The 283,150-nt window shown below is 44.9% G+C and overlaps 2 protein-coding genes and 1 non-coding gene across 7 annotated transcripts; all 3 read right to left on the minus strand.

Moving 5' to 3' along the window:
- Window positions 1-4,862: 4,862 nt before the first annotated feature.
- Window positions 4,863-14,752, minus strand: MRPS10 (mitochondrial ribosomal protein S10). Its single transcript, XM_069488031.1, has 7 exons — window positions 14,705-14,752; window positions 11,748-11,812; window positions 11,588-11,660; window positions 9,150-9,286; window positions 8,054-8,162; window positions 6,823-6,912; window positions 4,863-6,531 (listed from the first exon to the last, which is right to left on the minus strand). The coding sequence occupies exons 1-7, from the start codon at window positions 14,750-14,752 to the stop codon at window positions 6,448-6,450; spliced, it is 606 nt and encodes a 201-aa protein (XP_069344132.1). The 3' UTR covers window positions 4,863-6,447.
- A 4,110-nt stretch (window positions 14,753-18,862) lies between these two features.
- TRERF1 (transcriptional regulating factor 1) lies at window positions 18,863-216,823 on the minus strand. 5 transcript variants are annotated; one of them, XM_069488026.1, is made up of 18 exons: window positions 216,779-216,823; window positions 216,074-216,158; window positions 138,640-138,722; window positions 85,763-85,877; window positions 57,785-59,471; window positions 55,912-55,958; window positions 54,898-55,048; window positions 53,224-53,466; window positions 49,433-49,817; window positions 48,722-48,788; window positions 47,552-47,691; window positions 47,317-47,420; window positions 45,430-45,505; window positions 37,316-37,404; window positions 35,230-35,343; window positions 29,155-29,358; window positions 26,300-26,511; window positions 18,863-22,582 (listed from the first exon to the last, which is right to left on the minus strand). In XM_069488026.1, the coding sequence occupies exons 5-18, from the start codon at window positions 59,210-59,212 to the stop codon at window positions 22,258-22,260; spliced, it is 3,585 nt and encodes a 1,194-aa protein (XP_069344127.1). In that variant the 5' UTR covers window positions 59,213-59,471; window positions 85,763-85,877; window positions 138,640-138,722; window positions 216,074-216,158; window positions 216,779-216,823; the 3' UTR covers window positions 18,863-22,257. The 5 variants fall into 5 exon arrangements, with proteins under 5 accessions (XP_069344127.1, XP_069344126.1, XP_069344128.1 ...); XM_069488025.1 differs by having other exon boundaries at window positions 26,300-26,547; window positions 216,571-216,823; XM_069488027.1 differs by lacking the exons at window positions 53,224-53,466; window positions 216,779-216,823 and having other exon boundaries at window positions 26,300-26,547; window positions 216,074-216,239.
- Window positions 216,824-255,805: 38,982 nt separating this feature from the next.
- Window positions 255,806-255,909, minus strand: LOC138396212 (small nucleolar RNA U13). Its single transcript, XR_011235676.1, has one exon. It is a non-coding gene; the product is annotated as a small nucleolar RNA U13 (small nucleolar RNA).
- Window positions 255,910-283,150: the final 27,241 nt, after the last annotated feature.

The following is a 283,150-nucleotide window of genomic DNA, read 5'->3' on the forward strand; positions in this document are numbered from 1 at the left end:
TCCTCCTACCAAGGGGAGGAGTCTGTTTTTTCTTCTTTTCAACCTGGATAAGACTTTGTGGCCGCCTCGTTGAAGAGAACATGCCAAAGTGACACGATGTGACTTCCAGGGCTAGGCCATCAAAGTGATGGGGTTCTGCCTGGCTATTTTTCTCAGGACTTGCCCTGGGAACCCCGTCACATGTTGTGAGGAAGCCCAGAGCACATGTAGGGGTTCTGGCTGACAGCCCCCGTTAAGGTCTCAGCTGACAGCCAGCCTCAGCCACCAGACGTGGGGGAGAGAGGGTGAGCGAGCCTTCAGGTCACTCCAGCCCCAGCTGGATTACCTTGGGGGGATCATGTTCATTTTTTATTCTGATTTTAAAGAAAATTAAAAATATTCGGTCCCAGGCACTGACCTTGTTGTACACTTCGAGCCACCCCAGCTGATAACCAAATGGAGCAAAATTGCATATTTGTATGCAAAGTAATATCACTGTCATAAGCTACTGTTTTTTGAGGTAGTGATAGCTGGAACATAAACTTATTTTGCATCCTCTTCATCTCTTATTTTCTCCTCAACTTATTCCAATTGGATGTTCATCCCCATCATTCTACAGAAAAGGCTTTTGTAGTGGTCACCAATGAGCTACTTTTCTTACCCTGCCACAGAGTCATCACAGTTCCCCAAACTGAATTATTTCTCTTGGTTTCCAGGCCCCACGCTCCTGATTTCACTCCAGCCTCACTGATTGCTCATTTCCTGTGCTAGCGCCTCTTCCTCACCAATCTCTGAATGCTCAGGGCTTCCCGGGCTTGTCCTCAGCACTCTTCTCTCGTCTACCCACACTCTCTCCCTAGATGATCTCACTCATGCTCACGACATTACATAGCATTTAGAGGCTGATAGCTTCCAAATTTATATCTTCAGCCTGGATCTCCCCCCAGAACCCCAGAGGCATATAGCCAATTGCCTACCGGCTACATCCATACTCAGGTTGCAAACTTAGCAAGGCCCAAACCAAATTACTGATTTCCTCCCCAAGTCCCTCAACTCCTCCCCACCTCAGTAATGGCATCACCATTTATCTAGTTGCTTAGGCCAAAAACTAGGAACCATCCTTGAGTCCTCTTTCCCTCAGATCTCAATCTATTCTCAGCTCTACCTCCAATCTATATTCTGAATCTAACCACTTCTCGCCACCTCCAATCCTGCAACTCTCGTCCAGGACAGCGTTATCTCACCTGGTCCACTGTGGCAGATCCCTAACTGGTCTCCCTGCCTCCCGCTTTTTTTTGTTTTTTGAGACAAGCTCTATGTTGCCCAGGCTGGTCTCAAAGTCCTAGGCTCTAGTGATCCTCCCACCTGAACCCTGCCCCCTCTTACCACTCTCCTCTTTTACCCAGCAGCCAGAATAGCATGTTCTAAAGCATAACTCAGATGCTGCCACTCTCCTGCTCAAACCCCTCCTGTAGCTCCCCATTTGCACTGAGAATCCGTGCCCAAGGTGCATTACATGATCCAGCTTCTGCCTATTTTTGTCTTCATGTCCCTCTACTCTCCTCTGCACACACACCAAACTCATTCTAGAATTGGGGTCTTTGCATTTATTGTTCTTCCTGCTTGGCCTGCTCTTCCTCCAGATTGCCACGTGGCTGCCTCCTTCTCAATGTTCTCCCCTCCTCAGAGAGAACTTTCCCAACCTCTCCTCAGGCAGCCACTCAGGTCATCCTGACAGTACCCTATTTTGTTGTCTTCACAGCGCTTACCTGCGTCTGCAACTATCTTATTTTTTCCTCTGTATTTATTATCTGTCTTCCTCACTAGAGTCTACGATCTTTGAGGAGAGGGACTTTACCGTGTACACTACAGAATGCCCAGTGTTTAGAACAGTGCTTGGCACACACAAGAAACTCACATACTTGGTGAGTAACTGAGCGAGGTGCTTGGCATACAGTCAGTGCTGAATTTATGTGAGATGTTACTCCTCCATTTTACAAGACAACAACTCTTCGGCTCTGTCTAGCGTGCCCAGATTTAGCAGATATTAGTTGAAGTAAAAAAATATTATAATGAGATTTTAGAACTGGAAGAAGCCTTGAAGACCCAGTGTATTGACTTCCACCTTGTCCCCATCTCAGCACACATGGACAACACGCGCCGTCAGCAGCTGTGGGTCTCCCACAGCCGCATCGCCACTGGCTCCCTGTGCAGGTGGCATTACTCCTGTCCCCCGCTTAACATTTACTGGCATCTAAGCAACACTGAGGCGTGATTAAAGGACAGTACCTGTGCTCAGGTTAAAAAAATGTATGAATGAAATATAACTTGATTTAGCCTCTGGCTGAAGAATCTAAAATTCAATTGGCTTTTCATGTGGGTCAGTTGCCCATGACCTGCCCTATAAATACTGCTGAGCTATTAAGGTATAAATATATCATTTTAAGGAGGATTAAGAATCCATAAAGAGAAATGATAGCTTGAAGTGGGTAACAGCAGTAAGGATTTAACGAGGGCAGGTTTAGGAATTGAGCAGGGGATTTGGAAAGAGAACCCTGGGGTTTGCAGGCAGTCAGCCATAAGCCTGGCTCCAGGAGGAAAGAAATGCTTAAAAACAACAAACCAACGTCTGCTGGGCCCTGGACGGGCCTGGCCCGAAGCCCTACTGTAAATCGTCTCCATGCTGGTGTTCTTGTGACTCAGAAGGACCCACTTTGCCGAAGCCTGAACTCTTGTGTTGCCCCCTCAGACACTTAGGACTCCAGAACTGCACTGTGCATTCTGCTCCTTGCCTTTATTTACATCTTTTATTCCTTAGATTCCCTCCACCCCAACCTCTTTACTCCTAAGCTTTAGAGGAAGTTAGCACATTACCATAATGTGAAAGGGAAAACAAACCTGGAACTGAAGTTTGAATATTCAGCATTTAATATGTGGACATCTTCATGCTTTAAAAAGTGATGTAGCAAAAAAAAAAAAATGTGGACACTTGGGTACCTCACAGCCCCTTTAAACATTAGGTTCTAGGGCTGCCCTTGTCACTAACTTGAAGTCAGACAAATTAATTTTATCTTTTTTTGGTCTCAGCTTCATCTGTTAACTGAAAGGGTGATTGAGTGGGCAAATAACTTTCTAAGCCTTGGGTTTCTCTCCTGTAAAATGGGGATAATAGTAACTACTTTAGTGGGTTGTTAATTAAATGAAAGATTAGTATCTGAAAATGACCATGTGAAAAGGCTGGCATAATGTATGGTGGCTACTATAAGCATACTCTAGTAGGGGTCCCCAACCTATGGTGAGTTGTATAATGATTTCATTATATACTACAGTGTAGTATTTCTAATACGTTAGAAATAAAGTGCACAATAAATGTAATGCACTTGAATCATCCCCAAACCACCACACCCCCACCCCGGTTTGTGGAAAAATTGTCTTCCATGAAAATGGTCCCTGGTGCCAAAAAGGTTGGGGACTGCTGCTCTAAAGGAAGTATTATCCCACCTTGCAGATAATTGAAGGTCCTATCCAGCTGCTTTTTTAAAAGTATATTACTGTGCAGTTATCAGGGGGAAAAAATAGAAAAAAATAAAAGTACAACATGCAAGCATCTAAAGTATCATCAAATTGGTCCTGCCATTTACTGAATGTTTATTATCTGGCCAGTACTGTTTGAGGTACTTTATTAATCTAGTAAAATATCGCAGCAACCTTAGTAAGTTGGAGTATTAAATATTATACAAGTATGTAGGTATTATTTCCTACATTTTACTAATAAGTAAACTGAGGCTCTGACAGGGTTAAATATCTTGCCCAAGTTTCCAGCAGTTAGTGAGTTTGAACTCTTATCTGACTCATGTCTGTCTTACTTCAAAGTCCATGCTTTCTCTATTGTTACTCATTAATGTTGCAGTACAACTAATTTAATAATATAACGTAGGACAAGAATGGCAGCAGACAAGCAGAAGTGTTAACAAACTAGACTAGCGGTTTAAAGTAATTGCTTCATATATTCACTGTGGCAGGTTTAAATGGTCACAGGAATAGATGTCATTCTCTTTGAAAGCACTGAAACTTGACGCTGAACTGGTCTACTCTGTCTCACCAGAGATACATAGAGTTATACTAATTAATTTTAAACAGACCAGAACATGATTTTATTTAATACAAAAACAAATATGCTTCAGATCAGAGAAAGCAACAGGAACCCAGGGCTACACCTCAATAAAAATTCATCTCACTTCCCACCTTTGACTCTTCCTACGTAAGATCCGGTTTTCTCTCACCACTTCCTATCCCTGCCATGCATGGAAAGGGAGACTTGGGTATTAATTCTAATTTTCAGGATATGTATTTTACTCAGAGACCTAATTTAAAACAAACGAAACCAAAAATCTTCTGGCCTATGAGAATAAGAAATCAGCTTGTTTATGTCAAGAAGTAGGCTTCAAACATGCCAAATACTTTTGTCAAAGAAATACTGCTAGTTTTGTGCACACATGGACACAGGTGTAGTTTATTTTCACATTTTTTTTTTTTTTTTTGAGACAGAGTGTCGCTTTGTTGCCCTGGCTAGAGTGAGTGCCGTGGCGTCAGCCTAGCTCACAGCAACCTCACACTCCTGGGCTTACGCGAGCCTACTGCCTCAGCCTCCCGAGTAGCTGGGACTACAGGCATGTGCCACCATGCCCGGCTAATTTTTTCTGCATATATATTTTTAGCTGTCCATATAATTTCTATTTTTTTAGTAGAGATGGGGTCTCGCTCTTGCTCAGGCTGGTCTCGAACTCCTGACCTTGAGCAATCCACCCGCCTCAGCCTCCCAGAGTGCTAGGATTACAGGCGTGAGCCACTGCGCCTGGCCTTATTTTCACATTTATCTTAAAACAAGATTTTAATACATAATTTGGAGAGATAAGCTAAGTAATCTTGCTTACAGGTTAATTTAATCTGAAAATTGCTGGAAGTGGATGCACACACCTTTAAAGGAGCTCACATGGAAGAGACATTGAGGTGAGCACACATATATCATCCTATTATGATACAGTGATTTATATTGTCTGTAAAAAAGCTCAGAAAAGCCTAAGTGTGGGTCTATATTTAAAGGATCATTTCTTTAAAGATAAAAATGTGTCACAAACTGCTGCTTTGCTAAATATAGTTACCATTATATTGCTCTTGTTTTATTGGCTAGTTAATCCTGAGGCTTATCCTTGGTGTAAGTATGCTTCAGGCATTTGTGAATGACACAGCCAACAACTGAGCTGAAGGAGGTCATGGGGCACAAGGCTGTAATTCTTTTCATGTTAATGACAGTAATGTAAGTCTGATACATAAGCAGTATGTATTCAACACACGGATACCTGATACTAGGCTTGGAAAAGAGAACAGGCAATTCAGTTTAAAGGGGGAAAAACTGAGAAGTCCTAACTACTCCAAAGATGTAAAGAAAACCACAAAAGACACGAACCTGATTCTGCTGTAAGAAGGAAACGAAGCACTCCCCTGGGTTTGCCACACCAACTGTTTCAGCCCATTGTGGGCTTGCCCCTTTCAGGGCTTTAACTGCTATTTAATTTCAAGGAAAAGTAGGCATCTCCTAACAAAAAGTGTGACATTTACCAAAAGAAAGAGGCTTTCTTACCACTGAGGAGTTTAATAAAGAAAAATAATTTTCTGTGCTTAGCACAATTTTCAAAACCATTATTTCTATTTAATTTTTGGTATTTACTACAGTGTGGGGTGCAAAGTTTATGGAATAAAAGCTTATTGAATGAATGAATCACAGGATGAATAAAATGATACAAGTAACAATTTCTTGAGAGCATAAATTCCATTACAGTGACCCTTGTAGGCAGCTCTGTAAGGGTTTGGGCTGCAAGAAGAGTTCAGTGCATGTCACACATGTGTTTGGTCTGCTGCAAAGTATATTCTCTTTCCAAAATGTAATGCGTAAATGAAGTCAAGTCTGTTAGTTACCACCTCCAAATCAGCACATGCCAGCCCACACTAAGGTAAATTTGAAAACCTTTAACTGCTCAGCGTTAAATTTACCACAAGTTCCTTCTAGGCACCTCAAAAGATAAAAATATGTGTGAAGAATACTTTAAACACCTTCAGATGAAAGAAATGATATAAATTAAAACTGGTACGAACTAATAATTGAACAGCAGCAGCCCAACAAAATATAAATTTGACTCTTTTGGCTCACAGTAGGCAAAATGGTTTGTTTATGCCTGTAAAAATCAGAACTGAAATAATGACATGTATAAAAGAACAAAGTGGTTCTTTCACTACAGTCCAGCTTGTCATTAATGCTCCATTCCCTGCTCCCAGCTGACCAGGCATGAGGACTCAACACAACAATGATGTAGACTCAAAACCATCTCAGCTGGAAGCACTCTCCACTTAAACATACACATCCGGCCCATCCCCATTTCCACTTCAGGCACTAGTAGCCTCCCTGAGGCTTTATGACTTGCTTTCTTCTTTTTCCTCGGGTATTGTTTCCCAGATTGGCTCCTTGATGTGTTCTGGTAACTGTTCTAATTGTGTCTAAAAAAAGAAACAAAACAAAACTATAATATAATCTGAACTTAAAAGCACTCTTTAGCCCCAAATTTGATTTATTAATCTGTCAGATCCTCTTGACTTTTTCTTTCGCCTCACGCCCTTGCCTTTTGTAGGGCTTTGAGAAGGAAACTTGAGGGGAAGCCCCCAACCCTGTGGCAACTGTCTCCCAGTTTGCCATGGGTCCTCCCCTCTACTCAGTGAGCCTGGACCAGGCTGCGATGTATCAAAACAATACAGATATCCCCCCAAAAGAGGTAAAAATTCAAGTCATACCTTAGTTACTTCCATGGCAACCCCTTCAGGTAAGTTTCGCTGAATATATTCCAAGTAGACATCTGCTGTACTTCCAGTTAGATGTTCTAACTAAAATGTCAAACATGAAAATGGTTTATGCTACGCTGTCAAAGCTGAAAATTTTATGTTGGGGTGTTGTGTTGTTTTGTTTTTTTTGTAAAAGTGGTAGAGTGTGTTCTTCCCCTAAACAATCTTATATAGAATCACAATTAAAAAAAATATATAGATCCCCTGGCTGAACTGAACGGGGGCAAGCATGGCCCCCAAAACTCATTCCTCCCAAATGCAGATATTTTAAAGCCAGGGCTCCACAGAACACAGTTGGCAAGCTTGGTATCAGAACAGTATACTTACAAGAGCTTCACAAAACAACTCAAGACAAAAGGACTAGGTTATAAGATATGGTTAATGTAAGATTTTCTGTGCGCTCCACTGTGAGATGTTTCTGTCAGACATGGGTGGATAAAATTTTGAGTTTTTCTTTTTTATTTAAGAGTAGGGACTATGACTTTGTATTTGTACCCTCAATGACTAGTACAGTGCTTTCCACATAAAAGATGCATAAGTCTTTGTTTTAAGAACATTACCAATCACTTACTATGCAATGGGAATATTCTAAGTGCTTTACATAAATATCCCATTTAATTCTCACACTAACCTTATGAGACAGTTATTACTAGCCATTATTATTCCCATTTTATAGATGGAAGAATTGATGAGGGTCACATAGCCAGCAGGTGCCAGGACTTGGACTCTGGCGTTGGCAGTCTAACTCTGAACCCATGTTTTTCCTTGACCACCAGACTACGCAGGCCGTAGTGGATGCACAAATGAATGAAAAACCTTTGCTGCACATCATTGACATGGAAAGTCCAGTTAGCATGTGAAAAGAATTGTTAGAACTATGTAAAAACTTAACTAAAATTTTTGAAATATGGGCAAATTTGTGCCAATGCCATTTTACTGTATAAAATTAGCACAATCTGTATTCTTGAGTTAAAGTATGCACTAAACTGAAGGATGGCTTTGAGTGTGACTTTCCTATCATGTGGCTTCTGTTAACATGAAAAGACATTTACCTTCTCTACAACTAACAGGCATGGGCTGGCTGAAAGGAAGTCAACTCAGTTAATGTTAAAGGAAAGTTATGATATGCTAGAGTGAAATCCTGGGTATTTCAAAAATGCCTGAATGTCTGAAATAAACTCACCTCTAAACATCTGTAAAGTGTTCTCATTTCATACTGAACTCTGTGCTTCTTGAAAATGTGCACTGATTTGAGAAGAGTAAATCGCTCTATTTTTCTTGGAGGTTCATGTCTGAAATTAATGGGCAAAATAACATACTGATGTTAAAACCTGAGTCACTGATACCAAAGCATGATTCCACAATTTTGTAGGTCCGGCTCACACTCAATTATAGGCATTAAGTACCATTTATAGGCCTCTATTTGTCAAGACTGTCATCTGTAACAACAACTGCTATCATAAAGCTCAGGCCAAAATAAACACCACAGATAGCAACAGGAACCTTTTCCCACAGACCCAAAAATGAGCCTTGGCATGCAAGTACTAGTGCACAAACACATGCCTGCTTTTACACCCTTTGAGACCCTTACTGACCAAACATACAAATTGTGAAGAGCAGCACCAGTGTGGTGGACATAGTTGTAATGTCTGCTATATGTGCGTTGTTATAGGAAACTACAGATATATTGATAATCACAAAACTATAGCCTGTTTCGGGAAACAGTGTGGGCTTCTGTTTTTGTTAAAAGGCCAGACTGGCAAAGCCCCAAATGGGCCTTGTTCAACATCAGAAGGAACAGATGACAAGGAGACAGTTCTACTTGTCCTGCAGTGACTCCAAGGCTATAGGAAGCTCACCTTGCTCATGCATGAAATTACCAGGTGAGTGGTGTTTCTTAGGGCAGATTTGAAACAATGGATATATTAGCCCAAGATCATCATATGCAAAGGGTCTAAGAGGATTGTTTCCTCACCTATTCTACCTCCCTGCCCCCTGGAGATCCCAGATACATGGGCTTCTTGGATCTCCTCATGTAAACACAATTTCTAGAGAAAGGATTTCTTTCATTTTCCTTGTTCACTCATTCTAGTATTTAAAAATTCTAGAAAAAAGGAAGGGATGATCCTGCTTAGGATAATATATGACAAACCTAAAATTTATCCACCATGTGTTTCCACCCCATTTTAAGAGCTCAGAACTTCCTGGGATCAGCACCATTTTCCTGCTTGATCATATTACAGCACCTAATAGGTCAGATTAGGAGAGGTCATACTCACACTTTAATAGAGATACCAAGTTCTTTAGCAGCAAGCACAGCAAAATATTCATAACTGTCCAATACAGCCTTATCATGGCCTTTTACTAAAACTGACAGGCGCTTATATAATGTGTCTGGTTCATCAGAAATGGTTATCTAAAATCAAAAGAAAAGTTTCAGTTGTGGTTCCTCTAATACTTATGACTAGCAAATTTAACATATTACCCTCAACTGAACAACTACAGAATTTACTAATAAATGGGGAGAAAAATGCTGAGTAAAATCTTAACTCTGTTAGCTTAAGTATTAGATACTATCATGCTCAAATCTGCACAATGAGCCTCAGAATCTGTTAAAATACAGTGTGAATCAAAAGAATTCTCAAGGTAACCTACAGAATCACTAATGGAATTTTCCAACTTAAGACTTACTGAGCTCTAAATTCACAATGATAAAGGATTTCAGGGTCTGCTAACGAAAGTACCCTGGTCAGAAGAACTGCATTAAGAAGTAAACTCTGCTACCTATAGCTGAAGGACAATGGGCGAGTCACATAATCTATAATAAGTGCTTTACGCAAGTATCTGCACTTTAGTTTCCTCATATATAAAACTGGGTAATCCCTGTGCTATAGCTCATAGCATTTCTCCAAGGAAAACAATACGAAAACACAGATTAAAGTGCTTATAAAGGATAAAACATCATTATACAAAGGCGAGCTATTCCTATTCATACTCCTTATGAGGTTTTATTCACGTATGTTTTGCCTACCCTAATATACAAATTACTCATTTCTAATTAAAATGTTATGACACTGACTATACCAATCACTTCTATCTCTTCCACCCTAATACCTAAAGGCCTTAGAAATAATGGCTTTGACATTCCTGACTTTCTTCCAAGAGGTAAATTACCTTCATTTTATTCATCCATTAAACCGGTAAATTATATTGCTAATCCAATGATTCAGGGTTAAATTAACTTCACCCCTGAAAGGACATCTAGCTAGGAAGCTAGGTATCCACTCTCAATTACTCCAAATAGGCTTGCTGAAAGAACAGAACATACTGATATCCTATAGCATAAGTTGAGGGATGAGGGAGGGGGAATATAGCCCTAAGATGTGTTCTGATTGATTCTTATAGGGTTTTAAAAATATTCTGAATTTGTTACAAATATTAAAAATCAGGAGATTTCACATAACAATTTGGATTTCAGTTTAGCTTGGAGATTTAGACAACCTAGCATCAATCAGTCTGATTTCCCACATGGGAACAAGTAGCTAAAATAAATAGTTGTTTTACTTCTAAGGGCACAGATGCCACTGTGCCCATCCTGTAACCTGTCCTTATAGGACTGACCCTTGCAGCACCCGAGCTGGAGACTGGGGTGACTGGGGTATATATGTAATGTCACAAAAATACATCCAGTATCTATTTGGGGAGTGGGGGGACAAAGAAATAGCAGTATATCATGTATTAATATAATTCCATTTTGGTATACATGTGCATAGATAAAATGAGTATGTATACACAAATGTCTAGAAGGATTCACACCAAACTGTTAAAAGGGGCTATTTTTGAGGGGTAGAAATGGAAGGATTTGGAATTTGTAAAGATTTTTAAAAATTACAAATAACACAAAAAGCTGGGTTGATAAAATCAAGGCTTCTATAAGGTTACATAAGTACTTTCCATTACTTGCACTAATGCTCTTTCTCACTGCGAACAATAAAGCTTTGTCCAGGCCTAGGCTCAGTATTTATTTATTTATTTATTTTTTTGAGATAGAGTCTCGCTTTGTTGCCCGGGCTAGAGTGAGTGCCGTGGTGTCAGCCTAGCTCACAGCAACCTCAAACTCCTGGGCTTAAGCGATCCTCCTGCCTCAGCCTCCCGAGTAGCTGGGACTACAGGCATGCACCACCATGCCCGGCTAATTTTTTCTATATATATTTTAGTTGGCCAGATAATTTCTTTCTATTTTTAGTAGAGACGGGGTCTCGCTCTTGCTCAGGCTGATCTCGAATTCCTGACCTTGAGCGATCCACCCACCTCGGCCTCCCAGAGTGCTAGGATTACAGGCGTGAGCTACCGCGCCCGGCCCAGGCTCAGTATTTAAAATGAAAACAAAGACTTGAAGGCTACAGGAAAAATATTTTTCCATAACATAACATCATTAATTATAACAACTCTTCAATTATGCTGAGCTAAAAGCAAGAGAATGCTAATTGCCAGTCATTTGGGGTAAATAATTTATTCTCTGAGAACTTACTTTGATATACTTAAAGATAATACGAGCAACAAGGGACATTAGAAAATATACATATTGTGCATCTGCCAGTATTCCAGAATAAAATTTTTTTATTCATATAGTGTTTGGCTAACAACCCCAGATGAAATAGTAAGGACAACTTATTGCTAATATAGCTCCTTATACCAAGAAATAGGAAGTACATACCGTAGGTTTGGTCAAATCCTTAAGAATATCAACATGTAGGTTTGAAAACTGTACCCACTTCATATTGGTACTGCTGTGTATAAGAAAAAAGAAAAACCTAAGTAAAACAGCACAGGAGCCTATTTTCCTGTCAATTTAGCACACCTAATTGTATACTTACAGAAGAAATCCACCATTTTTGGCTGTACTGCTCTTAGAACTGTCTACAGAAAAATTGCCCAAGCCCTTAAAAAAAAAAGTAGGGGGGAGAAGAACATGTGTTAGAATTAAAGTTGATTACCAAACCATCATAGTTTCTACTAAAACCCAAAAGATGTACGACACTTCAAATAAAGGGATATCTCATAATTAAAGATGAAGCTACCTGGGTAAATAAAATGGCCAAATCTGACTTCATTTAAAAAAAAAGAAAAGGACAATGGTAGAGTTGATAATCAAAAAGCAGTCTCAAAATACTAAAGAATCTGTATCTTTTAAAGCTTAGAAGAACTTTTTTGAAAAAGCAATTCCCACATTAAAAAAGGGTATGATTTAAACATATGGACATCAAGAAAAAAAATAACATGTGATTTCATTTTCCCCTTATTTTTTATAGATTGTGTTTCAATATAAACTTATTTTGCCTGAATATTTTTAAGCAATAAAAACTACTAAGTAGCTTTATAATCTAATTTATTAAAAGTTGGAATAAGAATTCTAAAGTACCTTCTGTTGAAGCTTTCATACATCTTTTAAAGCATATGTATTTCTTAGCCTGGCTGGGATAACTAGCTTATAAATTTGAAATACACACTGGAATTTATACCCATCGTTAACTACTGTGACATATACTTGAACAATCCAGCATTTCCAAATCCTTTATTGTCAGCTCCCCCTGGTGGAACCAAAGTTTCTAGTTTTAGGAAACTTAAATGTACTATATATATTATCTACTTGTTTATCCTTTAAGTTTTCCTGAGATTTAAGTATGTAACCTGAGAAAGTGGAAACACTTTAAAAATACATTGCTCATGCCTATAGTCCCAGCTACTCCAGGCTGAGGCCAGAAGATCACTTAAGCCCAAGAGTTTGAGATCATCCTGGGTAACACAGTGAAACCCCGTCTCAAAACAAAACAAAAAATACAATGAAGATGAAAATAGCAGTTTAGCACAAGTAAAGCTAATTAAAACTGAAGGTCACCTAAATATGTTTAAGAAGCCTATTCTTAGTTTATTGTACTTCTTCTTTTCTTTACCCCAGATGAAGACAAATCAAAACTTTCCATATTCTTCCTTGGATCAAGGGGGAAAAACCAAAGAAAGGAAATCAGGCACAATGCAAGGTAATAAGAGGCATGCACCATTCTTTACACATAATCACATAGAAAATCCCTTCTCCACATTTATGCCAGACTCCACAATCCACTTGTGCATAAGGAGGATAGGCCTAAAGAATATGACACTTCCCACTCTTCTCTCACTACCAACCTCTGCTTTTAAAAGTGGGAGACTAAAGTGCTGTTACATCCAAAAAATCAACCTTAAGTTCTTAAATTTTTTTCTTTATTTTTTGAGGTGGGAGCTGGAAGGAAGGCTGTCTGGATAAGTTTCTCTTAGTACAGTAGTCAAAAATTTCACCCCCTAATACCATCTGATTCTTCTTAAAAACGGTAGTTCTCAAAGTGTGGTCTGAGGACCTCTGGGGCAGGGGGTCTCTGACACACTTTCAGGGAGTCTAGAAAATCAAAACTATTTTCATAATAATAATATTTTTTTTTTATTTCATCTTATTGTTATAGGGGATACAGAATTGCAGGTTACATACGTTGCCCATGTACCGCCTTTCCCCCCAAGTCAGAGCTCCAGGCCTGTCCGTTCCCCAGGTAGTGCGCATTGCACCTATCAGGTAGGTGTATGTCCTCCCCCCCCACCCCCCCTTCCCGAGTCAGCACCTTCAAGGGTTACCATTCCCCAAACGGTGCGCAATGCACTCGTTGTGTAGGCATATCCCCATCCCCTCCCCCACCCCCCACCTCAGTCTGATATCCGATTGGTGTCGTTCCTAGATGCGTATTTAGGTGATGATCAGGGAAACCAATTTTCTGGTGAGTACATGTGATGCTTGTTTTTCCATTCTTGGGATACTTCACTTAATATAATGGGTTCCAACTCTCTCCAGGAGAACCATAGAGATGTCGTATCTTCATTATTCCTTATAGCTGAGTAATATTCCATAATAATAATAATATTATAACGTTATTTACAACTTTCCCACTCTCATTCTCTCACCAGTGTAGTTTTCCCGTGGGTGCAAGAGCTGTGATAAAGATTGAATGAGAACGCAGCTGTCTTCTATTAAGCCAGACGTTAAAGAGATTTGTCAAAATGTAAAACATTGCCACTCCTCACTAAATTTGTTTTTGTTTTGGAAAATACAGTTATTTTCCATAAAACACTAATTATGTTAAGAAGTAATATGTTAGTATTACTTTTAAACGAATACGTAATTTTAAGACTCTCAGTTTTATTTTCTAAAAATTTAAACACAGACAGTTAAAACCCACAAAAACAAAAGCTCTTTAGAGTCCTCAATCCCAAAGGTGTAAAGTGGTCCCATGGCCAAAAAGCTTGAGAATCATCACTTCAGTTTTTGCTTCTTCTCCAAAGAACTGTGCAGAAGATATCCAACCCACTCCCCTGACTTCAGAGACCTTCCTCTAAAACTCACAATCCCTGGATGTCAGGACATCTCAATTTAGTTACACGGGAAGTGTGGGCTGGCTCCAGTTCAGCCCCTAATTTTCATGAGGAAAGTTTCCTGTCTTCTCGGAGCCTCAGTTTATTTTGAAAACGTGAAAGCAGAAGTTTTGGAACACATGAAGTACAATATCTTTTCTACCTCTGACATTCTACGATTCTTCTTGTTCCTACTTTCGCCCTGACTCATTAACTTATGGTTAATTCCATGAGAGAATTCTAGATAAAATTAGCCCCTTTCTCGCCACCTTCCTGTATACGGCCCGCGGTGAGGAATAAGTATCGAGAAGACTCATGATGGGCGGAACAGCGGGTGGCGGCGAGACTTAATGGTAACTGTCCTCGTCAGCCTGCCCAGTCTCCCCAGCCCGCCCGGTACCTGCCAGAGGCGCCGGCACACAGTCCCAAACGCTGTCCGCGCCGCCATCTTGCCGTCTCGACCTCTCAGGATCGCTTCCGGGGTTACAGCGCCGTTCTCAAACCATAGAGTTCAGCAAAAGGAGAGAGTATATCCTCCTGTTCCGGCACAGGAACAACCATAGAGACGTGACAACTTGATTTTTAGGGGTGGTATAGCGCCTGGCTGGCAACTGGTCTAGGTAAAATCGCTTCAGCCCAATCTAGATAGTTATCAAGTCCCGTCAGTGTTTTCCCCTTCCAGTCGTGTTTGTCCTATGTTGTTACTGTTTTGTTGGAGGCACACAATAAAACACATGCTTGGAAAAAATATTAATATATCGATAGTGGTTATCTTTGGGTAGTAAAATAATGGTTGATTTATTTTCTTCTATATTTTACAGATTTTTTGCAAAAATCTTTATTTTATTAAAAGAAAAAAAGTCTGCCACTACTATTGAGTCCACTTCTCACCCTGTTACCTTATTGCGATAGCCTCCTAGTTATGTTCCTTAATCCTACCCTCCTTCCCCACAACAAATGGAATTTTTGTGCTCCATCCATCTTGTGTATCACTGTCCTACTGTTCTTCCTAAATCATTTATTTCCGTATGTTACTCTAGTATTTGAGAATTTATAATGGCTGACTTCACCTACTACAAGCAGCCAAAAATATTTTGTTTAATGTCCACCATAATTTAGTTCCCAGTAAAAAGGCTGATAACTGGGATTTTCTGAAATAAATTTTTTTTCATGTGTGCAAATTTCTATGCTTTGTTTTCCCAAAGTACTTTCACATATGCAATTTAGCATAAAGGACAACTCTAGACTTAAAATCAGGAGACCTGGTTTCTATTCTCAGGTTTACCACTTAGCTGAGTGACTTTGGGCAAGTTACTTCCCCGCCCCGAGCCTCAGTTTTCTCATATGTCAAATAGAGATGGTAATAATAGTTCCTACTTCAAATATTGCTGTGAGGATTAAATGAGATACTGATGTATGAAGTTTAGTACAATGCCGGCCACATAATAATACACAATAAATGTCATCCACTATCTGTAATATAAAGTTGTTTCTACCTCACCTGCTTCACGTGGTTATTAGGAAGATTAAAAACAAAAAGATTGAGTTTATGAGAACATTTTGTAGCATCTAAATTCAGTATTGTGCAAATATAATGTTGATTTTCTCCCCACAAGTAGATATTACTTACACTGTTTTGCAGGCAAGAGAATCATGGAAGGGCGAGGATGATTAGCCTAACATCACAAAAATTGATGAAAGATCTAGGAGCAGAAACCAGTTTTCCTGCCCCTCAGGCTGGCCCCTGTTCACTAGAATTCAGTCCATGTGAAGTGTGGCTGAGATGTCCCGTGTGGTCCTACACCAGAGGATGGAAACACCACACTTCACCTGTGTGCACTTCTGCAGGACTTGGCTGTCCTACCCTGGCAGACTGCCCAGTGCCCTTTTCAGAATTAGGCTTTCTCTCTGAATGTGAGATTTAAGGTGGTCTCTCGCAGCCAGTGGGGTTTCCCAACAGCTTCTCCACCCCCAACTCTGTTGCTGCTTCTAAAGGTTGCATCTGTCTGTCAAAATGGCACTTCTGTGAGGGCTCCTCAGCCTGCCTTTGTCTACTTTGAGTAGCCTCAGTCGGGTGAGTGTTCTGCAGCCATAATGATGGTGACATTACAGCTTGCAAATGACTTTCACCTAAGTTACCTAGTGTGATCCTCACCAGAAGACATGAATTTTATCCTAATTTCATAACTGAGGAAACTTAGGCTCAGAGATGAAATGACTCACTGAAGGTCGTATGGTGAGTTAGTTACAGCTGAATCAATAACCATCTTCAGAATCTAGTTCAGTGCCTTATCTATCTCTGCAGTGGGCTGGTACTGATTCTATAATGAGGTCCCTTTCTATGTAAGTCTCTTTTGGATGAAAGGAATAGAGATACTCACCACTCTATCATCACCCCAAAAGAAAAAGGGATTTATTTTTAAAGACGTGTGTAGCCTGGACTGCTCCTGGAACTGGAAGAGTGTGCTCAAAGACTCTTAGGGGCTGGATACCCTGTCCACTCCTCAGTGGCCAAACATGTTCTTTTTAACGATGGGCTTTCTCTGCTTACAAATGGTTTGTACTCCCTCAGGACTCTGCCTGGCACGTGGCCACTGCTTGCTGCTTTTGGCTCACCAAGTTTCTCCATTCATACTTTCAAATGTGGGAATTTGATTTCGTCCTTTTGGCTTCCTGGACTAAGCCATGTCTTACGTCACCAAACAGCCTATGGGCCCAATAATGGGTTTGAGTCAGGTGCCAATCTGGGCCAATTAGCTTGGGGCAAGGTGGGAGTCATTGTAGGGCAGAACCAGGTTTTACAAACAACAGGGCTGTGGACAGGGCTCTTTGGGATGGTATGTGGGCAGGGACAGGGTTCTGAAGCTTGGCCTATCCATTATAGGTCTCTTTCCTACAGCCTAAACTTTCAAACATCTGACCTCATGCAGATGAGCAGGAGGCCAATGATTCTACATAGTTGATGAGAGTAAAGCTTGCCATATATATCTATGAAAAATAAACGTAGATACACCAAATATTTCTAAGTTCAATCATATTTTTATTTTTATTTTTTTTGTGCCCAAAATTTGTATGTTGAAATTTAATCATATTCTGATTGCACCAGTTGTTCTGTTTTCAAATGATTCTCTCTTTTACATAAAGGAAATAATCAGCCCTTTGGCTCTTTTATACAGGGATATCTGCAATCCAAAGATCACTTACAGTCCATTTAGGAATAGATAATTCACTTTCTTAAAATGTCTTCCTAATTATGCCTTGCTATGTCAACATTAAAAATCATCCACATTCCTAGAGCACATCTCAGCTATCTGGCTGTGGCTGATCATGGTAGACAGGGAGTAAATGGAATTTAGAATTGACTTTAGGCCAACTCCAAAGAGGTTTTATTTACACACAAACACACACACACACACACACACACACACACACGGATAAGCATACCTGGAAGATTAGAGAGGTAATTAATTTAACAAATAGTTGCTGAACACCTGCTATAAATTGCTATGTATGTGTGGGTGATGGTGAGGGTGTTCAGAATACTAATAAAGCACGACCTTTACTCTTCCCAATGGTGGAGTTGGATCTGTTCCCAGGCCCACATACATCTTCCAAAGTATTAAATTCCTTGGCAGGAAGGAATCATGTACAGCCATCTTTATACACTCTCCTCCCCCATGTATACATATGGAGTAGTGCCTGGTACATGGTGGCTCATGAGGACTAGGAAAAAAGTCTTCCAATGGGACACCTGGGCCCCTGGGAGCAGACTGTAAATTTATAACACTGGCTAAATGCACACTGCTTCTAGAGGAATAAATATTTCTTTGACAAAGGACTGTCTAAAATTGATAGTAAAAAGTAAAGTCAAAAACCAAAAGAGCCAAGATCTTGTGTAAGCACTGACTACTTAAAGCAAATTCTGTATTATACTCCAGAATTTCAAATTTCTTCTAAAGTTTTCTGTTGACCATTAAAAAGTAAACCTGGCCGGGCATGGTGGCTCATGCCTGTAATCCTAGCACTCTGGGAGGCCGAGGTGGGTGGATCGTTTGAGCTCAGGAGTTCGAGACCAGCCTGAGCAAGAGCGAGACCCCATCTCTACTAAAAATAGAAAGAAATTATATGGACAGCTAAACATATATATAGAAAAAATTAGCCGGGCATGGTGGTGCATGCCTGTAGTCCCAGCTACTCGGGAGGCTGAGACAGGAGGATCGCTCGAGCTCAGGAGTTTGAGGTTGCTGTGAGCTAGGCTGATGCCACGGCACTCACTCTAGCCTGGGCAACAGAGTGAGACTCTGTCTCAAAAAAAAAAAAAAAAAAAAAAGTAAACCTACTTATTGAAATTTGGAAATGAAGATTTAAAATGCAATAAATCAGGGTGAACATAGATTTTGTGGAGGATGTACTATAAGATACTTGTATGTAATACTAAGCTTCCTGATCAGACCTCTAAACCTGCTGTCTACAGAAACCAGGTGGCAGGTAAATTAACATTAGTTAGCATTGACAAGTCATTTCAGTGGCTAGAAAGAAAGAATATTTAAGCCAAATGAAACTCAAAAAGATAATATTTTATTTTAAGAGTAGCTGATGCAATATTGAATCAGGTTTTCACAAATAAATATGACAGTGGCTATTTGGTTACATCTAATTGATGAATGCCCACTTATAGGAACTGTAGTCAATTTCTGAGAAGGCTAATGACTAGAAACTGTGAAGTAAAATTCTCCTGCTTCTCTTTCTGAAAAGGTATTGTGATAATTAAAAAAAAAATGTTCATCACTCAGGGGGGAAAACAACCTAGAATGCCCCAGATTTTTTTTTTTTAAGGAATGCACCTTTTTAGGACAAGTCTATAAAACATCTTTATTTGTTTGTTACATATGATGTTTAAATATAACTTTGCTTTCAAGCTTCAAACTTTTTTAAACCCCTGGTAAAATAAGACTTTTGGTTCACCTTAACAAAAACTGACCTAGGAAGAAACATTTTTAGCAAAATGTTATTATAAAATTCACTAGAAAATACTGTCCTCTTTTTGCCAAAATGTTACATAAAATCCTTATTAAAAATACACACATTACAAAAGAAAAATTATGAATATGCTATACATAGTGCTTTGATATGGACCAAGAGACCTGCATTCCAGGAAAATACAGTTAAGCACACTAGATATTATGATGTCAACTTATAATAGTGCAAACCTGAATAAATCACATCCTGATATGGAAGGCATGCAAGTCATTTGCTGAGAATAGAACGTAATGAAGCCAGGACAGGAAGCAATCACAGCCACTATTTAAAAATGTTTTCCTTTTTATTACATTAATTTTTTTCAAAAATACTTTTCTTTACAATAGAACTCCTAGAAAATATTTACAACCTTCCTCTAATAAAATATAACAGCAGTTAAATATATTTGAAAATAAGATGGGTTTTTCCATAAAATATATCTGTTAACTTTTTATATACAAGCTTTCTCAAAGAGGTCTAAATTCACTAATGAAAAAACCATCTGATAGTAAACAGTAACCAAGTTGAAGACATTAACCATTAGGAAGAAAAGTTCTTCGGGGTGGGGGTTGGGTGGGGGGAAGCTAAAACACAACACATACATGCAGGCAGAATCATTTCAGAAAGAAAAAGTAAGTGCAATATTTTACTAGGAAGTCAATTCTTTAAGTTGATAGTCAAGAAATACTAATTCAGGAATTTGAACTGTCTCGTTAAGGAGGAGTTCTTTGGTTATTTCAAGTCAAAAATTCTTAAGCTATACTGCATGGAAAATTAAAAGTAAATTGTGCATTATATTTTTGCCATGGCAACTCAGTTTATTTTTAATGTTTAAAACTGGAACAGCTGGGCAAGTCTTCAAACACATGGAATACATTTGCTTTATAAACATTTTTCTGGATGTTTGCTCCTTTGATAGGTCAGCTTCCAGAGACTCAGCAGCAGAACCATTCTAGACGCCCCCTCAGACACTGGGTAAGTGGAAGGAAGCAGTGACCGGGACAGATGATCAGCCAATGACATGACAGTGCAATGGTTCTGTCATCATTCTGCCACAAAGCTGATGCACACTGCCCAGGCAGCTCTTAACTCAAAACTGCTTAGGTAAAACACAGAATGGAATAACCTTTCCGAAATGGCAGCAAGTGAAACTTTTATTCTCTAAACAAAAGATGAAGGAAAACTCTTAAGACCTCTTCTCTGAAAACAGAAGGATGGAAATGAAAAGAATCTCTGCATTTTTCTTCTGTCCATGGCTTTCCTGAGATTCAGAGACCACCGGCTGTGTGGGGCTGCCGTGGGCCATGCTGGCCCCCATGAGTGTGTGCTAAATGCTTCTGCAGAGTCAAACTTAAAAGATGCTCGGGTCCAACCCTCATAATTCCACTGCTATTCTAATGTCAAGCTATTCATGTACCAGCAGAGTGGCCTAGCACGACAGCCACACTTACACGGAGCTGGGAACCAGCACACCTGGGGTGGGATGAGACCTGAAAACACCTGCTCTGAAGTCACACAGCATTAACACTGAAGGGGGAGCCAGGAGCAGGATCCTCTCTGTGCTGGGCCCCGAGTCCCAGTCTGACTTTTGCCCGAAAAGTAGGATGGGTCAGTCTGATTCAGCTCAAAAGTCTGGGCTAAACGACATTTTTGAAGGATTACAGGTTTATTGCCTTCAAGTACAAACAGCAACCCTGCTGACAGGGACAGGAGGAGGCAGAGCAGAGTCATGTAGTTTGGAAAAGTCTAGAGGTGCTTTGGTAAGTGACTTGTAATGAATGCATTCATTGTCTGAACGCTAACATTGTAGCTAAAGGGTACCTGACACCATTTTCGTTGGTCTTCGATACTTTTTCTCTTGTATTTACTATTATATGTATTAGAAAACTCTCATGGCTGGTGTCAAGGTAAACTTCAGTCCAGCAGATGTGAATTACAGCAAAATCCAAGTGAATGAGGTTTCACAGTATTTCCAAGTGGCACAAAGTAATTTCAGAACTCCACTAACCATTAATGGTGTTGCAAAAAAGAATAGGCTCTTCTGATCTACCTTTTTGGGCAAAAGAACACGTCCTGGCATCCCAGGTACTTCAGCGTGAGCCCTTCAGCCGCCCTAAACCGAAAGCAGTCTTCCTGGCAATGTCATCATTGGGGTATTTGCCTCCAGATAGGTCTCTAGTCAGTTCACGCTGAAACACAGCTCTGCCACCCGCTACTCGGAGCTGACCAGTCCCCAGGGAACATGCAAGAGGACCACTGCTCTATTAGCCAGGTCCTCGGTAAATCACTGCTGGGAGTGAAAGCCTAAAATTATACAGTACTCCATTCCTGCAAAAGAGTGACAGGCAACGCGGGGGAAACCTATTTTCACACTTGGTCAACCCCTCACACGACGTATGTGAAACACAAGGCTAGCTTTGCCCCTGGAAAGCTGCGCCTTAGCATCGAGTCTCCTGGCAAAGATGCCAAGCTCACTGCAAACTACAGAATGAGGTCAGAACAGAATAAAAATAACTCTTGGTGGGAAAAGATGGCCCAGGGCCCCAGCACGAGAGGGCAGCCTGCTGCACACACACACTCACAGCGAGCTTTGGGATAAAAGGCAACCACGACGGCTGACTTCTGAAAGCAATGGAACACGGATGTCCAGTCATGCCTGCCGGGGATGATTTCTGTGAGAATGTAGCCCAGATGAAACACCTCTTAAAGATCATTGTGCCAATTATTTATTCCCCCCAACCCCCACAAAAACAATTTTTCTTTAAATAAAAGGAACAGAAGAGGGATATTTTTTTTTCCCTAAACCTGAATAAAACGACCACTTTTTAAACAGGTAGTTTAAAAGGGTTACAAAACAAGCAGGCAGTCCAGGTTTCCTGATTGATGAAGACAGAGGCCATGGGTTTTCACTGTCTCTAAGCGACAAGCAGGGCTTTATAGTTCCGTGTCACCCTGAAGCAAAACTGAATCTTGATCATCCAAGAGAAGATCAGTGTCCACGACTTCGGCCTCTTCCATGACGCCTCCTAACTGCTGGACAACGTCGTCATCGAGGATGTCCACATCCTTGATGGGTTTGATCAGACCCAGCTGGTCCAGGGGCAGCAGCCCCTGCGCCCCCACTGGCCCCGTAGTCCTCTCGATCGTGGCTGCCATCTCAGCCGCAAAAGCTGCTTTCTGAGCCTTTTGCCTCTGCTGTTCCTCCTGCTGCCTGTGAGTTTTCATGTGTGCATTTCGGCTTTTGATCTTGAAGAAGACCCTAAAAATAAAGAATAGGAGGCATGTGAAATTTAGAAGGCGATCTGAATTCTTATAAATCTGGGTATCCTGCAGGGAGTGGGGGTGTGAAGCCCCTAGGACCTTCTCCTATGACCTGTCACCTCTCCTTCCTCCTCTCCAAGCGTTACAAGGAAAGGGCACGGGGACAGGAACACACTGATGGGGTGGCAGGCTTCCTTCCTGTGGTGATGGAGGAGGAATTCCCAGAGGCCCTGCTGTCCATCTGCGGTTGGAGCACGTGCCCTTTCTCCCTGTCACTAGCCAAGCCCACTGCACTGGGGAATCTCCGTGTCACGCTAACGAGCTCTGACAGGTCACATCACAAAACAACCCATGATCCCCCTCTGGCTTCTGGCCCTGTTCTTCCACAGCCAAATTCTTACGCACTTATTTATTTGCCTTTCTCCACATGTTCTAACACAGCCAAAATAACTGAAGGATCTGCCCACACACTTGGTGGGTCTCCTCCAGCCTCTCCAATCGGACCACTGTACCCGCCACTTTGGCCCAACTGCCCTTCTCAAGGTCACCAGTAACTGTGTGGCCAATGGCCCCTCTTTTGTCTTTGTTGTACTTGACTTCTGAGCTGCATCTACCACTCCTTTTCATGTAAGACCCCTCCCTGATGGCCAGCATATCATCATAATTTCCTACTGTTGGCTTTAGAATAAAATAAGTTCTCAGCTGGGGGTGAGCTGGCCTCCCAGGAAACATTTGGCAATGTCTGGAGACAGTTTTGGTTGTCACAACTGTGGTGGGGGCAGTGATACTTCTGGTGTCTAGTGGACAGAGCCCAGGGACGCTGTGACACATGCTACAATGCAGAGGACAGCCCCCCTTCCCCAAAGCAGGAACCATCAGACCCAAAATGTCAACAGTGCCGAGGCTGAAAAACGCTGGGACAAAAGGACATGGTATTTCTGGGGTTAATCCTCTAGACCTGGGGTCTACGAACTATGGTCAGTGGGCCAAATCGAACCTATGTTTGTAAATAACACTTTACCGGCACACACCCATATCTACGTATTGTCTATGGCTGTTTTTGTACTGCAGTGGCAAAACCAAGCAGATGTGACAGAGACGGTATGGCTCATAAAGCCTAAAACATTTACTATCTGGACTTTTCTCAGAAAAAGGTTCCCCAGGTGTGAGACTCTATTTATAGAGAGAGTCTGGCAGAAATACTCTATATTCATTCCTGAGCGGGTTAAAGGAAAAAAAAAAAACAACCCCAATTTCCAAGGCCAAAGTTGAACAGGGTTGAAAAGTCACAATTCCATTTGGACATACTGAAAGCTTAAATGTGATGAACATAATTTCAGCAGCTAAAAGAGGCATTCTACGAATATTTGCCTAATATTGTTCTTAGTCTGAAAAACCACAGGGAACGTTTCTATCTTCTATGAAATCTTAACTGGACGTCAGGTAGAAAAGTTTCCAAGCAACATTAAAAATAAGACAAACAATAACAACAACATTTAATATTAACAGATGCCACTGACAGCCAGCCAGAAAGCATGAAATACTGATTTCTGTTTTGTTAAACCATCCTTTGTCTCCACCTGGTGGAATACGGAGTTGTAGCCTCTTTGTGCCCAATCAGTGGAAGGTGCCCGCTCCTTTTGGGGGAGGCTGGCAAGACCCTGATGTCCCCACAGTTCCACTCCGGGAAAACAGGTGGGGGATAACTGCGTAGTCAGCTCAGGGTGGGTCCACTATTACTTCATGTAAATAAGCCTCGTGTTCAATGAGGGGGTCCGTGTCTTCGTGGTTCACTCAGTGTTTGGCGGTGGTGACGTGAAGATGACATCACGTCCGGGATCTCAAGGACAGCAGAGCATGGAGGAGCCAGCACCTAGACCCATCTCTCCCATCCCTGCACTTCACAGAGGGGAGGAGATGGCTAGTTCCAACTCACTTCGCTGGGTGCCACCGAGCTGAGTTAGGGCGACTCACAGGCAGCACAGCACAGAGGCTAAGAGCACAAGGCTGGACCAACCTGCACTGTCTGACTCCCCACTTGGCCACTTTCTGTGCCTCAGTTTCCCCTGTAAAAAGAAGCTACTAAAAGTACCTGCCTCATAGGGCTATTTAAAAGAGTTAATTACTCAAAACATGTGCCATGGGTTGAATGTCATATATTGGAAATGGAAACTTAATCCGCAGTGCAACAGTGTTGGGAGGTGGGGCCCAACGGGAGGTGTTTCGGTCATGAGGGCTCCGCCTCATGAATGGATCAATATCAATTATAAAAGGGCTGGAGGCTGAGTTCAGTCTCTTACTCTCTCTGCCCTTCCAGCACGGGATGACACAGCAAGGCCCTTGCCAGATGCAGGTCCCTCGACCCTGAACTTCCCAGCCTCCAGAGCTATAAGAAATGAATTTCTTTTCATTTTAAATGATCCAGTCTGTGGTATTGTTATAGCCACATAAAATTGACTAAGACAACATGTAAAAAATCCTTTAAAACAGTGCCAGGCACATGTGAGTCCCTGATAAATGGCAGTTACTATTAATACTAAGGTACCTGCTCTACTCCATTAGGATAGGATAGCAGAGGTCCCATCTGGCCTCACTTACAACTAGGGATGTTTTCACGGTAGAGTTCAGCACCACCTGATTGGCATCTGTCCAGATAACACTCCTCTCCATGTTCGTGGCATTGGGAATTATGGGAAGAGAATGACAATGTGGTACTCGTCGAGTCAGGCAGACTCACTGAGAAGTAAGCTGGAATTCTCTACTGGATGCTGTGGGAGGGAATCAGCATCTCACCATCAATGGTATTTTCCACCTAAAGTAAATAAAGCATGGAGCAGTGCTCAGGAGTCCAGGCTCTGCATTTGGAGAAAGCCAGGTTCAAATCTCAGTTCTGCTCTGTCCTGGAGGTGTGACCTCGGGCAAGGCATTTTACCTAACTTTAAACCCTTACTTGTGAAACAAGGATAAAAACAGTATGTACCTTACACACAGTTTCTGTGTAAGGATTAAATGAGTTCATGCACATAAAGTTTAAAACCAAATAAGCACTCAGTAAATGTTAGCTGTTATCATTACTACTTCCTGTCACCTTTCCCCTTTGGTTGTTTAAAATTACACCTAAAGAGGCAGGATGACAAATAGGTTTTATCTCATGTGTCAACTCTCATCAATTGGTTGTGCCAGCTTCGAGCATTACAGTAAGAAGGATTTGCAGCCCTGTCTTCATGTGATAGCAGAGTGTGGTGATTGATTAGTGATGTCTGCCCTGGGCAGAGAAGTGAGCAGTAGTGGTAGGGAACCATGTATGAGCCATCTCTGCTACAGAGAGTTCCCGATTAGTGTTCTAGAGCCATTCTCAAATCATTCCGCAGGGATGCAAAGAGAGTGACACTAATGAATATGGCTTAGGTATGAAGGGAAGAAGTGGGAATCAGTATCCCACCCACCGTTTCTGGAAATGAGTGAAGTTTTGTCACTAGAGGTTCACTCTCTGAAGATGTCCATCCTTAGCAGGCTCTAAGATGTCAGAATGGTCACATTCTGAGCCAGAGATGAGGTCCACCATACAGATCCCAAGGATGAGTAAGAGTTTTGAGAGTCTAGGACTCTAGGTTCTTTTTCTGGCAGAAGAAACCTCAGACCACCTGGGCCTGGTCCTCATGGAGCAATTATCCGTCACAAACTTAGATCTAGTCTCTGGTCCCATTGCACCTACTTGCCACACTCCTTGCAGGGGAAGATGGTGGTGGGGTCCGTCTCGCCGCTGGTGGTGCTGTGAGAGGGCGAGCTCTTCACCGAGCAGTACCCGCTCTGGGCCCCGCCGGGCTTCTGCTTCCCAGAGGGGATGGCACCTCGGGATTTGGTCACCTGGTTGGTGCCCCCGTGGATGCGGGCGTGGCCGTTCAGTGCCTGTCGGGAGCTGAACACCTGGGGAAGAAAGGGAGTGACATGACATCTACAGTCCTGAAAAGGAAATTAGGGTTATTAGTTACTTAGTGGTAAACATGTGATACTTGAAACAGTGTCTAACAATGGGCACAAGGGCTTTGTACAAGTAAACTTTGGGCATATCCCACAAAAGTGGGGATCAAACACCACAACCACAGTTGTTGTGCCAATAAAAACCTCATCGTGGTCATAACCAGAAGGCAAGAGGCAGTGTGGCACAGTACAAAGGACAAAGCTGCCATCTAGAAGTTAAGAGACAGGGGTCTAGATCCACCCTGTCGCAACTAACAGGGAAGCCGTTAGGCCAGTTCCCTTCTGTACACTTTATTATTATTATTATTATTTTCATCTGTAAAATGAGGGGGTTGGATCAACTTTCAAACTTTTTTTTTTAAGCCAAAAATTACTTCCCTCCCTCCTAATTTTCTTCCTCCCTCCCTCCCTCCCTCCTTTCTTTTTTAACAAATCAGGTCTTACTCAAAAGCTCAAGCTCAACTTGAAAGCAGAGGTGCTCTGGGTGCAAAGGAGACAGCACCCCAGAACCCAGTCTGTTTGCTCAGCTCTATCTACCCTCGGGAAGCCCTAGCACCCCAAGAACAGTTTGAAAGACACTGATTCGGAACTCTGACATATTCTATACATTATACATAGCCTCAATCAGTAGTCCATTATTGAAGCGATGTTCAAGACCCCCAAGTTTTAATACAGAGTGATAAAAGAGGAAGGACCTGGACAGTATTTTGAAGCTTGCCATAAAGCAGGGCTTCTCAACCTCAGCATGACCTCCATTTTGGGCTGAATAATTCTTGTTGTGGGTGCCTGTGTTGTACTGTGTTTAGCAGGATCTCTGGCCTCTACCTACCAGATGGCAGTAGCGCTTCCCAGTAGTGACGAAAATGTGTCCAGACATTGCCAAAAATTCTTGGGGGAACACATCATCCCCAGTTCAGAACCACTGCTATAAAGGCATGGAATCCACACCCCTGAATCCCAAGAGCCCCAACTTCCAGCTTATTAAACTCACTGGAGGGAGCACCTGCTGAGCCGTCCAGCTGCAGTGGTTGCTCTGTGTTAAGTTCATGGGCTCTGTTTATTGTCTTACAGAGAAAATAATCTATTGCCGATTTAGAAACCAAAGCCTCCATCATTAGGCAAGGAATAAAACCAGCATGCTTTTTCCCCTGTGATTTTTAAAAAGTCATTAAAAAATCTCTACCTTGCTGAGCATTTCTGATCGGGAAAAGTAAAAAAACGACTTCCCACCTGGTAAACAATTTCCTGTATACCAAAGCTATGAGTTGAGGAAGCATCCAATTTCTGAACAAATTCACAAAGAAATACTGTCATTTAAAGTCACATCTTAATCATTCCTGCACCGAAGTGCTCCATACAAAATGGCAATGATGGAGTGAAGAGGCCAGGTCATTAAACATCAAAGACGGAAACAAGCTAGCAATTCTGTTCTCTCCAAAGCTAATGCAAAATGGATATTATATACATATATATATATTTTTTCTCTTTTACTTTTCCATTTTTTTCTTAAATGTGAATCGAGTGAATTTCTGTTTTAGGATATAAATATTTTAAAGACTGTTGCTTTCTCCATCTAAGTGACAGACTCAATAAGCAGCCTTCAATACGCTCCGGCAAACAGTACTGTCCTACATCAAGTTCAACTGAAGACAAGACTCTAAACTGAGGAAAATGGGACTTCTTGTGAAAGGAGCAACATTTTCACTTCGGGGGTAATACATCTAGAACTTGCCTATGTAGATGTGCCTGGCTTTAAGAAACCTGATTTGGGAAAAGTTCCCCAGTTCAGACTAGTGGGGGACCAGTGGGGGATTAAGAGCCCAAAGTAAACAACCTTTAAAGATATCCTTGAAAATACACGTGGGGCTTTAGACTAGGCCAGGACAGATTCTGTAAGGCCTTTCTCTAGTGCTCAGAATGACCAAATGGTCAACTTGCTTTATTTTAGCTAAATGATGCTTCTCAGGTACTTGAAAAGTACTAGGCTAAGTAATTATAGAGACTCTCTTTCAGCCTGTTTACATGATTAGTTTACTTAGTAAATCTTTCTTCTCCCAAAGAGTATAAAGAAACTTTAGCTAAATCTTTGTAAGAACTCTTTCAAATTTCAAATTAGTGACATTTGAATTAGTAACACTTTATGAAATATGAAATGCAAAACCTTCCAGACAGGTAAAACTGCAGGTGGTAGGGGCAAGCAGCTATGCCATAAAAGGATGATTTTTGTCTGTGCATTTTTAAATGCACACTGACAGCACAAGCCTGTGTGACACACAGCCCAGGCAAGTGCAGAGGTCCCAGTACAGACTAGAGGCCAACACTCGCGGCAGAGCTCAGAATGACACACTTCCTGCGGGCAGGGACCTTCTTTGTGTCCTCTAATATGCAGCTCTGTACTTGACACAGAACACATGCTCTCTAAGTACCTGTTGGCCAAACGAATCAGGCGGCAATGGCAACCTGAGTGCGCACTGCCACACTTCCACTGCCGAAAGCGAGCTCTTTCCAAAACGCATCATCTCTTAAAGCCAGGCACAGCCGTAAGGCCCTCACTTGTCCCAGATCCCCAGATGACACAGAGACACTTACAGCCCCACAGTTGGGCATTTCACAGATGAAGGAGCCCGAGGGCTGGCCGAGGGCCTGCAGGGGCGGCCCCTCTGTGGGAGCCAGGACAGGGACTGGCGGTGGCTCCGGGGACTTCGGCACCTCACTCTCCTCTTCTTTTGTGGATTTCCTATCTTCTTCCAGGTCCTCCTCTTCCTCCTCTAACTCTTCTTCTTCTTCACTTGTCTAGGGGTAAGGTAATAAAGGCAAGAGGGGGAAACCCCCAATCAGCACTGTTAGTGACGAACAACTCACAGACCAGGAGAGGAGAGAGGGGCTGGCTGCTGGGCTGTGTCGCCTTCTTTCTGCGTGACGAACTGCCAACAGAGCCCGCTGGGCACAATCTCTAAAAGGTTGGTATCTGGACGCTTGGAGTTTTGAGGTCAAGGAAGTCAGGCCCCCTGCCCCATTTTGGGTCCTGTCATCACTTAGATAAACATACGCTGAGGCGGAGGAGAGATCCCCCTTGTTCAAGACCATCAGATCTTGAAAATGACTAAGACTCCGCCCCCTCGCAGCAGTGAGGAGGGATTTCGAGTTCTAACCATACTGTGGAACCCCCGGGGAGAGACCGCAGGCCAATCATAGTCGCTTTTCAGGCTTCATGATGCACCGCCACGCAAGATGCCTGACCTGATCCACGGTGCGTGGAGAGCACGTGGCACATGGGATGTTTCCGCTCTGGGCTCGTCAGAAAATAGAATGAAAGGAGGGAACATGGAAGGGGAGCTTCCCTTTTATTTCTCATGAGCTTTTTTCTTTTGTCTCTGACCATGGGCTTGGAAAAACCAGTGTATTTAAGGGTTCCATTCATTCATTTTCTCCTACCTTGTAGGCATTATATGAAAAAGAGTAAGAAAAACATTTTCTGTGAATAATTATCCCTTCTGCTTCTATGTCCCCTCTCCCCACTTCCGATCAGCAGCCACATGAGAATTAAGCAGAAGGTCCCTGCCCTCCTCCAGGTTAACAGTGGCAGAACTGGCAGTTACGGCGGCAGCGTGGAGTGGGTGCCCTGGTGTGCTGGGACGGAAGGGCGGCCCAGGAGGCCCTCATTCTGCCTCTCACTTAACTGACTACTATATTCTGCGTTCTCCATCCTTCCCAGGAGGGGTAAAGGGTGTTGGCTCCTGCAGGCCCAGAAAGGGCTGAGGACCAGAGAAAGGGAATTCAGTGCTCTATCAGTCTCATTTCAGCTTGCATTACAGTTTACAAAGTGTTTTCACATTACTATGTCACCAAATAGGCTGTAAATAGTCCTCCCATTTTACAAACGAGGGAAGAAAAGGCCTTGCAGCTGTCTCTGACCTGACAGGTCATCTGTCTCTGACGGGCTCTCTTTGCACACCCACCACTTCAAGCACGTGGGCTCCAGGCCGCCTCACCCCTCAAGGGATGTCAGTCTAGGGGAGCCTGTGATTCCTAGAAGCCAGAAGCCAGAATTTCCAAGGAGAATAAAGATTTCTGAGAGTAGCGGTGAACCCTGGGATACAGAAGCCACGCGCTTCCCCTCTGCAGTTTGGATGTGGGGCTTGTGTGTGTGCAAGAAACACAGTGGCAGTGAGCATGAGGCACGCAGCATGCCCTCTGCTGTTTCAGGACTGTCCACAGTTAACATCTCGCAGACGCATATTCAAGATGACGTACGAACAGGATGTATTTAAGAAATGGCCCCAGTTGCCAGTAGGTTAAATAGGATTAATTAGTAATGATTACATTTGCTGGAAGACCTCAATGAACACTGACGTAGGCCTCACGCATTTGCCAGAGCAGTTTATGATATAAGCCGCAGGCCTCTTACGAGCACAGCACAGGCTGATTTCACGTAGACAGTCTCATTCCTGTAGGACTCCACCATCTTTCAGCCCCACAGTTTCAGGCAAAACCATGTTTTGTACAACTCCGAAGGTTTGCCCCATTCCTTTATAATAATAGAACGGGGACACTGTGGTCTCAACTATTAAGCAGACCATAGCCTACAATTTGGCATTTAAAATGAATTACACAGTAACTCTTAATGAGAATGGCATTTGTTTCACGGTATGTTATAATTACAATTTTCTCACAATGCCATTACTGGGCTTATATGTTCTTAGAAGAAATACTCCATATAGCCACAATATCACAGATTAAATTATACCGTACTGTCATTACGTATGTCTCAGGAATTAGATAGGCTTTATTTCAACTGGTAATCTACAAATCACACAATGATATATCAAGCAGCCATATGGCTCACCAAAGTGACTAAGAGATACAAAGATAGGAGGCCAATAATCTTAACCTGCAGAACTTTGTATCAACAAGTTGGCCATTTTATGATGTATTGTGAAATAAAACATTGAGTAATATTCCAAAATTAGTAGAAGGTGGGCAAATACAGGGTGGGGAGGAGGTTATGTATTCAACATGGTTCTCAAAACCTTGAATGTCCACAGTTGAGAGTGCCTTGAGGAGGATGATATTTTTATTTCTCAGGCATGCAAATGGAATTCATATTATGAGAAATTGGTAAGCTAGAATAGAGACACTAAACAACCCAAATTTGCTCAAAGATACAGATTTGAGTGCTGAGTGTCACTAACGATAATGATGATGACAACGTACTGAATGCCTGCTATGAATCAGACATCACACACACACACACACACAAATTTCTAGTTCTCACAACAACACTGTACAATTTTTTTTTAAACAACTGAGGAAATTGGCCAGAGAAGTAATTTTCTTGTCACATAGTTAGTAAAGAAGCTGAACTGAGGGTCAAAATCTGGCCTGACTCCGAAACCTCAGCCTTCTTCACTCCTTGGCCCTGCTGCAAACGTCCACAAGTGCAATCTATCCATCTGTAAATAGCTACAGAGCCTAAGCCTCTCAAAACCGTTGGAGCCAGTTGCCTTGCAGTGTCAAAGGGACGGAGGACGTTTCCCAAGGCCCTGGTCAATGGGCCGAGCTGCAGGGGGACCGGCGCGGACTCCATGGCGAGCTCCACCCTGGCCCCTGCAGCCCGGGCTGCTGTTTCCCAACATCAGTTAACTGCCTCAGCTGGTTTCTTGAATTGCGATGACTTTTGGTGACAGCCAGCCCCACAGATTTGTCCTGAGTGGGGGAGTGTGAGCACAGGCAGGGGACAGGAAGGTGTGGTCAGCACCCTCTCTTCCCACCCACCTTGGCCCCCTTCTCTCTGTGTCCCAGGGAGAAAGGGCCTGTGACGGCTCAGGACAGAAGTCTAACTGCCCCTGCAGAGTGGGCAGCCGTGCTCTGTTGACCTCCTGGCTACCTAAAGAGGGATCATTCCTTTCCAACCTCCTCCTGTTCCTGTCTCCCCTTTAAGTCCTCCATAACCCCTGAGCTACCTGAGCATGTTCCTTCTTGTTCCATCTGAAGTAAAATGGTCACCTGCCCTTTAGTAAGACACTGAGGATACAGGATCAGGAGAGCCATCCTGGGTGTCCCAGGCCGGCCCAGAGGACAAAGGGCAGGATCGCATCCTAGGACTGCACCTTTTGCACCCTCCCCAGTCCCTGTGTGATCCCAATTTTTCATCTCCACTTGGCAAACTACGTTCGGAAGGCTGACTGTGCCCACAGTGCCCACAAAGGAGCCGTGTGTTACCTTGCTGGCCTTAAATCAAGATTTTCTTGTTTTTGTGGGCCTGAGTCATCTCTGCACATAAGCGCTTTGCTTTCTCTAAGCTCACAAGTGAAGAGGGTGTGGATGCTCCTGACCCAGCCTAATACTCGTTCCTGGTGAATACACCTAAGAAGGTGTGGCCCCCCTGGGCCCTGTCTTAACCTCTCCTCCTTAATCTCAGGCTACACTGTGGCCTGGGCCTTGCTACCCATCTTCAAAGCCTGGTCAGCCCAAGATGGTGCCCTGCCTTGCACGGTAACACCTTCGTTAGCAGCCTTCCTCCGCTCAGCGTCCCCGTGCTCATTCCATCTCCCTCCAGTGAGTTCGCAGAGGAATGTTCTACAAACCAGAGTGACTCCTATCTCAGGAAGACATTCATTCAACAAGTATTTACTGAGTGCCCATGTTGTGCCAGCTGCTGTCCTACATAACACCCAAGCCTAAGAGTCACCAATTTACCTTAGGGGACCACATCCTCTGATTTTGCCCTCTTCCAAAACATGGTACTGACAGAACCCAGAACATTCTAGAACTGGAAAGGACTTTCCAAATCATCTGCCCCATCTTACATGTCAGCAAGCCTAGGAGCCAGGTCCTAGGTCCGCAGGGCTAGGGTTCTGTGTGCTCTCCTGTTTAATGTCTATTCTACTCATTTGGAAAGCAATGCTCTCTGTGTGGCCCTGGGCAAACCCTGTCCCCTCTCTGGTCTCAACCTTCTGCATGTAAAATGGTGCAGTTGGGTGACAGAGTCCTGAAGGCTGTACCTAAGACTGTCTGGTTCACGCCTCACACTGCTTTTAAACATTCTTGGGGTTCATGGTAAACTTCCCACTTGTGTATGTGACATCCTCCCAACTAGGACACATGCTCTGGGTGGTGGCAGGAGAGGAGCAGAGGCCATTTAACGTCCTCAGGTTACCCGAAGCACTACATACATTGCTGTTTACACTGTGGGAATTCAGTTGCTTTTAGCTGGCCGACCCAGAGAAGGCCATACTGTTTATTTAAACATTAGGCCACAGATGAGCAAAAGCTATTCTGATATAATATATTCCTACTTAAAACTAGTCAAACCAAAGCCTTGGTCACAGGAAACCCTGAATATAGAATACTGCCATCTCTGATAGAAAAATGGCAATATCATTTTATTCTACACATTTCTATTTTCTCTGGTATTTGGGCCCAAACATAAATTTATTCATGTGTGTATTATTTCATAGCTGGCACCAATTCTTAGGAGCTTTGGTTTTGAAGCATTAATGAGTCCAGGTGTTTTTATACTTCCCTAAGGACATCCGTGTGACTGCTCTCAGCCTTGCGCAGGGCCGGGCTCACCCAGCACACGCACAGCTGTGTGACCACGGCCAACGTGCTCAAGCTCTGTGCCTCAGTTTCCTACCTCATAAAATTAGTATTAAATGAATTAAATTGGATTCAATGGGTCAGTATTTATAAAATCCCTGGCACAATGCCTGGCACATCGAAAGCACTATTTGATTGGTACAGAAAATAACCAACGTATGTGCTGATAACTCTTACAACTGGGCACAATTGGGAATGAAAATATAATTACAAATATCCGCCTAATTCATGAATTCCAAACACTTTTGCTGATGATGACAGAGGCTAGAGTTTAGGCATTTGTTGTAAGACAAATTTTTTCTGTACACAAATATGGTAGGTGATGTTTTCCACAGAGTGTGAAGAGACTTCCCTGGCTGTGGATGCAGAGAGGAGAGTTAATGACAAGGATCACAGGTGACAGTAATTACCAAAGCCACAGATATAGAGTTCAGAGACTAGTCAGATCTTATGTCTGTAGTACGTACTTAATATGCAGGTGACTTTACATTATCTGCTGATGAAAGAAATCAATGCCAGGGACACATGTGATGTAAGGAGTAGAACCATGTGCACACTGCTAACAGTTGCTCAGTGGTCAGAGTTCCTGGCCACCATCTGGAGGTCAAAGCTACTCTTGCTCACGCTTCACAGGGACTGTGGCAAAATCCTAGGGCTCCTTTATCTTTCTGAGGCATGTTATGGTCCCAGGTCAATAGCATCTATGACATGGAAGGATCAGAAAAGAATGTTCCATGGTCAGGACACCCAGTTATAAACCAACCAAGCCGAAGCTGGAACTATCGTGGTTTGACTTTCCTGGCTCCTCCCTGCCTTGAAGCTCGAGCCAGCCCTCAGCCCTGTAACTAAACACCAAGCTACGGGCCAGCCCTGGGGATGCCTTCCCTACCTATATCAAGAGCTCAAGTCGTGCACCCTGCAAGGGGGTGGGGCCTTTGTCGGCCCCCTCGCTCTGCCGTCTAGGTGTTTTGGCAAAGCCAAAGCAAACACCAGCCACTTCCTAACCCGGGTGTGGGGTGGGAGCCGCGCCAGGGCAAGCAGCAACTTAGCGGCTTCACTCACCACGCAATCATCGATGATTTCTGCCAGGCGTGTCCGGTGTTTCCGCCCTAACCGCATTATTTTTTTCCACGTGTAGTAGTATTCCACGCACTGAGCCACCGTCTTCGACTTCACCTGCCAGGAAAGGGAGCTCAAGGTTAGCTCCGGCAGTGAGCAGCGAGCCAAGGTAGCGAGCTTCTCTGAATATTTAATTTTGTAATAGGTAATAAAGAGGTTTATACAGTTCAGTAAAAAATGTATACAATGAAAAGCTTCCTTCCCACACCTGTCCTGCAACACAGGTAGCCCCTTGTATTAATTTCTTGGTTATCATTCCAGAATTTCTTTATGCACGGAACAACACACACAAAAATCTATTCGCACCCCCCTGCCCCCCGCCCTGCCATCTTTCCTCTCACGAGGCAGCCTGCTATAAAATACTGTTTTGCAACTTGATTTTTTTCACAAGACAGCTTGGAGATTTTTTCAGATCAGTCCCTGCAGACTTTTACTTTTTTTTTTTTTTTTTTAACCCATAAAGCAGATGCTTTCTCATTTAATATGCCCGAATGTGTTTAGCTCTCTGACTTGACCTTCAAAATCTATTTACGAAAAATGTTCCTTAATAATGGAACGGAAATATAAGGCAAAAGTTATGATGACAGAGCTTAGATGTTGCAGGAAACAAGCCTTGCCCTGTTCGCCCTCCAGGATGCAAAGGTGTATGCGTTTTAAGGCAAAAATATTCTTTTGTTTAGTTTGTGTATCTCCACACTCTGGCTGGGTCAATAATGTGGGTTTTCTGGAGGCAAAGTGAAGGCTGGCCCCAGCCCTGGGGTGGAACACGGCCACCTGCACAGTGAGACGGGAAGGACACCACCAGAAGTCCTGTCTCCTTAGAGATGCCCCGTCACCTTCCCCTGACATCTGCAGTTTCTACACCAGCATCACCCCGGGGGTGAGGGTGCTGTCCCAGAGAGCCCTTGTTTAAAACTCGAGGTTCCTGGCAGGCACAACACAGGAACCCATCATCCATCGACAGTGTGGGGCCTTCCAGGAGCGTGGCCCAGGCCAGGGCAGTCCTTGGGGGAGGGTGACTCAAGAAAGATGGGAGCGTGGGAGCTGCTGGCACACAGGGCAGCAAAGGGCACAGTGGCAGGACAGGCAGGCGCAAACGCCCCGACGGAGGCAGAGCCAAGTCAGAGGCAAAGCCCGCCTGTTTCGGATGCTCCTCCAGGCAAGGTCCTGGATTAACGACAGGAGAACTGCCCCCCAGAACACCACTGGGGACCATCCGGCCCAGCCAGGAGCCGGTGGGAGCTGTCACTGTGACCCCATTCTCTGTGTACCCGAACATCTTAAATTATCCTTAATACAATATGGCTCCATCATTTATCAGATTGTTGAAACACTGTGAATCATCTTAACTCTTTTTTTTTTAGATGGGGTCTTGCTATGTTGCCCAGGCTGGTCTCAAACTCCTGCACTCAAGGGATCCTCCTGCCTCAGGTGCATACCAGCATGCCTGGCTGTTTTAATTTTCTTGGCCTAAAATACCTCTTAGCCAATGAAAGCCTATTAAATGTATTACCTGTTGTATAAAGTGCTATTTCATCTATGTGGAAGCGTTTTATTTTGCTATGAAATGCTGTATATGTCAGGTATTATTTTTGTTATTATTCTGCTACTGGGTAGGGGGAGGCCACATATCCTCCCTTCCCCAATTTCCCAGAAAAACTTCTGTCAGAAACATGATAGATCTGTCAAATACACATGAAATAAACTGTGTCAACCGTGAACCAGAAGCCCCTGTTCTAGTAATTCTGACAGAATTATGAATTATACATTTTTACTCAGATAGAAAATAACCCCCATCACTGCAGTGTCCAAATAATCCACGTCCTCTTTTCCCTCGTCCTCTCCCCTGTGCCCCCCAACACTGGGGCCGTGCTGCCCCTGTATCGCCTACCATCCTTCCCCAGCAAGGGGTGGAAGCCATCCATTTTGCACAAATGTTAAACCAGTAACCAAATATTTCTCATATTTCTATATATGTACAGTTTCCCAAATTTCATTTCAAGTGAGCAATGGGGAAAACCATGCTTACCATCTTCTGTACAAAAATAAAGTCTTTGCTGTAAGTGGCTAGTGCTTTATTAAACAGTTTTCTTTCTAGGGAGGTCCACTTGTCCGAACCTACAACAAAACACAAACTTCATAAGGACAGCTCACAGTCTTCCCTGTGTCTAGTTTCGGGTTCATTAGTTAAGTTACAAAATATAACTGTCTAGCAAGTGATATAATACATAGCAAACTCCCGTCGGAACAAAAACACAGTGTAACATCAGGGTCAGCAGCTCTGAGACCTGGGTTCAAATACCAGCTATGGCCTTGATCTTGGCAAGTTACTTATCCTAAGCCTCAGTTTTGTCACCTACAAATGGGAATAATTATATTGTTTTCGTTGCTTAGGATTTTTGTGAAGGTTAAAAGAATATACTGCACCAAGTGTCTAGCTTAATAACTAGGAAGCAGTAAGCGTTCAAAAACTTTTAGGTATAGTTTTTATGTAATTATTGCATTCACAAATGCAAGCATTCATGTGGCAAGCACTCTTCAGGGTGTGGCTGGATTCACCAGTCTCCACCCGCCACCCTCCAGATGCTCACAATCCAGTGGGAGACAAACCAGTCGGCCACTGCAGTCCAGTGATAACTGCAATTACAAAGGTCAAGGTGAGATGGCAGTGGGGCAAAATGGAGGAACACCCACTACTCAGGTTAGGGCCAGGCCAGCCGGGAAGGCTTCCAGGTAAAGAACACACTTGAGTTGAGTTTTAAAGGACACACAGAAGCAAGTCAGGCAGCATGTGCAAAGTCAGAGGCAAGAGTGGGGTGAGGCACTTCATTCACTCATTCATTAATTCAACAGATACTTATGAGAAGTATACTACAAGTAAGATAGTGTGCTAGGAAAAAAGAACTAACATTTATAAGTGCTTACTATATGCCAGTTTCTAAGTGCTTTACAATTATTAATCATTTGGTTCTAGTAACAACCCTGTAAGATTGGTATTACTATTATCCAATTTTACAGATGAAAAAATTGAAGTGTTCAAAGAATAGTAATAATCCTGTGTGGTTCAAGTTTAGCGTTCCAGCAGAGGAAAAGCAGATGAGGCCAGAGGTGAGTGGGACCCGTTCTTGACAGATTTGCAGACCAATGATGGGGGAAGAGGCTCCATGGTCCTGGGCTGGTACATCTACCTTGCTGACTAAACTTGATACTTACGTCTTTTTCCTCCAAAAAAGAGGAAGCAAGATATGGAGATAATCATATAGCATGGTACTGGCTTGTTTGGGGCAAGATATAAGGCCAATTTTAAGGGGATTCCTATTTCTGGAGGCTCTAGGCATGGTTCGACATCTGTAGCTGGTTCACAGAGAACTCAGCCCCATTCTCTGGCTTGCTGAATTCTCCACCTCTCTGATCCTTCGGATGGTACACGGCCAGGCCTTTGACATTTCTGCGCTTTTGCTCAGAGCTCTAGTACCCCAAACCATAGTATCTTTCTTCCCACCCAGGGCAAGTCTAAGGTTTCCATTTTGCTATGGTCAAGTGATGGGGCTGAAGTATGGGAAACCCGAATCACCTCTTCCCTTTTATGGTTTGGCCAAAATAAGTGAATCAGAGGAAGCTGCTCTGGGCAGGTAGGGGCCTCCTTACACTGTAGGTGGAGATCCCAGGATCCTTGACAGAATCCATGGCCCAGGGAAAACTCAGATTTCTTAAATGAACACCTCTGTCCGAGTCCTTGATGGGTCCACAAGCCAAGAGCTCTGGCTCTAGACTCAGAATATGCTCTCTATGCTTGGGCTGGTTCAGATTTCTAAAAAACAGGGCTACAACACAATTTATTTGGTTTGCAGGTTTATCTCTTTACTTCTAGAAGGAAAGTAGCTTTCCATGAATCCTCAGCAGAAGGAAGCATCTTCCGCAGGCTCTGGAGGCCTGGACTCCTCAGGCTGTGCACAGCACAGCAGCAGTGAGGGAAGGAGGCTGGGAGCTTGGGGAAGCCTCGCTGGAACGCAGGTGAGCAGAGAAGGTGGGTGGGATTAAGGCTCTGTGGCAGCTCCATCACCATTCCTCAAATTCCGCACAACACTCAAGGCCTGGGGTTCCAGCTCCCACACACTCTCCTTACCCAGGAGCAGAGGCAGAAAGAGGAAGACAGAATGGGATTAACCAACAATTTAGTTCAACAGCCAAAGAACAGTCATGGCTCCTTTTAGGTATCCATCAAAACAGCGAACAGGTAAGAGGGATCTGAAAGATAATGATGGGGGAAGATCACGATGGCAACCTGTCACACCAGCTGTCACACAAGCTTATAAGGAGGCTGACGTGCTGCTCCACGGCAAGTCCACAGCCTGTGTGGCCCTTGGTTGCAAGTCAGATGTGGAATCAGGAGACAGATGAAGCCTCCAACTTTTAACAGGTCAATGATATTTCTTTCCAACCTCAGCCAGACCAAATGTTTCCTGGGTTCGAGTGCAGCTCTAAGACACGGCGAGACACTAACAGGGCCGTCCAGCCTGCACAGGCCAGCACCCGTCTCTACAGCGGATACACTTCCTTCCGTCTCATGCTGGACTCATCATCTGACTTCTGGCCCGAAAAGCAGGGTTAAGTCCCCAGGTCTGTTTACCTCTGAGAAGCATGTCCCTTCACACCTCCAAATGGCTACCAGATGCAACCCCACAGCAGGTGAAGTAGCCTCCTGTCTTGTCCTGTATGGGGGACCCCCAAGCCTCATGGGGAAGGAGACCCTCCCCTGCTGACTCTTGCGGTTCTCAGGACTGCTGCTCTGTGACGGGCTCCTTCTGTCTTCCTGATCCGAGTGCGCATTCTGCACAGCCCACCCTGGGTGGGAAGGGGGCTGCACTCTCCCTCTTCCCCTCGGTGCTGCAGGGGCTGGGTCAGGGAGCGTGGGCTTACACCGTGAGAGATGGCTTTAGTCCTAGGGTCCTGCTTTAGTGTACATGACAATGCTGTGTGTGTGTGTGTGTGTGTGTGTGTGTGTCTGTCCAACAGGGCGTACACAAAGCAAGAAAGGAGGCTGGGTCAGACAACAAAACTTCTCGCTCTCACAGTGGAGCTGCCTTCCTGCTCACGGGATCGCCCGCCGAGGCTGACACCCCACCCCTGGGCTCTCGGGCTGAATTCCCAGGCCGAAGCCTCGTACAGTTAAGTAACAACTGGATGTGCTCTTTCCAACTAGTATCACCGAGCTGCGCTAAAAAGGGTGACTTTAGTCAGGAAACCTTAGGCTGTGAAGCCAGTTCTGGCACTGACCCTTCTGTGACCCCAGGCAAGTCTACTCAACTTCTCTGAGTCTCAGTTTCCTCGCCTGTGACATGGGGATGGTGGCAGCCACCCTGTGACGGACAGCGCTTGGTCCCAGGTAGGTGCTCAATAGATGTTTTGGATCTTCACTGGCCACTTGGAAAGCAGATTCCAAATCAGCCCAGGGCTATAAGACAAGTGCTGTCCCCTGCTGATGTGTGTACAGTGGCACTGGGGAAGACCACCTGTCCCTGTGCATGCTCCTTGTTCCTGTATGTGTGATCCCACAGCCTCACTCCTGGCTGCTCACAGCTTCCAGTCTGTTACTCCCTGCCTCCAAGATCCCTCTGCAACCCAAAGTCAAGGTAAGGCTCAGGTGTCTCTTGTTCCTGTAGTCTGTCTGATGGGGGCACCTTCCTCATTCTTAGACGAGGCTCTAGGCCAGCCTTTCTTGGCTTCTGAATCTTGGACAAAGTCAAGGATAAAATGCAGGAGGTTGCTGAGGCAGGGCGTTGCCTCAAATCCTCCTCTTTTTATTTATTTATTTTTGAGACAGGGTCTTGCTCTGTTGCCCTGGCTAGAGTGCAGTGGCATCATCACAGCTCACTGCAACCTCAAATGCCTGGGCTCAAGCGATCCTCCTGCCACAACCTCCCTAGTAGCTGGGTCTACAGGTGTGCACCACCATGCCTGGCTAATTTTTCTATTTTTTGTAGAGATGGGATTTCACTCTTGCTCAGGCTGGTCTCCAACTCCTGGCCTCCAGCAATCCTCCTGCCTCAGCCTCCCAAAGTGCCAGGAGTACCATCCTGAGCCATCGTGCCCAGCCCCTCCCCTATCTTTCTGTCCTCCCCTTGCCCTCCCTTTTGCCACCCCTGCTGCCCACTCAGCATGCACACAGGGCTAGTGGGCTGACAGTCCCCCCAGAATCCTTTGTTCTACCTGGGGATTCCTGGCTATTGGGCTATTCTCAGCAGGCCCCTAACAAGTTGATTAAGGCTAATTACAAAGAACCTAATGAACTGGATGAAACAGGTGCTGGAACAGTATCTAGAAGAAAACTGTTTGAACTTCAGTTGCTGGGAAACAGGCTCTGGACTGTGGCTAATTTTGGGGCCATCCACAGTGAACCCAGGCAATTAAAAAGAGATGTGGAAGGGTGACAGTTTGGGCACAGTATCTTTTAGAGGGACCTTTTGTCTTCTTTCTGGACTTTTAAAACTTCCATTGATGTCACTGCAGACACATAAGAAAGACATGTTCATTGTAGAAAAAAGAGAACTGCTTTTATAGCAGATCTTCATGTCCGTGTAGGGTCTTCCCCAGTGGGTGAAGGTTGAATAACTTTTTTAGGGGCACAAGGTGAAGCAGGCTGCTACAAACGTCCTCTCTGGGGGCAAAAGGGAGGGAGGCCTCAATCTGAATCCAGAATTCGAGCTTGTCCACTAAGTGTTTATTTACAAGTGCTGTGTCAGGCAAGGCAGGAGAATAAGTATTAACTCAGTTCCTGCCCTTGAGGGGACCACTATCTAGCTAGAGACATGGGCTAAGAATGCCTGGAAAATGAAATCACAGCTGTGTTTCTTGCAAAGTATTCTCTCGGGTATGTAATTCTGTTTCCTCATCTAACCGGGGCAGCTTCCAAGGCAGAGCCCAGGCTTCTTCCAACGGAATGAATATTTCTTCCAGGTCTTCCCGCTCTCCAGAGCTCAGGTCAGGGTTTCAGGACCCAGTGAGAGTTTGGGGTGTTTTAGACCTGACAGTAGTCTCTGCTGAACTCTTGCCAAAGAGCCAGGGTCAGTTCTAACACCCCCTCCCCTCTGCACCCATCTGCAGGAATGACCAGTTCAATGGGAAAGTCAAGGATGCTGCAATCCTTCTAATCACAACCAGGCGTCCTCCCCCGCCTGACTCCCTGACCGCGGCCCATCTCCACCCAGTGCGAGTGCTAATGGGAACAACTGCAAACGACTGCTATGCACACGTGGGTGGAAGGGTGCTGAGAGGGGACAGAGGCCTGGACTGTGCATCCTGGTGAACTGAGCACCAGGAACCACTGCAACAGCACCTTCCTCTAAGGATCTTGTACAGGGCTCCTCTGGCCTCACCAGGCAGCCCTTAGATCTGCGTAAGTTGCCCACCCCACAGGTCCTTTTCCCCCTAGCATGTCTCTCCTGGGTCCCAGCACTGGTCACTTTTTCCTTTCCTTAATGAATTGCTTGGGATGGCTGGGAAAGAGAAGATAATGAGTAAAGTAAGGAAGTGATTTCCACAGGCCTGTGTCTCTTTCTCCCCCAAACTTGCAGCCTCTCTCCCCTAAGCCCAGTCTTGCTGCCTTCCCTCCAAGGCACAGAACCCCCTTTCTAGATAATCAGGAGCCTGGAGAGCAAATTCAGGGCTGGGAGTCAGGGTGGGTGACACTGGCTACAGACACAGAGTCAGAAGCCAGAGGAGATCCAGAAGACAGTGTCCCAGGGAGGTTGGAATTAAGCCAAGAGACAGTCTGTCCTACAGAGCATCCAACAGGGCTTAGCACAAAGGTCAAGGCAGGATGGGGCCATGGGGATGGGATTCACTGACACCTGGGGACCAAGTGAGGCAGGGGCCAGAAGTGGGGGAACGAGGCGGTTGGTGGCTGGCAGCCACCACATGTGATGGGGTAGATTCTGCTGCCTTCCCTGTGTCTTGTAAAGGAACCGTTAAGGGGATGGTTTGGGGTCAGACTTTAGAGACCAGGGACCTCTGCCCTTTTTGCTCATAATTCTAGAAGATTCTCTGAGCCCCAGTCTGTGATCACTTCCTGAAGAAGGCAAGTGACTGGCAGACATAGGTGAGCACCCTTCTCTTGGGGACACCAATCCTTCACAGCTCAGCTCCACCTCTCTTGCCTCCAAGGGTCGGAATGATTCCAGAAAGCAGCAGGGTCCTTCCTGGTCTGCCTGTGGGGGAAGGGGGCAGGGAACAGGCAAGGGATTAGCTAGGAACCCCCAACCTTAACAGATCAATTAATTTTAGCAGAGTTTAGGGTCCTCTAGTTTCAAAGTTTTTGGTAATACTTTAGTGTTTTTGTTTTGTTTTGTTTGGGGATGTGTGTGGCTACTAGTGCATAGCTTTCTGACCTTTTTCATATCATGGCGCACATAAAAATAGTAATACTTGTTTGGCACACTGGGAAGAACTGGAAGGGAGTCGTGTTGAAGCTGAAGTTGCTGACAGATGACGTTGCTGACAGCTGGAGTTGACCAACTCAGAGGCTCCGCGGCCCCGGCCACCCCGGCCACCCCGACCACCCCAGCCACCCCAGCCACCCTGACCGCTGGGGGCAGCAGCATCTCACAGCACATGGTTGGGAAGCTCCTTTTAGCCAACCTGCTGTCTCACCCACTATGCAAAGAAGCCTGACATAGGCTCCAGGAGGTTGGACAGCCCATTGGGGCTTAATGGGCGGCAGATGATGCTGGGAATTAAGAGAAGACTGGACTGTTTCCATGGCATATTAGGGAGAACTCCCACATCTTTCTAGCCACACTCAGGGCAGACACCAAGCAGGAAATGATGGAGACAATATTAACAAATGGCTCCTTTAGGCCACTGGTTAAATGATGAATTTCTTATCCCGTGTGTCCATTTTGTGCCGGCACAGACATCCCTGGGCTTGCTGTGCTTAGATGAGGGGCTTCAAGGCCTTTCTACCTTGTGATGACAGGCAGGAAAGCCACCGCGTGACAGAGGAAGAGCACATCAGGTGAGGCAAATGGCAGTGGGAAGAGACAGCCCACTGAGAAGGTGCCGGCATTTGTAAAGGAGCCCTCACATTAAGCCATCTCTGGCCACCTGGATCAAGGATGGGAAAAGGTATTACTAGGTTCCCAAGCCTAGGTATCTAGCACCTGCCTAGGCAGGGTCAGCCCAAGTCACCAAAGGAAACCTCAAATGATTAAAATTCAAAGGACATCAGAGGATTCTGCCCTCTTTGAAACAGAGAACCAAGGCAGTTCGTGGAGACCCTCAGAGTGGACAGGTTTATCAGTTAATGGAGATAAAAACGCTGACCTCAGCCTCAGTCGTCACCTCTTAGGCTCCCCAACCTGTTTGCTTCTTTCTTCATGATTCTCACTCCATTCAAATCTCAAAGGTGTCTTCTACTTCCCTCTCACGGTGGTGCTCTCATTAGCCCACACACTCACAGACCCTGGGTGAGAAGTCTTTCTCCTGCCATTAGAGTGACCCATTGTTTAGTAACTGCCTCCTCCTCAGACTCCAAACTGCATGAGGTAGGACAATGTCTATGTCTGTCGTAGTCCCTGTTGCATTTTAGTGCTTAGCTCAGTCCCTTGCACACAGTGAGTGTTTGATAAATAATTGTGGAATAAATGAATAATAACAGCTACCAGCTGTGCCAGGCATTGGGCTACAGATATTATCTCTCATCTTCACAAAAATGCTACAAGGGATGCAACAGGAGCCCCATTTATAGGGGAGAAAACCAAGGCTGCAGAAGGCCAAGGGACTTGGCCAAGGTGTGCAGTCCGATTTGAACCCATGGCCGCTGATTCCAAAGCTGGGGGCTGCTGACGGTTGTCGGCTCTGTGCCGTACCCTCTGTGGCTCTTTCTGGTCTCGCTGCCCACGTGCAGGCACCGTCCACTACCACCCAGGTCTTGGCGCACCCGTGAGGGGCAGGAGCTCACACAAAGTGCTGACAGTGCTGAGCCAAGAGACTCACGGCCCCCACCAGCTAGGCCCCAGAGGTCTTGAGCCCACAAGCAGCGATTAGGACAGAACTGGTGTTATCCATTAGTCAAAAGTGCCACAACCAAACATGCAAGCAGCCCACCCGCAGGGAGCAACAGGGCACAGGGCTCGGGCAACCTACCGGCATAGTGGTAATTTGCTAAAGGATGGCATTTTAACCTGACTGGCTTCCGCAGCAGCAGCATTTCCAGAGCAGCCTGCAGACCCAGGGAGAGAAAAGGCAAGAGTCAGTAACAGCTCTGTGTGTCCTTTGAAGACCATCCACCCAAAGGGGGCAAAGGGTTAGCACTGCAGGAGCCAGGGGTGGGGACGCTAGAAGGAAAACCAGAGGGAGGCTAACTGGGGCTTCCTATGTGTTCAGCATCCAACAAGACTCGTCATTCTAACACCCTCCCCACCCATGCCTGCTGGTCATGTACCAGAAAAACGGTCGAGACTTGACTCTGTCCTTGGTGAGGGCCTGCCAGCCTCCGAGAGATGGGTGGGACCGCCTCTGAATGGAGGCTGAGCCTCTGGGGAAGGGCTCTGAGGAAATGAGTGGGTGATTTGTAACTGTTTTACAGAAAAATCCCATGTTTCACTGCAACTGAACATAAACAGCTGCACTGGAAATAACTAGTACACACCATCCTTCCAGAGAGCCTAGCTGGGCCCTAGCTAAATGCACTCTTTCAAATCTACCTCCTTCCGCCTCGTTGGCTTTTTAAAAAAATGCTGCAGGCAGAATTGAGCTGTGGATGGTTTCGGGGCAGAGCAAGATCTAGAATTGTGCTACTCCAAGTGTGGTCCACCAACCAGCAGCACCTGGGCGCTAGTCAGAAATGCAGAACCTGGGCCCCACCCCAGACCGGCTGAATCAGATTCTGCATTTTAACAAGATTTCCCAGGTGACTTGTGTGCACATTAAAAGTTTGAGAAGTGGCCAGGTGCGGTGGCTCATGCCTGTAATCCCAGCGCTTAGGGATCACGTGAGTGATCCAGGAGTCTGAGATCAGCCTGGGTAACATAGTGAGACCCCATCTCTACAAAAAGTAAAAAATTAGCCAGGTGTGGTGGCGCATGCCTGTAGTCCCATCTACTTGGGAAGTTGAGGCAAGAGGATTGCTTGAGCCCAGGAGTTTGAGGCTACAATGAGCTACAATGGCGCCACTGCACTCTAGCCTAGGCGACAAGAGCGAGACCCTGTCTCTAAAAGAAATTTTATAAAAAGAAAAAAAAGTTTGGGAAGTGCTACTGTGCAACCCTGATCTCAAAGGCTTAAGGATAGTTCTCCAACATTCTATAAAATACTTGAAGGGTATCATAGTACTGGGACATTTGTTTATTTTCGCATTTTCATAAAATCAAAATGCAGAAAGCTAGATCTAGTGCCAGGAAGAACCATGTATGCATATAAAGGAGAAACTGAGGTTAGTGACTGAGTGATCTGGCCGGGTTGAGCAGGTAAACTGTCAGCTCTGATTGTGGGAAGACAGCTCCAAGGCTCCAGCTGGGGGACACCAGCAGAAACATGTTAAAGGTGGAAGAATGGAACCAGCTGGTGCATAGTAAACACTTCACATTGGTTAGAAGAGAAAAGAGTTCCATAAACATCAAACTTTAGCTGATTTCCATAGGAGGGAAGAACAATTACCAGAGTACAATAGACTATTTCAGGCCAACTCTTGTTTCAGGAAGGCCTTCTACCTCCATCACTGGAGACTCAGTTTTCTGATGTGAAATACAAGACGATGAAAAGAAATTCTAATTTCCTAGGACAGATGTTCCCACAGTTACAACTTAGGAACAGACAGATGTGTGAACATAAGTTCACTGGAGATTTTTTTCTACAGGATTTTAAATCCTGACCTTCTCATCGAGATAAGGAACATGGAGGCATGTTGGCTGGTCAGCATCTTACGAACTGGCTGTACGGCACATGGGACAAAACAGAGACTTGGGAAAATTCTCTGCAGGATACTGATGGGAAGAGTATGACCTGGGATGCCTCCTTGTCATGGTTCCTTACCATCACATCACCTTTGGCCTCGAAAAGAGAGTGCAAAGCAAATTCAGAATTGGTCCCTCCACCCGGCAACGCACTTGAACAGCACAAATTCAGAAGATTCTCCACTGTTGGGAACAAGGAAAAGCCACTGCATCAGAGAGAGCTCAGTATCATGGAAAAACACACCAAACCCGGAGCCAGTAATCCCAGTGAGATAATCAAGCCTTTCCCACCCGCTCTTCCCACATGCCTGTACCTCTTTGCTGGAGGTCGTGGTTTTCCAGCTCTGGCCAGGGCTTCCATACTAACGTGGCCTTGTGTGTGTCCTGGGCAAGGGCAGAGACATCCTGGAGTTCTGGGATCTCTGCTTGGAATCTCAAGCCAATGTTGATGCGTCTTTAATGATAAGAAGAAAAACAACAATATAGTCTTCAATTTGAAGGCCCAGGCCAAGGGCAATAGTCAGGAACTTGAAAAAGAGGGAAACCAGTTCCTTCTGCAAAAAAGAATGCAAGGGCATTTCCTCACAGTGTGACCCTAAGATTCCAGGCATGGCTTTTATCACTGGGATAAGGAACAGCTTTAAGATTGGAGAGCGATGTTTGGGGAGCAAGAGGGCAGTCTGCCTGGGACTTTATATAGCTCCCAGTAACTGGGAGAGGGAGGGTGGCCAATTCTAAGAGAATAGCTGCCCAGAGCATGGCCGATGGTGCCACTTAAACAGAAAAAAAGGGGACAAATGCAAAGCATTTATTTCATTTTTTTATCTCTTTCAGACCACTTTCACGTACATTATCTGGTTTGAACCTTACTAAGATCTGTGGTGCAAGCAAGGCAGTCATAATTATTCCCGTGCATTATGAATCAACTAAAGCCTAGAAAGGTTAAATCGATCAAGATCAAATAACAAAATAGTATCAGAACTCAGGTTTTCTGATTCCTGACTGAATCTGCTCATCACTCTACCACCTGGCCTCTTTTCTGCGCTTCCCCATGAAAATAACCACCTTTCCCTTCCATAATCCATCCCTCTGCGTAACTCAAGTACTTAACAGGCCCGCTGGAGACTGGTCAAGAATCTGAGAAAGGGTTGGGGAAAGTGAGGACACTCAGAAGGTGCCTCTTAGAGAGCCGGGCACCCCAAGAGAGATGCCTTAATGTCACCGGGGATGTGAAAGCACGTGGCTACAATCAGGCTGGTCTGTGGAGCCAGAGACAGGGACACTAGGTTCTTTGAATACAGGGCTTCATGCTTTTACTACCCATTTAGTCTGTGACAAAGGCCTTGAAATACTGGCAACTACTGTATAGGGCAACAACAGCATTCAAGAAATAGCCATGATTCTATAATTTCTAGAACTTCCCTCTCAGTGTGCTCTGTGACCACAGAAGTACTAACTACACTCCTCAAGAAGCTTTTCCTTACGGTTCAACATCCACGGTCTGCTCTCCAGGCCCTGGGGTGACTGTCACATTGCTGCCATCAATGCTATCTGAAACACAGAAACCAGAGGTCACTGGTCAACAGGGAAGGGGTGCTGAAGAAACTAAAGCAAACGAGCAGTTAGCTAACCAGTTATGGCAGGGCTCCTTTCCTACGCAACCCACGCCAGAGTTACCCCCAGCAGTCTCCAGGGAGCTGGATGGAGTGGAAGCCTAAACGGCTTAGGGCCGCCCATTTCTCACACAGAGTGAGGAGAAGCCTGCTGCCCCACGTGTGTCTGCTAGCTGTCTGCTAATGGCATCTACGCAACCATTCTTGCTGCAGACAGGTCCTGCTACTGGTCTCCCATGGTCGATTTTTACAAAGCATGCTAAAACGTCAAGGCTTGATCTTGCATGTAATACCCAAGTCTGTTTGCACAGTCATCCATGGCAGTCTTAGGCAGTGGGTGCTGGAGTGATCACTCGTGCGTTTGGCTCCCCAGTTAGACTGGGATTTCCTTGAGGATAAAGCCTGTATCTTACTCTAGGTCTTTCTTAGCACCTGGCACAGTGTCTGGTACATACAGCAGACACTCCACAAGTCTGTGGGATAAATGAAAAAACTAAAGGAAGTGAGACCTCCCCAGACAGTACCCGGCACAGACAGGAGTGAATCCCCGGGGGCCCCTGAGGCGGCTAAGGGGACACTCACTGGAGCGGCACAGCAGCACGCGCGGCGTGGGCGTCAGGGGCGTCAGGGGCAGCTGCGGGTGGGCGCCAGGGCCGTGCCCGGAGATGAGGACGTTGCTGAAGAGCCCCGATCCCTGGCGCACCGGGCTCAGCATGGGCGGGGGCGTGTAGGGGGGCAGCTCGTGGGTGGGGTCCAGGAGCAGGTGGTCCCCCAGGACGCGCGGGGAGCGCAGCTGGCTCTGGTAGAGGGTGGCGCCTGAGTAGGAGGCGGCGGGGTTCGGGTTGTAGGAGGGCGGCGGCGGGATGAAGAGCGGCTCCGGCCGGTGCCGGAACTTTTTCTTCTCCTGCACGGTCTTGAGGGGCTCCTCGGCTTTGGGCGCGCCTGGCTGATGCTTCCTGGGGACTTCCTAAAACGGGAAGAGCGATCTGACTCAAAAACTCAGGTTTCCCCTACAGACCATTTCCACAGGTTCCAGGAAGGGGGTCTTCTGCCGTTCTAATGGGGGCTCCCTGCCGCCTCACCCCCTCCCACTCTGACCACATCCATTGCAGGCAAAAGCGTGTTTTGGGGGCTCGACTTGGGAGAAAACTTTGGTTCTGGAAAAAATCCCTACTTGTCTGGAAAGAGCTAGGGGTGGTAGGACTAGTGGGTGGGATTGAAGTAATAAATGCGAATTCTTGATTGCTGGTTTCAGTGGAACCAAGCTGAGTGGGCTCTTTAATCCCCCACTGCTCCCCAGGGACAGACATCAGGGACAGATAACACCGTGTTCTGAGAAGGGGACAGAATAATCTATTTAGGCAAGCTGGGGTAGAGGGTGGGGGGCAGGAAGAGGGGGTTCACACCTAGCCAGGGCTCCCAGGGCCAGCGACCCCCACTGGGCCCTCCTAAGTAACTTTCAGGATGGGGGGAGTCACCTAGGATCTTTAAGCCCCTTTAGTGTGCTCTCCTAAAAAATGGATCTGGTTAACCGACCCCCTCACCACCTCTCACTAGTGCTCCCAGAACTGGTGGCTCATCTGTAGCAAGCCCTTCCCCTAGGCTGGCTTCCTGTCAGCAGAGTTAGTTTACTCTAATGGCAGCGGAACCAAGCACAGTCTGGAAGGAAGATCTGCCACGTGGATACATATATACTAAAAGTAAACAAATGCACGTAAATAGATAAGCAGGGCATGCCAAAGCCAAACAGAAACAGACTGGGGTTGTGTGCTAGCATCAGCCCAGAGAAGTTGAGAGCTGGGTGTGGCGGGGAGAGGCGGCTGGGAGAGGCGGCGGGGATACCTGCGGAAAGGTTCTGGATAGTCTGTGGTACCCTCCCGGGCCCTGCAGGCCAGGGGCCAGCCACAGCCACAGTTCTGGCGATTCCTGTGTCCAGGGTGGAGCCTGAGTAGGAGGCAGCAGGGGGTGATGGGAAGGGCTGGCCATGGTCATGTGACCAGCTGCTTCCAGGCCATGTGACCTGCCCCTCTGCTCTGGGTTCTTCTCCCTCTGGGCTCCTCCTGCCTCCAGCACCTCAGGCTCTGTCCCCTCTGTCTCCAGCTTCCTAGTTTTCCAAGGTCTAAGAAGGGAGTCTGGGAAGACAAAGGGTCCCAGCGTGCAGGCTCCTGACTAAACTAAACCCCCAGGGGGCTCTCCTGAGGCCAGACATGCCCACCTGCCTCCGCTCCCCACCAGAGGGCTCCTCGGCATCTGAGGCTGAGGCCTGGAGAGGGGCTGAGGAGCCCGGAAGGAGGTCCATGCCCCTCAACTGGGGAGCAATCTCCAAACTTTACAGCCCGTTGCTGGGTAACTGATGAGGTCACTTAAGTACATGCAGACCTTATGTGATCTCAACGCTGCACTGGAATCCAGACCTCTGATCACAGGGCCAGAGGTCCCTTTTGGGCTCCTCCTCCAGCCTCCTGTTACTTCAGCTCTAAATCCAGATTTGCTGATCCTCCAGGCAAGGCTCGGAGACACCGGGCCAGAGAAGCCACCCAGAATGTCCACCTGGATATCTCTTGAGAAGCATTTACACTGTTCCACCCCACCAAACTATTCGCACTCTCTGGGCACAGGGCCTAGCACTGAGAGCTTTAAAAAGCTCCTGCCCACAGAGAAGGATGAGAACCACTGATGAGTCCAATCCCCTCAAGGTCAGGGGAGGAAACTGAGGCTCTGAGAGGAGGAGGGCCTCAGCTGTCTTCGTCCCAGCTGGCTAGGAGCAGAACTGGGATTAGAATTCAGGGCTCCTCCCCGGACGTTTTAATTTCTTTACGTCAAGTGCTGGGACCTTGCACACAGGCACTACATCCCACCTGTGCACCCCCACTTCAGCCTGTCTCCTCAGTGCCCATGTCTCCCTCACCTTCCCTTAAGCCAAGTTCATCCCTTCCTTCAAACCTCCCCAGTGATGGTCTCCTGCCTGAGCACACTCATGCCAAACTCCCTTGCCTCTCCCCAGTCCCTAATTACTTAAGCTACCCAGGTGTATTCCTGCCCAGCCACACCCAGGGCATCGGTTCTTGTCTGCCCTCATCTTTCTCTCGCCATCTTGAATTGGGGGTGGGTGGGTGTGCTGCCTGGGACTCTGACCCCTGTGTGACTAGGAACCCTTGGTTGAAGGGTTTCTACCCCCCAAGGGTAGAAACAGTGTCTCTGACACCAAATCAGGAATGTCCCTGGGCAAAGAGGGAGCCTGGATACGTCATTTCATCTCTCTGTCGCTGGCCCCAGTGCTGCCCACTTAGGAGAATTTTCACCCCAGAGGTTCTCCATCAGTCTCTCTCTTTCTGAGGCCTTGATATTACACAGAGAACCAGAAAGGTTCTTTCTGGACTTTCTAGTTCTCTTAATTACTCTCTCTACCTCTATGCTGGCCCAGTCCTACCCTTATGCCACCTGGATTTTCAGCTGCCACCTATTCTCTAAGGACAGATCTGACCCAACACAGCACTTTGTGGGAAGGGGATAGGTCTGATACAGCCAACCACACAGGTCACAAACTCCCCAGGGGCCAGAGAGAGGGGGAGAGAGGTGGGAGGGGAGGAGAGAGGGAGAGAGAGAGAGAAAGAGAAAGAGAGAGAGAGGGAGAGAGAAACACTGTCCCACAGCCAAGCTAAGCTGCTTGGGTGAAGCACTTAGAATTTGAGAAAGAGGAGAACCGAACAGTGAGAAACACACATCTCTTTGCTTTCTTGAGACTAGGGGTGGGTGGCTCTCAGTGGAACTACTTTGGGAATTTTAACAAATTAGGTTCTCCAGGGTATTAAAGCAGATGTGATATTAAAAAAAATATTAAGCATCTGGTAAGGCTGATCATCAGAATGGATTCCAGGGCTACAGCCTGAAGGCTGCGCTGTGCCAGGGGTTACCTGTTTGGCTGCTGGATTTGAGGAGGTCTTGAGACCCTGGGGAAGGGGCCAAGGCCTGGGCAAAAGCTGTTTACTATGTGGGACAGTACTTCCACATTTCAGTAACTGATATGGTTGGATCAGTGATTACCAGGTGAATTATCATCTCTGTTTAAACCTGGGAATACCTTCAGGTCTCTCACGATCTAACCTAGACCAGAAGCCTGGTTCAGTAACAGGCATTTAACGGGCAGCAGCGGTGTGAACAAAGATGGCTTTCCAAGGTGGCCACTGGAGCTCAGCCCTGAGAGGCCAAGGCACGTCTGAGCTCAGCACAGCGACTCTGGGAGAGCTGCCCCATCTCCAAGAAAGCAAAGGGATGTCCCCACCCCAGGCAGGTGGGCCAGAGCAGCAACTCACAGCAGGCGTGCGGGGGGCAGCCCCTTGGGGTGAGTGTGGGGGAGAGAGGGTCATCCTCACGAGCACAGGCATCTCGTCGTCCGACATCGAGCTGGCTGGCTTGTCTCTGGCGGAGGGGGCGGCAACGGCGCTGTTGGTGAAGCCCTGAGAGCTGGGCTTGGGTGGGAGAAGCTTGACAGGGACAGACACGGGCATGACCATAGGCGTGAGGCTTTCTGCCTCGGGAGGGAGCTGCGGTGGCGGCTGGGGCGGAGGCGGCAGTGGCGGCTGGGGCGGAGGCGGCGGGACCTTCTCTCCTTCCTCCTACACAGACAATAAAGGCTTTGATCCTGGGCTGAGAGCAGCTCTCACAAGGGAGGGGGGATGCACTTTGCTTTCCTGAAAGGTTCCAGGACGTCAGGTGTGGGTGAGCAAGAACCACTGCAGGGTGATTTCCTTCCTACAACCCTGAGTCCTCGCCGGAGTGATGCCAGTTGGTGGTAGACAAGGCCGTGCACTCTAGTTTCTACAGGTAAAAAATCTAGACCGTGTATCACTTGTATATTAAAATATTAAATTTTTTTTTGTGGTCATCGTCGCTTTTTAAGAAAAGGACCTGGGCTTGTAATCGGTCCAAAAAATGTCTGATCTTGTGTAGGAGTTTTTAATTCTATGGGCCTCAGTCTACTCATTTGTCAAATGGAAACAGGCATTCCATCCTCAACTTTAGCCAAGTTAGGAAACCACACTGGAAATGCAAAACATGTTGTTTTTTAACAAGTAAAGACGACGCTTTTAAAAAAAAAAAATTGTCATGGCCAGGAGATGGAATGATCCAGGTAATCCAACATTTTGGTTAAGAGAGAGTTAATCCCATAGACTTGAATTAAGGTCAACAATATTCAAAGAATTCTGAGAAAATTCTTTGAACTGTAACTCTAAAACTCATGGATAGTGCACTACCTGGATATCCTACCTGGATAACCCAGAGGGTATTTAAGGATCTTTGGATGCTAGAGCCAAACACCACTGCATTGGTGAACAGAAAATTCTGGCTGAGAGCCTGACGGTTATTAGCTTTCTCTAGCCATTGACCACTGATCTGGAAGGCCCCAGTGGCTCTGGTCTTGGGCACTTCAAGCGGCAGAAGTTAAAAATAATACTGCATTGGCCAGGCGCGGTGGCTCACGCCTGTAATCCTAGCACTCTGGGAGGCCGAGGCGGGTGGATCGCTCGAGGTCAGGAGTTCGAGACCAGCCTGACCCCGTCTCTACTAAAAATAGAAAGAAATTATATGGACAACTAAAATATATATATACAAAAAATTAGCCGGGCATGGTGGCGCATGCCTGTAGTCCCAGCTTCTCGGGAGGCTGAGGCAGTAGGATCGCTTAAGCCCAGGAGTTTGAGGTTGCTGTGAGCTAGGCTGACGCCACGGCACTCACTCCAGCCCAGGCAACAGAGTGAGACTCTGTCTCAAAAAAAAAAAAAAAAAAATACTGCATTTACATGTCTTCTCAAGGGAGAGAGGCTGGGATCTCCTAGAAGTCTTTCTAGCACCTCTGTTTTGACCCTTGGAGAGTGGGGACTGTTTGACCTGGCTGCCCCCCCCAGGGTCAGAGCTTAAACATTCCTGCCAAGGGAGGACAGTGCCTCTCCAGGTGCCCACACAGGCCTCACCTCACTGTCTGATGGCGGCAAAGCAAAGCAAGCAACACATGGCCTGGGACGGACTGGGGACTGGCTCCTGCTCACCTGTTTGAGGCTGGGGGAGGCCCTCATTCCTCCGTGGGACCGCATGTGGCCATTCAGGGCAGGCAGGTTCTTGAACTCCTTCAGGCAGATGGAGCACGTCAGCTTGTTCTTGGCATCAAACTGCTCCCCAAACACTCCTTTGGCTTGGCCACTGCTCAAGGGTAGGGCCGAGCGGAGAGGAGGGAATCAGTGACTTATCACAGACTTCATCCCCACAACCAGCCCATTTTATTCACCCAGCGCTCCATGGCCATGGCCTCGTCTGTATCACCCCATACTCTTCAGAGAACTAAGGCCAGTTTATAGATGAAAAACTGAGGCTTGGAGTGGGAAAGGCTTCCTCAAAGTCATGCAAGAGTTGAACAAAACATCTTTCTTCATCCCAGGCCTCCAGGCACTGGGTTCTCCTCACCTATGGCTCTAATGACCTTTCCAAGGTCCACTTGAGCCCACCTTCTCCAAAGCCTCCCCTTAGAGACACTTGTCTACATCCTCTGGGGCAGCCTCCCTATCGCACGTTTCAGCGGTTCATCAGGTTCTGGCTAAGTCTTTATTTACCATGCCCATGAGAGGAGTGAGCAAGTCTGTACTATTCACTGCTGCATTCTCCAAGCCTAGCTCTATGCTTGGCACACAGTAGGCACTCAATGAATGGACAGTGGACAGAACACAGGTTTTGGAGTCAATCGCGGCATGGTTACTTACTTGATGTATAACCTTCAGCTCTCTGAGCCTCAGTTTTCTCATTTGTAAAATAATAGTAATAGCTAATAATTATTCAGCGCTAACCATGTACAGGCACATGGTCATCATCCCACCCTCACGAGGTTATTTTACTACAAAGCATAATATATGATGCCTAGCATACAATGAGCACTCAAACGCAACAGTTCTACTATCATTTCTACATACCTCTTCGAGGAATTGACTTTGAATGTAGAAATGAATCGTGAAAGACAACCCAGAAAAACCTCCCAGTCTCCCAAAATACCAACAAGCCTCCACTCAACCTACCTTGACTCAGGGGACCCTGGCTGGGCTCTCCCATCAGGTAGGTGCATCTAATTTTGAGCCAAGCAGGACACCGAAAAAAGAAGAGGGAAAAAAATGTGTTTCTGAAAGGAGGCATCCTTGAGCGGTAGAGCATGGAGATCTCCCCTTCCCGGACTCTTCCTTCGGTCCGCCTCATGCCAACCCCGCCCACACCCACACTGGCCCTCACTCTTCCACACCGGACTTCTTTCCTTAATTGCTCTCTGACTTGGGACCACTGCCCCATTCCTGGAGCTGCCACCAGCCGGAAGCCTGCCAGGATGCAACCTCCCCACTGCGTTCCAACCTGTTGTCCCAGGGCACCCACTCTGTGCGCAGACGGGCTCCATTCCCCACAAGGGACACAGAAAGAAGAGCTGGGTGACACAGCATCGTGCCAGGAGACCTGCTGGAATTCTTTCTTAAAAGCCTTGGCCGTGTCATCTCATTCTTATGTTCACCAACGCTCTCAGTTACTACCAGGTCTGAGGCCCAGACAAAACAAAGTCAAGGGGAAGTTCACCTCTGACTCTCAACCTCCATCGGAGGCCTCTCTCCACCCAACCAGTCCCTATTTGGGGTCTCTTCCTCCCAAGACCCTGTTGTCACATGAGTGTAGCACTTGGGACATGGCAAGGCATGCACAGTGCCCAGCACACAGTAGGCCATTTTGTGGTCAAATACTTTTGGGAACTAATCAAGGGTTAACCATGGTGCATAGATGAATCTGGCCTGCATACATGTTTTGTTTGGCTAGACTGTTTTTTAAAAAATCCTGAATGAGAACGTCATTGGATAGGGCATCTGCTCACCAGTCTACCGCAGTTGCCACCACTCTCTGATGCCTCATACCAGACTATTTTGCTTATTCACTTTACCAGTCTGGATCTCCTGTGGGCAGCTAAGGTTTTCATCTTTGCAACTAGGAGTGGTATCCCCTTTGGGAGACTCACAGTGTGTACTGGCATATTAAAGGCCTCAAGAAGCCCTGCAGTATAGCAACCTGTTTCATTTTAGAAAACCCCAAATTTGGCTGGGCGCGGTGGCTCACGCCTGTAATCCTAGCACTCTGGGAGGCCGAGGCGGGTGGATCGCTCAAGGTCAGGAGTTCGAGACCAGCCTGAGCGAGACCCCGTCTCTACTAAAAATAGAAAGACATTATATGGAAAACTAAAAATCTATATAAAAAAATTAGCCGGGCATAGTGGCGCATGCCTGTAGTCCCAGCTACTTGGGAGGCTGAGGCAGTAGGATCGCTTAAGCCGAGGAGTCTGAGGTTGCTGTGAGCTAAGCTGACGCCACGGCACTCAGTCTAGCCTGGGCAACAAAGTGAGACTCTGTCTCAACAACAACAAAAAAAAAAAAAAAAAAAAAGAAAACCCCAAATTTATTTATCCAGAGAATCCATTGTTTCCCTAGCAGTATCCATGAAATATTCTGTGGACCTGCTGTTCTGAGCAATATACTTTGAGAAAAGCTGTCCTAATGTCTCCCTCCCAAAGGGGGACCAATTCCACAGAGAATATCCTGATACAGATCCGGGGGATGAGACACCCCCACTCTGTGGTCCCCTGGCACCTGACTCAAGGTCTTGATCATTACATGATCATTTAAGACATCTTCTTAGTATAGTTCCATGGGCAAAGGACTAAACCAAAATTGACTCTGTATTCCAAAATCTGGCATATCTATACCTACACTTGGCATAGACAGTGCTTACACTGCTGATGTTTTTGGAATGAATAAAGAACAAAAAGTCTTAAAGGGGTTGGAGAGAGGACTGGGTACTGCAAAGACAGCCCTGGCTGGCCCTGCAGCACAGACATACTGGGAGAAACTTCCACTGGGAGAATACCTGGGGCCACACGGCGCTGGGGGACAGCTGCTCATGCTGAGGCCCCATGTTGTTGAGGTGGACTCCACTGGGGGACAGGAGCGGTCGATGAGGGAGGGCACTGCTGACCCGGGTCAGGTCCGAGCTTGCTGAGTCTCCCATTCCTGTGTCAGGAGGCCCCAGGTCCCCATGGGAGCTCGGCATAGCCTGGGCCTGCCTGTCGCTCGAATAAGACTTTAGCTGACTGTCGTCACGCTGCTGGTGCTGGGGCAGGTGGCTCTGCTGGTAGAGGGGGTGGCTGTAGGGCTGCTGGGGCTCCTGGTAGTAGTACTGGGGCATGGAGCCCAGCTGAATCAGCTGCATGGCGTGCGCCTGCTCCGGGGTGTACTGGTGCGGGTCCCTGTGATAGGAAGGGGGCTGCAGGTGCATCTGTTGCTGCTGCTGCTCTTGCAAATGCTGCATCATGGGCTGGGACTGGTAATACTGAGGTATCTGCATTGAACTCTGCCGCTGCTGCAGCTGGAGCTGCTGCTGCTGCGGCGGCGGCGGCGGCTGTGGTGGGCGCATCTGTTGCTGCTGCGGCTGTATTTCTTGCATGGAGATGCGCTGCTGCCCAGCTTGCTGCTGTTGCTGCTGCGGGTAATACTGGTGCTGCTGCATCTGTTGCATGTGCTGTGACAGCATCTGTGGGGCCTGCAGTGGCTGTCCTCCCTGCACTGGCACCTGAGCCAGTGGCTGCTGGTAGTCATAATACAGGTGGCCCTGGGTAGGGTGCTGCCCGACCTGAATAGCTGGTTTGGACAGCCCACCGGTGAAACCAGGGTGAGGCTGCTGGGGCACCTGTTGGTAGCGGGAAGGTATAGCCGGTGCTGGGGGCTCCATGGGCTTCTGAGACAGCAGCTGGCGGAGGGCACTGTCAGGGGCTCCGTCCATCACTGCTGACTGCGTGTGCAGCACCTGGGCCATATTGTTGACCTGAATTCGCAGGTTTTGGTTGGCAAAGACCTGGGTAAAAGAGTCCAGCTTGTGTAAGACACCGCTAGTAAGCTTCTGGGTCCGGATCTCACTGGCCTGGGAATAAGTATATTGGTAGCCATCGGTGGGCTCAGCCTGGGCTGGTGCCCCCCACATCATATTTGAGTTGGCCAGGTTGCCCCGGAGCTGGACATGGTTTCCAGGCCCTGCATGGCCTCCCCAGCCTCCCTGCCTCGAGGTATCCATTTGGCCAAGGTTTTTGGAGCCAACAGGCAAGCTCAGACCATCCCGCGTGTCTTGAGGGAAGTGGGGGGAGATGGGCGAGGCCTGAGGGGCCTCCATTCCAGCCCCCGTGACTGTGTTCCCATAGTTGTGGTTCAGCCCACTGTGGATGCCGAGTGGTGGCTGTTGGTAGAAAAGGTTCTCACCACCGTGGGCCACGTGGTTGGTCTTGTACAGCTGCTGATCCCCCATGGTGTCTGCCTTAGTCGTGAACGTCCAGCCACAAAACCATAAAAAAAGGTAAATGAAACAAACCCAAAAGGACTGAGACCCTGAGAAGCTGAGAGGAAGGTGTCTGCGCTACTCCACGGCTGACATGTCTGTGAACATGGCTGGAGCCAGGTGCTCCCGTTGGCCTGTACCAGTCACGTGCAGCACGGGGGCTTTTACATCCTCACCCGGGCGGAGGTCTGGACCAAACACCACTGTTGTGAGGAGAGGCCGCTCACACCTGCAAGACAAGATGCAAAAGACAGGAAAGGGTTTACTGGATGTTCTGTGATGAGCAGCTGTATCTATCATGACCAGTTATAGAAACAAATACACAACAGGAGACTCCATTGGAAATAGCCAGTGTCATACACTCCACACCTTCCATACGGATTCTGCTGATCTTGGCTCTCACATGAGATGGAACTCTCTGACTTTCGTGCCATTGTTCAATGGCTCATTAGTCCATTGATCTGTTAATTCATTGTTTTGCTCATTGATTAATTCATCCATCCTTCTGGGACCCTGCTAGTGAAAGCCCAACACTCTTCTAGGACCTGTGGGAAATGCAGGGACATTTAAGATGTGCATTCATCAATTTATCTGTTCAATAAATATTTATTAGACACCTCCTAACTGTAAGGCATGATGCTGGGAAATGATTAAGGCATGGGGTGCACCCTTAAGGAGCACACTGTTAGAAAAGGTGACGAGTGATGAGTCGCATGAATAACCACAATACAAACGGGAAAGAGATGCATGTAATAAAAGGGTGAAAATAAGAGATAAGCGAATTTGGAGACTGGAGAGCTTATTTCCGGCAGAGGAAGAGAACTGAAGAAGGTGTCAAGGAAGAGCACTGCACACGCTGGTTTGCCTGTCAGGTGAACGTTTCCCTGCTCAGGCTATACGCTATACAGGTCATCTCCAGGTGTGCATGTGATACAACAATAAAAAAGTTTATTTTAAACAGTCACCCAGCACCACCATTTAGAGATGCATTTTCAATATAATCTAACTTAAAATGTTTATTAATTATTTATCCAAATTAGTAATACATTTATGTTGTTTTGATCAATGACAGACTATTAATAGTCGTAATGATAACTCAAACCAAATTTTCATACTTAGAGCTTTATGATTTCAGGAAGTTAAAACAGTTTCAACTTTATAAAATCGTTAGAGAAATATGACAGGGAAACAAATGCAAGAGTTTTAAGCATAAAAATATGTTACGTACATTACATTAGGATAAAATTCAATGGGGAAAGTGAAATAGAAATAAAACTTCATGAAGAAAAAGGAACACTATTTAAGAAGAATGTGTTCATGCATTTTTAAAATGGATGATGGTAGGTATTAAATTGCTATGGTGTTTAGATTCCACAGGATAAATTTAAAACAGTGATGTAATAGTTTTACTTAAAAATATCAATGTTTACAATATACTAGAAACTGCATCTTCTACAAATGTTATGATAAAAAATGTAGATGTAAACTTAAAAATGTGTGAGGGGTGAAAGCGTTTGTAAAAAGTCTAAAGTCCACTGTAGTCACCCCCTCCACCTGGGAGCGAGCTGAGTTGGTCTGTCCCTTTCTGAGCGACGATGGAAAACTTCAGAGGGGTCTGGCTGGGTGGAAGCGAAGGCGGCCAGAGGCGGGGGAGCAGACCCTGAATGGGAAGTTACGTGCTGAGCAGTGCATGGCCGGCGAAGGCAGGAGGATGCTGGGCATAACCCAGCCGAGCTTCCAAGCAGGGAGACCAGTTCCCTGGCTGCTCCAAGGGTGGTACAGATCACCTGGGAGCTGGTTACAAAGGATACCAGCTGAGATCTATTGAATCAGAATCCGCATCTTATCAGACGACTTCCACCCCCAAATGAGTCACGTGAACATGGAAATTTGAGAGGCACTGTATTAGCAGATTCTCGCTGCATCCAGGTGAGACATTATTAAGACCTGAACTCAGATAATGGTGAGAAGGGACAGAGGGAGAAATGAGAGAAACATCCTCTGTACTGCCAACGGGACGCAACTCCTTCCTCTAAATGCTCTGCCCTTCAGGCGCTTATGACCCAGTCTGAGGAGACACCCCCTCCTTTCCTCACACATACTCCCTTGACAGCCTCATCCACCACCCATCGCTCCCAATGACCAGCCCCAGCTCAGATGGTCTGAGCTCCTGGCCACCTGCCTGCTCCATGTTTAGAAGCAACGCAACATTGTATCCCCTAAATGGGATGCTATCTCGATGAGCTCTTTCCTTGAACCTGCCATGCTCCCTTCTACCACAGGACCTTTGTACATGCTGCTTCCCCTATTTGGAGAGCTCTTTCCCTCCTCACCCTCTTTACATCTAGCCAAGTACTACTGGGTATCCTTCAGATCTCGGCTCAAACTACACATTCTCAGAAAATTCACCATGACTGAAACCCCATGTCTACATCAAGTTCCCTTCTTATATGTTCTCATTAGACCATATTCCTTTGCCCTTGACTCCTCCCTCTCCCTTCACCAACCACCACATCCTATTTTTTTATCTCCTAATACTTTCTTAACTCCATCTACTTTTCTCTGGTCCCACTATTATCACCCTGTGCAAGACACCAGATCTGTTTTCTGGACTATTCGAGCAGTCTCCCAACTTGCCTTCCTGCCCCCACTCTTGTCCATTCTCCAGACAAGCAGCAGAAACAACTTTTCAAAATGTAACTCTGATCTCATCATCCCACCTTTTAAAACATTTGATGGCATGCTAGTGCTCCTGGGTTAAAAATCAAAGCCACCAACCAGGCTGACTGGGCCGTAAACAGTCTGTCTCCCTGCTGTACCCCTCTTCGCCTTGCTCTTTATCCCCTGCTGTCCTCTCCACCCCAGGCCTGCTGGTCTGCTCTCAGTTCCCTGAACCTGCCATGCTCTCTCCCACCACTGGACCTTTGCACATGCTGTTGCCCCCATTTGGAGAGCTCTTCCCCTTCCTTGCACCTTGCATTTTTCTGATCCTAGCTCAAACAATGCTTTCTCAGAAAGTCCACCCTGACTCCAATCTCCAAGTCTACATTAGCTTCCTTTCTTACACATTCTCATAAAACCACATTCCTTTCCTTTGGACTACTCTTCTCAGTTTGTAATTGTACTTCCATGAGGGCAATTACTTGATTAATGGATCTTTCTCTAATAGAGCAGGAATCATGTCTGTTTATCTATGCTTCTATTTCCAAAACCTACCATAAAGCCCAGCACATTGCAGGACCTCCAATAAGGATTTGTTGAAGGAAGGGCAATGTTTGTTGAATGAATAAATCAGTGAACGAAAAAAAATTAGATGACAATGATCAAGTGTCCCAATGAGCTCAGACAGGCAAAGAAGGAAAGATACTCAGTATAGATTGAGCAGATGTTAAGCTCTCAGGGAGAACAGACAGATTTCACCTTGGTCCTGGTGAACAGATGGGACTGACAGAGGTGGAGAGGACCAGGAAGGGTATTCTGGACAAGGGAACAGCATGAATAAAGGGATGGAGTCAGGTGCAGGGGGCCCTGCTGGGGCACCATGTCCTTGTCAGGAACTATCGATGATCAGTTGAATTTGTAAAGTAGGGGTAAACTGTGGCAGGCCTTAAAATGACATCCAACAATGTTATCCCTTGTGCACTGGGCCTGGTGATTTCAGAATGCTCTACCCTGCTTAAACCTCTCCACTTCAGCTCTCTAGAAAGCCTTGCACAAAGTCATCTCCTCCAGGAAGAATTACTTGTTGAATCTCACCAGACTCTAACCATTACTATTTCATTTCCCTCTGCCATGGCCCCGTTGGCGGAATGGAAGCTAGAGAATTTAACTTCTGTGGACATGTTTGCTTTGTTAAGTTCTCTCAAACCGCTGGGGAGAGGGATTACTTTGTGTTCTGAGTTAGAGGAATCTATTCTTTATGCGTTGACATTTTCAGAACTGAAATGTAGTTTATTTATAAACATAGAACCCTAGATGGAACCCTAAGTGGGTTTCCAAAGTGAGGTTCCTGGGCTAGCAGCATCACTAGGAACTCATAAACGCTAATTCTTAAGTTCCACTCAGGTCCACTGTATAAGAAGCTTGGATTGGGTCCCAGAGTCTGTGTTTTAATGAGCCTTCCTGGTGAGTCTGATGCACACTCAAGTTGAAGACCACTGGCTCAGAGGTCATCTAATCTCCCCACATTACAGATGAATAAACCAAGGCCCAGAGATGTAACTGCTTGGCCTCAAATAGTGCCTGGTTCGTAGTAGGCAATCAAGAGTCACTTGTTCAATGAAAGAGAGAGAAAATGACTTCCCTAAAACGACATAGGAAAGTAATGGCAAAACCATGTGCCACTTATTTTACATTAAATTTACATGTTTTTTGAATAGGTACTATATTCACAGGGTTCAAAATTAAAAAGATTAAAAAAGATATACAAAAGACTGAAAATTATCCCAAATAAATGCTTGAAAATAAAGTGAAAAATTATAGCAATTTTTAAAGAGTGTATGCGAAAAGTCTCCCTCCCACCCATCCCCAGCCACCCACCAACCCCTGCTGGGACAATCAATCAGGTTCTTATGCATCCTCCTGGAGATGCTTTATGTGCACACAAGAATACTTGTACACAGCCCCTTTTATACAAATGGTAGCCTGGTAGGCCCATGGTTTGGCATCTTGCCAAAAGGCTATTTTAAACATATCATTTAGAACCAGGAAACTGTTCTTCTCAGCGGATTAGCCAATCTCATAGAATTCTTCTAATACCAACTCGGGATTCAAGTCTTTATTATTTTTCTAACAAGGTAACTACTTTGCTCATTATGTATAACATTTCCTATTGGGTAATTGGTACCAGGAGCTTTTTCATTCATGAACTAATTAACAGAACTACCACTTTCACATTTCTTTGGTCAATTCCTCCCTTAGAGCAAGACTCCAGGACTCCAGAGTGGGCTCAACAAGTAAGTGCCCACTCAGAACCCAAGGCACCCTCTAGACTCCCGGCAGCCTGTGACCGCCTTTCCTGCTCACTGAGCATGCCACGGTCAAGCGACCTGCGCCTGTGTCTCCCCACCAGCTGTCCCGTCACTCTGAGGCAGGGGCAGCGGCCGACCCATTTGAGGTCCCTGATGACACAGCAGATGCTCCACAAACGCTCACTGAACTGGAACGCTGAACCCGGCAAATGAGGCCCACAGCAGGTCATTCCACCCTCCAAGTCCCACGCCTCTGACATGAACTGAGGGACAGAATTTACTATTTTCTGTTGAAGGCATAGTGCCCTAAAGCACCAAATCCAGGGAGTGCTGTGGTTAATAACATGGCTCTACAGAGACCTCCTAGCTTGGAGGTTGACACACTTTTTCTGTACAGGGCCAGCCAGTAAATATTTTCAGCTTTGGGGACCATACATATGGTCTCTGTCATAACTCTGCCATATGTAGCGTGGAAGCAGCCATAGACCATGTAAAAATGAATGGGTGTGGCCGTGTGCCAATACAATTTCGTTTATGGACACTGAAACTTGAATTTTATATTCTTTTCACATGTCAGGAATATTGTTCTTCTTTTGATCTTTCTTCAACCAATAAAAAATGTAAAAATCCTTCTTAGTTCACAGGCCGTACAAGAAGAGGTGTGGGGGGGATTTGGCCTGAGCCATGGTTTGGTGACCCTTATTTTAAAATAGAGCATCAAAGTCTCCCCACCCCCACCCCCTGCCCTGGGGGCACCAGGAGACTGGGCCACAGTCTGCAAGGAGGATGTCTGTCCTAAGGGCCATCCTTTGAACCAGAGAGAGAGACAGAGAGAGACACGGGAGAGGAAGTTGACTTTGGCTGAGGTCTCAGCAGGACTTGTTTGCTTACAATTCGAAGGGATAACACCCTGCTCCTGCCAGACCACCATTGCTTGAGGAAGAAGAAACAGAAAGATTTTCCTTTTTACGACCCTGGGCCACCAGTTGGAGACTGTATACACAATTCCCCAAATGCCTTGGCTTGTGTTTTAGTCCAGCCTTCCTCTCAGGTCCATCAAGGAAGCTCAACTCGATTCCCCTGGGATCTGCTCACTCCAACTCTCTCCAAACTCCCCAAAGGAGGCAGGAGCCAAGGGCAGTTCTCAAAGACGTGGGCTCCTAGTTCGTGGTGTCCTTTTTAGCAACGTTGTTATTCTAAAATGCTTTCTGGTTAGTCTTCTAAATAAAGCCGGTGGGTATTTTATAATCCAGTAACCCGATGACTGTGGACATGTGCTGCCAATGTCGGTGGTTAGGCCCAAATCTGCCTCGGTGCAGAGTGACCAGCTCGTCTTATTCCTTCTCAGCCCCACTGCTCTGCCTTGGGCTCATGCCAACTCTCAGCCGTGGGAGGATTTTTAAGGCTCGCTTTGGGCGTTCATTTCTCCATCCTTTGATCTCACCCTGCGGCATCCATTGGTCCCTTCAAGCCCTTGGTATCAGAAAGAAGCCCGACTCACAGCCCGGGAACCTGCAAAATGGAAGGTTTGGACTTTGCTTCCTATAGATGGGTCTCCTTTAGGAAACTGGTGCTACTTCACTTTTTGGTGTGGAGGCTCCTGGTCCTCACTGTCATTGTCATTTCTCCTCTGGGCTGGCAATAGTTCAAAAGGGACTTTATCAGTGGCTACCATATGCCACTTCTCTCCGTGGCTGGCGTAAAGTGGAGAGGATGCTGAGACATGGGGAGAGAAAAAGGCACCGCAGGAGTCTAGGGTGGCTTCCTGGAGGAGGCAGCCATGGTCTGAGTGGGCACAGTTTTTTCAAACCACACTCCTCCACAAATGGCTACGGCTGGGGGGAGATGAGGAACACGGGCATGGACTCTCTGAATATGGCATAGTTACAAGGGCAGTGGAATGGAACCAAAACCACCCTGGGCTTTGGTTCCACTGATTCTGTGTGACCCTGGGCAAGTGATTGCCCTCTCTGGACCTCAGCCATGTTTTTATATATCCAGATAATTGAAGCAAAGTTTTTCTGGAGAGAGCCTGAATAAACTCCATAAGATCTCTGCCTCATCTTTTATCAACTTGTCGAGACTGAAATTCAGAGTTCTGTACCCAGTTGGTATTCGCTGCACAGACCTGATGGCTGTCTAGGGGGCAAACGGACGGAGTGTGGAGACCACCGTGTGTCTCCAGCTTTCCTTTTAGGACACACAGAGGTTGTTGGGGGGATAATGTTAAACCAGTGTAACTGACGTGACCAAGTACTTCCTATAGGATAAACTGCTCTGGGAAACCTGAGTGGGACGTGCTCCAACACGGCCACCTGGAATGAATCTCCTCACATCAGTACTGATAAAGTCAGCCATGGGCTATCGTTCCAGAGATAAAGTGCATGATGCACACGCATTACAACCCAAACTCACGGCACCTTAACTAAAGAGAGACACGCAGTAGGCCCTGGGGGGACAAGGACCACTCCGGCCTGCCTGGCTCCTCAGGAAGCCTCCTCCCAAGCCACAGCTGACATCCCCCATCACCTGGTGATGGTGAGGCTGACAGATGATTTAGCCAAGAGGTCTGCAGAGAGAGGACAGTGCAGGGAGACACCCCGAGTCCCTGAGAGACCTAAATGCTGGCTACTTTATATTAGGTCATTAAATATGAAATGTCTGATTTTGAATCAAAAGTTTAGTTTATTATATCTCAAACAAGAAGCAGTACAATTAATCAAAGTATGAGCCTAAACTATCAACACAGTTTTGCCATCTTAATGGTAGCCTGTTTATGCCAGCAGCGAAGAAGCCTGGAGAGTGAGTGGCGATGAAAGCAAAAGGTGTTTTCCACAGCTTGTTGAGAATTGAACGTTTTTCCTTACAAGAAGTGGCCCAAAGCCTGGAAGAAGCGGGAGTCAGTTGGTGCAAGGTCTGGTGAATATGGTGGACGGTAGAGAGTTTCCAAGTCCAGTTTCAGTAGTTTGAGCAGCGTTGTTTGTGCGACATGTGGTCAAGTGTTGTCTTGCAAGAGGCTTGGCCTGTCTCTTTTGACCAATCTCAGCTGCTTCATCACGAGCATCCTCATCATTCACCCAGTTATTTGCAGTAGATATCCGCTGTAATCGACTGACCAGGTTTCATGAATCTGTAGTGGATAATACCAGCGCTGGACCACCAAACAGACACCATTAGCTTTTTTTGCTGAATATTCGGTTTTGGACTGTGTTTCGGCACTTCATCTTTATCCAACCATTGTGCCGAATGCTTGCAATGGTCCAAAAGAATTCATTTTTCATCACATGTAACAATATGGTGTAGAAATGGTTCGCCTTTATGTCATGACAGCAAAGAAAGGCAAGCTTGCAGATGTTTTCTCTTCTGATGCTTGTTTAATTCATGCAGAACCCACCTATCCAGCTTCTCCTTCTTTTTTTTTTTTTTTTTGAGACAGAGTCTGGCTCTGTTGCCCGGGCTAGAGTGTGCTGTGGCATCAGCCTAGCTCACAGCAACCTCAAACTCCTGGGTTCAAGCGATCCTCTTGCCTCAGCCTCCCAAGTAGCTGGGACTACAGGCATCAGCCACCATGCCCGGCTAATTGTTTCTATATATATTTTTAGTTGTCCAGATAATTTCTTTCTATTTCTAGTAGAGACGGGGGTCTTGCTGTTGCCCAGGCTGATCTTGAACTCCTGACCTCGAGTGATCCTCCCGCCTCGGCCTCCCAGAGTGCTAGGATTACAGGCGTGCGCCACCGCGGCCAGCCTATCCAGCTTCTTTACCTTGCCAATTTGTTTCAAATAGTCCAATATTGTTGGAATTTGAAAGATAATCACAAGCCAAACTGTGCGTTTGAAAGAATAAACGCAATAAAAATAAAATTCACAATAAAAATAAAACAGGAAGTGTCAAAGTGAAATGTGAGAGATATTAACTAACAGTACCTAGGGAAATCGGACATTCCATATTTAATAACCTGATAATTACATGTTCTCCTAAGGAAGAGCTCAGAGAACTTCAGAATCAATCTGCAGCCATACTGAAGACCTACTTCGTGCCCAGAGAGGTACGTAAGTCAGGGACTCCACTTTATGGGGTGTACAGTTGAGTGAACTAAACCTCACAGCTCAGACATCAGCCTCTGTGCCCTGCCCTGTCCTTTATAGTCTTTGATTCAAACTCACAACTCGGCCCTCCTGGCCAGGACTGCTATAGGACAAACCTGTTTCTCTAAGCTCACGATCTGGGGGAGGAGGAGGCTTCTACAAGACCCCAAGGAATGTCACAAAGAAAAGACAGAGAAGGGCACCTAGCAAGCCCAGGCCTCGAGGGGGGCGGCCACCATATGGGGCTCCGGTCTCATAGGACGGTGAGGGCCCAGGAGGTGCAGTGGGCAGACGCTCGCTCTTGGGGACTCAGGGAGGGCCTCTGCAGGGCCACCTGGCTGGAGGGGTCTGGACCCAGGGCCCACAGGAAGATCCTCCACTCCTGCCCCTGAGGACTTGGGGTGTGGGGCCTTCTGAATCAGCACTTGGGAGTACAGCCAAAGAAAGGCTCTCCAGCCCCGCAGCGGTCCTGGGCAGGGCAGGGCAGGGCAGGGCAGGGTAGGGCTGGGAGAAGAGGAGATTTCCCTGCGGCTGCTCCAGTGGAGCCCCAGGGAGCACGGGGAGAAAGATGGAGGGAAGTGGTGCTGGCAGGGAGATCTGGCCCCCTCGGCCCCACCCACAGCCTCAGAGTGAATTATTAATTTAAGAAAACACCAGTCAAGCACCGGAGGGCTCTGTTGCTATTACTCAAGCCCCACACCCAGCCCCATGGAGCCACGCTGCCAAGAGAGCTTCCAGCAGGTCAGCAGCACAGACTGGTGTCCTCTGTAGGGGACAGTGGGGAGCGGGTGGCTGGCTCTGTCACTAGATCCTGGCCATGCACCCCGAGATGGCACCAGCCCCTCAGACTCTCCAGGCCCCAGGATTCCAGGTAGGCTGCTGTGGTTAGGGACTCAGTTCCCAAATGGACCAGCTGGCTTGGCTTTGGTGTGTGGCCTCCAAAGACATCAGACTGTGCAAAAAAATAAATGCCTTGGTCACCCAGGGCCCCAGAGAGGGGTAACTGTCTTGGGGAAAACCACTCCCCTTCTTTCTAAAACACAGTTCACAGCTTAGGGGGTAACAAAGTCAGCAACGCTCCTCGCGTGTAAAACAACTGTGCAACACTGTTCTCATGTTTGGGGTGTTGCGGGGTCTCCCTGGGCTCTCCTGCCTGCACTGCAGACAGGAAGCCCTTGCGGAAGGCCCAGCGTTCCCCAGGTTATGACGTCAGTGCCACGCTCGGGCATTCTGTAAACACCGGCAGCGGCACCGAGCCACATCCTGGGCAGTGCCACGGACCCCGGCTTTTCACTCGTGAGATAAGGGGCTCAGACAAGCAATCCCTGCGGCCCCTGTTGGCTCGAGTTCTAAGGTTTCGGGGGGACCCTGGTGTGTGGGGCTGGAGGCCTTCCCAGCAGCACTTCCTAAGTCACTCCCTCCTCGGGTCCAGTCCTGGCCGCCTCCTCGCAGAGGCCCTGGTGGACGTGAGCGCTGCTCACACACCACCCCCAGCAGGCTGCACCCCCCGAGGAAGGCAGTGGAGCCCGTCGTGCTCACTCGGGCCGGGCAGCGTGCGTGCCAGGAGGTACCTGCCCGGGGAGGCCTCCGCGTCCATGCCCTGCAGCCCCCGCGGTCAAAGTCGCCTGTGTGCTTCCTCCTGCCACGGGAGGCCGGCCTTCTCAATCGGGTGACAGAGGCTCCTCATTCGAGGGTCCAGGAGGAAGAAGACGCCAAGGGGGTGGGGAGCAAGGGACAAGGAGACCCCAGACCAAACTGAGAGGACCTCCTGGAGAGACAGGTCGCCAGGAGCTACTGAGAGAGTCTGTCAGGAGGACCTCGTTCCAAACTTGTTCCAAATCACAGCGTGCCAAGATTAAACAAAACTGTGTGTTTTAATTTACAAATGCTTCTAAGAATTCAGCGTTATAGAATAAAGTCAGAAGTGAAAATTCCCCCTCATCTGAGATTCCTGCCATTAGGAGTTTTGTGTGCGGGTGGTGGGAGGGGTCACCAAGGTGGGCTTCTGGCTACCAAGAGGCCTCAGGGAATAAGGAGGGGGTCTGGCCCCTTCTGGGTCTGCTCCTCTGCCAATCCTTCACCTCCCCCTGGGAAGCCCCCAAACCTGCCCGCACTTGCTCAAGACAGATATCCTGCTGGTCATCAGGATGGTCTCACTGTCCCAATTTCTTGCCAAAATGACTTCCCTTTGCTGCTTTGAGACCAGAGGGCTGAAGTACTGCGTCCACCAGGGGCCCCCTGCAGCTGAACTGAGACAGAAGGGGAGTCCAGGAGCCTGGGGCAGCGAGGACAGTGTGGACGGCAAACCCGGCTGCAGGTTCTGCAGGCCCAGACACGCACCCTGCTGTTGCAAACACCACTGCACCACTGCTCACTTCGGGCCGGGGGCGGTGGCTCACGTCTGTAATCCTAGCACTCTGGGAGGCCGAAGCGGGTGGATTGTTTGAACTCAGGAGTTCGAGACCAGCCTGAGCAAGAGTGAGACCCCATCTCTACTAAAAATAGAAAGAAATTATCTGGACAACTAAAAATATATATAGAAAAAATTAGCCGGGCATGGTGGCACATGCCTGTAGTCCCAGCTACTCGGAAGGCTGAGGCAGGAGGATTGCTTGAGCCTAGGAGTCTGAGGTTGCTGTGAGCTAGGCTGCTGCCACGGCACTCACTCTAGCCCGGGCAACAGAGTGAGACTCTGTCTCAAAATAAATAAATAAATAAATAATAAAGGGAATTATAGAGAAACCACATGATGGGATACTATGCAGTGGATAAAGGAACAAGGAAACTCTCTCTGAACTGATATGGAAAGATCTCCAAGGTTAAGTGAAAAAGAAAGATGCAGAACAGCATGTTTAATATGCTTTTATGTAAAAAATGGTTAAAATAGAATATACTTATATGCATGTCTGTATACATGTATATAAATGGTTTACTTTTGTTTTTTGTGGTAGTTATGTTCTATAAAGTCCCCATGAACACTGAATTACTAAATACTGAACCACTGCTCCTAGGGAAAATATAGGGTTAGGTTCCTGTGAGCCTCTGGTTGCAACATTTTCACCAATTGATCAGTATATAACCTTGTTTTGTGTGTGTCTGTTTAAAGGACATCTTGTTTAATATCTATTGTTGATTCACTGACATTGAACTCACAGCCAACAGTATGATAACTCATACCTGAACAGAGCTCATCTAACACAAGTATTTTCCCTGTAAGGCACATCGCAGCCTTCTTATGCGTAGAACAGTAGACAACACTTCAGCACTACATATGCGGGTCCCTTCAAACAGTGAAATCAACAAAAAAAGACACAAAAATGTGAAAAATGCAGCACTAAATAGATGGCAAAAAGGACACTTGTGTACAGCATGAGTGCTGGAATAAGAAGGCAGAGTTGCTGGCGTGGTGGCTTGCACTTGTAATCTCAGCAACTCAGGAGGCTCAGTTGGGAGGAATGCTTGAGACCGGGAGTTTGAGACCAGCCTGGGCAATATAGCAAGACTCTGTCTCTTAAAGAAAGAAAATTATCGAGGTCGGGAGTTGGAGACCAGCCTGAGCAAGAGCGAGACCCCGTCTCTACTAAAAATAGAAAGAAATTATCTGGACAACTAAAAATATATATAAAGAGAAAAAATTAGCTAGGCATGGTGGCGAGTGCCTGTAGTCCCAGCTACTCGGGAGGCTGAGACAGGAGGATCCCTTGAGCCCAGGAGTTTGAGGTTGCTGTGAGCTAGGCTGACGCCACGGCACTCTAGCCCAGGCAACAGAGACAGACTCCGTCCAAAAAAAAAAAAAAAAATTAGCCAGATGTGGTAGCACACACCTGTAGCCCCAGCTACTCGGGAGGCTGAGGCAGAAGGATTGCTTAAGCCCAGGAGTTCAAGGCTGCAGTGAGCTAAGATCACACCACTGCACTCAGCCTGGGTGACAGAGATGCCATCTGAAAAAAAAAAAAGAAACGAAGGCAGGATTGCCTTGTTCAACCTCAGCTGGGAATGTCCATCTGGCTACTCAAAATTTTCGTTGTTCTGTGTATGTCCATAAATGACCAAGAAAGCACTGTAAGTATTGATTTTGTGGTTACAAATAAATTTTAGAGAGTGGGAAAATTTGCAAATACAGAAGCTGCAAAAAATGAGGACTGACTGTATATTTATAGTTGCTTGTATATTCATAAAGAAAATCTGGAAGGATCCAAGAAACTAATAATAGTTGTGGGGAGGTGGTGAAAACTGGGTCAACCGGGGGAAAAAGCAGGAAAGAGACTTCATTTTATAGCGTTTTATATTTTTCTGTGTTTTGAACCGTGTGAATATATTACTTCTTTAAAAAATAAACAGATATAATAAAACAGTGGAGAAAACTGCATGTGGATTTAAAAGCAGTATAGTCATGCCTTAAAAATTTATGTGAACTCAATAACTTAAATATCTTACTAGTCTTTTGAGGCTGGGTCCAGGTCTTTGCGCACAGATCTGCATTTGTCTTTTCTGCATAAGCCACTGATAATAAACCATCTATAATTTCTCAGTTTGGCTTCTTTAAAAAGGAGCCCGAAGTGGAGGACACTGGGAAAGGAGCTGCAGCGCAGAGTCCTCTGTGCGCTCAGTCTCTCTCCCTCTAGCGCCAGTCTTGAAAAGTTGTCTTGCGCACACCTAATTTGGCAGCCATTCTCCTTTGGTGGCTTGCTTTTAGCACTTCTTTCCAAAGCATTCAGCAATGAAAAATTTGAGTCCCCCCGGATGCACCTTCCCAGATGAGGTAGAACAAGGTGACTCTTACTTTTCATAGAAACGGCTCTTCTCTTTCTTCTTTGCATTCCTAGTTCAGCTTACGTCACATCTAATTAATATACATAATTGTAATAACAAGTACAACTGACATAAGCAGTTTTGGGGACCCACGCAGTTGGTGCTCCTTCAGTCCCCGACTACATTTGGGGTAGATGCGAAAGGGGGAAGAGGCCAACGTCCATGACCTGAAACCAAAAGCCCTGTGTCTCGGCAGTGCGTGCCCCGTCTGGGGCAGGGCTAGCAAGCTGTGGTCAGCTGCCACTCAGCCACGCAGAGGCTGGTTAAAGTCAGCTGCACCCGTGTGTGACTGCGCCTTGCCATGTGGCTGCATTATGCCTCCTGGCACTGCTTTTCACGCATTTCCAATGCTTACTGTGCACCTACAGGTCAGGCACACGCTCCTTAGGCAGACCGCTGGGTTCCCGTGGTGCTCAGGGCACAGCTGGGTGGGGCAGGCCCTCAGCAAACATTTTCTGAAGGGAGCAGACCTCCTTTTTTCAAAGGCCTTCAAGGTAGGATTTCTGACAAAGCTGACATTTAGACTTTGCATTTTTGGAAAAGGATGAGGAAGGGCAGGTTTATAAGATCCCCTGAAGTGTCTGGGATTTAATCCGCAGTCTGAGCCCCCAGCTGCTCCAGGCGGAGGCGAATCCCCACCCATTTACGGGCCACGTGGAGCCCTCTGCTTGCAAAAGGGGGAAGAGGCCAACGTCCATGACCTGAAACCAAAAGCCCTTTGTCTCAGCAGATGATCCTGACCCCTGATTCACAAAGAAAAGGGGGCACAGGCCTTTGCCCGCTCTGCTTCCTGCCCCCCCCACATTCACCTCTCCCCCTTGTGCTCTCTTCACTCCTCTGAAATGCCTGCAGGCCCTTTTCCCAGGAACCAGGTTTCTTGGGGTCAGAAACTGGGACCCTAAAAACCCATCTTCTCCCCACCCCTGCTCATTTCCAATAAGTTATCCGTTCCTGTCAACCTCTCCTCCATAGCATTTCCCTGGCCACCTCCTCACCTAATCTATGATAATCTCTTCATAGCTGGCCTCATCCCCTCCAGCCCAGCCCTGCCACCCCTCTGCTTAAAACCTCCAGTGCTCCCTGGGCCAACGGGATAGGTGTCCAGACAGCTCGGCCTGGCACAGGAGGCCCTCACGATCTGGCCTCACCCACTTTTCCCATGATTTCCCCCACCCATCCACCATAGACACCTTGAGCACCTGTCCCATGGAGACACGCAGGGCCTCCAGAATGCTGGTCCCTCTGCCTGAAATCTTTTTTTCCCATTTTCTATATGGCTAGTCTACAAGTTCCTGTTCGAACCTAACATCTTTCATGAAGTCTTCTCTGATCCGCAGCCATTCATTGAAAGAAGACATTTATTGCATGCTGTGTACCAGGCACAGCGGATATGATGGAGGTGGGAACAGACGTGGTGTCAGCTCTCGTGGGGCCTGCAGTCTGGGGGTGTGTGTGTCACACACAGACAAATGCAATTTTGTGTCTGACATGAGTAGCTATCATAAAGGGCCATGACCTCAGCAGAAAAGTCAAGGATCCTCTGAAGAGTCACAGTGATGCTGTGATCTGAAAGATGAGGAGGACTTAAATAAGGAAAATGGGGTGGAGAAAGCTGTATTTCAGACAGAGTCAAGGACAGCATGGGCAAAGGCCCTGTGGCCAGTGGTGGTGGTGGGGGGACATGGCAGACATAAGCAACTAAAAGAACGCAGGAAAAAGGAGCACAGTGATGGAACTGGAGAAGGGGCAGGAGTGAGACCATCCAAGGTTCTTGAGGATAAGGAACTTTCTCTTTAGCCCAAGAGCATTGGCGAACCATTAAAGTATTTTGAACTGTGTGTGTGAGCAAGCACATGACTGATCAGATTTATACTTTGAAAAGCTTGCTCTGGCCACAGTGCTGGGGTCAGCAAAGTTTTTCTGTAAATGGCCAGATAATATACATTTTAAGCTTTACAGCCAAAAGGGAAAATAGAAGATACACACATACACATACACATACACACACACACACACATACAAGCAAAAAAAATAAATTTCTATAAATTTTTGAGGAAACTGAAAATATAATAATAATTGAGTATAATTTTTTGTAATCTAGATCTACTACAGAGAAGAATGGAATTATTTTTTGAAGGGATAACATTTTCCCTCCAAAGGGAAAGTCGGTGTTCCCATACCACCCAGTGTTCACCTTTACAAACCATCTTTAGCTCACGGGCTGTGCTAAATCAGGCAGTGGCTGGATTTGGACCACGGACTGTAGTTCGAGGACCCCTGGCGCAGACGATGGACTGGAGGAGGGTGAGTGAGGATGTGGGTGACTTAGGCTGCTGTGGTCCGGGCCAGGTAGCTTGGATGAGGGTGATGATGATGAAGGGGCATTAGTGACGGAAGGGGTGTGGGGGTGCGGAGGGGGAGTGTCCAGACGGCACCTGGATGTCAGGTTCAGATCTACGCAGACTGGAGCAGTGGCAAAGCTCAGTTCCACGTTCAGACCTACAAGAGGAGTTGTCACTGAGGCAGCTGGACAGAGGCTCCGAAGCCGGGAGGGGTGTGAGGCCCCTGACGCCAGGCAGTAAGTGAAGGCAGGGGCATGAGGAAGGACGCCCAGACAGCCACCGAGAAGGGGGCTCAGGACTTTGCACATCTTTATCATGCCCCTGGCACACCGTTCGAAACTGTTTTGTCTGCCTCCTCCATCAAGCTGGGACCTCTTTTAAGGAGTGTCTCATGTCAGCACGATACGCGGCACCCACTGGGTGCCAAAGACACGACGGAGGACGGGACGGAGGGGAGGTCTGCTGCTCCCACAGCAAACACAGAACACATCACAATGGAAGCCGACCTCCCCCCAGGCTCTGATGAGCTGACCCCGGCCTGTCGCTAGCCTCCCCCGAGAGCTGCCTTTGATGCGGGTCACTGGGCCCTTCCCCAATCACTCTAAATCATCCAGGTTGTGAGCGCTCACGCACATTTACACACAAATCTCCTCCCGATCAACCCTGGGAACGTGATTTGTGGTGATGGTGTATTGACAACACACCCATCAACTGTCAGCTCAACATGTCTAAATATTATGTCCCATCACCCAGAACATCATTTTTTTTTAATTAAAAAAAAAAAGTTAAGTGGCAGCCCCACTCACAGCAAGGAGAGGAGAATGGAAAAAAAGCCATGGGTTAAATAAAATGGATTTTTCTTTTATCTCATTCCTTTCATTTCTTTCTTTATTTGAACAGAAGAGTAAAAGGCTCATGGTTCCATCTCTTTCACAGCCCTGGGATGAGGAAGTCGATGCTGGGATGCAGAGTGGTCTGCTCCGGACCCCAGGGTGTGTGTGCTTGGCATCAGCGGATTCAGAGACCAGTCTCCCCCGGCCACAGCCAAAGTCCTCTGGCCCAACGCTGAGTCTTTAATAGGGACATCAAAGAATTCGTGGGAGGGTGTGCATATCCTCATGGCCAATAGTAACATTCTAGAAAGCACTGTTTACGGCATGGACATACACTATTTTGTTCTGTCCCCACAACCTGTGAGATCAGAATTATCTCCTCTATTTTGAAAAAAAGACGAGGAAATTAACATGCAGGGCACAAGCTTCCCAAGGTCATATAATTGGTGAAAAAAGGCTGAGCCCCCAACCTTTGGAGGGCTGGGCTGGGCCCTCTGATGGCGAAGGATGAGGCTGTTTCTGACACCCTGCGGCACCCCTTGTTCCCACTGCAGAGGGGAGCAGCGTGGCACTCGTGAGATTCAACTTTGACCCTTGAGGAAACCTGGTTTATACGACAATGTAGATACGCCCCACACATCTGGCCGTCAGCTCCTAGCAACCTTCAACACTCTAGCATTTAGTCATGAACTTGGAAGTGTGAAAAAGAAGCTAATGCACTTTATACAAAGAAAAAAAAGTTCTAGGCTTAAAGGGCTAAGCTCTAGTTATCTGGACAGTGTTCCACTTATCAGGAACATCACACTGGAGAGAAACAAATCGGTTCGGTGGCAAGAATTCTCCTCACAGAAGCACCAAGAGCACTGCTTCTGGGGTCAGAACATCGGGGTTCAAATCTCCATCTTCCACTGGCAAAGTCAGTAACGCTGGCAGGCCCACCTAACGTGGCTTTTGAGCCTCAATTTTGACGTCTGTAAAAGAAGAATAACAGTGCCTCCTGGCCCAGGTTTCTAAGAAGGTTCAACAAGAGAATGTACGGGATACGTGTGGCTCCCGGTGAGGGCTGAGCAGCCTCGCTGCCTGGGGTGCGGCTTCGGTTGTTTTGTTTTGACTTGGGTACAGTTTAGATCAGGCTTAATGACTCAGTCGTGATTGATTTGGTTTGGTTATTTGTTTCCTGGGCAACTTTTAGCCCTCTCTTTGTTTCAATTAGCAGCACGGTGCTCAGGGGCAGCAGGAACTGCCGGAAGTGGGCACAGGAGGGAAGAGAGAGACAAGCCTGTGGCCTTTCCAGGTAGGGACCAACGACCTCACTTACCCTATCACCTCCTGAAAGCATCAACACACCAGGGCACATTCATTTTTATGGCAAAGGAAGATCCCGAGACGTGGAAAGGCCAAACTACATTCAGCGTACTGCTCACGGGGCAGGGCGGTCAACAGAAGGATGCAAACAAATGCTCATGTGACTTGCTTGTTCTTTGCAGGAAGCTTCCTGGGGTAGGCTGGCCCTTCAAGAGACAGGCCTAGGGTTCTACGTGGGTCAGTGCCATTCAGGGGGTGCAAAAGAGGAAATGGGAGTGTGGCTGAGGTCCCCAACTTGGTGTCAGTGGTGACGAAGGTGGCATTCTGCTCTCTGGGGTCTGGCTCTTAAAGCAGTTCAAGGCCCCAAGAGAGGAAAAGAGAAGTAATTACTTGGTGGCCACCTAAAGCTTAACAATATCCATAGTTACCATAATTGAAAAAAGTTAGGGGGGTGCACCTCAGTTACTTGGAGTCACTGCAGTCCCTTCAGGATATCAGAAAAGGTGATACTCTACTTCTTTTCCTGTTTCAAGAGGGCCCTAAACTCTCAGATTCCAGAAAACTGGCTGTTTCCTTGCTTTTAGTTACAGCCTCTCCTCCTGCTTAAACAATCAGCCCCCTCTAAGAAACGGGGGACAAGCTGCCCGGCATGGCTGACCCAGGGAGGCAGTCTGGGGTGGCATCTGGGGCCACATGTGCCCTCTGACCTGATGGGTAAAACATGGGGAAATGGGCCTCCCCCTGTGGAAGCTCCTGACCCCCTCGGAGCTCAGCCAGTCTCACGGATAGAAAAGAAAAAATGAGGCCAACCTAACCCTCACAGTTTTGGGGGGCACTCTCACACCCATGACTTCCTGTGAGGCAGACCCAGCAGGAAGTTTTATTCCCATTTGGAGCGAAGCTATGGAAACTCCGAGGGGGAAAGAGGTTTCTGGAAGATCACACGTGCTGGTAGGAGCCAACCTGAGGGAGCTGAGAGTCTAAGGCGCCTGGTCCCAAGCCAGAGAGCCTCCACAGACCACAAACCACTGCTACCAGAGTGAGGCCGGGGCTTCCACGTGGCTTGAGTGTTCTCCAAAAATACAAACAAGAAGGTATTACTGAAGCACAAACAAACTCCTATTTGTTCCTATTTCATCGATAAAAATGTCACAGCTTTCTCCGAATAGCTTTCATTTTGCCCTCCTCCTTTTCCTCTCACTCTTGGTCTCCTGGACCTAAACCAAGTCTCCCCCTCACCACTTGATTACGTGCACGCAGATTATCTCCCTCTTCACGGGACAGTCACAGGAAATTTAAACATTCTCAGATGAGGTTCTTGTAAGCCCACTTCCCCTGCCCTCCACCCCCGCCCCATACCCAGTTGCTATGTATTCAGGAAATGCAAACCCAACATAAAGATAACCCAGACCGAACAGAAAAGGAGACTGGCCCTGTGACCTTGCTGGGCAAATGACTTCCCCTCCCCGCACCAAAGACTCAGCTTCTGCAGATGAGGTTGTTGGGCCCGCTGAGCTCCAAGGAGCTCCCCCTGACCTTGACCTGCTAACGCTTAGATGGAAGAACCTCCCTAGACCCTGCCTGTCCCAGGACACCCACAAGTCCTGGGCTGAGATACTAAGACAGCAGAGTTTTCCACCAATGACACCGGATCCCTAAGGACCCCAGGCTACAGGGGCAAAGAGTGCAGGGAGCGAGGATGCCTGGATTTCAGTCTCAGTTCTGCCATCTTTTGGAAAAGGGAAAAGAGAGTGAAGGGGGGAGGGTATCAGAGTGGCCTTAAACTCTAGATATAATGTTGTAATTAAAAAAAAAATAGAATAATGGATATGAATAACAGTATAATAAATGTCACTAAAATATTTTTAGAAGGGAGACCACCCAACAGTGAGAAGGAGTTGATGGCCAATCTCCACAGTAGCACTTAAAGACTTGATTTAGAACATATTTCTGTTGACTTTTATGTGGCTCTGCAATTTGTCTGGGGTGTCTTCTGTCTCTATACCCACAATAACCCCAGCACCTCAAATTCCTCAGAGAGCCCCAGACATGATGCGTCCCAGCTTCCTGGTTCTGGAGATGGTCTCTGTCTGCATCTAGGACAACCCCTTCTTGCACCATGCAGGGCTAGCCGACAAGGAGAACTCATCCTGGGGTGTCATCTGGTGAAGAACATTTAATTTACCAGGTGAGCTCTCCATGGGCAAGGCCAGTTGGCTGCTGTAAGTAATCAATCTTGGCTCAGCTCTGAGTAACTAGAGTGGAGGAGGGGCAGGAAGAATGAATCATTATCAGGACAGAGGCTGTTAATAGACTTTGAGGTTTGCTGGTGGGGAGGAGGGTGTGGAGTGGGCAGGGCATTTAACGCCCAGCAGACAGGCTCAGCTACTCGCTGGGTGGAGACTATCCAGGGTATCGTCTCAGGAGTCAGGAGAACAAAGAAGCCCCCTCCCTAACTCAGACAGTGTCCCTGCTCAGTCTCCCTAGCAACCTTCACCCTTCTAAATATTTGAGCAATGCTTAGAAAAAGAAGACCAAAGAATGGCTCCAAATAATGTTTTGGTACTCACAAAAGGCTAAACTTTTAAAGAAAGTTGCCAATAGCTGTTTTACAAAAGTGAGTCGGCGGCCCAGATGAACTGAAGCATCAGAGAGACAAAAGCCCTATATGCAAACCCATTCAAGACCTCCATGTTCATCAGCCGTGAGTGGTCAAACACTTGGGAGACCTGGTGAAACACACTCAAACTTTAGCTGCAGGACTTCTCAGGGCTACAGATAATAGGAGATGGCTCTCCAAGAGGGGCCACAAAGGCTGTCTGTGGGGCTGGACAAAGGGTCTCACTGCCTCATGAGGATGCTCATCTCTAATCCCCAGTTCACATCACTGCCACCCTCAGGATGCATGAGGCTCCTTCTCCAGCTGCCTCACCCTAACTGCCCCTATGGGCCAGCTCAAATCTGCCTCCTCCAGGAAGTCTTCCACGACCACTCAAGGGAACGGTGCTTTTCCTCCTTGGATATCTACTCTGAATACCCGATGATCTTATAAGATGTTTTATCCTTAAAGCATTTTTTTTTTTTTTTTGGTTATAAAGTCTTTGTGTTGTTCATAGTCTTTAATTTTTAGGGCTGTTTTAGGTTCACAGCAACTTCATGCACTTTTTCATATCACTTGCCCACTGTGCAGGGCCCAGAGTCACTATGAATAGCGGGTATTGAAAAAAGAGATGCTGCCTGACAGCTGATCAGGAAGCGATCCCAATCTGGGAGTGACATGAAGCCATTGACTAAAGGGAGCCTGTGACATGAAAAGTCTCATGCCAGCTCACAGAGAGGAGGCGAATGGACACTAAAGTCCCCTCTCCCCTGCCCCATCACCTGCCGGAAACGTGTCCGCAGAGCGGAGTGCCATCCCCCAGGCTCCCCAGGGGCAACCTCCAGGGCGAGCGGTGGCGGCGGCTCCAGCCCCACACGGCGCCACAACACAGGGCACCGCTCGGAGGGAGGGCCACGGTCAGGGGCGTGGGGGCTCAGTCCCATTGCCAGGATCCTGCCCTGGCTTCTGTCCCCCACAAACACTGGCTAGACCAGTGTGTTCTATCTTCTCTCAGAGTATTTTTTAGAAACACCCCAGTTTGAAGAACATAATAATGAGGCTGGGAGCCTCACATTTACACTAGATTTGTGTCCACTTTCGTCCCATTTTATAAACCAGCTTTGTCCGTTTAAAACATCACTGAACAAGAGCACTGGCCTTGAAGTGGGGTGTTCTCAGTCGTAATAGTAACTACCACCAGCTCAGCGCTGCGGGCGTCCATGCTCCGTGTTGCAGGCTCTACACGCATCATCTCATTCGGTGCTCGGACAGCTGTCTGTCGCCCCATGCTACAGATGAAGACACTGATGCTCAGAGAGCTTAGGCCAGTGAGCGGCAGAGCCAGGTTCAAACTCAGCTCTTTCTCCCTGACCCACAAAGCCACAAAAGCCAAACCACCGTGCTCTGTAGCCTCCCCTCCGACGAAAGGCACACCACCCGGAAACAGAAAAACCGACAGCAGGAAGGACGGGGAGAGGGAGAAGGGAAGACGGTGGGAAGGAGAGAGCAGCGTGTCCTTAGCAGAGGGGAGACCAAGCAGGGAAGTTGCTGGTGACCGCTGCAGAAACCAGCCACAAGATACGCAGAAGCCATTTCCTCTCTCAAGGAAGATAAACAGTAGATTCATAAACAAATTTTACAAAGCTGTCCAGCCAGTTAAAGCATTTTGGTAGAAACTCATATCCTCTGTGAGCATAAAGCTCATTCCCCATGGTCAACAGTTATCCTGGGGAGAGGGAAGGTGTGAAGGAGGATAGGAGCGGGGGACGTATTCTCTCCCAGTCCTTCCCCTGCTGGGTCTGTGACTAGAGCTAGTTACAAAACCTCTCTGGGCTTCGGTTCACTCTTCTGTGAAAAAGGAATATATATTCCTGCCCAACAGGGCTGTTGTGGAGAAGACAAAAGATATACTTTCTGGCAATATGGTAGACCAGATACCCTACCCGATCCCAACTGAAACAGCTAACACACTGGATATCATTTTAAATATGAAGATGGAATACACATTGTTGAGTTGGTATAAATGGAAAGATTCCTCAAAGACCAAAACAAGCCAAAAGCAGGAACCCTGGGAGATGAGCTGGCACCACAGCTGGCCTCTGCTCTGAGGGTTTCTGCTGAACACTAGAGACTCTGTTTCCCAATGAGAGCTGCCTAGGGAGACCCCTACATAAAGTTGGGACTTCCAATGTCTCACTCTTGGTGGGTGGGAATTGAATGCACAGCACAGAAGGGCACTGTCGGGAAACTTGACCTTGGGCCTTGGGCTGGGCAGAAAGAGGGAAAAATACCTCGTCTGCAAATTTATAATCATAAGCTGAACTTTCCACAGATTGGCAGTCTACGTTACCTGGGTAGCCAGGGAAGTCTTCAGTAGAGAATTAATTTAAGGTGATTTCTGGCTGGCAGTGCCCCCCAGACAACTAGCAGAAGTTAACACAAATCCTCTCTGAAAACACCAGCTTCAACCCACACCTCAGGTAATCCCCAGAGGTAAAGTTCCAAGGAAAACGAGCAGCTCACAGGAAACAAGGCACTATGAATACAGCAGAAACAACAGATGGCACAATCAGACCTGCGAAGACTTCAGATTCTGAAATTGCCAGATATAAATTTATAAAATTTCTAAAGAGCTAATTCAATTATTTTAAAGAAATAAAAGTCTTCAAATAGGAGCGAGAAATAAGAAATCAGAAAAATCACCAAGGAGATTTGAAAAATAATGGGCCGGGCGCGGTGGCTCACGCCTGTAATCCCAGCACTCTGGGAGGCCGAGACGGGTGGATCGCTGGAGGTCAGGAGTTCGAGACCAGCCTGAGCAAGAGCGAGACCCCGTCTCTACTAAAAATAGAAAGAAATTATCTGGCCAACTAAAATATATATATACAAAAAATTAGCCGGGCATGGTGGCGCATGCCTGTAGTCCCAGCTACTCGGGAGGCTGAGGCAGTAGGATCGCTTAAGCCCAGGAGTTTGAGGTTGCTGTGAGCTAGGCTGACGCCACAGCACTCACTCTAGCCAGGGCAACAGAGTGAGACTCTGTCTCAAAAAAAAAAAAAAAAAAAAAGAAAAGAAAAATAATGGACCCAGAACTTCCATAAATGACAAATAAAGGAAATGAAAAGAAAAAAATTCAATGGATGGATTAAACAACATTTAAGACACAGAATAGGTGTGAGGTGGAAAAAGAAAAAAAAAAGACACAGAATAAATTAATTAAATAGAAGATAGATCTGAAGAAACTACTCAGAGTTCATCAAGGACAAAGAGATGAAAAATATAAAGTAAAGATTAAGATACAGAGAACAGAGTGAGAAGGTCTAATATATATCTAAGTGAGGTTCCAGAAGGAAAGATTAGAGAGAATGGGGAAGTGGCAATATTCAAAGAAATGAAGGGTGAGAATTTTCCAGAAATGTTGGAAGATACAAATCTTTAGCTCTCAGAATCCCAAAACCCAAACAGAATAAAGAAAGACAGAGAAATTTACACCAAGACACATGGTAATGAAGTTGCAGAACACACAAGGAAACGACAATCTTTAATGCAACAGAGAAATATCAGATCACTTACAAAGGAACAGCAATTAAACTGACAGCCAACTTCTCAACAGCAATATTCAATGCCAGAGGTGGTGGAGTAACAGCTTCAATGACCTAAGAAAAAATATCCAGGAAAGCTACCCTTCAAAACTGAGAGCAAAAGGCATTCAACTCAACCAATTCAAACCAAAAGCAAACCAAACCAAATCAAAACAGAAAAACCTTGAGACAGTTTACCACCAACAGACACTCACTAAAAGATAACGCTGAAGGATTTATTTCAGGCAGAAGGAAAATGATCCCAAATTCATGAAAGGATGGTGATAAAAATATATGATAAATATAAATAAATATTTATATAAAAACAGTGACGTCTAATGTGTAGGAAAAAATAGGGTAGAGGGAAAACACAGGATAACAATAATATATAAACTGGGAAAGGTAGTGATTAGAATTAAACCAGTCTACAGTTCTTGTATCATTTGGAAGAAAAGGAAAGATACTGATTAATTCCAGACTTTTAAGTATGCATGTTAAAATACTCAAAATACTTGGGTAGCTATTCGGGAGACTGACGTGGGAGGATCACTTGAGCCCAGGAGTTCAAGGCTAGCCTGGGCAACATGGCAAGACCCCATCTCTAAAAAAAAAAAATAACTGGGATAATCACTGAAGAAAAAGACACTGAGCATGTAAATTCCAAATAAGAAGATGGAAAATGGAATTGGGGAAAACATCTCAACCTAAAAGAAAGAGCAGAAAAAATTAAAAGCATATAAGGATAGAAATAAATCCTAATTCGTCAATAAGATATACCAGTTCTAAACATCTACATACCAAATAGCATTGCCTTAAAATATACAAAGCAAAAATTTCAGCTCTGCAAGACTCAACTGACAAATCCAGTGGGAAATTTTAAAACACCTCTCTCAATAATTGATAGATTAATCAGATAAAATCAGATAAGGATATACTGCAGATGATTTGAACAGCACAATGAACTAACCTATCTCAATGATCATATATAGAAAGCTGTATTCAATAATTAACAAATATACATTTTTTCAAGTTCTTATGGAAAAAATTTGAAGAGTGAAGGGGCACACAGAAGTAGCTCAATGCATATTTCAAACTCTTTTCAAGGATCCAAACCTGTTTTGTCCTAAAAAAAGACACAGACCTTATCTTTCTTGACAATTGAGATATCTCCAGGGTCTAGCACAGTGCCTGTCGCAAAGGAGGCTTTTAATATTCACTGAAGAAGGAATGGCGGCCGAATGGTTCTCTGTTGAAGACCGCACAGGTTGAGTGAGCCACCAGCCGGGCAGACACTGGAGGTAATAAAGCCCTTTCCAACACAGAGGGGATGAAAGGACAGGTGAGCAGCGTCAGTCTCTCGTGAGAATTTGTACAAAAAAGAAAGTCAGAGTCAGATGCAAAGAGACCAAGGCATGTGGAAGAGTCTTTGAAAGTTCAGTCTTTGTGGTTCCAAATGGCAGAGCAGAGACCAGCAGACAGAAATGAAGAGAGGCAGAATTTGTCGTAATATTAGGAAGAACTTCCTAGCAATTAACTGTCTAACGCTGATTAGGAAATGGCCTGGCTGACCGTCTAAGGCCCCTTCAGACTCTGTGTGGGACAGGAGTCTGTCTGGCAGTACCAGGAGTCTCAGACCACGGACCGAGCAGGCTTTCCAATTCCCTCCTAGCCCAGAGATTCTTCCATCCAAAATTCCCTGGATACTCATCCCTGCAAGACCCGTTCACGGTCCCAGATTCAGGAAGTGGTGGAAGAATAATGACAGTTCCATCTCCAGACACTAAGTTCGGCGCCCTTTCTGCTCGCATCAGCCTCTCCCTTAACCAAAATGAGACACCTTACCCGTTAGTTAGGCTGACAGGTACTGTGTAAGTCTACCCTTGTCCAGGAAACCCTACTCTTCTAGCACGTGGCAAGGGATTGCAAAGGCGTACAGAATTTGTTAACGTGAAAATCCCTCAGCCTTCCGGAGGAAGGAAAACAAGCTCACCTTGAGCTCCGCAGCGGACGGCTGAGTTGGGGGCCTGGCTCTGGGGGTGTCTCCTGCGGCCGCCCAGTCATGCTGCTCTCATGCTGCTCGGCAGGTGGGAGGAGGAGACCTGGTTCTGTGGGGAGAGAAGGAGGAAAGGTCACTGCCTCATCACTTTGCTCCTAGCTCTCCATCACCATCCTGCAGAGGACACGACCCGAAACCCCAGGGGGTTCCCAAGGCTGGCCCTCACTCTCTCTCACATCACGGGGAGGCAGGAGACAGGCAAGCATGCGATCAACAAACGTTTTCAAAAAGGCCTATGGTGGGCCAGGCAGGGCACTGAGCAAAGAGGCCACAAAGATGAATTACACGCAGCCCCTGCTGTCAGGAAACAGTCACAGAGAGAAAGGGGGGGAGGGTGGTCCATGTTTGATTACAATATAATTTGTAGGTGCTGTGATTTCCCCAAATTCTTCCAGCAGCCTACTTGCTTCGGAGGGGGCTGCGGCAGTGTCCACGTGCTATAGCACAGAGCCTCCCTGTACTTGTGAGGAAGGACCAGTTTTGTTTGGTTTTTAGTTTCCAAACCATCACAGGTAAATATTTTCATAAAATATAATAAAATGAACTGCTAGCAGGATAAAACGAAAAGATATTCATAGAACATACAAGGCTACTTTTTTATTATTCGATAGATTGTTCTGCCAAATCTCTATGGAAGTTTCTAGGCTCTTTACTCTCAATTTCTGCACTTCTCCTGGGGACCTGTACACACTCTGCACAGAGCACCGTTCCACGAAGCACAGCTGCACAGCACTGCTACAGTAAAGACATACGAGACACAACTGTCCTGCCACGTCCGGCTGCTCCCTTGGTTCAGAGAGGGAGGCCAGAAATAAAAATGATTTCAAATTCACTCCCTGGACTACAGAAAGTTCATTTGGAGAGTCCCTCTCCGGGAGGGAGAACGGCAGCAGGGACTCCGGGCAAGGGTGGCGCTGGCTTGTCTGGACGTAGGTGGTGGCACCAACCTGCTGCTGTGTTCAGGTAATAAAAGTGTGAAGCTCCCCGAGAGCTGCTCCTGGAGCCCTGTCCGCCCACACCCTGAACTTCCCAACCTTAACTATGGCAACCCCGGCCGCAGCTACCTCCCTGGATGACAAGAACAAAGAGTCATCTATTAAAATGGACTGGGACATTTCAGAAAATAAATCATTTTGAAAGCGTCAAGAGGGCTGCCGGCGTTCATTTCTACTATTTAATGCTATAAAAATGATTTTTTTTTTTAAATTGAGAAATCCTTTGTCTGTGACAGCCAGCTCCAAAAAAAGCCCTTAACTGCCGATTGCCTGAATACTTGAGGGAGGCATTACAAGTCATTTTCACCCATTTGAATGTTTAAGAGAAAGTACTCATTTCTCTAAACTCTCAGCTTTTTAAGTAGTTCTTATTTTAAACTTTAGAAGAAGATAACTCTGCAGAAGAAAAACTTCCCTTTTCAAAGTCTTGTTTGTTTTGTTTTTTTCATGCAAACACACACACACACACACACACACACACACACTCTCCCTGCTTCAAATGCTAAATCATCTGCAATTTTGGAGTTTGTTGCTCATGAAATTCTAGAGATAAGCACATCACCAACATTCCTATAGCAACAGAATGTTTTTGAAGCAATGTCTGTAATGTTACAAAGATTATATATCATTATCTCTGAATGTTGGCGAAGAGAAGGTTATGGGGAGTAATTGTTTATGTACAAATAAGTCAATACAGTAACTGGCAACCTGAATAGCAGACCTTATCAAGCAGCTAAATCATGGCACAGGATTCCTATGAATAAATTCACCATCTTTACCCTCAACTGTGTGAAAATAACTCTCCAGGCTCCTCTGTAGCAGCGTGAGTCCTTGGAACTGCTTGCTTGTCCCGTGGGCAAGACTTATGCTTGACATAAGTCAATTTTTATTGGCCATTTACTATATGTAAGGCATGGGGCTAGGCTCTAGGTTTCTAAAGATAGGTTATTTTTCAAAGAGGCTCAGGAGAAACATATAAACAGATAATTACAATTCTCCTTTCCTGCTAAGAAGAGATTATTGGCTGGAGTTAAGGAAAAGAAATTAACTAGCTCCATCCATCCATTCATCCATCCATTCATCCATTTGATGCTGGCTGGGTGCCTAATACACACTATGCAAGTGCAAGGCACTAGGCATAAACAGTCGAGTGAGACCAATGTGTCCCCTGCCTTCATGGAGCTTATAATCTAGTGGAGGAAGCCAACATTAGCAAGTCAAAAATATATCAGTTAGTGGTGCCCTAAAGAGGCATGGCTGCAGCTATAATTAATGGCATATGCCATAGTACGGAAAAGGGTCAGTAGTGCTTTTCTAAGAACTAATCTTTAATATGAGCGCTAAGAATAAATTCGTGAAGCAAAGTAGGGAAGGCAGGAGGGAAAGAATAGAGAGGAAGGGTGTTGCTGGCACAATGAATAGCCTGTGCAAAGGTCCTGTGACAGGAAGGAGCACTGCACACTCTAGCTATGAAAGGAGGCCCTTACAGAGGATACATTGGTTTTTAACCTCACACCATGCTCCGATTACTATGGTATTCAAGACAGGCATTAAAGATGGGCAGAGGTTTTTTTAAAAAGGCACCCAAGGAGTTACCTAGCACAAATCAGGAACATGTTGTGCCTAACTGCTAAATTCTCCCTCTTCTTACACTGGCATGAGACATCCAGAACAGGGGCCACCTTGCCCTCCCTCCCAATGTATAACGAATTTTAGGATTCTTACCCACTTTTTTCTCCAACAGTGGTAACTTGGTTAAATTCAATTTGGCCCATGGTAAAATTAGTTGGTCAATGCTGATGTAAGACCGACAGCAAGTGTGAGATTTGGGATGGGGACGAGCATCTGCTAAAATTATTGCTGGAGAGGACTTACCATGGGTGTCACTTTAAGGAAGGCCACATAATTTCATGCACAGCACATGAGCTTTGGCAGTAAGCAGATCTGGGCTCACATCTGGCCCTGCTTTTCACTGGCCTTGTGGCCTTGTTCCTCTTCTGTGGAATGGGTTAGCAGAGCTTTCCTTGCAGGGGGCTCAGGGAGATCAGTGAGAACGCAGGTCCCACACTGAGCCTGCTGCCTGGCTCCCAATAGGCCTGGATAAGTGGCAGCCATGGGGACAGACATGCCCCGCCCCAATGTGAAAATCAAGAGGAATCCACAAGGATTTCCCAGTCAGTACTGGGGCTGCAGGGCAGCTCTGCGAGGGCTCGGGGTCGGCCGTCACTGACCAGGGGTCCTGATGACTGACTGTTTCTGGGTCTGTGCCCTCAAGGGTCCCCCAGTCACTGTGCTGAGGGATCCCAGAGCAATCCAGCTACCATCCGGAGGATTTCCAAATCACTCCACCCAGGAGGTCAGGGACAGAAGCCAGCGAACCTGGGGTCTGGTTCCAGTTCTGTCTCCACCACTAAGGACCAGGGTCCCCACGACAAACGGCCAGATCCCAGATGGCAGAGGAGGTGGAGCAGCTACCATTCAGGCCAGGCATGTTGCTGGACTCCCCAGACAGTGCCTCCAGGTTTATTTAATATAATAATCCTGCAGTCACTGCTGGGAGCACCATTTTGTCAGCGAGAAAACTGAGGCCCGGCGACTTGCCCAGGGCCACAGAACTGAGTGTGGAGCTAGGGCTTGAAGTGCCAAAGCTCTTCCCCTTTAACCGTCACCACACCCCCAGCCAGCAGGCCAGCAGGCCAGGCCACGCCCTTCCCACCACCCACGCTGAGCCTCAGTCTCCCTTCTGTAGACGGCAGCGGCAAACGCTGCCTCACATACCACGCTGCTGTTACAGCTGGGGAGGAGTCAGGATTTAAGAGTCTTGGGGAGGGAAAAACACTAATACACCGGTGAGCTCTTTATTTTTTTTCTCCGAGACAGAGTCTCACTCTGTTGCCCGGGCTAGAGTGCCATGGCATCAGCCTAGCTCACAGCAACCTCAAACTCCTGGGCTTAAGCCATCCTCCTGCCTCAGCCTCCCGAGTAGCTGGGACTACAGGCATGCGCCACCATGCCCGGCTCATTTTTTCTATATATATTTTTAGTTGTCCAGATAATTTCTTTCTATTTTTAGTAGAGATGGGGTCTTGCTCTTGCTCAGGCTGGTCTCGAACTCCTGAGTTCAAACAATCCACCCGCCTCGGCCTCCCAGAGTGCTAGGATTACCGGCGTGAGCCACCACACCCGGCCCGAAGTGAACTCTTTAAATGTGTATCTAAAGCCCCAAATCAAAGACGAAGGGTTCTCCTCAGCCACAAGGCAGTTGGAACGAACAGAACAGCTCACACCCCACCAGACAGGGGATGGGGGTTCAGCCCGGGGACGGGAGGGACACAGGATATGAACTGAGGCTTCTGAAATGGGAAGCAGGCCCGAATGAGGTGTGAAGAATTCCCTCCGTGCCACCCACAATACATTAGACACTGGCACAGATTTTCAAAAGAAGAAAAAGGAGCAGGGGTTGGGGGAAGGAAGGAAACCGGGGAGGAGGAGGAATTAACTGTGAAGCAGGATCTCCGGAGCATCCAAGAGCAGAGAGTAATCAATGCAACTCAAAGTCTCAGACTCCAGTCGCTTGGGGATCTACCACTCTGTCAAACGAGTTCTCCTACGCAGAGATGACGGAAGGAGAGGTCATTTTCAAGTGAGGCCTGGAAGCTTCTTTGGATGCCCCACCTCCACCCCCATGGAGGCTGAGAAAATAGGAATTTTCATTCACTGGAGAAGGGGCGTCCTGCCCAGCCCATGGTGAGATACAGGCAGATCACTTAATCAGGCCTTCATGCATCTGCTCATCCCAGAACAGGAAAGCCTGGGCCTTCCACAGCAGTTATCAGAGCAGCTCAAACACTGAGAGCATGTCAGACGGTCACATCACAGGCCAGCAATGGACAACAGGCCACCATCTGCTCTCCAATCTCAGGCATGCCACCCCCTAGCTCACAGCTCCAATCGAGCCCTTTCTTAGCGCAGGGCCTTTGCACATGCTGGTCCTGCTGCCTGGGATGCTCTTTTCCCAGCTCTCCTCTCATTAATGTTTACTTATCTTTCAGATTATAGCTTCAGTGAGACATCTCCAACGCTCCAGAAATTTAAGTGGGCAGCAGCACTTATCACACTTGCAATTAATTAATGAAGTCTGTGATTAACAAGTTGGTCTCCCCAGTTGGACTATAAGCTTTACTAAGGCATGGGCTATGTCAGCTTTTAAACCATTATGTCTGATGGCCCAGCACCAAGGCTCTCAGTCCTGATTGGAAATCAGAATCACCTGGGAAGCTTTACAAAACACAGATGCCTGGGTTCCACCGCAACCTGTTAAACAGTGTTTAAAGCCTGCCAGGTGGTTCTGAGACGTGACCAAAGCTGAGAACCGCTGACTTCAAGAAGGGGCCTGGCTTACATCCTAGATTCAGAACAATCTCTAAATGGCTCAGGGAGTTGTAGCAGGACCTTGCTCCCTTTGCTTGCATATACAATGTATCGTTTAAATGTTGTTCTCCACCCTAGAGATATTTTTGAGGACATTCCGGAAGAAGAAAACAAAATCCTCATTGTTGAAGAGGAATACTATTCCTTTCATTAAGTAAGTGCTCCCCGTACAGCCCCCTCCCCTCACACTCCTCTGTCCCCTTATCCTGGTTTACCAACCTCATCCTCAGAGCCACAGGATTAACTCCATGTCTTCTTGAAAAACACTGAAATATTTGGAGTGAAATCCGCTAATTTTTAATTAAAACAGGCCCAGCTACACAACACAGTAGAATGCAAAATTTCATATTAAATTTACTAAAACAGGAGAGTTCAAAGCCAGTTCCTGTTGGGACAGGCTCTCCAGGCCAGCCCAGGTGGACAGGTAGAGGTGTTCTGCAGAAACTTGTCCGTGGGGCACTGGGGCGGGGAGCTCACTCATAGGGGCGGGTCATCTGTCCTGATCTGGCTTTCCCAGGACAAGCCAAGAGCAAGCTGTCCCTTCCCAGTTGGTTACCTTTACTAAGAGGAGGGGGTAAAAAAAAAAAATCCAACCACCATGAAAATAGCACACAACTAACAACTCCAGTGCCCCGATGGGTTTCACCAGACCAAGGAAGCACTGCTGGGGTGAGTCCCAGGACCCCGGGAGAAGCAGACTCCCACTGAACCAACTGAAGGGTGAGCTCTCCGCAAAGCAGTGCTTCTCTAACTTGAGCGTCCGCAGGGACCACCGCGGGAACCTGGGAAGGAGGGAGATTCCTGCACACCCGCTAGGTTGGCCATGACCAAAGAAACGCAATAACAAGTGCCGGTGCGGGTGTGGGGAAATCTGAGCCCTGTGTGTTGCCAGCAGGGACGGAACGTTAAACACAGAACTACCACATGACCCAGCAATTCTGCTCCTATGTATATACTCAAAGAACTGAAAACAGGTACTCCAATGTTCCTAGCAGCATTGTTCACAACAGCCAAAAAGGTGGAAATGACCCAAATGTCCACCAACTAATGAATGGATAAAAAATGAAGCTTCCTGGGTCCCACTATGAGAAACTCTAACTCATTATTAGGTCTGGGCTGGGCCCAAGGAACCTGTTTTTTAAAGGAACATCCTGGGTTATTCTGAGATGGGTGGTCCCTAGACACAGCCTAAAAGGCAGGGCTGATTTGTGTAAAGGATACCTTTACTTTGCATGAAATAACAACTGGTACAATTTATCTACCAAGTGCCAAGTATGTGCCAGGCACGGGGCTTTCAAATACACTATCTCAGAATCACACCGCAAGGTAGGAATAATCTCAGTTTTATTTTACAGACAAGGAGATTGAGGCTCAGAGAGGTTAAGTAAATTGCCCAGGGCACACAGCTGATTAACAGCAAATTCAAAGCACTATCTGCCTGACTCCAGAGATTATATTTTTTCTATCACCACATAGACACGCCACTGTGTCATTTAACAAGCTCTTGCAGGCGGCAGAAATATCATTTCTGTGTTGTATGTGCAAAATGTTCTTTACGTTAGAGACTTAGACCATCTTACCCAAAATGTGGCTATAAGACCAGTAGCCTCAGCATCCCCTGGGAGTTTACAGACTCTCAGTTCTCACCCCAAGTTTGTGGAATCAGACTCTGCTATCCCCAGATAATTCACCTGCACAAAGTGTGAGCAGCACTGGCCTCTCTAGAACTGTGTTGTCCGGTACAGTAGCTACGGGGCGCAAGTGGCTATTTAAATTAATATTAATTAAAATTAAATAAACTCAACTCAGTTCTTCAGTGGCACTCAGTAACCACATGTGGCTAGTGGCCGCCACACTGGACAGCACTGAATGGAACATGTCCCGCAGTACAGAGTGCTCTGTTGGACGGAGCTCTCTAGAGTGGGTAGCTCAACCTTGGCACTACTGACATTGTGGGCAGGACAATTCTTTGTTGTGGGCTTTCTGTACACGGTAGAGCAGTAGTCCTCAACCGGGAGTGATTTTGCCCCTCAAGGGACACTTGGCAATGTCTGGAGACATTTTTGGTTGTCACAGTTGGAAATTTCTACTAACATCTAATGGGTAGAGGCCAAGGATGCTGCTAAACATCTTGAAATGCACAGGACAGCCTCCATAGCAAGGAATTATCCGGTCTAAAATGTCAGTAGTGCTGAGGTTGAGAAGCTCTGTTCTAGAGTAATCAACACAGCCAGTCTCAGTAAAACTGATACCAGGAGACTAAGGAGACCAAAGCACCCCCTGACCCCGCTGCCAAACCCTGAGATGCCTTCAGAACCCTGAGAAGCTACTCTCTAAGCAAACAGGTATCTATTTTTGCCAAGAATGTAGAATAAGAAATCCTGGTTTCCAAAATAATCCACATACTCATTACTAAAATGAAGTCCCTACACTTCAAAACCCAAGGGCTAGGAAAGGAAGAAACTCATTTTTGGCATTGATGTTTGGAACGTGTGATAAATTCTGCACAGAAACCACAATCTGCAGTTGGTTAGGTGTAGATATATCATTCATTCATTCATTCATCTGTTTATTTATAAGTGTTTATTGCACACCTACTATGTGTTGGGTACTTGTCTAGTGTTGGAAAGGAGTGATGGAGATGGGCAGGAGGCAGAGGAGTGATGGTGGATGGGCAGGGCCTCTCCAAGGTCACCTGAAGAGGTGACATCTGGACATAGACCTGAATAAACTGAGACTGAACTAAGTGACTTGGGGAGGAAAGACAGCCCCAGGCTGAGGGGACAGTGGATGCTGGGCCACTGGGTGGAGGGAGTTGGCAGGTGAGGTCAGCAAGGAAGGCAGGGTCAGGTCAGGGGCACAGAAAACCATGGACGGTCTGTGAGCAGGGGAGAGAGGGGTTTCATTAACTTTTCACATGGACAAGAAACTACAGCAGGACAGGAATGGAAAAAGCTATTGCAGTCTTCCAGGCAAGAGATGGTGATGGCTTACTATTAATTAATCAATTAACTAAATCATTAATATTAATATTAATTCTCTACTGGGCCAATGGTATTAATATCTTATTCAAGATATATCATGGGGAGACCAAGTGTCATGTTCAAGGTACTTCTATGGAAAAACGCATTCTGAATTCCAAATGATCAACTTGAAACCTTTTCCATCCACCTTGGTTTTAAACTGGGGACTGTGTGTTCTGGTAGAAGACAGCAGGAAAGGGAGTCGGGGCTAGGGCAGATTACCAGGAGGGAAGAGGGCGTATTCCCTAATCATAAGCTTTTCCCCAAAGCCATCGGAGAAGAGGAGTCTGAGTGGGGCTCAGAATTTCCATCATAATCCTTCCAAGGTTGTTGGGCAGCAGATGGAGGAGACCCCGCTATTCTGCTACAGGCAGAACAGCAGGTGAAGGCCAGGTTCTCCCAGAAGGGTGCACTGCAGCTACGTCTGAAGCAGAGCTGTGGGGTCTTATTCAAAAGCAAGGGAGCCTCTACTTGTGGGGTTCCTCAGGATTTAGGGCAACATAGGGTCATGGAGTCAGCAGTTTTAGAGCAAAATAATCCACCTGTGCCTCTTACTAAATGCACGCCACTGGGCATGCCACCCAATTTCCCTGATCCTTGTTATTCTCATCTGGAAAATGGAAACCACATCTCCTCCCTCTCAGAGAGGTTATGATGGGGCAAATGAGACAATACCTGTGTTGAGTGTGACGACAACTTCTGGTCCAAGCAGTGCCTAAGTCTGGGCATCTGCACCTTCTGGAACACATGCAGAACCCTCCATGCTCCACAGGCACGTGGGTCTGTGCCATACTCACAACCAGGTCATTGAGCTTTGCACATGGAAAGGGGCTTCCCTGTCATTAATCCACCCATTCGAACATATTCACTGGGTCTTAGTGCCGGGCACGGTGTTTGGAAGAAGCAGTAAGGAAGAGGCAGCCCCTATGCTTTGGGAACACACGGGCAGTGGGAGCAGACAGACATGAAAATAGGTTCCACTAATAATCCTCCTTTCTCTTAGTGCCTGGTGGCAATTGCCCAAATTGTTTTCTTGCCTTTAAACTAGAGCCACCAGTAGCCTTTTAGGCCTGCAAACCCCCTCATCTCCCCATAGCTTGCAGCACCCACCCTGGGGGCAGTGCCCGCTGTTCATCTCCAGGCTGGCACACGGGCCTGAATGTTTCTGTGGAGGCAGGAAAAGATGGTGAGAAAAAGTCAGGGCTGGCTGGGCAGGGAGGGGAACCAGGAGAAGGGTTTGCCTTCCGCAAGGCCCTCCTCCCAGCCCCCAGCTCCTCCCTCCAGTGGACATGGCTCCAGGACAAGAAGACCAGGACGGCTCAGGGGCCAGGATAACCACTGTGACCCCAAGATCGCCTGGGGCTCAGCGTCTCTCCAGTGCTTCCCAAGGAACGTCAAGAGAAGGCCCAGCTCTGAGTCATCTGAAGCGGAGAGGAGACCTTGTAAAAATAACTCCGAGTGTGAGGCTCCTAGATTCATATTATTCACGATACAAAGAACAAAAAGGCAGGCAGGAAGCAGAGGAGGAAAGTGTCGTTCACATCAGTTTTCTTCACATGACAAGCAGCCAGGAACTCACTTGCTGGGCCCCCCTCCCCTCCCTCCTTGGAGCAATTACATAAGCTGGAGGAGGGTCTTCTCTGCAACCTTCTAACTCTCCCACCCACCCCTCTCCACTGGTCGCCTCCAAACCGAAGCCTTCCTGGTAACCGCTGCCAGGATGCAGGTGGGCGCGGGCTGCGCCCTCTCCTGGGACGTGTGCTCTGGAACAGGGAATTCCCTTGAAGACCCAAGAGCATCTGTGAGAGATGGCATTTCTGGCACTGTGACCATGTGAGGGAGAATCTATGGGGGAGGCCGGCAGGGTTTGCCTAGTCCCTGAGGGCATATGTGGCAGGGCTTCCTGAAACGGCCCTGAATTTCAAAATGTCAGGCTCCCTGGGCTCTGAGCCTTGGGAACCCTTCAGGTCTGGTCATATTCAGTGCTCCCTGGCCTCCAAGAGGGGAGGTGCTGCCAACTCACTTCCATTCTGCTTTCTAGGAGACGTGGTCTTTACGGGCCATGGAGGTAAGAACGGGAGCCTGGAGACAAGGAAGAGAGCCCGGTAAGAGGAAAAGCAAAGGAGTAAGACCAGGAGCAAGGAGAGATGAGAGAGAAAAGACTCTGGGGGCTGGGGAACAGCAGAAGTCAGGCCATACGGCTTTTATTTGTACTTATCAAACGGGGCCCTTTCTGGGGGGCCGTACAGTGGTGGTCCTGACCTCTCATGGCTTATAATTAAAGACAAACTAATAACTACTTTTAGGCAAGCACACACACATATTAGGAAATAAAAACCAAAAGCATGGTAAGTATAAACTGCAGCTAAAGTCAGAACTCTGGCTAATGCCAGTAAAAGAAGAACTATTAGCAATTTCTCTGCTTTGTGCTTTGTAAACATCCCTATTCATAAGAAAACGTGCTTTAGAGTATGACTCTACCCTGATTGCAAACTCTTTATCAACCTAAGTCCCCGGTTTCACAAGAAGCCAAGCTCACCCAATGCTTTTGAATGTCCACAGTTAAGCTAGGGCAGAGGTCCTAATAAGCCTTGTAAAATATGACTCATGAGTCCAAAAAAAAAAAATTATTATATTTGTTGAGCACCTACTATGTGCTAGGCATCGGTCTCGGTGACTGGCATACATCAGCGAACAAAGAAGACAAAATTCCCTGATCTCATGGAGATTTCATTTTAACAGGGGGAGATGGAAAATAAAAATAAATAATGATAATTAAAATATATATTAATAGTAGGACTAGATGGTTATAGATGCTGTGGGAAAGAGGGAAATGGGAAGCAGTCAGGGACAGAGGCCTCTCTGAGAAGGTGACACCTGAGCAAAGACCTGAAGGAGGTGGGTGAACAACGGGGAGATCTGGGGAAAGAGCATTTCCAGGACGGGGGGCAGCAGGGCCCTGTGGTGGGCACAGCCCTGATGTGACTGAGCAACTGGAAGAAGGACGGTGTGGCTGGGACAGTGAGGACCAGGAGGAAAGTGGTAGGAAATAAGGTCAGAGAGATTCTAAGGATGATTAAGAAACAAATGAAACAGAAATAAAAACATGACACAGCAACTGGGCTGGTTACACAGGATGCTTAGGAAAGGCCTCGGTAAGGAGGTGTCGGTTGAGCTGAGGCCTGAATGAGCAGCAGGCGGAGACCTGAGAAAAGAACATTCAAAGCAACAGGACAGCTCCGGCAAGGGCTGGAAGCAGGGATGAGTCAAGATATGGCAGGTGCACAGTGGGTAGGAGGCGCAGAAGGGCAGGGGGAGGAGGGTCCCTATCATGCACACCTGGAGTGACTTTGCCCTCCAGAGGACATTTGGCAGTGTCTGGGAACATTTCTGTGTCACAGCTGGGAAGGGCTATTGGCATCTGGCGGGTAGCGATGCTGCTGAACATTTTACAATGTGCAGGACAGTCCCTCTTCACACAGAATTAATTATCTGGCCCCAAATGTCAACAGCACCAAGGTTGAGAAACCCGGGTGCAGGGCCTTGCAAGTCACGATAAGAAGCGTGGGTGCTCACAGAAGCACACACCGAGGACTTACTAGTGCTGTGTGCCGGCCGGAATGCGACCCTTCCAGAGGCACATCCGACACACCCAGGTCCAGGGCAATGCGTGCTGGGATGAAACACAAGGGTGCTAGGATCGGCTCCCAGAACACAGGAGCAAGGGTGGAGGCAAAGAAGCTGAGATAAGGTTACCCAAGCTACTCGGGAGCTAAGGAGGGGCTCCTGGAGTAGAGACGAAGGAGGTCAAATGCACGAGGTCATGGGGGTGCCTCCAAGCAGCTGCAGTCCCTGAACAGTGAGGGCGGGGCCCTGGGTCAGGGGACAGGAGCCAGCCTGTCATGGCGAAGGGGCCCAAGGCTGGAGAATGCGGCAGGTCTGACAAGCGTGGAGGTCACAGGTTGAGGCCAGGGTGTCAACAGCTCAGCGATCAAGGATGGAATCACCAGCAGAAACACAGCCACGGGCTAAAGAGGAAGGATTCAGGTGGGGTGGCGTGGAGAGAGGACACCAGACCCAACCGTACAATACCTGGAAGATGCAAACAAGGAACCAAAGAGGCCTAGAAAATAAGAGGCTGTTTCAGTATGATCTCAGATTTGGTTACTGCCACAGAATAGGTAGTTCTCTGCCCCACTGGGGATGGGGGAGCAGGCCGCCCGGCTACTGGTCAGCACAGACAGCACTTCAAATTGCAAGTGATTTCATTTCTCCCCAAAGTCAAGTTTAACTCTACAGATCCAGGGAAGTGGCCAAGATGACCAATGACTCTGGCATGCAGTTAACCCCAGCACGCCCCTCCTCCCCCACTGATAATCTCGCTGATTCATCCAGAGAGGCTGGTCCCGCCTAAGCGGAAAGAGAATCTAGGTGAGGTTCTCATCACTCAGAAATGAGGGAAATGTCTCAGTGCAGAAGCCAGCCAGAAAGAACCCTTCCCTGGTCCCTACCCAAAGCAGCTTTTCAAATCTGGGGGAGGGTAGGAGGGAGGGGCTGCCTCATAGGTCTGTTCTAACGGAATGTTGGATGACATTCTCAGGTGCATGTCTGTGTGTGTACAAGCAGCAGACAACTTCATTAACACTCTCACTCAGCGCTAACTTCCTCCTCAATAGTTTTTGAAACTATAAAACTACCTATAAAACATGTTTCAGAAATTTTAGAGAACAGATACAAAATAAAAAGAATCATAAATCCTGCCACTTGGTCAGAATATTTTTTTTTTTTTTTTGGCTAAACTTTTTAGACATTATAGTTGAGATCATATTGTATATATAATTTTGTATCCTGTTTATAGCGTAAGCATTTTGTCATGTTATTAAAAGCTCTTTGTAAATATTAGTTTTAACCATTGAATAATGATCCACTGAAAACTGTGGTGCATTTCCTAATGCTGTGAGAGGCAGAGGCCCATACTCTCCAAAGGCTTCTTTCACCTAATATAGACACTGTAGAGCCAACCCCCAGCACTGAATACTAGAATTGTTCTGAGCACTTACAACCATGTTGCAGGCACCCTGGGTGGATGTGGGATGGCCGGTATCGGACTGTCACATGCAACATTTATTTCCTTTCCCCAGACTTGTGACCTCTACACCTCACCTTGTAGAGGGTCATATTCTACTCTTCTTATCGAAAAAACAGACACTAATCCTCCTCATTCAGTTGAGAGGAAGCTCCAGGTTCTGGTTAGGCCCTAGACATATGGGCTAGGTCCTGAGAAGCAGATGCAGCGTGGACAACTGAAAAACCCCAGAATGGACATCAGCTCTAGGGATACTCGCCTGGTCACGTAAATAAAGCTTTACCAGAACACGGCCACACCCCTTCATTTGAATATCCTCAATGGCTGCTTCCAGCTGCAATGAGCAGAGCTGAGTAGCTTCAGTAGAGACCATATAGCTGCAAGCCCAAAATATTTAGTGCTTAGCCCTTTGCAACAACATTTTCTGATCCCTGTATTAGGAGACCAACCATCCTCCAATATCTGTGCTCCTTCATTAGCTGAGAATTGTCAGTTAGAGGCAGTTGTCCAGCCAGGGATTACATTTCCCAGCAATTCTTGCAGCAAGGTAGGACTCCCTGACTAGTGCTCACCAACGACAGGTGGGCCAAGTAACTTCTGGGTCAAGGTGGTTAAGAAGTGGGTGAGCCCTTTCTATCTCCTGTTTCCCTTCTACCTGAAAGCAAAGTCCTCAAAGGCATATAGCAGTGTTTCCCAACCTTTTTCCATTATTGCCCGCCTAAGGAGACTTTTTAGACTTTTTTGACTTTTTTTTCCCCCTAAGTGCCTTCCTCCATGAAATTTTCATACCACAGACATACTCCGTATCTATTTACATACCATATGTATGTCTGTGATTTATGGATTAAAATGTAATATTTTTCAGCTGCTAAGATCTTTGTCCCCTGGGGAACGACACTGCCTCCGTTGACAGTGCACGCATGCTCCAGGTGTAGCAGAGTCCCAAGATGCAAGATGCACCTGGATCTCTTAAGTTACTTTGCGGAGAAAAGCCAGTCACACTCAGAAATGCCTGCATTTGACTGTTCTGAGAGCAAGAAATAAACTTCTTTCATGTGACACGGCTGAAATCTGGGAGATGATTATAGCAGCTAACGTTGCCCTAACCAATACAAGATCTAAATTTGATTGTTAAAAAAAAAAAGTGTGGACATACTATAAACAAGAAACCTCTCCTAAATCCTAAAGAAGGTACATTTAGCATTAAAAGCCTCTACTTCAGATGGTAGAGAGTTTAGCCTGTTAGCTCTTAAATTGAGATGGGCCAAAAATCTAAACAGATTCAAGGGGGAGTTGAGATCAATTCATGAGCATAACCTATTGCAGATGGACAACAAATAACCTGCATTCACTTATACCCTATCTGGACACGTCACCACCATGATGAAAGTGCAAGAATATTTTTTTAAAGGTGTAAAAAATTCAAACAACAACGAGGACAGACGAGGGTTACTATGGCAGAGATGGGACAACTTTGTGAAACACAGACAAAATGTGGAAGGTTAGAAGCTGATGATGCAGGCACAGGAAGCTTGCCCCGGAGCAGACTCAAACATTAAGGAGTCCATCAGCCCAGCACAATAGCCAGGAGGCTCATGACTCAGAGATGCCAGAAAAACAGAGGGTAGGAATCACATATGAGCCCGAAAAGGGGGGAATTTTTATGAAATCTGAAGTCAGAAGAGTCGAGCCCTCCACAGGTAGCTCATGAGGCAGCCAGGTATCTACTCTCCTAAGCAAAAATATGGAATTTCCTTCTCTGGAGAAACTGAATGTCCCCCCCCCACCCCACCCCCAACAGATACAAGATCCAGGAAGCAGTAGAACCAACCTAGTAAAATAGAATAGGGAATCCCAGAGGACAGCTCCATGGCAGGCCTAGAGGGCAACCAGGTCAAATTTAAGAATAGAGCACCCTGGAAGAAAGGGGAATATATAAAATGCCCAACTGGTTTGAGAGTTTGAGAGAAAAAGAAAGAGGACATGATAACAGCAAATGGTTTTTTTAAAAAGGCAATTAGAAACTCTTGGAAAAATAAAAAGCTATAAAAGAAAGTATTCATAATATACTAGTGGGCTCCAAAGAGAATAATATATCAGGCATCAGTCACACACTTAAATGACTTCAGGATCAGGTAAGTAAGCAAATAAACAAGCCGGTCAGGTACTGGAGCACTGGCATCCACCGTGTGAGTGGTAGGGGCGGTGGCAAAGCAGGGCAGGCATGCGGCCTCCAGCACAGTGTTACTACACACACACACACACACACACACACACTCACACGGGAAGTCAGACTGTATGTGCTACACCCTCTGATTTACAAAACCCCAAACTCTAAATTTTTTATGGAGACTCTACCAATTTTTACATGTCGGCTGAAAACCTTAAAAAAAAATCACTAGGGGCCGGGCGCGGTGGCTCACGCCTGTAATCCTAGCACTCTGGGAGGCCGAGGCGGGTGGATTGCTCAAGGTCGGGAGTTCGAGACCAGCCTGAGCGAGACCCCGTCTCTACTAAAAATAGAACGACATTATATGGACAACTAAAAATCTATATAGAAAAAAATTAGCCGGGCATAGTGGCGCATGCCTGTAGTCCCAGCTACTCGGGAGGCTGAGGCAGTAGGATCGCTTAAGCCGAGGAGTCTGAGGTTGCTGTGAGCTAAGCTGACGCCACGGCACTCACTCTAGCCTGGGCAACAAAGTGAGACTCTGTCTCAACAAAAAAAAAAAAAAAAAAAAAAAAAAAAAAAATCACTAGGCAAATCAAATAAGTACATCTGAGGACGGACTGTCAATGTGCAACTTAGTGTTTACATAATACATTCACAATAACATAAACCCTTTCTGCTGGTTTTCCAGCCTTTGAAATCAACCTGTAGATAAAGTATGAAAGATTAAAAGGCAGTTACAAAATAAAAATGCAAATGCTATCGATATTAACAATGTAAAAGTAAAGCAGAGATGACAGAACTTGGAAAGTGGAAGGCAAGCTAGTATCGTCATCTTACTGAACAGGTAATGTTAAGAAACAAGAAATACGACAGTAAGAATCTTACTTGTAAAAGTAACCGAATAGAGGAACTATAAATAATGATATAACTATGTTGTGAGGATGTGGGGAGGGGAGGGAGAAGGGGGGTATAACTGAGTTAAATTGTCATCTATCATAACAGGAAGTCAGCAGATAATTTCTAAAATAGGAGTAAAATTAAAGCACATTATTTAAAATATGGAGGTAAATGCCAAGAAAAAATAATTGAGAGCTAAAGGTGGTTGCCTCAAAGGAGTGGGACTGAGTTAAGAAGGGAAGGGACCAGGTGACTGCTATTTTTTATTACAAATTCTTCTGAATGCCGTGCACCGCCCCCCCCCCCGTTAGAAAACCCCCAAAACGCCTATTTTCAAGAAAATAGCACAGATAAATTCATGGGGTTGTCTTTTAGGATAGATAACTAAGCCTGCAAGTTTGATTCTCAGTACGGTACTATAGATAACACTCGAAAGAGTTTAAGCGAAAATAATTTTATGCATGGGCCAGTTACAGAGGCGTGGGCAGGGTTAGGGCAACCAGCAATATTCGGGGCAGCACCCAGAGGCTGGCGCCAGCAGGACGTCATTCCCTACGTCTGAGCCGCAGCAGAGGGAGCAGTGTTGCTGGGGCCCAGTGTGTCTGAGGCCTGGCCTCGGCTGCAGCTGGAAGACACAGCCACTGCCAGGAGGCAGCCGAAGCAGAGGGAGCAGGGGGATTAGAGTTCCAACCGCGCTCTCCTCCTGCGCTCGGATCTCCTGCTGGTGCCTCCTACTGGCCAAACCCAACTCCATCTGGAAGGTAAGGAAAGGAGCCGGCACACACTCTCATGCTCTCCACTGCCCAGCCCCCTCCATTGCCCACCTGGGAGGAGAAACCAGATTAGACAACGCACATATTTGTCCACGAGTGGTAACTCAGGGACTGCCAGGAAGAGGTGATGTGGGAAGCACAATTTTCCCCAATTTTCATTAGTAAATACAGATGAATGACTTCCATAGGCCGGCCCTGCCTTCTGTCACAGAAGAGATAAAAGATATGTATGAAGGGAGAAGCCCATCAACTTGACGATGGGGTGGAAGGTGGGGGTCGAGACAGACCCACAGAGAAGGATAAGGATACAATGTAGCGTGATGAGTGCCCACTGAAAGTGCAATCACACCTGCCTCCAGGCCCCGCACCAGGAGGCAGCGTCTCCTGAGCAGCGGAGCCTTGGTTGGCCCTGACAGTTGAGTGGAGCTGAGTGGAGTTAGACAGGAGAAGGCAGCAGTGAGACATGTTCAGGGGCGGCGAGTAGGTCTGGTCACAGGAGGAATGAGAACAGGGCTGTGTGCCAGGCCGGGGCAGCATAACCAGAGGATCCAAATGTCAGGCCCAGGAGCAGCGACTTTATTTCAGAACAGGATGTGGCCAAGGTTTTCTGAAGTGACATGTCTGAGGCAATAAGGACATTACATGGGTGGGATGTGCTTGGCATGTGTCGAACCAATGTCACAGAGAGAGGTGGGGACATACAGTGGGAGATTTGATTATCTTTCTATCCCCAGATCCTAGCACAAGGTCTGGTCCACAATTAGTGCTCAAAAATAAGTGCTACACTGGCTGGAAGACTGGCTAGCTGGATGAATGGAAGGGGTGATGGGGTGGCAGGGTGTTAGCAGTGCAAAGGAAGCTAATGAAACAGCAGAATCAACAGGATCTAAAGCCTGGATGCTTCCCAGAGAGTGCAGGTCTGATGCCTGTCTCTCTTGGAAAGTGGGAGATTATAATATAATTGCTTTATCACTCTGCAAATATTCCCCAGCTTGTGAGGGCATGTTTGGTTATTAACAGATCGTGCAACAAATTAGACACAGGAAACAAACTGTGAATGATAGAAAGGTGGGTGGGGCCCACGGCAAGAACTGGAGACCAAGACTCCTCTTACATACTATCTAGGAGGACAGGGCCAGACAATTGGGCTTGCGTTACTTTAAAGGTCTGATCATTCCACTCTTTTATAGCCCATCTCAGGGGGATGAGAAAGAGTGAGAATCCCTTTCCATGGGGCTGTTTCCCCGCCATGCACCAACATATCATCTATTACCACGGGCTTGTTTTTAACTAACGGTCTTGGCAAAAATTATAGAAAGCAAAACAGTGCTCTTGTATTAGGTTCCAGAATAACAACAGCTGTTGGAACTAAAACAGTCAGGCTGGTAGCCTAATAATGAACAAGAACAATTTCCTTCAAAAGGTGCCATCAGTAGGCAAGGGACTTTTGGATGGTCACCTCCTGCAAACAACATAGCCCACCATTTTCAATCATATTTGACTGCTGCCTTAAATACCATCGTCCTATTGGCCAGTTACAGAAGTGCAGCATCTCTTACATCTGCGGACCAACAAGGGGCAAATAGTAGACTCTGGTAAACTTAGAACCATCAGGACAGAGATAAGTGGTGGCTAATTCTCTGCCTTCCCTTTATCCAGGTAGGAAGAGAGAATATGCTTGTTGTCTCCTGGTCCCAGAGTAAGGATGCCCAGCAACATCCTGCATCCCTACCCCAATGTGCATGTCCCAAAGTGCCTGCACCAACATATCTCACAAGAACCAACCCAGAAGACTAGTTGGGACCGGCGCCTTTATTCCCCTTTTACAGATGGGAAAATTAAACCACGGATACCTGTGTAAGCAACTTGCCTAGGGTCTCAGAGAGGAATCATTGATCCAACCTGGCCTTGGTTTGCTGGTCTCCTGATGACTTACTCACTTTTGTATTCCCAAATCCTAGCACAGAGCCTCGTCCATAAGTACTCAAATGTTGAATAGATGACTCCTGATATGAAGCTACCACCTTAACCTCTCTCAGGACTGGGTTCCTTTATCTGTGGAATAACAATATTCTTCTCCTTATACAGTCGATGTGAGGATCAAAGGCATTCACACGTAGCTTTTACAGCAGTGCCTGGCACACAGTTGGTACTCTTTAACATTAGGTGCTATTACTATTGTTGAGTAGTAACTGCTAAGAAAATTAAATAAGGTAATATGAAAGAGATTGGTGTTGGGGAGTGCCTTTCTGAGGATGCAGCCTTGGAGTAAGACCTAAGTGAAGAAAAGAAGTCAGCGCTGCCGGACTTGGGGAAGACAGGGCAGGCAGACAGCATGGCGAGGGCAAAGGCTTGGGGACGGGCAGGCATGAACTCCGTGTGTCTGAGGGCCAGAAGGCAGTGATGGTTTTGTAATTAATTATCACAATCCATTTTATTATGGTATTTATGTCCCAATTTCTATGCCTAATTTTTAGGAAGAAATGTGCAATTACCCATGTGGACAGCAACCCCATACTGGGCAGAGTCTTAGGGGCCACTGTGAAGGTTTGGTCAGAGTATCTCAAACAGGGATGAAGAACCTGCTTTGCTGAAAGTTTAAAAAAATCCTGACAGCACTGTTCACACATTTCTTACTGATTTTACTTTATAGGCCATGGGCCACTGGCTGGGGAAAATGGGGCTCCCAGTCACCCTGATCCTGGAAGTCCCCGGCTTACTCTCGGCAACAGCAGCTTACCAGCATCCACCCCCAGCCAGCCTCCTCCTCAACCAGGGCTCACCAGGAAGTCGATCTGCTAAATGGGGAGGAAGGAGGCAAGTCTACACAGCAAACGCTGGGGAGAATTACAACTCAGAAGGTAAGGCCACTATTGAAACAACAGTGTCCTGTGTCATTTGAGGCTGTTCTATGCTTTTATCACAGGAAGCCAGAGGTGAATCAAGTCAAGTGGGCAAAAGCTCATCCTCACTCTCTCTTAGGCTCAGTCAGAATGAACTTGACCAGGAACGGCCCCTGCTCTTGACTAGCAGCTTGGCTCCCGAGGCCCTAGTGGCCAACACTGCCCCTTGAGGTCAGCTGTTAGTGGCAAGAGAGGCTCACGGAGACCAGCAGCTGTGCTCATCCACGTCACGTCTTCACCCCTTGTGACATCTACCCTCTGCCTCTGGATCACCCCGATGCAAGGCCGGTCGGATACTGTGGCCAGCAGCGCCCACGTCAATAATGTGGAGTCCCACGCAGGAGCCGCCTCTTCCCTAGGACCAACCTCCTACCCTCCAACCCCGCACCATGGCTAAGCACCCCCGGAAGAACTGTCCACTGTCTTCTGAAGGAACTGGGTCTGGAACTCAGTCACAGACACGTCTGCAGTCAGTCCACCCCTCGGGCCCAGCAAATGAAGAAGTAAAGGAAAGTCTGGAAGGCCAGAGTTCAGGTATTCTGGAAGCACACCACAAAGGCAAAGGAATGATACATTTTACTATTTAAAACCTATTAATTCTACATGTGAACCAACAAAAGGGTAAATAAAATTAAATATCAACAAAATGAATAATTTTATATGCACATTAAGATCCTTAATATAGAAAGAAAACTTTAAAATCAATAATAAAATGATAATCACACAAGAGAAAAATGGGTTATCCACAAAAGAAGAAATACAAATGGCACAAACAAAGGAAAAATAGTCAAGCTCAGGAAAATTGTTTCCTAATTCCTGGGCTAATAAAAAAAAAAAAAGAAAGAAAAGAAAAATCAATAAAATGCAGATTAAAATAATCTTCCAAATTGGAAAAGATTTTAAAATCATACTGCAGTGTTAGAAGAATGTGGAGGACACAAACATGCTCATACACAGATGATGGGAAAGAAACTGGCAAATTGATCAATATCTATCAAAACTTCAATGTGCGTGCACTCCGACCCAGGAATCAATTCTGCAGAATGTTCACATTATAATGAACAAAAATATATGTTCAAAATACCCAGTATTAGCAAGGGTGTATAGAAGCAGCAGGCGGCAGCTAGTGGGAATGTAAATTAGTATCATATTTATGAAGAGAAATTTAGCAATAAGTACCAGAAACATCTTAAAGTTTTGCATATCCTTTGACCCAGAAAATTCTTACAGGAATTCACCCATAGGAAATCATGATGAATATGCCTAAAGATTTAGCCTCAAGGATGCTCACGCAAATACTGTTTGTAGTGGGGAAGCTGTAGGAGAGAACAACCCAAAAGTGCAAAATACGAGACTGGGTAAATAGAGGGACCGACAGAATAGAACACAGCAAAGCTATTCCAAAGTTCACTGCAGGACTTCTCATTCAAAGATGGCAGGTTGAAACTGTGTGCTTATCTCCTTTTCCTTTCTGACACTCCACTAAAATGATGGTTTACAGGAAAGAGGCAATTCGTAACACATTATAGGGAGACAACAAACGGACAGGAGCTGCAACTGAGGCAGCAGGACAGGACGCTCCCAGGGAATGCAGACAAGAAGACTGTGATCTGCTCTGTAAACTCCCGAGAGTGAGAGAAGCAGCAAAGACGGCAGGAGAGGGAAGGGTGGGGAGTGAGACGAGGCTGAAGACGGGCACTAACTGAAAGTCAGAACACAGCACACTAACGTGTGCACAGAGTCTCTTTCATTCACTCCCCTGCACCTGCGTGCACCTTGCAGCCAGGAGACTGAGGGTTCCTTCTCTGCAAGGCCAAGGATTGGCCAATTCCTGTGGATCATCCAAAGAAGTACCCCAGCTGCTCACCACTAAGTCAAAGCGGTCAAAGATGCAGACGCAGTAGAACGCAGGGCCCCTGGGTGCTGCAGATCCCTGAGCAGGGGAAGGAAGGGATCTGGAGCCCAGGGCAGGGACTGACGTAGCCAGGGGAGGGCACCTCCGTGAGCCTGGTGCTAGTCCTTGTAGCCCTGACATTCTGGGCCACTGAGTCCCAGGTAAAGCTGGACTAGCAGTGCTGTCAGGCGCATGTGCACTCCAGGCCCACATGGGCCACAATGCCGGTCTCTCCACCCTCAACCTCCCACTTCCCTTGAGCTCTGCCAAAGGGGGGAAAGGGGGAGTTTGTTTTCAGAAAACTGAAATACATGTCACTAGCCATTCTTTCCCTGGAAAATCAGGAAACGTTCTAAACCAGGCATGACGTCCTTGCAGGGAAGAGGCCCTGTGAGGGACAGGGTGAAGTGCAGCGTGTGGCACCAAGCCCAAGGAAGCAGTGCCCACTGCAACTTTTCCTTAGATTTCTACAGAGAGGAAACAATGGCTCAGAAAACAGACCAGCCATTACAAGGGTCCCTTGGATATCCTCCCGGAGACAAAGCTGGCGGCAAAGCCACCTCACTTACCTCTGCAGGCAATTCCGAAAGGCAGAGAAGCCTCACTTGAGCGGGGCTGGGGGTGCAGAGCATCCTCCTTAGCCTTTTAGGCAGGCAAGTGTTGACTCCCTGATAGGTGGAACGGCCTCCTCTAAGGACAAGGAGATAACTCTAGTTCCTTTTTGAGGATCCTCCCCATCACCGTAACCCTCGCCTCTGTAGTGTGCTCAGAGGGCTCTCTCAGTGCTCAGGGCCTGCCTAAGGAAGACATCTTCCACTGCCTGCTTCAGGAGAGCTAGAGTTTATTTTCCTGACATAGTATTTACTCTTTCTAAGAACTCCAGAAGGCTGTGCTCTAGCCATTAAGATCTAGATCAAGAAAGGACAATGTTTCTAGTTGCATATGACTAGGGTCTTCTGTGGAGTACTGGCTCAGAAATGCCAAGAGGGGAGGAGAGGAAGCTGGCTGACTCTTATGGGCCTGGCCCACCATCATTTTTCCAACATATATATATGGAGCACCCATAATATTCCAGGGAATGCTGGAAGGTAAAAGAACCAATCTTTGCCCCTAAGGAGATCCTATGAAGGGGTGGGGCTGGAGGTTAATACAAAAGTTAATGTGAGTCAGCAGATCGTACCAGCATCCCATGACCCCGCACGGAAGCACACACTCAGCAGTTAAATCTTACTCCTTAACAGAGATGAATCCTTTGTCGGTTGGGGTAACTGACATGGTTCCTGATTAAAATCATCAGTAAGTGAAACTGTATCTTAATTTTCAGAGGCTTATTTCACACATCTCCTTTCTGCTTTTCTGGGGTTTCAAATAAATCGGGGAGCTAGGTTCAAGCAATGTTTTAGGGAGCTCATGACTACTGTCAATGCTTATGAGCTTGCTTGGGCGAGTAAGTTGCAATCCTCTCTGGGAGAGGTGACTCAGACGTCCAAAGGGATGTCTCCCTGTTTTCCACAGAACCTGCAATGCTGTTCTCTGACACCTGCTCATTGGGCCCTTCCCTGTGGCGGCTCACTGTCCCGACACAATCCTGCACCAGAGCCAGCAGCTGCCCTACGCCCGGGAGGCAGCTTGGGAAAAGGGTTCTTCTTGGCCTGAGCAGAACTGACCTTGGGTCTCTGCACAAGGATGCAGGGTTCCCACTGCCGGTAGGTAAAGGGATGCCCCCATGCCAACCGGCATGAGAGGTGGGGAAAAAAGACACAGGATCCAAAGGGGGCCCCATTACTAACCTCAGCCTCCGTGGGAGGAAAATATAGGAGCTTCCAAGGGCCACACGGGCCCCTCTAGTGCTTGCTTACTTAACTCGAAGAGGAAATTGCCCCACAGACACCCACCAACGGATACAGAGACGCCGAGGCCAAGGACAGTGACGAATCCCAACGGCCACATCCGACCACCTCCTGGTCACAAAGAAATGGAAAATTTCAAGGATGCCACAAAGATATTTTTTCTCTTAGATTGGCAGACTTAGGTGAGCTTTCAGCTGGGCTGCTAAAAAAAAAAAAAAAAAAAAAAAAAAAAAAAGGCCTACACACACACACACACTAATATATATGTATATGTATATGTACACATATATGTATACGTATATGTATATACAAACACATGGAGACATATACATGTGTGTGTTTTATACATAAGCCAATAACCCCAGTGGGATAAATATGCAAAATTAAAAATAAAACAAAACAAAGAAAATTTGGGGAGAAACCCCAAGAGATCTGCCCGCAGCACCCCGACACTCCTCCTCCCCAAACAGCTGCCGTCTCAGGCTCCTCTGCAACTTCCACCTTTACTACCCTCTTTCAAAGTCTTAAAGCAACTGAAGTCCCAACTCTAATATTCCCAACAATTACATTACCTAACAATATTATACAGGCCAATCTCATTCATCAAATCTCATTACAAGAAAGAATTGTCTGTATGGGCCAAGTATGGGTGATGTTTTGATTTGGTTAGTGAAAAAGTCTCTCTGGGAACGAACCCTATGCAGCGAATGCTCTGTCTAGGCCTGTCCGTTAGAGTGGGCACCTCCGTGATGAAAGCAGCTGGTCTGAGCTGGGAACATGTCATGGCTCTGCTTATGGCCCCAACTTCCGGATGGGAAAACGGAATTAAACCCAAGACCCGACCCAGGCGAGGGCCATCGCACGCGGGGCGCTCCCTCTGGTGTCCCAAAGCTGTGAGCCAGCAACCTGCCGGGCGGCAGCAAAGCATCAAGATGCTACACGCGGGCCTTAGTGGGGCCTCACAAGGGACAGGATGGGCACTGGGGCTCCAGTGATGGGCCCTCCTGGCTCACTCAGCATTGTCATCAGTGCGACAGTGGGAGTCGGCCCAGATGGCCCCTTCCACCTCTAGAGTCCTAACATCCATGCCAACCTGAACCTGACACTTCAGCATCGGGAATGACCTGGCGACATGGCACACAGGCCACAGAAGTGACTGCAACTGCTGTGACTTCTGCACAGGCTAACCAAGCATTTCTGGGGTCAGCTATGGGGAGTGAAGAGGAGAAAAAGGAATTGGGCAGAGTGGGAAGTGGACACCAAGGGAGCCAGAACTCTTGGCTCACCTGGCGATGGGAGCCAAGAGCCCAAAAGCCTTGCTCCCAGCTGCTGGGGGCTAGGACCAGGTACTCCTTAATTTTACCAGCAGCTCAAGGTAGGGCGTTCCCTCTGCTGACAAGGCTGGGACACCGGGGAACAGCAATAACAGCAGCAGGTGACATTTAGTGGTGCTTACAGCGTGCCGGGCACTCCTGCGGGTTTACATACATTAACTTGTCCACTAATTCCACAAAACAACTCTACCATGGACATATTATGATGCCTATTTTACAGATAAGGAAACTGAAGCCCTAAAAGTTTAAGTGAGTGAATTCAAACCCAGGCCATCTGTATCTAGAGTCTGTGCTCACCAGGGATAGCCAGGGCCTATGCTTCTGCAGAGTTCTGGATTAAATAGTCAACATGAGTGTGGGCAGAGCATGCTGTTTACTGAATGCCAGTGGTGCACCAAGTGTAGGCACTTTCCAGGCACTAACTCCGGGAATCTCTCTCTTCTACCCTCGCCTTCACTGCCCTGCTAACCAGGTCAATACCTGGTCCAACTCGGGCTCAACCATCACGTCCTCAGGGACACCTCTGGTGCCCCAAAACGAGGTCTAATCCCCACTAGTTGCTGCCATAGCGCCCTCTACCTCATCTTCCTATTGCTTCCCAGGGCTCAACATTATTTGCTTGTCTGTTTACTTAATAAACACCTTTCCCTGGTTAGACTCTCAGCCAGTGCTGACCAATAGAATTCCATGATGCAAATATTTTGCATTTTCACTGTCCAGTGTGGTAGCCACTGGCCACATGTCATTGTTGAGCATGTGAAATCTGGCTGGTGTGAGAAACTGAATTTTAAATTTTATTTAATTTTCTTGAACTTAAATAGCCACATGTGGCTAATGGCTACCATATTGGACACCACAGGCCTAATTCCCATGAGCGTGACTCTGTGTGGCAATATCCCCAGAGGATGAGAGAGGATGCGATAAACATTTGTGAAATGAATGAATGAGGAAGGAACATGAGAACGCATGGAAGAATGTAAGAGAGGGAAGCTGACGAGGAGGAAAGGAGCAGGACCCAAGGAGCACCAGCCCTCCTTTCCTGCCCTCTCTGTGCTGCCCTATAACCTGCCACATGTCACCATCCCTGACCATCAAGCCTCATGCACTGGGTCATGACAGGCCCCTTGGAGGAGCTAGCTGCGCCCACCTTCCCCAGCCTCTGAGGTCCATCAGGAGCCACAAGTGCCCATTTCTATACCTCCCCGCCTTGGCAGGAAGTGTGTCTCCTGCAGACTGCCTTATCGCACCTATCGAAGATGCACTGTGGGTGAACCAGCTACTGTCTCTGAGAACGATTATTTATCCCAAGGGAGGATCATCCCTCCTTCCCCACTATGAGCTCTGCACAGAACTGAGCCAGCGGGTGTAGATCCAGCCTACCAGACTGCTTGCCTCCCAACACCTGGCGGAGAAGCATGAACCGAGAAAACAGTGGCTTGCGTGGCTCAGGGCAAACCCGCAGTGACCTGGACTGGCGAGTCAGCAGCCTCGGAGGCAAACCCCAGTTCTGCCACTAACACGGCACGTTGCTTGGTGCAGCCTCCCAGGCCTGTCTCAGCAGCTGCTGCTGGAGGATTTATCAAGCTCCGGCCACAGCCAGGCTGTGTGTAAGGCACTGGGGGTACAGTGGAGGACGAGGTGATCGTGGTCCCTGCTCCATGAAGTGATGACCCTAGCAAGTGCCAAGCACAAAAGCACCCAATGGGAGTAGTAGGGGGTGAGGGAGGGTGGGCACCAGGAAAGGGGAGATTAGCAAGGGAGGCAGGAGGATGCCAGAGAGACTCTGGCCGGTGGACACCCTGAGCTGCTCAGCGGCAGTGTGAGCACCAAGAAGCCCAGGACAGACCCCCCTATCTCTGCTGTCCACAGAGGCACTGGCCAAGGCTGAGCAGGGAGGCCTGTGGTCAGGGAGGAGCATGGGCAGTTGGCCAAAGACCTATCTCAGAGCGCAGCTGGACCAGCTATGCACAGCCTGAAGGCAGGGAGCAAGAACCGTAATGCCTTCCACCTTTTCCAACATTTAAGCAACTCCTTCCTCGTGGCCTTTTCCTCTTAGAAAAACTGGCTTCAGGGAGACTCCAGGAAGACAGCCGTAGCAGGTCTGAGGCCCCTGTCGTGTGTCTCTGGGCTCAAATCTGACTCACTCCTGTTTACTGAGTCCCCACTGGCAGATAAACAGGCGTGGTCCCCAACCTTAAGGCCCACCGAGTCTCCTGGGAGAGGCAGTCGTGCTCAAACCACCCGGTGTGAGGCGAAGTGTGCACCAGACAGGCACATGTGAGCGAGAGCTCAGTGGAGGGGCAGTGGTATCAACAGTGGCCACCCAGGGTGGCTCTGAGGAGACACGGCGGCCTCTGAGTGGAACCTTGAAGAACGCGTACGTTCTAACAGGAAACTGGAAGGTGTAAGTAGGAGGGACGGCAAGGAGCACAGGCACGCAGGTGGGAAAGCCCCAGACCAATGGTTCTCAACCTCGGCTGCGTATTAAAATCACCCCAGGAGCTTTTACAGACTGACGACCAGAACAGAGATTCTGATGCAATTGATCTGGGGTGAGGTCCAAACATTGGTGTTTATTAAAAGCTCCCTGGGGTGGCGGGTTGAGATCCTGGCTACCTAGACCAGCATTCTCAGCACCACCTGGGCACTTGTTATGAATGCAGAGTCTCAGGCCCCAGCACAGACCCTCCTGAATCAGAATCCGCATTTTAACAAGATCCGCAGGTGATGTGTGTGCACATGGAAGTCTGAGAGGTCCTGCCCTAGAGCATCAGAGGACGAGTGAGGAGTTGCATTTAAGTCAGCCGGCTGACATTTTTCTGATCAAAGGCACCTGGCTCACTGCTGTGGGGAAGTGGTGGAACCTAAAACAACCCAACGACCAAAAGCAGCATTAGCCATGTGTCAGAGCTGGCCTCCACTGGGCACCGTGGGGAAAGGAGGGTCCCACGTGGTGCAGGTACAGGAGAGAGGGAAGAAAGAAACTTGGCGGGAGGGGAAAGGGCAACCAGTGTCTGAACAAGACTGGGATTCTATGAGGCAACGAGAAGAAAAGTGACCTGGGCCATGGGGACTTGAGCAGGGGGTGCACGCATGCACACGCACACACACACAAACATACTTGCGGAGGAGTGAAATTCAAAGTGGTGCTGAAGACAGGTCAGGCTTTAAGAGCTACAACCAGAAGCCAAGTGTCCTACATTAAATGCATCTGCTCATTACAATGGAATTGATAAAGAAATTAACAAGTGTTCTACTATTAGCTTCTGAAAAGCAGCCGTCTTGCTACAGAGGATTATGAGCTGGAAACTGGAGCAAAGTGGACCCACATGGTACCGCTCTGCCTCCTCCCTTCCTTACACACCATTCTAGGAGTCCCTGCAGATTTAGAAGGGCTTTCCCTGAATCCAGCCTGCCCTCTCGCATCCAGACCTTGGTCCTCATCAACCACGTTGCTGGAATGGGACCTTAAAGAGGCGCTTCCATACCGTAACACCAGGGTTCTCACGTGGGACTCCAGGCACAGCCTACATTCGGAAACTTCCCAGGACCATCTGCTTTTTGCGGTGATGACTCAATGTACATTTGTTTACACTTATATTTTTTCACAACTGTCTGTGCCAGACAGTTGGCTGGCTAACCCACCAGCCATTCCTAACCCCTCCTGCCTGCCTTCTCTACGGAGGCTGGAAAAATGTAATCATCCCTTTACCAGCCTCCCCTGCATCTAGGGCTGACCCGCAGAACTGACAAGACTAGAAGCCCTTGGATGAGAAGCCTAAACAGAAGGGCAAAGCAGAAAAATGGAAAACTCCTCTCTCTCCTCGATGTCATTGTTGAACTGCAGGTAAACACCGGCTAACCACAGCCTCTATCCACACTTCTTGTTTTATGAGAAAATGTATTTCTCAGACCAGTGTTCCTTCGTTTTTCTGTTGTTTACAGCCTAAAGCATACCTGTGGTCTTCCCTACCAATCCCTCTCCTTCCCTTCGCTTCACCTCCTGCCTATTTACTATTTCCATTAGTTTTTACACCAATCTCCTTGCTCCTTTTCTCCTTCATTTCCTACTCATAGCCTCCACCTCCAACTCACAACACAGCAGCAGGGTGAGACAGCCAACCCCCGCTCTTGGGAAATGTTGAGTGGCAATGTTCACTCGCTGGTCCTCAGGCAGCAACCTCTTCTAGTTAGTACAACTACAAATTTTACCCAAAGTTGCAAAGCACAATGAGCAAATTCCATTACTTTGTTTCTTTACTCCTTGGATTACTGTGATGAGCTACTAAAAGTACATAAGGATATTTCTCAAGTGCATTTATATTTAACAAATCTTGAATTTCAGAGCAGACATCAAGACTCAGCCAAACTCATTCAGGCTGACACATCAACAAAGACAGAAGGCCCAGAACAAGTAGCTACTCCTGAGAACAGATGTGTAAACAAAAACACAATTTATGAATTAGCCCAGTGCTCTTCCCTGTGTAGACTGATATAATCTGAACACTATCTGGCTGGGCCCTGGAGCCTCCGGAATTTAATCAGATATGTGATTAAGAAAAATACATTTTAATCTTGAATAAGTTTAAGATTCCTATCTTTCAGTTTACCACTTAATATATGTTCGAACCGACATGTTTTCTGCAACCGCCGACATGTCTCGGCCTTCTTAGATTGCAAAGTGCTCAAAGGCAAGAACTGTGTCCAAATGGCACCAAGGTCCTTCCACGCTGCACCTCCCCTCTCCAGGGCCAAGTCTGGTCTCATCCCCAAAACAACAGCAACCAAGTCAAAATTAGAAATTGCATGGCAGTTGCCAGTAACAACCAAACAGCCATTTCTTACCTGTACATGCTACAGAAATTAGTCATATTTTCAGGGCTCCCTCATTTCAAGAATGATTCACCTTTTTTTGTGACTCACACACACCACCCCATTCCTGCTCTACCTCAGGAGTACGGAGTGACAGCGTTAAGGGACAGATGAGTACCCCAAGATCACCTCGGAGGCAAGCAGACCACGAGAAGGAAGGTTCCTGCTGGGACCATCCACAGAAGGTTGAAAGAGCTCTTTCTCATGGCAATGCTCAGTTTTCCAAAAGAGGATACTGCTGCCATATTCAACATCTATTTAACCGCACATGGACTAATCTATTTATTCTTTCACAAGTGGTATTTTCCCCCTTTATTAGCTTCGTTTCTTCTTTGCACGCCACACATGAAGCTTCAGAAGCGTCACCTTTCCCCAGTTATAAATATGAGCAGAAAAGAAAACTCTCTTATCAGATCACATTAAACTAGCACCGTCAAAGGACTCTCCTGAAATGATGGATTGCTTTCCAGAATTTTCTCTGACCGGTACCTCATTCCTCCATAACACCCCCAGCGGAGTGGATTTTAACAGGTAATCTTTATGCACCCGGCACTTGCCTACGGGTGCTGGGAAATTGTTCAGAACTAGTTACTCCAAGGCCCCTGGCAGTCCTAAGATGCCCAGCGCCCATCAGTTCTGACTGGGCTCCAAAACAGTGCCCCGGTCCAGTGGAGAGCCCAGCCTGGTGGGTTCCCCTCACATCCTTCCAGATTTGGGTGTGGGATTTTCATGACCTCAAAACATTTACCAGCAGAGCAAGGAGTGGAAAAACAAGGGGTTTTATATAGCTCTGGGTTTGAACCCTGCTTTGTGTACATGTTACTTAACTTCTCCAAGCCTTGGTTTTCTCATCTGTAAATGAATACCTGCCCTGAAGGGGTGTTTCAAGGATTACAAATAGCGTAGGAAGTTTTTGGCCCAGAGGAGATGCTCAGTGCTGGTCTATTATCAACGATCATTGTTCTTATCACGGGTGACAACACTCCAGAAACACATTCAACTCTGTGGCAGCCGAATTACCTCCTACAGGTATGGAATGGTCTGTGTCTGTATCCGCTCGGGGTTTTCCTTCTGTCGTGGGTCTGTCCTCTTTATACTGGTGTGTCCGTGGGTCTGCCTCAGAGTCTGAGGCCCCAGGGATAGGAGGAAGTGGGCCCCGGGCAAAGTCTTGGGCAGTGCCGCTCAGGAAAGCACGTTCCTTTCAGAGATGAGGCACCTGTTCTTTTTCTTTGAGACCTAGCTTAGGACCACAATTCAGCGGGTCAGCAAACCATCTGAACCAGGCCAGTCCCCAGCTCTAACCCTGATGTGGCTCCTTCTTCCAAGGCCATGGGGCCCACACCCCTCACCCGCCAGTTGTTTCATGAAGAAAATGATCACCAATGACAAGAGGGGAGTTACCACAATCCACTGGCACTACCAGAAGAAAAACAAAAATGTCCTCTTCGATCCACCTTGGACATGATGGGGTAGGAGTTTCAACTTCATTTGCAGGAAGGATGGAATATAAACGTTCAATATCAACTCATACACAAACATTCCCCCCCTGCAATCCCAGGCTTTGATAATTATTAGTAGAGCCATCTGCTCAGCCTAATGAAATGTGCAATCTCCTGTACATATAATTAGTGAAATCATTTTAATTAATTAAACAAATTAATTAATCACAAGGATACTGCAACCATTTCCCAGGAACCACATCCAACTCATTTATCCTGCACATGTCTACTGGGCTCCTGCCGAGGGCAGAGGCCCACGCTAGTGCTCGGAGGGATAAAGACACTCACGCTCCACAGGCAGAAACGGAAGCCCAACACGCACAGTTGCCAACGGCTACCTCTTTTGCTTAGGGTGACCAATTCGACCTAGTTTTCCTGGGATTGTCTTGCTTTTAAAGTTGAAAGTCCACATCCCAAGAATCCGCTTGGCCCTGGGCAAATGAGATGGTTGGTCACCTTACTTCTGCTTGGCCTGGGTCAAAGGTCGCCACTAAACAATCACCACTATAAAGGAGAGAGCAAATACAGGGGCATCCTGCACCCCCAGCCCCTGCTCATGGTGGACACTGCTAACAGATCAAGAAGCTCCTATTTACTTAGCTAAGACTGAGCCAGCCCCAAATCCTTCTCCTCTGCCCCAGGCGGCCACTATTAACCACCCGGAATAGGTGGCGTGGGAAATTAAATCTATTTTCCATCTATGCTGGAGAACTACAGAAGCTCTAGACTAGAAAAGACTGTCAAAATCCAGTCTAATCATCCATCCAGAGTTTATCCTCCACCAGTGGCTAGACAGCCTCTCCTTGTATGCCTCTAGTGATGGGGAACTCACTATCTCTCATAGCAACTCTTTCTTTCTTCAATCATTTTGACTGTTAAACTCTTTCCTTTGAAATACTAACATACCTCTCTCACCAGTCTCTCTGTGGATACCACATGATATGGTGCTTCCAATAATGAAACACAGGTATTAAATTCCTCCCAAGTCTTCTCTTTTCTAGGCCCAATTTCTTCACCTGTTACTCACACGACTTGGTTTAAAGTTGGTGTGCCATCCGGGTCTTCTACCATCCTGTCTAAGGCCCCCTTGGGGTCCGGGACTCAGGCATGGCTCCCACACCAGCCGCCTTGCCCTGATGGATTCCCTACTCCGTTAGGGCAGCGGCAGCCCCGGTGCACACTGACTCACGGCGACACCCCGACGCCGCTGCCGAACGAGCTCCAACTCCATCCATCTGCCACGGGACTTCCTGGGAGCTTACACTCCATCTGGAGTCCTGGGTTATGGGAAACCCACAAAACAGCCAGAAAACATAATATAAATTACAGACTGCCAGTTTCCCAGCTACAAACAACTTGCTCTAAAGATTTGCTTAAAACGTAATTTCTTTAGAATGCTGACAGCATGTAGCCACAAGAAACCCTATTTAAAATGATGGTTAGACTCCCAGGCCGGCCCACAAAAGCCTTTTGAACTCATAATGCACCTGCACCACAAAAGTAACAGTGCTATTTTAACTATACGTCGCCGCCATGTATGTGATGGTTTCCACGGTGACGTGCACTCTGTGCTCCATTTCAGAGACCCAGACGAAAGGTAAACCTGGTGCTGCATCACTCTCCTAGGTTGTGGGGCGAGGGGCCTGCTGCCCTCGGAGAGAACTGACCCTAGACACTAGCGCCCCAACCCCCACTCAAGCCCACGGGTCCTTTAAGGTGCGTTGTCCTAAGGACACAGGCTATGGACACAAGGGCCTGCTGGGACTGCGTGAGCTGTGAGGCTGCAGCCGGAACTTCTGGAAGGAGACAAGTGATAACAGGTATGGAGTCTGATTGCATTTGGTGGTGGTGGTAATGTTTGCCAACAATCTACAGTAGACACAAGGATAGGGGTGTTTCTCGAAGTCAGAAATGTAAAACTAGAAAGGTCACTAATTATTTTGTCCTTCTCTGAGCCCTTAAGCAGGATCTTCACAAGCTGGTGTCCCTAGTGATAAGAGGCAGGGAGAGGAAGATGCACCGACACGTAACTGACGGCAGTCGGGGTGCCGGGCAGAGCTGTGCCCCAGTTCTTCCCCGAGGAAGCTCCGTAGCCTTCTTCTTCCTGCACCAACCATCCCTGCCGCCACCACCACCCTGCCCCCAGGCCTTCCTCTTGAGCAGTAGGGAAGACACCAAATGCAATGGGTGGGCAAGTGTCCCTGGGCGTCCCGCCTGCAGCAGGAGCGGCGCCCACCTGGGGAAAGGCAGGTGCTCCCAGGGCCCGAACTGCCTGGAGTCTCAAGGCAAGAGTTTGAGACCCTGCTCCACCACTGACTACCATTCTGAACTTTAACTAGTGTTGTTAGACCCCTCCAGCCTCGGCTCTCTCATCTCTAAACTGAGTAGAACATCTTCCTCGCAGGACTGGTGCCAGGAATACATGAAAGGCCATAGTAATAACAGCTGAACTTTCTGGGCTCTTACCAGCACTGCTCTGTGCACGCTGCTTGGATTCACTCATTTGAGCTGTACAAGAAATCCTATTATTTCATCAGTGAGGAAACTGAGGCTCAGAGAAGGTGGGTTATTTATACAAAACTAGTATCGTAAGCAGCAAGGCCAGGGTAATAGATAAAAAGCTGCCTTAGAAACTGTAACATGGTATATAAACGTTGGCCATTATTGTTTTTAGTGACCAACACAGGACAATGCTTGCATGCTCAAGCCTGGGCCGTACTTTCTACCACAAGGGATCCGGGCAGTTCCCACCCGGTGCTCCGAAGGCTCCAGTGCTGTGGCTCCTCCAGCCCAACCGCAGACCAACCCCAGCAGTCACCTCAGCAGGACGTGCTGCCCGCTAAAGGTCGCAGCCCCCACCAGGTGCACGTTCAAAGGCTGCCTCCTCATCTGACCATCCTGATGAAAATGGTAAAATGCACCCTACCCACCTTCTTTGTCTCATTTTTTCCCCACAGTACTTAACACCTATATATACTGTAATTATTCGTTATAGTACGTCTTGCCCAACTAAACTATAGGTCCCACGAGGGCAGGGAATCTTACCTCTTTTGTTCAATGCTATATCTCTAGAACCTAAAACGGTGCTGAACATGTGGTAGGCATTCAGTAAGTATTTGCTGAATGAATGAATAAATTCATGTACGTTGACATGGAAGAAGTGTCCATAATGTATCGTCAGGCAAAAGAAATCAGGCTACTAAATTATATATATAATGATCTCATCTGTGTCAATACATTATCATATGTCTGAGCATGTGTGGGTGCACAGAAAAAACATCTAGAAAGATACATATGAAAATCTTCACGGTGGTTATTTCTAAGAGGTAGGAGCAAAGACAATTTTTAGTTCCTTCTAAATGTGTTACAAAGACCATGTATTAGTCCTGTAAGTTTCTAAAGTGATTTACATTTGAAAGCAAAAACATCTGTGCATGTGTGCGCGCGTGCACACACACACACACACACAGACACACACACACACACACAGCGCAGAAGCACACAGTTGGTTACAGAGGACCCAAGCAAGAGGTTAGGGCTGGCGACAGCTTACCCACCTTCCCGCCGGTGGGCCAGTGCGGCATCTTCACTCACAGACCAGCTGCGTGAAAGGCTGAGAGAAACAACAGAATTAGGTCTACGGGGCCTGGGACTTAGCAGCACCTCCTTCAGAACTCCTCCAAAAAAGGAAAACTCTATAAAAATCTAAAGCTATTTCGCTGCCTCTCCAGAGCAGTCTCAGGATTGTTTAATCCTCTGTGATTGTTTTCAAATTACATTAGAATGTTCCAGAACATGTAAAGCTAACATAATATACATAAAGTACAGTATTTTGCAACTAAAAATGTGCTTTGCATAAAAAGCCTCATTCTCCCACGTCGGTGTTGAGGAGGAAGTCAGGATCACTGAGTGCCAGCCGAGCCCCTGGCTCAGGCACAGTCTCCATTCCTGCCCTGCTCCTCCATGCTGACAACGAATTCTGCATCTAGGTGCTCGGGGGAACAAACCCAGTGACTTACACATCCCCTGTCACCCCTAAATCACCGAGGGGCATCAAGTGAGGGCCAACTCCGGGCCAAGCACGCGCCAGGTGCTAGGAGGCTGGAGAAAAGGAACGCAAGACAAAGTCAGCCTTCCAAGAGGGACTGACACATGAGAAATACGGAAGAAAACAATGACAGTCACTCAACGGCACAGCACTTACTATATGTGTAATAAGAGTTCTGAGAAAAAAGAGGCAAGTGTGGGCCAGAAGGCTGCGAGGAAGAGGGCGGGCAGGCTACCGCTCAGCTGAGCCTGCGGAGGCCAAGGCGCTGAGGTTGGGCCGGTGGGGGGTAGACCTCAGCCACGCGCCGCCCTGCTTCCAGGCAGAGGGTGTTGCTCTGCCTGGGTAGTCGGTCACCCCTGTACCAAGCACCACATGTGTACAGAGAGCACAGAAGGCTGACTCCCCCGAAGGTAGATGATTTCCAACTCTGTGTGACAAAAGCCTTCACATTTCAGTCGATTTCGGGAACTAACCAGAGGCAGAGAAGATGAGAAGACCCTGAGTCTACGTCCTGCTCCAAGAACTCTGGTCAATCCACAATGCGTCAGGTCTAGAAAGGCGGCTAATCATGGAAATGCAAGCAAAGCTGGGGGGGGGGGGCAGTGGAGAAGGCAGAAAGAGAGGACACTGCAGAGGGAAAAGGAATTTAAAAAGAAGGCTGGCAGGGGGCAGGGAAGGGAGCAAGTGGCATCTAAGGAGACTGTCCTAGGACTCAGGGCTTTCAGTATTAAAACCAGGACAGTCCCAGCCAAACCAGGACAAGCTGGTCAACCCAGTGGTATCACACTCGGGGATGCCAAGGGGCTGGCTGCTACCTGGGTGCTCTGGGCGCTCTTTTCCCCTCCTTTGTGGATCTGTCACTGCTCATCAGCACCCCAGGATCAGTGGGGGGAAGAGGTGACTACTGTGCCCTTCCTCTGCACTCCTGGCTTGCATCCTCGCACCTCCATCATGCAGGTTTCTGAGGGGGCTCAGGTAAAAGAAAATTCTTTATTGCTGTTCTCAAAATAAAACCTAGGATCACAGCTGCTCTCGTTTACTTAACTGTTTCTGTGACATGAGCTCACCAGATGCCCCCTTGGGAGGACACAACGCAGCCCCCCTTAGGGAGGCACCTTATCCGAAATGCAGCCGGAGGAGGGGCCGGCACACCCGCCCCCGGGGGCCTCCAGCTCCCCCTTCCCTCTCACAGCTCCAGGGCCCCCACCTCCCAGAGGCAGGTGCTAAGACAGCGCTGATGGCTTCTCTCCACCCACGTGATCCACTCATTCAGCAAGGATTTACTGAGCGCTTACTCTGCGGCAGACACTGTGCTAGGCACTGCCCAGAACACAAAACACAGTAGGATACAGTCTACGCCTTCGAGGAATCTACGGTTCAGTTTGGGAGTCGCGGTGAGAGGGGGCAGGGGAGAGTGTGGAGAAGGCAAGGATCACTCAAGTATTCAATGCATATTTACTTCCCCTTAACATGTGCCAAGACCTGTGCTGGGGGAATGCAGCAGAGTGACCCAGCGACTGCAAAAGCGGGATAAGGACAATGATGGCCATGTGGGAGCACGCAGGAGCGCAGAAGCCACCCAGTCGCTGGGGCCAATGCCACCGGGCGCTGCTTCTCCTCAGCATGCCAGCAAGTACTACGGAGGATTGAAAACAAAAGAAAAGTGGTTAAGACCAAGCCCTGACCTCAAAGAGTTAAGCAAATGATGAAGGAGGTGAGAATCCTGCAAAGGAAACAATCACTGAGCCACGGGGGGCACAGGGTGAGGAGCTGACTGCAAACCGAACTCAGAGAACCAGAGCTGGGCAAACTCCGCAGAGCTTCCCAGAGAGAACAGAAGTAAAACCTGAGAAGAAATACTGAGGGGGAGAGTTTTTTAGGCAGGAAGATTTTTCTCAAAGATGAAAAGCAAATGTATGGTTTTTACTCAAAATGTTTCTAAATGGCACACCTATGCCCAGGTCTTTGGTTTGAGGAAATAAGAACCTTGCCAATAGTGACCTTCGCAAATGGAAGTTACATTTAAGTGGGAAGAAGGGCATCACATCTGATTTCAGCTGTCCACACCTTAATTTCGTAATGCTGGGCCGTGGGCATGTCTGTCCATACACAGACACACACACACACACACACACACACACACTCCCCTTGGGTCCTCTTTGTGCGTTTACTGTCAAGCGAATCAAATTCCATCCTTCTGTAGAAGAACTCTGTAATTCAGGGAAAGAGAGACTGAATTACCAGGGACAGTCCACAAATTAATAACTGGGAATCGACCACATGGTTTTTGCTATAATGATATTCACACGAAGTATGAGCAGAAAGGCCACCTTTGGTCTGACGGTACACGGGTCAGTCAATAACAAGTTAACAACTATTGACTGACTGTCTGTTTAATGAAGAACCCTGTGCTGGTGTTGGAGGAATGGGAAGGAGAGGGTGGTGGGAAGGATCTGGGGGAGGAAGACAGAATACGGTGAAATGGGAGACTCCTAAGACACCGAGCCTGGGCCCAGCTCCACCACGGAGAGGTCTTGGGTAGGTTGATCCCATCGTGAACTTCGCTTCCTCATCCATGAACATGTCTCCTACCTGCCTCTCAGAGCCATTCACAGTTCACGTGAGACAATGTGAGCCTACATACTTGGGAAAGCAGAAGGCTCTATACAATGCACAGTGAGGGTCTGGAGGTTCCACATCCCCCACCTCATAACTACCCTGTCTGCTTTCCCAAGAGTCCCCTGAAGCTCCCAGTCAGTTTGTCCCACCCCCTTGGCACAGTAACTGATTTGGGGGAGCACAGGATCCAAGGGAAGCCAATCAGGGGCAACTGACTCAATTTCAGGCCTTTTGCTGACACATTAAGGAAGCCCCTCTTCGTTCCTCCTGCTGGATGAGAACAAGGAAATTGAGGGGCCAGGACCCATGGGCTGCCACTTTGGGGCCAGAAGGGAGATCATGCTTGAGAAAGAAACCAACATGGAAGGAGAAAAACCAGGCATCTCAGTTGAGCCCTGGAGCAAGCCTCACCTGATGCTGAAATTTACCCCTGGATTGCTCAGTCACATAAGCCAATACATTTTCTTCTTTTGCTTAAACCAGTCTGGGTTGGTTTGCAGGTCATCACCTAGCTGATTATGTAAGTAATGCGATAAACCTCTCTAGCTCCTCACCACACACCCTGTGACTCCACAGACTACCCAGTGAGCCGTTTCCTACCGAGTGAAGATGTCAAGGGAATCATTCAAGGAACAAAAGGAAGAAAGGCAATCACAAGGAATGAAACCGAAGTGATTGCTACACCTGCCTTTATTCACCTCCCATCTTCTAAGACCAGTGAGGGTCGCAGTGACAGAAAGAGGGGGAAACACCCCAAATTCTCAATGATAAGCTGAAGAATCAGTGTCTGTCTCAGCTCTACTTTTGCCTGTTTTCTCCAGATGTTTACCTATTCCCTTTTATGGTAACCACTACAGAGCCCAGAGGAAGAATACCAATATCCCACTGATTTATTTTATATCTTAAAAAATTACTCAGGGCCTGCAGTACTGAGCTCATGTTCAAATTAAGTTTGCTGGAAATCTAATTTGGGATGAGTAATTTAATTTCGCTACTACAATTAAAAGTGGTACAGTATTTGTGTTTTAGAGGAAAACCATATTAGATTCATCTAATCTTGTTAGGTGACTATCATATTTAGATCACATTACATCTGGAACAGATATATACTGGATTGATTTCTTTCATAAATCACTTGGGAGACCAAAGGGACTTGGCTTCTCCCTGCTCCCTGTCCACCCACCCACAGAGGTCAGCACGGGCAATAAATGCGAAAGAGCCCTCGCTGAGAACTCCACTACACAGTCCCGGAATTCACGAACCCAATGCCTCACCTAGAAAAACTCCTCACATTTTGCAGATGAGTAAATGAGGCCTAGTGGGGACAGGCAACTTGCTCCAGGTCATACAGTCAGCTAGGTAGTGGCAGAGCTGAGATTACAACCAAGTTCCCTGCACCCCAGGCCCTGCCACTCCACCACGCTTGTTCTTTGTAAGATCTAACAGGCAAAACAGCCAGAGGGCCTCTGCGAGCCTGCTGCTACTCATCCTGCTAAACCAGAGTCATCAGATGCCAACTACAGGCCTCTCTGCCTCTCTGAAGTTTCCAGGGAAGGTAAGGAGTACGGAGAAGCTGATCTCACTATCTCCGAGGCTAACTCAGACCAGTGCCCCAAATCCTCCTTGTATAGTCCATTTTCTTGATGCGCACTTTAAACACCCTCACTCCCAGGTAAAAATTCACATGAAGAACATTCAAACCATAGGATAGGTCAGGAAAAAGAGTCTGCATTGCTTTTTAAAATTTTATTAATCTCAGGAGTACTGCTACCTGCGCAGATTCAGTGGGTGTAATATCACACATCAGGGTTCCAACTGCAGAGTTTAATCTAAGAAAATTAGGTTATGAAGCGAAATCAAGGGAAGGAGAAGCTAGATAAAATATCTGTAACATAGGACAACTTAATACACATACTGCATAAAAATCCCTTATAAATGATTAAAAAAAAGGAAATGCTGCAAAATAAAAATGGGAGAGGACCCAAAGAGGCAATTCACACACACACACACACACACACACACAAGATTACTGATGGTCTCATGAAAAAATGTTCAAACCCATCGGTAAGCAAACCTTGCAAATTAAAACAACGTGATACTGTTCCCCAACTATCCAACTGGCAAAAACCAAAACAAGTGTAATGCTCAAAATAGTCAAGGTGCCCTGAAGTAAGAACCCTCAGACACTACTGATGACTATAAATCAGTCCACATTTCTGAAGGGCCATCTGGCGATATGTATCACCAGCTTTAATACGGAGCACATGCCCTCCCAAGAATTTTCCCTGAGGAAACACTCAGAGGAATACTTAAAGATTTATGCACAGGGACATTTACAGCAGCAATATTCACAATAATAAAAAATCTAGAAAAACCTAAACTGTACTATAATAGAAAAATGGTTAAATAAATTATGATACATCAATACAGGAAATAATATGTAGGCATTAAAACTCCTATTTTTGAAGAAGATTTAAAGACACAGGGAAATGCTCACAACATGATGCTAAAATTTAGGGTGATTCCATTTTGCAAAGAAAAAATATATATCATATACAATATAAATATGATACCTGGTGGCATAGTCAGCTAAATGCCCAGTAAATATTTATGCTTCTCTTTCCAGAGTGTAGAGTTTTCACTGTGAAGCAGCAACTCAGCCAAGGGACTACAAGTCCCAGCAGCCCTTGTATCCAGGTGGTGCCATATGACGATTTCTACCAATGGAACATAGGTGGAAGTGATATGGGGCACTTTCAGGCTGGGGGGTAGGAAGTGGTGTGCCTTCTCCATGCTCTCTCCTCCATCTGCCAAATGCATGCAGAGCACTCCAAGACCCTCGGGAATGGAAGAGCAATAGATGGAAGGAGCCTGGGCCACTGAATCACTCAGTGCAGGGCTCCACCAGTGGACTGACCTCCAAGCAGAAACACCTATGTTGGGCTGAGTGAGAAATGAACCTCTATTGTGCTAAGCTATAGTTTGGGGTTTTAATGGCTTCTTTAGCTAGTGTTAGCCTAATACACACACACACATACACACACACACACACACACACACACACACGGAAAAACTACTGAAAGGGAAACTACCAAATTTTATCTGATGTACTATAGTTACTCAAACTATAGGCAAATTTTTTAAAAGTGTTCTTTTCTACCACAAACATCTTATTTGATAACTAAAAAAGTGACTGAAATAAAAAAGGACTTTAGATGGCAATGCTATATAATAAAACACTGAATAAGGTTACAAACATTAAAATGAAGAAAATTACAAGGTTTCAAATGAAAAAAATCTAGATTTATAACCTTTAGAAAGATCTGTTAAAATAGTTCTTAGCCTGAGCAAGAACAAGACCCCATCTCTACAGAAAAAGAAAAAGAAAAATTAGCCAGGTGTGGTGGCACACATCTGTAGTCCCAGCTACTAGGGAGGCTGAGGCAGGAGGATTGCTTGAGCCCAGGAGTTTGAGGCTGCAGTGAGCTATAATAACACCACAGCACGCTAGCCTGGGTGACAGAGCGAGACTCTATCTTAAAAAAAATTAAAATAAAATAAAATAAAATAATTCTTGACAAATGATTGTTCAACAGCAAACTAGGGGGAAAGGCTATAACTTATATAATATATGAAATATTAGAATCCTTTAATATGTAAAGAGCCCTTGGGAATCAATTATGTGAGGGATAAATATAATAATTGGGCAAAAAGACATAAGCACCTAATCACAGAATAAGAAATACATTTGACTTATATACATATGAAAAGTCAAATACAATTGACTTATATACATATGAAAAGATTTTCAAACTCACTAATGATCAAATAAATGGAAATAAAAATGAGATACTCTTTATCCCTCTATCAGATTGGCAAACATGTAAAATATTGTGAATATAAGATCCAAGGTTGCTGAGATTATGATGAAATGGGAAAAAACTAGTTTTAAATTATATAATATTTCCAATGAGCAATTTGGCATGATGGGAGAAACATACCTTGAAAAACTCTTTGACTTTCTAGATATTTGTCAAAAGAAATAAACAAGTATGCACCAGAGTTATTTAAAATAGGAAAAAGAGAAAAAAGGAAACAACTTAGATATCCATCTGTAAGGGGCTGGTTAAATACACTAAGGTGTGTGTGTGTGTGTGTATTCAGGTATTAGAATAATACATAGCCATTAAAATTATGTTGAAGATCTAAATGTACTACAGCACAAAAGTGCTTATCTTATAATGTAAAAAAGCAGGATATAAAGCAATAGAAGTGGTATAATTTCTTTGTTGTTTAAATATATGAATGGATAAGAACATGTGTTATAAAAACACGAAGAAAGAGTATGGAAGGATTGTTATCAAAATATGGATAATAGTTGTCTCTGGCAGGTGGAATTACAGGTGACTTTCATTTCCTTCTGTATATTTTATAAATTTTCAACAATGAATATATATTATTTTTATTTTATTTTTTATGTTTTATCATGAAAATTTTCAAACATACACAAAAGTAGCTGGAATATATATACCCATCACCCACCTTCAATTATCACACATGGCTTGACTTCATCTCATCTTTATGCCCCATACTCCTGGAATATTTTAACACAAATCCTAGACATATCATTCATCTATACATACTTCAATAAATAAACATATACATATGCTCCTTGACTAATGATGGGGCTACTTCCCAACAAACCTTTCATAAGTAAAAAATATGGGTTTACTGGGATGTAACCCCACTGTAAGGAGGGTAATGAATGAGTATTGCTTTCATACCATTGCAAAGTTGAAAATTATGAGTCAAACCATCGTAAGTCAGGAACCATCTGTACATATAAAACACACAGATTTTTTATGTTTAACAAACTCAAACTCCCTCCTGGATTATTTTAAAATATTTCATTTGTCCATAAATACTTTAGTATGTCTCCTTAAAACACAATCATTTTACCATATCACACCTACAAAACTAAAATTAACCTCTCAATATCATTAAATATCCAGTGTCCCAGTTTCTCCAATTATCTCGTAAATGCCTTTTTACAGTTGTTAGTTTAAATCAGAATCCAAACAAGATTTACATTTGTATCTGGCTGATCTATCTTTTGAGTCTTTTACAATTTATTACATAATGTCCCTCTCCCTCCTTTCCCATGCCATTTATTTACTGAAGAAACGTATGGGTCATGTGTCCCAGAAAACTGCTTGATCGCATCCCTGTGGTGTCTGTGAACATGCTCCTCTATCCCCTGTATTTCCTTAAAACTACGATTTAGTTCCAGTGTCTAATCAGCTTCAGGTTCTATTATTTTTTTTTTTTGCAAGAATCTTTCAAATCAATAGCATTATTTTTATAACCAAACAAAACAATAAAACTTTTTTTTTAAAGGGGAGAACCCATAGAAATGCCACCCTTTCTAATTCATCCATTTTAGTAATTCATTAAAACTCAGAAAAGTTTTTTTCTGAGTACAACCCCAGTCAATGTTTTCTCACACATGAAAGATACTCAGTGACTATTTGCAGACTCATTTATTTTTCCAAGCATGTTTCTTTTACATTTTAGATCCATTTCCTCTCCTGTCTCAGTGGTGGAGTTTATTAGCCCTTAGCAATGGTGCTCCTTTCACTGGAAACGAGACTTCCTTATGTCATCCTATAACTGCATTTGTCTTCAAATTTCCTTTTTTGTCTTATTTTCTCTTTTAAAAAATGTGATGTAAGCACATAATTGACAATTTGGAAACGAGAGAAAATGAAAGAACAAATCACTCATAATCTCACCACTCTAATACAATCACTGTTACCTATATATTGCCTCTCTTTATAAAAGATACATATTTTGTACATAACTGTAAATCAGTGAATATGGGTTTTAATATTTTTAGTTAACATTAAATACATTAAAAAATACTTATAGTGTACATGAAGGGTATAAAAAATAGCAATAAAACACACCCGTGTGTCCACAGCCCAGCTTAAAGAAGAGAACCCCACCAATCCCCTAGGTACCCGTCCCCACTCGTAGGGGGCTTCCCTCTGTCCTCTCTTCTCCTATCACTATCCTGAAATTTTGTCTATGATCACTTGGTCTTTCTGTGCATACAGACGTCTTACCACTGTATAATTAGTTTGCATGCATCTGAATTTTATGTAATTGGAATCATACTGGATGTATGTATTCTGTACTGTATGTATTCTGCAACTTGCTTTTTTGCTTAATGTTATATTTCTGATACTCTTCTGTGTTGTGGTGTGCAGTAATCATTCGTTCCTTTTAACAGCACAACTACAGAGCTGTTTTCCACAGTGAAACTATACCACCATTTATCATTTCTTCACATAAAATTATACTGTAAATATCTTGTCACATTGCTACGTATCTCCAAAATAATTATTAATTACAGCAGAGTATTATGCTGAGAGAAGAATATATTATTTTATAGTTACCCAACCGTCAGATCCTAATATTATATGTGTGTGTGTACATGCACAAATGCACGTGTTTGCTTTGTAAATAATGCATCAGGGAGCATCTTTGTTTAAATAGCTTATTAAATATTTTGTATTGTCTACTTTTTGGGGGATGGAAGAAGATGGTCCATAGAAGCAGTATTACTGGATCAAAATATATGAATGAATAGTATGGCTCTTTAATACATTGTAAAATTGTTTAACTATACTCAATATCACCAGAATTGAGGACTAGCATTAAAAATATATTTTTTGGCTAATATGTTAAAATAGTACATTACTGCTATTTTAATCTGCATATCTCTTATTACTATTTATTTTGTACATTTTCCATATATTTGTTTAGTGTTGTGTTTAGTTAGCCATTTCAGTGTTCTACCAAGGTTTTAGGACTTTTCTTTTTAATTTGAGCATTTCACATCATAAAGATACTAATTTGATCATGTTACTGTCAGTCTTCTCCCAGTCTGTTGTTTCCCCATTGGTTTTTTGACACGAAGAAATCTTTCATTTTCCTGTAGTTGACTGAGTATTCTTTTCCTTTTTGAATGTTTTTCTTTTGTTTCTAAGCAATATTCAATTCTATAGATTTCCCATGCCTCTACATTTTGCACTTTAATTGTTTAATCCATCTGTGATTCATTTTGGTGAAGCCAAAATGATTTTTTCCAAATTGCTAATGAGGTATCAGAATTATTTATTGAATAATTTTCCCTTCCCCATTGATTTGCGATGACTTCTTTATGATTTATTAAATTATTCATGCAAGGGTCTATTTCTGAACTATCCTAGTTCACTTATCTACTTCCTCCTTTTTTATACCAGCACCACAGTGTTTTAATTACAAAGTCTTCCCATTGCATTTTAATATCTGGCAGTGCTATATATTTTAATAACCAACGGATCTAACTCCCTTCCCCCAAAACCACTTTCAGAATTCCCCTTGATGTTCTCATCTACTTATTTTTCCAAATAAACTTAGAACCATTTTGTGAAATTTAAAACATCCTGATGGGTCCTTCAGAGGAATGGCATCAGACTCATGAACTAATTTCAGAAGAATCCAAAGCCTTACTTTTAATCTCACCACTGAAGAAATAGGGTTTTTCGTTAAACTATTTAGGTCTTCTTGGCCTACAACTAAGCATTCTGTCATTAAAATGGCAACTTTATCATTTTCTTTACAATATTTATTCTCCAGGTTGATAGTTTATGACTTTCCACATTGGCTAAAACTTAAAGAAACAATGTTTGCTAACGCCTGTCTTGTTCTGACCCCAGTGGTACCCAGTGATGTCTTGAGGGCTTCGCTGGTATTAATAGATGCCAGTGAGCTGTGTGAACTCAACGTCCTTACCGTGTTAAAGAATGGTCATTTTATATATTCTTTCTCAAGTGGTTTGTAAAAAATTAGAAGTTGAATTGATTGAATGCACTTTTGGAATTAATGAGATTATTACATATTTTTACTTAAGCAATTTAAGTGAATCATACGAAAATACATGTATATGAAGCCATTCCATCTATTTGGTTATGGTAGAACATTCACACACTCTATTGCTGAAATCTAATCAGTAGGATTTTATCTAAAATTTTTACATTCCTAAGTGAGACTGGTATAGAGCCCTCCCTTTGGGGACCTGCCAACTTTGATATCAGGGTCACGTTTGCTTGAAAGAAGGATATGGAAGTTTTCCATCTTTGTTCTAAATCCTGGAACAGTTTATGTAACACAAGAATTATCTGTTCCTTGAAAGTTTAAAAGAATTTTCAAAGGCCTTTTTATATTTTAAAATATTCCACCTGGTACAGGGTGCGTGTGTGTCCATGGGGACATTACCATGTTTGCATACTTTTAAAATGACATGGAAGATACTAATCTCTAATGGAACAGCTTTCTTATAATTTACTGCCTTTCTTTCCCCCATGAAAAGGAAGTAAATGCCCAAGATGATAAAGCGTTAAGAAAAAATCGATTTTCCCAGGCTTTGGATCCAAGAGCCTCCTTTCTAGAGGCAAGTGAAGAAGGCTAAGGAAGGTGTTCGAGGAATATTCAATGATGAAGCACCCATATCTCACTGAGGCTGACCAAGTGCGGCAACCACCACTTTACCACTGACAGATGGAAATAGGAAACCTAAGATCTGGAAAGACAAGAAGATCACCTGTGTGACCCCAGGTCGCCTCTAGTTCTGCAGTACAGGCCTCCAACTTTCCATTCTATCATGCTGTCTCCAGGTGGGGCACACTTCACCTCTTTCATAGCAACAAAAACTTGAAACTCTAAGGCTTTCTCTGCTGCATGGTGCCTGGACCAGCGACCCGTGAGCACTTCAGATAGATTCAGAGTTGTTTTGGACTGAATGTTTGTGCTTCCTCCCCAACCAAAATTCATATGTTGAAGCCCTAAGCCCCAGTGACATGGTGTTAGGAGATGGGGCCTTTGGGAGATAATTAGGTTTACCTAAGGTCGTGAAGATGGAGCTCCCGTGACAGGATCAGTTCCCTTATATTATAAGAAGAGACACCAGAGGTTGCTCTCTCTGAGTGCACAAAGAAGAGGTCAAGCGAGCACACAGCAAGATGGCAGCCGCCCACACGCCAAGTGAAGGGGCCTCAGAATGAAACCTACCTTGCTGGGCACCTTGATCTTGGACTTCCCAGCCTCTAGAGCTGTGAGAAATAAACTGTTTAGGCTACCAGTCTGTGGTATGTTGTTGCGATAGCCCAAGCTGACTAAGAGTTTTGCGGTAATGTCTGTCAAAAAGTACGAAGAGCTATAGCTCTGGAGATCGCATGGTCTGCTGCAGAGGGAGATGCGCCTTGAGAGAAGCAAGCGGGATGGAGTCGGAACAAGTGGAGACTGCGTGTCTGTTAGCACAGGCAAGAACTGTGCCACGTGAGCCTGTATGAGGAGATAAGCAGGACTCAAACGGTGACACCTGGCCCAGGCATGTGGTAACAGGGCAGTAACTGCAGGTGAGAGCCGCAGAGTGGTCTTTTTCTTGAGAAAGACACATCTGAGTTCACGTCCTTGTTCACAGAAATCCATGAAACATTAGAGATCAATGAAATGTTAGGATTAGGACACCTTTTGCCAGCCACGGCAGGGACCTTGAAGCCCGCTTTGGCTCCAGGATTCCTTGGTTCCGTTCAGGATTTCACACAGGTGAGCAGGCAGGCTTTCTATTCCCGCCAGCAGGAACAGAGGAGCTGCTTTCACACCAGTCATGGCCTAACACGGAAGCTTAATCCCCGGCTGGAAGGCGAAACGTGTTTGTGGCAAAGCCAAGCAGACATGTGAAGTGAAGCAGAATGAGTAACGTTTTGTTAATCTGCTGGATGTCAGGGGTGGTTGGATGTATGTTTGGGCATTTTTAATGACTCCAAAAGGCGTCTTAAAAAGACCTACTATTTTGGCAGCTCCAAGATGTAACTTTTGCTACAAGTACTAACACTTACCAGGGACTGACTACACACACACTGCTTTTCTCCCGAGCACCCCTCCTTTCTGGGGCTCTCCAGACTAAAACGTTTTCTGCGTGTGCCTGTGCACGTTCCCACCCACAGAGGCACACCGCACTGCCGACGCCAAATCAAACTGACGGGATTTATCATTTTGAGGGTTAAGTTGTGGAAAAGGAAAAACAGTCCCCCTGCCGCTTAATTTGAGCTATTTAGCTATTTCAAGATTTTCTTCCTGATGGTGGAATTAAACTAACAATTCTAAGTCAATGACTGGAGGGTAAATACTGCCTTCTTTATAAAATGAATTGGATTTATCGAGACTTGTATCAAAATGAATTTTACCCCAACTTTAACCTATAAATACAATCAACACATGATCTAGAGAACTACTAGGCTTCAAGCAAGACTTCAAACAATATGGTATTTTTCCCTACGTTGCACATTAAGTAGATAACTCCACCTCTCCGGCTGGGTCTCCAACACCTGTTACGGACAAATGCAGGATAGCACCCATTCCTGATGTCGTTTTCAAAGGGGACGTCAGAAGAATAACAGTTTAGTAAATTATTCCTAAAGCTGAGTGTTTTCAACTTAAAGATTTATGTTTTGTTCTTAGATTATCTCTTTCCTAATATTTTTGCATCAAGATGGTCTCTTAATAAAATTTTGGTGATGAATGTTAGAGTTTTAAAAACGTCCTAACTTGGCAAAATAAAAAACTGTCAGCCTGGGCCAATCTCCCATTTTTCTTTTGGTACTTTCTTGGTCCAGGCAATCTTCATTTGAGAACAAATCTATAGCACCCTCTGAGCCAAGGAATTTAGGGTCTATCAGTCCTCATCTAGGTATCAAAACGGCGAGGAGCCTTGAGAGCAATAAACAACCTACAGAAAATTTCAGTTTGATTTTAGTCAATACTCAGGGGAAGGGGCATGAAAAATTTATGGTCTTTGAAGTTCCTGGTCACTCTGGAACATTCCCCTCTTGCTGCACCCCTACATACCCAGCCCTCCATCCTCAAAGCTACCTCCCGGTTTTGAAAGAGGCTATCAAGCTTTTGGGGGCACAGTGCCAACCTGGGCTCTCCCCACCATCACTCTGGGAACCCCAAATCAAGACACTTGACCCTCCTGGAATTCTGAGGGGTCAGCCCTGTGGCACCAAAGGCTTTAGAGAATGATCCACAGCATTTTGTCAGCAGAAATTCTATTGAAATAAATACCCAATACTAGCTTCTCGTGACTGTAGCATCTCACTCAATCCAGGTGATTCTAAAATCCACCCACCCTGGAGAGCCTAACTGTGCAGCTAGTTTGGGAAATCAAAGCCAAAGTCAGTCACTGATCCCTCCAGAGCCTCCAAACTGAGAATAAAGGAGGAAAACCAGTTGCCATAGGCCATGTGAAGAATGTATTAACATGTTGCCATAAAATTTTAAAATCTCTGTTTTCCAGAGATTATACCTACTTTTAACTTAATTGTATGCTACTTAAACTTTTCTTTATTTAGGCTTCCCCTAAAATTAAGTCTAATAAAAAAGCACTTCAGAAAAAAAAAATCCATAAACACTAAATATTTTAATACTTTTATTTACCTCATCTCTAACAGAGCTAATCAGTGGCAGATAATATATTTGTTGTGAAGAGAGTGAATTTCCTAGATTAAACATGCACATAAACATGTAAAGGTGACAATAGTTTGAGATCTATGACACCAATAAAGGTAACTTTTATTGGGCCAGCCACCGAGCTGAGTAAGCACTTGACTGGGATTACCTCAGTTAGTCCTCACAGCAAACCCATAAAGCAGGAGCTGCTCTTATTCCCATTTTATAGATGAGGTTTTAAATGAAGAACCTCATTACTGTAATTTAATCTCCACCAACCCAGAATTTGAGTTCAGTGTTTACTCTGGCCATAAAAAGGCTGAAAAAGCAAATTAGAAATTAAAGAGGACGCAAAAGGCATACTAGAAGGTCCTGCGTTTTAAGACACTCGAGAAACAGATGCTAATTGCTTCTAAAAAGAGCTATTTGGGAAGATTCTGCCCGAAACTACACTGTATTAAAACACTTCAAAGTTCAGAATTTTACTAGTTAAGAGTGGGTTTCCTCTCACTATTACCCCCAACAATGAGTCCAAATTAGTGAGGTTTTTCTCAACTTCTATAGGTGATACAGTACGGTGGATATTAGCTACTGCTCCCAATATTCATTTCCCTCCTCCCTCAACAGTATCCAGATTGCCAGGAACCCAATCCTCCCCCAGCCCAGGGCAGAAGCCAGCCTGAGCATGAACTCACCCAGGGAAGAAAGAGCAGAAAGGTGAGAAAAAACTGGATGCTTTAGGTACTGCTGAGCTGCTGGTTCACACCCACCCTGCAGTCCACCCTATTCTTGCACATTGTGGATACACGAGCTGATTAATCCCCTGTGCTATGGGATACCCTTTGAGTTTGGTTTTCTGGTATTCACAGCCCAAGAATCCAAACTAATAAATGGGAAACAAGAACTCCCATGGTCTGAAAGTATGTGTCCCCCACCAAAATTCATGTGTTGAAATCCTGACCCCCAAGGTGATGGTATTAAGGGCGGGGCCTATGGGAGGTGATTAGGTCTTGAGGGCACAGACCTCATGAATAGGATTAGTGCCCTTATAAAAGAGGCCTTAGAGAGGGCCATGGCCCCTTCTGCCATGCAAGGACATAGTGAGAAGTTGTCAACAACCCAGAAGAGGCCCCCCTTACCAGAACCTGACCATGCTGGCACCCTCACCTTGGACTTCTAGCCTCCAGAACTGTGAGAAATAACATTTTTTGTTGTGTATAAGCCACTCCGTCTATGGTATGGTTATAACAGCCAATTGGACTCAGATAAACACTTTCCTGCCACTTGCTCAGATTTTGCTTTACAGGTTTTAACTATTTCCAATGCTTTAAACTATTCCCCCTCTCCATTCCACCCCCAAAATGTCACAGGCTTTCAGGAATCACATTAATGAATTAACAAGTACCTTGGCCAAGTCACTTGACTTCCCTGGGACCCTTCAACTACTAAAATAAAAAAGATGAGGATGTTTGTTGTTCCTGCCGGTCTCAGAGCCAGCAGCTGGTTCTATGTAGTTGACCTCATAATGCAAAGTTTCACTCACGCAGATAAACACAAAAGCCTCTCTTTGTTCTAAAGTAGAAATGCCCCTTATAATCCAAGTGGCCTGCATCTCAGCTCTGTCCGACAGTTCCCGTTTGCTCCACAGATCACTCTCCAGCCTCCCCGACTCAGCTCTGCCCCAGATGCCCTGCTCCCTGGGCAGCACCCACCGTGCTCCCAGTGCCGCCATCAGGAGCTGGGAGGCCTGGGAGGGGAGTTTGCTGGGGATATTCATTCTCTGGGCTCTTTCCCAGCCACGCTGCTGGAGGCTGGTGGCATCCCTCTACCAGAGACAACCTTTCCAGCTCCTGTTTCCAATCCTGACAGCCCATCCCTCTCTCTTCCTTTCAGGCCTCAGCCAGGTGACAACAGCTCCCTGCCGTTGTGGCCCTGGGACACCGTGGCCTCCCCTTAACTCTGCCTGCACCTCATGGACAGTCGCTTCAGCACAGTCTCTGCGTTACCCCATGTGAGTGAGCCATCTGTTTCCAACTGGAACCCCAAACACAACAGCTTAAAAATTAAATCAAAATCAGGCACAGTAAAAAAGAAACTGAAGCAATCAATTCTGAGCCTCATACAAGAGGATTGAGAAGTGTGGCACATGCCAAGAAAACAAAACCACATGCACTGAAAAAATCAAATCAGATGTCACCATCCGCCTTCCCCACTGTCACTGAGATGTGTGGAAAGGAGCCATCTCCCGCTAGACCAGGGTTTACAACCTCCCCAAAATTAAAAATTCTGTTTGTACACAAACCAATTGACCCTTCAGACAGCTTCAGTGTGAGACCTGGCAGAGTAAGCATAGCTGTGTGCCCATTTTCTAAACTGAGACTAGAAGAGACCACAGGGCCAGGGCTGATGAAAACACCAGAAATGCCCCAGAACCAGCTAAGGCTCCGTCGTCCGGGAACCCACAGGCTCTGTGGTGTTTCCCACAGCAGCCTTCTAGGAAGTACTGTGATTCTCCAGAGATGCATCCCAGCCATTGTTAACTCCTGAACACTTCTAGGGCCGCCGTCCGTGAACGTACATTGGATCTTTAACTATTTACAACAATTCTGCAAAGTCCAGAGAGACAAGACGGGATGCCCTCAGCCCCATTCCTAACGACACTGAGAACCAATGTGTGGATCTGCCATCACTGAACATTTATTTCCTAGGGAAAGTTTTCTAGAAATCTATGGGTATCCAGGCCCAAAGTAGCTTCCTCCCCTTCTCGGGGGATTCTTTGTACCACAGAGGTGAAAGAAACCATTTTATGACCGCTTTGTCATAAAACGTCCCAACGGCAAGAATTTCAGAGAAGCTACCTGTTTCAGGATTAAGAGGCTGAATCTTTCAGGGTCGTCCTGCTTCTGTGTCCTCTTCCTTCAGCATCCTCCACAGCCAGGGCCTGCAGGATGACCCAGAGAGCATATTCAGGGTGTCTGGCTTCAACACGGGAAGAGGCAGAGTCAGTCAGAGAGAGAATGGAGAAGTGGCATCCCCCACAGAGCCCAACAGCTAGTGGGCCTGCCCAGGAAGACCCTGCAAAACTGTTGGGGAAGGTCCCTGAGGAAAGACAGGATTTAGGAGAGGAAGACACCCAACCCCATTCTTCCAGTTGTTTGGGCCCTAAGCCCAAGTCATCATAGTTCCTCTCTTTCCCTCACAACCCACATCCAACCCATGAGCAGATCATGTCAACTCAACGTCAAATTATATCCAAATTCTCACCATTCCTCACTCCCTCCACTGCTAACTCTTTGGTCCAAACAAGCAGCGTCTCTCATTAGGTTATTGCAAGAATCCCCTAACTAGTCATCCCACTCCTGCCCTCATCCTTCTATAATCCACATCTTCTGGGTTGAATTGTGTCTCCTCAAAGCTCCTGTGTCGAAGTCCAAACCCCCAGTATCTCAGAATGTGACATATTTGGAAACAGGGTCATTGCAGATGTAATCAGTTGAGACGACATCATCCTGAAGTAGGTGGGGGTCCCTAACCCAATATGTCTGGTGCCTTTATAAAAAGGAGATATTTGGGCACAGACAGGCACACCAAGGAAGAGCACATGTGAAGACTGGGGTTATTTTCTCACAAGCCAAAGCACTACCAGCAGCGAGGAGAGAGGCCTGGAACAGATCCTTCCCCAGAGCCTTCAGAAGGAGCGCGGTCCTGCCAGCACCTTGACATCTTGAATTCCCACCCTCCAGAACTGTGAGACAACGCACTTCTGTCGTGTAAGCCACCCGGTCTGTGGTTCTTTCTTATGGCAGTCCCAGCAAACTAGTACAGCAGTCTCCCCAGAGTGGCCTAAGTGATCACTCAATCACTCCACTGCTCACAACACTCCTACAGTGTTTCGCATCTCTCAAAGTAACAGCCTTGAAATGACCCTCAGGGTCCACATGACGTGGCTGGGCCTCTTCCCCGAGGGACTAAGACACCTTAGTTCATTCTTCTCCTCCTACTCTGCCCTCCCTCAATTTCCTGCAGCCACAGTGGCTTCCTCAAACACCCCACGCAGGCTCAGGCCCTCCATACCTGCTCTTCTCTCTGCTTGGTACACTGTGCCCCCCAGGCATCCTTTGCTTCCCCCAGATTTCTGCTCTAATGACCTAAAAAGACACTGAAAAGTAAGGCCCACCCTGACCCCAGAATACTTCTGTCCCCGTCCCTGCTGTATTTTTATTTGTGCCCCTCATCACCACCTGACATTTACTTTCTCATCCCTCTTCCCTCACACTAGACTACAAACTCCCTGAGAGTAGGGACATCATACTACAGTGTGCCCCAGAGCCTGGAGCACAGTAGGTGCTTAAGAACTAGTTGCTGAAAGATTTATTGTCGAATCGAAGAAGCCAAGAGAAGAAGAGAGTTGCAAGAAGGAGGAAGTTGTCCACAGTGTCAAAAGCAGCAAAGAGCCCAGAAAGATAAGGACTGAAGTGTCCGTTAGGTGTGGCAACATGGAGGTCGCAGGTGACCTTAGAGAGGGCAGTTCCTGCAGAAGGCGGGAGGGAGCCCTCTCCTGCAAAACCCACCAGGTCCCTGCCCCGGGCCGGGCACACCCCCACAGGTGGAAGCCAGCCTCGGTGGGCTGTGTCAGCGAGGACAGATTCCTTCCAGACAGCCATCTGTGAGGGCAGAAGAAAAGAGGATGAGAGGTGGAGGAGGATGAAGTTTGAGGAAACACTCTGCTACCAAATAACTGAAGGGCCGAAGGTCCGGGGCTGCAGGAGGCGTAGGGACCCATGTACAGGGAGAGCATTCTCTCCAGCCAGTGGGAGAGACGTTTCTTTCTCTGAGTAGAAGGCAAACCAGGCTGGCATGAACCCAGATGCAGGTCAGCGCACAGGAAGGGCGGCAGAAACTTGAGCGAGCTCGCTGCTGAGGGATGTTTCCAGTGAATGAATGAAGCCAGGCTGTCCCCTGAGTGGAAAAGGGCAGACAGGGAGAGGGGGCTCGATGGAGGTGGGGCAGTGTGGCACATCCCACTGTGGGGCATCATGCAAGCGCAGGCATGGCCCTGAAACCCAAAAGCTCCTTAAAGTTGTGCCCTAAGTGGCTCATTCATCCCACCCTAGTCTGGACCCTGACTGGAGAGAGAGCTGGTGGCTGGCCAGCTGCAACTAGAGGCCACGGTTTCACAGAGGCACAATCTGCACGGCTGTGGGGCTTTCTGCGGCAGCCCTCAGCAGCCGGGGTTCAGGGTGCAGAGTGTTCCTAAAACTGAATTCAGGGACCCCAAACAACTCCACCCCCTGCTGTGAAGGCTTCATCATTCTCCTGGGCTCTCAGATGCAGAACCCTGTACTCTGCTCCCCCAGTTCCTCCCAGTCAGTCACAAATCGTGCTTCTCACAGTGCGAGGGGACTCGTATTTGTTGAGCACCTACTAAGTGCTGGTATAACAAGTTAAAACCCTCACACAACAGTTCTGAGAAGCATTTTTAGCCTCTATTTAAGAAGGACAAAACTGAGATACAAAGAGATTAAATAAATTTCTCAAGGTCACACAGGTAGCAAGGGGCAGAGCTGGGATTTGAAACCTTCCACTTCTCTAACTTCTTTTCTATATACACTGCACCACCCTTAGTCCAACTCCTCAACATTTCATTTCTAAAATTCATCGTGATAAATGTCTTCCAATCACCCCCCCAGCATTGCCCATTCACAGTCCAAAGATCCAGATGGATCTTCATTATTTTCACCTCCCCTCGTCCCATTTGATTGGCTTGGGAGTTCAATCCCAAACTCCATAGCCATCCCTTGGGATCCCTCATAAATGATGCACACGTCCTTCTTTGACCTTATTTCCCATGCACACCTCTGCTCCATCCCACCTGTACTCCTCCCCTGTTTTCCATGCACTCCAGAGGTCCCAATGCTGAGCACATTCCTCCCCCTGCAGCTCTGCCCTCCCAGCCCCCTGCTCTGGCCTCTCTCCTGCAGTCCACCGAGGGACCCTGCCCCCACTTGCTGAGCTCTCCCTGGCTCTTCTGAGCTCACTGCATTTAGCTTCTCTGGGCAAGCGTTCCATGTGCGTGCGTAGACCGCAAGCCCCTTGAGGGTAATTAATAGCTGTGTTGAAAATGCTTGTAATTGCCCACTGCTCAGCAATGTCTTAACTGGTAAACATAACTTAATCCACAGAACAATTCTGATGCTTAGGTGATACAATTTCAGAGGTTTTTCAGAAGATACAGGAGAACCAGGATGGGTAAGTGAAGGGATACAGGGCCTTTTGAAGTTTTGGGAAGCATTCCCATTCTTCCTTTGCAGGAGATGCCCAGACCCTGGCAAATTCTAGCAGCTACCCTACTAAGGAGCAGGATGGCCAGATTTGGCCCTCCCGTGCACCTGCACACACACTCAAGGTCCTGGGTCCTTTCCTTGGCACCCTTTCACAAGCTTTTGCAAACATAGATACATATACTCTCTTCTTCCTTCTTCAAGGGAAGAGCTTGACACATGAGAAAACCAGCTGGGTGGAGAAGCTCATGGTGACCAGCAGAATAATGAGGGCTGCGTGCCCAGAAGTAGGAAAAGAATATTGTTTGTGGAAAATCAGGAATTGGACTAATCCACTTCTGTCACCTGCTATAGACCAGCACCCAACACCACTGGGATTCGCAGAGCACGGGGAGGACGACTGGGAGAGATGAAAGTCAGCAAAGCATTCATGAGCCACCCAATCACCCAGACAGACGGCAGGGCGGACCTGGACGACAATGGGCTGGGAGGAAACTATGGGGTGCAAGGGGATGCTGCCACTAAGATGCCCAATAAGAAAGCAAGACCCACCCGAAGCAGTGGAACCAAAGGGGCAGTGTGCTCCAGGACTTGGTTGAAATATTAATAACAGGAGCGCTGGAATCAGGCCTGGGATCAAATCCTGACCTTGTCACCCCGTTCAACCTTGGGCTGGTCACTTAACCTCTCTAAGTCTGGTTCTGCATGAACTAATGTGAGGCCTGAATACAACAGGAAGTGTTCAAAATTCCTAGCACAGTGCCTGGCATTATATAAGGGGCTACGCAGTGTTGCTCCCCTCCCTCCTTCCAGCCTGCAGACCTCATAGCACTCTCCACCCTCAATAACACAAACAAGTGCAGAAGCTACAGAGCATCTTCCAGCAAGAAGGATGCAAAGAAGGATAGCAAGAGTCAGTCAAGGAACAAAGAGGCCACCCCACAGCTAGTAAGAGAGAAGCACTGGACCTCAGTGAAAGCTTTGAGCCTCAGACCATACCTAAACAGGAAGTTAGTGACAACCCTAGACAACACACACGCACAACCGCAGGGTGCTGCACGCCACTCAGAAAAGATGAAATCCAGCCCTTCTGGAGGGCTCCATGTGGAACGCAAGGAGCACGCCTAGCTGACACTCCAAAGGCACCAAGCTCTTCCCAGGTGTCAGGATGCACCTTGCCCTGGGACCCTCCTTACCCCAAGCACGGGAGGGATCTCGGACAAACTGCGTGGAGCTGCTCTGAGGATCTGCTCACTCCTCCTCACTCTCTCTCCCACCCCCACCTCCCAGGCATCAAGGAAGCAAGCACTCTGAACAGCTATCAGGGGCCTGGGTGACTTGGGTGTGTGGGATCATTTTTCAGCTGGGAGATCTTAGCACAGAAAGGGGAAGTGACAGGCGTTGGTCCCACAGAGCCCCTGTCCTCCATCTGATCTCCATCTGGCTGCCTGGCCAGTGAATGTCTCATCTGGCCCCCTAGGACGCCACAATGGAGTCCTCAGGCTGCCATTTCTCTCCTCTGAAATCCCGCCTGAAACTAATATTTTTATTTGCATTGTTCACACCAGTATGGGGCTCAGTAGCTTCAGTTCATTTATGTGTAAGTGCAGGCAAATACGGACACAATCCGTGTCCCACCTCCCGAAGCAGAGGGAAAACTAGGAGGCTCCTTCCCCTTTGCTCACAACCTCCCCAGCGCCTATGGACCCAGCCTTGCGTCCGGGCAGTATGTGTGCCGAATGTGCTCCACTGAATCTTTGGCAAATTAACAAACAACATCAGTACCATTCCTGCTGCCCTCCCCCACCGGGTTAGGTCCCACTTGTCCCTGATTCATCCTCAGCAAGACGCCCCTGGCTCTGCCCCTTCTGAGCGGATGTCCCAAGTGTAAACTCCTTCTCCTGGTGTTGGCTTCCCTGCCGCCCCCACCCGGCACCTCCCGCAGTGGTTTCCCCTCCCCCCCAAGTTAGGTTCCTTTTTAAAAAATGACTCATTTAGGAAGAGACAAAACCAAGAACTTCAATGGTAAAGATAAAACGGCACCAAGACTCTAAACACCTCCCACTCCATGTAGAATTTAGATGCGATAAATGCCTCCCCTAACTGGACTTCCTCAATTGGAACTTACGGTATATACAATTCTTCTAGCAAAGACACTTCCAGTAAGGTCTGCTCTCTGAACGTTTCAGTGTCTTCTGTACAAATAGAGATGGCCTCAAGCCTCTGGTCAGAAGCTTTTTCAAAATGAAGGAATGAGAAATTAAAGATTAAAGTCTATGCTTTTGACTCCTGGGTCAAAAAATTAATTATTTGATGTTTTACTACACTTATGATTATGATTTATTGACTACAGGACATTGGCATTACATCATGGGCCTAATGAGAATTACGGGGAGTTTTTCATAAAAAAATAAGACTTCTTGGTATGTAGAAGTTTATAATATTTGTGCACAGTATTTGAAAGGAATGAAATTATATAATACAATACATAGAATCATAACATTTTAGGGCTAAAATGAGCAATTAGGATGATCTGAATCCAGGGGTTCTCAATATTGGCTGTATTTTTGAAAAAATTCCCAGGCTCCATCCCCGGAGATTCTGGAACGTTTGGTTTGGAGAGGGCTCTGCCATCGGCTAGTTTCTGTTTTAAGCTTCCCAGTGATTTGAGTGTGCCTGTCGGGCTGAGAACAACGGATCTGCAGATAAGAAGGCTGAGTCCTAAGAAAGTTAAGGAGCAGCCCAAGATCGAGCAGCCAGTCAGAACCACAAAGCCCAGAACCAAACCCGAGTCCAGTTCTGTAGTTTTGCTTACGTTTTTGGTATTCATAGATTCTTAAAACTTTTTTTTTCTTAACAAAAAAAGGGGGACTAATATAGGGTTGGTTAACCTATTGTTCTGTCAAGCAAGGATATTTTCCAAATATCTGCCAATTATGAGCACCACTCCCTGACGTGTGTCTTGCTCGTGTGTGTCCCTGCTAGCCCCTCTACCTCAATCCCCACCCGGGAGGTAAAATTTGACAATGTCTGGTCCCTGCCGACAGTTTCGCTCACTTTCACTCACCCTGCTCCTCATGACAAATCCAATCAAAACCTAGGCCTCGACACTCCTCCATCTCCTTCACCTAACTCCACAGACATCTGTTTCCGAGAAAGGCCCTTCCCCAACCACAAACTACTTCCCAGTCCTCATGACCACAAATCCGTCCTCATGACCCACCCACGACAACATCTGTGCGAGTTACAATGACCAGCATGTACAGTTTGCTATTCCACACACACCGTCCCTTCTGGATGTCTCCCTAAGCACGGATACACTGACAACTGTTAAAAGGGCAACTTCCGAGGAGGAGAATTAGGGGGTGCAGGTGGGACAAGGAGGGTTCTCTTCATACTCCCCAGTTTGCATTTGTGGCAAACATGTATTTTTTTAAATGGACAAAAATCACACACACACACACACACACACACACACACACACCAGGTCAGAAAATACATCTACGATTTGCTTCCACTTTGTAAATACAGAAAATTGCCCAGGAAGTTTACATACCCAAGTTCTAAATGTAAAGTGGTATCTGGGTGATGGGATTATGGGTGATATTAATTTCATTTCCCTTTCCTCTTTGTTACCTTTATTATATTTATGTGATAAAGGAATGATGAGTTTAAAAGCTGAACCACAGCATCATCTGATGTCTGAAACAGTATTGAGAGGCAAAGGTGTCAGAGCAGGTCACAGACTGGTGTGTAGAATCATCTCCCTTTTATTAAATGAAGGATTTTCCCAGTCAGGCCCCTGCCTGGGCCCTGAGCCTACCACTGCCCTGGGCCCCAAGCCACCCCCAGCACAGGCAGTCCCCAAGACCAGATGCAGAAGAGATGTCCGGTCAGCCCCCTTCCAGGGTCCGCTGGCCTCCTCAGGTCACCAACCCTGCAGCCCTCCTGCTCCCCAAGTGTCAGCCACAGAGACCCGCCGTCCTCTCCGGAGAGTCTCCTCTGATCCCTGCCTCTATGTTTTCCGGGCTGTGCCCCCCACAGCCATACTGGGTGCCGGCAAAGGTAAGCAGCCACCCACAATTCAAGTGACACTCAATCCCACAACCTGTAGATGGGGACCCCAGAAACTCTGTAGAGGGGGTGCAGACTGTGGGATTCTCCACAGTCCTCACGGCTCCCTCTTGTCTCCCAAGGCTAAGAACTGGGGCGAGGGAGTGTTCCAGGCAGCAAAAACAGAACTGTGAGCTCAAAGGCCCAGAGGTGAGAGGGTGTGTGATGTGTTCAGGGAAGTAAAAGGCATCAGGCTATCTGGAGTGTCTCCCAGCATGTCCAGGCCTAGCTGAGAGAAAATGCCAAAGAAACTTACTAGGAGCAAAATTCACAAGGGCCGGTGAAGAGAGGCCTAAGCGAAGAGCGCTCAGCCTTCCACCTGCCACGCCGCCTTCAAACTGCCTCCCCACAACTCCATCTACCCTTCTAGTATCTAGGAGGATCTAGGCCAACAGGAGTGGGTGGAAAAATAGGAATAGAGAAACAAGAAATGAGATTGAGCAACACCACACTGCAGCGGGCTGAGGCCCTCCCAGGGCAGCATCGAGTCTTTGTAAGTGGCCTGAGGCGACTCTTGAAGTGGACAGACCCCTCCCCTCGACGTCAGCTCCAAAGGAGAAGGACATCTGCTGATTATCCAAACTTCTACCCCTTCTTTACCCCAAATTTACCTTGGGGTAAATTTTTAAAGAACTCTGAGACTTCAAAACTGCTAAAACACAGACTGGCCACGCTCAATCCAGGAGGCCTTCTGGGAAATCCTTAACAGAGGTCACCGGACTGGCACTCAACTCTCATCTACAGGAAGGAAGCCTTTGACAGCTGTGGCTCCTCAGATGTCCACCTCCACTGTGCCTGACTGTTTGGTGTATGGTACACCCATCTGTTCAGGGGCAAATCCGCTCTGGAGAGGTGTTACTCTGTCTTAAGTAGGAGCACGTGCCTGTCTTCTCTCCCCCAAAACCTCAGCTAGACTATACGCTCCTACTGGGCTCAGCTCTGGCTTCTACTTCTCTTTCCTTTTTAAAAATCCTCCCTATTGGCTTTCAGTGAGTTTTTACTAACCAAGTAGAAAGCTGGCTCTCAAATCCGTCAGCTCCTATCATGGGGCTCCTCCCCAACAGCTGCAGCCCTCACTGGGCTCCAGTGACAGCTACCTCTGACAGCTCCCTCTGACGGGGCCCTTCAGGCCTTGCAGTGGCAATGGCTCCCCCATTGTCCGGCCCAGGTGCCATACCATCCCAGTCGTTCTCCAGTTCCCTGCCTATAGCTCTATAAGTAATTACCTTATTGAAATCTCTTCAATTAAACCCTTCAAGTTAGCGAAGAGTTCAAAGAAGACTCGGGACCTAAGAAAGTTGGACTCTCCTTGGAGACTTTGGAGATACACATGCTGAAAACAGCCAGATCACGTCCTGGGGGATGGTGGATAGTCACCTGCCGGCGACTGCTGAAGGACAGGTAGGGAGGGCTGTAGTGGCTGGAGAAGGCCTCCTGGAGGAAGTGAGATCTGATTTGGGTCTCAAAAAATGGGTTCAAGTGGGTCAAGAGGAGAGGAAGTGGGAAGAGCGTCCCAAGCAGCGGGCCAGCACATATGTGGCACTGACCACAGGGTGGGTGGGGCCCCACTACGGGGGATGAGACCTGGAGGCAGGGAAGGGTCAGAACACATGTTCAGGAGTCAGGTAGGACTGGTCTGAGCCCAACTCTGCCTCTGGTTAGCTGAGTGACTGGGCATCTTACTAACTAACTTAAGAACCCCTCTCAGCCCCACAGTCTTCACCAGTAACCTGATGAAGACAAGGATAAGAAGGGCGCCTGCCTGCTAGAGTTGTTGCGAGGATTTAATGAGAGGATGCACGTGAAAGCTTGGGATGCTCAGTGCCTCCCGTCAAATATTATTGGTAACTCTTGCTACAGTCAAAACTACCCAGTTCCATCCTGCTGATGCCGCCACAGAGCACTTTCTTCTTTATAACAGCCATGATGCTGGGAAGAGGGGAACACTGGCTGCATGGTCACATCCTGAGTCACCCGAAAAGAGTAAGAGCCAGGTGAGCACAGGAATGCCCAGGCAGCCAGGGATGGGTATTCTCAACCTGCCCACACGCACTCGCTCTATATATAGAGGCACTCGGTATATATATTCATTCACGAAGGTCCCTCTGGCTGAAGATGGAAGCCCGAAATGCAAGAGATCTTCCAGGACAGGATACTCCACGGAGGCAACTGCTCTGTGGGGCAGCTGCTCAGCTGCCCTCTGCTCATCATCCTATGTGACATGATGCCCCCTCCTTGCCCCAGCAGGCTTTCAGATTTTGCCCTCCACATCACAAATGTTATTTCCTCCTCTCTTAGCAAGGAATACCTGAGGCTGATAACGTCCTTGCCACCTCTCTTCAGATTTCATCGCTCCCCACTCCCCTTCACCGGCCATACACAGCCTTGCTGTGGTGTGATTCAAAACCATTTATTGAGGGGAGGGGTAAAAACCTGTCGGGTACAATGAACACTATTCGAGTGACGGACACACTAAAAGCCCCAACTTAAGCATTATAAAAGGCATCCATGTAACAAAAGTATCTGCACCCCTGTAATATTCTGAAATTTTTAAATAAGTATTTATTAAGTGCTTACTGTGTACAAATACCATGCCAGGCACTGGAGTTTCAAAGACGATTAAGATAACGATCTCGGGATCCAGGGGCCACAAAGAATACGAAGGTAGGAAGGCTAAATACTGACTAAAGGGGATTCTCAAAGAAGCGTGAAGCTTGAACTAGACTCCGTCTTGAAGAATGGGACTGATGGCAGGGAAGGAGTGGGGAGGCAGCGGGCGGCGTACGGAGGGAGGGAGGCAGGAGGTTGAACACGGGCAAGGACGAGCAGCAGTGAACTGCACGGGGGGACAGCAGAAAAGAGCCAGGCAGGGGGCTTGTCTCGGATTGGAACCACTTGACTCAACAACCAAGCACACTGGGACAGAAAGGAACCCTGATCAGAAGGATGCAGCCTCCCAGCAGCCTACGAAGTCACAATGTCCCCCTACTTTGTAAAATGTTAAAGGCAGTGTGGCTGCGCCTGGGGCAAACCGCTCATCCTGAAGGGAACATTTCATAGCCTGCTCCTAGCACCAATCTCCCCTAGTCTTGGGGTCAGCCCGATCAGTGTATGGAAAGGGGATCTGGCCACACCCTAGCTTCAGAGCCACTGAGCACCACCCCAAGAAAATTAAAAACCTTTCACACACTTTTGCTCTTACTTGGAATTCTAAAATTAAACATGCTTTCCTCTCACCTAAAAGGTTTCTCCTTTTATAAGCTAATATGCAAATGCCTTGGGAGAGGCTAAGTCTTAGCAGCCACATATCCGCTTAGCATGAACGCTTCCCTAAGATCTTTCCTGGAAAACGGGCTTTGCAGGAGGGATGTTCAAGAGATTATCTGGCGGGGTGGAGGGTGGTTAGCAGGAGGAAGAGAGAGGGACACTGGAAAGAGAGAAGGCTGCTGCTTCTGCTCCGAATCTACAGTACCCACAAGGGCAGAGGGACAAAGGGTTAAATGTCGAGCCCTTAAAAGATGGTTTTTTACCCCATTAGGTTTTTAAAAATTGAGATATAATTCACGTACCATGAAATTTACTCTTTCAAAGTGCACAATTCACTGGTTGTAATGGTACAGCCATCACACCATCTTAGAACGTTTTCACCATCCCAAAGAAACCCCATATCCATTAGCAGTCACCCCCCTCTCCCCCTTCTCCTGGCAACCGCTTTCCACCTCTAGGGATTTGCCCACACTGGACATTTCATATAAATGAAATCAGACAACATGTGGCCTTTTGTGTCTGGCTTCTTTCACTTAGCATGACGTTTTCGAGGTTCATCCACGTTGTAGCATGTATCAGCACCTCACTCCTTTTTATGGATGAATAATATTCCACTATATGGATATAGCACATTTTGTTTATCCATCGAAAGGACAAAACAAATGATGTTTCCAAAGAAAAGAGCCTCTAGTATCCTTGGGGCTGCGTGGGTAGCACGATGCTTTATAAATCATTCTTCCCTGCCCTTCTACCAGCGCCCACGGGCACCATCCAAACCCTCCCGACCTGGTTGTAGGGATTTTCCAAACACACAGCAGCTCAGGCCAGGAGCCCTGAATCACACAGGCCATGCCAGAACAACTCAAATTCCTCCTGAGGGAATTTTCAATGACTCCTAAAATGCATTTTGTATATCTCCACACTTGGTCCTGGCAACCTCAGATGGAAGCAGGAAGAGCAGTTCACAGGACCCCATGCTGGGGTTAATGTTCCGCTGTCGCCATCTTGAAAGTCTTCATCATTTTTACACAAGGGGCCTCACATTTTCATTTGCACTGGACCCAGCAAATTACGTAGCTGGTCCTGGACAAGATGCAAGGGTTTGGGAAGGGGGAAGGCTTTGATGATCTCCCCGAAGCCAGTGGTCCTGCTGCTGCCGTGTTATAAAAGCTCACTGGGCCAGGCTGGGGTCGGGGTGGGGGGACACGCAGAGGAGGGGTACCAGCTTCCAAACTGCCCCAGACCACATCTTCCTACCCAGAGGGCTAAACAGTTAGCTGATAAGGCCTCCCCCAAACAGCCAGACTAGCTGAAAGTAAACGTGATAAGTCGAAGTGATACAGACTCAGACTGTAAAGCGGGGGGGACTCAAACTGAAACTTGTTTGATCTTGTGATCGCTTACAGGTTAAGACCAAGAACTAGAGAGGAAAAAAAAAAAACCCCACATTTACTAAAGTAACCGGCACTGAAAAAACTTTTTAAACATTTACTTTTTTTTTTTTCTAACTGTCACCTTTATTTCCAGCGTATCAAGGAAGTCATGGTTTCACCAAAAATCTGATATTAGATCTAAAGAGAACAGTGAATTTTAAATGCAGACGTCTATAAGGATGTCAGTACTAGAAGGGACCTTAGGAATAACCCAGATCACAGGCTCTTGCCCATTTGGGGCAAGGGCCCCCTGAAGCCCATCGCACGGATCCCTAGCAGCTCTGACGCCCAGGCCCAGGCCCAGTGTCATTTTATAGATGAGGAAGCTGAGATCCAGAGAGGGGAAGTAACTGCCCGAGGCCACCCACAAAAGGGTAGGACCAGAACCCAGGAGCTTTCAGCTTCCCCTCCCAACCTCCCAATTTCATGAGTACAACCAAAATCCACCCCCTGCCCATCTCTCCCTGGATCCTCAGCGCAAGCCTTCCGGTACCTGTCTTTGTCCCTCGGAAAAGGGATTCTGGCCATGCAGATAAATTTAAGATTTATAAACCCTAATGTAGAAAGACTACAGTTTAACCCCACTTTTTTTTTTTTTTTTTTTTTTTTCAGTTATAGGAACAAGGATCATGCAGGGTGAATGGAGCTCAGGGCAGACAGAAACTGCTGCCAGGCGACCATGCCAGAGTTTGTTCCAGATGGCACTGGGGTCTCCACCATCCCGTCACATGGTGTCCCTTTTCTACAGAGCAGACTAACCAAATCGAACCATCCTTAACACCAAGAGCCTGGAATCCTTTCATTTCAATTTGTATTTACTTTTCCTCCCTCCCTGCCATCCTCCCTCCCACCTTTCCCCCCTTCCTTCTGTGAACAAACAGATACCAAGCACTTACTGTGTGCCCGCGTGTCCCAGGTGCCAGGGATAGAGCAGTGAACAAAACAGAACAGGTTTTGTGTTTGTGTTCTGACGGGAGGAAGCAAAGCAAGAGTCAAATAAAGGAATATACACCGTGCCAGATGGTGACAAATGCTCTGGAGGGAAAAAAGCAGAAAGAGGGATAGAGAATGGTGGGGAAGGAGAGCACTTTGTCCAGGACAGTCAGGGTAGGGGCTCTGAAGGAAGAGAGGGAGTGAGCCACGCAAACATCTGGGGAAGATATTCCAGGCAAAAGGATCAGCACGTGCAAAGGCCCTGAGGTGAGAATGTCAGGAACAGCCAAGAGACCAGTGTGGTGGGAGTGAGAGGAAAGCAGCAGGTTAGCAATGGGGTGGGGGCGGCCCCAAGGTCACAGCAAGGCCTTTGGCCTTTTCTCTGCGTGAGATGAGAGCCTGTGGGGCTCGAAGCAGGGGAATAACTGATCTGACAAAGCCTCTCACAGGGCCTCCCCGACCACAGTTACTACCAGGCAGCCTGTGCTGGGCATGCCAATGAGGGGACCATGCTCCGAAGCCAGGCCCGAAGCCCAGCGCAGCCTCTAAGCTGTGTGTGATGCTAAGAAAACCACTTCCCTTCTCTGGCCTCCATATCCTCCTCTGTGAAATGGGAAGGTCAGACTAGATGATGCTCAAAGTCTTTTCTACAAAACTCTTATTTTCTGACTATGACTGATGGCCTGAAGGATCTAAAATCTCATTCTCCGGCTCAGGAGGAGGCAAGGAATAGCAGCCAGGCTTTGGAATCCCCCACCTATTCCCCACGGCCTGCCCCACCCTATACCAAACTGTCACTCCCCAAAAGGTACAGCTCTCTAGGGAAAAGGGTCCAGCCCCGGAAACAGCCACATCAGCAACCAGCAACGTCCTCTAAAGATCACAAAGGGTGACCACTAAAGATAGTGCAGCCTCCACACGAGCTCCAGGGTGGGGCTCGGCCGGCAGAGGCCAGATCAGCAGACAAGACCGAGTCCACTTCTGCCCAGGCTGCCACACTCTCTCCTGCCTCTTCTACTTCTGTCCTGGGAGAAAGAACTACTCCGTCCCACCCATCTCCTTGAGGGCTCTGTGTCACACACAATCAAACGAGGTCAGAAAGCAAGATCCAAGTCTCCATCAGGCTGGATGAGCAGGATTTGTCTCTCCCCCCTCAGACTGGGAGCTCCCTAAGAATATGGATTATGTCACCATGAGACTGTGAATTCATCCTATGCCTCCTCCTACGCCTTCCTCCTCAGACTGGGGCTCCCCGAGGACAGGCCGTGTCTCCCCTCAGACTGGGCCTCCCTGAGGACAGGGCTGTGTCTCCTCTCAGACTGGGCCTCTCCAAGGACAGGCCCTTGTCTCCCCTCAGACTGGGGCTCCTGAGGACAGGCAGTGTCTCCCCTCAGACTGGGGCTCCCCTCAGACTGGGCCTCCCTGAGGACAGGGCTGTGTCTCCTCTCAGACTGGGCCTCTCCGAGGACAGGCCCTTGTCTCCCCTCAGACTGGGGCTCCTGAGGACAGGCAGTGTCTCCCCTCAGACTGGGGCTCCCTGAGGACAGGGCTCTGTCTCCCCTCAGACTGGGCCTCCCCTGAGGACAGGGCTGTCTCCCCTCAGACTGGGCCTCCCCTGAGGACAGGGCCGTGTCACCCCTCAGACTGGGCCTCCCTGAGGACAGGGCTGTGTCTCCTCTCAGACTGGGCCTCCCCGAGGACAGGCCTTTGTCTCCCCTCAGACTGGGGCTCCTGAGGACAGGCAGTGTCTCCCCTCAGACTGGGGCTCCCTGAGGACAGGGCTCTGTCTCCCCTCAGACTGGGCCTCCCTGAAGACAGGGCTGTGTCTTCCCAACAGATTGGGCATTCCCAATGGTGAGGGTTGTGCCATTCCCACTGGACTAGAAGCTCCCTCGGGACAGGGTTTATCAGACCCTCTCCCTCTGTCACCTCACTGCATCCCATAGGCTTCTATAATATTTGGTGGTTTCTTAAAATAAGGTGCTGGTTGAAGCACTCGGATTGGACCACCCACCCAGGCACAAGACCCTGTGATCCCTGGCCATTAAACTACCCAAGTATGAACCTCCATGCTGAATGAAAAGAAAAAAAATTTAAAAGTCAGCTTCACCCAACAACTTTCTTAGTAGACTGTTTATAGGTTCTGACCAAAGGCTGTCCCGATTTTATAAATAGCCCTTTCTGGTGACTGCGGCTGAGGCCAAGCTGAAATGCACCTTGAGGACCAAGAGCAGGGAGCCCACTAGCCCAGCCTTGACTGAAGCTGGGTCTACGTAGGAGGGCAGCCCACAACCATCCTCTCAGCTTCCGGAACAAGGAGGAGACCCGTCTCAGAGACACAGGGCCACTCCTCCCTCAGTGGAGGAGGCCGGGGCGAGGGCTGAGCAGGGAGGGGAACTGAGGACACAGGCCTGACTCAGCACAAGCTCTCGCGCCTCCGGGAGAAGCAGAGCCCACCCCGGACACAGGGAAGGGCACTCAAGCACAGGCGGACTCAGAGAAGCCATCAGAGGCTCCCCTGGAATCCATGTACCGGCTCATCTTGGCAGAGGGTTTCCACGGAACTGCAGAGGACGGGCAAGAAGGCTGGAACTTACGATGGCTGAAACCAACAATCATAATCATAATCATAATTATAATATTAAATAGCTAATACTTACGGTCACCATTCTAAGTACATTCCATATACTAACTCAGTTAATCTTCATAATAATGCTAATACTACTCCCCTTCTACAGACAAGGCAACTGAGGCCTGCCCAAAGTTATGAACAGGTGAGGAGTGAAGATTTCAACGGGCAGTGTGGCTCCCGAATGTTCATCCTTGGCCACCTCCCTCCCTGAAACCAAAGGGGAAAACCCTTGGAAATCTGCTGACTCTCCAAGGTTGAATGTGGAAGGCCACCCAGTAACAGGCATCCTGAGGGCTTGGGACACTCAGAGCACAGCAGGGTCCCCACCGTGCAGAGAGCTTGGGTACACTGGAAATGCCACCCTAATCGCAACGATGACCCTTTCAGGAGCCTCAGTTTAAAAAATCCTACCCTCCTGTGTCTAGAGTGTCCTTAGGGGAAAGAGTGATCCTCTTAGTAAAATCCCGATCAAAGACATGACTACAAAAAAAAAAAAAAAGAAAAGAAAAAGAAAAACCAACCAAAAAAGCTGCCAAGCAGACAGCAGTGAGGGCCCTGTGGTCACTGACAGGTCTCAGATTTCACTGTCCGAAAAGTCAGGACATACACAGTACTGACATTTTAAAACAGTTTTAAAACCCTTTCAACTAAAATTCTCCAGGTTTTTCTTCAGCCTCCACACCTTTCAGGTGAAGTTCATCTAAATAATGTAAATCAATGAGTCCCACTGTGACACAAAAGAATCCCTTAAACGTCTGAAAACTGAAGGAAACAGTGGAATCATTATACTTTTTTTCACATTAACCACTGGACCCCATGGCTTTACATCAGGGCTTTTTAATATATCGACACTGGCATTTTGGGCTGAAATAGGGAGTCGTCCTCCACATCGTAGGACGTTTAGCAGCATCCTCGGCCTCCACCCACTAGATGCCAGTAGCATTCTCCTTTCTCTCCTCTCTCAAACTGTGACAACCAAAATGGATTCCAGACATTGCCAAAGGCCCCTTGGAGTAGGACAAAATTACCCCCAGTTGAGAACCTTCACTTTATGTTTAGATAAACATCTGAAAAGGTATCTGGAGGTTGGAAAAAAACATATTGAGAATATTGAAAATGTAACTGACATGCTGTTTAGAAATAAATGTACCCTATTTTTCCTGACTTCTTGGACACTGTGTATTTGAAAATTTTCAGTGTTACTGCCATGCCTCTTTCCTGCGCAAATCCTTGGTGCCTGGGATCCCCACGCCCCAAATCCACCTCCCAACCTCAGCCTTTCCAGTCTCATTCATGCCCATCCCCTACACCAGCCCGTCCTCACGTGTTCAACACACCCGGAGGCACTTGCTCTCCCTTTGAGTCAGACTGCTTGCAGCTCTGAAGGAGCACTGTAGAGATGAGAGCCATGAACCCTAGGCCCAGGGACCCCAGCAGCCTGATGCAGCAGTGGCCACACCCAAGAAAATGCACCCATTTCCCACTGTCCTCACCAGCAAGGTTGATCCATCCCACTCTCCAAAGCCTCATATGAACGCTCAGGCTACCTCAGTGCCCAGAGTGAGCTATGCCAAATGCAGAAATGGGTCAAAGAGAGATTGAATCTAAAAGACTGTGAAAGACCAATAACCCGAAAGAAGAACGGGCAGAGTAGGAATTGAAAGACAAAAAAAAAATACAAATGTATCTTAAACTTGTGAAAAGATGCTCAACCACACTCATAAAAGAAATGCAAATTAAAAGTAAGAGATACCAATTTTCATCCATCAGATTGGCAAAGATCAAAAAGTCTGATAACTCACTGTGTTGGCAAGGATGTCTCATTCATTCATGGTGTCACTATAAATTGCGACAATCTCCTTGAACGGATACTTGCAATGTCTACCAATATCACAAACGTATAGATACACTTTTACCAGCAATTCCAGTCCTAGGAATTTATCCTACAGACATACTTCTATATATGCAAAATGGTATACATACTAGCATAGTCACAGCAGGATGACTGGTAATGATAAAAGACTGGAAACAACCTCAATATCCACTACTGGGCGACTGCTTTAAAAAATTATGATTTTCCAGTAAAATGGAGTGTTCTGCAGCTATAAAAAAAAGAACGAGGGCATTATCTACGTCATGACATGGAATAATTTTCAGTGTATGTTGTTAGGTAAGACAAGCAAGGCACAGAATGACATGAATTGTATGCCAACAGTTGTTGAAAAATACTATGTATTCATATATGCATTTATATGCATAGATTATCTTTGAAAAGATACCCAAAAAGCTAAGTTACCTATAGAGAGAACTGGGCAGCTGAGGAACAAGAAGAATTATACCCACTTTAGACTATTTGAAACTTGCAAATTTTATACCATGTGTAGGCATTAACTATTCAATCAATCAATCAATCAATAACCAGCAAGCAAAATGAAAAAGATTGCAAGTAACTGATCTATTTCTACCATCATTATGGGTGCATGCATGTAACAGACATTACAGGTCAATTGCAACTTTAAACCCTCTATTCCTATAAGTAGCCATACTTGTCAGTTCAAATGTCTCAGTTTTTTTTTATTCAAAAGTAGGATGATCACCACATCTAGAACACACAAGAAACTCACCAGCTTCTCTTCTCAACAGGGCTTTGAAAACATTCATCCTCAAAATTACCTTCCCCTCATCTGAAAAATGTACAGTCACTGACACTGGGGCCACTGCCACCTTGAAGTTACACGGACAGGCAAACAGAATCCTTTAGAAAGAGGTGCACTGCTGCAGGATCAACTGCCAGGGACCTGGGGGCACCCACACTTTTAATAATGCCTCAAAGTACTATCAGCTGGAACTGTGCATCACAAAGGGACCTGGACCCCAAAACCTAACGGGAGTGGCAGGAACCCTGGCAGCCACCTAAGAATCCTCCCTGCAGCTCTGCCCGTGGCAATGTTTTAATGGCATATTACTCAAAGGTGCCACTGACATCACTTTTAAACCCACTCCACCACCACTGCCACTTCATCATAAAATAACCCTTATATTTTAAGCTGTAAATCAGCATTTGCCAACTTCTAAATTGGGCTACGGCAATATTTATTCATCAAAAGATAAATCTTCCCTGCACAGTCATAAAACTGCCTAATAATTTAATATGCTATCATTCTTACCTGAAACTTGTCAAAAAGTGGCCTGAAAGAGGCATGTGTTTTACAGTTGACTGGCATTAAGTCTGTAGTTAAGTCTATAGTTGATTAAAAAGTTCACATTCTTAATTCTCCATAGGGGGAGAAATGGCACATGGGACTATTCTATGCAGAATAGCAATTCGGAGAGTCATTAACCTCCCTTTTGGGATAGAGAAAAGCAGATTCCCTGAAGAGGACCAAACACTCCTCCAATGGATGGTATAGATAGAAAAGCAAGAAAAATGCAAATTGAGCAGTTTGTATGGGGCAGGGGCAAAATGCACTGGGTTAGAGAATCAATGTTAGGGGACAGGTCCATGGAGCAAAACACAAGATGGAGAAATGTTAGAAGAAAAGGGTGAAAAAAGCTGCAAAATCATTATGGCTGGGTGAAGAAGCCAAGTCCTGGGACCCTTTCAGGTCTTTGGAGCAGTAAGATCTCCAGACTATTGTTGCACTTCCACGGAGATATGTTCTTCCCACAGCCCAGTGCCAAGACTCTGCCCTCTTGTAGGATAACATGGGCAGCAACCAAGCCCTTAGATCAAGATTTCTCAACCAAGCCCTTAGATCAAGGTTTCACAACCTTGGCACTACTGACACTTTGGGCTGCATTCTTTGTTGGAGACGGGGGTTCCTGTACACGTAGGATGTTAAGCAGTATCCCTGGCCTCTAACCATTAATTGCCAGCCCCACCCCCTACCACCACCACTAATTATGACAACCAAAAATGTCTCCAGACAGTGCCAAATGTCCCCTGCAGGCAAAATCACCCTCAATGGAGAACCACTGCCCGAGACGAATTGAGCCTAATTTAACAAAGGTGGGGCATTGGGGGTAAATCCACTAAACTCCAAGAAATATAATTTGTTTCAAAATATAAATCTAAGGAAATGCAGAAATTAGATCATCAATATCCAGTTCACACACTGCAAACCTTCTCTCACCAGCGAAATCCAAGCCTGCCTACGGGCCAGGAGCCTCTGGCCAGACTCTGCTTTCCTTCCTCCTTTCTCCGCTCTGCAGCCCCCACACCCCATGCCCTACCCACCAGCCTTCACCTTTTACTACTAAGCTACCTCCCATTTCCTTTACGTTTTTCCACAACCTTGTGGTTTACTCTGGCACAAGAATACGTTTCAGGCTGGCATGCACTGGTGGTTAATGACAAGGTGGGTTTCTAAGCCACAAACACTATTAATTTTATGTTCAAATGCACTCTTCCTGTTCGTGGGTGAGTGGGGCAGACAACCCCTCCCCGGGGCTGAACACTGAACTTACAGTACTTAAATAATCAAACAAAGACAGTGAACCACTTTTTAATTGGAAAAAAAAAAAAAAGAATCAGGTTTATATGTTCACCTTCAGGGCCACATTTCCCACAAGAATTTTTACAATCAACAGACCAAGATGCAAGATTCCACTCAGGGAGTTGTCTAGCTATCAGGGCGTTAAAACCAGTTGGGAGATAAGAGAACTTGGGCTGCACTCAAATAAATGTTGCTAAAAGATTCAGCGATTCAGCTTTGATTTATTTCATTGCGGAGTTTTTTTTGAAAAAGCTAACTTTATTAAGGAACAGAATGGAAAATACTAAAATGAAGCTGCCTTAGAATTATTTTTCATCTGTTTATACTCACCTAGCAAGCAGTTAGATGGTGCCCAAACCCAAAAAACAGAAGAGTGGGAGAACTGTGAGTTCAGTCCACCTCCACGGCCTTGGCTCTGTGCTGGCTGGCACGGTGGCCACCAACCAGTCAAGTCAGTACAACTTCCAATCATGCAAACCAACTTCTCTGCACTCCTGATTCATAAAAAACTGAAAATCAGACGGCCACAAGATGTGCCTTAAAGCTCTACCTACGTTCCCCAAGTCTCATTCACTTGAAAAATGCTGGCCATCACCACCGCCACCAAGCACGCCTGGAAAGAGCTTGGTGGTATTGCCAGAGTAAGAGACACCTAAGACTCATCAGAAGGTGGGGGACTCTGCTAGCAAGTTGTTTAGAGCTTCCAAAATTAGCTCATGAATGTCAAACAGCCGCCAGAGGCAATCCTGCTTGGTTTTAAACACCGTTTCAGTCTCATGCCCTATTTGTTCCATTCATTGTGCACAACTTCACCGAATTAGCTGACAGTCCAGCTCATGCCTTCCATGCCTCCACAAGATTACAGAAAACACACACACACACACACACACACACACACACACACACACGAAGCCACAGGGAGGCAGGAAGGTGCCGCAAGAGGCACCAGCCAATCACTGTCTGACGCACTGTGCGTCCCACAGGTCTCGCAGGTCTCGCGGGTGAAAATAGCCTCTGCCAACCTGCCTTCCACCAAGACTGGAACCTGAACACTCAGAACAGGCCTTATCACAATCTGACAAAGGAAAAGCCAAAACGCCACAGACATAAAACAGAATTGGGGTGAAGGCATGGCTTCAAAAAGAAAAAAAAGCAAACCCTTAACTTTTCTTTAAAATAGCCCACTCCCTGGTGCGCTTTCAATGGAGTAAGTTGACAAGTAAATCTGCAAGGCTGTGGCGCAGGCAGGAAGCGGGGTTGGGCCTCTGCATCAGTGGCCAGGTCGCCTAGCCATCAGCAAAGTTGATGGAGTCAGGGTTGGGCGTGCCCTGGACCCGGGCACCCTGTCCCCAGAGACACATTCTACTGCCAGGCCACAGACCACACCCCACACTCAGCCATCCCAGAAACTGATGCCAGTGAAGGCGACAAGGGGGACACAGGCTGTGACAAGTGAACTCAAGGGGCAAGACACCTGCTCCATCACTGCAGGCCACTGAGCTGATTGTTCTAGGTCTCCACCGTCCACCTCTCCATGCCATCCCTCGGCATTAAATGAGATCGTAGCTTTGACCTAGCACAGGGCCTTCGAAACCAAAGAATGTGCCCAGAAAGCACTGGCTCACCGGTCCTGTTTGCATCATTGTATTACTAGCATCCAGCCATCATTGAGTTAAGTGCCTATAACGCCTTCCCTCCCGACTTCAAAAGCCTGACAGCAAGGTAAAATGAGGCAATGCAGGAGGGGCTTTTGCAAACACACAGCTCTTGTCATGAGCACCGTTATTACCGTGAGCTCGAGCCCACTCAAAGCCCCTACACAGCTGACTCCCCCTGAGCTAACTGGGCCACAACATCCAAAGAGGGAATGCCCAACAGTGGGTTCACTCCTCAGGACCATGTTTGCTCTTCAGACGAAGACCTAGTTGTCTAAACCAGCAACCCCTCTCTCCATCGGGCTCCATCAGGCTCCATTGTCCCTGTACGTGTGAAATGTGCCGTCCCCAGCGGGAGTCAGTTTAGGGAATGACAGTTGTTGCCGGGCTTGGCGGGGTCTTGTTAAAGTCAACATACGTGGGCCTTCCCTGACACTGGAAACTACCGAATTGGCACTCTGTCCTTCTTAAGGCATCGGTAGGAAATGAGAAACTGAGACAGACGCAGAAAAAGTGTGGGAGCAGAATTCCACTTTCCCCACCATCTTGAAGTCTACGAGCCAAATCTAGTCCTACAAAGGAAGGTCTGCAAGAGGAGCGATTTAAGTAACTTTCCCCAGCCCTTAGTGAACAAAAATAGGGTGAAAGGATCAGGAGCCTCTGACCGACATAAATTTGCATAACTTTTGTGAAGTTGGGGGGAGGGGGAGCTACATCTTCCCTAAACTTGTTTCACACCCACTACTCCCTCTCTCCACAGGCCCCGTAAGAAGCTGAACCATTTAAGAGAGCTATATGATTTTAAAAAGAAAAAAAAAAAAAAAGGTCAACAGCGTTTTGAGTACATAACGCAAGCTTTGTTCTGCTCACTTCCCCACTTCCTGTTGCTTCTTCACCTCATAACTTTGTATTTTCGAAGCCTGTGTGTTCGCGCTGGTATCACCGCACGGTTTCAGTGGGAGGCCGTCGGAGGGACCAGGAGGAGACTCTGTACTGTTCTGAGACACAGGACTGTACGAAAGACAGAAATCACAACCGCCCGACCGGCAGGAAAGTACACCCAAAATTTCACCGCCTCACGTCAACAGCGGGGGTGCTAGGAAAACACTTGTGGGCGAGCCTTACTTTGTGGGGAGGGCACCGTGTGGGCAATGGCCACTAACCGCTAGCCAGTACCAGGTGGCTTACAACTGGGAGCCAAGGGGAAAAAGGATGTGGCACTCACAGCCCGGGAAATACCTGCAGGGGACATCTTCTAGCTCCTTGGGTTACTCAGGCCTTTCCAAATCCTTCCCCGACCCCTGTACTCCAGGGAGCCATCGTCACTTGGGGAAGGAAATGAGTGAGACTCTGTCTAATTTCCAGCTTGGAATAAAGGTTGGAACAAAAAGGGACATCGACAGCATTTGGCCAGCCCCCTCCTATCACCGAGGGGAACACTGAGACCAGGAGCTGTGTCACAGAGCTAATTTATTCACGGGAGGGCAGGCACTGGGTGCCAGTTCGCTCATCTCCCAGGGCTGGGCTTTTCAAGATCCTATCAAACGAACATGGAGCAGATGCTCCACGAATGTCGGCTCAGCCACCCTGGACATTGGCTGGTCTGCAAAGCATGAGGGATGGGGAGGGAGCCCTAAAATACTTTTTGGCTATTAGATACCAGAAAGTCCTGTCTTCTAGAAGTATGTTTTGGGGGTAGAGCAGCCTGTCCTCCTAATCTACTTTGGCTCCTGGATGCCTAGGGCAAAGGGCTATCCTTCAACAGGTCCCTAAGGCCAGATTGCTACACCAATCTGCCATTTTTCTCCTGCCAGGAAAAAAAAACCTGGGAGACAGAGTGATGTCATACAAGGCACAGGACAGGGAATGGAAAGCTGGGCTCCATCCTCTGTGAACATGGTCACAGCAGGTGGCCTCGGGGAGTCCTCCTGCCCTCCATGCCTTCCTGTGCTCACCTGTACCATGAGAACACTGACCTCTGAGAAGCCGTCAGCCGTGTGGGTCTTTGAACCAAACCTGAGTGTGTTCTACCATCTCCTGGCCGCCACAGAGCTCATTCTCCTCCTCCCGCCTTCACCCTCAGCTCCCTGCTCGCTCCAGCTGCCCAGCACATCTGCGAGCCTTCGAAAGGCGTGTGGAGCAGTGCACTGGAGGGTTCTATGCACATTTGCACCTGATTTGAGCTTACCATGAGCTCTCAACGTGCCTTCTCTATCCTCCCCATGGCTTTGCTCCCAAAATAAAATAAAATAAAATTTAAAACGTGACAAAGACCTGCTGTGCACAAGGTGCTCAACAAGGGACAGACTGGGTTGTGTCCCAAGGGCTGTGAGACAAGACAAGCAAGGCTGGAATCCAAACAGCCAAACCCCAGCCTCACCCCACCAGCTTCTATCTCCTCCCCATGATTGATTTTCTTCGAAAACCTCGTCGACGCCTGGCGCTGTATCGTGCGTTTACGTGTTTGCTTGTTCTCAGTCTGGCTCACGAGGAGGAATGCTCCGTGCGGGCAGGAACTGGCTCTGTTCACTCTGGCAGCCAGAGCCGCACTCGGCACGAGGCAGAGGTCTGACGCCCCCCGGATGAATGAATAGATGGATGGGTGAAGGAATGAGCAGTGGGTCCTGGATGTCCCTCAGTCATGACCAACTTAGTTAACATCTCCAAGTCTCATATTTTCCTCATTTATGAAACCAGGATAATAATAATGGATTCTTTATACAACGGGAGTGAGCATTAAACAAGAAAATGATTTTAAAAACATTTAGGATGCAACTGGCGCACAGTAAACAATCAATAAATGCTGCTATTACTTGTTAGCCATTATTATCACAGTCACTGATGGAAACACAGAGAAACAAAGCTTCCTTATTATACCCTGGGCAGTTTTTAGGCTAAATAACTAAAATTCTATGTGTGTAAGACCCATCTATAAAGTACCATTAGGAGAGTGGGCCACGGGCCTGCACAGCTACTATGGATCCCTCACATACTAAGAGCTTAACTCTTACGGTAAAACTTTTTCATGTCACTTACAGTCATGAGCTCATTTGTGTAAATGCTGCTTTACGGGTCTCTACGATAGCCATCATCCAAGCACTTAAAGTCTTCAAATATCCAATTCCTGCTCTCAAGAGCTTATAGTCCAGCTGGGGAAAATGAGGCATTAACGTAAGAAAGAACAACTACAAATTCATACTCAAAATAACATATGCCAAATGTCGAGTCAGTGCACTGGAGACTAAGTCCTATGAAACGCTGGTAAACGGCACATGTTTAACAAGCAGCTCTCAAGAAAAAAAGCCTGATCGTAGTGTTTGTCAATTTCCATGCTGGCCAATTTCAAGCTGCCTAAGTGAGGGCCACTGGACATGGAGTTCAGAAGAGACATGCAGTCGACTCTCGTGCGCTGGTGAGAGCCAGCTCCAGCACACCTCTGGACCAGGCCCTATCATCAATCAACCACCCCTCAAAGAGGTCAAGCGCTGTTGGCCAAGTGGTCCATGACAATCACCACCATCTCTATGGTACTTCAGCTTACAAAGCACATCGGAGGCCATGTTGGGTTTCGCCCTTACCAACTGGTCAGAAAGGTATCATTGCCCTCATTTTGCAGGCAAGGAAACTGGTTGTCAAAAAAGCACCACCGATTTTTCATTGTCACTCTGCAAGTGAGTGACAATGTGAGGACTTGAACCGGGATCTTCTGGGGCAGCCGTGACCTCTCCTCGTACTCCCTGCCCCTGAGAAGGGCTTCCTAGGTAAGTGGTTAGAGGGCGAGAGGAGTAAGTGGAGGGCAGGGTGGAGACACAGGAGAACCACAGAGTTCACCTCCATGCTGAATTCACTGCAGAGCGCAGGACTAGGGCGTGTGCAAGGCAAGGCAAAACCCGAAACTAATGCAACCATTTAGTTCGCTGTGCTTCACCAGAGAATTTCTTTCCTAAAACATTGACCTAGCTACTAAAAATCTGCATTCCCAAATCCACTGCAGCATTAGGTGAAGGAGCAAAAAGAATGGGAAGCAATTTAAATGACTAACAATAGTGGGGGTGGCTAATTAAGTTATGGAATATCCCCGTAATAGAACGCTGGGCCATCACCAAAAGTCGTGTTTTAGAAGAGCAGTTTACAACTAGGAAATGCTCACAATATATTTCTTTAAAAGCATATTACATAACGGTATGTGCAGTACGATTCCAGGTCTGTAAAAATGAACAAGCAGGCAAACACTCCTGATGAATATATGCATGGAAAACAGACTGGGAATATAAACTGCAAAACCCTCACACTGGTTTCTTCCCAAAGGGTGGGATGTTTTTATTTTCTTCTCTGTGACTTTCTATATGTTCCAATTTTCCTATAACAAGTTGCTTTTATGACCATAAAACAGTAAATGGATCCGATTATTAAATCTGGATTTTGAAAGGCTGAGAAGACTAACTGTAAAGAGTAAGTGAGTAAACCCCGAGGAAGACACTCCTCTGGGGTGAAGGTCCAGGGGCTCAGGCCTCTAATGCTTTCACCGTATCCCCCAAAGGCACAAGCCAGGTGCCCCCCAAACTCCAACTGTGCCCCACACACTGACAACAGCCTGTCCCTCCACACTATCCCCTCGCCCCTCCTCCAGCAGGCTATCCTCCCAACCCCTCCCCTGATCTACTCCCAACTTGGTGGTGGGCAAGGCATGGAAGGCACAGCAGAGACGGACCCCAGGTAATTCCAGAGAACCCTCCATGTGCCGTACAGCACGCCAGGGGCTTCACACATGTGACCGCGCACACACGCACATACACATTCATTCTAAAACATCGGTATTGCTTCCAACATTGTACAGAGGAGGAAAGTGAAGTTCAGAAACAATATATCCAAGGTCAGACAGCTAGCAAGTGCCCAGAACTGGGCATGAAAAACAAGTGTAACCAGAATTGGTCTACAGATGTTTACGAGTTTTGCCCAACAACTGCACTTGCCCATCACGAAATGCAAAATAATCATAATATAATATATAATGCAATCATAACATTCCAACTAAAACTATTGTAATTTATACTCAGGCTGAAAGTGAAATGCACCACCAGTCCTGATTCGAGAATATAAAAATACAGATATTTAATAATTAAAAAAAAGAAAGAAAGAAAAGGAAAGGAAAGGAGAGGGGGAAAACCTCAGGTCTGTGCTCAACCCTCATTCAGTGAAGTAAAAATAAAAACCGAACCTCCCCCCAACACATTGTGCTTTAATGAAAGCACCAAGCCAATCTTCTTCACTACCACCCACCCCAGCCCACTTCGTTTAAATTTAGGCAACCACCAGGCAAACTGTACCCAGCCACATTCTCTGAAATGAAGTCATAACGTCCTCATCTGTAACATCAGCACTTGTTCCAGGGAAAACGGGCCAGCAGGGCAGATAGGGCCGGCATGCCTGCGGCGGGAAAGGGGTCCAGGCTGTGCCTCAGAAGAGCTCTCTGCAGAGAGGTTCCATGACCAGGCCCAGCCTGCATGGTGCCGTGCGACCATGTGGCAGCCAACTTCTCCTCTACAAAGTCATCTCAATGTACAGCTCCAAGGCTCCCAGGACCCTGGCCCGCAGAGCCAGATTCCCCACCCACCTCCCAACACTGGAGGATGAACAGCAACCCAGCATGTGGGTAGATCAGGGTTAAGTGAGACCTGGAGCCGCTGTGTCGTGAGCTCTGGCTCTGGAGTACTCTGTTCTCAGTGAAGGTTTGGCAACAGGAGGGAGTCAGAACCAAGGCTGAGCCAGCAGGAGACATCAGCAAGGAGGGCTCTGTGGCTGCCCTTTGGTCCCACCCTGGCAACACAGAGAAAGATTTTGCTGGCTGGGACTTAACAAACTCTGAGTTCCTAATCCCACACTTGGCTTTTTTCAGAGTGATCAGGCCACAGAAGAGAGAAGTTACTAGCTACTTAAAACTCTCCCCAGTTTCCTGGATGAGGTTTTGGGAGCCCACCAGCTAGCTGGATTTTTCTTCCAGCAACTTAGTCCATGGATTTCTAAGCCCCTAGTAGGTATGTACCCACCCCCTCAAGCAGAGGTGTGGGACACTCTAGGAAAGAGAAATAAAATTAATATTCACAACACAAGGAGAAGCATGGCCTTAACAAATGCGTAACTCACAGCTCCATTTTAGAGAAACCATTAAACTACTTTGTGCTCACTGAGACCCATGGTTGACCACACTGTTTAATCAACCTGTGATTCCAATCTCTGCAATCAACGGATGAGTAATGGCACCTGACCAATGGTCACCCACACGTGCACATGTAAACACACACACACACAGAATATTCCAGTCTTCCCCAAATCCTGCCCCCGTTCACACCTAGAACCTTCCAAGCAGCTCTGTTCCTGGCTCTTCATCTGCTGAGCCATGCTCTAAGGACTCCATCCGAATCCAGTAGAAAACCAAAAAGATTCAGAAAAAGATTTAGACAAAGTGGAGGGAAAACCAATGGCCTCAGTGCTCTGAAGCTCTCAGATGTGTGACTTTCCTACCCAGCTTCAGGAACTGGGAGATAAGCCTCCCAGACTTCTCACACCGACTCTGACTGAGACCAGAACCTCCAACCTGAGCACCCAGGCCTCTTCCCACCGTGGCCAGTCATCAAAGCTCAGGGTGCCTGACCCTCCAAAGGCAGTACTTTTAGGGCAAATAAAAGTAAGACATGCATGCTGCATTACTGTACACAGTGCTAAATTTACCCAGCCCACATCCCCAAAAGGGAGAAATGATAGAGAATAAGCATTTTTGATTGTGGGTAAAAGTATGGCCAATGCATGCAGTAGTAAAAATCATGAACTCTGGAATCAGATCTGGATTCAAATCTAGACCCTTTCACTTAGTAGCTGTGTGACTTCAGGCAAGTTACTCGACTTCTCTGAGCCTCCTTGTCTGCGAAATGAGTATTACAGAAGAGAGCATATATAACTTGGGATTTAAACATTCATTTCCACAATGAAACGTGCAAATTGTTTTCCTCAGCAGCCTGGGATGACAGAAGAAGAATTACAAGTCCCCCAGGAAGGACCCAGACTTCAGAAGCAGTGTAAGTGAAGCAGGACAGACACATGGGTCCCCTTCCCTACCCAGGCCCCATACACACCCATACACACACCTTGTGCAGAAGCTGTGGCCCTCACCCACAAATCCCCTCAGGCCACCCTTGCGGACAATGAACGCTGCAAAAAATGCTCTAGGCATCTGGTTTTCAAACTTTTTTTAGCAGCAGAATCACAGACCCCAATATAGAGAACAGAGATAAAAGGCAAGATGCTCTTGGAGAAGCGGATTCTAAGATTAACTGATCTGCAGCCCTGGAAGGATCTTGCAAACTAAAATTACACTGTAACGGAGCAGGGGGAGAAAGGAAGGGGAGGAAGGAGGCAGAGGGCTTCGTCAGAGAACTGTGACAAGAAACCAGATGTGTAACAGTGTAACAGGGTTGGGACTTCGTGGGACTACACCTCATGTGACAGGTGACAAAACCAACAGCCTCAGGCACCTTCCCCAGATGGTATTTGCTCTCCAGACCCCTGCTTAGACGGATCAAGTGACAGGACAGGGGCACCATTAGAGGCCTCTAGAATTACAGTATTTTATCATTATTGTCAAATAGTCATTAAGATTCAAATGCCCACCTTACTCCCTGAATGGCATTCACCTGCCGGATACATCCCCCCCACCCCCCGCCGTCTCAAGACATCCCTTAGAAAATGGTTCTGAAATTCCCAATACTCAATCTATAGCCTTTGCCCCAGGAAGTACCACCCCCTATCGCAGCCATATTCAGCCACCTCTCCTCACCTCACTCACTCTCATTGTTTCCTCTTTCAGATTTTCATGGACAGCATTTGTTTGTCCAGTAAAAGCCCCCACAGCAGCAAACAGAAGGACATCCAGCCAGTTCTGCCAGCTCAGAAGCCTGTCTCCATCAGAAATGAATTCACAACTCATTCAAGCAAAGCATATAACTTGCTAGTTTGGGCAGGTCATAGGTCAGAAGATACTGCTCCTTAAAGAAATAATATATACAGCAATCATCTGATAAACCAGCCAAATTGCTGCATTACTGAAGAGAAGCACCACAGAACGTCCTCCAGAAAGCATGACCCAACCGGACTATTCCTTCCACTCATCACAGAAAGTTGGAGGGACATGAGTTAAGACTGTAGAATTATTTTCACGAGCATTCCTGCTGGTCAGAAGCCAACTCTACCTTGCAACCTGAATCCTCCTGTTTGGGAATGATTGTTTAGCATCAGTGACTCCCTGGGAGAAGGGGATAAGGTAACAGGACGGGAAGAAAAGGAGTCAGAGTCCTGAGTTCAAACCTCAGCTTGCTAGCTGTATGCCCTTGATTAGATTATGTATGCTGACCAGATAAATATGCACAAAATAATGTTAATAAATACCAGCCCTCTCCTAATGCCATCCTTCTACCCTAAACCCTAACCCCAAATTGAAGCAGGTCCCAGCATTTTGCAAAACCATTACTGGGCAAGTGTCACTTAAACCCAGGTCAGACTCACCTCCGTGTTTGTGCAGTGTGGTATTCAGGGATGGAGAGTGTGGCCACCACATGCCCTTGATCCTTATTTCCCCAGGTGCCTGTCCACAGTCTGCCCAGTACCATAATTCTATTCATCCTTCAAAACTCAAGTCCAATGCTGTCTCTGCATGTCTCAACAAACCCTCTCTTCCTCTACGCCATTTTGCTTATACGCTTAGTGCAGCGCTTATTTTGTTCTGCTTGGTATTACGGTTATGTTATGGTTCGGCCCCCACCCCAACTCCAAGGAACAGACCCTTCAGACGTGGGATTTTTGTCTCTCTCATCCCTCACACCCTCTGGGCCTGGCACATGGCCTTGTACATAGGAGATTAGGAAAGATTTCTGATAGATGGAAGGATGCATGGGGGAAGGAAACCATTCCAGATTGTCCTGACACTACATACACTGCATTGTCGTAACACTGCTTTGGACAGAGCTCATATTAAAGTAAGCCAATGAAACCACAAGGAGGTAGGGCCAAGGCTATGCCCCGCCAGCAAGAATATCCCACAGGTAGCACCAACATCCTGGGGACAAGCAGAGTACTGGCCCGGAACCTAAGCAGCACAGGCCTGCCTCAAGTCCTGATCCAGTGTGGGCTTCAATCAATCCGCATCCCCTCTATGGGCCTCAGTTTCTCCATTTCTACTCCTGCCACCCTGTCAACCAGACTGGGGGAAAGAAGGTAATATGGAGAGAAAATGCTGTGTGTTTCCCTGGGCCCAGTTTTACTTTCCAAAGGGTTTTGTTTTTCATAGTATATTGTTTGGTAACTTTTTAAAAAGAAAAGTCTAGAGGAACAGAAATGAAACAGAATGTACCGAATTTTAAAAAATAAAACAAAAAGCAAGAGGAAGTAGATCTCTCTCATAGGTTTCTCATTAAACCAATATTGCCGTCGAATTTTAGTAATCAACTCGTGTTATCATTCCCATTATAGACAAGAGCATCTTAAACCTAGTATCATCAAAGAAAAAGTGCAGGGCTCACTACAACTGAATTCCACCCCCAGAGCTCCCTTGACGATAGGCTTTATCTATCCTGACTGCCAGCCGGAGGGCTGGGTCTCCTCGGGCACCTGCTTGCGGGAGAGGACAGGAAGCGGCAGTGCAGAATGGACGCGGATGCCCAAACGCCAGCACACGCCAGCAGAGAGCCCCTGCCTTCAGAGTGGCCACAGCACTGGCTCCTGGCAAACGCAATCTTGATGTAGCTTTACATTAAAAACACCAGGACAAGCGAGTTCTTCCAGACTTAAGGCTTTAGAAAGGTGGCATGCGTTGCTGTAGTCCACGCCAGGCCTCACGCTGGTTTTAAGTAGCCAGAACTTGACCATGGGGGCGGAGGGGGAGTAGGGAAGAGAGAAGAACTTCCAGGTCGCTGAGACTAGAACTACGGAGTTCCGAACATGTCTGGTAGTAACTGAGGGCACTGGGAACACAGGCCAGCTTCTCCTTCCTAATTTCCGATTCCCATCCATCCCTTGTGGGTGGGTCCTCTACAGTGTGGCCGTGAATGGAGAAAGTCACTTTGTGTGGCCACCACAGTCTTTCTGTTCCCCAAGAGAGTCCTCCGGGACCCAGAGTGGACAGAATTCCAGGAGTCGGCGTGATGCTGTGAGAACATTATCTCTGGAGTGAGAACTGCATTAGAAACCTGATTATTATGTATAAGAGGTCACTCAATTGAACCCACCTTGTGTGAATAGGCTATTTTCCTTCCTTTGAATCCAGTTCTCACTGAAACTGGTCCTACAGTCATGGGACCTACATGTTTTGCACAGAGAGAAATACTCCTGGTCCCAGACACAGACTGTCCTCCTAACCCCAGGCAGCTACGCCCTAAACACTGCACCGTCACTCCACTAGGAAGAACCAAGCATCTCATATGGCTCAGTGTGGTACCACTCAAATGACAGCCACACAACCTGGCACACAAACACATGCAAAAAAGGACTGAGGCAGCTAAAGAATAACAAATTACGACAACCCCCTTCCTGTAGGGGTGGAGAGCCGGGCAGCAGTTTCACCCTGTCTCGCCGGGAAGGGCTTTCATTGGCATTTCATTCATTCATGCTCACTTGACCCTGGCTCATTGAGAGGACCCTGGCTCATCGAGGGGACCCTGGCTCATTGAGGGGACACCTGGGGTGCAGCTGCAAACAAGACACAAAGCCCCCACCAGCACCACCAAGGACCATAACCTCCAGGAGGGCAGTAAGCACCGGGTTGGAGGGACAACATCACTCTGCAACTGGCGAATCCAGGAAGCAAGGGTGCTCTGCTCTAGGAAAACAGCCTCCACCCCCAGAAGCTGGGGATGGGAGAAGACAAGAACTCAAGGAGACACCAATGATAGGGAAGGAGACAAAAGCAAAGGATGTCCAGTTATGGAGACCATTACCTTGATGTCCCCAAAGTCCCCATTTCAAATAGTCTGTCACCACTGCCCCTGCAAACACTAGTGATGTCCCAGAGAGCATCAAATTTCAGAATCCCAAACAGATGTCCTTGACAGCCTCTTGCTCCTAGGGAGACATAAAAATCTCTGGGAGACTTGGGTCCCAACTGGGGCCTTGGAAAAGACAAAACCACCACTTCCTCTGCCTAACTGGCCAGAGCTAGGTGGAAGGGCGTGAAGTAAACCGCCAGGGTTCCTAGCCATCCTCTAATACACCAGGAAAGCACAGTCCGGTCAAAGCGGCTGGGCCTATCATGGGAGAAGCCCTAGAGGAGGGGACGGGCCAGGGAGGGTGGGAGAGGGGTATTCCCCCTGTGCCAACAGCAAACACCAAGGTGCAGAGGCAGAAACTAGTCAAATGAACACAGAGGCCAACTTCAGATACCGGACTATCATAATAATTACCATCGAAACCAGAAAGTAAACCACTAGTTACCCAGAAGGAACATCTCAACACCCTTCTTCTCACCAAAGGGCTCCCTCCACCACCATGCTGTCAAAATAAAAGATTCACAGCACTTCTCATAATTACAACTACCACTTTTTGAGCTCTACTATCTACTAGACCTGTAACAAGGTGCCTTAAATATCAAACCCTTAAAACTACTCGATTGAGGAAAACTGTCATGATCCCCATTTTACGGATGAGGAAACTGAGTCTGAGAAGGTTCATAACTTACCCAAGGCCCCATGGCATAATTATGCACACAGACATGCACAAAAACGTCTTAGCTGCCCAACCAGATTTTAAACTCCATGAGAGCCTCAGGCCCTACCGCAGAGCCCACTTGCAGGGAACCTAGCTCCCAGCTTGGCACCTGGCATGTGTCCACTTCGTGGACACCTCTCCAGCCACTCACCGCTCCCCACGCCCACCCGACCCAGCCCCACGTGCAAGAGGGGACACGCTGCGCCTGGGAGTCTTCAGTTCTTCCCAACTGAGTCCATTCCCAAACGCTGACATGCCCCAAGCCCTGTCTACCACCCGGAGACCAAGTAGAATTTCACAGGTTCATCTCTTGAAAGGCAAAGAAAACCATCATCTGCAGGCAGCGAGGAACCAAAGACATTTTTACTTAAAAAGCAAAAAAGGTCTCAGGCTTTGAAGCATTGCTCTCAGTGGCCAAGAAACAAGAGTAGCTTCTTTTTATAAAAAATTAATATTTCACACAAAAACAAAACCAGGCCCAACCCTAAACCTGTAGTCTAGAAGCAAGCAAACATAAATTTGCACAGACTTGTTTAATTGGCTTCAAAATGTGCCTACCACTGTTTATAGATCAAAACTGACTTCCAGTAGGAAATGCGGGAAAGGAGGAAGCGGAGAAGGCGATGGACCCTCACCAAGACCTCTGTACTACTTGCGGCCACAGAAGACTTTCTATCTCTTTTTAGACAGCCGAGGCTGGCTTGCCCGTATCACAGAGGGCCCCGTCGCTCCCGACTGGGATGTGTCTGCCGGGCATCTGAAAGCTTTACAGTAAATGGTGACTCATCTATTGCAGCCACCATAGGTACCGCTAATGTAATAAGCTCAAGTTTGTTCCATCCACATGAAAGAGAAACGCTGGGTGCAGGGCTGTAAGCCTGACTCAAACTGAGACCCCTGTTCACCGCCACTCGTCAGCATCTAGCTGAAACTCCAACTGTAATTACCCACTCTTGGGGACCAAAGGCAGGAGGCAGGGGGGGTTTCTAAGGAAGGGTCACATCCATAAACACAGAAGTCACTTCTTATCCAGCTAAGTCTCCCCATGTGGTCACTTATTCAAGAAACATTCATGGCGCACCTACTAAGTCAGACTCTGCGCCAAGTGCCCGACACACAGAGGTGGACAAAACAAACATGGCCCTGCCCTCATGGAAATTCTAAGTCCCAGACCAGCTGCTTTACATACTTTTCTCATTTAATTTATTACATTAGCATTTACTATCCCCACTTCACAGATGGGGAAACTGGAGAGGTTAAGGAAGTCACCCAGGGTCACACGGTTAACTGAGTGGAGACCCAGGGCTCACATCCACTTCCGCGGCACTAAGTCGCTGCAAGGAGAGAGGAACAAGCTCCAGGCCCTGTTCTGAGGGAGTTCAAACCCAGTTAGGACACGGACGATAAAGAGAGTATTGGGGAGCTGTCAGAGAGGGAGGAGTTCACGAGACGGGGACAGTGAACCACAGCTGGGGCAGGTTCTGGACATCTTCCCAAAAGGAAGCCATGGGAGTGGCAGGGAAATAAGACCAAAAAAGCTGGTAAAAACGAGGCCTGGACTGGGTTGTCTCCTAAAAATTCAGGACCACCTTGAATCTCAGAATGTGATTTTATTTGGAAAGGGGGTTCGTGCAGATGTAATTAGTTGAGATGAGGTTAGACTCATCTTAAGCTCACCTAATCCTACGACTGGTGCCCTTACAAAGGAAAACAGTGACGCGCACACGCACACACACTCACGGAGAATGCCTTGGGACAGTGGAGGCAGAGAATGGAGTGATGTTTCTACAAGCCAAGGAATGCCAAGGATTGCCAGCAACCACCAGAAGCTAGGAGAGAGGCCCGGAACAGATTCTCCCTCAGAGCCTCGGGACGGAACCAACCTGCCAACACCTTGATTTCCGACTAGCTTCCAGAACAGTGAGAGAATACACTTCTGTGGTTTTAAGTCATCCAGCTTCTGGTACTTCGTTACGGCAGCCCTAGGACTCTAACACGAGCCTGCTCTGGACAGGCTGCGTGCGTTGCGTAAAGGAGTTCGGACTCCACCCTGCAGGCTGCAGGCAGACTGTGGGCAGCAGCGTGGGATCTTCCAGGGAGTGTTATAACTGGAGCTTAGACCCTTCAAATCTGTGGCCTCCAGTCCCAGCACTGTTAGTGTCCTCCAGGGCTCCACTGTCATGTGCCTTCCCCGCCCCCATTCTTCTTGCTGGGCTCATCCACACCCATGACTTCGAGGACCAGAATCTGCCTGCAGACGGCACCTGCCTGCAGCCGCGATGTTCTCTGACCACATGCTTCTCCCTGCAGTTCTCACGGGCTTCTCAAACTCAGCACGTCCAAGGTAAGCTCAGCTCAACATCTTTCCCTGCCACCTTATTTCTGCCGGGTTCCTCCCTGTCTTTGTCAGTGGTGCCACCGAACATCCAGTCACCTCACTAAAAGCCGGGGGTCACCCTAGACTCCCCTGCTCACCTCTACATCTGGGGAATGACCAAACAGTCTCTTCATTCCAGTCCCACTTTTCCATTCTGTAGCACAGTTCTAATCATTTCCCTCCTGGATTTCTGCGATGGTTGCATGACGGGTTTGCGCTCCTCTAGAAAGACTCCCCGTTTTCTCCCTGACTCCCACCCCTATCCAGCCATCTTAAATGCCACAGCCAACACCAACTCGAGAAGCACAGCTTCCAGAACAGCTGACCTATAGCCCCCTGCGCCCAGCCTGCAGGCCTCTGGTGATTCACAGTCAGGAGCCCCACCCAACCTCATGTCCCTACCCTCCCTGCCAGGCAAGACACTCTCCTGCCGCCTCCCGATCCTACCCTCTAACTGTTCTCTGTGCTGATGCCTACTGGCTGTCATGGCTAAGCAAGAGCAGAGCCAAAGGCCCCAAAAAGTAAATACCTTAGGCTGTGGCTTTCTCTTATAACACTAGGAAACCCTCACACTGAGTTTTCTTTGTATTCATCAAAAGTGGAGAACAGTTCTCACTTGCAGGGCTAAGAGAGCTTCTCTTGCCTAAGGGCACAGACAGGGAGATTGGAGGGTCACCAAAGTTTTTACATACTTAGTGAAGGCTAATATGCCCAACCCCTAGGTCTGTTTCCCAGGGGGCTGGACTTGCCCCTAGGTTGCAGGTCGGGGTAACTGCAGTCACCACTTACAGCTGCGAATCTTCACCATAATCCTACCAAGTTCTATTATCACTACCACTTTACAGATGGAAAAGTGAGGCATTAAGGGGTTAAGTACCCTGACTCAAAGTCTTATAATTAGGAAGGGGAAAGGCAGAGATTAAGGAGCATCCCAGCTGTGTCCCATGATGTCACTTACTAGGAAGGGACAGGGAATTTGGTTCACACAGCCCTCAGATGGGCAGCCCCAGCACACAGGGCCACACTAATGTGTGCTTAGGGATGGAGACAGGGTCTGAAACCCCTTCTGTGGGACTCTCTAAGCCTCAATTTCCTTATCTGAAAAACAAGAATAATTAACCCCACCTCGAAGAGTTAGTGGGAGGATTTAAATGAGATAATGTGTGCTAAATGACAGAGCAAATACCTGACACCCAGGTGCTTAATAAAGATTAGCTGCTTCACAGTAAATAGGAGCAGAGGAAGAGCGAGTCAGAGAGAGGCAGGCGGAGGGAGGAGTGTTACCTGCCCACGTGGAGTACAGGGAAAGTGTTACTGACCCGCCAGGCAACAGAGCCAGGACACAGAAGCACCATTGTTCCCAAGAGGCAGGAACCTCTGTGATGGCAAAATAACAAGAGCAGCAGATGGCGTGGAGGGAAGACTTACAAAGTCCCAAGCACCTTCCACACATAACTCATTTAGTCCCCCCATATCCCTAGGAGGTAAGTTGGTTATCCCCATTTTACAGAGGGAGAAACTGAGGCACAGAAAAGTTGACTGGCTTGGTCACAGTCATGGAGGCAGGCAGTGGTTACCCTGGGACCTGGCCCCAGGTGACTCTAAGCCCCACATCCTATCACCGCTTCCCAAAAATCAGTTGACCTTCACCCTCCCTCTTCATCTCAAAATGTTCCTGCCCTCATCCTCCCTGCAAACCCCAGCTCCCTCGGCTCACAGGCTGCTATCAGGCTCCAATAGGTAACAGACACAGGTGTGTTCAGTACCTCTTACAGGGCTGCACAAATCTACTTCAGGCCTTCTGGAACCTTCCCCCATCAAATGCCACCTCTCCCAGGCATCCCGCACTCTGCATCTTGACTAGTCACTAGCCCCTTGCCCGGAAAGGCCCTAATTTCCCTCATCCTAAAAACACCATCTGGGGCCTTGTGGCTTTCTCACAACACTTACCCCTTTGTAGGTGCTCCATATTAGTAATATTAACTAATATTATTAGTTAATTAATACTAATAGTCCAGACAGCTCCAAATTCCCTACGAGAGCCAGCACTGTATCTTTTTTGGCATGCATTCCGGAAAAACCTTGACAAATAGAGTAACTGAAAACTCAAAGAACATTTAAGCACAACATCTTATGTCATTCTTACAACAAACGAAGGAGACAGAGAGGTTATCCCCATTTCACAATGAGGAAACTGGGGGTTGAGTTAAGAAGTTCAAGGTCATCCAGCTCCCAAGTGGAAGAGCCTGACACTAGAATTGATTTGTTAGGCCCCAAAGTGTCCCAAACACCAGATAAGTGGTGGCCTTGTTCCCTTCCTCCCTTCTCCACAAACCAGTCTTATAAAAAGGTTCAACTGCAAGGTAAATCTAAGTCCACTCAACAGCAGGGTCTCTTGAAACGTCTGTCTTTTCCTCTTGGGCCACATCTCCAGATCTGAAATGGAAGGGGCACATATTTCTTTCTTAACATTTCCTGGGCACTGCAGTCCTTTTCCATAGTTATTTGCAATGGCTCTGTTGGCTGCTCTGTTTGGGGGGTGTTTGTCTGCCCCCCCATGTTGCCACACTGGAGTGGACCTGCCCCCAAACCAAAGACATTCTGCTGAGACGGGGGAGCGAAAGGGGGGCACGCACAGGCCTCCAGAACTCTGCAGAACCGGCTTGGCAAAGGACTACCTGCTCAGAAGCCAAGAACTCCTGACATTGAATTGGTGGCTGTCCCCATTACCTCCTTTTGGGGGTAGAGACAAGAGGGCCAGAGGAGAGATGTGACTTGCCCAAAACTACTTGGTAACGTAGTGACTCAAATCCAGCCCTGTGTGGTGGATGTCGTGCCCAATGCTCTCTTCACCGCAACACGTTTCCGCTTTTGACCACCAAAATTTTCCCCCTCCTTTCTTCTTTTAAAAACCTGCATTACCTAACATAGTAACAATCTTAAGAGCAGGGGGGAAAAAAACTAATTGAAAGCACATCAAAGTGGCCCTATACTTTTCCAGATCCTTATCAATGTGTGTACGTAGGTATTTAGCTGGTTGCCGTCAGCACAGGAAAGCTATTCCATGTTCTTCCTGTTCCACTTAACATTATTCTGTCTATCTTGTATCAAGTGGCTAAGTTCTCCACCGTATTCTTGTCACAGCCTTTATCTACTGTGGCCTAACTGCCTACATGCGGATCATTTCCAATTTTTCCCCCTTTGGACAAGTTATTTTTCTTCCTCTTTGGGATTATTTCTGTGGAACTTATTCCTAAAAGTGAAAACACTGGTCAAAGGGTCTGAACAGAGGGTCACTGGTCTCGTGGCCCACTTGCCCACCGTCACGACACTCTCCAGAAAACCAGCTCCACTTTCCGAGATGCCAGTGATGCCGTCTTCCTTCCCACAGGCCTCAACAGTGGGCTTCACAAATACGATGTGTTTGCTGCTGGTCTTCCAGGCCCACTGAAGTACAACCTCAGAGCTGGCTTAATTTACCTTTCTTGTGTGTTGAGAAAGCTAAACACTTTTCCACATCTCACTGTATTTTCTGGGCTTCATATGAAATGCTCTGTTCCTCTGCCTGGACTACTATTTCACCAACACAGTTTGAGCATCTGCCTTAAAGATCCTCATCAGTTCTGTGCATAATTTTGACAACATGTCTCATCCATCAGTTTTTTACAACTGTTTCCCTCTTCCATTTCCATCCCCTTTAACATGATTCTATTATTTTTTATAGATTTTACTCTTTCATAGTTGAACACATCCCACTCCGTTAATGATCATTTTGATGGAATTTTCAAACACATTTGCTCTCCACGGAGAGGATAAATATTCCATCTGCTTCCACTGAGTTTTAAGAGTTTGCAAAACTAACTTTTTAATACATCTAGAATGTGTAACATATGATGTGAGATATAAATTTGAGTTCATTTTAAATCCACATTGTTCTCTAGTTTTCCCCATGAGCTATTAACTGTAAAATTAATTCTTTCACTATTGTTTGTCTCTCCAAATTTGCCATCTATAAATGTCTTTGGTTTATTTAGATCAATGTACTGTCCTAGTCTTGCATGTTTCTGCTTTATCCTAGCACTGTACAGTTTTACCAACTGCCGCTTACCTGCTAGGTGGCTCAGAGAACTCCTGCTGCTAAAAGATATCCAGAACATCCTTCAGTGTGCTTGTCCACCAATTTTTTCGGATTATTATTGTTCATGGTCTATGAAGTATTTCATTGGAATTTTAACTGCCGGGGCATGAAATCTAGGCATAAACTTTGGAATATTGACCCTTTCATGCTTTAACTTCTCATCAGAAGCAGCCATGTAAGATTTTGTAATTTTCTTTGAATAGAAATTGTGTCATTTGCAAACAGAGATATTTTTATCTCTTCCTTCCCTATACCAATCCTTCTAGTTTCTTTTTGTTCCTATATTGTTACGACAAGCATCTGTTAAACTATGTTAAATAAGAGGAGAGATAAGGGGCATTTTGGTTTAGTTCCTGTTTTTCAGGGTGCACTTCTAGTATTTCCCCACTCTGTATCTGCAGCCCCTGTGTAAGGCTGGCTATACACAAGCAGGCTCTTTGTCCTATTTAGGGCTCAATCCCCCAACATAAATAAGGCATATATAATTATTTCCAATATTTTTCTGCATCTACTGACACCAAATTCAATTCATCCATCAAATATTTGTTAACCAGTTATACTTCAGGCACTGTATTAAATACCAAATGTTCTAATTTTTATGGTTTCTTTTTACTAATGTTAGTCTTTTTGTTTGTGTTGAATCAGAGTTATATTCCTGTGATAAGCCTTGTTTGGTAATTTTTCAGGTAATTTTTCATTTTTTAAGAGACCAAGGCCGGGCGCGGTGGCTCACGCCTGTAATCCTAGCACTCTGGGAGGCCGAGGCGGGTGGATTGCTCAAGGTCAGGAGTTCGAGACCAGCCTGAGTGAGACCCCGTCTCTACTAAAAATAGAAAGACGTTATATGAACAACTAAAAATCTATATAGAAAAAAATTAGCCGGGCATAGTGGCGCATGCCTGTAGTCCCAGCTACTCGGGAGGCTGAGGCAGTAGTTTCGCTTAAGCCGAGGAGTCTGAGGTTGCTGTGAGCTAAGCTGACGCCACGGCACTCACTCTAGCCTGGGCAACAAAGTGAGACTCTGTCTCAACAAAAAAAAAAAAAAAAAAAAAGAGACCATTAAGTGACTACAAAATTCTTCTGGAAAAATTGGACAAGAACATCAAGATGTCAACCTCCAAACCCAGTTCAAACATCACCTCCTCCACGAAGCCTTCCTAACCCTCACCTTTCCGAAGCAGAGTTCAAGGTTCCTTCCTCTGGGCTCCCAAGTCCTCCCTCCCCCTTTCACATTCATCACAGCGACTATAATGTGATTAAATGGCCGCGTGTCTGATTCCCCTCAGGGCTCCATCAGTGCCCTGAGGACAAACACATGGGTATTTCACTGGTGCTCCCCACCATGGCTAATGGATGATAGTTGCTCAACAAGTATTTCCCAAAGTAGCTACGTCACTCATCTGTTTGTTTATTCCACTGATGATTTTTGCAGCTGTGCTCTTCCATGAAATTGATCTGTAATTTCCTCCTTGGAATCAGCAGCACATGGACAAGCCCACCCTGTTCCAAGCACACTCAAAGCAGCTATGGTCCAGTGGGGGCAGCCTCCTGTCTGAAGAGATGCTGACAGTCTGCAACTGGCTGGGCTCACAGTGACTTCGGGGAAGGGGACAGCATAAGACAAAATTATGAATGGTCCCAACAGGTGGGCAAAGCTCTGTGATGGGGGAAGCCACGACACGGGACCCTCACCAACACAAGCATCAGGACATGTACTGAAGGTTACCCATCTGGCTGGACTGGGCAAGACTCCAACCCCTGGGAGTAGGACTAGTAATGCTAGCTGCTAGCTATTAACACACACCATGCACCAGTTACGTCTTTCCAACCACCCTGTCAGGTATGTTGTAGTGTCCCCATCACACAAAGAAACTGAAGCACAGTCAGGTTAAGAAATTTACCCAGAGTCACACGGCCAGTGAGTGCATGAGCTGGGATTCAAACTGATGTCTTCCTACCACACCTTGCTGTCTCTAACAGAGGGACAGGGCAGGGTCTTGGTCCCGGTTCAGGACCTGGATACCAAGCACGTTAGTAGAACAGGAACCAACACAGAAGCCTCTTAGAAGAACTGAGACTTCGAGAAGGAAATGGGAGACAGGAACAAGGCAGGAGGCCCCTGCCATGTCAAAGCCAGAAAGAGTCTGAGCCCAGAATCCTGGCCGGAAGGGATCTGAGTCTCTGCTTCCTTAGACCAGCCGTGACTGTAAGCACGGAGGGCAGGGCCCAGCTGAAGGAAGGGACCCGTGGGGCTGCTCTCACCTGAGATGATGCAGGCTGGGTCTGGGTGGGTACGCACCTCTCAGCTCAACAGACCCCAAGGGGAACCAGTGTGTAGTCAAGCAGGCTTCCCACCGCCACGGGCAACCCCACCTGTGCTCAGCATGAGAGGGAGGCCGTGGCACGTGGAGAAGCTGACTTTAAATAAACGCCTAAAAATCTTGGCCTTTGGTTTCCTCATCTGTAAGTGAACAGGGCTGGACCAGATGGCTTCTGTAGGCACCATGGATTCTGTTCCTCATTTTGGGATTCTTACCTTAACAGCACCGTTTAAATCAGTGATCCTATGGTCTACAGACAGCCTTTAGGAGGCTTGAAGTCCAAACAGGTGAAAGAAAAACTGAGCATTTCCGTGTGCATGAATCGGGGTGGGGTGTGTTTCTGGAGAGAAAGTCTACAGCTTCCACCATATTCCCACGGGGTCCCCAGGCCATGAAAAAGGTAACGAACGACAGATTCAAACAGACCTAAAAACTCAGCTACAGCAGTGCTGTGCCAAGGCGGTCAGCTCAATCAACCAAATACGCCTGAAGACATTCTGTGGCCAAACCCTCTTCTACCCTCTTGTGCCATCTAGAAAGTGTGGTCACTAATGAAATAAAAAATAGTGATTGGGTGGGTCAGGGCACCCCATTGCCACTACTTTAAAAGAAAACAGTACCAAGTTTATTACAATAGCTAGAAGCATTATCTTTCTAACAGTTGAAGGGTTTGCTGAATACTGTATACCTGGGTACTTGCTGCCCTCAAGGCAAAGGAGGAGCAGGTGCCATTTCCTCTACTTTCTTGCTCCTCAGAGGTTGGCCCCCCCTGGGGCTGGTTACAAATGCAGAATCCGGAGCCGCTGAATCAGAATATGCATTTTAACAAGAGCTCCAGATCCAGGGAGATTCATATGCACCTTAAAGTTTGAGAAGCACTGCTGTACTCGTGTTGACCAAAATTTAAGAAAAAATGAAGGATAAAAGAAAAGTTAAATGAGCAAATAGAATTAACAAGTAAGAATGTGAGCAAATGTAAGAGAATGAAAGCCAAAAGTTGGCTTTAGATTTTTTGGGGGGGAAAACCTAAAGAAATTAATAAACCATGGGCTGAATTAATTTCAAAAGAATAAACTGGAAAAGTTAGAAAAGAAACAAAAAGGCCCAATTAAAGGAGCCGATGATATAATGTTTAAAAGATTTTATATGCCATCTTAACATAATAACTTTGAAAAATAAAAGTAACAGGACACTTTATTTATAAGACACCCAAATGAAAGCAAAAGGATAAACACTTAAACTTAGCAGCAACAGAAAATGAATTAGAAAAAGCCAAACCCACCAAGTACCTGGACTTAACGGCATCCTTGGAGAGTCTTTCAATTAATGTGTAAACATTTTTTAACCATTTAAATACACAAGCGAAACAGTCACACTTTTTTTTTTTTTTTTAACAAATGACAGCATGTGCTATAAAGCTCAAGCCTCTCTCAACACCACTCTCGTCCCCAGAGGGCACCTCTGATATGAGCCTGGTGCACATCGTTCGGGCTTCTTTTGTACACATATGTGATTCCACCAAAAATATGACACTGTCAAAAATATGGTACCGTTTTGTGTGTTTTCTTTTTCAAAAATGGTGTCACATTGCACATATCACTCTGCAACTTGCTTTTTTCACTTTGAATTTCTGAAATCTATTCTTATGGTTAGATACCAATCTAATTCATTCCTTTTAACCACTCTTGAAGTGTTTTCCCAACTTTTTTGGACTGAATCTTACAGTAAGAAATACATTTTTATATTATGACCCAGTTCACACTTGTGAATATACAAACTGAAACAAAACCTCACCAATATTTAGCCACAGTATGTGTTAATTCCCTCCATCATTTTCTATTCTTCGTTCCACACTGTGTCACAACCTAAGTTGTTTTATCGTCCCACTAATGGTCTGAACAGTCCAGGTTTTATTTAGCCCTTCTCCTACTGATGGACATTTACACGGTTGTCTCCAATTCTCCACTATTACAACAAAGTGCAATGAACATTGTGCATGAATCGAGTATTCCTCTAGGGCAGACACCTAGTAGTGGAACTGCTGGGTCCTAAGCAATGGGCATTGTTAATTTAGATAAATATCACAGGCTGCCTTCCAAAGCAATTGTATCCATTGACTCTCACCAACTATGCATGAAAATACTTTTTCTCTATACCCTTACCAAATGAGTGTATTATCACGTTTTTTATCTTTTCTGATCTGATAGGTTTATGAATGCCTTCTTAGTGCAGCGCTGATTTGCATTTTTTATTATAAGACAGTTTGTGCATCTTTTCATATATTTAAAAGCTACCTACATTTCTTTACCTGTAAATTTCTATTTATGTTGTTTGCCCATTTTTCAATTAAGTTAATGATGTTTTTATTTATTTCTAAAAGCTCTTTGTATATTCAGAAAATTGGCTCCTTTTATCATATTTGTTGCAAATTTTTTTCTCAGATTATCCTGTACCTTTTGACTTTGTTTATGGTGTTGTGCTCATGCAGTTGTTCTCATTTTCATATTGTAGGATTTATCAATCTTTTATTTTATGGCTTCTGGGATTTGTGTCAAAGGTCTCTTTACTCCAAAATTATGGAAAAATTCTTCTAGTGCTTTTATATTTTCATTCTTTATTTAAATCTTTGTCTTACCTTTGATAGACTTATTTTGGTTTACAGTACAAATTAGAGATCTTACTCTTTTTTTTTTTCCCTCCTGATAGTATCTGGTTGTGAAGATCCTTCATACATTTGAAATATTGCCTTTATTACAAATTACACACACACACACACACACACACACTCCTATTTATTTCAGGGCTCTCTATTCTGTGCCATCCCTTGTTCAGCCAATCAGTACAAAATTATCTCAATTATTGTAGTTTTTTAAATGCTTAATATCTGACGGAGCTAGAGCCTTCTTTCTTTTTCATATGTTTGAGGCACACTAATTTTTTTATATGAACCTAGAATCAGTTTTTCTACTTCCAAAACAATCCTACTGGTAATTTTATTGTGATAACACTTTAAATGTATAGGAAAAGTGACTCTTCCTAGCCAAGGTTATGTTATTTTTCTGTTTAAGTCTTTTATAACCCTTTGGAACACTGAAGTTATATATACATATAATTTTATTAAGCTTGTAACTAGGTATGTTATCCCTCTCTCTTTTTTTTTCTTTATTAAATCATGTTTTCTTGCTGGATATTTATGTGGGAGAGCTACTGATTTTTTTCTTTTTTTTTCTTTTTTTTTTTTTTTTTTGAGACAAACTCTCACTCTGTCGCCTGGCTAGAGCGCAGCGCCATCATCACAGCTCACAGCAACTTCAAACTCCTGGGCTCAAGTGATCCACCTGCCTCAGCCTCCCAAGTAGCTGGGACTACAGGCCCATGCCACCACATCCAGTTAAATTTTTCTATTTTTAGTAGAGTTGGGGTCTCGCTTTTGCTCAGGTTGGTCTAGAACTCCCGATCTCAAGCAACCCTCCCACCTTAGCCTCCCAGGGTACTAGGATTACAAGCGTGACCACACTGACCTGGAGAGCTACTGATTTTTGTGCACTAATTATACATGCAACTACCTTACTCAATTCTCTTGTTTGTCTATTAGTTTTGCCCTCTCCTTCTAGTTCTTATGCCTCTTGTTTCTCTTATTGAATTATATCAGCTTATCCCTCCAGAACAAGGGTACATAATTGTGGTGTTTACTTGTCATTTTTAATAGGAATGTTTCTAGTATTCACCATTTCAATACTAAGCAAAATTTTGGCCACTGGCTTGACAAAAATGTATTTTCCCATGTCACTGGCTTGACAAAAAATGTATCTAATTATTCCTGTAAGAGTTTTTATTAGAAACAGATGTTTAATGTTTCGTAAACCTTTTCAGCATCTTATTTTCTCCTTAGATCCTTTAATATGGTGAATTTTTATTGATAGAAATGCTAAAATGAACCTATCCTTGCATTCTTGTTCTGAAGCTCGTGTGATCATGGAGTTCTTTCAACGGCTGCTGGGCTCTATTTGCTAATTATGTCACCAGGACTCTGCATCGTCAGTATTCAAAACTGAGATCACTTTGTAGTTTTGTGTGAATACACTGTTCTTTCAACACATTTTGTTACACTAGCTTCATAAAAAAGAATTTAAGTCTTCTTTCTCTGCTCTAGGACAATTTAAATAGCATTAAAATCACCTGTAGCCTTCAATATTTGAAAACATTTACCTGCGAAACCATCTGGTCCCAGGACTATTTTAAGGAACAGCTCTTTGATAACTTTCTCCATTTCTTCTATGGTAATTGGTCTGTTTAAATTTTATTCTATTCTGGTGTCTGGTTTTTTTTTTTTTAATTTTTAAATAACACACACTTTCATGTTATATAAACGGTTTCTAAACACAGAAAAAGATCATACTAGCATCACTATAAGAAGTACATGCAGCTTCCACCCCAAACCTTACCAGGACAACGCCCAAACGGCCTGGTTCCTCACTGCTGCACCCCTCCTCCTCACCCCTCCTTACGGCCCCATCTTTTCTCACCACCAGATTCACATAAAAAGAGGACAGACAGGCCAGGCGCTGTGGGTCACTCACATCTAGCACTCTGGGGGGCTGAAGCAGAAGGATCACTTGAGGTCAGGAGTTTGAGACCAGCCTGAGCAAGAGCGAGACCCTGTCTCTACTAAAAATAGAAATAATTAGCTGGGCGTGGCGGACCTGTAGTCACAGCTACTCCGGACGCTGAGGCACGAGGATCATTTGAGCCCAGGAGTTTGAAGTTGCTGTGAGCTGTGATGATGCCACTGCACTCTAGCCGGGCAACAGAGTGAGACTGTCTCAAAAAAAAAAAAAAAAAAAAAGAGGACAGACAAGTTTGCAACAAACCAGAAACACACTCCAAAGAAACATGGGGGCTGGCACCACGGCCACCACCACCTCCAGCACCATTAGGGAAGGACTGCCAAAACTTACTCACTGTCTCCTCTGTGCCCAAATGGCCCAATCCCCTCTACCTCCCCTCACTGGAGGCCCTTCCAATTTCTTCTGGGCTTCTTCCCTGAGCACCCACCAGCTCCAATCCTATCCCTGAAGCCAGCAGCCCATCCCAATCCACTCACTCCAAATCCTCCACCTCCTCTGCACAGTATAAAGGAATCCACAGGAGTTCATTCACCAGGCACCTGCCAGAGGCTGGGGTACCCGGCATACAAGGGCCCTGCCCTCTAAAAGTATGTCATCTGACTGAAGGGTTAAGACCTGCCCACAAGTAACAACAAGCCCCAGTAAACAGCCCAGAATGACCAGGCACTAAATAGTATAGCAGAGAGTGATCCAGGAGGGTGGAAGGCAGGAACCACTGGAAGGCCGAGGGAAAGGCACGCTGAGCAAGGGACAGATCCAAGGCTGAAGGCTGGCAGCTGTCCAGCTGGGGAAGCCTGGAACCAGACGGGCCCTGGAGCCCCAGCAAGAGGTCTGGACGTGACACAGCAAGCAACAGGAGCCACCGTGGGCTCCAGGAAGTAACAGGAAGACAGTGGTGTTTTGGTCACACCCCCAACATTCTATGATGCCAAACGTGCATTCAAAGAAAATGAGTAGCTGTGCCAAGAACTCGGTGAGCCTGGGGAAGGGGGGTGGAGGGTGACATGAACCACAACCCTACGCTGATGCCACAAGTGACAATGGACGTGTATACACACACACACACACACACACACAATTCCAGGCTCTAATGACAAACAGCAACCTGGAATCATACCACGATACAAGAGTTGAAATCGTGTATTGCACTACACCATAAAAACCACACTGCCACAAATCTCTAACCTCAGGGGGCATCTGTGCTAGCCCATTGCTTCTGGCGTTAAAATGCATCCAACCACCTAACGGTCTTGTTAAAAATGCAGAATCTGATTCCATAACTGTCAGTGGGACCTGAGGGTCTGCATTTGTTTTTAAGCAGCTCCTGGGTGATGTCACTGGACCAGAGACCACAGTTTGAGTAGCAAAACACAGGATGATACTGAGGCTCTAGTGGGCTCACAGGCAGAATATTAAGGGCACTAATCACAGGCAGAGAGAAAACTGGGGGCTGCCCATGGTCTACAGCAGAGCACCCAAACTAACCAACTCATTTTCTATTTGAAAAATTCATGGTGGGGGTTCAGGCATAGGCAGGGCTGCCTTAAAGCCATTAGTAAGTGGAAACCACCTCCTGCATTTCACAGCTGCTGTCTGATTACCTTCATGCAACCTCTCACAGCGGCCCAAGCCAGCTCTTTCAAGTACTGATGCCACTAATCAAATCAAAAAGCCTTAAAGCATCATATTATCGGCCTTGATAACAGAGTAAAACAAACCCCAACAACAATCACATTTGCTTTTCCTCCCAGCTGAGGCCATCAGTCAAGCTAACATTTACATTATATCCGGGTCAAGGGAAAATGCACTTAACGCACTTAACTCCTAAGAATCCCATATCCGCGATGGGCCGTGCCAGAGAAGTTTATCAGCTTTTAAAATGAACTATCTGAGAAAATTCTGGAAACCGATAAGGACCTGCCACAATCCCAGTGACTTCCTTCCTGTCCCCATCTCCTTGGATAACTTGGAAGCTGGAAGAAGCTACTGCTTCTCCCCACCCCTTCTGCTGAGTCCCATCCCCTTACTCAGGTCACCTGCTTAGGCACACAGTGACCCACTTCAGCCCCATCACAAATCACAATGCTCCCCGTCGAGGCACGATTTCACAATCAGGTGGCCTGTGTTTCAAGCAGCATGCCTGTGCTCCGCGGAGACGAGGCAAGCAGGAGATCAACAGCGCTACAATCACAAGGCGCGACTGAAGGCAGACCCAGCCCCCACCTCCATGTGACCCACAAAATTAAGCCACACACACACACACACACACACACGTGCCAACAAATCAACAAATTAGGTGTCTGAAACATGCAGAACCTCAGCACCCTACTACACACTTGAGGATTCAAAAGACAATCCCTGAACTGGAGGAGTTGGTGGAAGAGGGGATATACCACCCCAAGCTCATGTAGCGAGCAGACTTTAAGTTCCCCGAAGGCTGACACCCACCAATCTGGAGAATTTCCTATACTTGTGGCCTAAAGTTCTATGGAACATAACCAAAGACCATTCCTCAGGGGAGATCAGGCCGCTGGCTCTGGAAGGAGTGAGGCTGAGGACACGCTCTGCTGGGGGTAAGCACGCCTGCCGTGGTGTCGACTAAGCAATATTCGAGGAACAAGAATTACTCTGTCCTCCCATGGCCGAGGATAAGTGACTCATCCAAGATTACACAGTGAGTTTGAATGCTGTGACCGGAATGCAGGTCCCCTTAACTGCCAAGCAGAGGTTCTTTCAACTAATCACACTCCCTTCACGTCTCCTTCGGAGCTCCTCGAGGAAGTTAGAATTAGAAGGTGTGCCATTTCTTTGCTCTTTACTCCCCCTGCAACCTCGACTACCTTCAGACCCTCTTTCTCTTGGGGAAGCAACACAATGGAACCCACCTGAGAGCTGGTCCTGGTTCTGCTGCCCCTGAGACAGGTCGAGGGCAAAGCAAAGTCATAGCCCCTCTCTAGGACTTAGTTTCCTCTCCCCTAAAATAAAGGGGGTTAGTGGAGATGATTTCTAAGATCCTTTCCAGCTTGAAATAGAATCACTGGGAGCTTCATTTTACAGTGAAGAGAGCAAAGAGGCTCCCCTAAGCCATGGCCCCTGCCCCATCCTGCCCTGTGCAGGGATGATGGGCTGGTCCAGGCAACAGAAAAGAAGCTACAGTCCGCAAAGAAGCAGTCCCCCAGTCGCCTCCCATGGTCCATCCAGAGCTTCCCCAGCCCACGCAAGAGGAGGAACAGCAAGCTGCCAGCTGTCTCTCACAAATTTGCCAGGAAGAATTCTTAATTAGAATTTTTTTGTTGCATTGCGGTATTATTTTCTTTTTGATGACTTTTTAAATTATAGAAATTATAAAAAGTTAATTCATATTCATTACAGAGAATCAGAAAACATTTTAGTTTTAATAACTTTTAAAAATCCTAAAATAAATGTACCTTTGTTATAGAAAAATCAGGAAACTTAAAAGAAAACTCAACCTGTAAACAGATCTAAATCTGTTTGTTAATTAAGTCACATTCCAATCAAGAATCAAAGAAACCCAAGAGTTGGAATGAACTTTAGAGGGACCATACAGGATGAGTCTCGGGCTCTGCCACATAACGTCAGTGGGGGATTACTACGATCCAGTCCCATCTCCCACTGGGGTAGAAGGGAGGGGGCAGAAATCTTGTTTCCACTGTCCCTGACAGGTGGCCACCCAGCCTCTGCTTGAACACTTCCCACTTTTCCAGCCCTTTCTGGACAGCCTGGGCCATTCCCGGGACAGCTCCGTTCTTCCTGCAGCAGAGAGGAGGTGCATGCACAGGCTTTTGAGAGAGATGGATTTAGGTTCAATTCCAGGCTCAGCCTCTTACATGCCCCATGACCCTGGGAAAGTCATTTAGCCTCCTGGAACTTGAATTTCCTCATCTCTGTGATGGAAATAATAATAATACCTGCCTCATAGGGTTGTTGTGAGATTTCAATGAGAAAATGTACAAAGAGGCTTAGCAAAGTACCTAGCACAGCACTGTTAAGTGATCGGTAAACAGTAAGCAGTAGTATTCAACAGTAGCTTGTAACAATGGTTTTCCACTCTTACCCCCTCTAAGAAATTATACTTTATATCATGATTTGAGGACATCAAATATCTCATATACATATAAATATATAAAACTGAACCAGTATTTTCAAGAAACAGTGCTGACCCACACACATCTGATCCACTCAGATTTTTTTTTTTTTTCCTATTTTCCTCTTTCCTTTCCATTCTATTTCCTTTTTTTAAATTGCTGGTCTTGATCACTAAATTGACTGCACAACCCACTAATGGATTGCAACTTGCAGTTTCAAAAACACCGACTTATGCTAAAGCTAAATATCTGCTCCTATAGCTTCTATGCTTCAATTCTAGCTTTACCTTCTGGAACCGCACAGGACAACTCTGCTTCATCTTCCCCATGTTACACTTTCGCATTCGAAGCATTCTCCATTCTCTCAAGCAGTCATTGTATGTGACTGGGCTGCCCACTCCTCCTCCGTCCCATCCCTCTCTCCTGGCGGCCTTCCTTCCCCTGCACCCTGTCCCCTCCCATCACTGTCACCCAGGATGGCCATGCTCATTTAGCAGCTGCACTGTTCCTCTGGTGGCTCCCAGGCAGCCTCACTCAGTTCAAGCAGCCTGACACGAGCATCTTTTAGAATATTCACACTGCTTGCCCTAGCCATCCCCAGAAGAACTCATCTTGGTTTCTTCCAGCCCTTCCCTGGCTCCTCTCTGAAAACTGAGTCTTTCATACAAAGGTGCTCCCTCTGCCTCCTTCCATCCTTCCACAAATTAGATTAGGATGCCTCCCCGGCTCATCAGACAAGAACAGTGAAAGTGAGGAACGGTTTCAATGCGCATATTTGAGCCAAAACCTACAACCAGAAAGTGCCCCCTTCTTACTCATTTCTGAACTAGCTCTGCCTGCTAACCCTGGCACCAAACCGAGAAGGCCTCACCGCCCAGCCACATCTATGTCCCCTCACTGTGAAAGGGCCCTGCGATAAGGAGAGAACACCTGGGTGCACACACAGCCCTCCAGAGCTGAGATCTCCCAGCACCACCTTGCATGGGCAGGAAACGACAGATATCAGATACAGCCACAGTTTCCCATATCCTATCTGCGCTTGTGGTGATCAAAAATGGCACTCGTGGTAATAAGAAAAAAAAATAAAACGCACTCAGACACACGTAGTGTCATTACTCTGATTGCTAACATTTTGTAATTTGGGTTAAAAAAAAAAAAAGTTTCCAAAGCAATGACAAAAAGGTCTACTCTGCCTTCAAAACCCCAGCAGGCCCCTCCTCACTCCCATCTGCACCACTGCACTCTCGGGGTTTGCCACACACGCATTCAAGAGAATCACTCCCACAGGAAGAACCCCCACAAACCTGCCCCCCAACTTGTATGCCTTTCTGTATAACCTGTATCCCATAAAAATGTACTTTTAAGTTTTCGTTGACTTTAAAATTTAATAAAAAGGTATCATGCTGTATAGAGTACTCAGGATCTTGCTTTTTTAAATTCAAGATTATATTACTAAGATTCATGCATGTAGACGTTGTTCACTCATTTTGCTACCGTATAACAATCTCGTGTGTGACCAGGATGTATTTACCCATCTCCAGCTGATGGGCGCTTGGGTTTCCAGTTTTTTGTTGTTATCAAAAGTGCTACTAGGATCATTCTTGGGATACATCATATATACATGCTGCCCAAGTGAACAAGTTTCTCATGATAATTATATACCTAGAGTAGAAATGCCAAGACATGCAGCGTGTGAATGTACAACCCTACAAGACACAAGCTGAATATCTCTAATCTGAAAATCCAAAATGCTCCAAAATCCTAAACTTCTTGAGCACCAACAGGATGCCACAAGTGGAAAATTCCACACTTGACCTCATATGATGTGTCATAGTCAAAATGCAGTCAACCTTTATTTCATGCACAAAATTATTAAAATATTATACAAAATTATGGCCTGGCACGGTGGCTCATGCTTGTAATCCCAGCACTTTGGGAGGCCGAGACAGGAGGAAAACTTGAGGCCAGGAGTTCAAGATCAGCCTGAAAAACACAGTGAGACCCATCTCTCCAAAAAATTTTTTTTAAAAATTAGCCAGGCTTGGTGGCACATGCCTTCAACTTCAGCTACATGGAGGCTGAGGCAGGAGGATCACCTGAGCCCAGGAGTTTGAGGCTGCAGTGAGCTTGTGATCACACCACTGCACTGCAGCAGTGGTTTCAAAGCCAGTGTTTAGACTTGGGTCCCCTCCACAAAATATTTCATTATGTTATCTCAAATAATACAAAATCTGAAAATATCCTAAATCCAAACACTTCTGGTCTCAAGAATTTTGGATAAGGGATAGTCAACCTATAATACCTGTTTTTCAAAGCAGTTGCATTAGTTTACGCTCCTACCAGCAGCCCACACAGGGCGGTAATGATCTATATCCTCTCCAATGCCTGCTATTGCACGGCTTCTCCACATCTGCCCATCAAATGGGGTAAAATGGAATCTCACTGTGATGTGTATTCCCTGACTGCTAATGAAATTAAGAGAGAGACTGTCTCCCAACCTAGCTCCTTATACTTTTCTTTCACAGCTCGTATCAGTCTATCATTAAATATGTGTAGGATTATTTGATTAAAGCCCATCACTGTGCCTGTTTTCTTCACCACTGTATACTGTACAACTGGCACAAAGCAGAGCCTCTGTGTACCTGCTGAATTAATGAGTGTGTGAATAACTGAGGAAATGAGACTATTCAGTCAGCCTTCAGGCTCTGACCTGATTTTATTCAAAGCCTGGGGTTCGTGAGTCGGGGTCTAACCTCCCCAGCTGAGTAATCATGGTGCCAGAAGTGATGAGGTCTCCAAACCTGGCCTGAAGAGAGGGAAGGGCCCAGAGGGGACAGTGGCAAAGTCCAGTGTTGGACCAGGGCAATCAGTGGTACTCCTCGGTAACAATAATAGTTATTATTTTAATAAGAACTGCACGCTAAGCACGGGCCACACACTTCACACTGACTAATAACAGCTACCATGTACACAGCGTACTCTCGATTACTCGATTATTCATCTGATCCTCACAACATCTCTGTGGAATGGATGTGACGCTCCCATTTTACAGGAAAGAAAACCAAGGCTCAAAGAAGCTAAGAAAGTGCCAGTCACAGAGCAGCACCTACAGGGCAAGCCCAGAGTCCGAGTCAGATCAAGGTCAGCCTGGCCCTAGAGCCCACGCCCTTCCCACACACCTCACTTTCCGCACACCTAGCTGTGACCTGGCCCCCCAGGCTCTTTATCTTCTCTGCATGAAGCTGCTTTTCCTCCCCACCTGCCCCCACAAAGCTCCCCAGACTCCAAGTTTTGCTCCACACCCCACAAAGGCTTTCCCTGCACTTGGGAAGCAGTGCTCTGAAGTAAAAGGTCACCCTGCTGACTGTCCCTTATGTTTGCACTGACAACACGCTTACCTGGCAGATCCTGGCTGCAAGATGCTGGGTGTTGCCCAGCAGGTTGGCAAGAGGACATCACTTATGCCCAGCTCTCCCAGAGTTCTCACAGTCAACAGTTTCCACTATGGAGGTTCTGCAGAAACGAGTTCCTTTCCAACTTTGGAAGACTTTTTACTGCAACTGGAAACAAACATCTAACAAATGCCTACTCTACCCCAGGCACATGACATGCCTTAACTCAGCAAGAAATACTATGTGGCCACTAAAATTATACAATCCAGACCAATGCATGGAAATATGCATGTGAAATTATGTGAAGGGGAAAAAGAGCAACTCAAAAACAGTACCTACGTGCCAAATGTGAGTACACACAATACCCCCCAGACACTGGCGGATAATATAAATAGAACTGGGTACAGACCCCTTCTTCAGTAAAGTTACTTAGATTTCCAATGCCTCCCCAAAAGTTACTTGACAACTATTTATAACAGGTGTGGTTTGAAAGCAAGGCTACTAACAGTAGCAAAGAATTATCCCCAGCAAGCATGAACACTCCATGAGGGTCATGATCATGTCTATTTTGCTCACAGTTGTATCTCTAACGAGGGAGTCAACGGGGGTTGGGCTGGGCCAGGGATCAGCAACTGTGGCCTGCCTGCTAAATCTGGCCAAGCTCCTGGTTTTGTAAATAAAGTTTGATTGGAACACAGACATACTCATTCATTTACTTGTGTTCTACTGCTGCTTTTGTGCTACAATGGCAAAGTTTAGTAGTCAGGACAGAGACATGGCCCACAAAGTAAAAATGTTTACTCTCTGGCTCTTTACAGAAAGTTTGCCAATCCTTGATTCTAATGCTTAGCGCTCGGTATTCCGAACATAGTGAATAATACTGAATCAATAAATTCAGTTTATGAATTTGTTATATAAGTTTAAAACCTTATATAAATTTATTATTAGGTTTATTTCAAATAAACCTAAACCAACGTCATATAAAAGAACAAAGGCCTTATTCACCCAAGACATATAATTACAAATGTCTAGCAAATGAGAAATACGTTCTCTTTTATATTAAAAAAAAAAAATAGACTCCTGCCACCATCAGCAGGACGTATGTATGCCTTGAGCAGTTTCTTCCATGGTGGAGATGGATTACAGCAAGTCATGCACACCCTAGAGCTACAGTAAGTATTGTGCAGCCACCGGCTTGCAGTGGAGACAGCTGGTGAGGGCTTGGCGTGCCATCTGGGGCCAGAAGTAGGAGTCAAGTCTGGGTAACCAGTCAAGATGCTGTAATAATCCCCAAGTCGGGCTGAAGCAGAATTGTGGCCTCCTGAGCCTTATATTCTGAACAACTAAGCTACAGGCCTAGAACCAACAAGGGTGAAATCATTTCATTTATTTCCTATGTAACTTCTGGTCCGGACAATGCATCAGTAAACAACTGTAGGCTCAATTATTTTCCCCTTAATTTATCAGTGCATCTGCATTATAATGTAACTGTGTATTTTTAGTTCTGCAGACTTGATTATTCAGAGGCTGATCATTCAGCTGGTGGCTTTTTGAAGCTCGTTATGGCCCCAGTACCATAAGACAGGGGAGAGGAAATGAAAGGAGGTGAAACTCCAATCAGTGGGTGTCGCTACTTTATTAGCAGATGGGGTGGAGGGGCGGTAGGGGTGAAACCCCAGGTCTTCAGAGCTGGGGTTCTCCTCAGGCACCCTTCCTCAGACTCCCACATCTTACATCACTGCCCGGTGATGGGTCTGTCAGTGATTACACTGGCCTAGCCCGACAGTGATCCAAGAATATTACTAAACTCTCTTCCTTTGTTCACCCGGAAAAACCAAAACTCAAAAGCAGAGCTAGAGTCGAAGCCCTGAGGCCTAGAACAAACCCGTGGCCTGCTGAAGTCAGAGGACAGGTCTGCCCAGACGCTGAAAAGCCGGAGGATGGATTCATTTAGGGAGATGTTTAGAAAAGAATGCTGGGAGGAGTTGAAGCCACTTCCTCACAGAGCCGCCTCCCCCTCCCTCCCCTCCACACACATTAATTATTCCCAGCAGGCCTTCCCACTTCCCAGGAACCCACAGATAAAGGAAAAGTCCAGCACACTGGCTCCGAGCCCCGGGTCCCTCCCAGGATCCCTGGCAGCGTCCCTCCCACAGTGGCATGAGTCCGGGCTTGGGAATCTGATTCCAGTCCCAGCCCCACCGGCCTTCGACCCCATGAGCGCCCAGCAGGCACTTGGTGCACGCTGTTGAACAAATGAATGAAATCCACTCTTATTTTAAGTAAAAACTAAGTCACACCCAAGGAGGACCACACTCCTGGTTTCTCTAGTGACATGATTCCTCTAGCTGAACCACACAAAATGTACCTCGATTCTTTCTCCTGTCCTCTCCAGCCTGCTGCCTTTTTGCTTCCAGGCTGAGCACCGGTGACTAGAGAAACCCTCAGTGTTCTCTTGGGCGGACCCCAGACTCTCCGTGGATCGTCTCCTGGAAGGCCTGGGAGCCCCTGCTCCCCTCAACCCAGTGGCCTCCAGGCCGTCCTAAGTGAACCAACCACAGGAGCAAACCAAGGAAGGGGAAATGCAAGGGAGCCCTCGCTGCTGCCGCCTCCTCTCACTTTCCCTGGGGCCTTAGCTCTGTCAGATTTTGAAGCATAATGAGTTTTGTTTCATAACAGTCTTAAATGAACTGCAAGGGGGAAGGGGATGACAATGATAAAAATCTTAATTAAAAAAAATTCCTACAGGCAAAGAGATTTTTCCAGATCCTAAGATGTGATAAAAGTCTCTCGAGCAGGGGGCCCTACAGAGCCGCCAGGACATGGCATTCAGCGGAGCGCCCACTGTGTGCCTGGCACTCTGAGGAGCACCCAGACGCAAAGGCAATGAACGGGTGCGCTTTGTAGAATGGTAGGAGGTTAAAGTGCTGTGGAAAGAAAGACAGTGCAGAGCAGGTAAAGAGGGCGGGGATTCGGGCGGAAGGCGAGGTGTGGCGTTGAATAGGGAAGTGAGGAAAGCCCCACTGAGAAAGGCAGACATCTGAGGGAAGGCTTGGCCGAGGTGAGGGAGTGAGCAACAGAGATGGTATCTAGGTTTTGGAAGAGCCATCGGAGCAGAGGGGACAGACTGTGCAAAGGCCCTGAGGCAAAAACACACCAGGTGTGTTCAGGGAGCAAACAGCCAGGAGGCCAGTGTGGCTGGAAAGGAGAGAGTGAGGTGGACAACAGCAGAAGACCGTGCCAGAGGGGGGGCCTCCTGACCCCTGAAGGACTTTGGCTGTCACTGCCTGAGGTGGGGGCCTCTGAAGGGTGGTAAGCAGGGGAGGGAGAGGTATCTCCTCAATCCTCTGCCACCCAGTCATTCTTCCTAGCAGTCTCCTTTGACACCATTAAATGAACACAGCTCAAAGCTGTCTGACTACTCAGTACAAGCTATAAATTCAAACAACCCTAAGAAAACCAGCAATCCCACACCTCCTGCTCCCCCAAATCTCAGACCATCTTCCCTCATTCCAAGAGGCAAGGTCTTGAGACTCTTTATTCTATGAAGAGCCGCTGACCCAGACAAGAAACAGAAAATGCTAATTAATAACTAAAGGCAAAGGAACAGTAATTTCATTCAGCAAGTGTTTTCTTGAGACAGCAAAAGTTACAAGCTGGTTTTTAGACTAAAAGCAGAAAACAAAGTTTATTCAATAAACAGAATATATATGTTAAAATACAGGATACTTAAGACCTATATAATTAGCAGTTGATAGAAAGGAGGAAAGAGAGAGAGAGAGATGGAGAAAAAGGGTGAGTAGGAAGAAGAAAGACGGGAAAGGTACAAGGAAAATAGAACGACATGCACAGAGAGGGGCAAGGAGATGTGCGTGGAAAAGCATAGAAAGCCCCGGAGAGAGAGGCAGAAAGACAAAGGAACTGAAGTGCCACAGGGTCTGAGGTTTCTCACTCCTGCGTTCACACCCTGCAGTTTATTAGGTCCAAAGCACCAGAGCTTAATCTTTTCAATCCCCGCTGCCCTGTGGCTGCCCTGATACTCCAATTAGCGGAGCCCTCTATTTACACCTCTTTATCCTTATGTTAAGCAGAACTGGAGGAAGGGAGGGAAGAGCCAGATTAAATTACTCTTCCTCTCTAAACTGCAAAGGCAGTGGTCCAGCCAACACCAGCCAGTCAACCCAAAGGTGGAAGTAGAAATTCACTTGTCATTAAATACACACCGGGGACCCTCGCAACAGGCACGCTATAAGCCACTAGGCAGCCTTACCTGGTCAAGCTATAAAGTCCCAGCAGCACCTTTTGTCAATGGCACCTCCTTTCCCAAACTGTCCCTACCTTCATGCCCATCGCCCCCACACTGCAGAGGAAAAGAACGCCTAATTAAGAGAAGACTGGGGAAGCCCTGAAATAAGCTAAAATGGTTAGAAAGGAAGTAATAACAAATTAGAACAACGAGCTCGAGGCAGTGCGGTGCAGCAGCAGTACAGGCCCCAGACTGAGAACACACGGCTCACCTCCGCCACTGACAAGCTGGGTGACCTTGGCCAAGTACCCGCTCATGCCTCAGATTCTTCCTCTTTAAAAAGAGAACCGGTAATAATACCTATGTCCTGGGGCTCTTAGGAGAATTAAAGTCAATATTATACAGCATGTAAAAGAATGTCTGGCACGTGGTAAACATGATATGAATATTTCTAAAGAAATAAAAACACTTTTTGAAAAGGAAAGTTTCTTTCTGAACCATCTGAGAGAGAAAAGGTCTACAGTTTTATTTTCGTACATTCCATATGCATAAAAACAATCACTACTGATTAATATTTTCAACTCTGATCATCTCTACTCCATACCTCTCAAAATGAACAAAATGCTTTGGCAAAGATATACAAAGATATGTGCTGCGGCATTATTTATGAAAGCAGAGCATGGGAAGTGACTTAAGTATCTGACAACAGAAGAATGGCTGAGTAGATTATAAAAGCCATACCAAGGAGTTTGTGTAAATATTTAAAAAATCACCTAATGAAGAATTTTTAAAGACATGGAAAATACTTATAATGTCAAATAATATAGGATACAAAATTAGACTTCACCTTCAGCCATTATGGCATAGCTGATATTAAACTAACCCTCCAGTGCAGAATCATAAAAGACAGCTAAAATGCAAAATAATTATAATAACTGTTTGAAGGTACAACAAGGCAGCAAGGACTGGAGGGACCAAGCTCCTAGAGAAAACGGAAGTGCAATGAGGTGAACCATATATTAGTAGGTACCATTTCCCCTCAAAACATTTGCCAATTTGGTGCAAGGAACATAGAGGCAAAACAGAAAGCGGCAAAGTAAAGCTTGCAGCAGCTTTCTCCTTGGACTGAAAAGACAAAAACTAGAATTCAGGGCTATGAAGACATCCAAGATTTGAGAGTCCAAGATCACAGAGAAAAGTGAACCACACACAGAAATGAGCCCAATGTTCTGCAGGAAATTTCTCCTCAAGGCATTTGCTAACACCTAAGTCAGGTGTGTGCAGAGCTAGAGCCTAGGAATACACGCAGAAAAGAAGCTATTAAAACACCGAAGTGTAAAGCAGATATTTTGGTAGTTTCACAGCGGCAAGCAGACAAAACTTGGGAATCAGGGCCTACCAAGGAGGAAGGACCCTAATAAACAACTACTCTACAACTAAGGACAAATCAGAAATAGACAAGCCTTAACTGAATCAAGGTGATACAACATTCTAAATCTCCACATTTGCCACATAAAATGCCCAGCACTCAAACAAAAATTACCAAGCATATCAGGAAATAGGACCAAAACAAAAGAAAAATGTAATCAATAAAAACAAACCCCATGGTTGATCCAAATACTAGAGCTATCAGACAGAACTTTAAAATATCAATGGTTAATATGCTCAAGAAAACAGACTGACTTTTAGAGAATTTCAATAAGCTAGAATAAAAAAAAATTTTAAACAGAAATCCTATTAGTAAAATACAATGGCTAAAACTAAGAATTGAATAGATGGGTTTGATAGCAAAAGGAACAGTAGAAGAAATGATTGGTATATTCAAAGATAGCTCAGTAGGAAAAAAACATTCATATGAAAGCACAGAACATACAGAAATGAGCTTCAGAGACATGTGGGATACCATAAAGGGGTCTAACACATGTGTAGGAGCCTGAGAAGGGGTGGAGAGAAATTATGGAGCAAAAGCAGTATTTGAAGAACACAACCCAAGAATTTCCTAAAACTGGCCAAAAATATCAAGCTGTGATTTCTAGAAGCTCTCCAAACTTCACAGGACATACATACAAAGAAAGTCACACCTATGCACATTATAGTAAAATTGCTTAAAAAAAAAAAGCCAAAGAGGGAAAAAAGATGTCACTTTCATGAGGAGTGACAGGTAAGGATTATCCCAGCTGACAATAAAAAAAAAAGATGTTACTTTCAAAAGAACCACAGTAAAAACTGACAGATGACTTTTACCAGAAATGAAAGAAGCCAGAAAACAATGGAATGACATCTCTAAAGGACTAAAAGAAAATAAGACAAGCCCAAATTCTATACTCAGTGAAAATATCTTCCTAACGGGAAGGTAAACAAAAGAAATTTTCAGACAAAAATTGGGAGAACTGTGACACCGGCAGACACCCTCCAACACACACACACACACACACACACAGCCCTAATAGGAGTTTTTCGGGCAAAAGGAAATTAAGCTGAGAGAAAAGCATGGTTATATAGGAAGAAATGACGAATACCAAAAAAAGAGTAAACACGTGGACTAATCTAAATTATTGTTGACTGTTTAAAGCAATGTTTTGTGGGGTTTAATGCAGAGAGAAAATCAAAATGCACAAGATCTCGGAATGCATAAAGGAGGTAAAAGGAGTCTCCGTGCTGTAAGTAGCCTGCATTGTCCAGGAAATTGTGAAAATATTGATTTAGGGTAGGCTCTAAAAAAAAGGTACAAAATCTCATGAAGTATTGAATTATGCAAAGATAGATGTATTAAAAAAATATTAAGGCCGGGCGCAGTGGCTCACGCCTGTAATCCTAGCACTCTGGGAGGCTGAGGCGGGTGGATCACTCGAGGTCAGGAGTTCGAGACCAGCCTGAGCAAGAGTGAGACCCCGTCTCTACTAAAAATAGAAAGAAATTATCTGGCCAACTAAAATATATATAGAAAAAAAATTAGCCAGGCATGGTGGCGCGTGCCTGTAGTCCCAGCTACTCGGGAGGCTGAGGTGGTAGGATCGCTTAAGCCCAGGAGTTTGAGGTTGCTGTGAGCTAGGCTGACGCCACGGCACTCACTCTAGCCCAGGCAACAAAGCAAGACTCTGTCTCAAAAAAAAAAAAAAAAAAAAAAATACTAGAAGGAAACATGCCATTTCTTATAAAAGAGGTTTCTATTAGTATCTAGATGATAGAATGAGGGCTGGTTTTCATTTTCTTTACACACTCCTCAATATTTTCTGTGGGACACCTGTTTCTCTCAATATTTTGCTTCATATAACACTAGTACCATATTTTCTTATGCTTTCAAGAAGTGACCGTAGCCTTCATTTTCTTATAAAGGTTCAAAAGGATAAATTCCTTTAAAATTAGATAAACACTCTATAATTCCACAGCTAGTTATTAGCAACATTTATTCCTACGAGTCAAGAATGTCGATACAAAGCAGATACCTGACACATCCTATAGCGTGGCCAAGGTGCTCACTCACTCCATGTTTGGCGAGAGAGAAGAATCACTACGAAAGTCTTCTTTCAATAAGCATGAGGAAATTCTAACTTAGCAGAAAGTATCACTTTCGATAACAATTCAGGTCATTTGCATGGTCTTTCCACAACAGAACTCCAAAGATCTTGCTAAATTAGCACGTCATAGTCATTGGGCAAGAGACGTTTGTGCTCCGCCTTGCAGCAAGAACACACTGGGGGCCGGGCACGGTGGCTCACGCCTGTAATCCTAGCACTCTGGGAGGCCAAGGCAGGAGGATCGCAAGGCAGAGGATCACTCAAGGTCAGGAGTTCAAGACCAGCCTGAGCAAGAGCGAGACCCTGTCTCTACTAAGAAAATAGAAAGAAATTATATGGACAACTAAAAATATATACAGAAAAATCAGCCGGGCATGGTGGCGCATGCCTGTAGTCCCAGCTACTCGGGAGGCTGAGGCAGGAGGATTGCTTGAGCCCAGGAGTCTGAGGTTGCTGTGAGCTAGGCTGACACCACAGCATTCTAGCCTGGGCAACAGAGTGAGACTCTGTCTCAAAAAAAAAAAAAAAAAAATTTAAAAAATTAAAAAAAAAAAAAAGAACACACTGGGCCTCAGAGAAGCAATGTATATTGTTTGGAAGACAATCCACGCTACACAAGAATTATCATTTCTTGGAAAACAATAACATCAAGGCTGATGAAGTGAGGCATTTTCATATGCTAGTAGTGGGAGTAAAAATTAATAAAAAAAATTCTGAAGAATAATTAGGAAATACTGTCAAGAACTTTAAAAATGTCCACTCTTTTTTTTTTTTTTTTTTCTTTAGAGACAGGGCCTTGCTCCGTTGCCCAGGCTGGAGTGCAGTGGCAGGATCACAGCTCACCGCAGTCCTGGACTCCTGGGCTTAAGCAATTCTCCTGCCTCAGCCTCTGGAGTAGCTGGGACTACAGGCATGAGGCATCACAACCAGCCTAATGGCCACTCTTTTTAACACAGTAATTCTTGTTTCTAGGAATTTATCTCAAAAAAATAATCTGAGATGTGCTCAAAGATTTATGTACAAGGATGCTTATCAAAGCATTACTTATAATAGTTAAAAAATTATGAACAAGATAAATTTCCAGTAACAGGAACTAGTTAAATAAATTATGGGACCTAGTGCCCAGTACAGAGTAGGTACTCCATAATCATTTGTTGAACACAGAATCCACATGAAAGGATACTAAGCAATTATTTTTTTTAAGTTTCCAAAGAATATTTAATGAGTAAGATATTAAATCACATTCAAAATAGCCCCAAAAACTATTTTTAAAGGATAATATCATGAGTAATATTTATTGAGAACTTACTATCTGCTGGGCACAGCCTCAAATATTTTACATATATTATCTCATTTCATTTCACTCAGCCCTGTTATTTCCAGTGAGTAAAGGATGCTGGATTCAAACCCAGGCAGTCTGATTCCAGAACTTAATGACCAGTCTATATTTCCTTAAAAAAATACTGGAAGAAGGAAATATATTAAAATATTAATAGGAAGAATTTTTTTTGTTTTCTTCCTTATCCTTGTCAATATTTTCCAAATTCTCTATAATCACCATGTATTATTTGTTTTTTTGTTTGTTTGTTGAGACAGAGTCTCACTCTGCCATCCTGGGCTAGAGTGCAGTGCTGTCATTATAGCTCACAGCAACCTCAAACTCCTGGGCTCAAGCGATCCTCCTGCCTCAGTCTCTCGAGTAGCTGGGACTGGCACGCACCACTGTGCCCGGCTAATTTTTCTATTTTTGGTAGAGATGGGGTCTCACTCTTGCTCAGGCTAGCCTAGAACTCCTGACCTCAAGCAATCCTCCCACCTCAGTCTCCCAGAGTGCTAGGATTACAGGTGTGAGCCACCATGCCTGGCCTATAATCACCATGTATTATCTGTAATCTCCTTCTAAAAATAAAAAATTATGAACTACTTTCACATAATCATTTGCACAATTTCACTAAGAAAAAGCCTTAACTCTATATAAAGCTTGGAATCCCATCTTCTCCAGGCCTTAAAGGCAGGAGAATACTGTGTAAATCTGAGTTCTGACATTCTGACAGGGCACAGCAGACAGGCCAAGACGCCCAACCCAAGAGACTCCGGAGTCCATGACCTCCACTCCACAAACACACTGTCGCCACCTTGCTTATGAAGTGCAGATCTCTGCACACATTCTGCCAGTTAATCTGCCCAATAACCCATCCAAGTAGATGTGACCATCTCAGGAAACGAAGGTTTAGGAAGGTCAAGTGACTTTCCCAAGGTCACGCAGGGCACTCCAGTTCCAGGTGAAAGTCCCCCGCCTTCAGCCCTGGTTCCCCCAAATCATGTGGAGCACCTGGGGCAGACCTGAGAGCAGCTTCCGGCCCAAACGCTTCTGGAAGTTAACAGAGAATGTGTGTGTGACCCACACACATCACCCCAAAAGCCCAGGTTACAGCCCTAAGAGCCAATCCTCACGGAGTGGCACCTCCTTAGAAAATGATTATGCAGAAGAGTACAGAATATGGCTTTATAGCTCTCAAAGCACTTGTGCACTTTTTATCTCGACTGGCTCTCAAAATAAACCTTTTCAGTCAGCAAGGCGAAGGCACTGAGGGTAAGGAAAAGGAGGACCCAAGAGTTAGACTGCTGTCCAAGAACAGCCCAGAGGGTTGGTGTGCTGCCCCTTCCGCCGTATTCTAACGGTCACACTTTCTCAGCGCTGACTGCTAAGGCCGAATGGGAGGCAGGATAAGCAAGTGGGAAAGTACCTGCTGTTACAGTCACCCAGGTCTGGGTTCCTGAGTGTGAATCCCTGCCCTGCAATTTACTAGACACGTGATCTTGAGCAAGTTTCTTAATGCCTTGTGCCTCCATGCCCTCACCTGTATAATGAGGATAATAATGCCTTCCTCATGGAGTGCTTCTCAGGGTTAAAGGGGGTAATACACCTAAAATGATGGCATGCATCTGCACTTAGTAGGTAGCTGTTATTTTTTGAAATGTGTCCTGTCCCCAGACATGCACAACATGAGGTCGCCACGGCCAGAGCACATCGCCACACCTTCCTAAAGAAAATAATCCTCTTATGCCTCCCTAAATTCTGCCATCCTGGTTCCTCTCAACTCCTTCCAGGAGACTAAACTGACCTCAGTTACTTTCCAGATTCCTTATTAAAACTCTCCCCAAGCTTTTAAATGTAAGGCCCCAAAAATGTCCTCACAGAAGGACCAGGCACGGGTTGAAGAAGACAGAACACCGAAGACCCCGGTCTCTATGTTCTGAGCTTCTGCTCAGATGAGAGAAGGGTTCAGATGTGGGATAACGTGGCCCTGAAGGGAAACAGGCGGGGGGCGCAGGCCGGGGGGGCCGAGGGAAGGAGGGCAGCCCACTGACAAAGCAGAGAGTGGGGAGGGAAAGCTGCAGAGCACGCGGCTGGGGGCCTCGAGGAGGACAGAGGTGAGGGACAGAGAGGAAGTGAAAGGGATTTCCTTCTGCAGTCCCCCTTAGAAACTGAAAAGAGCACCCGAGCTGGAGAGAGAAACATCAGAAGGCCACGCCTGGGAAAGACGGCAACGCTCCTCCTTCAACGTCACTGCCGCTGCCTAAGCGGTCCAGGCCCTGAGCCCTACTGCCCCTGTGTTTCCAACACTTTCCTAACTCATCTCCTGGCCTACAGACTCAGCCCCTCCAGCCTGTCCTCAGTATCTCTCAGAGAGAATTCTCTGATACATAAACCTGACTTGACTCCTTTGCCCCACACACGCCTCCTCACTCCACACCCTTCAGTGACTCCTCTACAGCCTACACGGTCAAGACCAAGCTCCACAACGTGGCACCAGGTTCTCCCAGCCCAATCTCTGCGTACCTCTCCAGCCTATCACCTGGCAACTGACACTGAGACTTTGCATGTGCCAGGCCCCAGGATGGGTGTGGGGACACAATGATAAACAAGACATGATGACCAAGGATGAAAAAGACACAGCCTAAGAAGGTGGAAATCAGGGGGTGGGGAGGAGCGGAGATAGACACATATAGGGATCGCTGCAATCCGAATGGAAGCCCACCTAGGCTTTCAGGCAAGGCCTCTGGAGAAAGCGGGAGGGACAGGTAAGGGACAAAGGAGGAAACCTTCTATGCAGAGGGAACAGCAAAGCTTACAGCAGCACCAGCTAACAGGACTTTCCACGCTAACAGAAATATTCTGTATCTATGCTGTCCAACATGACAGCCACCAGCTACATATGGCTACTGAACATTTGACATGTGCCTAGGACAACTGGGGAACTGGATTTTTATTTTATTTTATTTTTAATGAATTTAAAATGAAATAGCCACGCATGCTTAGTGGCTACCATATTGGACAGTACAGTTCTAGAGGATTAAACTGAAGGTGATGGAAAATGAAATTAGATTGTGCTATAGACTAAATGTTTTGTGCCCCCCGAAATCATATGTAGAAATCCTAACCTGCAAGGTGATGGTATAAGAAGGTGGGGCCTTTAGGGGGTGATTAAGTCATGAGGGCTGAGCCCTCATGAATAGAATTTGTGCCCTGATAAAAAGGCCACAGAGAACACCCTTGACCATTCTACCACGTGAGGACCCAGCTGGCTATGAACCAGGAAGAGGGCCCTCACTAGACAACAAATCTGCCCCTGCCTAGTTCTTGGACATCCCAGCATTCAGAACTGTGAGAAAGAAATGTGTGTTGCTTGAGCCACTCAGTCTATGGTATTTTTGTTACAGTAGCCCAAATGGACTAAGACGGATGGGTAAGCCTTGAAACTGAACATGATGCTTCAGTAAGGCCAGACTGTAAGTCTCCTTTACTCGCCATGCTGCTACCTTCCCCTTTGTCTACCTGGCAAGCCCCTCCTGAACCCACACAACCCTATTCATGCACCACCTCTCTCTGAAGATGTCCCTGGCTGCTCTACACAGTCTCTCCTACAAATTACTTCTGAAATTTTGCCTTTTTCTAGGCAGGCACTGTATATCATAATTCTATATTCACATGACAGTCCTCCACTAGACCCTGAGCTCCTTCTCTTATTTGTCCCGGCATTTCCAGCTGTTGGTACAATCCTGGTATATGGCAGGCACTCAATAGATGCATGATGAACAAGTTGTCAGCAAAGTCACCGTAGCCTGGCAGGGATGGGGGGCAGAGCACTCAACTCCTGGAACAAGGAAGTAAGATACTACTCTTGATCTTCCTCATTAGAATAATAACTCACTCCAGGAACTCAGGAAAGATTCTCTTAAACATTCTGAGCACTCCACCCATAACTCAACAGCAGGCCTCGTGGGCAGCTCTAGATATTTTGCCCAGGTTCCTAGCATCTAGAGGTTTGTATAGAGCAAGTGGCCAACTGATCTTTAAAGGCAGCACAGTCCAATGATTAGGAGCCAGTCTTTGGAGTCAGTCCTGGGTGTGTATACTGGCCCTGCCATTTAGTACCTGTGTGTCCTTAAGTTGCTGAAATGCCCCAAGACTCAGTTTCCTCAAGTGCAAAGCAGGCATCACATCTGCTTCTTAAAATTTTCAGAGGATGAAAAGATTAAAATATCTGCACAAGGCCAGGCACATAGCAAACTTTCTATAATTAGTAGCTACTACTACTAAAGCAATCTGGAACCCTAATTCTGATACCCCACAGCATATGCAAATTCCTGAGCCCCTAAATAGGCTCTTCTTGGTGCTCTCTGGGATGCAAAGGATAATCCAATCTCTGATTCACAATGTGTTGCCAAAATTCTCCTCCAGTTCCCAAGAGAAAATTTATTTTAATTCCCCCTAACTTTAAAAATTAAATAGTCCTTACAGCATTTTGGGGTGGCAGGGGTGAGGAAGGAGACCAGGAAACCCAACAGGCAGCTTTCAAAAAGCTACAAACTGATTGGGGAAAGAAAGAAGAAGGCAGCTGGAGGAGGTGAGAAGGGGGGATGGAGACAATCCCCTGAGTTTCTGCTATTATTGAATACCCCAACTCTCAAAGCAGCCCGGCCGCCCCCTCCTCCACGTGGGCTAAGCTCTGTTAATGAGAAAGCAGAGCTCTGCCTACATTACCACAATAATGATTTCCCCGTTGCATTTTTACATGCCTGCCGCTTTATCATAGCAGAAGTAGACATATATTTTCAATAAATCCCTTCTCTCCTTCCCCCTCCCCATCTCGAGCTCTCCCAGTAAATGCTGTTCCCTCTGCGCCCTCCCCCAACGCAATCCCAACCCTGGAGCACAATGAGTTCCACTAATCAAAACAGAAAGAAAAAGAAAAATGGAAAAATCACAGCTGCTGAAAAACAGCATTCGCTACAAGTCAAAGCCCTCCACATTTTTTCTGAACACAGCATTTACTTCTTCAAGGACACATCACCCCTCCCCTATCAGAAATCTTATGTAGAGTTGCTCAAAGGGGAAGGAGGAGGGGGTGGGTGAAGAAATCTAATATTCACTCTCTTTCCTATTTTGACTAAGCCAGCACAGACAGAAATATAGATAAGGCCTTGAATAACTGATTTAACAAAATGTCACTTATTAAAAGGGATGGGGGATGGGACAGCATTTGCATTCGAGAGCTCAGTTAAACCACCCCAGCTGAAGGCTGCAAGGCCACGGCAAGGCAAGGGGGAAGAAAATATTTCTATGGTCTGGTCGCCTTCAGTGGCTGCAACGACTGGGCCTGGAAGCAGAGAGGCCTGATTTCTCCTTCCAATAAGAACCAATAGGGAGAACACAAGAGGCAAAATAAAAACAAAAAAAACCCAGCTGATTCTTAAACAAGTGAGCATTTGTACAGCACTAACTACTGCCAGGCTCTATGCTAGATGCTAAGGGTACAAAAATGAGTGATGACCCAGTTCTGCTCTCCCCAAGCTCCCAGTCCAGAGGGGGTGAAAGACACACCCCATGGCAAATATGACAACAGCAGCTATATAAGCCAAGGGCCACCGGAGCCCAGGAACAGCCCCCTGTAGCCCACCCCACAGTCCTGGCCCAGGACCAGGCACATAGAGCCATCAAGAAAGACTTCAGGAATGAGCGTCTGCACTGTTTGAATTCCATACTGGCTTCTAAAGAAGCTCAGACTCTTCAAAAGGAAAGCGGCCCCTAAATGTCCTTACCTACTGTGGCTCCCCCTGAAAACCCCTCAGCTTGCATGTATTCACCCAATTAAGAAAGAAAAGCAAACAAGCTCAATGCTTCAGAATCAGCCTCATTACTGGTATCCTTCAGTTGAATTTTAAGGGAGTTTGGTATCTTTTATTGTGATGACAACAGAGGGAACTCAAACAACACTCCTATTAAAAAACTCCTTGGGTATCAGCTCCATCTTTTTTTTTTTTCCTTTTCCTTTTTAAAAAAATCTTTCAAAGGAGTTAGATTGGGAACTCAGACTCAAACGACACTCCTATTAAAACTCCTTGGGCATCAACTTCATCTTTTTTTCTTTTCCTTTTTAAAAAATCTTTCAAAGGAGTTAGACTGGGGACAGTTTCCCAAAGACCAAGAGGGGCCCTAGGAGCAGCCTCTGCTAAGACAAAGACCCGTAGGGGCCCTCAGGAAGGATTCTTTCCGAGGTAGCAAACTGTTCAGGACCCTGTTAGGTCCAAAGTCGAAGCCCAGAGGCCAGAGCCCACAGCACCTAGAAAGGACCAGTGGGCTGCCCAGGTGCCTCCACTGAGGAGCCCCACAGGAGGGACAGGGCCCATTGTAGGAGACTGACAGAGAATAAATGCCCGATTTGGTAAAGCCAAGTCTTGGCCTTACTTATGAGGCAGCCTCAAAGCTGTGTGCTCCAGAATAATGGAGCCAGACAATTTAAGTTTTTAAAAAATGTAATGCTCAAAACATGCTTTAATCATGTGATTATTTCCAACTAAGGTCATTGGAATTGTAAGCCCAAAATACCCAGATGATCTACTTGGTTTCCATGATCTTTTGCATATATTCTGTACCACATTCTTTTATTGAATATTGCATAGCATTATCTATTTGAGAGTGCACAAAATTTGGAGACCAGTCAAATTCTGGCATTAAACCAGAGCTTGGGATGCTGGCTGGACATGTGACTCTGGGTTAATCATTTATTTTTATTTTTTAATTTTACTTCTCAAGCCCCAGTTTCCTCAGCTATAAAATGAGAACATCTACCTTCTGTGGTTATTGCAAGACATCAGCAAGACATGCCAAAGAGGCTCTGGAACTATAAAATGCTAGGTAATTTCAATGACGGTATCCATTTTCTTTCTCTCTGATTTTTCATTGATTATTTTTCCCTCTCTATGAAACCAAATCGATATCTGTTCCCCTGTTTTTCAAAACCAACAACATGTATTTATTATATAAATACAGGAAGAAGTACCATTATCACCGGTGTGGCAAAATCTCACTAACTGCTGAATCTAGGTTATGGGTGCAAGGAGTTCATTATACTAGTCTATCTGTTTTTGTGTATGTTTAAAGTTTTTTCATAATAAAAATAATTTTTAAGTAAATAAATATAAGGCCTTACCCTCTTAGACAGTGGCCAGGGGCCTGATTAGTGAGAAGCATTGGATGTTTTTTAAAACTCAGTATGACTTCGCAGCATTCACAGAAAGACTAAAGGCCAATGACTGCTTTTAGGGAGACTCCACTTTATAGCACAATCCTCATGTGTAACACAAACACTGAATGCAAATGAAGACTGCTAAGACCACTGGGCCACACTTGGGTTCCCCAGGTAGGTTGGAGGTTCCTCTGAATCCAGTTCACCTGGTTCTTCAGGGAACAAACTCCAAATTCAAATTTTGAATATGCAGTTTGAACCTATACTGACTGGCATTTCACAGCCAGCATTTCTGATGCCAGCCTTCCAACAGTAAGACTGGTTTCACTAAGGGGATCACAGAGAACTCGAAAACCCCAAATAGAAGGCAGCTACGAGGAGGGAACAACAGTGGGAGTGGACAGAGCAAACAGAGTTTTTAGCAGAAGCTTTGGGAAATCAGGAGAAATGCTTCATTGGCTGTTAGACTTTCTGTCTGAGAAGGAGATCCTGCTGAAGATCAAGTCACCTCGCTGCTACTTGCCTATGATACCTCTTACAGTTTACATAGCACTTTCTGTACATTATCTGATTCCACCTCACAACAACTCTGAGAGGTGACAGATGGTATCACCCTTCTTTTTATAGATGTGGAGGCAGGCTTGGAGGCTGACTTGTCCAGAGCCTTAGAGTAGAGCTGGACCCCAACCCAGATCTTCTGAGTCTCTCCTCATCTACCCACCTGCCATGCAGACCCCATTGAGGGCCACCAAGGCTAGCAGTCTGTGGGATACTTTTGTGAAAAACAGTCTGAACACGAGGCAGCCTTTGCCTTTTTTTTTCCCCCTTTGGAGCTTCTTGCTCAAAACATATGACACGATGCCCACCGACTTCTGAATAGGGCTGAAAGTCACAGAAGTCATTTTCCAATCATAGTGTTCAGGTAAATCTAATATGAGGCCCAAATTACTTGAACTGAAGATTCTTTTCCCCAAGCAAAAGAATCTGCTCTTTCCTCCATGCCGCTCAGTAATGCAGGCAAGTGTTCAGAAAAATGCAGTACGATTTCTGATGCAGTCTTAACCCTTGAAGTCTGTGGCTGGTGTCAAGTCCTGAGCCCAAACCCCTTGCCCAGGACGGCGCAGCCTCAGCCTGGAAAGGCAGAGCGTCTCGGCCCTCCACAGAGCTCTTCTCGGCTTTTCCCTCCTGCCATGATGGAGGAAGTACACCTCCCCCAGCAAGGCCAGATCTTCCCCTCAGACCTCAGGGGAAGGGGTCAACTGACCTAACCATTTCTCTTCAGCAGTCACTCCCACCCCACTGATCTTTCCCATCAGCAAACAAATATAACAGCCCTTTCCAAAAAAAAATAAAATAAAATAAAACCCTTTCCTTTATGCATATGTCCTGCCAGCTCCCACTCCATTTCTCTGCCCTCCCTTTCATGGTCAAATTTTGCCAAAAAGTTGCCTACACATGCTATTCACAGTTCCTCACCTCACAACCCCCTCCCAACCCTCTCCAGTCTTGCTCCTTCCCTATCCCTCCCTCCCCAACTGTTCTTCGCAAAGTCACCAATAGACTCCATTTTTGCCAAATCCAACAGTGACTTTTCTGGCCTTATCAACCTCATGAAACATTTAACACACACACACACACGCACACACACACACACACACACACTTCCCATTGTCTGTTCTTCCTCTCTACAGGCTCCTTAGGGCATCTCATCTAGTCTCCTGGACTTAAATACCATCTCCATGCTGCTGGCTCCCACATTTTTATCTCATGCTAGACGCTGTATTAAACAACCTACTGGACATCTCCACTTTGAGTCTAACAGGTATCTCAGACTTAGTGGTGCTCACACTGAGATATCTCAGTTCCACCCTCCCTCTTCTAATCCTCCCCCATCTCAGTAAATAGCACCACCATTTACCCAACTGCTCAAGCCAGAAACCTCAGAGTTACCCTGGATTCCTTCTCCCCACCTCCTCCCAACCTCACCAAATCCCACAGCAGCCCTGCCCATTCCACCTCTAATGTCGCCTCCCACCTCCTCACTTCACCTGCTCCAACTGCCTCTTTGCTGCACTCCCCAGTTCCACACCCACCCCTCCCTGCTCTCTGCTCTACCAATGCAGTCCCCTTTGAACATGAGTTAGGGACCATCCAAACTTTCAGTGGCTTCCACTACACTTCACATGAAATCCAAACCTTATCAAGGCCCACAGAACCCTGCACGATCACTTCATACTGCCCTCTCCCCCTCCCCCTTGTCAACCTATGCCTCTTTGAGTTCCCCCAAAGCCACAGTCCTTCTGCTCAGGCTCTCCTCTGCCTGAAGCACTGTCTCCCCCGTACCCCCAATCCTCAGAGAGGCCTTTCCAGGCTATTCTAACTAAGCCTATCCAGATCACTGCCCCTGAGGTTTCATCAGAGCATGTATGACAATATATATTTCTTTACATGCCTGCCTCTGGACTGTAAGCTGTGGGGTGGGGGTCTGGTATGGGTAGAGGGAGGTGATTATGTCTCTTTCATTACCAACCTATTCCCAGAGCCTTAACACAGCACCTGGTAAATAGTAAATGCTCAATAAGTAGCTGCCAAATGTATAAAAGGAACCACGGCTGCTTACAGCATGAAAATAACTGTGACCTCGTTCTACAGCTCAGAGTCATCACTGTCATTTAGATACAGAGGGTCTTCTTCCTCTTCCTCCCCCATCAAAAAAAAAATTTTAATGTTTTAATTATACTAAACCAACAGCGCAATAGCTCAGCACATCCTACCCCAGGCCCAGCTTACTGTCTTGCAACAGGAAAACTCAAAAAATCATGTTTTTTCAGTAAACCCAAATTACTATTAATACAAACAGATACTCTGAGAACTTAAAATTCTTAGAAAATATCACAGAGGCTTTTTGTTGTGTGTTTTCTTTAAGCCAGAAGAAAAGATTTATTAAGCAAGCCCTGGGGTCAAGCTCATGTTACTAAGACCATACCATTCCTTAAAAATGCAGCAGCACCCTTGTGGAAGAGCACAGCAGTAACTGGAATCCAGCTACTCTCGTCTTCCTCTCCCCACAAAAGAAATCAACTATGTTTTAGTTTCTCCTTTATTTCACTGGTTCCCCTCCAACATGCAAATTCAGAAATATCATTAATCCACAAGGTCCCAGCTGATTCTACTCCTCCCTCGTCCCTCAGCCACATAGTTTTATGAGGTCAGAAGTCAAACGGGCTGAATTCATCTGCCTTTGGAGCAGGACCATCAGCACCCACCTTCACAGCCAAGGGTCTGAGCCCCTTTTCTGGATCTTTATTTTCCATGTCAATGTTCAAAGTCAACAAAAATATCAAGAGCTTTTCCAAAAAATGCCAATGGCAAAATATATAGTATCCTGGAAGTGACTAACACAATATCATTATTATGAACCCTATCACAAATATTCAACTAAATCCCAATTACCAACATGTGAATTCTCCACAGAAATGGGCAAAGCCATATTGGGCTTTCTGGTCTCCTCCCCAAAACTACCTCCTTCTCTTCTGCTGCCTGGCAATAACAACTCAATTAATCTTAGATTTGACCAAGCCTTAAACAAGTGAACCAACTGGATGGAAAGGAACCTTCTAAAATGAACTGAAATTATTTTTTGTTTCTGGGATTATGTGCCTCACTCTCTGTTAGCACACATAATTGGGAATTTTTTTGTCCAAGACAGTGGCTGGCTTTTATTCATAAGTATTTCCTTGCATTTGATGGTCAAGATCATCAGGCCACTCAAGGAGTCCTTTCTGGAATGCCAAGGTACAAATCCACTTTCTCCATGAGAAGACAAAAACAGAAGTTAATCAACTCACCCAAGTCCATGAAGCAATTTGGCCGTTGGCCCAGGAAGAGACTGTCAAGACCTCTGGAGACCTCACCCATAAGACACAGAATTTCAGAGCTGGAAGAGAACTCACGGATCAAACTATGCATTTTTAAGGTAAAAAATCCAAAGCCCAGAAATGGCTGGAAAGTGGTACCTTCTCCACTTTTCTTTCCAATGACATCTTCCCCTTGCCTTGAGCATCAAACCACCTTCAAAATTCTTTGTCACTTCACAGATCTTGTGAACTTGAGCCAACTATTGAATGCAAGACCATTTTAACACTTCCTGACTAATCAACTTTATGGAGAATCCCTACATTTTCCAAAAAACCAAGGCTTTTGGTTATTATGACCAACCCACCAATTAAAGGAGAAAAAGGAAATTATAAGTAAGCTTTCTTTTTGTGACCACACATTTTATTACATAAGCAACAAATACTCTATCCCCTCTTTTACAATTTAAGCTCCTAACTCAACAAAAACCACAGGCCCAAGTGGGTTAAAGGAGGCAAAACTGAGTACTTTCCACACAGTTCATAGAGTAACTGTTTTCACAGCAAGCTCTCATAAACGCTATGTGATATTAACACATGCCTGCTATGTGGAAGCCTGCTTACCAAGCTGTGAAAAGACCCGTGTTTGCTATGGAACCTGCAAAATTAATCTTCTCAGTGCTTATAAAGCAGAAGGAAAACGCTCTTTTTGGGATGTCAAGTTGGCTTCTAAACAATCCTTTGGCGAAAATGGACATGCCTAAAAGGGTGGGGCCCAAAGAGGTGTGTCACTCCAGGTATCAATTCCTATAAATCAAATTCTGACAATCACCACAATATTTTAAAAAGAATGAATTATGATTCATGGGCCTTCAAACCTTTATTACGGCAAGAACATTCTCAGTAGAGGAGAAAAAAAACCTACTGTGACTTGATTAATGGCCAAAGCAAGACAATAAAATAAATCTCATAAATATAAGGAAAAAAACTGAATGACTGCTCTTGCTCTGAGGTTAGGCATGTAAATAATTCCACCCTGGAATGAATGTACATAAAGATTTTGTTTACCCTCCCAGCAAATACAACAACCAGACTCAGATTTTCATCGGGTAAAAATAATAGCTAATTTGTTTAGCTAATGGCTAGTTAGGAACATTTGATAAGGGGCAATAATATTTAATTCTCAACTAATTCAACTCTCAAACTGCCAAATATCAAGCACCTCAATCTGGAAATCTGATGCCAAGAAGGAAAGAAAAAAAAGCACTGTCCATCAGCAATGTGTAGTTTTTTCTAAAACGCAGTTTCCCCCCCAGTAGAACAGAATCTGTCTACAGAACTGCGGGAGGCTTAACCAAGTTTAGTTAACCCCACTGCTTAGTGGTTACTCCCTAACCCTACTAAACATCTCTGGGCTGGAACCCCTGGTGCTAAAATTATCCTGGCAAAGTTAAAACTCCCAGCACAATCAAGATACCTGACAGCCAAGACCTACAACTCTTCTGCAGAAACCAGTAGGCTGAGGACCAAGAAAACAGAGGAAGGGAAGGCAAAGACTGCTGGTTAACTAGTTAAGCGCTGAGTTCTCCTGCTTGTTATCCTTCCAGTGGGTATCAAAACCACATTTTCTATCACCAACTCCTTTCTCGAAAAGGTAAATGATGCCAAAGGTTGGTACTAACCGGGACAACTTGTAATTCCTTTCTTAAAGCCGGCCTCCATGGCCTGCTGAAAAGTGCCCCCGGACCGGATTCCAGCAGGCATTTTTAAATGAACTCTTCAGCCACTCCTGGATCGGTCATTTCTAAGCATGACTTCCATGCATTTCACAAGACAGCCCAGGCCCATGCTGTTAGTAACCCGCTTCGACACGTTCACTTGCCAAAGCTGCTTCTAGTCTGGAGAATACTTTCCACAAAGCTGGCTGTAACAGGCCGGTGGAAGGCACACGGAACGACCAGAAGGCGTTTTCTTTTAACCTAAGGATGGCAGGCGCACATGCTCCAGTCCGGTGCTGGCCAGAGGCTGCCTGCCAGGTGCTCTCGGCCTCCGCCGGTGAATGAGTGGTTTGGTTTTTGTTTTTAATACCCCTTTCTTCAGACTACCTGCAGTAACTTCCCTGTCTCCCAAACTGAAGTTGGGGAGTAAAGGGGCAGGTTTGCCCCCTTACACCTTTCTCCCATCTGGGTGGCCACACTAACTTCTGGGGAGTACCCAGCCTCCACAGAGCCTGCACGCACATATACATAACACATATGCATCATGTCAAAAACCCCAAAAGGCACATCCCCAGAGTCCTGCGGTTTCTTGGCTGGAGAATGAAGGCTTTATAACATCACAACCTTCAATTGCAAGCCCACCACCACCACCCTTTAAGCCAGGGTTGCCAAATTAAAGCGCCCACCTCACCCCTCCCCCTTTGCTGGGATGCTGTGCAGCCCAGAGAGGAGAGGGGAAAGGAGGGAAGCAGGGAGAGGCCCTGCTTACATACTGAAAGTAAAAGGGGGAGACTTTTCCTTCTCTGTCCCCCCTTTCTCTCCCCGCCCACCCCACCCCCGTCTTCTCACGGAGCATCCCCCAACTAATTTTTTTAAAAATAAAACTTAAGCTTCTTGCCTACCTTGGCTGTTTCTGCAACAAGTGCATGGGCAATCCGACAAGAAGACCGGTCTCCGTTTGGGGGGTGAGATGGGGGGCGAGCAGAGCTGATGGAGTAATTTCAATATTAATTTATGTCAGCCGCCTTCTCACAGCGCTACTCACTTACAGTACTGCCCTCAGCCTGTAAACAAATATCGCTCCGCCAGGAAACATACTCCCCAGATGCAAGCCCCTCTTCCCAGCAGGGAACCTGGTCCCTCGCCCCCCCCAAAACAGTGTGCTCCCCCACTCCGGGTGGGAAGCCCGGGGTTTCCAAAGCACCAACCCACCACCTCCGCCACCACCCCAGCAAGAAACTTACTCCGTCCGTCTACGCCTCCACCCTCCCTTCAGGAAATCTACTCTCCATATGCATTCAGCCTCCCCGCAGGAAATCTGCTCCCCCCTCCCCCCTTCTATATACATGCACCCCTCCCTCTCCTCCTCCCCACGCGCCCTCCCCGGCCAGAAACTTACTAGTGAACAAGCGTGCAGGCTCTCCTGATCCTGGAAACTTACTCCCAGATATAGCGCCCGCCAGCCCCCTTTCCCAGCCCTGCTCCCCTTCCTGCTCTCCGCCGCAAGCAACTCCAAACTCTCCGCATCCAGCCACTCTCCCTCCCGGGTGGAAATTTGCAGCGCCGGGCTGCGCGCGTGCATCCACCCTCCCCTTCAGGAAACTTACTCCCCATCTGCATGCACCGCCTCTCAGCCATCGCTTAGAGGGAAGGGGGTGTGCTGGGGAGACAGAAATACATATGTATCTCTCGCCCCTCCCCCGGCCGCAGCCCACTCGGGGCCGAGCCGCGGTAACCTGGCCTTACCTTTTGCGTTGCTCCCCACCCTCGCCCCCTCCCTTAACCCTCCTTATCCGCTCCCCGGTACCCCCCCTTTTTTCACCCATTACCCACCCCTAGCAACCGTTCCCAAGCTCCTCTCGGCCTCTTTTTTTTTTTTAAATCCAGGATGCAAATTCCTCCCCTGTCAGCAAATCGACTGTCAAATTATTTTCTTGCAAAAGGAGAAAGGCGGGGTGGGGTGCGGGGGAGCAAAAGCAAAAAGGGGGGAGGGCGGGGGACGGGAGGGCGAGGGACAGAGGAGGGGAGAGATATCCCTCCGCAGAGCTGGGTCTGGCCGCGGGCGGGGAAGCAGGAAGTAAGGTGTCCAGCGCCGAGGCCGGCGGGTCCTCCGCCGCGGCCCCCGCCCGCATCCCCTGTCCCCCGGGGCGCCGCGCTCCGGCGGGCGCAGGCCGCCCCGCGCATTGTTCACAGCCTTCCCGGCGGTGCACTGCCGACTTTATTTGTGCGCTCTGCGTGTGCGTGAGGTTGCACCTTTTGTAGGCTGACGAGTCTCTGGAAGAGGATGGGACTGGGGACACCGGCCCAGTTGCGGCCCCGCGCGGGACCTGTCAGCCCCGGGGTGCGGCGGACTCTCCGGCGTGGCCGGAAAATCGAGGCCCGCGAGAAAGCGGCGTGGCCGGGAAGCTGCTGCCTTAGACCCGGACCAGTGCAGGATTGCTTCCTGCGTAGCCGTCCCGGTTACTGTAACGCGCTTTGCAATCTAATGCCTTGGGTTGGGTTTTTGTTTTATTTTTTTTCTTAAGGGTTTGCAAAGATGCCAGGTCTAGGCGGGCAGCGAGGAGACGGTCTGTGCCCACCCCCTCCGCACCCTGGCCTCGGTGGGGCTGGGAGAGGGCTGGGGCTCCCGGGAAGGGGCTGGAGGTTTCCGAAGCGCGCGGCTCCATACCTCCGCCCCATTGGGGGCGGGGAAGGGGTGCTGCAGACGGCCCTGGAAATGCAGCTCTCTGGGGAGGGGTCTCCATCTCCGCGGCGCTGCAGGCCGGGGAGGGAGGTTGCCTAGGAGAGGGGCCGGGCGGCGGAGGGGAGGGGCAGAGAGGGGCGCGGGTGCTGCCGCGGCGCGCGCCCGCCTCTCCTCGCGCGCCATGACTGTGGAACGTGGTGCCGGGGAGGAGGAACGGCCGCCGGGGGCCGCCCGGGGCTGCTCGGCATTGGTGCGGAAACCCGAGCCCGGAGTCGCTCCCTTGCGCTGTCTCCTCCTCCTCCTCTGCGGGGGAAACCGCTGCACCCAAACCGAGAGCATTTGCGAGCAGGGGGCAGGGCGCGGGCTGAAAGGCGAGCCAAAGGTTCAAACCTCGGCGGCGCGGGCCCGGAGGGGGTGGGGAGGGTGCCGAGAGCAAGGCGGCACCGGTCGGTCCAGGTGCCGAGCAACCTGGCCCGAGACCCCAGTATTTCCAGGCTGCTTTCCTGGTCCGAGGAAACGTGAGCCAAAGGTAGTTCAGCTGAACACATCGCCTCGAGCCGGGTTCGAGGCATCTATCTCATGGAGGGCCCGCAAGACAGCGAGTATTTTTTGCACGAGGGAAAGTTACACCATTTTTTCCCCCACTGTAGGAAAATCTTTGCCCCTTCCCCCAAATCTCGCGCAGGGTAAATAAGCTTTTCTGGCTACCCAGACCTTCGCACTGTCCCCCACCCCGCCCCCACTCGGGCGCTGGGTGTGGACAGGGCGGGGGATGGCTATATGGGAGCTTAAAGCATGAGGTCATGGGCGGAGGAGGCTGCTGCCAAAAGCGCCCGAGGTTTTTGTGTTTTTTTGAGGGGTAACGGTTCTCCATCTTCAGCAGTGGGAAGTTCTCCCGCCTAACCCTACCAATTCTTGGGTACCTGGACCAGAGAGCCCCTGAAAGAGGAGGGGAATCTGGGCTATTTAGCTCAATGAGCGTTTGGCCAGTGCCCAGCCCTTTATGAAGACCTTCCACAGAAGCAAAGAAAGCCGAGGGACGGACATCGCACAGCGTCAGGGGAACTGGGAAAGGTTTCAGATGTTGGTTCCCGCCCACCCCCACCCCCACCCTTTCCTCAGTCCTCGGTCATCTTCCAACTGGGCTGTTTCCTGTGATAGCCTCCTACCCCCTCCCACCCAAGCGACTATAGGGGTTTTTCTAAAACTCCGAATTACACTCCTTTAAAGCCTTTAAGCCCCTCCCCATTCCTCTTAGAATAAAGCCAAGTTCTGATTTCGCCTCTACAGACCTCTTCGCCCGCCCCACTCTTCCTCGTAGTTGTGAACCTCGTCATGCTTTGTTTGGGGGTGGGGGCATGTTCCTAACCCTTCCCCTTCCACCTCTTGACTAACTCCTGCGAGATCTTCAGGATTCCACTCATCCCTCACTACCTCCAAGAAGCCTTCCTTAGAGTACTACCCTTATCTTTAATTCCCTCGGGGCGGGAGGTGGGCGGAGGTGGGGGAAAGACCCACCCTAAACCTCTTGGCTGCAGGGCTGTGGCCTTTTTCCAAGTGGCTGAGGAACAGCCAAGCTAAGTTTGACTGCCATCACTGTCCCGGGGCCTGACCCTGAAAGGTAGTTGGTTAGGACAGAACCTCAAAACACGGTTTCAAGAGACCTGGGAAAACTGGGCATCACCCAGAAACCCCAGCCCTTCACCTCCACTGCGCGGAGACAGACAGACACACACACACACACACACACACACACAAGTAATTCCTAATTCCAAGGGAGGTCTTTTAATCTAAAACTTCCTGGGGCAGATAAGAAAACTGAGGCTAAGAGAAAGTTAGTTAATTGCCCCAGGCCAGTGCGGAAATTCACACCTTGGTCTTTCCAGCTCCTAAACCAGAAGCTGCAGAGAAGTCTGGGATTTGGGATCCAAGGTGCGTTTTGCTACTCCAAGGACTATTTTGTTACCTTCAAAGGACGCCCTTCAATTTTGGCCCACTCTGTTCATTGCCAACAGATAGTATTGCCAAGTGGGTAGCCCTGCAGGCTCTGACCTTGGGCAAGTCGCTTAACCTCACTTGGTTCAGTGTCGTTGCCTGGAAAATGGGCATGATAGTATCTACAGTGTAATGTTATTGTAAGGTTTAAATGAGTTAATGTAGGTAAAGGCCTTAAAACAGTGTCAAGGCAAGTTGTTGATTATTTGTGAATGAGGTAGTGTGCCCCCTACTTCCCAAGGACTCTAGAAAAGCAAGTCCCCAGAGTCATAACTAATTTAAGCATCAAAAATTATCTATGGCCTAAAGGACTGGGAAGGCACCAATAAACGCATGGTCAATACATACAAAGACCTCATTGAGCAAATAGAATCAGCCCTCAACAATGCATACTCTTGAAGGCATTCCACAGGGTGAGTAAACCAGATCTCTGAGCACTGGTTCTGCACTCTTAGAGTAAGGGTCAGAGGGAGGATGCCTAAAATAAAATATTCGCCTGGATCTTTGAAATTAGAGTTGGACTGAAATAATCCCAATCCTGGTGCAAACTCTGCCCTGCATGACCAAAGCCCTTATAGAGCTGCACAAAATGTAATGGAATTAGTCTTATTGTCATTAAATCCTAGTCATCGCATTGTCACCACTCACCTTCATAGCAAAAGACTTTTTTTAAATGTAATTCAAATCATGTCCAAAGCTCCTTTCTCCAATCCAGGCAAAGCCATCACCCTACTCCTATCCCTACTCCCACCCTTCCCACCCCTGCAGCCTCAATCCTAAACAGGCTCTGTTAACAATGATGAGCCATTTCCTGAGCTACTAATGAAAGCAAATGATCCTTTATACTAATAATCACTAATCTTTATTGAGCACTTTCTACGTGCCAGGCACTGTGCTAAATACTAGACATGTATTGTCTTACTTAATCTGGCCCAAATCATCATCATTATCCTTATTTGCAGATGCAAACAGAAATGGAGGCTCAGAGAAATATGTAACTTTGCACCAGTTTGCATCCAGGCCAACCTGAACCCAAACCCTCTGTCTCTTAAATACTGGCCTTCTTGCCTCTCTGAAACACAAGAAAAATTCTGGTAGCCTGCATCAGAAGGAATGCACTGGAGACTTTGGAGTTAGGCAGACCTTAATTCAAATTCTGTGTCTGGCCCCTGGCAGCAATGAGACCTTGGGAGGTTTCTTAACTTCTCCGAGCCCCAGAAGGTATGGAACCATACCTTCTTCTTTGGTTTAATTTGAAGGTTAAATGAATGTAAAAAATGGCTTTTTAAATGCCTAGTAAACAAATAAATGCAATGTTTAGATCTTGTGTGAATCTGATTTCAATAAACCAATTGTTACAAAGACATTTTTGGGATAATCAGGGAGCTAGAAACGTGGGCTTGATATCGGATATTAAGAAATTAATAATTTTCTTGGACATGGTAATGATATTACAGGGTTTTTTTTTTTTAAGTTCTTGTCTATTAGAGATACACAATGAGGCATTTTGAGTGAAAGTATAACTAGGATTTATTTTCAAATATTCCAGCCCCACCCCACAAAACCACTAGATAAATAAAACAAGATTAGCAAAACATGGAACATTGTTGAAGTTATTTATTATTCCTATTCCATGTGGAATTTTCACACTATTCTCCCTACTTCTGTTGAATGTTTGAAATGTTTCAAATAAATTTAAAAGCAAAATAAACATAACCTATTTAAAAGTATTAACATTAAAAATTATCAAGCTTGTTGAATTACTATTGTTATCAATAATTATAAAATTTTAAAAATTTTATTGAAACACAGAACTAGCATGTAGTAGGCATGCAGAAATGGCAGTTTTGTCACCGTGAGCCATGCAAGGCAGCAGGTAAGCCAGAGAGGGCGCAGACAGAGCCGTGTAGAGAGCAAGGTAGACAGAGAGGTAATTGTTAAGGACTCATTTAATCCCACAGAGGACGACGTACAGGAAGGTAAATGAAGGGAGAGCTGGGTGACTGATTAAAATTGGAGGCTAGCTTTCCCCCAAAATGTGCATCACTGCAGAGCCACTTGAAAAATGCAAAATGCACGGACTCAGAATCAGCTGCACTGGGTGAAATTCTCAACTCTGCTTAAGTTCTGCCACTCAGTCCACAACTGTGACTCTGAGTTCCCTCATTTGTAGTTTGGATGCAAGACCTCTCTGGCCCCTTCCAGCTGTCTGGATTGTCCAGAATGCTGTTGGCTTTCCCAAGAGAAGGATTATTTCTGAGGCCACACTGGTTATTTGCCTATCTGAGGAACAGATCAGAGCTGAATGGAAATGGAAATGTATCCAATTCATAACCAAACAAAATGTTTTAGGCCCAGTGACCATTTGTGTATTGTTCTTGAGGTAATTTTTCCATGCTCTGGATTTAAACAGCTGGAATTATTTTTAAATACGATCCCATTTTGAAATGAAAATTTCTCCTCTTTAAGAGAAAATTTACATTTCAGGGAAAAGATAAGACAATATATTTGATAACTCTTCAAAGAAGTGAACTCTTCTATAGAATACTTTCCTTTGTATTAAAGGTGGAGCTTTGGGAGAGCTTCTTAAACACTGGAAAAACTAGAGGCATGGAGAAAGAGAGAGAGAAGAGCATGGGAAAGATAATACCACCTCTGCTTCCCATTTTACCCACTGCTGCGGAACGAAGGCTCAGAGAGGCAACAGGACCAAATCAAGGGGCTAGAACAAGTCGAGTGTGCAATTTAGGAATGAGGGATGGATATAATTAGTGCAGTGCTGAAGAAGGCTCAGTCCGTGATCCAGGGGCAAAGGAGTCAGTGGCAAGTGAAAGCAATGAAACAATAGGGTCACAGCGTGTTTCTCAAACCCTTGCTCCTTTGCCATCCTTGAATCTGTAACAACCAATGAAAACAAATAAAAAATCGAGGCACAGAAGAGCTTAAGAAACTCCCATTTAAAAAACAACAAGGCAGCGTAATTTATTGCTAGTAGTCACCTCAACCCCCGAGTCTGTTAAGGGTGGCGTTGAGAGAGGTGACCTTACTCAAGACAGGAGGCCCAACTGGTGTTCGTTTAGTAATACTAAGAGATCACTATCTTGGGCAAGTTTCTAGCCAGAGAGAAAATACGTTCCGGGTTATAAGAAGGTTTTCAGTTTAAGTCATATATATATTTTTTTAATCTAGGATATTTAGTAGGTTCTGCATCCAATACAAAACAAAAAGTGATTAGCTGGTTTGAATAATTGCTAAAAATTCCTGCACCTGCCCAGGAGCTGGGCTTGGGAGTCACACATTTCAGCTACGGTGCTAATACATGGCGGGTGGTGTGCATGGGCTGTGGTGGCCCACAATAGTTCCCAGCTTCAAGTTGCTTGCAAATGAGTGGCTTTGTTAGCTGCGAAGGCACAGAAAAGAAAGAATTAGTTAATTTCCTACTACAGATGCAAATCTATTAAAAAGTTTTAAATTGCACAGTGAGCATAGATAATAGCTACTTTTCCAGAACCCCTAATGGAGCCACAATTCTTTTTAAGTGGGAGAGAGACCCCATGAGACCTAGTATCAGAAAGGATACTGGCAGGAAACAGGTGGCACACTCAACAGGTAACCGAGGAGCATTTAAGGTAAGTACTATTTACAGTCCGGTGCAGGCAGGGCCAGCTCCATGAGTGTGCAACCCGTGCAGTGCATTCACACTAGACCCCAAACTTAGAAGGGTCACACCCTTAGTTTAATGCCTTGCAGTTACCATCTTGACATTCTTAGTAATTTTTTAACAAAGGGTCCTGCATTTGCATCTTGCACGGGGCCCCACAAATTTTATAGCCTATGTGCAGGGTTAAGGTAAACCAGCAAGAAATGGTATGGCACCAAAGGACTAAAAACCGTGTGGAGCCTTTACCACGCCTACATCAGAAAGGGCAAGAAAGAGAAATGTCTGGAATGGAGAGAGAGCTGTTGCTGAAGTTTTTGGTGTGGCTGTAGCTGCGAGAGAGGGCCGCCTAACAGAAGCTGTGGCCTTCAGTAGAAGAACACAGCCACAGCCAACCCATAGCCTGTAGAGAGGGAAGCAGGTGAGTAACAAACACCCCACCTTCTTTCTCCTCCTGCCCTCTGATGTCCTGTATGTGCTGAACCTGACAGGAAGCCAGAGGGCCTGGGAGCTCACTGACGAAATCAGTGGAGGTCAGCCTGCCAGAGCATAGGGTCCAGTGGAGAAAGGTTGAGAGTGGGTCTGGAAATGGCGACCAGAGACTATCCAACCCAGCATTTGTACCTAAAAATTTCGGGATCATGTTTAAGAGTAAATAAAATACAGTCCGGGTGCTGTGGCTCACACCTATAATCCTAGCACTCTGGGAGGCCAAAGTGGGAGGATTGCTTGAGCTCAGGAGTTCAAGACCAACCTGAGCAAGAGTGAGACCTCATCTTTACAAAAAATGGAAAAATTAGCCGGACGTGGTGGCATGGGCTTGTAGTCCCAGCTACTCAGGAGGCTGAGGCAGGAGGATTGCCTGAGGCCAGGAGTTTGAGGTTGCACTGAGTTATGATGAGGCCACTGTACTGTAGCCTGGGCATCAGAGCAAGACTCTGTCTCAACAACAACAACAAAAAAAGTAAAATACGAATATCACAAACAACAAATTTCAGTAAAGATCTTTAAATCAGAATGATTTTTAAAGGACAGTCATTTGATATGTATCATACACAGGATTTTATACTTTTTTTTTTTTTTTTTTAGTCTTGCTCTGTTACCCTGGCTAGAGTGCAGTGGTGTCCTCATAACTCACAGCAACCTCAAACTCCTGGGCTCAAGTGATCCTCCTGCCTCAGCCTCCCAAATAGCTGGCACTACAGGCACGCACCACCACACCCGGCTAATTTTTCTGTTTTTTTAAGTAGAGACGGGTTCTCAGGCTGGTCTCGAACTCCTAAGCTCAGACGATCCTCCCACTTCAGCCTCCCAGCGTGCTAGGATTACAGGCGTGAGCCCCTGCACCTGGCCTGAATTTTATATATTTTTAAAGGAAAAACAAGATTGTCTAAGAATTTTCAAGAAAAGAAGCTTGAGTATTTGAAAGAGCCATCATTGATGAAGAGAAGCCTGGGATTTCAAAATGTTTATAAACATTCCAGGCCCCAGAGCCACATTTTGCAAACACCTCACTCCCCTTTACCCTCAATTCTCCTTTCACTCTTAGGCCACAACAAAAATGCCTTTGACAGGCACGACATCCCAAGAATTGCAAGGGCCACTTGGGTAATAGCAGCTGGATAGAATATATTCTAACAGAGGGGGTTTTGGTTTCATTATGTATTTGTTGCTACCTTTTACGTATAAGGAACATTGAAAAGCGGGTACAAAGGGAGTTCATGGCGCTGACTTGTAGGCATCCTCACTACTCAATTCCTCTGAACATTTTCAGACTGTCCAGTTCACTTTCCAAGAAGTGCAGAGCACTGATTAATTCGGATTCCACTCAGAGTTCTGGACTACTCAGAAATGGGCAAAACTATACCCTTTATGATTTCGTTGAAAAACAAAGATTTTGTTACAAATGTAAACGGGATTACAGGGACACAATCTTTTTTTCAAACTGAGGTTAAATTCACAGAACACTAAATTAACCATTTAAAGGGTACAATTCAGTGGTGTTTAGTATTAATACATTAACAGTTTTGTGCAACCATCACCTCTACCTAGTTCCAAAATATTTTTATCATCCCAAAGGGAAACCCCATACCTATTGAGCAGTTAATCCCTCTCTCCCCTCTCCTCAGCCACTGGTAACCACTAATCTGCCCTGGTCTCTTGGTTTACATATTTGAGATATTTCATATAATTTGGAATTGTGCAATGTGACCTTTATGTCTGGCTTCTTTGACTTAACATAGTATTTTCAAGTTAAGCCATGTTATAGCTTGTATTAATATCAATACTTCACTCCTTTTTATGGATGAATAATATTCCAACGTACAGCTCTATGACATTTATCAGTGGATGTATGACATTTGTCAGTATGGATACATGACATTCAACAGTTGATGGACATTTGGGTTGTTGACACCTTTTGGCAATTGTGAATAATGTTGCTATGAACATTCATGTACAAGTTTTTGTTAGAATACCTGTTTTTCAATTCTTTTCCGTATATAGCTAGGAGTGAAATTGCTGGGTCATGCGATAATTCTATGCTTAACTTTTTGAGAAACTGCCTAACTGTTTACATGTAATCTTTTTAAGGAAACTCACTGTTTGAAACTCTTTTAGAAGCACTCATTTACAATCAATTAATATCACACCTAGGGTAACTAAGCCCATTCTTATCTACAAAATAAGAGTCCAAAAAATTTTCTATATGAAAGATACTAGTTAGCAATTGACTTAAATTATTAAAATCTATTCCACTTATTAGTTTATAAAAGTAATGCATGCTTATTAGAGAAAAAAATTTTAAACACTAAGATGCAAAAAGAAGAAAATACAGGTCACTTGTAACCCACTGTGAACCCTTTTATGCACGCACTTTTTTAAAACAAATATGGAGTCAGTGTTTATCAATAGATCCAGTCTGAAATAGAAAGTGAAATTAAGCCAAGGAAGGAAAACACTACAGTAAACTTTTGAATAATAACAATTTCACATCAGAAAGTACCCGTCTCAGTTCTTCAATTCTGCCTGTTACTCAAAGAATTTGAAGCCTGATTTTATATTAATAGTTATGTATGATAATTATTTACCTAGCAAGCCAACTCTGACATTGTATTGCTGAGCATACATATAGAAGGGTGTTTCGGGGTTTTTTTTCCCCCCTGCTATTTTACTTATTTATCTCTTTATTTGACTTAAAGGATATTTGTTTTCTCATTTGGAATTGAGTGGGGAACACAAAATTTTGGCAAAAATTTGGCAATATCCTATCCCCCATAACAGAATTTTACCCATGGCAGATATCTATTAATAATGATACTTGCTGAATGAACACTTGTTGAGTGCTTACTGTGTGCCAGGCACTATTGTAAAAGCATTATAATACTATCAAATTTATTGTTTTCTGTAGTCACTTATTTTATCAATACTTTTTATTCTTTATAAGTCTTTATGCAATGAACACTTTGAGTAGCACTGTGTGTCAGTTACCATGCAAGGGCCTGGTATTAAAATGAAAGCTATTCTTCAGAGATGAACAAATTACTACAGTGAGATAAGGAAGATGCTATGATGAAGACACGCACAGGAGCCTGGCAAAGCACCGCAGAGGAACACTGAAATCAGACTTAAGGGTCAAGGAGAGGTTTCTGGAAGAACTAATCACTTGCGTTAAGCTGAAGTGGATAAAATGCCTAGCTTATACTTTCCCCATAATATTAAACAGAAGTATATTTTTAAAGTTAGATTACTTCTGTTCCTATAGACAGTGATGTAAATTATCTACAAAGTACCATTTTTTTACAAAGACATTGGAAACACACAAATAAAAGTCATTGGTCATTGGTTTTCTATCATGATAGGTATCTTCGTTTTAAGGAGTATAAGACTTAAAATATAATAAAATGTTTTCCCAATTTTTTAATTGGGTTGTTTTCCTACTATTGAGTTGTGAGAGTTTTTCTAGATACGAGCCCTTTGGACATGTGATTTGCAAATAGTTTCCCCTAGTCTACAGTTTTCATTATCTTAACAGTGTTTTTCACAAAGCCAAAGTTTTAAATTTTAATAAAGTGCAGTTTATCAATTTTTTCTTTTAGGGTTGTGCTTTTGGTGTCAGGTCTAAGAACATGTTCCCTAATCCCAAATCACAAACATTTCCACTATGTTTTCTTCTAAAAGTTTTATAATTTTACACTTTATTTTTACCTCTATGATGCATTTTTTAGTTAGTTTTTGTATAAAGTGTGAGGTTGAGATCAAGTTTTTTTATCTTTTGTGAGATATTTTTGCATATGGATATCGATATCTGGTTATTCCAAAGCTATATAACTAAAAGACTATTATTTTCCATTTAATTGCCTTTGTACCTTTTTCAGCAATCCACATGTGTGTGAATCAATTTCTAGACTTCTATTCTAATTAAGAGATCTCTGCATCTATCCCTCCACCAATAGCACACTAACTTGATCACCGTTGCTTTATAGTAAGTCTTGAAATCAGTGGACTGATTTCTCTTGCTTTCTTCTTCTTTTTAAAAATTGTTTTGGCTCTTCTGATCCCTTTGCCTTTCCAAATAAGTTTTAGAATTGGCTTGTCTATATCTACAAAAATCCCACTAGAATTTTTATTGGAATTGCATTAAACCTATAGGTTAATTTGGGCAGAATGGACATTTCTAACTGAGTTAATTCTTCCAACCCATGAACACAGTATGTCTCTCATTTATGTCTTTCTTTCATCAGTGTTTGTAATTGTTTGTAGTTGTCAGCATATAGATCCTGTGCAAGTTTTGTTAAGTTTATATTAATACCTAAGTATCTCTCTAAAATTTTAAATGATATTTTTTAACATTTTGGTTTCCAAATTGTTTATTTTTAAATATATTGAAATATGATAAATTCTTTTGAGTTGACTTTATATCCTATGACTGTGCTAAACTCATTTATTAATGTAGGAAGGTTTTCAGGAGATTCCTTGGGATTTTCTACATAGAAAATTATGTCACCTGCAAATATGAACAGTATTTTTCTTTCTAATCTGTATGCATTTTAGTCCTTTTCTCTGCCTTATTGTACTTGCTAGGACTTCCAGGACTATATTCAATAGAGTGCTGAGAGTGGACAGCCTTACCTCTTCCCTATCCTAGGAGAAAGTATTCAGTGTTTTACCATTAAATATGATGTTAACTATAGGTATTTTGTAAACGCCCTTTATCAAATTAAGGAAGTTCCCTTTTATTTCTAGATTGCTGGGGGCTTTATAAATCATGAATGGATGCTGGGGGTTTCTTTAATGCTTTTTCTGCATTGTTTGATATGCTCTTGTCATTTTTCCTCTCTGGGTTTTTAATATGGTAAATTATAATAATTGATTTTTGAATATGAAAGGAGCCTTGCATTCCTAGGATAAATTCCACTTAGTTACGATGTGTTACTCTTTATATATATTGCTGGATTCAATTTCCTAATATATTGTTGAGGATTTTGATGGTCTGCAGTTTTCTTGTAATGTTTTGTCTGGCTTTGGTATCAAGATAATTCTAGCCTCATAAAATGAGTTGGGAAGTGTCCCCTTCTCTTCTGTTTTCTAAAAGAGATTGCGTAGAATTGGTACTATTTGTCTTTTAAATGCTTGATAGAAATTCACCAGTGAAACTATCTGGGCCTGGAGATCTTTTCATTTCATTGATTTTCTCTATTATTTTTCTGTTTTCAGGGTTATTGATGTCTGTTCTTTATTATTTCCTTCCTTCTGCTTGCACTGTGTTTATTTTCCTCTCCTTTTTCTTACTTTCTTAAGGTGGAAGCTTAATTTGTTAATTTGAGAACTTTCTTTTTTTCTAATGCAAGCATTTTAATGGTATAAATTTCCCTTTAAATATTTGCCTTAGTCCATTTCTGCTGCTATAACAAACTACCTTGAGGAACAAGGCAGCTAGCTGGAGCCATAGCTGGGGTGGCTGAGGAGTGCTGCACTGGAATGCTTGCAGAAGAACCTTGAAGTGGCCCTGGGCAGCAAACCCAAGGTCCTGAGGGTGCCCAGGTCCCCTCCTTTGAAACTGTTTGGCCCTCAAGGCCCTTGCACTCTGGGCGTGTGATGGGAGTGGCAGCTCTAACAAGCTTTGAAATACCTTTAGAGTCATTCTTCCATTGTCTTGATGAATAGCATCTGGCTTCCTTCTATCCATACTGATCTCCTCATCAAATAGTCATGTGGTCACACTCTCTTCCAAGCATGTTTCTTAGCCTTTACAACCTCAGGCTGAGAATTTTTCAACTCTTTTAAGTTCTGCGTCGTTTTTAATTATAAATTTTGTCTTTTTACTATAAGCACTCAAAAGAAGCCATGGTGCACCTTCGACACTGCTTAGACATTTTGTCTGCCAAATATCTTAGTTCATCACTCATAAGTTCTGCCTTCCACGAAGCACTAGGACACAGATACAATTCAGTCAAATTCTTTGCCATTTTGTACCGATGATGGCCTTTCCTACAGTTTCAATACTTGTGACACATTTCTGTCTGAGACCTTATCAGAATTGCTTTTACCATTCCTATTTCTACCAATACCCTGTTTACAACAACTCAGATAATCTCAAAACAAAAAATTAGGGTCCCTCTACCGCTCTCTTCGTCTGTGCCCTCACCAGAATCGCCCTTAATGCACTGTTCGTGGCTGTCTATACTTTTTTTAGCATGTACCTCCTAACTCTTCCAGCGTCTGCCCATTATCCAGTTCCAAAGCTGCTTTCATATTTGCAGGCATTTGTTACAGAAGCACCCTGTACTCAGTCCCAATTTGTGTCTTAGTCCATTCCTGCTACTATAATAAAATACCCCAGACGGGGTAATTTATAGATAATAGAAATCTATTTCTCCCAGTTCTAGAGACTGAGAAGTCCAAGATCAAGGCATCAGCAGCTTTGGTGTCTGGTAAGGGCTTGCTCTCTGCTTCCAAGATGCCACCCTCCTGCTGCCTCCTCACATGGTAGAAGGGCAAAAAAGGGATGAAGTCAGTTTCTCAAATCCTTCTATAAGGGCACTAATCCCATCCTGTTGGCCTAATCGCCTCCCAAAGGTCCCACATCTGAACACCATCATCTTGGGGTTTAAGTTCCAAAGGATGAATTTTGGAGACACACGTACATTCAAACCATAGCAGCACTGCTTTAACCTCACCTTATAAGTTTTTATATGTGTGTTTTCATTTTTATTCAGTCAAAATATTTTCTCATATCCTTTGGGACTTTCTCTTTGACCCGTAGATTGTTTAGATGTGTGTTTAATTTCCAAGGGTATAGAGATTTATAAATTATCTTTCTGTTACTGATTTATAGTTCAATTCCATTATGGTCAGAGAACATACTTTATATAATTTCAATTCTTTTATATTTTCGAGGTTTGTTTTATGGCCCAGGATAACAAACTTTCTTGGTGAAAATTCTATGTATATTTGAAAAGAATGTCTTTTCTACTATTGTTAGGTCTTTTACAGATGTTCATTAGATTCAGTTGTTTGATAGTGTTGTTCAGCTCTTCTGTATTGTTGAGGACTTTCTAGTTGTTTCATTTATTAATGAAACAAGAGTATTAAAATTGCCAACCATAATTATGGATTTGCTTATCGGTTTTTGCTTGAGGTATCTTGAAGCTTAGTAATTTGGTGCATATACATTTAGGATTATTATGTCTTCTTAAGGAATTGACCTGTTTTTCATTATGTAATGTCCCTCTTTATGCCTATTAATTTTTCTTGCTTTAAAGTCTACTTTGTCTAATATTAATAAAACCATTCCAGCTTTCTTTTGTTTAGTGTTTCATGGTGTATCTATCTTCTTACATTCTGTTATTTCTAAGATACATATGATATTGCGTTTAAATTTGGTTTCCTGTGGGCACCCTATCTTTGGGTTTTTTTTTAAAAAAACGGTTAAGACAATCCCTGCTTTTAAATTGTTTTTTAAGAAAACATTTAAGATAATCCCTGTTTTTAAATTGATTTGTTTAGACCATTTGCATTTAATGTAATTTTTGGCATATTTGAACTTATATATACCATTTTCCTATTTGTTTTCTGGTTTTTGTACCTCTGTTTCCCCTTTCCGAATTTCTTTTGGATTATTTCAATATCTAATGATATTAATATGTATGTTACACATTTAGGTATGGTCCCATGGATCCTTGAGGCTCTGCTCATTTTTTTTTTCTGTCTTTTTTTCTCTCTATTGTTAATATTGAATCTGTCTTGAAGTTCATGGACTCTTTCCTCTGTCATCTCCATTCTGCTAGTAAGCTCATCCAGTGAGTTTTTTATTTTGGTTATTTTATTTTTCCTTTTTACAATTTCTACTCACTTCTTTTTATTTTCTATTTCTTTAATGAGACTTTCTATCTTTCCATTTGTTTCAAGCATGTTCATTTGTACTTCTTTGAGCATGTTTATAACAGATGTTTAGAAGTCTGTCTCATAATTACAACATCTGTGTTTTATTGAGGTTGGTATCTATTGAGTGTCTTTTGACTTGCAGTTGAGATGTTCCCAGTTCTTTGTATGCTGAGTATTTTAGGGTTGTATCCTGGACATTTCTAAATGTTAAAAAACAGAAGCCCTCAAAAATTAGGATTTGTTAGTAGGTTTTTCAGGTTTAACTGAGTTGTGTAATATTACTACAAACAAATGGAATATAAAATAGAATTGTTTATAATTGGTCATACTTTTGAAAGTCATACTTTTTGAAAAACCATATACTGAATATGTATTTAAAGGTTGATATTGAATTCTATTGCTTTTTTTGCAAATGAAAAAAAGAATTGTTCTTTTCTTTTTTAAGCAATAATATATTGTACTGGTATGCAAGTTAGAGCCACACAACTTGTTAAATTATCAGAATATATATATATATTTTTTTTTTTTTTTTTGAGACAGAGTCTCGCTCTTTTGCCCTGGCTGGAGTGCCGTGGTATCAGCCTAGCTCACAGCAACCTCAAACTCCTGGGCTCAAGCGATGCTTCTGCCTCAGCCTCCCGAGTAGCTGGGACTACAGGCATGCGCCACCATGCCTGGCTAATTTTTTCTATATATATTTTTAGTTGGCCAGGTAATTTTCTTTCTATTTTTAGTAGAGACGGGGTCTCACTCTTGCTCATGCTGGTCTCGAACTCCTGAGCTCAAATGATCCACCCACCTCGGCCTCCCAGAGTGCTAGGATTACAGGCGTGAGCCACCGCACCCGGCCCAGAATATTTTTTTTGAGTGCAGTGGCCTTAGCCCCTTTAGTCTCTCTCCAGTAGGCCCCCATTATCTCAGCTTTTTCTCCAGGGAACTCCAAAGTTTCCTTTAATCTAGCAACTAAAGAGTTAATGCCTGGCTAGGCAGGAAGCCTACTAGACCCTGCTCCAGTGATGTGGTGGGAAACTGTGTGGATTGGTCAAGGCCAGTGCCTGCTGGTCATTAAATATTTGAAATGTCACCTTTGCCAGCCTTACATTTGTACAGCCTTTTACAGTTTACAAAAGTTGTTTACCTATATTGTCTTATGTAAGCTTCACAGTAACTTTGTGACATCAGTGGGATCATTACTGCCATCAGAAAACACTTTATAAAGTTAACACATCATTAGTGTGGAAAAGGAATTATTGTTGGGGACCTCTAGGCTCAGAAAGGTTGTCACTTACCCAAGGTCACATGGTTTCTATTCCTTTTAGCAGATTTTAAAAATCTGCCTATGCATTGGAGTCTTAACTCCTAATAGCTTCCAGAATGGTACATAACTTAAGTGCCCTGAGTTTTGGGGAGGAAAATTTTACTCTGGGCTTGATAGATCTGAGAAGGCAACTGAGGGTCTGGTGGGACCTGGGTAGGCAGAGAGAAAGAACAAGGATATATTTTACAAGAGCAATGATATTTTATTCAGAAACAGTGTGAAATGTGGCCCAAATGTAGTTAAAAATCCCATTTCCACGATTTTTTCAAGACTCCTTCTCCGGAGGTGCTGGAACTGAAATTCCACAAGGCTTGGTCAAGAGGGCACCTAAGACAAAGCTCCTCTCTACTCACATTGTTGCTCAATTGTGGATTGCTGTTGAAGGAGGCAGGAAACAAACGTCCATGAGCAACGGGAACAATTTGCTCACATAACACCCCTTTAGCTCACTTAACGGGAGGATTGGATCCAGGTTCTGTGGAGCCTGAATCTTACACAATTTTAAGCGTCTTTAAAAAAAAAAAGGAAACATAATGAGAAATAGAAAATTAGGTACAGGACTTTGGAAACCTCTCTCGGTGAGGGTCCAGAAGCTTAAACTTCATTAGCTTCACAGTATATCTACCTGCATTTAATAGTAATAACAAATCTGATAAAAGGGGAGGAAATTATTCAATGGCATAGGAGTATTTTTCACTCTATATTCACCTCTGCTTAACAGTGATTTTTTAAATCTGCTAAAAGGAATAGAAATTATCCGATTCATAGCATGGGAGTATTTTTGAAAATGGTACTTGTGCTTCTAGGTTGTTTTTTTTTTTCTCCCTAGTACTTTTTAAAATAGTTTTATTTATGTATGATTGACATAGAATAAACTGCTCATATTTGAAGTATACAATCTGACGAGTTTTGAAATAAGTATGCACCTGTGAAAGCATCACCACGATCGAGATAATAGATGTATCCAATATCCCCAAAAGTTTCCAGCATCATCCTCAAAAGTTCCATTTATTACTCCATTCAGCCCCTCTTTTTACGCCTCCCCTTCCTCTGCCCCCATTTTTCCATATGTGTTTATCTGGTTTTTAGTTGTTGAAGGCAGAGAGATAAATCTAGTCCCTGTTAGTCCATCTTGTCCAGAAGTAGAAGTCTCTAGGCTTTTTTAACACAGAGAAAAATATTAACGACCCAAACATAAAAGAAATGAAGATATACTCCTTCTGGGGAAGTATAGTTTTAAACAGATAAACTAGAAGACTGATAGTCCATAGAGAACTCACCAATCTTAAGGGGAAAAGCGTAGACCACAACCAAAATGTGTGTCCAGTCCAGAGGGGTCTTTCTTTGAAACTCAGAGATATGTTTTTGGGATGTTGTCGTCAATGGAGAAATCATATAAAAGGAGAAAATGACAGACATTCTTTCCATACTTGACTTGTCAGAAACCCACAATGAAATTAATATTGATTTCTATTTTTGTGTCTTTTGGCCACAGTGTAAGAGGGGTGTGAGCCACTATTATGCTGAGTGTGAACTAGGGCCCAAGTGGAGTTTTTATATGAATACAATAATTGTTCAATTCTTCACTTCGCTTACTCAACAGTGTTCACTGAACGCCTGCTGTGCACAGTGGGATGAACTGTGGGGATTCCCAGAGACCCTTGCCTCCTCCCTCACGCTCTGCCCAGGCTCTGGAAGATGCCAAGCTGGTTTGTCATCTAAGGCTGAGGTCACATGCCCTTTCTAGGGCCACTCAGCCCAAAGTACCTGCCAACTGTACATTTCATTCTCAATGAACACTGTTTCCTGAATACCTTGTCTTAGTACTAAATATTTTTAGAATGTATGTTCTCTTTTCTGAATGAGATTATACAACCTCTTAAAGGCATGAACTTACTCATATTAGTATCCTACTGCTTAACATTTCCCTCCTCATTATAGAGCCTACCACAATTTGATATATGTTTATTTTAATTTAAAGTATAATTTGTCCTTATTATGTAATTAACACTTATTTATCATGGAAGTGTTAGCTAATACAGAAAAGAAAAAAGAAGAATTTTTAATAATCCATAATTCCACCACCCGGGAATAACTACTGTGAACATTTTGTATACAATATACACCAAACAGTAAGTATATTTGCCCCAAGAGAGCTAAAATTTTAATGGAACAAATTGAAATATACACAATCACAAGAAAGAAGAAGCAAAAGGTTGGAGTTACATTTTTTGATACTTCTTTTGGCCCAGGGTTGGCAGCATGAATGTGCTTTTAGAGACCTGATCAAGCGTGCCAGCGAGAAAATGTTTCTCCCATCACTTCTTGGAATCCTTATAGCATTCATAAAAACTGTCCTTCCACAATGGTGCCAACCAACTTAAACAGCATCAGATTCACCTGAGAACTTGTTAGAACTGCAAATATTCAGGCCCCATCTTTGACCTACTGCATCAGAAACTCTGGGAGTGGGCCCAGTATTCTGTGTTTTAACAAGTCCTCCAAATTAAACTGATGCTTAAATAGTTAGAGAAGCACTGTCTAAAGACTGGGATTGTATGTTGTTCATTTTTGAGCTGTCTCAGCACTTGATACCTAGAAGGTCAAAAAAAATTGTTAAATAAAGAATGAAAACACTCCTTAGAGATGCATTAATTTTTTTTTCAGAGATGGGGGGTCTCACTATATTGCCCCGGCTGATCTTGAACTCCTGGCCTCAAGCAGTCCTCTGGCCTTGACCTCCCAAACAGCTGGGATTATAGGCATCAGCCTGGCAGAGATACATCAGTTTTTTTATATTTCATTATGGAATATTTCTCATAGAAATATGTAAATTATATCATGAATAGCTAGTATATCCAGCACTATGTATATCAAATTAAATATTAACATTTTACCACATTTCTTTCAGATTTCTTTTTTTAGAGAGTAAAAATATTGCAGATATAACTGAGGGCTTTCTATGTATCCTCTTCCCAATCTCATTCTTCTTTCTCCTTCTGTAGAAATAGCTAAGATCATGAAATTGGTATTAATCATTATTGTTCCTATTTTATGCTTTTACTCATGTATGTGTAAACAATATACAATATTGTTTTGCAGGCTTTTAAACTATTTAAATGATATCACACTCCACATACCCTGCAATTAGCTTTCCTGTATTGTTTTTAAGATTTATCATTGTGCAGACACGAAGCTGTGATTCATCATTGTAATTGCTATATAATATTCCTGTATATGAATATGCAATGATATATGAATCTCTTCTTCTATTAATGACATTTAAATGTTTCCAGTTGATTTAGCTTTTTGCTAGTAAAAGCAATGCTGCCACAATCATACTTATCTTCTGATCCAACCAAATAGTATTTCTCTAAGGTATGTACACCCAGGAGTAGATTTCTGGGGTTGTAGGATATGAGCATTTCCAATCTTAGGTAAAATCAAATTGCTCCCCAAAGTGGTTATACTAATTTCTCCACCTTTTTTCCAATGTTTGGTATTGTCAAGACTTTTAAATTTTTGCTAATTTGATAAGTATGAAATGGTATCTCATTCTTTTATAAGTGGAAATGTTAATTTCTAGAGAGGTTGAGCTATCTTTTTATGTTCTCACAGGCCATTTGGCTTGGAAAGACATAAAATTAACATATATATGCACCAAGATATAAATCCTTGACATCATCTCCATTTCTGAAAGACAGTTATGATGGCAAGAAAGCCCTGCAGAGAAGGGAACAGATGGAGTGAGAGGAGGTACTATTTGCCTTCCTTGGGGTCCTTTCTAAGGCTGGCCCTGGCCAATTGTTTCATCAGCTCTGTTCCCTCCCCCACAGCTGGAGTCCCAAGCCCTGGGAGAGGCTTCAGTAAAATAGAGGTTGCGGTAAAATCTCAACTGAAGAAGGTTTTTTCTGGTCCTGAGTTTTTGGGCTTTTTTGATTCAAGACGAGTTAACCTAGTGGCTGTTAATGAGAAATGTACATCCCTACTAGGGTGCGTTTTGGAAATTCCGGAGGACTTTTTGATTATCACAACGATTGGGAGGTTGACGTTACTGGCATCAGTGGGCTTTGACCAGGGTTGCTGTGCTTCCTTCAATGTATGGGACAGTCCTACTCAACAGAGAATTTCCCTTGCCCACCCCACACAGCTTTCAGAAGTCCTGCTGAACATTTATATGGGTGAAAAGTCTGTTTATAATGGCTGAGCCTAAAATCTAACTCCATTTTCTATATAATCAAAAAGTGTTTTGTCACAGGTTTACACTGATTTTTCCTGGAATGTAAACTACTGTTTAAAGTGAGGGGAGTTTTTAACTTTGTTTTGTTGAGAATTTTACCAAGAGTGGGTAACTCTTTGACAGATTAAAAAAAAAAAATCTGCCACCCATCAACACCGATCTTGGTATTGAAGTCACCAATACAAGGCACACACCAGCGTCTGCCTACAGTCAAAGTTATCACCTTCGTGGTGATTCTACTTACTGGTGCAAGCATCTGACAACTGCGTTATGATTTCTATTACAGTTGGGCCTAAGCACTGTTATCTAGTTTAATGATAAACTGCTCTCCTATTATTTCTCCTTTACATTTGTTCATTATACTGTAATTATTTTTAAATTTTGTGTGTAGAATGTTCATATTACTTATGACCAGCTGGAGCCACAGTAGGATCTGATGAGCAGGTGACAACTTCTGAGAAAGCCATTGGCAATGTCACGTCCACAACCTCTCGGCCCACCCGGGAGGCCCCCGAAAGCTTTGGTGGAAGTTCCTGTGCACACCAATGGCTTCATATCTCAAATATCTGCTGCTTCTGCCTCTGAGCCTTCTCTCGCTTGGTACCATGTCGGTCCACACTCCCAGGAGCAACTGTCACTCAATGAGGGCAGGAGTTGGTGAATAAATACGTCACCTTCCTTGCCCTTGGCTGGACAATTCTGAGGTGCATTTTATACTGTCTTTCAGGGGGACCCCAGTGGGACTGGGCCCCGTTGGCCACAGCAGCAGCCTGCTCACTGATGTACCTTTTACCAGCATTTCCCCTTTTCTCAATTCCCCAACCCCTCGCTGTGCTTCCTGGCACCACTTCTGAAATAAACTATTCATATCCAAATTCTTGTCTTAAGTCTGCTTTTGAGGGAACCCAAGCTAAGACAGCCCCCTTGGATAGCACGTACAGACCAGGCCTGTGGCAGACTCCGTGCCGTATATTGCCACATGCACCATGACCATGGCGTAGCTGGGCCGGGGGTAGGGGTGGGGGCTTCTAAGACCCCTGTAGGATGGATCTGAAGTACTTCCAAAACCAAGGGAGGAAAGCATTAGTTCAAATCCTGAAATGGGAAATTCTATCTCTAATTTAAAAGGCTGCATATAGTGAGCCCTATACCATGACAGACTCAAGGAAAAAAATTCCAGAAAGCCAATTTATAAATAGGCCTTAAAAGAACAATCTGATGCAACCAGGGCCTTTTGCAAAGGCTGTACAGTTTGTGCCCTGGGACAAGTGGGACTGAATTCCAGCCTGACCTCTGCTCACCAAACTGTATACATGTGAAGGGTCTAGGTTTTAAAAATTTGCATAAAGGAAGTCATTCCCACAGAGCCCAGTGTGAAACTACTTCATCTCTGCTGGTTCACTCTAAAAATCAGCTAGGTTTCATCTTCAGGTCCAAAATATCATGGCTAGAAATATATTCTTTATAACAATAGTCCACTGATATTGAACAAAAGCGATTTGAAAGCCCCGGGCTGTTTGTTGTAATGGAATTTTCCTCATGTGAAAAAGTAAGCATTGCTGTTGTATTATTAATGGACTTTTATCCTTTTTTCCACCAAGTTGACAGTTTTAGTATCATGTTGGTACAATTTATTCTACTAAATGATTAGAATACATCTGTGTCATATTTCTATCTTCCTTTTCTAAATTGGAAATGTTCGTATTCTTGCTGCGTTTGTCTGACATTAAATGAAATTTGAACTTGTTAGCTTTGTGTTGGCTGAGAGTAACCCCCCTGCCAGTGTCCACCCTCAAGTCTTTGTTTTGGGGAGGCCCCAGTTATTTGGGCAAATGGATGGTTATTCTCAGCCATAAAAATGAGCAAATAGTGTGAAAGCACCCATACCTCAAAAAGCAGAAGAGTGACCTCTGTTTGACCTTGAGGTCTGCGCACTGAAGAGGAAAGTTTCCTAACAGACAAAACAAGCTGGGAGCCAGAGAGAAAGAGAAGATTGCTTACTTTCTGATTGCTTTGTTTAAACCAACCTACTCTCTGGTTTATAATCCTTTATGGGAGCATATAAAGAAGGGGCAGTTTAAGGTCTGTTTAGATTGGAGAAGAATCGTGAAATAAACAATTAATATTTAGGAAAGGGACCCAGAACACTCTATTTGTAGGCTTTTTCTATTTGTAGGCCATTTAATGAGTAATAGCCTTGGACTGTGGTCTCAGGCTTCTCATGCATTTATTTTTATTATTGCTGTCATATATTCACTGTGCACTCTGTGGGCTATTTTGGACAATCCAAAAGTAGGAGAATTCATTGGAGTAAATACTGCGATTATTTCTGTTGATGGGAGTGGTGTAGAGAATACAGAAGTGTTAATTCCAAGAACAGGGAAGCAAATTCAATACTCATATTTTATTCTAGAAGAAAAGTCTCGAAACTTTTGCTTTGAAAGATTTTTAAAAATCAGTCAATATTCCTCCCCATCTAGCCTAAGACTCCATTACATTCCAGTCCCAATACCTGGTCCAACTGGTTGCTGCTGCTGCAGCCCAAGGCTGGTCGGCATTGTTTAGCTTCCGGGAGGCTGCTCAGCTCCGCTCCTCCTGCTGGGACGCCCTCCCAGCTTTCTGTACCTATGAATCCTGCTCATCCTTAAAGGAGAGTTCAAAGCCTCATTTTGCCAAGAAGCTTTCCCAGACTACATCGACCCCATCTCTTTCTCCTCCAAACTTCTCTGCAACCCACTGCCTGGCTCTTCCCAATATACTATTTTTATTTTTATTTATTTATTTATTTATTTTTTGAGACAGAGTGTCGCTTTGTTGCCCTGGCTAGAGTGAGTGCCATGGCGTCAGCCTAGCTCACAGCAACCTCAAACTCCTGGGCTTAAGCGATCCTACTGCCTCAGCCTCCCGAGTAGCTGGGACTACAGGCACGCGCCACCATGCCCGGCTAATTTTTTTCTATATATATTTTTAGTTGGCCAGATAATTTCTTTCTATTTTTAGTAGAGACGGGGTCTCGCTCTTGCTCAGGCTGGTCTTGAACTTCTGACCTCGGGCGATCCACCTGCCTCGGCCTCCCAGAATGCTGGGATTACAGGTGTTAGCCACTGCGCCAGGCCCAATATACTATTAATTATCTTTTCAACCCTATAGGTTCTTATTTCCCCAGATAGATTCTAACTTCCTAAGGCAGAAATTATAAATTGCCACCCGATAATCCATTCTTTCCTGCTTTTTCATAACAGAGTCCCAATTATTCAGGGTAATAATCTACCACATAAAAATTTATATTTTCCAGCCTTCCTTGCCAAGGACAGTAACGTGACTAAATTTCTGATCTATGAGATATAAGGAGAAACATTTTCTGGAACTTATAGGAAGATTGCTTAAGGGGAGCAGATTCAACGGGAAGGCTGGACCTTTTGTCCTCCCCTCCTTCCATCTCTCTGCTGCCTGAGGTGAGGCGGGGATCACTGGAGCTAAGAAAGCCATCTTGGACCATGAGGTGACCTTCAGGATGGAAACCGCCAGCTGAGGGCGATAGAGTGGAAAGATGGAGGGAGCCCAGTGTCCAGTGACTTTGTGGAGCCATTATCCCATCGCTGGACTAGCTCCTCAACACTTCTTTTCTGTAAAAGAATAAACCTTTTATGTTTAAGCCATTGCTGTTTCACATAGTCAAATCCACTTCTTCCCTCATCCAGCTTCTTAGGGGCAGATCAGCTTTTAATCATCGCATCTCCTGCAGTGCCTGACATGGCGCACGATACATTCTAAACAGCTATTCCTTAAAGCTTGAACATATTTTCCTCCTGACCCCTAACAGTTCTTATCCTGATTAATAATAGAATTGCTCTCTTTAAAATCATGCCCATTGATCTTACGCTCCAATTTCAAAAGTTGATATTGTTTCAACTTTTGGAAGTCTAGAAAAAGTGCCACAGCCCTCATATCATGGCTGACTTTCAAAGAATCTGGAAGTTTCTCTTGTGACCCACATTGGGAACTGAAGGGAAGCGCCACTGATGGTCACAGCTGCCTGCGGGGTGATTTTCAGAGGCTACTGCAGAATCTCTCATCTGTCAAATGCCACATATCTGTCCGCTCCCCACCGCTGGAGGAAAAATAATGGTTTCTAACTCTGCACTGCCTTCCAGATCTTCTGTAAATGCCTGTCATTGGCAGAATCCTTCCTGGGACCTGCTGGTAAGGGATTTGGAGAAATGTAGTTCCCAAGCTTCCAGCTGAGGTATCAGTTAGGATGCCTTTTTTCCTAATAACAAAAATAACCCTACCTCAATTTGGTTGGAATTCTAAGGAAATGTACTGGCTCTCATCATTAAAATTCCAGAGGTAAAGCAAGTTTAAGATCGATCTAATATCTCTTGCTCCCTACACTTCTCTTAGCCCCGGACTTATTTGAGGGCTAGCTTCATCCTCACGTGGGTGTCAAAATGACTAGCATTCCAGGTCTTTCCACATTTCCAACTCCTGGAAAAGCTGATCTCCAGTTCCAGAATGGCTACTAACAGATAATCTAGCACGTTTCTCCAACTATTCCTTATAAAGTGTAAAATTCTAGTGCACGTCCACGATCACTCATCTACAAGCCCAAAAATCCAAAAAATTCTGAAAACCGAAAGTTTTTTCCTTAAGTTTGGTACAAACACAATTGGCAGCACAAATTGACCTGAACTGATATAAGACTACTGAGTTCGGTTCAGGTCAGTATTTGTTTATTCCATTTAGTGTGAATATCTCATGATTCTCTACAGAACAATCACATCTGATTATAAGGTATTGCCCCACACTCCAAAGAGGGTATTGTGTACTATATGGTATAAATATAATATTATTTCTCTAAGACCCCAAAATTCCGAGTTCCAATACACATCAGGCCCTAAAGATTTCAGATAAGGGCTTGTGGACTTTGGAATAATCCATTCCCTATGGTCCTCTGACAAAATGGAATATTTATGCATTTATTGAAAATGATGTTTATGAAGGAATTCCAAAAATATAGCAAAATAGTTACAACATTATATAGAAAAAAAACAGGAGTCAAACCTGTACAATATTTTTATTTTATTATTTAATACAAAATATCTCATTTAGTAAAATATTTTTAATTTTAGAAAAATGTATTTATTTTAATGTGCATTTTGTTTATGTATATCAAAATGTATACTAAAAGTCTGAAAGTAAATAAAGCATAATTTTCCCCTCAGCTTTATTAAGGTATAATTGACAAAAATTGTATATATTTACAGTGTACAATGTGATACTTTGATATGTGTATACATCTTAAAAATCATTACAGCTGAATAACACATCAATCACCTCACATACTTATTTTTTTGTTGTAAGAACATTTGAAATCTACTCTCTTAGCAATTTTTCAGTATACGTTATTAACTGTGGTTACCATGAAATATAGTGTAATTTTATTAGATCTTCATGTTAGTTCTTTTGTCCCTTTGAGAATCTAATGAACACAATTTAAGTGACTTTTGCTTTTTTTTTTTTTTTTTTTGTCTAGCATCCAACCACACTTCCTGTTTTAGGGGGGCTGGGTCCTGTCTGAGCAAAGGAGGTGAGGAATGCCATGTCCCCCGCTCCAACTCCAGACAACTGGGAGCAGTCACCGACCTAGGCTCTGCCAGTCAGACCCTCCTGCTCAGGGATCTGAGGACAGGAGAGGACAGCTGGAGATTGCTCATGGTGGCAGTGTGGGGTGAGGGGTTCAGCGGCAGCAGCACAAAGTATCCTGTGGTGTCAGGGGCGTCCTCCCGGCTGGACTCTCCCAGGGCCGTACTCTGGCTGTGTTTGCTGCTGGTCATCTTTCAATCATCTGCTGTTTTTTTCTAGCCTGATTTTCTAGCCTTTATGGTGGCTTTTCAAAAGACAATTTTTTCGAGCCAGGCATGGTGGCTCATGCCTGTAATCCTAGCACTCTGGGAGGCCGAGGTGGGAGGATCGCTTGAGGTCAGGAGTTCGAGACAAAAAAAAAATAGAAAGAAATTAACCGGACAACTAAAAATATATAGAAAAAATTAGCCGGGCGTGGTGGCGCATGCCTGTAGTCCCAGGTACTCGGGAGGCTGAGGCAGGAGGATTGCTTGAGCCCAGGAGTTTGAGGTTGCTGTGAGCTAGGCTGATGCCACGGCACTCTAGCCTGGGAAACAGAGCAAGACTCTGTCTCAAAAAAAAAAAAAAAAAAAAAAAGACAATTTTTTCTGTCTAAATTACTCATCGTTGGTCTCGGTATTTTACAACCAAGTACCTTAATTGGTACAGCTATAGATTCTTTTCTCAGAAAAAAATGCACAGATCTATACAAATTTGCACCAGTTTTCAGGGTCTCATGAATCTTTTGAAGCTCATACGTGGACCACCATGAGACCATGGACTCCAAATTAAGACCCTCTAAACTGTTATTTTTTTCAGGGTTTTTTTTTTTTTTTTTTTGAGACAGAGTCTCACTCTGTTGCCCAGGCTAGAGTGCTGTGGCATCAGCCTAGCTCACAGCAACCTCAAACTCCTGGGCTCAAGCAATCCTCCTGCCTCAGCCTCCCGAGTAGCTGGGACTACAGGCATGTGCCACCATGCCCGGCTAATTTTTTCTATATATATTTTTAGTTGTCCATATAATTTCTTTCTATTTTTAGTAGAGACGAGGTCTCGCTCTTGCTCAGGCTGGTCTCGAACTCCTGAGCTCAAATGATCCGCCTGCCTCGGCCTCCCAGAGTGCTAGGAGTACAGGCGTGAGCCACCTCGCCCGGCCACATAGAATCTTTATTAGAAGCCCAATTGCATATAAAGGAATGGCAGGCATTAAGGAAGGAGAATTCTACAGGTCCAGTCTCTGACTTGCTATAATTTTTGATTGAATATAATAAATAGGCACACCTACATACAGGATGATAGAGTTTTTTTTTAATTTCAAAATATTAAGGGGATACAAACACTTTTGTTACATGGATACCTTTTATAATGCTTAAGTCGGGCTTTTAGTTTGCCCATCACCCAAATACTGTTCATGGTACCCAACAGGTAGGTTTTCACCCCTCCCCTCGACAAATGATAAGAGTTTTAAAAATTCAAATCAGTAGTTTAAATAGACAAGAAGGTGCTTAGGTCCTAAACAGGGAGCCTTTACTTCTACTGGCCAAGGCATGGATTCTTTCCTGGAAACTCATTTGCAAAGGGGAGCACTTTTTTTAGAGAATAAAGGAACATATTTCCTAGGGAAATATTCTCAAAAGGAGCAAAGGATTGATGAGAAACTGGATTGAGATCCAAACTATATGAAACCTGTATGTAAAATTAGGCCATTCTTCCTTTTCATACCTAAATAATTATACCCAAATAATGATGGCTCAAGCACCTAGCACACTACTCACTATAAATTACCAGACGCTTCCCCTCAAAGTATCTGGGAAGCTCCTCTTCAGTCCATGCCTTCCGGCTCACCATTCTCCTGGACACAACTCTCTTCTGCGGATGGATATTGCTAAGGTCTTTGCCCAGAGGTTTGGGAGGATGCTTTTCCTTCTAACTCTGCTCCAAGCCTGGGCCCCTATTCTTTCCTAATTTCTGGCAGCAACATTGAGACTGAGCCTTAACTTTACTAACACCTACTGGAGGTTGCCAGCAATGGGCAGGGCGCACCACCAGGAGGCACTTAAAGTGATTTCCTAAGCGGGTTCTCATGGCGGGACTGCAAACAGCTCCCCTCCGCCATGGAAGCGGCCCAAGTCTTCCCTTTCTTTGAAGAATAGATGTTCCCACTATCAATGATTCTGAAATAGTCAGGACATAAAAATGTAAGGAGACTTTTGTGTGGGAGGGGAAATTTTATTTTCCTTCTAGGGGCTGGAGATGCGTTTTTCCAGGATTTGGAAATGTGGAAAAAGCTAGAATTCAAGCCATCTTGATACCAACTTGAGAATGAAGCCAGCTCATTAATAAATTCAGAGCCAAGAGTTCAGTGAAACAGAGCTGAAGACACTGGATTGGATCCTTCTTAAACCTGCCCTAGTCTGGAAATTTAGTGATAAGAACTGATACATTTCCTTATAATTCAAGCCAAACTGAATTAGGATTATTCTTTGTTAGGAAGGGATGGAGAAAGGCATTCCAACTGATATACTTCCACGTTCCTAAATATGCTTCTACTGCCATTTCTTGGTTTACCAATATTAGGCGTTATCTATTTAATCTGCCATTTGATAGATGAAAATTCAACTCATTTTTCAATACTTCCTCCACTGCTCTTTTTAGTTCCTCTATTGGTTGCCTTTATAACTGTAAATAACATCCTAAAATCTCCGTGTTTTGTTCTATCAACTATCTTTAAATCCTCTTGATAAAAATAATAGCTTCCTAATTCCACTCAGCAATTCTGCCCCTCGCTTTGCACCTTTTGTCATCTGTACTTGATTCTTGCCTTATCAGTGTTGATAACATTTATGGTGTAACTAAGTTATCTAAGCTTTGTCTATAGGTTGGTTATGAACAACTAAAAATCAATGTAAAGATATTATCATGACTATGTGTCTTAGCTCAGGCTGCTGTAACAAAATACCATAAACAGGAATTTGTCTCTCACAGTTCTGGAGGCTGGGAAGGCCAAGGTCAAGGTGCAGGCAGATTTGGTTCTCAGCAAGGACCCCCCCCTGGCTTGCAGATGGCTGTATCCTTCCGTGTCAGAGAGGGAAAGCTCTGGTGCCTCTTCTCTTCTTATAAGGGCACTAAATCCATCATGGGGGCTCCACTCTCAACCTCATCTTAACCTAATTATTTCCCAAGGGCTTCATCTGCTAACACCATCACACTGGGAGTTAGGGCTTCGACATATGAATAGATGGGGTGGGGGCAGGGTGACACACTCAGCCCATAACACTATGTAAATATTGTTCATTGCAGAAGCAGTGCTTATAAGGGTTAAGCTTCCCTTCCTACTGTTTGTTTGTTTGTTTTTCCTGGAGTTTCTGTCTTCATTTTCATTCTGTACTATTTATAAATTTTTATAAATATGAAATTTTCCCATATCACTATATTTTTTTCAGTTATCTTTTCCAAAACTTTATGCATTTGTGTGTATGTGAGCATATAGAGAAAGAGTTTTATTTTATGGTTTTGTTTTACATAAATGTTATACATTTACATATGGTTCTTTGACTTGCTTTTTGCACTTAACAAAATGTCCTAGAGATCTTTCCATATCAGAAAAATATAGCGCTACTTGATTACTTTTTTTAACTCTTACCTAAATACTTGGTGTGGTTTTATCACAGTTTTGTTCATTTGTTTGTGTTTTGTTGTTCTAGTTGTATTAGACCTCAGATGTACAAATGGATTGCTGTGATTTGATTATTCATACTCCTTAGTTATAGCCAGTTTTGATTTTTGTTCCTTTGCCCCATCTGTTCTCTCTTCTCCTTTCTCCCATATATTTAATGTGTATCTTTTCAATCCACTTGCTATATTTGTCTTATGTAACATATGGTGTTGTTTTGTGAGCTTAAAAATCTTATAAAACTAGTATCATGCTGTATGTCTCTACAACTTGATTTTACCATGCAAATTATGTTTAAGATTCAACCATGTTGATAAATATCTGGCTTATTCCTTTTAACTGCTGTATAGTAATCTCTTAAATGACTAGACACAGTTTATCTACCCATTCCCCCATGGTCATTTAGGCTGCTTTTCACCATTTGACATTACAAACAGTTATATGCAATAAATAATGGAATGAACGTTATTTTATGTCTCCTTGTGTACACATACAACCTGCATTATTTAACCATTTCACCACTGATAGAAAGTTACTTTGTTCTTAAATTTTATTCTTATACACCTCTTTGTCACATCTGCATATATTAATGTATTCTTCTAGTACATGCTGTGTAAGTACCATTTTTCCATAATAGGGTATGCATTTTTAAAATTTTTATATCACTAAATTATCACCCTAAAAGGTTATATTGACTTAAATTTCCAAAATTGAATATGAGGTAGATATCAATTTTTCTACACATTTGCCTACACTTGATATAATCAATATAAAATATTTGTCTACATCACATTTAAGGGTTAGTATATCATTGTTGTTAAGATTTGAATGTCCCTGATTGACTGTAAAAGGTAGGTATCTTTAATATCATTATTGTCCTTTTGTTCTGCCTCTTTATAGCCTTTGACAATTTTCTGTTGAATTTTTTTTCTTACTGATTGTCTTACATATTTGTGAAATTAATTTTTTTATTGTATATATGATTCAAATCTTTTTTTCTAGCCTCTTGCTTTTTCTTTCACTTTGGTTTTGCCTTTACAAGAATAAGGTTTTCATTTTTAAGTAATCAAATTTATCACTGTTTCCTGTAAAGTTTTTTGTGTGTTGGAGTGTGTGTCTTACTTTAGAGAAGCTTTAAAAATATTTAAAAATATTGGCCTATATTTTCCTGTATGATTGTGTGTGTGTGTGTTTGCTTTAGAGGTGCTCCCCTTCTCAGTGGTTATAAATATTTGTCTGTATTTTCATTGAATGATATTATACCTTTGGGTGTTTTTTAAGTTTCTCCTTTTAATCCATCTGGAATTTAATTTTGGGAATGGTATATAGTAGATATGTAGCTTTATTTTCTCCAATAATATAGTATTTATTAATAAATTTATAATACTAAATATTTTAACTTAATACTAACTATATTTATTAGTAAATAGTATTCATTTCAACACTATTGAATTTGAGGTTACACTAATATTATATGCTAATATAGTAGTTCTCATATATAAACAGATCTATTTCTGTAGTCTCCATTCTACCCCATTAAACTATTTGTCTGTTTCTATGCCGAAACCACACAGTTCTAATTGCTTTGGTATTATAAAATATTTTGACATTTGATATGACAAGTCCTAATATCTGTTTCTAGCAGTGCAGTAGACCCAGAACAGCCTTCTTGCTGAAAAATAAGTAAAAATGATAGACAAAATAAATTTATTTGCAATTTAAAAATGCAAATTTTTAAATGTGTTGGCAAGAAAGTCACAAAAAGTTACATAAGCCAAATGAGTGAAAGAAGAAATCCTATTGGAATGGCAGGTGCTTTATAGTCACCTTGTATGACCTTAGGTTTCCACTTTTATGCTTTCCCAAGGTCTAGAACATAGACATCTTTCCAAGATGGGGGAGACAGATAGGAGACCCACGTGCAGAGCTAAAATTCAAAAAAATCCATCCTGCAGGCAAGTACAGTAAGAAAACTTGCCGATTCAACCTTGGTGGGCGGTGGGAGGGGAAATAAAAATATCCCCCAAAATGTAGAACCACAATCCACCCTTCACATTGGTTTGTGACCCAAATTCACACAGCTCATGTATTCTGAAAAACCTCAGTCTGATAATTTATTTTTAAATGATTGCAGAGCAAATATAACATTGGCACCAAAACTTGACAAAGATTTCACAAAGAAAGAAAACTACAGACCAATCTCATTTATAAATATCAGTGCAAAAACACCAAATAAAATATTAACAAGCAGAATCAAGGGCACATTTAAAGTAATAACCAGATGGTGTTTATTACATGAATGAGAAGTTCATTCAATATGAGGGATCTATCTATACTAATATACCTGAGAAGAAAAATAATGTGATCTCAACTAATACCAATAAGAATTTGGGAAAAAGTAAAAACCCTTTCTTGATTTTAAAAACACCTCATAAAATAAAAACAAATGATAACTTCTCTAACATATATTTATTAGTCCAGAAATCCGAATCAATCTTAATAGATAACCTTAGCAGCACTCCCGATAAGGTAAGCAACAGGACAAAGATGCCCCTATCTCCATGAATATTTAATTTTTTCCTGAAGATATTGACAAATGCAATTAGAAAAGAGAAAGTATGAGAATTATAAAAAAGATGGTAAGACTGTCACTGTTTTCAAGTGATACGATTTTATATTTAAGAGAATCAACTGAAAAATGACTACAAATAATTAAGAGAATCCCGCAAATTACAGGGTATAAAATTAATATATAGTAATGAATTACTCTTTTATATTAAACAATACCAGTTAAAAAATAAAATGGCCAGGCGTGGTGGGACAGGCCTGTAATCCCAACTGCTTGGGAGTTTGAGGCAGGAGGATCCCATGAGCCCAGTAGTTCAAGAGGAGCCTGGGCAACATAATTAGACCCAGTCTCTAAAGAAAATAAATAAATTAAAAATAAAAATAAAAGCTAAATTTTAAAAAGCAGAAAAGATTATATCTCCCACAGCAAAAACAACAGCAGAGATCAACTACTTAAACATAAACTTAAGAAATATACATCTTTATGAGAAAAATTTAAGACACCACAAAAGTAGAACTCAAATGGAAAGATAGACCCTTTGGTTAAAAAAAAAATCAACATCACAAAAAGTCCCTTCTCTCTAAGTCAATTTATAAATTTAACCTCATCTTAATAAAACAGTTGTTTTAGGCCGGGCGCGGTGGCTCACGCCTGTAATCCTAGCACTCTGGGAGGCCGAGGCGGGTGGATCGCTCGAGGTCAGGAGTTCGAGACCAGCCTGAGCAAGAGCGAGACCCCATCTCTACTAAAAATAGAAAGAAATTATATGGACAGCTAAAAATATATATAGAAAAAATTAGCCGGGCATGGTGGTGCATGCCTGAGTCCCAACTACTCGGGAGGCTGAGACAGGAGGATCCCTTGAGCTCAGGAGTTTGAGGTTGCTGTGAGCTAGGCTGATGCCATGGCACTCACTCTGGCCTGGGCAACAAAGTGAGACTCTGTCTCAAAAAAAAAAAAAAAACAGTTGTTTTATTTCTCCTGGAAGTAGATAAGTTGTTTCAAAATTCATTCAAAGAAGTAAATAAGCAAGAAAAACTCTGAAAATGAAGAACAATGTGGTGCAGCCATCCCAATCGAATAATAAAGAACAGTATAAGGTTCCACTAATTAAAACAGTCTGACAATGGTGCGTGACTAGACAGGCTAAAGGAGGAGAATACAATGTACAGAAATAAATCCAAGTACATACAGAAATTTAGTGTATGAAAAAGCGGCAACTCAAATCAAAGTGGCAAGAATGAGTTTTAAATAAATGGTATGAGACAACTAGGCAGCCACCTGGAAAAAATAAAACTGAATCTACACCTCTCATCATGTACCAGAATAAAGACAAATAGAATTTTAAAATCCTAATATTCAAAAAAGAAGCCATGAAACTCTAAGAAAACATAAGTGAATTTCTTTATGAGCTAACTGTGACTCAAAAATACAAACGATACATATAAAAAATTATAAGTAATTTTGACTACATAAAAAAAATTTTAAGTTTATGGGAAGATATGCCATAGCAATGCTGACAGATGAATGTCAAAAATGGGAAAATATATTTGCAACTTACACAAGGGAAAAGGGCTAACTATCCAAATATATGAGGAATTATAATAAATCAATATGAAAAGACCAATTAAGACCCATAATTCTTTAAAGAAAAATGAGCAATGTCCAAGAACATAAAGTTTACAGAAAAAAAAACATACGAATGGCTTATTTGCATATAAAAAGAAAGTAGACTTCACTCATAATAAAAACGTAAATTGAAACTAAACTAAGATATTTATTAGATCAGGAAAAATCTAAAAGTTGAACAACATATTCTGTCAGCAAGGCTATGGGGAATCAGGTAATCTCATAAATTGCCAGTGAGTGAGAAACAATACAACAATAATAGGAGGCAAGTGACAATATTTCCCAAATTTATAGTACATTTACCCTTTTACCTGGCATTTCACTTCTAGAGATTTCACATATTCCCCTGCACACTGACAAAATGATGTATGACCAAGGTTATTCATCAATGCATCATTGTCTACAATAGAAAAAGATTGGAAACAACCAAAGTGCCCACCAGTGAGGAGCTGGTTAAATAAACTGTGCTATGGTCACACAATGGATCACAATACAGCTGTTAAAAAAAAAAAAAAAAATTAAGAAATTTTTTTTTTGTACTGATATAAAAAGATCTTCAGGATCTATTTTAAGTAACAAAAGGAAGGTGCAGAATAGTAACATAATTTTCTACTTTTCATGAAAGCAAGAGAGTAAATATTATATATTCATATTTCCTTGAATAAACATAAAGAAATATTGGAAGTATTCTAAAGGAACTAATAAAAGTGTTTAAATACAGGGAAGGAGGGAGCAAGGTAGCATATGTATAGGAAGAGTAGTGACTGGATTTATTGGTCAGGAGAAGGATAAAGATATGGATTGATTTTTTTTGTTTGTTTTTTGAGGCAGAGTCTCCCGTCACCTTACTAGAGTGCAGTGGTGTCATCATAGCTCACTGCAACCTCAAACTCCTGGGATCCAGCGATGCTCCTGCCTCAGGCTCTTGAGTAGCTGGGACTGTATGCAGGCACCAAGACACCTTGCTAATTTCTCTATTTTTAGTAGAGACGGATCTTGCTCTTGCTCAGGATGGTCTCAAACTCCGGACCTCAAACCATCCTCCTGCCTCCCAGAATGCTAGGATTAAAGGCATGAGCCACCGCACCAGCCAAGATGTGAATTTACTTTAGGTTTTGTTAATCAAGTCAGGATTGGCTTGGTTATGTTGCAGTAACAAACACACCAAAATCTCAATGATCTAACTACCTACATTATTTTTTCTTTCCTCCACGAAATGTCCATCATGAGCAGACTGGGAATCTTATTCCATAATACTGGAATGGGCATGTGACCTGGTTCTGACCAATAAAGTAAGACAAAATATCCCAGAGAGCTTCTGGGAAACATTTCCTCTTGAAAAGAGACAAACAGGCCTCAACATCACTTCTGCTTGACATGCTCACATAGGGTGCCTGGTATTATGGCAGCCATCTTGTTTCTGGGGAGCAGCAAGGTGGAAAGACACAAATCTGACATACTGGATATTGTACAGGTAATAATAGAAAGCACCTGGATCCTTAATGATGTCCGTAAACCACTAAATTAGCTAATTCTGGAGACTCCCTGCCTCAGGATTTCTTATTATATGAGAAAATAAAATTTATTTATTGTATAAGCTATTTCAAATTAGATTTTCTGTTATTTGTAGATGAAAACATCTAATAGGTTTCTTATTCATTTTTCTGGTTTTATTGCACTGACTAGATATCCTAGTTTAATGTTATATAGTAGCCTGGAAACAAGCATCCTTGTCTTATTCCTGATTTAATAGGATTACCTCTAAATTCACCAGTAAGTATTGTGATAGCTGTAGGTTTTTGCTAAGTCTCTTTATTAAGATAAGAAATTTCCCTTCTAGGCCGGGCGCGGTGGCTCACGCCTGTAATCCTAGCACTCTGGGAGGCCGAGGCGGGTGGATCGCTCGAGGTCAGGAGTTCGAGACCGAGTTCGAGCAAGAGTGAGACCCCGTCTCTACTAAAAATAGAAAGAAATTATATGAACAACTAAAATATATATATACAAAAAATTAGCCGGGCATGGTGGCGCATGCCTGTAGTCCCAGCTACTCGGGAGGCTGAGGCAGTAGGATCGCTTAAGCCCAGGAGTCTGAGGTTGCTGTGAGCTAGGCTGACGCCACGGCACTCACTCTAGCCCGGGCAACAGAGTGAGACTCTGTCTCAAAAAAAAAAAAAAAAAAAAAGAAAAAAAGAAATTTCCCTTCTATAGCAAGCTACTTAGAGTTTTAAAAAAATCATTAACAGGTATTAAATTTTATCGGTTTTTTGTATTTATTGATATAATCAGATCCTTTAATTTGTTCATGTAGTGAATTATATAAAATTAGATTATTGGACATTTGTAATTAACCTCCCTTTGGTGTAATATATTCCCTTGATATACTATTGCATTTACTTTGCTTATATTTAAATTGCATTTTTGCATCTATGTTATAAGTGAGGTAGATCTTTCAGTTTTCAGTTTTGGCATCACTGCTTTGCTAGTCTTACAAAATGAAATGGATACCTTTCCAACTCTAGAATAATGTATATAACATAAAATTATCTCTTTTTGAAAAGTTCAGTAGTACTCTCCCATAAAACTTCTTAGGCTTGGTGGAGTTTCTTTTAAACTTTAAAAACATTTATAAAAATACAGAGAATAATATGATTTACCCCATTTACTAACTCATAGCCAAAAATAACTAACTCATAGCAATGACCATTTTATCTACATTCCTCCTCTAATAGTTTTAAAGGAAATTCCAAACATCACATCATTTCATCCATAAATATTTCAACATGTGTCTCCAAAATATAAGAATTCTTTTTTAAACATTACCATAATAATATCATTAACTATCCAGTCAGTACCTTGAAAACTAATATACCAAGTAACCCTATCAATCATTCCTTGCCCTACTCTCTAACCCATTTTCCATCCTTCCAGTTTTTAACTGGAAGATTTCCAAGTCCATGATAATGTATAAATCTTCTCCAACTCCCTTGTAGGTGGCAATAACAAATCTATCCTTTCCCCCACCTTCAGCTGAGGGACAGAAATCTACCCAAGACAGTTTTTCCTGCTTGGTGTCCCTGCAGTTGAAACTCCGTATTTCCTCCTAGATATCAGGTCATGATGATTCAACTCTTTGAGTCTCAGTTTACTCATCTAGAAAATAGGAATAACACCACCTACCCTACAGAGTTATTATAAAGATCAAAAACATCCATTTTCTGTTGCTTATAACAGAATACCTGAAACTGGGTAATTTATAAAGAAAAGAAATTTATTTCTTACAGTTATGGAGGCTGAGAAGGCCAAAGTCAAGAGTCCCTCATGTGAGAGAGAGTGGGGACTCCCTGCAGAGTTCCGAGGTGGCATGGGCATCACATGGCAAGTGGGCTGAGCATGCTAGCTCAAGTGTCTCTTTCTAAAGCCACCAGTCCCACTCCTATGATAACCCATTAAGCCACTAATCCATTAATCCATTAATGGACTAATCCATACATGACAGTAGACCCCTCAAAACCTAATTACCTCTTAAAGGCCCCACCTCTCCATACTGCCACACTGGGGATTAAATTTCAACATGAGCTTGGGAGGGAACGAATATTCAAATGGTAGCAATAAGGTCAGGAAAGCCTCTTGCACAAAGTTGACTCAGAGTTGCAGCATTATATTTTTCCTTATGCAAAGTGCCACTAAAATAAGATTAACGATTATGACACACATCAAAAGTCATAATGTCATCCCAACTTTTGCACCAATTACCCTATTCTGTGAAAATACTTCAAGAAAATAACATAAGCTATAGAAAGTTCTTTATGCTTGGAAAAATGTTCATCACAGTAATCCTCAAAAAAAAAAAAATAAATAAAAATAAACACAAGAAACTGGCAGTAACCTGAATAGCCAATAGTGGGAGAATGATTACATGAATCTTTATTTCCCAATGTATACATATATTTTTTATTATACAAGTCCTGTTTGTCAACTCATATATATCTTATAAAACTTGTAATATTTTAAAATAGCATTTTATAATTTTGTGTTCATTTTATTTAATAAATATATATAATGCTTACTATGTACCAGGCATTGTTCTAAGCACTTCAAAAACACCAAAAATATTACATTTATAAATATTTTCTCATTGATATATGTTTTAAAATTTTATGCAAAATATTTTACTTTTTAGCAAAATAGCATTAAGATTTTATAAAAAAGATTAATTTAATGTAATTATCAATAATATCATGTTATGAAGATAAAATTCAACTATTTAACATGTGACACATACTTTAATTACATAAGAAAAAGTATAATTTCTGATTTACAGTTTGAAATAAAATAGTTTATTGTGTTTGTTTTAGTGACCAAATCTATATTCAATATAGATTAAAAGTAGCTACATGCTATGGTATTAAAATGGACAAAACCTGTTTTCATTGCCTAATGTTCAGAAATCTTGCATTTTAGCTTAACCTATCGACCGGGTTTTTTTTGGTTTTTTTTTTTGAGACAGAGTCTCACTTTGTTGTCCAGGCTAAAGTGAGTGCCGTGGCATCAGCCTAGCTCACAGCAACCTCAAACTCCTGGGCTCAAGTGATCCTCCTCCCTCAGCCTCCCGAGTAGCTGGGACTACAGGTGCATACCACCACACCTGGCTAATTTTTTGTTTCTATTTTTAGTTGACTGGCTAATTTTTTTTTTTCTATTTTTTAGTAGAGACGGGGTCTCACTTTTGCTCAGGCTAGTGTCAAACTCCTGACCTCAACCGATCCTCCTGCCTTGGCCTCCCAGAGTGCTAGGATTATAGGCGTGAGCCACCACGCCCAGCCTCAACTGTTTTTTTTTATTAAAAAATTTTTTTTTCACATCAGATAGGTAATGTACTGATGTTATAACATGGTTTGAAGGAGGCACATCTCACGTATTAGTGTGAAAAGCCAATCATAATGTTTATCAACCACAGAAGGATCTCAACTGTTTTATTTTTATAAGGTTCATATTTTGTTTCAAAATGAGGAGATAGAGATATTTCAAGCTGTCATTTGCAAGCACTTATTTGCAAATACATTTGGGAATGGAATTTGGGTATGAATAATCATTATTCCCAGTAAATGAATTGCTTCTTGCTATGGTTTGACTGTGTTCTCCAAATTTTATGTGTTGGAAATTTAATCCCCAAATTTATATGTTGATAGCATTTGGAGGGTGTCTTTTATGAGGTAATTAGAATTAGATAAGATCATCAGCATGGGGCTTCCATGATGGTATTAATAGATTTACAAGGAAAGGGAGAGAGACCTGAGCTAGCAGCTTGCTCCGTCTCAGTATATGATGCCTCCCACCATATTATGATGCAGCAGGAAGGCCCTCGCCAGACGTAAGTGCCATGCTCTTGGACTTCCCAGCCTCCAGAACCATGAATTAAATAAACTCCTATTCTTTATAAATTATCCAGTCTGTGGTATTCAGTTACAGCAACAGAAAACAAACTAAGATAGACACTTTTCCCCTCATCTTAGATTTTCAAGTATCAGACATGTTTCGATGTTTCCTGTTAGAATTCTAAAATAAATGCAACTTACATATCTGGTAAGGATTATCTCAAGGAAAGTTTTTAGAATTATAATTTTTACTGTGGTACATATAACATAAAATTTACCATGAGTGATAGTACATTCACAATATTGTATAACCATCACCACTATCTAGTTCCAGAACATTCTCAACATCCCAAAAAGAAATCCCCATACCCATTAAGCAGTCATTCCCCATTTTCCCCTCCCTCAGCCCCTGACAACCATTAATCTGTTTTCTGTATCTATGGATTTGCCTGTTCTGGATATTCCATATAAAGGGGCCATACAAGATGTGTCCTTTTGTGTCTGACTTCTTTCACTTAGAATAATGTTTTCAAGGTTCATCCATGTTGTAGCATGTTAAAATTTTAATGCTTCTCATTGACTTAGTATATTTTAATAACGATATTCATTATTCTTTTTGATTTTAGCCTGTAATCCATTATAAGTGTAGACTGAATAATAAAATAAGGAATAAAGATAATTTATAGCCGCCCAACAAATTTCTTGGGACTTAGTGCCCAGTGGTGCTGTGCCGAGTGGGGTATGGACTGAGGGACTGGTTCGCGATCTCCACTAACCCTGTGTGTGCTCACTTTACACACACCCAGAGTTTCTGACACTGTTCAGTTTTAAAGGAAAAATGTTTCAAATAAAGAACTGAGCTACTTGTTCCATATTGAAATTCAAACAAATGCCATTGCTATCCTTGAGAATGTGAACCCCTGGAATGATGCTCACAGATCCTCCAGAGGATCATGGGCACCTTATGGGATCCCCATGAGGGGAACTATTTTGCAGCCATTAAACATGATACTCCTAAAAACAATGTCTTATGTGAAAAATGTTCAGAATTTAATGCCACAAGGGAAAGCATGATACAGGGTTATAAATATGTTATGGAAATTAGAGGAAGACCATTTAAAACTATGTAAAAACACTTCTAGTAAAAAAGACAAAAATGAAATGTACGAAACAATAACAATAACATGCTGGATGGTAGAACTATAGGTTTTTGTTTTGTTTTCCACAAACTTTCCAAAGATCTGCATTGTGCTTATATTACTTTCATAATTTAAACAATGGTCACTGACCTTTAGCAGCTTTCTGCTCAAGTCAACCTTGATTCAGACTATCGCAAAAGTACATGCAGATCCACATGTTCTATGGATAAAAATCTTGAAGTTAAATGATTGGAAAATTACACAGGAACTTCTTTGTAATGTTCACTATGGAGTGGTAACTAACTGCCATTGGCTTGCCTTTTAGAGCTGTGGTCCCCAACCCTTGGGCCATGGAGTGGTACCAGTCCATGGCCTGTTAGGAACCAGGCCTCACAACAGGAGGGAGCGGCTGCAAATATGGATTATCATTAGCACAGAGGTTTGATTGCACAATAAATGTAATGTGCTTGAATCATTCCAAAACCATTCTGTTCTCCCCCCGACCCAGCCCCCAGTGAAATGAAAATTGTCTTTCATGAAACCAACCGCTGGTGCAAAAAAGGTTGAGGACCACTGTTGTAGAGGACAGCTCTTTTTAATGAGGCCCTCTTTGTACTTTATTAATCCTCTTTGGATGGCCTTTAATTAGACCAAATTCTGCTTACTACATACGTCTTTAAACAAAAACACAGTGCATTCATGTAATGTACCAGGCCACCTATTTTAATGTGGTGAGAAGGACATTGGCTTGGGTGTCAGGGGGCCAGAGTTCTAACTTCAGCTGTATGGCCTCAGGCAAGTCAAAATCCCTCTCTGAGCTTTTTTCTTTCTCATCTGCACAATGTGAATGGGAATCTCGACTTCCATGGAGCTATAAGTGAGAAAGAAATTCTCAGCTCTTAGGTGATCTCTGTATTTCTCTTAAGTAGGGATACTCGGAAAGGTATCCAACTCCTACTAAAGTAGAAAAGGCTGGAAAGCAGAAAAAAGAAGTGTGATCAAAAAAAGAACACATGAAAATAAGCAAAGCAAGAAAGAGAAAGCACTGGAGGATGAGTCTCAAGAGACCTAAATTCTACTCCTAGTTCTGCCCCCGGCCACTGGTGATCCTGAATTAGTCATTTCTCTTCTCTAGGGCTCAGTTTCTTCCTCTGTGAAATGAGGTGATGGGTGTAAGACCCTTTCTGGTTACGAGTTCTATTAATATGATTCTTCATCACTGGATGAGGGTTGCCTATAGTAGCCTCATTTGGTTCTTACAGAACCTCTTTGTTATTCAAGGGACTCAGCAAAATGTTGACTTTTTAATCTTTTAATTCATTCCCATGTCAACCATGAAGTAAATCAGAAGAGAAAATCCAGATGAACATTCCCATTTAAGCCAGTTTCTTGAGGCTGATATTTTAACAAACAATAAACTGATGAATCATGAGATGACCTTGGAAAATATTAGACACTTAAATCTTCTCAACATTTTTCAGGAAATAGGTTGTAAATGGGGGAAGAAAAAAATGTAAATGTGTTCAAGATGGGGATGGTCTTAAATAAAAATAACTACATTTTGCTTTTAAGTTATAGTTTCAAAAAATCTTCTCCTGAAAGTGTACTTGGGACGGGTACAAACATACTAGTAGGGTTTTTTTCTTTAGATCCCACAACCAACTCTTTATTTGCTAAACAGAGAGTTTTGGAAAATTTGCATCATGGTTGCAGACTCAGACAAGGAAGGCAGTTGAGATGGGTGACTTTTCCAGACACTTTCTTAGTCACTTGGTTTTCCTGATGGTCACATTCTACCCTAAAACCAAACACCATCAGCAGCAGGAGCTGTGGGGTGAACATGTGAGATGCCAAAGTTTGTCTTTTGGCTCAGCATCTGGTTGTCTCCCTTGGTGTCAACATCCCTCAAAAGGTGCCCGCCATACCTGCAGTCCTTTTTATATCCTTTCTTTATCGAAACACATTCAAAACCTTTTACAAGGACAAAACCTCTAAATGTATTGTTCTGAGCTGTAAGTGGTTAAGAATATACTATGATGGGTTATAGAGTCCCAGGATGGATAAGCTCTTATAGGATTCAGAGGTTGAAAAAAGTGAAGTAAACTTTCCAGCTATAATTATAGCCATTGGCCATGTTGAAAAAACACAGGGTTTGAGAAGAAGGGCTGTTTATATAGGGTCTATCAGTCAGGGTTCAGTTGCAGATAGCAGAAACTACCCAGGCTAATTTAAACAAATGATCCCTCACCAATGGAATTAGGTACTTTAAAAATTGTTTGAAGAGCTGTAGGAAGAGCCCTAGGATGAGCTTCCAAGAATGACTCCCAAGAACAAGATGGTAGCAGTGGCCCATGAAGGAAGCTGCTATTTCTGTCACCACTAATAAGTTGGAGAATCAGGAAGCTCTAGGACCACACAGCTCCTGACACCCACAAAGAACTAGCCACTGGGACTCCTGTTGTCGCAGAAGAACTTAACACATACGTGCATGTCAGCAAAATGACAGAGAACAGCAGAAGGTGGTCTCCACCTTGTTCCTGCCTTCCAAATCCCCACCAATTTCCTCCATGGACTGAGAACTCCTGCTCTAAAGGAGTCTGGGAAATACGTATTCTTTTGCATTTTATCTGAAGCATTTAGCAAGGCATATTATTAATACAAGGGAGTTGGAATGGAGCCGAGTGGGCCTATCTGTAACATTTAATGGCGGGGTGGGGAGGGAACAACTACATTTTCCCCGAGGTCCCTGGAGGTTCACTGTAATACACCAAGGCCAGCCATGAGCATCATTGTGTGAATAAGAAGAATTCATGCAGAGCATGGGCCCTTTGGTGGGGGAGGGCTCAGAGCATAGGGTATAAATCTCCCTTGGCTTCCCGGAGCTTACACTGTCTCATTTGAGAACTAGAAATATAGACTGACAGGCCAATATTGTATGTGTATGTGTGCATATATATGTACATATTTTATGCACACATATATAAAACCTTTTAAAACAAATGTACTAGGGAAATTATAATTTGCGTTTTTTAAAAAAATCTACCTTAGATGGCATCAGTATGCAGAAGCTAGAGATATGTCCAATTCACAGCAATTAATGAGGGTTAACTGAGTCCCAAATGAGGGCTAGATATTTCCATACACACTTTCTCATTTAATCTTTATAACATATGAATTCAGAATTCCGGAAGTATGAGAGAGATAGACACATAGACAGTTATCTTTGTATATATAAAGCAGCTACCAGACTCCCCTGGTGGGTTAACTTAGGGGTAGAAATTGAGTGTGACTCATTTATCTTTACTGGAGAAAGTGAGAGTTGACAGAAAGGTACAATTATTTAGGGAAGGTGTCAGATTTCCAACATCAGAAATGCATGGGGAGTAAATATGTCTAGCCCATGTGGCATTGGACTGCTGGACTTAATCTAAACTTCCATTTAGTGGTGTTACAAAAGAAGTGTTATGACCTTGATGGTCTGTCTAGTTGGGATGTGTGTGTGTGTGTGTGTGTGTGTGTGTGTTGGGTGGGGGAAGTTCTATTTCAGAAGACTCCAAAGAGCAAGTTATTCTTCCACTGAAGAGGAACAGAAAGCTGGGTACTGTGGCGGGTGCCTGCAGCCCAGCTACTCAGGAGCACAGTTTGAACCCAGGAGTTACAGACCAGCCTGGGCAGCATATTAAATAGCAAGACCTTGTCTCAAACAAAAAAAAAAAAAAAAAGAAGGTAGGTCTTGCCACCAGGTGGCACACACCATTTTCTTTCTTGTTCTTTCTTGTTTCTTTCATTTTCTATGTTGCTAGTAATGATAATAATGGTATCTGTTGAGTTCTTATGTATGTGTTTTGTATCTACGGCCTGATTTAATAGGCATGTCAATTGTTTCCATTTTATAAATAGGAGAAGGAAGCTTAAGGAGTTTACCAAAGTCATAGAAAAAGCTAAGCATGGTCTCCAGGATTTAAACCCTGGGATTTGTCCCTAGAGCCCAAGCTTTTAACCGCTATTGAGGTCCTACCATCAGCCCCGAGTGAGCAAGCTAATGTGGAAGTGGGCCCAGTTCTATCACTAATGCAGAGAAGATACCGTATAAAATGTAATCCAAATAAATCTCTAAGTGCTAGGAATGATGAGAGCCACCAAAGACAGAACAGCTAGCTGAGTAGATGTCACAAGTAGCCCGGAGGAATTCGGTCTGGAGTTAGGGCCAGGGGCTAATGCCCATGAGGGGACAGGAGGAAGGCAGTGAGCTGGGATTGCACTCTCTGCACAAAAGGCCCTGAAGAACTGTTCCTCTTCAATGTGGGTAGAAAACCTGTTCACAGGCCTTGGGAATTGGCCAGGAAGCTCACCATTTGTCTAAGGTCTTGGGCATGGAGGGAAAATGCCACCCATGAGAAGTCTAAACCCTGGGCCTACGTCACATGCACAAGAGTGGGGGCCATGGAGACACAGCATTCCAACAGAAGCAAATGTGTGAATCTTCTCCATGGAGAAAATGTTACTATCCAGAGCTTCAGGGGACTCCTATAGGAAGAAACAACCCTTGCTGAAGACAAGTACATAATAAAAAATTACAAATATCCTACCATGCTGGTAAAAGTCAAATACTGTCTGGAATTAAAAGTGAAACTCAGCTTGGACTGGACAAAAAAAAAAAAAAAACCAGCCCTGTCAATTCAGGCCAGGAGGACAGGCACCAATAAAGCCAGCTGCCAAGTTCACAGGAACCTCGCTTCTCCCAAAGTCAGGCCGTGGCTGTAAAAATGTCATAAAGGAGCCAGGCACAGTGGAGCGCTTCTACAGTCCCACTTACTGGGGAGGGTGAGGTGGAAGGATCGCTTGAGCCCAAGAGTTAGAGGTTGCAGTGAGCTATGATCACATCACTGCACTCCAGCCTGGACAACAGAGCAAGAACTCATCTCTTTAAAAAACAAACAAAACACATAAAAATCCTCTCTTTGAGTGGCTACTGTTTTCCTACCAACCCCCCAGACCATTTTGCCATACCTGTCTATTGTTGGGGTACACAATTGCCAAGCTACTTTCTCCTCATGACAGCACCTAATACCTAGTTAATCCCCACTTCTCTTAAACACCCCCCACCACGTCCATAATAGCAGCCAATCCAGAATTATGCACATTTCCCTTAGATCTTCAGAATCCTTCAGTGAGACCTGAACTTACAACAGAGGCTCCTGCCCTCCCTCCTTGTGACATTCCGCAGTTCCCCTGGAGTGCCCTCCCTTGGGCACTGAGTCACTAACTGATTTTGTCAGACTCAGACTTGCTCCTGGTGCTCTGCGGCTGAGCAGACTTTACCAGTAGAGAGTCAGCATATGCAAGAAACAGAAAAATCGGCATCGCCTCAAAAGTCAAAATAATAGAAAATCTGGAGGGCACTGTAAATAACAAGTAGATTTGAAATGATTAAAGAAATGATGATGATGATGATGACAATAATAATAAAGATAGCAAACACACAACATTGTTCTCAGGGCTTCACAAAATATTAACTCATTCAGTCTTCACAAAATCCCTGTGAAGTGGCTACTATTACCTTCCCCATTTTACGGATAAGATGTCAGGAAATTTGTCCATGCTCACGCAGCTATTGTAGTGACAGAGCTGGAACTTGAACTCAAGCAACTAGGACCAGAGCACATGCTACTAATCACTATAAATTAAAAAGCAATAGGACACTGTTAGACAAGAGCAGGCCAATTTGAAGAAAGAACCATGTCAAACTTCCAGAAATGAAAAACAGAGTCACTCATCTATTCATTCACCAAATATTTATTTAGCTCATATAATGTGCCAACACACATTAGGATCTGGGCATATTGCAGTGAATAAACTAGACAAAAATCTTGGTTCTACTAGAGGGTATATTTTGATAAAGAAGATAGATAATGAATATAATATATAGCTATAGGTAGGGATAAGCACAAAGAAGAAAAAATAAAGTACGGAAGGAGGGTATGAAACAGCAAGAGTACGGAAAAACACTGAGAAAGTGGTTTTTATTCAAATCCTGAAGAAATGAGAGGGCAAGCCAAATTGGTGTATAGAGAAGAACTTTCCAGGCAGAGGAAACAGCCAGAGCAAAGGCCCTGAACAGGGAATACGCCTGGTGCTTTTAAGTGACAGGAAAGATCCTGCTTGCTGCGTGAATTCAAATGGAGTGAAAGAGACAGTAGTGGGAGATGAATCTACGTGGTAACGTGGGCTGAATCAGGCAGCGGCCTGAAGGTCACAGTGAGGACTTTGGTTTTATTCCAAGTGACCAGGGAGCCACTGCTGGGTCCCGAGCAGAGGTAAGGGTCTAACATTTTAACAGGATCACGCTGGCGGTCATGTTGAGACTGGATTGCAGGCAGACCATTCAGGAGGCTATTGCAATAATCCAGGCAAAGAATGATGGTGACTTGGACCCCTCAGGCAGCAGTGAGGATTGTAAGAAAGTGGTCAAATTCTGGATCTATTTTTAGGTAAAACCCATAAGATTTGCAGTATTTGCAGTGTGAGATAAAGAGGAGTTAAAGATGACTCTAAGGTTTTTAGACTGGACATCTGTAATAATATCTGAATAACATCTATAATGTCATTAAATGAGATAGAGAAAACTATAGGGTTTGGGAAAGAAGATCAAGAGCTCATTTGTAAACTTCCACATGGAAATGTCTCATAATCAGCTGGGTACATGGGTCAGGGGTATAGGTGAGAGGTCTGAGCTCTGGGTATAAATTTGGAAGTTATCAGCATGTCTATGATATTTGAAGTCGCAAGACTGAAGACTTCATCTGGAAAGTGGTTCAGATTGCGAAAAAGAGAAGAGGGCCAAGGACTGAGCCCTGGGAACTTCATCACTGAGAAATAGGGAAGATGAAGAGGAACAGCAAATGAGACTGAAACAGAGCAGCCAGAATTACAGGAAAAAAACCAGATGAGTATGGTGTCTCCAAAGCCAAATGAAGGAATTATTACCATGTAAAAGTCAATACATGGGTTAAACAGAAAATTAGATCCGGACGAAGACAAAATTAGCAAGTTCAAAGATAAAGACCTAGAAAATAAAAAAGTGATTAAGCAAAACGGAAGCTAGAATGAAGATATTCAACATGCATTTAGTGAGGGGCCCTGAAGAAAAGAATAGAATATGTGAAAAGACAATATTTAAAGAGAAAATATCTGAAAAATTTCTATAATTAAATTTAAAAAGACATGAGTATTGCATGTTGGTTTCCCTGGGAAGTAGACTGGGACAGAGAGTGGTGTGCAGGAGGCTTACTAGGGTATGCTGGGGATCAACACCAGTGGAAGGGGTGGAAGCAGGACTGGGCAGACGGAGAAGGTGAGCTGCAATGCCATCTCAACAAAGACGTCCGCCAGTCTCATGGGAAGAATGACCAATTGTCCTGGTTTGCCTGGGATTCAGATGAGGATGTGGGAATTTCGATGCTAAAACCAGGATAGTCCCTGGCAAATCAGGATGAGTTGATCATCCTAACATAGGGAGCTCTGAGGCTGAAATGGAACTTTAGAATTGTTCCACGTGTGAGGGACAGAAGGGCTGGCTCTTTGTACCCCTGCATCAACCAAGTCATTGGATGCAGGCTGTCCTCGGGCAGGAGTGTGACCTTCTGGTTAAAGCAGCACTATTCAAATATGGACAATTTCTGGAGAGCGCAGACATCTGAACATTGTCTCCTGGGAGCAGTCCAAGCTCCCAGCACCTCGGGGATTAGCTCCATCAGTCCCAAAGAAGGATTTGGGTAGTGCAGGACAGCATCTACCATAAGAAGTCTTTCTAATCAAAGTAGCAAATTAAGTCATGAACAGAATATATAGATACTAATCCAGACCCAGACACATCATCAAACCTGCCAAACAACACAAAGAGGAACATAAATCCAACCAAATTGGAAAGACAGATTGTCAACAAAAGAACAGTTATTACTGAGAACAGACTTCTCACCAGCAATGAAAAATGCCAGAAGAAAATGAAACAATATCCTCAATGTATTGAGAGAAAGTAATTGTCAACCTAGAATTCTGTATTCAGCTAAATCATGTTTCTAGAGTGAGCACAAAAGAAAACAAAGACATTTTCAGGCAAACAAAAGAGTGAGAGAGTTCACTTCTCACAGATGCTCAGAGAAAGAACTCCTGAGGTTATCTTCAATAAGATAGCAGTTTGAAGGAGTGGGATGCAAGAAGCAATGGTGAGCAAATAAACTAGTTAGTTAAGCTAAATTCTAATAAACACTGACTTTTAAAAATTACTGATCTCTGTAATCCCAGCAACTTGGGAGGCTGAGGCAAGAGGATTGCTTGAGGCTAGGAGTTTGAGACCAATCTGAGCAACATAATGAGACCCCCATCTCTAAAAAAATGAAAAAAATTTAGCCAGGCATGGTGACACAGCCTGTAGTCCCAGCTACTTGGGAGACTGAGGAGGGAGGATCCACTTGAGCCCAGAGTTCAAGGTTGCAGTGAGCTGTGGTTGGGACACTGGACTTCACACTCCAGCCTGGGTGTCTCTTAAAAAAAAAAAAAAAAACAAAAAAAAAACTAATCTCTGTGGGGATGTTTATTTTTTATTTTTTTTATTTATTATTAATTTTTTTGAGACAGAGTCTCACTCTGTTGCCCAGGCTAGAGTGAGTGCTGTGGTGTCAGCCTAGCTCACAGCAACCTCAAACTCCTGGGCTCAAGCGATCCTCCTGCCTCAGCCTCCCGAGTAGATGGGACTACAAGCATGCACCACCATGCCCGGCTAATTTTTTTCTATATTTTAGTTGGCCAGATAATTTCTTTCTATTTTTAGTAGAGACAGGGTCTCGCTCTTGCTCAGGCTGGTCTCAAACTCCTGACCTCGAGCGATCCACCCGCCTCGGCCTCCCAGAGTGCTAGGATTACAGGCGTGAGCCACCGTGCCCGGCCTGTGGGGATGTTTAAAAACAAGACAGAAATACATTTTAGGCAACAGTAACATGGAATATGGAAGAGGGAAGAAAGGAGTTAAATCCTTATGAGACCTTGCCCGCACTTTTTTAGGAGGATCGTGATACCAAATAATTTTATACTTTGTTATGTCAAGAATTCTACTAAAATTCTAAGTATAACTCCTAAAAGAATAAAAATATAATACATAATTTATAAACCAGTAGAAATAAAAGGGGGGAGAGCATAAGCAAAAACTCATTAGTACAACAGAAAATAGTAAAAGGAAAAGCATGATAAAGGAAAAGCACTAAAAAAGGAAAGAAATAAATCCAAATAGATTACTAATCCCAATACATTAAAAAGATTAAACCCATCTGTTAACCAGAAGATAAAACAAAATCCAATCATTATGTTCTTTTTAAAGCGACAAACCTAAAATATGATGATACAAGAAGGTACAAAGTAAAGGGACAGAAATATATACACCAGGCAAATATTAATATTAATGGAAGGAAAACTGATATGGCAATATTAATATCAGACAAAAATAGACATTAGGACAAAAGGCATTACTAGACATAAAGTGGACTTCAGCTTCCACCCAAGATGGAGTAACAGGGACTGAAATTACTCTCACTTGAAACAACTAAAAAACTGGACAAAATATTTGCAATGGTGGTTGTTTACACTTTGGACATTAGGCAGCACAAGACAGTGATCCCTCAGATGGAGAAACAAATGAGGTGAGCCCTAAGATTGTTTCAGCTTAGCGCAGAGAGAGTTAGCAGGCCATAGCATAGGGAGGGGGAACCAGGGCAGATGCATGGTCTCTCGGAGTTGAAGAGGTAGGTCTGGGAGTCTCAGGAAGTCAAACCCTCTATTGCAGCCACAGTCCTAGAGAAGAGAGAGTTGCACATAGAGAAATGCAGCAACCTGCAGAGGACCACCAACGCTTCACCTGAGTGCTGGTCAGCACAGGAGCTTGAGGAAACTACCAAGACTAGGAAAAGAATGACCCAAATGGGACCATAGGGAGCAATCCAGGGAGATGACACAAGGCTTAGTTGTGTTTGCATCAGACAAAGTGAAAAACCTTGAATTCATAAGGCATCTAGTAATCAAAAGGGTATTGCCTTCATAGTGGAGAAAAAAATCAACCCAAAAGACTATTTGGGTCTCACCTAACAGAGCGTAAAAATAAAAAAAGCTTGAAAGAATCAAATTGTTTCCAGCTCATTTAACTGTGTGCTAGAGCAAAGCTCAAGAATATTGATTGGAATACAAAATCAACCAGGTAAAATACACATCTGGCATTCAGTCAAAACTTACCAGGCATGCAAAGAAGCAGGAAATTACGATCCATAATGAGGGGGAAAAAAACAATTAAAAAAAACCATATCCAGAAACAGCATGGATGACAGAATTAGTAGATAAGAACATTAAAATGTATTGTAACTATATTCCATATGTTCAAGAAAGAGTGAACATGTTAAGTAGAGATAGGGAAGATATTTAAAAAGACTAAAATTGAACCACTAGAGATGAAAATTATAATGTCTGAGATAAAATTACACTGTGTGGAATGAACACCAGATTAGATACTGCAGGAATTAAAAGAATTCATCAGGAAGTTATAACAATCCTGAACCACTATGTACCTGGCAATAAAGCCTCAAAATATATTAAGAAGAAATTGACAGATCTACAGAAGAATCTGATAATTTCACAACCATAGTCTCCTGATAAGATTTTAATATTACTTTATCACTATTTGATAGATAAAAGGCAACACTTTTTTTTTTCAAATCATTGGGCGCCACCGCGGACAGAATAAAAAACTATGGCGGAGGCCCAGTGATCTGAGTTAACAGGCTACCGAGGTGATTCTGATGCAGCTACGGTGTGAGAATGCCTAATCACCTCTTACACTGAACACATATTTACTGAACCTCTCCTGTGCTCTGTGTACTTGTGCTAGGGCCAGAGATAAAACGGTGAGCAAGAATAACAAGAAAGCCAGTCTCACAGAGCTTGCTGTGCAGGGGAGGATCCATAAACAAGCAAATGCTTTAGAGCATAGAAGTGCTATGAATGTGAAGAGGGGGTTGACACTTAGGAGGGAGGTCCACCTGGCTTGGTTCAGGGGACAGTGTCTGGAGGATGATAGCAGAAGCATGAAGAAGGGTCTGCAGTCAGCTAATTGAAGGTTTGTGGTTGTGGTGGAGTAGGGGTAGGGGCAGTTTCTGGGGAAGGCTGAAACAGTGGGAAGTGAAGTGTGTTTCCAGAGAAGAGAATATCACATGGAAAGGCTCAGTGTTGTTAGCTAACTACCAAGGGAACACTTTTAATAAAATATATGTCTATATAAATTATAATATTCAGGCCAGGCACAGTGACTCACACCTGTAATCCTAGCACTTTGGGAGGCCAAGGTAGGAGGAGTGCTTGAGGCCAGGAGTTGGAGACCAGCCTGAGAAATCATGAGACCCTGTCTCTATAAAAAATAGAAAAATTAGCCAGGCATGGTGGCACACTCCTGAAGTCTCAGCTACTTGGGAGGCTGAGGCAGGAGAATTACTTGAGCACAGGACTTAGAAGTTGCATTGAGCTATGCTGACACCACTGCATCTAGCATGGATGACAGAGAGAGACCCTGTCCCCCCCCCCGAAAATATATATATATATGTGTGTGTGTGTGTGTGTGTATATATGTATATATATAAATTCAAAGTAAATACAAATTGGCATTTAAGATCTTACAGCCTTGTATATTGAGGCATTTGTCACCTATTGTGAGCTACTTGAGGGTAGGAGCTGTGTAAATCCTCAGAGCCCCAGCATGGGGCCTGACACATTTTAGATTATCAATAAGTAAATACTTGCTATTTTAATTCTAATCTAAGTGGCTAAAACACTAGGAAGTTTATAGAGACTTAAATGCACAATTAATAAGCTTGAATTAATGGATGTGTATAGAACTGTACCCCATAAAGCATACATATTTATTTCAAAAACATAAGAAATAACCACAAAAGTCAATCATATAGTAACCATTAGACAATGAAAATTTTGCTATTATGCTATTGCAGGGTAGTCCAACTGTAACTTATGTTTTCTCTCTATGTAAATAGTGAATTCGGATACTTTTGATGGCTCTCGCAAGTATAGTTATAAATATTGTTTGATTTTCTGGGAAGTTGAGGAGGGGGCAATACTTCCCTCCTCCCATTCTTCATGCTGACAACCTAATATCGCTTCATAATCAGACAGTAAAAATAAGGGTCTTGATACAAGGATGTGACAAAACAGCAAGAAGCAATGTGAACACTCAACACAGCAGGTCCCGAGAAGTGACTTAATAAAACCTCACAATCAAAGAACATAAAAATTCAGACCAAATCTCTGTACTGATCCTCACCTGAGTGATAAGAGGGAGATGAGAATATTAACTGTAAAATTATGCTATATTAACTGCACAATAAACTCACATTCAGTTCTCATTTCATATGTTGCTTCTATAAACTCCCCTGTCAAAGAGACCATTCCAGTACTTAACTGTTATGGTTTGACATCTGGGTTGATTTGGCCTTATCTGATGATAGGCAGGAGTCTGGAGCCCAAAGTGGTAAAACAAAATAAACATTAGTCTTATAGCATATTGCTTCTTTTTTTGGTAACAGTTTTATTGAGATGTAATTCACATGCCATACAATACACCCATTTAAATTGTAGAATTCAATGATTTTAGTATATTCATAGAATTTGAAATCATCAACACAATTTTAGAATATTTTATTTACCCTCAAAAGAAATTCTATACCCATTAACCATCACTCTTCATTGTCCCTCATCCTTAGGTAACCACTAATATTTCTGTCTGTATAGATTTGCCTATTCTGGACATTGCATATAAATAGAATCATAACAATACGTGGTCTTTGTGACTGGCTTCTTTCCCTTAGCATTTTCAAGGTTTGTCCATGTTGTAGCAGGTATGTGTACTTCATTTCTTTTTATTGCCGAATAATATTCCCTTACATAGATAATACCACATGTTGTTTGTCCATTCATTGGTTGACAGACATCTATAAGATGGGATGATGATGTTACCTATATTTAAGGTGTATGTTCTGCAGCTGATCCCAGAAGACAAATACTTTAGCCTTGGAACCAGAGGTCTTTATATTTAGGATCATCAACTCCAAAGAACCTAATGAGAGCTTTGGATCCTCCTCACTCCCCCAACACATGTACATACAGTGAAAATTTTTCTAGAAGTTCATGGGGTTCACAGACCTCCAGCTGCCCAATTGTGGTCTTCCCAAGGGAATTATAAATCCCGGCTCTACACTAAATATAACAGTAGGAAGCACGCACAAAAAAGTCAGTGACTCTTCCATATGAAAATCACAGCAGCTCTGAAGGCAAATACGTATTTTATCTTTTGAGAGTCTCAGTCTGTCTCCGAAGTCTGGAAGTGTTAACTTCTGCGACTGAGCTGGCTCTACAGTTTTACTGTGGTTTTAAGAAATATCTTGGGGCTGGGCGCAGTGGCTCACACCTATAATCTCAGCATTTTGGGAGGCCAAAGCAGGCAGATTTCTTGAGGCCAGAAGTTTGAAACCAGCCTGTAGTCCCATCTCTACAAAAAATAGAAAAATTAGCTGGGCGTGGTGGCACACGCCTGTCGTCCCAGCTACTCGGGAGGCTGAGGCAGGAGGATCACTTGAGACCAGGAGCTGGAGGTCGCAGTGAGCTATGATGATGCCACTGCATCCCAGCCTGGGCAACAGAGCAAGACACTGTCTCAAAAAAAGAAAGAAATATCTTGGAAGAAATGAAACTGAATAAGCAACATACAACCACCTTATCTTAAGCATTTTCTTCATCTCTCTATAATATAAACTTTTTAAAGTTCTCTGAGAAAACGTAATTTTTTCCCCAGAATTTTCCCTTGATCTTCACTCTCTATTCTCCCACATAAAGGCGAGAAGGCATGAATAGATTGAGAAGCTGACCTTGGAGGCCAAGTCTGTCATTAAAAAGGAAGAAGGGAAATTTGCTTCTAGTTTTCGGTATTTCACTTAAGCCTCTAGGGGCTTACCAACTCTGCAATAATCTGATGGTGTAGTAGTTGGAAATTCTGAGTCACCACTGGGTAAGAAGACCTGGTCCCATGGCAGAGGAGGAGAAATACCAGGTTAACCCATCCCAGGACTAAAGTAACTCTTCTAAGTCTATACCTTCTTCTTGGTGGTTTAGTAAAGTTTCTTCCTGGATGTAGAATGTTAGTGATATCTTTTGAGCATATTATTATTGTTATTTATTGACTTTATCAAGAAACTAATGGATAACATCTATTGTGCCTGAATAAAGAGGTGTGTCTCTTGCACCATGGAAGATTGTTGTACACATCTCCTGTTAGGTTTGTTTTAAGCCAGAGCTTAATTTTTAATAATTCAGTAATGAGTCTTATTTAATCTCTTAAACCTCTTGCCTAATTCTCTTTTACATTAAGGGATTAAATACAGAAAAGAAGATGTGGCAAAACAATGACTCATTCTTCTTTCGTTCAATCAGATCCCCAAAGGCATATAGACGAGAAGAAATGTTACAGAAGTGAATGAAACCCACAAGTCTGAACTCAGATATAAATCATCTGAGAGACTCAGTCTATTTACTCAAACTTTCCCTTTCTTTCATGGCACAAAGACTAGTCTTAAAGGTTTGCAAATGCTATTCACGGCTGTACCTGCCACAAAGTATTCTATAATGAGGCTAACATTACTAACTCATCATTGCAGACTATTTGCTCTGAGCTGTTTGTCTGATAGTGGGGAGGGATCACACTGAGTCATCCACACTCTTGCCTAGTCCCCTGAGAACCCGGGAGATTCATTTGCTTAATGCCTGGCCAGGATTAGCAATGCAGAGACTGTGGCTGTGGAGTGGGGATTTGGCCAGGTGCATTGTATTCTCTTTGGGCCCAGGGCTGTAGAAGGCTGTGGAGGCTGAAAGGAGAGGCTGAGTCTCAGACTGGCTGAATGGAGCCTGATCAGGTCAATTTACTCTACAGATCCCAGACATGGTGCCCTGGTCACACTCATGGAGGTCGGTGTTCTCACTCCCTCACTTCCTGATTCTGCCTGAGCTGGTGAGGTGCACTGGGATGGGGTGGGCTGGAAAGGGTCTCTGCTCTGGGGCTGCCTGTGTTTTTCTCCTTCTGAATAAGACCTGGAAAGTTCCCCCACTTTTCCACCATGTTCCTACAATCATTAGCCTTGTGTACAGGAGGTTAAAATAGGAACTTCCTATGCCATGACTAAAGGGTGCCAGATAAAGCCCCCCTCCCTGAGGAGGCCTGCCATTGGCTCAACATTCCCCCAGGACACCCTCTTTTGAGGCAAGGCATTGAAGGCAGCTGCTAAAAAACAAAGGAGGTTTGGGGGGTCTAACACATACACCTACTCTCTGCCATTAGCACTTTATGAAATTAGTTTATCAGACTTGCCCAGTGGGACAATTGAACTCTGAAAACAACACTCTGGACTGGGTGCTTTTACAGCAGCCTGAGGCCCCAGATTTCAACCTTGGTTGCTGCTTATTTCTGCCAATGATAATTTCAGCCATTGTATTGAAACTTTGTGTAGAAAGTATCAAAATATGATGATACCAAACACGAAACAGTCCACACTCACTGCAGCCCACATTCCTCAGCTGCTTCAGAGGTTGCAATCCTTCTACCCTAAGAAAGCAAAAGCCAAACCAAGGTTGGGGGGACGTGTTTAAAAACTGTGATCTCTCAGTCATCTAAGCCAGGGTAGGAAAATGAGAAAGACTACAAAGAGTTCAGAGTAGTAGAGTATCTGGTGTAGAGGTTCATGTCTTTATACGTGTGCCCACCCCACCGCATCTCCCCACATCCCAGGCAGCCTGACTTTTGCTTCGGCCAGCGGTCAGCAACCTGATTTGTGGTGCGCAGGTGTGTTCTAGTCTCTTCAGTTAGTCATGGGTTAAGCCAAGCAGGACAGGCTCTGTCCCAGCAGGGGTGGAGTGTGGCATTTTTGGAAAGTAAGTTCAAAATAGGAGAGTATTTGCAAGGCCATTTGACTTTTCAACCATACCACATCCTCCAATCTAGCTTTGTACTGAAGCCAACATTTTAATCTCCAAAAATGCAGAAAAATAAAATAAAAATAATTTCTAAAAAGTATCCTAAAACTCCAAATAAGGGACGAGACATATTCCTCTGTGCTGCCCTACCCTGCATCTAGAATAACTTTCAGTTCTACCTACCAGCTTTCAGGGGTGCACTGCCCAAGGCTCAGGGCTTGCCGGGAGAACTCCCCAGGGTACTCCTGACTCAGCCTTTACTGACAACCTATGGGACTACCCATGCGTGTATGCACATGGGCTGCATCCACCACTGTTCCACACTCTTCAGGAAAAACACTCTCCACACCACCCACTATAGTGAATATATAAATTCTTGACACCAATTGAACAAATCCTTCTGTGTTAGATACCAAAAAGGGCACTGAGGTTATAAAAATAAAAGAAAATCCATGAATTTGTTGGACAACCTCACAAACAAGTCATATAAATGACTACTACACTTAAATGCTGAATTCTAGAATGGAAGTACATACAATGTGTTGTGGGCACATAAAGGAGGGGTTGTTGAACTCTATCTAGAGAAGGGGAGACTTCAAAGAAGATATAGATAATGCTTTGGCTGCAAGTAATAGAATACCCAATTGCAGTGGTGTAAAAAGTAGTAAAGATATTTATCTCATATGCAAGAAGTATGAAGGCAGGAAGTCTGGGATTGATATGGAATGCCATTAAAAACCAAGCTCTTTTTGTCCTGGGCATACAGAGAGAAGCCGTTTTACTTTAAATCTTCTCTATTGTGAACTTACACCACAATTACACTATTAGAGTAATCCAGGTTTGTCCGTGTACTTAATTTTATACAGGGGTTTTATGCCTTCAAATATTTTCTTTTTGCTGCACATTAGAAGTTTTTTTTCTTTCCAATTGAAGAACTTCCTTTAGCATTTCTTGTAAGAGTGAATTCTCTCAGCTTTTTTTTTTTTTTTTTTCCTTTGGAGAAAGAGTCTTGCTCTGTCGCCTGGGCTAGAGTACGGTGGTGTCATCATATTTTGCTGCAACCTCAAACTCCTGGGCTCCAGCAATCCTCCTGCCTCAGCTTTCTGAGAAGCTGGGACTACAGGTCTGCATCACCATGCCTGACTAATTTTTCTACTTTTTGTAGACGTGGGATCTTGCTCTTGCTCAGGCTGGTCTCAAATTCCTGACCTCAAGTGATCCTCCTGCCTCAGGCTTCCCAGAGTGCTAGGATTACAGGTGTGAGCCACCATGCCCAGCCTCTCTCAGCTTTCGTTTGTCTGGGAAAGAAATTGTCTTTCCTTCATATTTGAAGGATAACTTTGCTGAATACACTATTCTTGAATAACAGTGTTTTTCTTTTAGCAGTTTGAAAATGTCTTCCCACTGCCTCCTGGCCTTTATGGTTTCTGTTGAGAAGTCTGTTGCAACATGAATTGGAGTTCCTTTATGTTATTTGCTTCTTTTCTCTTGCTGCTTTTATGATCCTTTGTCCTAGACCTTTGAAAATTTGATTATTATATGCCTTGGGTGTTTTTTTTGTTTTGTTTTGTTTTTTTTTTTTTTTTGAGACAGAGTCTCGCTCTGTTGCCCTGGCTAGAGTGCCGTGGCGGCAGCAACCGCCACGGCACAGAAACCTCAAACTCCTGGGCTCAAGCAATCCTTCTGCCTCAGCCTCCCAAGTAGCTGGGACTACAGGAACATACCACCAAGCCCAGCTAATTTTTTCTATTTTTAGTAGAGACAGGGTCTCACTCTTGCTCAGGCTGGTCTCAAACTCCTGACCTTGAGCGATCCTCCCGCCTCAGCCTCCCAGAGTGCTAGGATTACAGGCGTGAGCCACCGTGCCCGGCCCCTTGGTGTTCTGTTTGGTGTTCTCCAACCTTCCTATACCTGGATATTTATGTCTTTCTCAAGTTTTGGAAAGTTTTCTGTTATTATTTCTTTGAATAAGCTTTCTACCCCCTTGCTCTTGCTCAACTCCCTCTTGAACAGCAATAATTCTTAGATTTGGTCTTTTGAGGTAATTTTCTATGTCTTGTAGGGGCTCTTCATTCTTTTTTATTCCTTTCTCTTTTTTTCCCTCTGACCATGTATTTTCAAGTAGCCTGTCTTCAAGCTCACTGATTCTTCCCTTTATTTGATCCATTTTGCAGTTGAGAGGCTCTAATGAATTTTTCAATTCAGCAAACCTATTTCTCAGTTCCAAGATTTCTGTTTGATTTTTTTAAATTTTAATCTCTTTGTTAAATTTCTCTGATAAATTTCTGAATTGCTTTTCTATGTTATCTTGAAGATGACTGAGTTTTCTTAAAACTGCTAATTTGAATTCTCAGAGAGGCCCATCTGGTTCCTTGCTTTGTCCATTTGGGGAGGTCATGGTTCCCTGTTTGCTGTTGTTTCTTGTGGATGTACATCTATGTCTTTGCATTGAAGGATTAGTTGTTTATTCCAGTCTTCTCTGTCTTGCTTGTTTTGGCTTTTATTGAATATATTTGCTTAGAGATTCCTTACATGATATCACTGCCTCCTTGTCGGCTCTAGGTTGCACCCTAAGCCCAGGTTCACCTCAGATGTAGTAAGCACTGCCTATCCCACTATCCCAAATGGGAGCACTGCTCATCCGGAATGGGAGAGGTCCCAAAGAGGATATCCCAGCAGTGGGGAAAGGCTGGCTAGGAGTTCATCCCAGGGGACCTGAGGAATATACCCCCTACAGTGTGCTGCTACTGAACAGCACTCTGATTTTGCATCTCCTTTGGCCAAGTTACAGAGCAGAATTTCCAGGGCTGGGTGTAGTAGTTCTACTTCCCCCTTCCCTCTGGCTGTCCTCAGGGATATTTCTCCCTTCCAGCATTCACGATGCTTCCTATGGCAGGGACAGGTCTCCTGCCAGGGAACTCAAGATGGTGGGGAAGCTGGTTGTCCACCTCAAACTTACTTTTTTCAGTATAGAAACCATGAGTTGGGGGAAATTTTTTCATGCTTGTTGTCGGGCAGAAAAAGGGGGACTGGGAACATCACGGATGTGAAAGTCTGATTCTCTATCTGCTTGGCGTTTCTTTCACTTCTCCGTGTCCCCAGGAACCATTTCATCTTCATATTTGAGTTCCAGGGTACTGCTGATGATAGTCATGGTGCTGTGAATTTGTTTTTGATTTTCTGCAGCAGGGCATGAAGCCAGCTTGCTCCAGTGTTGCTGTTTTGGAACTGGATCTCTCTGTTGTGAATTTAATATGAGCATTTTGTTCTTATGGTTGTCATTTCTGAGCTCGCATTTCTGAATTTCTCCAGCAGATAAAATATATTTCATGGTTTTTAAAAAATGTTAATACCTCACTTAAGCCAAATATGATTTCTTTATTTATGCTATTACTGAAGTAATACCCTTCAGTTATGCAGTGGTGACTATTCAAGAGAGACTGTGATTGTCTCAAGAGTTGGGGAGTATGCTCTTATAACAATTGTCTTAGAGTCCAGGGTAATTTCTCTCCTGCTTTAATAAAAATTACAAACTAGGTCAACCTGGCTGGGCGCGGTGGCTCATCCCTGTAATCCTAGCACTCTGGGAGGCTGAGGCGGGAGGATCGCTCGAGGTCAGGAGTTCAAGACCACCCTGAGCAAGAGCAAGACCCCGTCTCTACTAAAAATAGAAATAAATTATCTGGACAACTAAAAATATATATAGAAAAAATTAGCCAGGCATGGTGGCGCATGCCTGTAGTCCCAGCTACTCGGGAGGCTGAGGCAGTAGGATTGCTTGAGCCCAGGAGTTTGAGGTTGCTGTGAGCTAGGCTGACACCACAGCACTCTAGCCAGGGCAAAAGAGCGAGACTCTGTCTCAAAAAAAAAAACAAACAAACAAATAAAAAAAACAAAACTAGGTCAACTTCATTTGTCTTTGAAATATAGGAAGAAAAGGCAAGTTTGCAATTTTTAATGACTGCATTTATTTGATTATACAAGAGTAATACCTGTGTTTTCTAGAAGCCATGGGCAATAAAGGGGGTTGTGCAAGTTAGAGGTTGTGTGAAAAGGGACAAATGGCAGTTGTGCAGTACACAATCTATGACACCATATGTGGCAACCTTATACTGAACACAGAGCACAGATATAAAATTTCCCCGTGATTCTACCTCCCAACAATGTTAACATTTTGCTAAATTTTCTTCCAGTCTTTCTTCTAGGCATATTGTATTTTTTAAATGATATCATAATGTATACCTGCTTTATAACGTCTTTCACTTAACAATTCATTATGAATATTTTAAATTAAATATTCTTGAAAACATCATTCTCAATGGCACCATATTTTATTGTTTCATTTACAAACACTTATATGGTATTTTTTATATGCTAACCACTATCCTGAGCTCATTAAAAATATTAACTCATGTAATCCTGCACAGTTATCTTTGTTCACCCCTCCAGAGATGCCTCTACACTCTTCTGCCCTGCTCTGTGCCCCAGGAGGCTGCCCTGGATAGGCTGCACCGAGGGCTTCTGTGCCCTCTCACTTCCCTGGGTTTGGCCAATGGCAAATTGTGGTGGATTGAACGATCATTCCTGACTCTCCTCTCCCCTTCTCTCCGTGTGTTAGAATTTGCCATGTGAGCATATGGAATATAAATATCTGCTTCATTTACTTATTTCAGGCTCAGCCATGTGGCATGCTTTGGCCACTGGAATGTTTGTAGATTTGCCGTGAGCAGAGGCCTGGAATGGACTTGTCTGTTTTGCTTGATCTCTTGGTCACTGTTCCCAAAATAAGAGGCCCACGAAGCAGACCTGAACCTGACCCAAAGCCTGAAGCAGAGCAGCCCCAGTCAACCTGGAAGTGAGAAAAACCAATGTTTGCAGTTGGTAGTCACTGAGGTTTGGGGGATGTTTTTATGCACCATTATTGCAGCCAAGGCAGTGTCATTACAGATGTCTCAGGAGACTGGACAGTAAGGTCAAGGTATGTGTGAAGGGGCCCAGGACTGTCGTGCCCTTTCATCAAAGCTTCCCTTCTCCACATCACTCCACATCTGTCTGTCCCCGCCCCACCCGGCTTTCAGTAACTGCTCACCTCCTCGCTAGCACTGCCTGTTACTAGCGCAGACTACTGCACCATCCTTGGTGATTTCCCTACACTCTGCTTTCACCGCTGTAAAGCATCCCTTTATTAAACTCTCCTCAAATTACCCAGTTTGAGTGTGTCATCTGTTTCCCACCCGAACTCTGAATGATAAAAAATCCTTGTAACCATCCTGGTAGGTGGGTACTATTATCCCCATTTTACTAACAAGGAAATTCAAACTCAGAGAGGTTAAGTAACTTGTACAAGGTCACAGAGCTAGTAAGTGGCAGAGCTGAGCTTTCAACCCCAGCAGGCTGGAGTCATGCTCACTTCACTGTGCTGCCGTAGATCCATCTAACGGGTCATTATTTACTTCCCCAGCTCCCTACTGTTAGACATTTAGATGGTGTTTAATGTCACAAACATATATTTGTTTGCTTGTTTTGTCTATTATAAATACTGCTGTGATGAGCAATCTCTATGTAAATATTTGCTCATATTCAGGGTTAAGAAATTTTCTAAAAAGGAAATTGCTGGATTAAAGAGTATGAACTTCTCTGTTCCCAAACCCTTTCTTTCCTCTTAAAAAATTATTTCCTTTTGACTATAAAAGAGATCAGTTTCAATAAACAAAATTCAAGTATTACAGAAGTATATATCATAGGACATGAACATCCGTGTAATTCCATAGAGGGACAGATCTGGAAAGTTCTCTTTAACAACAATTGATAGTAATTATTAGGCTGAGTGTGGTGGCTCATGCCTGTAATCCTAGCACTCTGGGAGGCCGAGGCGGGTGGATTGTTTGAGCTCAGGAGTTCGAGACCAGCCTGAGCAAGAGCGAGACCTCGTCTCTACTAAAAAAAAAAAATAGAAAGAAATTATATGGAAAACTAAAAATATATACAGAAAAAATTAGCCGGGCATGGTGGTGCATGCCTGTAGTCCCAGCTACTCGGGAGGCTGAGGCAGGAGGATCACTTGAGCCCAGGAGTTTGAGGTTGCTGTGAGGTAGGCTGACGCCACAGCACTCTAGCCCAGGCAACAGAGTGAGACTCTGTCTCAGAAAAAAAAAATAGTAATTATTAATTTTTATTGTTAGAAAACCAGTAAATGTGTACTGTAGAAATGCATAAAAGTAAAAAAGAAAAAGAAAAGATCATTTGTAATGTACAATTCATGCTGTGTGTGTATATAGACAAACATGGGATTACACTGTAAATACTGCTTAGTAATATGCTTTTTCACTCAGTAATATACATTGTCAAGAATAATTTTCAAGTCATTAATGTTTCTTCTACAATATCAACTGCATAGTATTCCTTTATAACTGCTTCATATTCTGCTGAAGCAATGTACAGTCATGTGTCGCTTAAGGAGGGGGGTATGTTCCGAGAAATGTGTTGTTAGGAGATTTCATCATTGTGGGAACATCATAGAGTGTACTTACACAAACCTCAAAGGTATAGCCTACTACACATCTGGGCTATATGGTATAGCCTGTTGCTCCTAAGCTACAAACCTGTACAGCGTGTTACTATATTGAATACTGTAGGCAACTGTAATACAAGGATAAGTACTTGTGTATTTAAGCACATCTAAACACAAAAGATAGAGTAACAATATGGTATAATCATATGACACCACTGTCGGTACATTGTTGACTGAAAAGTCAGACTGTACAATCATTTATTAACCAATTCCCTAGAACTAGACATGTGGGTTGTTTCTTCCTTTTAACTACAATAAATAAAATTCCCCTGGACATAATTATAAAGAGATATTTGCACATATTTCTGATTATTCCCTTAAAACCTATTTGTAGATGTGGAATCGCTGGATCAGAAAGTATGTACGTAGATGAGGCTCTTGATTCCTATTACAACCGGCCTTACAGAAAGGCTGCCTTCATACTCCTACCAGAAAAGGACATTATTGCTTAAAAATTTATTGCCAAGGTGATTAAATGAAAAAAAAAAAGGAGAGGATATACTTTTGTTTTGTGTTCACTTTCATTTGCAAACTAAGGAGACAGAACTTTTCATCATTTTGTTGTCATTTCTACTTCTGTGGCAAATTGCTTGTGCTTTGCCATTTTTCTATTATTATGCCTTTTTCTTAATAAGTTGTAAGAAGTCTTTTTTTTTTTTGAGACAGAGTCTCGCTTTGTTGCCCGGGCTAGAGTGAGTGCCGTGGCGTCAGCCTAGCTCACAGCAACCTCAAACTCCTGGACTTAAGCGATCCTACTGCCTCAGCCTCCCGAATAGCTGGGACTACAGGCATGTGCCACCATGCCCGGCTAATTTTTTGTATATATATATATTTTAGCTGTCCATATAATTTCTTTCTATTTTTAGTAGAGACGGGGTCTCACTCTTGCTCAGGCTGGTCTCGAACTCCTGACCTCGAGCCATCCACCCGCCTCGGCCTCCCAGAGTGCTAGGATTACAGGCGTGAGCCACCGCGCCCAGCCAAGAAGTCTTTTAAACTGTCCGTCATATATGACGTTCCCCAGCAAAGATGTTTCCCACATTGTCATTTCAATTGTCCTTTTTACAAATGGATTTTTCATGTAGTCAAATCTAATCTGTTTCTCCCTTATTGTGTTTGCCTTTTATGTTATATTTAGAAAGATTTTCTCCACCAGAAGATCCCATAAACATTCACTGGTACTTCTGGTTATTTTGTAACTTCATTTTCCACATTAAAAGTTGTAAGCTTGGCCGGGCGTGGTGGCTCACGCCTGTAATCCTAGCACTCTGGGAGGCCGAGGCGGGTGGATCGCTCAAGGTCAGGAGTTCAAGACCAGCCTGAGCAAGAGTGAGACCCCGTCTCTACTAAAAATAGAAAGAAATTATATGGACAACTAAAATATATATATATATGCAAAAAATTAGCCGGGCATGGTGGCGCATGCCTGTAGTCCCAGCTACTCGGGAGGCTGAGGCAGTAGGATCGCTTAAGTCCAGGAGTTTGAGGTTGCTGTGAGCTAGGCTGACGCCACGGCACTCACTCTAGCCTGGGCAACAAAGTGAGACTCTGTCTCCAAAAAAAAAAAAAAAAAAAAAAGTTGTAAGCTATCTGAAATTTACTGTGAGATTTTGGGAAAGGTAGGGACCTAATTTTATTTGCATTCAAATGATCAGCCAATTCACCCAAGATCGTTTACTGAATAAACCATCATTTCCCTACTTGACCTCACCATCTTTATCATATGCCGAATTTCTTACACACTCTGGGTTCTCTTTCTGGATTGTTTATTTTATTCTATTGATTGATCAATTTTGTGCCAATATCTCACTGCTTAATTGCTATGGTTTAATAACTTTTAAGCCCTGGTAGTACAATTTCCCCCTTTTATAATTGTTCTTTTTCACAAATTTCTTGAAGTTTTCTTGAGTGGGTATTCTAGCAGATGAACTTTAGAATCATTTAGTCACATCCCAGAAAAACATCGCTGGAATTTTGGTTAAAATTGCATTCGATTAATTAACCAGTTTTTAAGAAATTATCTTTACTTTATTGAATTGTTCCATTTAGACATATGATATTTTTGTTCCATTTATGTAAATCCTTTGGATCTCAAAGTACAATCTGTGGTTTTCTTCACACAGGTCTTGTGCCTTTATGTAAAATGATGGGAGGCATGTGGAGTTGAAGCTCCGCGGCAGCTATTTTCAGAGTCCAGGGAGCCCCAATTAGGAGTCAAAAGACCCAGCTCATAGTTTTGGCGAGTCACTTAATACCTGGAAAAATTCACAAAACTCTTCTGAGCCTCAGTTTTCTCAACCTGCTTCTGTCTGAGGATCACAACACCCCTGCAGTAGGGCGCCATGTTCATGCAGGGGTTATCATTTCATCAATATAGAGCTAAAAATGAGGATGTGCCCAGTAGGGATTTTACACATAAAACAATCCAACCAATCAAGAAATAATTACTGAACACCCATAAAGTGTCTGGCTATCTTGCCAGGAGTAAGTGGTTTTTCCAGATGTGGAAACTTCAATGCTAAAACCAGGAAAGTCTGGGACAAACCAGAACTTTTCTTACTTGGTCACCTGAGCTGTCAGGCCTTCCCTTCAAGCTCTAAGATGTGGATTCCAGGGTTCTATACATAGGAAAGGATAAGTCCTAGTCCATTAGGGGTATCCAGCCTAATAGTGGAGACATAATGAATGATTATGAAATGAAGAGACAATGTGTATGTAACTGAATTGTTCTACAATGACTTGTGGCTCAATAGGGCTCACAAAAGGAGATTAGTTTGAACTGGAGACTCTAGTGGAGGTGCTTGAGTTAGACTTAAGAACCGGAAAGATTTGTGTGGGATGGGATTCCAGATGGGGGATGAGCAAAAGGTAGGAATCGGAGTGGTTACAAGGCAGAGCTGATTTAGCACTTGGCCACAGCCTGATACACCAGAGGTTCTCAATGAATACATGTTCAGTCTAGTGAAATGTACTTGGTAACACAGAACTGAGATATGCGTGGAGCATCTACTGAGGGTCCCACACTCTGAAGTTGATAAGAATGAGCAATTAGAAATA

Source organism: Eulemur rufifrons, chromosome 15, assembly GCF_041146395.1.
Source record: "Eulemur rufifrons isolate Redbay chromosome 15, OSU_ERuf_1, whole genome shotgun sequence".
NCBI classification, from domain to species: domain Eukaryota; kingdom Metazoa; phylum Chordata; class Mammalia; order Primates; family Lemuridae; genus Eulemur; species Eulemur rufifrons.

What these genes read in the sequence shown, in the direction of transcription:
- MRPS10 (XM_069488031.1), bottom strand. Translation starts at nt 14,752, where the DNA reads ATGGCGGCGCGGACAGCGTTTGGGACTGTGTGCCGGCGCCTCTGGCAG. An exon ending in TGTGCCGGCGCCTCTGGCAG is followed by an intron (nt 11,813 to 14,704) that starts GTACCGGGCGGG and finishes TTTTTTTTTAAG; the next exon opens with GGCTTGGGCAATTTTTCTGT. An exon ending in AAAAATGGTGGATTTCTTCT is followed by an intron (nt 11,661 to 11,747) that starts GTAAGTATACAA and finishes TCTTATACACAG; the next exon opens with CAGTACCAATATGAAGTGGG.
- TRERF1 (XM_069488024.1), bottom strand. Translation starts at nt 59,212, where the DNA reads ATGGGGGATCAGCAGCTGTACAAGACCAACCACGTGGCCCACGGTGGT. An exon ending in AAATGCCCAACTGTGGGGCT is followed by an intron (nt 26,512 to 29,154) that starts GTAAGTGTCTCT and finishes TTTCTTCCCCAG; the next exon opens with GTGTTCAGCTCCCGACAGGC. An exon ending in CCCTGCAAGGAGTGTGGCAA is followed by an intron (nt 22,583 to 26,299) that starts GTAGGTGCAATG and finishes CTTTATTTTTAG; the next exon opens with GGTCTTCTTCAAGATCAAAA.